At 36.3% G+C, this 285500-nt stretch overlaps 1 protein-coding gene across 6 annotated transcripts; it reads left to right on the top strand.

Moving 5' to 3' along the window:
* Positions 1–61363: 61363 nt before the first annotated feature.
* IKZF2 (IKAROS family zinc finger 2) lies at positions 61364–217555 on the top strand. 6 transcript variants are annotated; one of them, XM_045868071.3, is made up of 9 exons: positions 61994–62189; positions 63399–63465; positions 65012–65060; positions 65871–65975; positions 161327–161593; positions 167801–167968; positions 194634–194771; positions 203134–203277; positions 209205–217555. In XM_045868071.3, the coding sequence occupies exons 2-9, from the start codon at positions 63463–63465 to the stop codon at positions 209927–209929; spliced, it is 1599 nt and encodes a 532-aa protein (XP_045724027.1). In that variant the 5' UTR covers positions 61994–62189; positions 63399–63462; the 3' UTR covers positions 209930–217555. The 6 variants fall into 6 exon arrangements, with proteins under 6 accessions (XP_064443079.1, XP_045724027.1, XP_045724029.1 ...); XM_045868073.3 differs by having other exon boundaries at positions 63399–63502; XM_064587009.1 differs by lacking the exons at positions 61994–62189; positions 63399–63465 and adding an exon at positions 61364–61501.
* The last annotated feature ends 67945 nt before the right edge of the window (positions 217556–285500 follow it).

Here is a 285500-nt window from a genome sequence, read left to right as displayed (position 1 = left end):
CAGGTCATGATCCCAGGGTCCTGGGATTGAGCCCCGCATCACACTCCCTGCTCTGGGGGAAGCCTGCTTCTCCCTCTCTCACTCCCCCTGCTTGTGTTCCCTCCCTCTCTCGCTGTGTCTCTCTGTGTCAAATAAATAAAAATAAAAAATCTTTAAAAAAATCCAAAGCAATAGTGGTTCTCAAAGTATGGTTTCCAGACCAACTGCATTAGCCAACAAATAATATGGTTCTCTGAAGTCATCAGGACCCAGTGTCCTCCTACCTTCGTGGAATTAAAAAAAAAAAAAAAAAAAGGCTGCTTTAGCAGCACCATCACATCCCCATATCAAAATGGAGGATGATGCAAGAAAGAATTTGAGGGGCTTAGGCAAGGTGTTTTTAAAGGCTAGTAATGCATTTTATAGGTCATTGTCCTGAACCAGTATTGTGCTGGTAAACATTTGATAAACAGCCCTCCAATTTTCATTGTGTAAATACTCCTGCCATAGCCAATTTCAAGCTACCAACTTGACATCATTGAACAGAGATGAGGAGAGACATGCACAGTTAAGTAAAACAAAGAACATGATATTTGGTGCATAATTGTTCACAAATATGCAAAAATCCCTTACATGAAGGAGCAACATTAAAAAGGAAGGCTAGATACAGTTGCATAGCAACCTTCCACAGTGAAGGGTATTCCTGTTCTGTGTATTCATGGGGTCAGTATGTTAAAGAGCCTTGCTGGCTCACTCTTTAGTTCAAGAATTTCCTTCTAGAAAATAAAGCCATTAAAACTATCCTGCCTCCTCTTTTACACAAAATTTCTGCTAGTCAACGCTTGGTACATTTTGTCGTCCCTTTTCCCAACACACATCACAGTGATGGTGGTTGATGATGGTTCTCAGTCTCAGAATATATCTGAATCAAGTCTCATTTCTATTCTGTGCCTAACAGATTTTTGCTGTGGTTAGGTTACAGGGCTCTAATTTCGGTCCAGCTGACTTTGAACTCAACTCTGCCATTTGCTATTTAAATAACTTGAGAGATCTCATTTTATCTTTGTGTGTGTATGTGTGCATTCCAATAAAACTTCATTAGTGAACATTGAAATTTCAATTTCACATAATTTGCACATGTGTTATGAAATACTATTTTTCTTTTGACTTTTTTCGACTATTAAAAAGAATTAAAATATTTTTAACTTGACATTATATACAAAAAAAGGCAAAGGGACAGAACTGGAGGGTGGGCTGAAGCTTACCAACCCCTGCTCCCCCTGTATCTTCTTTAAAACAACAGCATTATTGATATTTAAATCGCCTACTAAACAATTCACTCATTTAAAGTATACATTCCAAGGTTTTTAAATACATTCACAGAGTCATGCAGGTCTCTTAATCTAATTTTAGGGCATCTTCCTCACTCTCGAATGAAATCCAGTGGCGATCACTTCCATTACTCCCCTGAACCCTCCCAACCCCTGCAGCCCTAAGCAACAAGTATCTACTTTCAAGTAGAAAAGTTTGCCTATTCTCTTATATACATGGCGTCCTATAACATGTAACCTTTTGTGCCTGACTTCTTTCACTTACATAACATTTTCATGTTTTACCCAAGTAATAGCATGATCAGTACGTCATTTATTTTTATTGCTAAATAATTCTCTTATTGATTTTCTGTCTAGTTGTTCTACCCATTATTGAAAATGGAATATGGAAGCTTTTAACTATTATTGTTGAATTTTCTATTTCCTCCTTTTAATTCTGTCAGTTTTTGCTGCATGTGTTTTAGAGCTCTGCTGTTGGATGCATATATGTTTACAATTGTATCTTCTTAGGAGACTGACCCTTTTGTCATTATTAAATAACCCATTTTTATGTCTAGCAATATATTTTGTTTTAAAGTCTATTCTGTCTGATGTTACTCCAACCATTCCAGCTCTTTTATATGGTTGCTGTTTGCATTACATGTATCTGTTCCATTCTTTTACCTTCAACATACTTTTTGATTTTTAAATCCAAATAGTACCTCCCGTAGACAGCATATAGTTAGATTTTGCTTTAGTTTTTCTGTTGAATATAATTTTCCTATTTCTTATTTTTACTGGATTGTTTAATACATTCACATTTAGTGTTGTTATTGATATGGTTAGATTTACATCTGCCATTTTGTTTTTTTTATTTTCTATATATCTCATGTCTTTTTTGCACCTATATTCCTCCTTTATTACCTTATTTTACAGTGAGTGGACATTCTCCACTGGAACATTTTAATTCCTTTAATGATATGTTTAATTATGGTATGTTATTTTCTTAGCAGTTACATCAGAGCCTACAAAGTGTATCTTATCAGAATCTACTTCAGATTTACACTGACTCAATTTCAATAAAATCTAGACATCCCACTCCTATGTAGCTTAGTTCTCTCTCCACTTTTTCTCGTGCTATTACTGTTACACATATTAAATCTATACATGTTGTAAATCCAACAATATATTGTTCTAATTATTATTTTATTTATTTTATTTTTATTATTTTTTAAAGATTTTATTTATTTATTTGACAGAGAGAGAGGGAACACCAGCAGGGGGAGTGGAAGAAGGAGAAGCAGGCTCCCCGTGGAGCAGGGAGTCTGACGTGGGGCTCGATCCCAGGACCCTGGGATCATGACCTGAGCCGAAGGCAGACGCTTAAGGACTGAGCCACCCAGGCGCCCCTAATTATTATTTTATATACCCTTATGTATTTTAAAGAAACTTGGAGAAGAAATAAACCTAGTATATAATTACAGAGCTTGTAATTTTTTTTTTTAAAGATTTTATTTATTTATTTGACAGAGAAAGAGACAGCTAGAGAGGGAACACAAGCAGGGGGAGTGGGAGAGGAAGAAGCAGGCTTCCTGCCGAGCAGGGAGCCCGATGTGGGACTCGATCCCAGGACCCTGGAATCATGACCTGAGCCGAAGGTAGGCGCTTAACGACTGAGCCACCCAGGCGCCCCCAGAGCTTGTACTTTTAACTTTCGTATTTATCTTTGGGGGTTCTCTTCATTTTTTTTCTACCAGATGTACATTATCATCTATTGTCATTTCCTCACTCCGATATAGCTTTGTTCACACCCTTCTCCTTTATGCCATTATTATCAAATACATTTCTCTGTTATAGACCCCCAAATATAATTATATTCCTATTGTATTATGCAATTCCTTTTAAAATCATGCAAGAGGTGAAAGGAGAAGAAATATGCAATTACATTCTCTTTTATAATTACCTACATACCTACATACTTCCCGTATGAGATCCCTAGAGGTGCTGTAACAAATTACGATGAACTTCATGGCCAAAAGCAATGCAAATCCATTCTCTAATCAGTTTTAATGGACTAACATCAAGATGACAGCAGGGCTGGTTACTTTTGGAAGCTCCAGGGGAGAATTAGTTTCTTGTTTGTTCCGGCTTCTAGAGGCTGCTCGTATTCCTTGAGCTGTGGCTCCATCACTCGTCTCTACTTCTATTATACATCCTCTTGCCTATCACCCTGTCTGATCTTCTTGTATCCTTCTTATGAAGACAATTGTGACTGCATATGGTTCCATTTGGACAATCCAGGAAAACCTTGTCATTGCAAGACCTTTAATTTAATCACACCTGCAATGTCCTTTTGCCATATAAGGTAACATTATTAGGTTCCAGGGATTAAGGTGTGGACATCTTTGTGGGGACCATTATTCAGCTTACCACAATCTACCATCTGGTCCCCAAAGATTCAAGTACATTTCACATGCAAAATACATCCAAAATCCCCCAAAGTCTCAACCCATTACAGCATTAACTCAAAGTACAAAATATCATCTAAATATTACTAGTTCAAAAGCCCCAAGTCTAATCATCTAAATCACCTGAATCAGGTATGATTAAGATGTTCAGTATGATCCATTCTGGGGCAAAATTCTTCTCTATGTCTGGACCTATGTATCTAGAAAACAAGTTATCTGTTCCCAAAATGCTATGGTGGGACAGGCATAGGATAATAGTTATTGTCATTTCCATTCAAAAAAAGGTGAAAGTTGAAGAAAGAAAGGAGTAACCAAATGGAAGAAAGAAATGAGTCACCTGTCCCAAGCAATTGAGATTGATTTTTCCTGATTATGTGAAGCCTCCATATGTGCACAACCTTTCTGACTCCCACAGTTGACTGTGATCCCAGGAAGGCTTTTTTTGGCTCTTTCACTGGTTCTGTCTAGTGAACTTCTGACTACTCTGCAATTTTGTTTACATCAGAACTACCAGCCTCCTCTTAATTGCTCTCCGCCAGGATCGCCATTCTGCATGACAACACCCTTAGGGATGGAATTCTCTTTCTGTTCCAAATAAGAATTGTCCCCTCAGGTAAAACTGTCAAGCTCTTCCTCTTTATGGCCTGCCTTACCCCTTGGACAGAATCCCTATGCCATTGTACAGAGCTGGGGTTGGGGGTCTGCTTTTCCAGGAGTGATACTTCTACTCTACAAGTGGTCACAGGGGCAAGTGGTGACTGCCCCAGCTCTTCTCGGCTTGACTCTCTCAACATGGAACTTCAACTCTATGAGTGAGCTGGGAGAAGCTGGGGGAGGAAGGAGGAGGTTTATAATCAGGACCTCAATATTCTCAATCTCTTGTCCCTGGAGCAGAGCTTCTGCTTTAAAAATGGGGATTGGGTAGGGAGGAACATCCTCTCAGCCATGCCTACTTATACAATATGGTTCTGGGAGAAATAAGAACTTCTGGCAGTCAGCTCCTCATGGTAAGATTTATGGCTCAGAACAGGGAGCTGGAGGAATAGGGAGCTCCCATCTTAGATACACACACTGGGGTAGAGCTTCTACAACACCAAGCCAAGTAACGGAATGGGTCATGGTTCAAATGTTACAGAATCTCATTGTTCTTAATGAGAATTAGCAGACTCTCTTGAATAAATGCTTTCCCATTTGCTGCATGCTCTTAGGACAATTTCCAGACGCTTAAATAAATGTTTTTCTTAACATACACCAGTTATTTTTATTTGCTTGGGAGAGAGTTCTTGTTATTCTGGAAGTCCTGCTCCCTATCCTCTTTAAGCCTCATGTCCCCCATCTGTAACATGAAGATGATGTTGATGGTTGTTATGAGGATTACACATGATGCATTTTCAATAGCTAGGAGATACTAAATACCAAAAATAAGGCTACCTATAACTAGAAAAATATGCAGTTATATTCTTCCATTTTAAGCAATTATATTTTACTAAGATCCCTTAGTTAACACAAGAGTAGCAGCAATGCATTATAGAGCAGAAAAAAAATTAAGGGATATGATCCTCTCAAGCTAAGGAATACTCCATATATGTAGATACTCAAGTTTTAATTTCAGTTCTGTCACGGACCTCTAATGAAATTTTTGAGAGTCTATTCAACTGCACAAACATCGCTTCATTATTTAGTCTTGTTCTTTATTTTCACAGTTTACAAAATGATTGTATATGGAACCTGCCCTAATGAAGAAATAGCTTTCTCAAGGAACAGTACTCTTTTATTCATGTGAAATGTAAATAGAAAAGGTAGTCTTGAAACACTGTCTTGTCGGGAAATAGCAGTTGGTTGAATATATGCATGAATATTTGTGACATGAAGACAAAGTGTTCTACAACAAGGAGGTAGTTCCATCCCTCTTTTTGGAATGCTGAAACTCTGCTTGACCCTGGAACAAACCTGAATGAAAAACAATCAGTTATTTAAAAAAAAAAGAGATTAGCACTGTAGCTTCTGGTGACTCACTTAACACTTGGACTTGCCCAAACTGGTTCTGGCGGTTCCTTTTTCTGCATTAGCCAGCCCGGAGATTATCTAAAGTAAACTGGTCTTGGGGCGCCTGGGTAGCTCAGTTGGTTAAGCGACTGCCTTCGGCTCAGGTCATGATCCTGGAGTCCCGGGATTGAGTCCCACATCAGGCTCCCTGCTCGGCAGGGAGTCTGCTTCTCCCTCTGACCCTCCTCCCTCTCATGCTCTCTGTCTCTCATTCTCTCTGTCTCAAATAAATAAAAATATAAATCTTAAAAAAAAAAAAAAGTAAAGTAAACTGGTCTTGATTTCTAATGTGGACTATACCCGTTACTTTTTTAGTTATGTAGGTGGATTTGTACTCATTCGTCTATAATTTCTTCCAAGAATAAATTCTATGTATTTGTAAGTCATAAAACCTGGAGTGGGGTGAGTTAGAAACACTGCATTAGAACCTCCATTACATCAGTTTTACAAGGCCTATCTCAAATTAAAACAATTTTCATAATGTTTCTGAGCACTTACAGCTTCCATACATTGAAAAATATATATCCATTTTACTATGTTTGATGCCTGTAATTCCCTTAAAGCAAAGTTTATCTCATTTTAAACCACTGGCTCTTATTTATATGCAAATAATTTTAGAGGAGTTATTATAGTAAACTATGACGAGTTATGAACCACTTTATTTGTTTTATTTTCAACTGTGCAATTCTTTGAGATAAGTCTTTGGTAAATGGAAGAAGAGACTGAAAGCAAAATAAATTATCTGAGAATGGTTGTCAATGGACTAATCTTTCAACCCTGGAAAAATGGCATCATGAAAGATTATATAGACCCCAAAACGAAAAGTAGAATCTCCTGCACACACACAAAATTCAATCACTTCTCGGTTGTCCCTAGGCCAATATAGAATCCCAACTACACTACCTTAAAGTTGTATTTGAAGACATACCAAAAGACAGCACTAATGTGTGTGTCCAAAAAGCCTCTCTGATAGTTTATCAGGGGCAATGAGGCAGTGCCATATAAAGAGAACCCGACAGTTCTTCATAGCTTCAAAACAAGCATATATCAAATGAACAACAAAGAAGAATCTAGTATAAGATGTAGGGTTATTTTTCAACTGTACCTTCATATAGATGACAAATATACATCATTAATTTATTCTAGTTAGATCCCCATTTCCATTCCTAATACTGGTTATTTGTTTTCTTTTAGTTCTTAATTTTGCCACTCAATTAGTTTTTATGTTATAGATCTTCCTTATTGTGTATATATTATTTCATCAATCTGTGCATTTGCTTATTATTCTTTACTGTTTGCTTTTATTCTGTTGTTCTAACTCCCTAAATTCAATGATTACCTCACTATTTTTTCCATCTTTTGTGTTTTCCCTTAGGTATTTATAGAAAGAGCTAAAAATGTCTCTCTAGGAACTTCTATTACTGGGTCCAACAAATATCTAATACAGTGCATTCACTGAAATCTAGTTCTAAACGTCATAATTTACATTTTAATTATTTTTTGGACCCACAACTGCTTAGAATTTTAGGTTTTTAGTTTGCCAAGATAGGACTATGAGCTTTCTTTCCTTATTTCATTTATAAATTAATTGCATTTTGATCTGAAAGTGCAATCTACATGATATTAATTTCTTGTTATTTATAGGGATTTCCTCTGGCCTAATAGAGGATTATTTTTATAATCAATATGTGATTGAAAAGACTGTATTCTCAGGGCGCCTGGGTGGCTCAGTTGGTTGAGCAACTGCCTTCGGCTCAGGTCATAATCCTGGAGTCCAGGGATCGAGTCCCGCATCGGGCTCCCTGCTCAGCGGGGAGCCTGCTTCTCCCTCTGACCCTCCCCCATCTCGTGCTCTCTCTCTGTCTCATTCTCTCTCTCAAATAAATAAATAAAATCTTAAAAAAAAAAAAAAAGACTGTATTCTCTATTTGTTTTGAGAGTCTAAAACTGACCAATAGTTCAGGTTTCTAAATTTGTTATTCAAATTTTCTTTATTATTACCATTTTTTGCTTAGCTTGAATTTATGACTTTTGAGCAAGGTGTTAAAATTATCCAGTTATGGGGGCACCTGAGTGGCTCAGTTGGTTAAGCATGGGGCTCTTGATTTCTGCTTAGGCCATGATCCCAGCTCGTGAGATCAAGCCCTATGTGGTTCCATGGAGCCTGCTAAGAGTCTCTCTCCTTCTCCCTCTGCCCCTACGCACCCCCAACACCACTGCTTGTGTGCTTGCTCTCTCCCCTAAAAAAAGAAAAACAGATTATTCAATTTTGTGGTAGATCTGCCAATTTCTTCTTATAATTCTGTCCGTTTTTACTTTATATATTTGAGGCAATGTTGTTACACTATATGCCTACACCTAGAGACTCAGAAATGTTTTATCTTTCTGGTGAATTGAAACTTTATAATTAAATACATATCCTGTCAATAATAATTTTTCTTGGGCGCCTGGGTGGCTCAGTTGGTTAAGCGACTGCCTTCGGCTCAGGTCATGATCCTGGAGTCCCGGGATCGAGTCCCGCATCGGGCTCCCTGCTCGGCAGGGAGCCTGCTTCTGCCTCTGACCCTCCCCCCTCTCATGTGCTCTCTCTCAAATAAATAAATAAAATCTTTAAAATAATAATAATAATAATTTTTCTTTAAGGTCTATTTTCTCTGGTATTAATATACCTATGCCAGATTAATTTTGGTAATTATCTTGTGATTTTTTTTCTATCTCTATACATCAGTCATGTTTTAAGTGAATGTTTTGTGCAATCGCATTTTATTTATATTTTTAAAGATTTTATTTATTTATTTGACACGGAGAGAGAGAGGATAAGCATAGGGAGAAGCAGGCAGAGGGAGAGGAAGAAGCAGGCTCACTGCTGAACAGAGAGCCGACCTGGGGGACCTGGGGCTCTTGGGGCTCCATCCCAATCTCTGGGATCATGACCTGAACTGAAGGCAGATGCTTTACTGACTGAGCCACCCAGGTGCCCCTTGTGCAATCACATTTTAAATGAATCTCTTATAAACAACATTTAGTTGGGTTTTCAAAAAAATCTAACTTTAAAATCTTTGTTTTTTAAATTGCTAGTTTTACTAGTATACATCAAGATGATTATATCCAGTGTATTTTGATTTGTTTCTACTATATTATTATACTACATATATTACTGTATGTACTATGTTTCCATTTATCGTACATTTTCTTTCTTACTTTTTCCATTCTTACTGCCTTCTAATAAGTGGATGATTTTTCTTTCTCCCTATTTTCCCTTAACTTGTTTAGAAGTTTATATATTCTATTTCTGTATGTTTAATGATTATCCTTATTACATAAAATACTTACTTGATTAACAAAATTTAAAAGTAATCATTAGGGCGCCTGGGTGGCTCAGATGGTTAAGCGTCTGCCTTCGGCTCAGGTCATGATCCCGGGGTCCTGGGATCGAGTCCCACATCGGGCTCCCTGCTCCTTGGGAGCCTGCTTCTCCCTCTGCCTCTCTCTCTCTCTCTCTCTCTGTCTCTCATGAATAAATAAATAAAATCTTTAAAAAAAAAAAAAATAAATAAAAATAAAAGTAATCATTATACAGAGGGGACCAATTAAATAATTTATTTTACTTCAAATGAAAGGTTATAATAAATGTTTTTTTTTAAAAAAACATCCCAGTATGTACTGATACAGAACAATCTCCAATTACGCAGTTTAATAAGAAAAAGAAAGGAACAATTACGTAGTAATGTGTTACTATTTTTGCATACACAGACACATATGCAAATGAATGAATGTACAAAATATCTCTGGGAGTATACCTAAGAAGTTGGTAACAGTGGTTGCCTCCGGGGAAAGGAAATAGGCACCACATGTGGAGTAAATGTGGGAATGGAAAATAATTTTCACTGAATACCTTTGTACATTTGAATTTTGTACAACATATATATGATTTTCAAAAAGAGCAATAATAATTTAAAATAGATTAACCAGTACCTCTTCTCCCAAACAATTCAAGAGACTTAGAATGTTTTAATCCCAATCTTCCTTGTGTCTCCATCTTTATTAGTAGCTTATATATCAGTCAGTGAGAAGTACCATCACTGAAATGCACTTTCTGATTTCCGAGGGTATGATGGGATCTTGAAGTCCCAAAGCTAAGTAGACACAATTACCTAGTAGATAGCAGAGGTACAGATTGGCTATATCTCTTATTTGCAATGTGTATTCTATTTGGAGACATCCGAGAGTTTTCTTAAACAAGAAAGTGTTCTCCATGACCCCCCATCATACGCATTCACACACTCACACACACACACACACACACACACACACACGTGCACAAAAAAATCTGATGCTAGTTCTTAAGATAACATTCTTGTCACTATCATGAATGTGAAAAATACTTTGGGGGAAATAATCAGGACAATTTGGTGACTTGTAATAAGATCCTAAGAAGGACCCTTTCTGTTGCCCCAGAACTGGTTACTAAGACCCAAAGTTCAGGTAAAAGTAGCCTCAAGTAAGCTCACTCTAAATAAAGTAACAAATAGTTGAGTAAATAGTAGGAGCTACATACCTATTTTGGATATAAGAGGCATCTGAATCAGCAACCTCCCCCTCCTCCCGCTATAATCTCAGCTGCAATCTTCCCTATTGTCTATATAGAAAGAAAATACAGGAAGAGTGAGTGCTAAGATTTTTATTTACCCTTCCCACCCCCACCTCCATCCCTTAGGTGGAAGAAGACAATGTGACTGGAGGGGTGCTTCCCTTCCCAAAGACTAATGAGAGGAACTCCAAGAAAATCACTCATAAACAATTGAAAGTGCCCATCAAATCGGAGAGTGACACCCCATCCAGTTCAGCTGATGTATTTGTTGTTTTGTTGAGCCTACCACAGCCAAGAAAAATATGATTGGAAAATGACAACTGGACAAAAACAAGAAGGGAATGTGGCAGCCAACTCTTCTATCATTTATCATTGCAGGGCTCCCTAGGTTTCCTATGATCCAAGAAACACAGATGTAACGTTTGCTCCATCTTGCTGGTACCTAAGAAGGGAAAGCCTGACAAGAAAGGGGAAGATCAGCAGAGAGTAGCCATGGAGGATAATCACAAGGGCTGAAGGGCTCTGGAAAAGGAAAAACTTATTGGTGTAGGGAGGTCCAGAAAACAGAATCTTCTCCAAATGTCATTAAGGATGGCAAAGTTTTTACTCTTGATAGAAGGCAGTAATTTTAAAAAAATAAGAGAAAACCTTTTTGTGTGGTTGTGTACTATTGAGCTCAAAAGATGCAAGAAATAGATTATAAATCCATAGAATGCTGAAAGAGGACGAACCAAAGAAGAAATAATGAAGACTCTGAGGTTTCAACTTCAGGCAACTTGGAAGATGATGATTCTCCTAACCAAGGGAAAGGGGAAGGGAGGATCAGTAGGAGGGGCTGGGATAACCGATGGGTTGGACATTGCAGTTCCACAGAGTGCTGGGATTTCCAAACGGAAATATCCAGAAGGTAACAGGAAGTGCATGAAAGGAGGTAAAAAGGAGGTCAAGGAGTACAGATATGGCAGTGGTTCAGAAAGAGATGATCACCAAACATATGAAACGGAATAAATTCTCCACGGTAGATGTTCATTAATGATACATGTGCATTTCTCTAAATCATAATGCAGTCCTTTTGTCTACCTCAGGTCACAAAAAGAAAATTTAAATATTTAAATATTGCATTAAAGTAATGATGGAAAAATCAAAACAGAGTGGCCTGTGCCTTTTAATTATTCTTATTCCTTCATTGATGAAACCCTAAGCTCTTACATTTGATGATAGCCATTATAATAAAGTCCCTTCTATTTTTCATGAAAAGGACATTTCTTTTCAAGAAAGCCAAACTTCGTTGAAAGATCCTGTCACTTAATAACTGCAGCTTTGCTATTTAAACAGCCTGGGTTTGTCCTTAATGACCAGACAAGTGTCTGTCACTGTAAAATTAGGCAAGTCTAACTTTTAACTTTTGGAAAGTTACAGTTAACTTTCTGAGAACCATTCTTCACAAGAATGGGAGAACAAAAGTATAAGGGCCTAATTTCCTAGATACATAATCTCTCTCAACCAAAAACATAGGCTATATTTATTTTTTTCTATAAATTTGTCTATTATCACTTGAACCTCATTCATAAAAACTAAAAATTAGACTGTTCATTTGAAACAGTAGAGGTGTGTAATGTTCTGGATGTTTGCGGTGTTTAATATAGCATACCCTAATAGGAATAAAGAAAAAAAAAAAAACCACCTTTCTTCCGAAAGCAAGGGTGTTTCCCCCCTCCATGGCACTTTATGACACTTGGCAGCTCATTATCACACTTCACAGAGTCTCGTGTCAGCATGTCAGATTTCTCTAAATTTTGACAGAATTAAAGTAGTGCCGTTTGATATAATTGATATTGTACAGTTAATCAGGCAGTGGCTCCATAACAGACTAACATTCTCAAAAGGCTTAATTACTGAACTGTGAAGATTTACTGCCATCTGGAAGTTCCTTTCCAAAGTTCTGTTCCTGCATTTTATGTAGGGTTCACAAAAATAACTTGGTCCATTTAGAAATCATGCCCTCGATTTGAAGATTAAAATTGTTATTTTTGGAATCTCATTTGGCCTAGAGATCATAGAAACCTTATGAAAAATAAAGGAGCAATGGCAAATGAGAATGGAGGAAATAAAAGTGGGAGCTCTGGAAATTATTTTCTTGATGTCATGTTTAAAAGTACAGACTCTGGAGCCAGATGGCTGGAGTTCAAACCCCAATTCCACCACTTACTCAGCATGTGACCTTGGGCAAGTTATTTAAATTCTTTGTGCCTCAGTTTCTTTGTCTGTAAAATGAGGATACTAATAGCACTTACATTATAGGGTTAGAGTAAGGATGAAATGTAATAACATTTGAAAAGTGCTTGGAACTATTCCTGGCATGTTGTAAGAGCAATGAAAGTGCCTGCTGTTATTGTTATTATTAAGATTTTAAAATTACTTTGTCCTCAGGATTGTGCTCATCCTAAGAGACAAATATACCATTTGAAAAGATTCTTCTGGCTAGTAAACTCCCTGCGCCTAAAAAGTCATTAAGATAAATACAAAGTAGCAGCATCACTGCTCAGGAATCCTATAGCCAGGACCTCTCCTTTTGAGTAAAAGGTTGAACTGGATTTTCTCAATTTCATCCTGGCCTAAGAATCTATGATTCTATAAAATTAATTATAACAACTGCTATGGACTGAATTGTGTCCCACCAAAATTTCTATGTTGAAGTTATAACCCCCAATGTGATAGTATTTGGAGATGAGGCCTTTGAGAGGCACTTAGGTTTGGATGAGGTCATGAGGGTGGGGAGGAGATCAGTGCCATTATAAGAAGACACCAGATAGCTTGCTTCCTTTCTCTCTTCACTGTTTGAGGACACAAGAAAGAAGCCACCTGCAAGCCAGGAAGAGAGACCCTTCACTAAGGGACTAATTGAATGGCACCTTGATCTTGGACTTCTGTGAGAAATAAATTCTTATTGTTTAAACTAATACAACCAGTACGGTAACTGATAAATTTCAGAAAAGGAGGCTTTTATCCAGAAGAAACAATAATTTATAATTCTCTATCTTGCTGATGCAGAAGAAGGTGCTATGAAGAATAAGAACAAGAATGAAAAGAAGCAGAAAAAGAAAAGGAGAAGAATTATTGCTGTTGTGGAAATTCTTTCTTACTAGGAAGTTAGAAATAATTTCTGGAGAGAAAGTGAGGTCTTCTGTAGCCTGAGTAGAACCCCAGGAGGATATAGCAAAACAAAAATAATAGGAAAAAAAAATAATAAAGAAGTACATTAGTCATTCTGAAGAATGAGAAAATTATTGATTTAGACAAAACAGAATTGATTTTATAAAATCAGGTCATACATTACTGATATAACCAGAAATTTCAATTTCATATTTTTGTGAATATTTTGGGGCACCTGGGTGGCTCAGTCGGTTAAGCATCTGCCTTCAGCTCAGATCATGATCTCAGGGTCCTGGGATCGAGCCCCACGTTGGGCTCCCTGCTCAGTGGGGAGTCTGCTTCTCCCTCTCCCTCTGCCCCTCCCTCCTGCTCATTCTTTCTCTGGTTCTCTCTCTCTCAAATGAATAAATTTAAAAAAATTGTGAATATTTTAATATCATCATTTATCCTTCTATTATTGTAATTTTTGTTAGGGATCCACAGTGTTTCACTGAACGGACATACCACAATTTATTGAATAAATCCTGAATTGATAGTAATTTATCAATTATTTTCCCTTGTTTAATGATATGATAAATATGATAAATATTCTTATGATCATAGTATTGGACACCTCTTAAGCACTTCTTCAGATCCTTTAATTCTTACCTGTTTTATCACAGACTCTTCTGTGACAACCATTTCTGTACAAGGTCTGACCAGCTTTACATAGATGCTACCAGATAGCATCTTTCCTCGGGCACCTGTGATGAGTCTCTTGACTCCTGTCCCAAGAATTCTCCATTGACTAGAAGGCATGGGATTCCAAGAAATCTCCTGGTGCCCATGCCTCATGGGATGAAATTTTGATCAATAGGAATGAACCTGGTGGATATAGGCTTATCATCTTTCTATCCCAGGATGGACAGACATGATAAGAATTTTATCAAATTTCTCAGATGGTCTACAGGATTTAGCAACCAGCCGTCCACAGTGATTTTCCTCTTTCTCTTCTTTGCTTCCCTGTGTAAACCTCTCCAAATAAAGCATGTATACATAAGACTTTGTTTTATGCTTTCTGGGTGAAAAAAATCAAGAAAGATGGTATTAGGAATGACCCTAGAATCAGATCATCACAATAGGATTTTGGAGCTGGATTACTCAATGGTCAGACACTAATGAGGACCCCCCCCCCCCACACACACACACATACACACTGATGGCATCCTACTTACTAAGACTTTCTCCTTTGGTTGATTGAGATGAGGTATAGTTAGAAGGTGAGATATCCGAATGAAGATATGAAGGCAATTATAATTACAGTTATAATTGTAAGGATTGTGGTATAGGCTAGTTTTTGTTCACTGTATTAGAAATCTTAAAAAAAGAAAATGAAGTCTCATAATAGCCAACTGTCAACTCCAGCAAACTGTGAAACTCAGAGATCCTCTATGGCAGCTCTGAAGGAAAATCTCATCTCCTCCAGTTACAGTGCCCACTTGGTTGAAAATCAGGCTTAAGATACAATTGTAAAGGTGGCAGAGTTTAAATGAGATTATGAGGCAGCATCTGTAGAGAACTTCTGTATCAGAGTTGGGGCCCGGATAGGGAAAGGCTTGGAGCTCGGAACTGAAATGAGAACATTTGGATGGAAAAGCCTAAGAATCACACGCTCTCACATTCTCAACTTGATATTTTGCTGAGGCAGCACCTTTGTCAGAGAGAGGACTCTTCCCTTGCATGGAGAATCTGCAATGACCTCATCTGAGTCTGGTGCCTTGCAAGATGATGCAAGACCTGCCACTGAAATGCTTCTTAGCCTCCAAGTCGGTAACCAGGATCAAGTAACCAGGGTCAAATTGCTGAGTGACCACCATGTATAGTTCCTGCTCTTGGGAGAAATAGCTTAAACACCAAGAAATTGCAGAACCTGGATAATATGTATAAGCAGGAATCAGGAGAACATGTAAGAATGGCTCTTTGGCATAAATAGTGAAGGCGTTGGAATGAATATAGAGATTGCAGAAAATTTTTTGACATACCTGCCATAACCTGTAATTCAGGATTCAGTGTCTTATCAGGAATATCTGAAACTGGTCCTAATACTTTCCTGGGATGGATTCTTGAAGCTTGCACTAAAGCAAATGAGATGATTATAAATGTTAGAATTTTCTTGGAATGGTATTAAGAAAGTGGTTAAAAAGTTCATGGAGATGGGAAGGCAAAAATGGATTTATGATGTGAATCCAGAGAATGCATGTGACAGATTATATTTCCCCCAAATGGCCACACCATTATCTCCTATCCCACATTTTTTTTTTAATTTTTTTTTTTAAGATTTTATTTATTTGCGAGAGAGAGAATGAGAGACAGAGAGCATGAGAGGGAGGAGGGTCAGAGGGAGAAGCAGACTCCCTGCTGAGCAGGGAGCCCGATGTGGGACTCGATCCCGGTACTCCAGGATCATGACCTGAGCCGAAGGCAGTTGCTTAACCAACTGAGCCACCCAGGTGCCCCCCTATCCCACATTTAATCCTAGGAACTTCGCACCCTCCCATCAAGAGGTGGTCGTTTGAATCTGGGCAGGTTTGTGACTGCTTCCATGAATAGAATGCAGTAGAATTGACATTACAAGATTTCTGAGGTTACATCATTAGTTGCTGTATTATAAATGACACCACACTAGTTGGACCCGGTGGGTGAAGAGCTGATTCCCTAGAGAGACCCATGGTTGTCAAAGGTTGAACAATAAAACCCACAAAAATTCAGGATCTTGTCACATCTATAAAGTTTGTAGGGCCCATTGATTTGGGGGCATGTTAGGGTATCCTTTTTAAGTAAAGACATGAGCATGTGAACCAGACATCCTATGTGAACCACTCTGTTTCACCGATACCTCTTTATCATCGCCAACCTGTGACTTCAAGGGGGTAGAAGGTCTTATAGAGCAACTGATGCAGGAGGAAAGTAATTGGGCCTGGTTCACAGATGGGTCAACACAATACTTTGATGTTAACTAAAAATGGACTGGTGCCATATTATAGCACCACTCAGGATGACCTAAATGACACTGGTGAAGGGAAACTCTCCCAGTGGGAAGATAGTGAGCAGTATACTTAGTTGTTTAATTCAAAGAGAAAAAAAAAGGTGACCCAGGGTAAGGATATAGAGAGAGCCCTAGGCAGTGGCAAATGGCTAGGCTGGGTTTTCAGTGATCTAAAAACAAGTTTAGAAAATTGATGACAAGTAGATCTGTGAAAAAGGCCTATGCACTGGGCACAAAGAATGAAGATTTGTATCTGACATCAGTGCCCCAGAGCACATCCACCACAAAGAATATATGGCTTATCCTGTGAGTATCAACTTTACTCTGTCCTTCACTACACTAGTGCTAGGAATGCAGAAGCTATCATGCAGGGGTACAGACTCTACGTGGCCTCTCTTTAATCAATACTGTGCTGCTGAATGACCAACCTTTCAGCAGCAGAGATCAACACATGATATAGCATCATTCCTTGAGATAAGCTTGGTGGCTTATTACAGGTTGATTACATTGGATCCATTTCCACTCGAGGGCCAAGGGTTGGCTATGGGTCAGGGAAATCTTGAGCTGGTGATGAAGAAGGGAAGTGATAAATAGCTATTACAATCCCTAGACTAGTGGCATTAGTGGAGATTGTGAAGTGTTTTGCTTTGGTTTTGTGTGGTTTGTTTGTTTGTTTTTCACTCATCTTCTATTAAGTCTTTGTAGAAACTGTAGCTGTCCTTCACCTTGAAAAAGCCTATGGCAAATTTGACTTGTACATTTCCTCTTTCAGGGAACAAGTGAAGACAACCTAGTCTCACAAAAAAAAGAAGGCCCATGTCACAGTAGGGGAGATGTATGTAATGGAGGACATGAGCAGATCTATATTGCAAGAAATGGGTCTGGTTAAACATCTCCTATGCACCACATCAGATCCTCTCAGCCTCACGTTCCAGGCAATTCAAGGGCATTGATAAGCTTCAGACAAGTGCAACCTGACAGCACCTCACCTCAGAGGTGCTGTCAGGTGGAGTGATCCTCAAGCTGGACTTGAGACACTAGGATGGGGATGGATGGACATGTGCAACCTGGAAATGTGGTAGAGCTAAGTCCCTGTGAGATGAACATTTGCCCAATGAGAGATGGGAGCAGATACATACATGCTGCCTCTTTTCCCCTAAGATAGAAAGCCTGAGACACATTTCATATGGCTTCTCAGATGACCTTGCACCATCAAGCAACCTCTTGCCCATAAAGGTGACTGAATTAATATGGCATCCTTAAGCTGGCTTTCCTTCCTTCCTTCTTTTGCTCCCCAGCCCTCACTCCTGCTCCCTGGGGTAACACTGCCGTAAAGGACTTGCCCATAAAACTTTGTTTCAGGGTCTGTTTTGGGGGGACAGAGGCAAAGACACTAAGTTTCTTCATATATTTATGTTTCCTTAAGATAAATTCCTAGATCTGAAATTGCTGAGTCAAAGCACATTTTTATTTATTTATTTTTTTAAAGATTTTATTTATTTATTTGACAGAGAGAGAGAAAGCGAGAGAGGGAACACAAGCAGGGGGAGTGGGAGAGGGAGAAGCGGGCTTCCTGCTGAGCAGGGAGCCAGATGCAGAACTCGATCCCAGAACCCTGGTATCATGACCTGAGCCGAAGGCAGACGCTTAACCAACTGAGCCACCCAGGCGCCCCTCAAAGCACATTTTTAAGACTTAAATTCATATTGCCAAAGCTGCTCTTCAGAAAGATTTTGCAGTTCACTCTCTTGCATTCTCATTTTAATGAGGTATATATGAAAGCGGCCATTTCCCCACATACTCATTAATGATTGGCATTATTTTTTATTATTCTGTAATTATATGTAAAAAATGATATATTTTTATTTTTCTATTGAAGAATAAATTTGGACTTTATTCAAAAGTACATACTTATTGTCCACTTGTTTATATTTAGAAAAGTTTATATGCTTTGACAGTGTTATATCATTTTTTAATGTAATTCCAAGAGATCTTTATTCATTAAAGTTATGAATAAATCCATTCTCTTTCTTATTTGGTGAATGCGTTTTTCCAGTTTTTTGTCTTTTGATTTTCCTTATGATGCTCTTGGACCTACAAACATTTATTGTTATTGTTTTAGAGGTCTGTCCCATTCATCTGGTTCTTCCTGTATCAAAATTATATTGTTTTATTATGATAGTTTTATAGTGCTCTAATTAATATCTTCTAATGCTAGATTCCTATTTTCTTTATTCATTTTTAAAACTTTCTTGACTATTCTTACACAATCATTCTTTCTAAAATCCCAGTTATATGTTAAATTTAACAAATGATTCCAGATATCTGAACTAGATGTTCATGTACCTTTCACTTCGACTTATTTCCACTGTGAATTATATTCCCAAATTAAACAAGTATTTAATGTCTTGAATATACCCTACATGGTCTCTTTCTATTCCCACTACTGCTATGTTAGTTTGGATTTTTGTTATCTGCTTTATTACAATGGCTTCCCCAAAAGAATCAATACCCTACAATCTTGCCTTCTCTCCAAAGCTGTAGGGTTTTCTTCAAAGAATCAAATCTGATGAGTTGCCTGGTTCTCCACACCCTTCAGTATGAACTCCATTTAACAGTGGGCAAGACTCTTCACAGTCTAGCCTTTGGATTTGTCTCCTACACCATCCCTCACTATTTTCTTTCCCCTGTCCCATCCCAACCTAAAGTGGGCCTCTATAGTTCTTCAGTTGTTCCCAGAACGGACAATACATTCTGTCATGGGTGCTTCTGCCCAGGCTGCTGCCTCCACAAAAATTGTCTCCTCCTTCTACTTGGTTGTCTGCCTGTCTAATGTTTATTCATGATACTTGGCTCAGCTTTCATCTTCCCTAAGATGCCTTTCTTGATCCAACTTTGAATTTGTTTTCTTTCCTATATATTCCCAGTACATCTCAAACATACTGCTATCTTTATATATCCATATTCCATGACCATGGTTGTTAAATCTTTGGAGTCAAGGACCTAGAGCAGCATCTGGCATATTTAAAAAACTCAGTTAATATATGATGGTTGAGAAGATGAATAACTCTCAGTTTTCACATCTTAAAGATGAGGATGATACTTCAACCAAACAATGTGATATAATAGTAAAATTATATAAACATATGAGAGGGGTTTGAACACTGTTAATTGGTATAGAATTATAAGATGAAAATCAAAGATATAAAGTCATACACCCAAATGGTCAGAGTGAGAGAGTTGTTATTTCCTAGAAAAAAGAAAATAATGTAATCATTTACACACTTTGTTTAAAATCCATTGATTCTCAGGAATAATTTTGAGTTTATAGATATTTTATTTGGAATTTTTTTCAATACTATTTAAAAATGTCCTTAGGGTACATAATTATTATTATTTCCACCTCTTATATTTTCTAACATTCTCAAGCTTAGAAACTTTCCTTTGTTAAAAGGTTATCTTTTACCTTTTTTAAATCAGTTTTATCATTTACCTCAAAAGAAGAAACCATATATATAAACATATATTATAATCTGAAAACTGGATATTTATATTCATTTGGGAGTGCTTTTAAAGGGCAAGTACACATTCTGAATAACAAGTTACATACATTAAATGAGTATAGCAAAAGTTGGAAAGACTGATCATAAATGTCTAAAGTTGCTGACATTCTTACTACATAAAAAAAAAAGGAGTATGGAGTGGAACATTTTTTAAGTTACCTGTTAAAAAGAAGTGTATAAATGGACTGAGAAACTGTGATCTCCTAAAACCTTTTAAAAAATTAAAGACAAATTTTTACACTAACAAGTGTACCAAGCTGATTTATAGAGGCTATCCAATTTTGCTGAAGGTTTAAAATATTTTCCTTTAGTAATATATGTACATATGCTCGCCTTTATATAAATTTTATTTTGTAATTCCTTAACAGTTATTTTAATGCAAGATGGTTATGATAAGTTTATTGGGAGCAAGATTTATTTAAGAACTGATATATAACTTAAGAAACAAGAGAGTGATATGAATCCTGTGACCGTTTAATTCATATTTATTGAACAAATATCTATCTGAAATATTCAGAAAATTTTCACAGGAGCTCATGTCTGATTTCCTTCTATTATGATCTTCTAAACATGTATACCTCTTCCCATATTAAATCCTACTTTTGGATTGCTTTAACTACTTTTGCATTTTTTCCTTCTTTTTAAATGTCTTAATATCTTAAGCAACCGACATTTCTTTGGTCTCTCTTTTGACTCTCTTTTCTAATGTTAGATCTATGTATAATATATTTGAAGGAACAATTTTTTTATCTTTCTAAAAAGTAAGACATATATAATGGAACTTTTCAGTACAGTGCTTGACTCAAAATGTCATGAATTAAAATGATACATTCTTCAGGAAAAAGCAAAGCACTTCTGTTGGATATGTGTTAGAGGAAACGTTAGGCAGTAGTTGTGGTTAAGAAGTTTCCAGATATTAAACTTCCCTTGCACTTATCAATTCCCATCTGCCAACCTTTTTGTTTGTTTTTGTTTTTCTTTCTGGCTTCCAGGATATGTATTTCACCTTCCACCGGGTCTATAGCCCCTTATGCACTTCATTCTCTATCTTAGAAATTTCCCTGCCTTTTCTTGCTGAATCCTTATTCCCCAAACACTTCATCCAACAGATATGAAAGCAAAACGTGAAGATGGGGCTGCACATCTGCACAAGCCACTTTTACAGGAAAACAAAAACAATGGTGTAGGAGAGTATGATGTGTAATCAAAACCTAATAATCATTTTATTCCTATCTATTTCCTCTTCACTACTAAGTGCAAAAACATGTTGGTGCTTAAATGGACTCATGATAAATAAAAAAAATTTTTTTTCATTATTTGGCACTAGGCTTGCTGAAAGTAGTTTAGTATGCTGTTTCACTCCCATCCGAAATGCCAGCATGGAATTTTTAGCATCATGGGTATGTTGTGGGATCAACACAACAGACTGAGTATTAAGTCCGTAAAAAGTGAACTTTGCATATTTTTAAATATACTTGTTAGGAAGCAAAAAAAAAAAAGAAGATTTTTAAAAAATTTTACAAAAGTCACATAATATAGGGTGCAATAAAGATTACCAACAAAGAACTTTCTATACTGTATATAATATGGACATGTCTGATCTTTTAAAATCAAGTATGTCCCTTAAAAAAAAGGAGCTCAAAATATTGCTTAGTGAGCAATACTTCATGTAGCAAGCAAGCAATACTTCATGTAATGGGAAAGAGAGAAATTACTCAACTTTCTTTAATCTTAATAGCTGGTGTTATCACCTTTGAAAATCTGATGCACACTTCTCCACATTAGGGATAGACATCAACTTCAAGAGAAACACTGTGGGGTAAACTCTTCGTTGGTGGCAAAGTGCCTCTCCTCTGCCACCCAGCTGTATTTCTCAAAATCTTTCTCATAAATGTCAAGGGGGGCCCTTCTCTGTTACCACATTTCATCTACAGACAGCATAAAACTTTCACAGGAAAGCTTTAAGTCTTTGGTCCCCAAATGTTTAAAACTATGGTCTTTATATATATATATGTATTTTTTAAAGAGGAAGGGGGTAGGGGTAGAGTGAGAGAGAGAATCTTAAGCAGGCTCCATGACCAGCACGGAGCCCAACACCAGGCTCGATCTCACGACCCTGAGTTCATGATCTGAGCCAAAATCAAGAGTCAGACACTTAACTGACTGAGCCACCCAGGTGTCCCTAAACCTCTAGTCTTTAAAAGGCCTTGTCTCTATTTGCTGTGCCCCCTCAAATAAGAGTCTTTTACCTACTTTTATTGTTTTGTCATTTAAAAAATGTGTTTTCTGTATATTTTTAAGTACATATTTTAATAGACTTTTAATTTCTACAAATAGTTGATTTTTTAAAAAATAAAGATAACTTTCTTTTCTGATTAGCAAAATATTATATGTTCAATGTAAACAGTTCAGGCTATAAATAATCACCTTTCAACATATGTACTTCTATTTATATTTTTTACAAAAATGGGAACATACTCTAACCTGTTTTTTTTTTTTTTTCACTTAACATTACCTCTTAGAAATTCTTGTCCATAACCCAGAGAACTGGTTATTTCTTTTTTTTTTTTTTTTAAGATTTTATTTATTTATTTGAGAGAGAGAGAATGAGAAAGAGAGCACATGAGAGGGGGGACGGTCTGAGGGAGAAGCAGACTCCCTGCCGAGCAGGGAGCCCAATGCGGGACTTGATCCCGGGACTCCAGGATCATGACCTGAGCCGAAGGCAGTCGCTTAACCAACTGAGCCACCCAGGTGCCCGAGAACTGGTTATTTCTTAATGAAGAGTATTCCAGGGTGCCTGGGTGGCTCAGTTGGTTAAGGGACTGCCTTTGGCTCAGGTTATGGTCCCAAAGTCCTGGAATCGAGTCCCACATTGGGCTCCCGGCTTAGCGGGGAGCCTGCTTCTCCCTCTGACCCTCTCCCCTCTCATGCTGTTTCTTGCTCTCTCTCAAATAAATAAATAAATAAATAAAATCTTAAAAAAAAGAATTATAAAAAAAATGAAGAGTATTCCACTGTATAACTGATACCTTAATTAGTCCATCCAGTCTCATATTTCCTAACATCAAATTTGTTCCCTGAAACAATCTCCCATTCTTGTTCATACCTTTGTGTTCACCCACAAGACTGTATCTACAGGATGAAGTCCAAGATGGGGAAAGGCATACACATTCTTTTACTATGTTACGAATTGCCAATTTACCCTGCACAGTATTTATATCAGCCTACTCCCAGACCAACACTGTGGGAGAGTACTTGTATATAATTGTATCTCCAGAGTCTCACCAATGCTGGGTTGTAGCCTTTTTTTTTTTAAATCAAATTGATGAAAAATAAGACTTTTATTATTTTCTTTGAATTCCTTTTATTTCTTGTGAAATCAGTGACTGTTTTCTGCCTTCGAGGTAATACTTAGAAAACATTTCCTGTTATTTCCTCACATGGCCTTTTCTCTGCACACATACATCTCTCGTGTGTCTTCCTCTTCTTATAAGGACACCAATCATATGGGATTAGGGCCCTAGCCTTATGATTTCACTATCTTAAATTCACCTTTAAAAGTCCTATTTCCAAATAAGTCACATTGGGGGTTAGGCTTCCACATACAGATTTTGAGGACACAGTGAAAAGTCAGCCATCTGCAAGCCAAGGAGAGAGGCCTCAGGAGAAAACAGCCCTGCCTGCACCTTGATCTTGGACTTCCCCTCCAGAACTTTGAGAAACAAATTTCTGTGATTTAAGCCACCCAGTCTGTGGCATTTTGTTATGGCAGCTTGAGCTGACTAGTACGTTTCCCCACCTCAAGATTAGAATATTATTAATCTAAATTTTCATCTCATGCTTTATGATCTCATTTTTTCAGTTTAAATCTCTAACTTTAAATGTCAAATAAAATTGGGATGTATTTTGGTGTAAATGGGAGAAGGGTTTCAACTTTATATTTTTACAAATGCTAAGCCATTTGTTCTAAAAGACTTTTGGAGAATGCATTCAATGCACTGATTTGAAATGTCACCTGTAGTATTTGCTAAATTCCCACTTGTGTCTGCTTCTGGACTCCTTAATCTCTTCCATTGATTTGCCTGTTTCTTCTTATGCTGCTATCACACTGTTTCAATTGTCACATCTTGTCTTTGGCAAGATGTGACAATTGAAACAGCTCACAATATGTCTTTGGCAAATTCCTAATCATTACTCTTCTTTCTCAGAATGTTTCTAAATAATCCTACATATTTCCTCTTCCAAAGGAATGAGGATTATATTGTCATGTAAAAACAAAACACAAGACAAACAAACAAAAAACAGAAGGCACCTCTGTGGTATATTCACAAATAAATTCATAGAAAATTCATGTCTTTACAATATTTGTGCTCCCAAAAATGACATGCAATGTCTTTGCATCCATTCTAATGCCCTTTGAGGTCCTTCATTTAGTTGGTCAGTTTTTGTTTTTTCTTCATACAGGTTGTATGTATTTTTTGCTAAATTTATTCTTGGTTTCCTTTGTATGGGGCCTGGACTTTGCATGGGAAGATGAGATGCCCTGTGGAGTTGATGTGAGTCTGAAATCTATCCCTCCTTCTTAGGTCTGGCTTATTTCTAAAAACATCATTCTTGGAGAACTTCGATAAGCTTCCGACCGATTTTGTTCTTGAGAGCGCCATCGTTTAAAATACAGAACCAGAAATGTTGAAATGAGAGGCTTCTCCCTGTATTGCTACATCCACCTTGTCACTGATTCTCAGTAGCTGCAAACGTGACCTGAGAACAGGCCTGCAAAGCTTTGGTTGCTTAGCAACAAATGGGACTAGCTCCTCCTTTCCCCATTCTTCTAGAAATAAAGGCTTAAACCTCAGGGCCCTGAAGGGAAGCATCAGTAGTAAAGGGCCTTTCTTCCTTAATCTGCCTTTGCTTACTTCCAAAGCTTTGGTCACAGGATGGATTTATAAAGGGAAGTCTCATCACACTTGGGAGGGGACCTGCTCTGGAAAGTACCTCGTAGAGGTTCGGGTGCCAAGAATTCGCAGCTCTGCCTATTTTCCAGGATCACATTATTCCCTGTCAGGATCCCAATTTTAACCAAAAAAAAAACAAAAAAACAAAACAAAAAACCCCACATCTTTCACAGAGGACTCTGCTGCTGTCACAAAGTGGGCTCGGAGCAGGAAGCAGGGGTAGAAACCACTTCCTGCAACAGAAATGTACTATATCCATGCATTTTCTTGTCTGTTCCCCACAGGGTAGCCCAAGCCCAAGGCAAGCTTCCTTCTATGTATCCCTTCTTCTGCTGTACTTCATTTAAGGCTACAAGGAGTTACCAGGGCACTCCGACAATGCTCTTCCACTCAGCTCATTTAATCCCCCAACTTAAGAAATGAACCTATCCTCTCCCAAACCTCTTTCAGCCATGACACTGTGCAGGCCACTAGCCACCAGCCAGACCACGGCTTGGTTGTTCTTGGTTAGGTGTCCATCTCTGATCCAACCTGCTGTAGCCAGAGGCAACGGATAGTATTGTACAGAGTGAATGTCACTGGGTAATAGCAATTAGCTTTTCTATCCTACTGTCCTTTATCAACTTTTGAGTCACTTTGTTTCAGTTTTCTCTCTTTTATACACTTTAGAGACTGTTTTCAACCTAATTTGAGGGTGCACTTTTTAAAGAAACGAGTTGTTTAAGCCCATTTTTATTTAGATTTAATAATTCAAAGGAAATGTGTTCAATCATTTAATACAAGCAATTGGCATTTATGGGACACTTAGTATGTGCTAGGTACTATCACATTCCCTTTTAATAAAAGTGATATATTATCATTTAATCCTCACATGTGGGATGTTTATCATCTCACATGATAGATGAGAACTCTGAGGCACAAACAGGATAAGAAACTTGTTAAGTAGCACACATCCAGTAGTGAGTGACCCAGGACGGCAACCCAGGATACCTGATGCAGAGCAAGATTTTTCTGTCATATTAGTTCCAGTTTTCCATGCAGTGTCCTCTATTTTTTTTTGTTTTGCCTTGTGGTCCATATGTTTTGCCTTGTGGTCCATATGTTTTCTCCAGCTCCATTGGTCTCCTTATTCCTGTTGCTATTTCAGACTTACCCCTTCCTAGGAATGGGATGCCCTCCTTCCTCTGAGGGAACTCAGGCGACTATCAAAAGGCCCAATCCCAGAGAAACAGTGAGGAGGGCCCTGGTGCTCACTTTACATTCCAGGGATGCCAGTGGGGCCTTGGAATGTTGTTGAACTCTGGTATGAGAAAGGCGCTGAGGCCCCATCCTTTCTCAGAGCCAGCCTGCAGCCAGGGGGATCTTTGATATTCACAAGGCTTGCCAGAATTTCCTCTACTTCCCACAGGACTCTCTCAAGAAATGGCATCTTCTTTTAATTTGCTTCTAAACTCTATTTGGAAGAAAATCTTTGACATTTGTGGTGTGTGCTTGATATCCTTTCCAGAGCAAGCAACCTCCCCCCTCATCCCACTCCACCTTACCCCTGTGGTTGCTTTATTTTGATCAAAAGGTACTTTTTTGGTTGGGGGTAGGATGTGTGTCCTTATGCCACCATCATTCTGGAATTGTGAGTTTCTTTTTGCTTCATCCGAGTCTAGGTAATCTTTAATTTATTGGTATCTACAGGAGGAGCATTTTTCAACTACCGAATATCACCATTAAAATATGCCTAAATATTTTAGAAATGAGCAATCAGCAAAAATTTATTGTTTCTGTACACAGACCCCATTTAACTGAGGTGCCTAGAACCTAACCTTAAAGAAAAATAACAATAATGATAATAATAAATGGTAACTTAATATTTCATATAATAAAACCAGTAAGTATATGTATATGATTATAAATTAATACTTATCCACCAGGAATCTAAATGTCATTATAAATGCTACATATTTATCAAAAAAATCCCATTGAGATCAGGAAAAACATTAAAAGAACATTAACCTGCTATATGGCACAAAGTTCACCAGTTTTTCGTTTGCAGTTTTGTATTCTGGGATATAGCAATGAATTAGACTCTGGATGTCTGACAAAATTTCACCGACTCCAGTAAAAGTCAATGGAAGTTTTGCATGAGTCAGATCATGTTCCTTAAGTTATTTAAACACTAAGTATGAATTTGGACTAATAGAAGAGAAATTGATTAAGGTCAAGCAGTTTATAATTAATGTGTAGACCAATAAGCGCTACAGAACATTTAATTCCAAAAGCTATTGTAAAGTAGGACAAAATACTTTAAACATTAACTGGAAGAGCTTTCACTGAATTGTGTATTTTATGGAAAAAAGGTAAACAGAATGATGCAATGATTTCTTTTAAAGGGATTATACTAGCTGAAAAATGCTCATATTCTATGTGGAATTGTCTGCTACAAAAATGAATTCCTGGAATTTTACTACTACTAATATATAAATATATATATTTATGTTCCATTAGTGTTTCACAAACTAGTATAAGAAAAAACTTAAGTCTTTCTGCTACAGAAATATAGCAGTAAAAAAGTCTAAATATAATACTACTAAGCCTCATAAAACACAGAATCCTTTCTCACCACTAAAGTCCTAAAAGGAGGATGCAACATGGTCAGAATTATTTCTGGTTTTGAAAACATCAATTATGAAAACCATTAGGATTGTGTTTTTACCAGCAACTGCTTACCACATATCTGGGAATTTGGTATAATTTTCACAAATGAGGTAGCTAATGCAGTTTTATGCTATAACTTACCTCAAAATAGTACCATGCCTCTCAAGGAGCATCCTAGGTCTTGGAGATATTGAGTGCCACACAGGAAATTATATCTATGCTCTGCAGGAAAAAGAAAAATATCACAAGACAAGTAAACCCATGAAAAGAAAGGCAGGTTGAGCAAAAACAGAACAAAAAGGACAGAAAAAAGAATAAAAATTTAAAAAGAGAGAAAATTATGACTTCTATTTCATAGAAGTAATGGTTCTGGTTTTAATGTGAAATATTTTTCACTGCTATTTAGTTTTACTTCATACATCTTCCAGGGGAAAAAAAATCACTTAAAAAATGATGGCATATGGCTGAAAGCTAACCTCATGCCCTCAATGAGAGGGTAATTAATTCAGACAGTGTTTAGCATCCAGTTGTAACCCTGTGATCCTTACATTCACCTACTGACAAATCTGGTTCATGACTATTTGGAATATAATTTTTCTACACTGAATCATTTCCATAATAAATTACTTTTGTGGCTCTTTTTATTACATCTGAAATTATTGCTATACTTTAAAAAAAAACTAAGGTAAAATAAGTCTTCCTTACCATATTTTGAAAAAGATTTTTAGAAACCTCCTTTCACCTGTCAGTCTTGACTTTGAGGACTGATCAAAACTAACGTATTGATATTTCTTATATACCAATATTGTCCTTCCCAAGAAGGTACCAAAGCATGTATATAATTATTCAAGGCAACCTGGTAATCTCTCTTGAAAAAACAACTCCTGAGCCACCACACCCCAGCAGCTACATACAGTGTGCCAACTTCTCAGTCCAACAAGAAGAAATTAAAGAATTTCAAGGTAATAAAGATAATCTTTACATGCATTGGAAAACATATTTAGAAAGTGGAATTTCTAGCTTGTCCTTTTACTATCATAACTGACACTGGTCTGGATCTAAAAAAGTTGGGACTAATGACGTATGATTTTCCCAGCAAATGTAACATTTGAGACAAATAGCATGTAATATAGCATAGAATATATTTTTTAAAAATGAAGAGGATCCAGAAAGAAGGACTCCTGCTGTTTCTCAAACTCCAATGTCAAAAGAGCCAGATGAATGAATAGATGGAAGACTAGGGCCTGTGTAAGTGTATATGTGTAGTCAAGTGGGTAGTGGGAACAGTGACAAATTAAAAAAAGCAAGTTCTGTCTAAAGGAGTAGACTAATGTGCTGGTGTAAACACACACACACACACACACACACAGTTTTTTATGCAGAGCCATTCATTAAATATTTATTAGCACATTCCTCCTGATCAACACTCATTCCCCCAATATCCTCATTCAGACCTATGGCTTTAGAACCATTATATAGAACAACAGCCAATGTTATATCCAATTCCAAACTATTCATCTGAACTCCATATTGTCATATCCAGCTGCTTATTTAACATCTCCACTTGGGCATGTATGAGGAATCTCAAACATAACAAATTCCTGATCTTTGATTCTGCCTTCTGAAATCCAAATAGGATCTCCCCTCATTCTTTCCCATCTCAGTGAATGGCTCCACCATGTATGGTTGCTCAAGTCAAAACCTTCAAGCAGTCCTTGAAACTTCTCCCTTTTTCCTATCCTTAAATCCAACCCATGAGTAAGTCCTGTGGGCTTTACTTTTGAAATATGCTTAGGATCAGACCACTTCTCCCCATGTCCATCATTACTACTCTTATTTTATCCTGTGTCCTGAATGATTGAAATAGCCTTAACTGTCTCCCTGCTTTCATTCTTGTTTCTTCATAGTCTCTTCTTCATGCAGCAACTAGAGATTCTTTTAGGTACTAAAATAAATAAAATGTAAAGTGCCCCAGATACTTTAGCCCCAGGATGATCTTAGCTGGGGGGAAAAAAGACTATTCAGTGCTCCTCCACCATGGAGATTTGCCCTCTTTTTTCCATCTGTCTCGATGCTACTATATGTGCACATCTATCTCATCACAACCACTACTCTGGAGCAGTCTATCATTATCTGACACACTCTATTTGCTCTCTTGTTAATTGCTCATCTTGTGCCTGTAGCATGAAAGCTCCAGAAGGATGGGCTTTGTCTGTGTTCTTCACTACTCTGTCCAGAGAGGTAAGAGGTTCCAGGCACACAGTGATTGCTCAATAATGGATGAATGGATGGATGGATCAATCCATCGATTGATGGATCAATGACTAGATGGAAGAAAGGAAGGATAGATAAATGAACAGTTAAAATCTAAATCCAGGCATGTAATCTCAAAGTGTATGCTCTCACCATTAAACAATTTCACTCATAGATGGCATCAGGTCATGAAGGGCCTTAGGAGTCAAAACAAAGAACTTCAATTCTATTCTGAGAAAAGAGGTTATTGAAGGGTTTTAAATATAAGAGTGACACAATTGGATTCACACTTAAGAAAGACTGCTTTGACAGAATCCTTGAGAATATTTTGGATGGAGGGAAACCACTTAGAAAGATTTACAATAATCTACGCAAAGAGACCGGTGGCCTGGAATAGGGTTGTGGCCATAGAAAAGGAGAGAAAAGGACTAATTAAAAAGTTGTTTTAAAGATGGATTTCTAGGGATTGATCACTGATTAGCTGTGGGAGGTAAGCAGAGTGAGGAGTTAAGGATAATTTACATGGTTATGGGTGTCATTCTCTATAATAGATTGGCTTCGGAAAGATTTAGTTCCATGTGGTCATGCTGAGTTTAAGTTTGTAGGACATCCACATGAAGTTATCATAAGGCAGTAATACAGAGGTCTAGCCTAGGGATGTAGACTTTGGAGCCATTTACTCTACAGATTATAACTAGAGCTGTTGAAGAAGAGATCATCCAAGCAAACCATGAAGATTAAGAGTTGAAAAGAATCTAGGATAAAAACATGAAGAAAACACGTACGAAACAGGCAGAGGAAGAAAATCTTGCAAAGGAGAATAAGAAGGGGTCAGCAGTAAAAGCAAAACCTACTGTTGTTTGCCCAGAAAGAACTAAAACCATTGACTGAGGTGCCTAATACATTCTCGAGAATCGTATGTACCAGGAGACTGTGAATCAAATTACACCATCATTCAAAAAAGCTAATGTGTAAAACCATCAGAACAGAGTAGATGGACAAGCTGGAAAGACATAATGGGTTGATCAATACAATGTCATGCTTGGTATTAAATATGGTATATTATAAATAAGCAATAACGGATAGCAAGGTGCTGGGAAATGTCGAGTAGAGAAATGATGACAGAGGAAATAAAAGAAAGGGGAATGAAATATCATATCAAGGGTAACAGCCCATGTAATCATTCTACCTCAATCTTCCCACTACACTCACCGTTTGTTTGTAAAGTTTTGCAACACTTTGAAATCTCTGATAGTTACTTATTACCAACATCAACAGGAGGGGGGTTAGTTAACAAATTTATACATGTGTCTCACTGTAACTGTATTGTACACAATGAATCGTGTTGTTTATTGTTAATTCTCATGAGAAAGAAGTAGTCATTCTAATAGCAAAATCAGCTAATTTTCGATGGTTGTTTCAGAGTATTATTGCAAGATCTCTGACATTCCCTTTCTAACAATTGTAAATGCATTTTTTCAGCATAATTGTACATAATGAAGATACTCAGAATAAAAGTTGAGATTACATTTTAAAAATATGTCTTGCTTAGCAACAGCTCACATTTATTGAGCAATTATGTAGTTCTGAATCTTTTAAGTGCTATACACATGTCAACTAATTTAGCTTGCACAACAACTCTGTATGGTGGATTTTATTATGTTGCCATTTTACAAAGGAAGAAGCTGAGGCACAGGGCTTTTGAGTAAGTGTTTTGCTTGTTCTTTTCAGTTATTTTGCCTACAATATTTTATCATGTTGGCCATTCATTTATCAACATTTTTTTTTTTGGTGAGAGCTAAATCTTTCATCAGATACATTACACCTCACAAAATGACAAAAAATATTATCTCCATCATTTTATATGAGAAGTATTAATTTTGTATAGCAATAGAAACAGATTATATTGTGTTGCTTTTTGAACTGAACAATCATACAGAGACTGAACTCAATAATGAAGCACTCATACATATAGATTTTAATATGAAATAAGTATAAAAATGTGATCAATATTTAATCTCACAAATATTTCCATTTGTAAATGGAATTCCATTTCCATCCAAATGGGCTTATTTCCATTTCCTGGTCAGAGAACCTCCAGAGATCTCAGCTGACGGAACCTAGGACTGGGAGGGAACACAGCTAGGCAAGTATTCCCCAAAGCAGCTCCTGAATGTCTAGTTTCTTTGTACTGAAATTATTTAAAGGGTACACAGCTTCTCATTTCACCTTCTTATTTTTCCCTTTTGCTGCCACCATAAATTTCAAATTTTCTGTAATTTCTCACTCCTTGACTAATGTATTTACTGACTAATAAGTACTTTTGGCTACAAGTTTACTTTTAGAGAATATTGATAATCTATATATACATTGTATTTTATATTTTATATTTAAAATACATGTAATACCTTGTCTATTTAAAATAAAAGACAGTATGTATTTATATTTTAATAGTTTCCATAAATGGTCTTCAATGTTATGTACATCTGATAAACATGGGTGAAATACTCTATGTAAAAGGTGAAATAAGAGCTTGGAGTGATTAAGTCAGATAGCAAAGTCACTGGTTTGATTTAATAATATTGAATAGATCTCTGCAATTCAAATAAATGACAATTGAGTATGGAGTAAATAAATGAATGAGTCCTTGTAGTCCCAATTTTGTTCTAAAGACAGAAAACATGTGTAGATATGCTAAAGAAATGTATGTACATCCACAGAAATACATAGTCAGATGTGCCTATTAATGAATGTTTCTCAGGGAAATTTATATCAGAAATGCATGACTATTTGTGAATGAATTTGTAGTAGAAGGACTAGCATGTATTGGGATGCTTGATTCACAAGATTGGTTTGTTCTTTTTCTTTTTTCCATTAACTAATTTTTAGTTCCAAAAATAAGTACCTAAAGGAATGGAGAGAGATGGATGTGGTATTGCCAAAGTGGAAACAGGAATGAAGAGAGGTGGGAAAACTGTAAAGAACTTCACATGGGCATGGGCATGTCCACACACTCACAAATGAGGACACATAACACCGGGAATCTGAATAAGATTTCTAAAAATGTAAAAATGTCAATATCCTGTTGCAAAATGTTACCATTGGGAGAAACCTAACAAAGTGTATAGGGGATCTCTCTGTATTATATCTTATAAGTAAGTGCAGACTAGTATATAATTATCTCAATGGAAATTTCCATAAAAGGTAATTAATTTTAAATTAGCTTTATTAAACAGTAAAGTAAAATAAAAATCAAATTAGTTTTTACAATCTACATTTTATGAATTTAAAAAAAATTCATGTATTAAATTCATTTTAAAGGCCACACTGTGTTTACTTTATTGAAAAAGTAACTTATATAATTATCTTATTTTCTATAACTTTGTTACTCTATTTAAGGGCACATCTATTTGTTAATTTCCTCATAAGTAGACTTATTTGTTGCATGGACATGTGACTGAAAAAGAGTCCAGCCAGGTTTTATCTATAGCAGGGCGCATGGGAAAATTATGAAGCAGCAAATACAATGTTTTATTGCACCTGAAAGTAGAATAAGTGATTTTTTTACGTGGAAAAAACTGCAATTGCTTCCCAGTGTGGATGGTAACAACAATAATTTTAGAACAATATTGTAGAACAATAAGAAGAAGAAGGAGGAGAAAAAGAAGAAGATGAAAAACCCAGTTATCACTTGTGAAGTATTTTTTATATCTAACATCAATCTAAATGCTTTGCTTTATTAATTTATTTGATTTCTATAACAATCTCATAAGATTAATAGTATAATTATCTTCATTTTATAGGTAAGAAAACTGAGACCAACAGAAATTAATTCTGCCAAGGCAAAATATCTACTAAGAGTCAAGGTTTATTAAAAGCAAGGCAGAATTCTTTTGGCCTTCAGCTACCTTCAGGGTATCCAAATCCTCATGTAAATCTCTCCTTTACCCAAGATCAATCTGCATTAGCTAACTAAAATTTCAAGATACTTAGCTTTTGGGTAGAATTATATCAACAGAACTGATAACACTGATTATTTTTTGCTAATCTTTAGAACTTTATATGAACTGTCCTGACATTTTAGAAATTTTTGTGGTCCGTGGGGAAGAAAAAAAAAAAAAAAAAAAAAAACAGAAATAATGTTATAGCATTTCCAAAAGCAAAGAAGAGAAACAAGCAAACAAAAAACTCAAATGACAAAATAATGATGGATTCATACTTAGTTTAGTCAACAGTTTTAGAATTATTAATATGTGTTAATTACAGCATGGTTATAATGAGATTAAATGCACAAGTTCATAAACTTGATTTATTCATTTTACAAGTATTTATTAACATTATTATATGCAAAGCAGTATTCTGAGAGCTAGGAAAAACATGGAAATATGTAAATTGCTGTCCTTGCCCTCAAGGAGCTCAAAATCTGTGCAGAAAGATAAGAAATGTAGGCAAATAAATTCAGTGCAAGTCAAATGTGCTGAGATTCAAATAAATGGGAAAAATAAAATATTTTAGTAGGTGAGTATAAATGTAATTCATAAAGGTGTCTCAGTTATGATACTTAACTAGCCTTGACAATAAAGGTAATCTATTGATTTACAAACTCAAAATATCACTAGTAGTGGAAGTCACAGGTAAGGCTTGATCCAGCAGCTCCATGGCATTCACCAAGGAGCTTTTTTATTTCTCTCTCCAGTTTTTTTCTAGTGTGGCAAATTTATTCCAAGTCAAGTTAACTTTGTCATTACAAAATGGTTACCAACAATGACAATAGGCAGGTGGGAGGGAGAAAGAGAGTGAGAAAATAATTGACTGATTTTCTTTCCTCAAATACCAGCTAAAGTCTAGGACTTCCTTCTAACTGAAACACTGAAGTCCTCTACTGACCCTTGGCCAATCTTTCTGACCAGGGCAATCCCATATATGAAGTAGCCTAAGGCCTTGATTCACATGACCCATCATCCATGAGCCAATCTCTACTATACCAGGTCTTATGGTTGCATCACTCAAATGGGCATCAGCTAATCAGAGTTTAATCTTAGAGGAGCTGAACTGGTTTAATTTTACTCAAGCCATGTGGCTTCTAGACAAAGAGGGTAGTGTAGAAAAAATACGAGGGGGCAGCCCAGTATGTTCACTGCAGTCTGTTCCGTGCGTCCATACACGCCCTCCTTCCCATACAAAAGCCCTCTTGGAAGAGGTGGCATTTGAGGTGAAGCCATTGAAGAATAGAAAAATAAATACAAAGCATTCTTTTCTTAATGATTTCATGAGGCACTTCAAGACCTTTATGAGTTAAGGACAACATTACATTCAATTTCCTGGAGTGAAGAAATGATGAAACGTCAGTTTTTCAAGTCTCCTAGGTTTCAGAGAGGGAAAGCTGTTCCTAGAGGTAGAGTTGTTTTGGCTTCTATCTTACCAAGAATCCCCCTTTTTGCTCCCCACTTCTCCATGTAACCACTCAAAGTCAAGTTTTCCAAAACTGAAACCCGACTAGTTTTATGGGTGAGGGTGGCTGCTTAATGCACTATGAGACATTCTTTTATTAGATTTTAAAACTGGCCCTTGTGTGCCCATGTTTGTGGGCAGGCTTGCCTCTTCTGATATTCGGTGCCTGCTCTCAAAAGGCCTCTGAATCAACTTCTTCCCCTAATTCCTGTCATTTACGTTAGCTGTCCAAGGTCCAAAACTCCCGTGCCACAACTTCCCAACTTTCAAATTTGTTTGAAAAACAAATTTTATCCTTCCGTTTCCATTTCCCACAATGAGTCCATTCTTTCTACCATGTCTTATACATTTCTATTTCACTTATTTAAACTCCCCTTTTGCAGTTCCTTATTTATAGTTGTCACCAAAACATGTCAAAGTGAAGCCATCATTTCCTGACCTTACTTCATTTCCCACTCACCTTAAGCAAGACTGGATTTCTTCAGAAAATACTGCAACTTTTAGCCTCTAATGATGATTATACCTTGTTTGCCCTTCTCATATCACTCAATGGGGAAAAGAGAAATTAACTGGTTTGGGGGTCTCCAGATCCTTAACTTATCATTATTATTCCATTTTCCTTCCTTTGATGTTTAAAATATCCAAATTAACCACTTTTTAACATTTTTGCATTTCCTTCTTTTTCTCTGCCTCCACCTCCCAAAAGATGCTGATCTTTGATTGTTATTTTCAGAATTTCAGAATTGGGCTCATATTTTTCTCCTGGTATTTAAAACTCGGTGCCATTCTCAACAATTTCCAACTCTTTGTTGAAAGCTCACCTTATATAATTAATTTCAAATTCTTTGCTTTCTTCAAATTCACTAAGCTCTATATCTTCTCCATAATGGCTTTCCACCAACATAACCAATTCTCTAGAGATGGCATTCTCACAGGGTTCAGACTCCTCAGGATTTCAGACTAGATCCTCTCTTGTTGACCCATAAATTTACTTGCCATCTATCCCTCTCCCAAGTATCTACTCTTCCCCTTCATCCAGAGCTTCACCATTTGATCCCTTCCATTTTTCCTGGTCCAGTTGACGCTTCTTGCTACAACCTTCTAAATGGCAGGTCTCTCCTGATGCCCCACCCTCTGGTGAAGATTTGGCTGGCTTTCCTTACATGTTTCTCATTTTCACATGCTCTCTCCCTGTTCCCCAACACAAACTACACATTCTATCTAAACTGGTTTAATTACTACCCCCTGAACATATCAGTGATTATTTTTACCTTGTAATCTTTGTCCACCCTCTTTCCTGTAGGAAGAAGTAGGTGTAGGAGTAGGTTATTGCTACTTCTATGTCTATGCAAATTTACTCACTCTCTGAGGAATCATTCAATTTCTACCTCCACATGACTTTCCCAGCCCCCTCATGCAGAGTGGCCCCTCTCTTCTGAACTCCTATGGCACTTGTCTGTACTACTCACTTGGAAATTTATCATATAGATTTTATGATTATTGAATTTGTCATTGGTATATATGGGCTATTATTCTCAACAATATAAGATTCCTGAGGGTAGGGTTTATGTCTCATATTTCTTTGTATCCTCTACCCAGTGCTAAGTGCAAAAGAAGGGCATAGTGCAGTACTGTTGAATGAAATAAATGAAGAAAAACTTGGTTCTAATGCAGCAAACCCTAATTCAGGTTTTCTATCAGATGGCTATACTACATTTTGTGTAAACTATATGGTTTAGTGACAGAATAATAGAACAATATAACAAGAAACCACTCAAGTCAATTATATTAAGCTTTCCATGAATGTGATGTAGTAATCAAGCTTACAGGTTCTAGAATCAACAAAACCTGGGTTTGAATCCAAGCTTATTAAATGTGTGAGGATGGGCAAATATCTTAACTTTTCTCTAAGACTCAGTTCCTCATCTTTAAAATGGAGATTGTAATACTACCAGCCATATGGGGTTGTTTTAAAGATTAGAGCAAAATGTTAAGTACTCTGCTGAGCACTTAGTAAGTGCTCAAGAAATATTAAATATTATTATTATCGGATATCCATAATATAAAGAAGACCTATTGCATTAACGAATTACTATATGATTAGTTGGCTGCCTAGAAACTGAAAAATACTCTTTACTGGTACACACTGACCCCAAGGCATGCCAATTACTATTACATGAAATATTAATATGTATATTTTACAGCAGGTAGTTTGCAAAGACGTCAAGTCTCATGATGTAAAACAATGAGAATTCTCCAGCATTTTTTGAGAAGCATTTTTTTACATTAAGTTCCACCTCTACTACAAGTAGCTGCTCTAGATTTCAGTAAGAAATGGTTTACCATGTTCTATGCAAGAGCTACTGACTTCTGTTGACGTTTTGGACCCTTAGTGTATTTTACCTACATAATCCATGGGTTTAAAAATAGGGAGCTAATCATGAATTTCTACCTCCTCAAGTTTCTCTCTTCTGCTGACAATTCAGTGGCCTCTTCTTACTCTTTTACACAGAGCAGAAGTTACCAAATTTTTCCATTGACTGCCCACTATGTGGCAGGCACAATTTCTACATGGAGAATTAGGGACCTCTGCCCCCAAGGAGCCTATGTTCCAAAGGCATGAGGTTTGAGTGGCAAAGGGGCAGCCACACTCCCTTATTTTGTGTTTATTTATTCTCTTTGGACGATTGTGCAGCAAGCTTCTAAGCTACTACAAACTCACCCAAAGACTGGTGACCTTTCTAGCCTTTCAAAGAGTGGTCTACTCCTCAAGATGTGTCTTCTTTTCTTGTCCCGTGCTGACAAGACATTCCAGTAGACTCCAGGGTCTCTCTCAAGAAGCAATAAATAGAAATTGTCAGTCTCTTGGGTATATTGATGACAAGTGGTATCTTAAACAAAGCTGAGTGCTCATCAGCTCCTAAAGTATTTGCCCAGAGGGGCAGTTTTCAACTCCCTAAATCTACTTACAGAGGCCAGAGGTCAGAGCTCTGAATTCTTATTCTAACTAAATCCCTGGAATATGGCAGTGGCATCTTCTTACACAAATCTTAGAATTATTGTCCTAAGCTGTTAAAATTACATTAAATGCACATAATTTCAAAAAATAAAAATCAAACTAAATCCCACCAAATAAACAAACAAAAGAATTTTTAAATCAGTTTGAGACATATTGAGAATTAAACAGTCCACTCTTTGTACTATCTTTGCAACTATTTTTCCATAAATCTAAAACTATTCTAAAATAAAACTTAAAAAAAATGTTTCTGGCCAAAAATGCTAGAAGAGAGTAGAGGTGTCATTTGTTTCCCATTTTAGTCTTTCTGTTGCTTCAGACTCCATTCTACTATGAAGCCGTTGGGTAGGAACCTAATATCCTATTCACTGTATAAACTGCCTTTTAAGATGTTTCTTCTTTTTAAAACTTCTTAATTGATTTGCTGAGAGTCAAGCAGAGAAAAAAAATAAAAGTCATTCTAACCTTCATAGCAGATAAAAAAAAAAAAAAAGACTTAAGTGCATTGGCATAATGTGTTGTCCCTCATATATAATCATAAGGCTGACATACTGTCAATAGCACTCAGCTTAGAGCTGAGCCCTAGTGACAGGTGGATTCTGGGCTATCTACAAAGGGCCAGAGAACACATTCCCTGGAAGATGGGCATGAGGCTTGGCTAGAAGGGGGACTGGGGCTAAACCTGATGCCTGTACACCTGGATGAGAATCAAAATAGTGTTAAAGGCAAACTAAACACAAGGTATGAAATTCTTGCCGCTTTGGGGCAGGATGCTTACCAAGAACTGAGCTAGGACTGAACTCGCCAACGGTGGTCCAACAGTGTATTCTTTGGCCCAATGGTTTTGAAGTGATGTAGGTGCACCCTAAGGGGTCTGCAGAAAAGTCTCTTTGGGTTAAAGGAAGAAAACAGTAGAACTTGTACTTATATGTATTTTTATCTAAAAAGAAGTACATTGAAATGTACTGATACTGAATATAAGGGGTTGAGAGTGACACCTTCACTAGCTCTATTTGAGTGAACTTTGGTAGAAGAGAACATTGTTTTCTCACATCTTCCTTCCATTAGAAGGGACTTTCTTAGGCAAACTTATAGTCTTTCCACCACTCTGACCCAGTTTGAGCAGTCTTACCTGAGCAGTCTTCTCTCTTGGGGAGGCCAGCCCTAATCTGGCAATGCCTAGACTGAATGGATAAGTCTGCTAATTCTGGGGCCCTGTTGGTCCACTCGGCTCTCATATGAAGCTACATTCCCTAATCTAGATTTTTAGTAATTAAATGATAATTTTTCTTCCTATGCCCATATCATTTTATTTCACAATTTGTTTAAGGAAGAGGCCCCAGTAGAGATCCCAATAGTCTTTTATCACATGATAATACCAAGTTTTTCTGAGGGAGATATAGGAGTCCCACAGTTAGATGCTTTGACCATGGTACTCTCATTCATTCATTCACTTTCAGGCTCTTGCAGTTCACAGGGTATGAGTATGATTTTATGGCTATGCCAGGTGTCTTCCACTCCTCTAGCTATACCTTCATCCGTTTCACTCTCCTCGCTGCCCAGAAAGACTGACCTTAGTGGGCTACACTGTCAACTTCTGGTTGATGACATTATCTGTGATAACCAGTGGCAAAAGTGCCTAATAGACACTTGCAAAAATATAATCAATCTTTTCATGGTTGAGGGAATATTTAAACAATGACTGAAATAGTAATTACTTTAAAAAAAAATCTCATGCTGTGGAGGGCACATTTGGAAAAGGAACTTTTGGGATGATTTCTACTATAATTTTTTTTCTTTTTGTAGCTGAAACAGTGTGAGTAATTCTGCCATGTTTAAAAATATCTCTCAGATCCTGATACCTAGAAAATTTAAAAACAGAATTTTCTGACTTGCTTAAAAATATTTCAGTGACTTTGAAGTGTATTTGTCAAAAACAAAATAGTCAATCTTTTGATTGCTTTGTAAGAATTACTAATTGACATCAGGGAAGATGGAAACTTAAATTTACAAGCAAAATTTCCACAAAATCTTTGTGGAAACTCTTGAGCTGGACTGAAAACTAAGGATCATAATTTTTTTTTAGTGCAAACCAATATTTCTTCCATTTGGTTCTACCTCTAATTGTGAGAGGTCTTTTTCAATTGTTAAAGGAAAGCAGTAGGAGATTTTTGATTACTACTTCAATTTCCTTGCTGGCTTCAAGTTTTCTGTTTCTTTCTCTTTTCAGTTTTGGTAGTTTATACATTTCTAGGGATGCATCCATTTCTTTTAAGGAGGGCACGTATTGCATGGAGCACTGGGTGTTATAGGCAAACAATGAATCATGAAACACTACGTCAGGAGCGCCTGGGTGGCTCAGTCATTAAGCGTCTGCCTTCAGCTCAGGTCATGATCCCAGGGTCCTGGGATCGAGCCCCGCATTGAGCCCTGCATCAGGCTCCCTGCTCAGCCAGGAGCCTGCTTCTCCCTCTCCCACTCCCCCGCTTGTGTTACCTCTCTAGCTGTCTCTCTCTCTCTGTCAAATAAATAAATAAAATCTTAAAAAAAAAAAAAGAAAAAAAACACTACATCAAAAACTAATGATTACTGTATGGTGACATAACATAATAAAAAAATTAAAAAAAATAAAAATAAAAAACAGAAAAAAAAGATTTTTTATTTATTCATTTGAGAGAGAGGGAGACAGAGAGAGCACAAACAGGGGGAGAGGCAGAGGGAAAGGGAGAAGCAGACTCCCCACTGATTTGGAAGCCTGACATGGGGATCGATCCCAGGACCTGGAGATCATGACCTGAACAGAAGGCAAATGCTTAACCACCCAGGAACTCCAGAATGCAACTATTTCTTCCAGATTGCCTAATTTGTTGGCATATAGTTGCTCATAATATGTTCTTATTAGAGGAAAGCATTAAAATAAACTGAACTTCTAAATAGACATTTTGATTATTGCAGCAGAGTTTTAAACAAAGATTTTCAAAAATATAAGCTTTGATAATACAAAATAAAATAATTTAAGATAGAAAGAGCTTAGTTCTCTTAATCATTTAGTGGTACATCACTGATCATGAACCCACAGTGATGTGTAATGTGAACAAAAATAAGCTTTCATGTGTTAAGGCACTGAGAGTTTAGTGTCTAGTTATAGGAGCTATCCTCCCTTGGTAAGTACAGAAATTGGTACTTTGACATGGACTTCTGTTGTAACAAACCCAAGATAAGTGTCATTGGTTTAGAGACCAGCCAGTAGAAGGTAAGGATATGATACAGCAGGCTAGATGTCTAGAGAGTTCTGCTGTGCTTTAGGAAATTTTCAGTAAAGTTGTCATGGGAGAACATGGAAGGCAAACCACAAATCTCCTGAGCCTGTAGCTCAGGGGAGGTAGCTGGACCTGTCAGCTTGATGGTGTGTTGGTCACCACTTACGCAAGAGAAGCATGTAGCTCAGGTGAGTTTGGGCCAATTTTCAAGCCAGGAATCATGAGAGTAGAAATTTCAAGGATCAAGGGCCTTCCTTGGTAGAAAAGTTGATAGCTTTGGGACCTGAAATAAAAAAATGGCCTCAAATGACACAGGACCAGTGAGATTTCTCAAACAACTCAGCCCTTCAGTAAACATCAGAGAGGTTAGCATATTGTTTCATAGCGTAAGGTTTCAGATTGCCACTAAGTAAGAAAAAAATATGGGGACCAGAAAACAAGGAATAAACCAAGTTTAATAACTATTAAAAAAACCTTGGCACATGGAACTGAACGTAAATAGATCGGAAACTTACCAAAAAAATTTTTAAAGAAATTGTAGTGCTAACGAAACCATGAGCCAGGGCTAAAAAAAGACCTTAAAATCACCCTTGGAGAGGAAGAGAGATATGAAAGCTGCACAGTCCACAAGGAGAGGATATTCTTCAACAACCATTTCAGATATTTCTGTGGAAGATAATGGTTAATGAAGAAACTCAGAGAGGAGCCAAGGGCCACAGAAAGAAGAATCAGGGACAGAACAAGAAATTATTCACATCTTGGCTAATCGCCCTTCACAGAGCCTTTCCAGAAGGATTTAATAATTTCTGCAGGTCATTGACTGCTATGTGTATCCTCTTCTTCCCTTTTTTGACTGGTAGCTTTTATTGCAGTTATAGTGGGAAAAGGATGCAGAGCACCAGACCCAGGGAAGGCTACATGATTTGCATGCCCCTGTGCAAAATGAAAATTTGGGATCCTTGTTCAAAAAGCAGGAGAAAGTTGCCATTGAAAGTACCTTATCCTTTCTTTTGCAGTATGTTTTGACTTATCATGGTATTTTAAATTTGTTAATTAATGTCATTCTAAATAAAGAAATGTTTAATTTTACTATTAATGTTTTTATTGTGCAATGCCAGTTTTAAATGCAAATATAAGAGCATTTAATTCAAATGTGGAATTAATGAAATTATACAATTCGTACTTTGTGGTATGCATATGCATTTTGTTCTTACCAGAGAGGTGGAAATGCTGCACACAATAATGTAACTGTTTTTATTTTGTTTCTCCATGTGCGCACATTCTCTCAATACTCTCTACCTTTGGCTTACTGATGAGTAAGAAAGGAATGAAAGAAGGAGCTATGGTTGTTCCATCTTTCTCTTTCCTTCTAAGACATCATATTAGTGTAAGTGTTTGACTAATACAGGGAAAGATAGCATAAGGTAAAGGATATAATAGAGTTCCTGGATCTTCTGTGTTTCTTAGAATGCCATTGCCTTCTGTGTTCAAAGCAAGTTTTTAGTTCAAATGGAAAGCATGGTCTCTCAGGGCTATCAATGCCCTGCTTACACAGCCACAGATACAGCATGCTTACCTTGTACTCAACATTGAGTCTTGCTAAACTCCCAAGCATCATAGGTCCACCAGTGTTCTGCACTCATGAGCAACACAAACTGCATACAAATGGGGCAGCAAGGAACAAAGGACACACATATTGCAGATACCTGCCATGTTCATGTGCATGCTCCATTATCCCGCTGGACTTCATTTGTAAAACACAAGTTCAACAGTAATATTATTAGTAATTTCATGAAGTGAGAGCAGAACATTAAACCAACTGCAGGGACCCGTCTGAGTGTGGGGACTCATATAGCCACACACACCACATACTCATGAGACCATTCCTTCCTGGATTTGAGAGAGCCACAATACACATGAGCCCGGAGATTCTGGACTTTGAACAGATTCAGTGACTGGATGGGGCCTTGGATGATCTCATTTGGGAGATGAGGACTAAGTTCTTTGTGTGGGAAAAAGAGTGGAAGAAGAGTGGAATGGTTTTCTTTTTCTCTCTCCCTCTCCCCTTCCTTCCTTCCTTCCTTCCTCCCCTTCCTTTCTCTCTTTCTTTCTTTTTTTTGGTGAATAAAAAGATATACTGTTGTACTCACCAAACCTATTTCCTTTTTCCTTCAGGGCACACAGTTAGGCTATATTCCCAGCCTTCTTTGTTGTTAGGTATGCCATATGACTGAGTTCTGTCGAATGGAATGTGGGCAGAAAGGATGCACAATAGTTCTGTGGTTGACCCACAGAAACTTCCCTCATGATCCTCTGTTTCCTCCCTTTCCTTGTCTGCCAGGCAGATCCAGAGGAGCCAGCAGAGAACTCCAATCTCCCAAAGGGGTGATTGAGCAAGTTTGGAAATGTCCTGAATCTCACCAAACACTTTGAGCAACAGATAAACTTCTAATGTGTTACATCACTGAGATATTTGGGCTTATTTATTCTGAATGTTAGGCTCTTCTGAATAAAACAAACTTCCACCCTCATAATATCATCCTGAGGGCTTAAGTGGCAATAAGATAAATCAGGCTAAGGAGGTCAGCTGACCTGGAGACTAGACAGACATATGGGATAAATCAGGAATGGAAAAGAGATTTTAGTGGTGGAAGTCATTGGGTGTGGGGAGACCACTTGTTGATTATAAAAGCTGGGAATAAGGCTAACCAGGGATATGAATCTTAAATAGCTGTAAAGTTGGTAGACCATGGAAGCTGGAGGTGAGAGCTGGGTTTAAGAAGATTCTCTAAAAATCAGTGTTGTAGTCTCTGAGAGGCCTTCCATGATACCTAAGTAGCACCCCCTACCCTGACTCCTTTATTCCTTACCATGACACTTTGACATATAATACACGTTTTAATAATACATTTATTTGCTGAATTAATTATTTATTGTTTTGCCCAGTATAATGTTTCATAAGATCAACTTTGTTAGTTTTATTAACCCTTGGGCCTAATATATTGCTCAGTTCTTGGCACAGAACAAGTGAATACATATATAAAAATATGCATAAATTATGCTCAATCATGGGACATTTAACATTTTAGACCATCTTTAATTGGTTCCTGACTTGGCCCCTGGTACTACGTGAATGGCTATCCTATTTCTGAGCTCAGTCTCGCTTGACTGTGTCCCTGCTTCCTGCAGTTGGGCCTCTAGAATATTGCCCACCCTACTGCTCAGACCTCTTGCATTTGCCTGCCATTTTGACTTTTGCCCCCCACCTGCCCTGCCTTTGTTTAGATATACCCCCAAGGCTTTCTTCCCTTGATTTGGATGCTTTGCCTTAGGACTTTTACCCATTTTCCCATTCCTGATCTATCTTCAGATTCACAATTCTGAGTATGTCCTACCAGCTTAGCTGACGCTTGCTTTATACCAAGGTCCAGAATCTTGTATCCTATTCCTGCCATTCTGAGTCCAAGTATGCTCCAGATCTCCTTAGCATTCAACATAGAACGGCGTATTCAGGCTCAAACCACCAATTATCCTGAACTAACGTATTTCAGATGAAATGTATACCTTTAAAAATAAAATGGGACTGTTTAAGTGAAAGGGAAAAGGATTTAATATAAAAATATTTTAGCAGTGCTGAAAAAAATATGATACAACAAGTAGACATTCATCTCAAAGAAGGGCTGGGAGGTCAGGGATTGCATGTGGACTACCTTATATCACACACAGTCCCCAATACAGTGCTATGCACACTGCAAATACTCAATAAATATTTCTTTACTGATTGCTTGGCTATTGTGACTAAAACTTCATAATTTTGACAAATATTGATGTAGCAGAACATGCCACAAAGTCTGATCCTGGTTCCAGTCCTTTAGCAGCCTTGGCTCGCTATCCAAATGATTATGTTCTGAGGCCTCTCATAACCACATTTCATCACAGTAGTGACAGCGTTGAAATGGCTGAGTGAATGTAGTGCCTGTTCATAAAATCATTTCAAGTAAAAGGCTTCAAGATCCTTCCAGCTGTTATTCAAATCTATATCATTATTTACTGTACAACATAAAACACCAAGGTCTCATACATTTCCTCCCTCATTGAACTAGCACCAGCCAAGCCATGTGACAGGGCATTGAGGTACAATAAAGGCGGTTACCTCAGAATCTGTTTCCTTAAGTATTCTATTCTTCCTCTAAATTGTGAGTAATGGAATTGACAGTCTCCTGGACCTTAAGGTAATTACATTCAATAGACTAAAGCTTTGGTGTTTTTAAATGAACAGGCCACATGCAGTGGGTACAGAAAACTGGGAAGTTATTATGTATCTGTTTTGAGATAAACACTTTGCTGCTGCTGACATTCTGTAACTTTTTATCATATTTAAAAAAAAAACCAAACAAACAAGTGAGCCAAACTGGTTGCCTTGGAAATGATCATGATGTCACAGAGTATGATGACTTCTCGTAATCTATAAACAGCTAGAGCAGATGTGCTTGTAAGAAACAAAGATCTTGTTTTCATACAAATGTTCTCAAAATAAAACACAAAGGAAGAAAAATACCCAGAGCACATAATGCAAAGAAAAAGAATTGGTTCTAAATAGAATGTTTTACAAAGTTTTCCATAAAGCTTCAGCTGCTCCTCAAAGCACGACCAGCTTGAACATGGATAACAGACGTGAAATTACAGTACTCATGAAATTAGTATTCAGGTTGCACAATCTCCCTTTTCAAAGGCTTCAAGCATACTTTATGCATGCACAATTATAGAAGCAGGTAATGAGAGAGATTCTGATTTTCCCCCTATTGTTGCTATTGTACTTAGCTAGATAAGTCTTGATAAAAATTGCTTTGTTAAAAATAAATCTAAGCAATAATTTATTAATTCTATTGAAAAGATTTTTTTTTGCCTTTTATTATAAGATACATTGGATAATTTTTCTAAAACACACATTATTCTGTCCATGGAGATGGGTAGCAACATAATCAACTTTTGGTAAAGAATCAAAGCTCAGTAACAATTAATAATCTGCAAGCTACGGTAATTCTTTGCAATTTTATTATTTCACATCACAATTAATTTCACTTCAATTATTAGAGATTTTAAAAAAGGATATTCAAAGTTTATGACTATGACCCCCTGAAATACATAGATAGGATAAACAATATATCAAATGAATGGGTTGTGTCAAAATATATTACAATGTTTTCACTACTTCATTTTGAATTTTATTCTCTACCTTGATGGTCATTGATAACATCCTAAATTAATTCTTCGGATTCTCAAATATCTCCCACAGTAACTTCAAATATTTCTTAGAATTAACCAAAGTTCAAATAATAAAAATGAATTAATTATGATAAAGTTTTCACTCCCTGCAATAAAAAAACCTCTCCATCCAACATCCAACTTACAATATGAATTTGCCAATAACAATTTTTAAAATTCTTCTATAGCTAAGTGAGAAATATGAACTGAGTAGAAAGGAGATAAACTCACAATTCTGACAATTCCTAAAATATATTGCTCCTAAGGAAATCTATTATAGAATAATCTTTTAAATGAAAATGTAAAAGATAAGATGCATTAGGCCAGAATTCTGCATTACTATTAAGTAGTAGCATACACATTTTATTTTACTTCCAATCTAATGTCCAAATTAACTTTTCATTTCATTCAAATGAAAAGTTAATTTGTTAATGTCATTGAGAAATGCACAATACTAGAATTACATAAAAGAAAAACATACAAATAAAAGAGTAAAAATTAAAGGTTCACTATGTTCCCTAGCCTGAGTTAAAAGAAATTGAGATTAGTAACAGGTGTTTCTGAAAGCTAGCCTTTAATCCTAGTTTTAGTTCTGTGATCATATTGAAGTCATATACTATTTTAAGACATAAGCTCGCTTTTTTAAAGTACATAATATGAATACAGTATTCTAAATGGACACAAATGTTTGAGACGTATGGTGAGAACTGACATACTATGATAATATAACTTCTAAAGAAGAGGAATAAAAACACTCTAGAGACAGGCTGCAAAGAATTAGAAGAAAAGAAAGTGACTTTTACTAACTGCAATAATTTGGTTGATTTAGCCAAAGTGCAAAGACCTAAATAAAAAAATAGCATAGATATTTGAAAATAGAAAAGAGAAAGGAAATTGCATTAAAAGGGCTTTTTAATGAATGAATGACTAGACAGCATTGGAATATTTTATACTACTTTATTGACAAAGGATTCAATCTCAATGATAATTTTAACAAAGATGGTACCAAGTCTGTGTAAATTGTTGTATTAAGAAATAAGACCATTATAAAAAATGATGACCCAGTCTTTCTCTAAAATTGCTCTAATAGAGGGCACCTGGGTGGCTCAGTTGGTTAAGCGACTGCCTTCGCCTCAGGTCATGATCCTGGAGTCCCAGGATCGAGTCCCGCATCGGGCTCCCTGCTCGGCAGGGAGCTTGCTTCTCCCTCTGCCCCTCCCCCCTCTCATGTGCTCTCTCTCATTCTCTCTCTCTGAAATAAATAAATAAAATCTTTAAAAAAATAAAATAAAATAAAATTGGTCTAATATAGTAAGGGAGATAAGATACATATGCATGAAAAACATATATTTTATTGTGAGCTAAATGAAAACATTATTAATGCAGATAGTAGATGCTAAGTTAACCTAAATGGAAATATAAACCACATATTTATAACATATGGTAGCAAAGTAGTTCAGGGGCACAGACAAAATGTGGTTTAATAATTCAACAGAACTAAAGCTGCGTATAAGATATGACTTACGTTGTTTTCTCATATACAAAAGTTTTTGTCTATAATTAGGTTTTTTAAATCTTTGATTTCATTAAACAATGCTTATGTCAAAATTTTCCATTTTAAAGACTCCCAACAGGGATGAACAAACAAAAACTGGATAGTTTCTTGTCTCTGGGGGAGATATCTTAGTTTGCAAATTGTCATAAACCTTACACCCCCTACATGAGCGTGGGTTAATTTAGCTGTTTGTTGCTATGTGAGGTTTTTCTAGGCAATGATACATATGCTCTAATTTATAGTTGGCTGAGATCTGTATAAAAAAAACCCTGAATCTGACATATTTTATTAGGAGGACTACATTTTGAAAGCAAGCATGAGAAGTGTGTATTCTGATCCACGTGGCAGAGAATATGTTTATTTTTCTGATTTTTCTTTTTTAAAAAAATGGAAAAAAAAGACTTTAAAACTTGGGAAGGAAATCAATAGAAAAATAAGGGACAGAACAATTGTCAGCTTGTATGTCACTACAATAATCAACTACTAACTGCAATCACACTATTTAAGAATGTCCTTTGAAAAACTGCGATTCAGATTATTTGCTTGCTTAATTTATTAAAGAATAAACCTTACTGGGGTGCAGGGCTGTTCTTGGCCTTGATCAGTTACAAATATTAACTCACCTAATCCTATTTAAAAAAACTTATGAGGTAAATTCTATTATTATTATCCACTTTTAATAGATGAGGAAACAGAGATTAAGACATTTGCCCAACTATTAAGTAACACAGTAAGTTGTAAAGCTGGGATTTGACCCTAGGCTTTCTAGATTGAAGATTTTTGATTCCTGTATCACAATGACACTTTTGTCAGTATCAGCTGGGTCAAATTCCTCTTGGAGCACTGAGCTGGGAAATTTTGTGTGTATTTGGGATGATGAGTTCACAGGCTTCCTAGATAATTAGAACAATTAGTGGGCTTCCTCTTTTGCTTGGTTGCTATGAGTTCAGAAGTAAGCTTTGTGTTCAACTGTGGCTTTTTCATCACCAGAATTTCTTGATACTTTTCCTTTCCCCTTTGCTTCATAGTTTCTTTCACGTTATATGTAGTCTTTCATCTTATTGTTCTTTGAATTTACAATGAGTTCAAATTCTTTTAGGAAGTATGAGGTGGATCAATCACTAATCAACTTCTACAATAACAATTGTAGCTTCTACAATAACTACAAATCAGTCTTGAACAGAACGCCTTCATATTCTCCAATTTATAAATCAAATAACTACAGGACACTAGACATGTCTACCATCAATCATTTAAAATAAGGTGTGGGTAAACTAAACTGAAAGGTCACCTGAAACCAGTGATCATAACTTCTTTTAATATTTAACAATAAATAGACACATTTTAATTAAATTTAGCCTTTTCAAAGAATTCACTCTTTCCTTCAGTAGAGCTAGAAGAACCATTGGTTACTAGGTTGTGACCAATTTTATATGCTGAAGGTGAGGATAATGGTGATCTCTTGACTTTATCCTAGATAAAATGATGCCATGCCCTTTCATCTTTCATCAAGGGCAGTTACATGGTAGAAAATGAAAGAGTATGATTTTAGATGACTTGCCTCTATTTAGCCTGAGTTTACCACTAACTAGCTGGTAACATTGAGAAGTCATTTAAATTCTATGGGTTGAATATTACATGATTAAAACACATCTTCATTATACAATTCCAACTCTCCGTCCAGCTGGACATTTTGATCGCTCTCTTGTATTCTTTCATTTCATATATGGAGAAACAAATATCAGAGAAATGAAGTGAATCAATCAGAGGAAAACAGTACAAAGGTCTCCTGACTTCTGGAATTTTATTAAGAAATCAAACATTGTAGGTACATACCATCTTTCTCCCTCTCAACCCAGAGGTAACTGCTGTTCTGAAAGTGGTATCTTTCTTCTCCAGTTTATTGTACTCTTACTACATCTATATCTATATCTATATCTATATATGTAAATAAGCAATACATAATCCAATTTTCAATGTTTAATGTAAGAAAATTCTTTTACTATTGACTTATTTCACCCAACATAATATTTTGGATTTTATCCATGTTGATATAAGTAGAGGTATATATAACTGCTATATAGTATTTTGATAAAGTGATAGACCTCAATTTGTTCATCTGTTTTCTTAACAGGGGCTTTCAACCTTTTTTGACCATGCAATCCATAAGGGGTGTATCCACATACATTTTATGTGGTGACCCAGTAGATAGATCTGTGTATCTGTGAAATCAAAGTTTACCTTTTTATTTACCCCTGTTGTATGTGATGTACTCTATTCTATTTCATTTTTTAAAAATACTGGTTATGACATGCTAAATAATAGCCCTCTATTGGGTTACAACCTGACATTTGAAAAACATTGTTCTAGAGGAATATTTTTCAAACTGCTACAATACTTCCAATACTCTGATATTTCTCTAGGATGGGGTGGGAAGCTAGGGGTAGTGGAGTAAGTGCTGCTTAGAATTTGTTCAAGCAAGGAATGAAATAACTAAGTAGGAATATATTAAGCTGATGCAACTAAATAGGAATATATTAAACCTGTAGATCGCTTAGGTACAGAAAACAAGTTTGTGAACCATGGTTTTAAGAAGTTAAGCTGAAGAGGCACCTGGGTGGCTCATTCATTAAGCACCTGGGAGGCTTAGTCGATAAGTGTCTGCCTTCAGTTCAGGTCATCCCAGAGTCCTGAGATTGAGCCCCGCATGGGGCTCCCTGCTCCGCGGGAAGCCTGCTTCTCCCTCTCCCACTCCCCCTGCTTGTGTTCCCTCTCTCGCTGTGTCTCTCTCTGTCAAATAAATGAATAAAATCTTAAAAAAAAAAAAGGCTGAATTATTATCATGAGGTAATTCTGAAAAACTACATAGATTTTTAAATAAATGATTCATATTTTAAATTGATGCTGCAAACTTACTACTTTAAGGATTCCTATGAACAGTCTATTCGTAAATTTGAATGAATATTTTTAGAAAGTGAATAAAAACCACTCATTTTAACTTAATTTAACTTTATTTGTCATGGTGAATGAAGAATGTCCATAACTCAGGGAAATGGCTTTATCTATATTTCCATAAGCTACATCAATAAGCTTTATGCCTCAGTTGCACTGCAGTATATTATTTGCAGACTTAAACACAAATGACTTCCTTGAATTACAGGTCTCCTATGAAGATATTGTAATGTGGATTTCTATGTTGAGTGGAAGTAGGACCATTTCTTTTACAAAAAAATCTTGAATTCCAATATGGTTACATGATATATTGGTCTTTTAAGGTGCATTTTAGCCTATGGCTGTGACTAGAGACATAAGAATATTTTGTTTTCAGCAAGATTGGCCATTACTATTTGGTTTTTGGCATTATTATCTGACTTAAGTACTCTACTCCTTTCATCATCAGCTCTCAGTATATAACGCTTAGCAAAATCTAATGACTTTGGTGAGTATACCAGTCTTCATAAGATCCAGAGGTCAGAAACTGTCTTGTTTTCTTACCCTGATTTTTGAGTAAGTAATGAAGTTGACCTGACAGAGAAAGCCAAATCTGCCAAAACTCCAAGGAAGGAGAACTGAAAATGTAAAAGCAAAGGGGAAGCAAGTGTTAGGAGGCTATCATCCCAATTAGGAGCCATTATATGGCCATGATCTGTAGCAATTTAGGCCTTGTGAGTCTTTCACCTTGGAATACAGTGCTACAATTTCTGGCCACAGTGTAAAGATATAAATGATGATAGGCATATTTAACCTCTGAAAGCATGGCTGTCAATCTGATTCCAGATCAAAGGAATCAGAAGGTTGATAAGGAAATTGAAATGGAAGATGGGAGCTCCAGGTGAGGCCAACTCATCTATTCCACACTCCAAGTCAACCAATAACTGCAGTCTCCTCTGATTCGTAGGTAGAACACTGTTCCTCCCCCTCCCAAACCTTTCTTACCATGGTGCCTGGAACTCCTTTCTCAAGCAAAACAAGCAAGAAATTCCATCCTATGTCCTCTCACTGATTTAAAAAAGATTTGTTTCATAAATGAAAGAGCTCTCCGTTGAAGCCATGACTCCCCTTTAAGGGAGGGTGAACACGTAATTTAACATAGAAACCAGAACACTTTTAAGAGTAAAAGAGGACACCACTAATAGTTATGTCAGGACCACGGGTATAAATTGGGACTGTTACTGACAAAACAGATGTTAAGGTCACCCTACCTACAGTCCTCTCAAAAGAAGGCCACCCATTTTCCTATAATTCACCTAACTCGGGGTTAGCAAAGAGGGTCAACATTCCCTATACAACCCAAACCATTTTTTCAGAATATTTACATTTCTGTATAAAACTGCAGTTACTCTGATGTCCCTTCTTCACTGCTACCTCTTCACTACTCTTCCTCTTTGCTGTTATTTATCAACCTTTTAGGGACTAGCTCTTCAAAGACTTCAGCACCTAGTTCTATATCTTCCTCTACCTCCAAGACCTAAGGTAATCTCCTGATTATCCTATCACTTTTCTGATAATCCAACCCCTAGAAGTCATGACTTCTCAATCTCCATTCTGGATCCTGGCATTTTTTTATTCAACAGAAATATCAAATTTCTGTTCAAAGTCCCATATACTTTCATATCTCTCACTCAGCATTCCCTTTTAGACAAGTTCTTCAGCCTCACTGGGACTCAAGGCCCCTATATCCCTCTACTTTTGATATTGGTCAGCACCTTATTAGTTGGTATCCTTTTCTATAAAGCTTACTCAATAGACCATTACTCTATTTCTTTTAATTAAACTCAACTTTTGGGATCCAGGGTCTTACAGCTCCCTACATGTTGAAATTTCTACACTGGGTCAATCCTGTGGTTCATATTTTCAAGATTATTATACCTGGTCTGTGAGCTCACCTATAAGTTATTACATCAATCATATCATGATTTGTTTGTGGTCACCAGCCTCAACTGGTTCCTCTATTCTGCCCATCAATCTCTCCATATACTTTTTCTAAGTTACCCTCTCTCATATTCTTCATAGCAAGTATTGCAAGCTTACTCACTTTTGTTAAACTTTCAATCCAGCCATTTTTCCCTTCAATCTCAGTAAATAACACTGACACCTTCTTCAAACCCTCCCCAACTTCCTATCACATCAACTAATAAACTTTGCAAGTACTCATCCTTTCTTGCTTCTCTTCCGTACAAGAGGTATAATTATTTCACTTGTGCTCTAGATCTTTTTTTTCTGTCCCTTTCAGGGACCTCCCTTCACCAATTTTCTTCTATCTCCAAGCTCTAACTTGCTATTGACACCTTCTGATCAGCATGCTGAAATCTTAAAAAACAAAACCTCCCTCGACCCCACATCCTACTCCAGCTCCTAGCCACTGTCTTTCTTTTTATAGCCAAACTCATCAAGATTATTGTTCTATACTCACAGCCTCTCTGTTTCCTCACACTCTCCTCAATGACTCCAATCTGTTTTCTGCTGTCATTCCTACAGGCAGCATTTTTTGCTGTTGGTCTCTTTCTTTCTTCTTCTTAGATCTACTGGTTTTCCTCTCAGATCTCTGAATGGTTCCTTTTAGGTAGCTTATCTCAAAAATGCTATTGTGCCTCATGAATCTCCTTAAGTAGCCTGGCTTGATTGAGGCTAAAGGATTCATTGAAGTTCTAAAACAGGCAGAAGGAGACCATAACATGAGATATTCTTGAGGATCAGGAGAGAAGTTTGGCCAGATGACAAGGGTCATGTGCATATGCAAAATGGAATAAACTTAGTGAGCTTCACTATCCAGGGTCTGGCCTTTAGCTTGTGGGGTTACAGAAATTCAAGTTTATAGGTGCACATAGGACAACTAAAATGTTTAAACTTATAAAACATGGCTGTATGAAACCTAGAAACATCATTTATACATAAAGGAAAACAATTGTTAAGTACACTTTCTCCACATAGGAAATGACATGGAAAGTGAAAATATCACGAAGTGGCTAATGTTGGATTTGGAATTGACCAAAGCATTCTGTGTATGAAAGACTGTCTAATGATATCAGGCCTGAGAGCCTGCAGTATCCACCTCTACATCAGGAATGAACTCTGAAAGCAATATTCCCAAAGACTTGGGAGAAGGGTACCCTCTCTCAGATATATTAGATTGTGAAGAAAGAGGATTCTTGTTTACCATTTAACAAGTCTTCTGTTTGGCATTTATTCTCGAACGTAAGTATCAGGAGATGTCCAATTATTTTTAAAAGAATATATTATGAATGGGGCACCTGGGTAGCTCAGTTGGTTAGGCATCTGCCTTCAGTTCAGGTCATGATCTCAGGGCCCTGGGATGGAGCCCCCATCTGGCTCTGTGCCCAGCGGGGAGTCTGCTTGTCCCTCTGTCCCTCCCCTCCACCCCCCCAACCCCCCCCCCCGCTCAGCTCTCTCTCTCGCTCAAATAAATAAATAAAATTGTAAAAAAAAAAAAGGAATACGTTATGAACATACCAGACCCCTTGTTCATTTCATATTTTGGCTATTTCAAGATGTTTTGGGAAGCTCTTCTGCCTTAGGACATGTTATTCAAAATGTCCTAAAACAAATTTCCCCCAAAGCCACCAACTAGCTTCCTTAATAAATAGTATCTCTGTATCAAATAAAAGTATGATTTCTTTTCTTTTTTGAAAAAAAAAAAAAAACCTGCTATGAAAGAACAAATATATAACTCCTATTACCTATGCAAAGTGGGGGAGAAAAAACTAATTAAAACAGTATAGTTTTATGTCTCTATTCCAGTATTCAATTTGTAAATTAAAACAGAGAAAAACCCTAATCTCACAGGCTTTGTTTAATGGATCCTAGCAAAATGTTCAAATTGACCTTTACTATAAACTGAGAGTTGCTCTCCACTAGAAAAAAAAAATCTGTTTCTTGAGATCAAAATGTCACTTAAGAATACCATAACCATTTAAAATCACAAAGTTCACTACACAAATTTAATCATTCATTCTTTGCACACATAGGTGAAGGAAGTCTACAAAAGGAAGGAATGTGAGGCTTATGTTTCTGGGAACAATGAATCAGAAGCAAACCCTTTTGAAACAAAAGTGCAAATATGCTTGATGACCCAGAATTTAAAGTTAAGATCTTGTCTATATCTCTTTGTCACCATTAATTGATACTCAATTCTTTATGGGGTGGTTATCTTTTAATTTACTCTCAGTTGTTCTCTCATGTCTTTGACTTGTTCAGAGGAGCTTGAGGAAGAAGGTGGATGGATACCTGCTGTTAAAGTATTAGACGTCAAATAGGTCATGTTTCACACAGATTGGCACTGGATTTGGTAGAGTTCTATGTTGATACCACATTTGAGTAAACTTCTAAGAATATCGTGGACATTTGGATTTTCTTCCAAGTAGTTCAATATTGGACAGTAGTTACCCAAAGGGTTGGAGTTAACTGCAGCAACAATTCTGTATGACTGATAAATATATCATGGTGGTTATTACTATGGGTTTTTAGAATTTAAGACATGCCTTTGAGTCCAGCTCTGACATTATGCTATCCTGAAAAAATAATGTATCCACACTTCAATTTTTTCATGTGAAAAATGGGGTTAATATTATCTCTTAAAGATGACTATAGGGGTTAAATGAGAATGCATGTAACATGCTTATAATGATGCTTAACATAAAGTAAATGCCTATAATGGTAATGAAGGTAACTAGCTAGTCCCACTGATACCACTACATTGAAATCAGTTGCATCATCAATCTCAAGTGCTGTAGATTCTGCGTAAGGATTTCTCAAAAATGATATATTTCAAAAACATAGTCTTCCAATGAGGCAGTTTCTGGAATATAGTTTATAGGACTTTTGATGTTATCCTTAGTCTATTAAGCGGGACTTTCCCAGGTGTCTAGTACCTCACCATGACGTCAAGTTTTAAATACCTTTTTGAAGCCTGAACATAGATGTTAGGGGGAGGGATACTGATAGGTGTTATTCTCATCTTCATATATCATGTCTTGAGACAGTTCAGAATGCCACACTAACCTCTATATTAAGCTAACCTTTCTCTAAACCACAAGTCATGAAAATTGGGGGAGGTGACATTTGACTTTACTACCTGTAAATGACCTTTCTTTGATTAATTTCCCTCCTCCAAACCACAGCCATTGTTATCAGGCAGGAAATGGCTCCCCATTTCTATCCGCGTGTGGCTTTGAATTCCCTAAATTGTCACCATCTGGCCATAAAAAGGGGGAAGGTTGAATCCCAGAACTCTTTCCTTCACTTTCTGTTGGTAATGTGTTCTTCTATTTTCTTCAGTCTATATAGGATTGTTTAAACATTTGATTAGACTCGGCTGTACTGCGAAATAATTTTGGTTTACAAAGAGTTGAGACTTCTCACAAAAACTGGACATGTAATTCCATGAGCTTTTCACAGGATTAAAAAACAAAACAAAACGGGATCACACTCCTATTGGCACTGGTTTAACTACCAAGTCTTTCCCTTGAGATGCAACCTGTCATCTGCTTTAGACTATGGATATCTCTAGCAGAATCTGACTGTTGGTATTATAGATCTTTAGACTAATATGCCCTAGTTTCACTTACCAATTCCAAAGTCAAATGATCATTTTTTGTTTTCTTTATCCCCAGAGGGTATTTATTATTTTGTATCTAAATTAACGCTCAGTAGACAATGTGTTCTCCTTATTATTATCCTTTTCATTTGTAAGTTGTGTCTTCAGAAAGTTGAATAGTCTTTTTCTTCTCTTGTGCTAACACTTTGTTGGAGAGTTCAATAACCTCATTATATTTTTTACGTTCATAAATTTTAGGGTGTTTTAGAAGAATGTTCTCCTCAATGCCTTTTAGAGTTGTTTTTGAGCAACAGCTATCTACACTTGGCCCAGCTCAAAGTTCCTTCACTTTTGCATTAATAGAATTCATTTCCTCAAATGCTGAACACATCTGCTTTTTAAAGCAACTATGATATATTCTGATGGCATCTTCAAAAATGTGTACTTTCATTTTTATTCAGAAACTTCTCCAGTTCTTACCCCCTTGGTCTAAGTTTAACTCCCACAATTTATAATTCTCATTTGGGATAGAGATAGCTTATCTTCTGCTCTACATCAAAATGTACTCTCTAGAAGAGATCTGATATTATTCTATCAAAGTGTGAATTTAAGTCACAATGTTACCTTTCTAGGGACATGGGTATTTGCACAAGAGCCTTATCTAATTGCAAAGTGACACTCTTTTAAGAATTGTTAAAAGAAACTACTGTTCAGGGTGGATGGAATGAGAAGTCCCTAACCATGTGGGACTTACATGCCACCCAAACAGACCCCAGATTATCAATGTACTCAGGGACTATGCCTTACTTATGAGCTGGATTTGGTATCTTAGAATGTTTTCTTTGAAATTATGGTTATATATCTGGCTTGCTTGCTTTTTCATAGTGCCAATCTAGGTCGACAGGAGAATATGAGACCATTGTTCCATATCCCGCTTAAAAGAGAACACCACTTCAAAGAGAACAACACCTGACAAAAATAAAACAAGCAGTTTTAAAACATTGTGCCTGTGTGCTTGTTAATTTTAACTTTTTCAGGGATCCAAGCTACTTTAGGGAACCTACTTTGGGTGATTATGTTCTATATCTGCACAACAAAGCTGTCTAAATAAAAATAATTACTATATAATTAATTTCCAAAAATTTCTCCTTTAATATTAGGGAAGTATTGCAATGTTTAGAATTGTCCCCTCTTGCCCTCTGCTAAAAACAAAAGTTAAAATCATGGAATGAATTCCTTGAACAAATTTTTGTTAAATTCACTTTTATTAAAATTTCTTTAAAGGGTACTAGGGCTTTTAAATCTAACACACATAAAATAAGCCATCCAAAGAAAACAAAATACTTCATAATGTACCTTTTAGCTACACTGCCTTTTAAAAATGTTCTTTTGCTAATTGCATTTAGTGACTACAGAAACAAATCTGTTGCATTCTTTGTTAGTCAACTTAGTTTATGAATGATCAGGCATTAACACGAAATAATTTATGAAACAGTGGTCACATAAATGCATTTTATTCGAAATTATATTTGATGTACAATTTTAACCACTCTTCCTCTTTACAAGTTATATTATTTAGCAAGGTATTCACATTCTTCATGTGGACATAGCCAGAGAGTTGACCTGTTAATGATGTTTGTTAACATTACTTACAAGCCAAGACTTCACCAAAATCTTTATGGAATTAGAATATATCTTTGTTATCCTACCCTTTTTGTCCCTTAAAAACAGTTTAACACACGAAGCTAGGTGAGTATGTGATTAGCTATTCATCCATTTAGTAAAAGTTTATTGAGTACCGACATGCCAAACACTGTGCTAGTTCTGAGAAAACAATTGTTAGCAGGACAGACATAAGACAAAGATGACATTCTAGTGGGGGAGACAGATTTTCTTTTAGAACTCAACCAATAAAAAAAATTTACAAATCGTATATTGAAAGAAATGTGCAAAGAGCTAAGATAAGGGTTGGTGCTGGGTTGGCACAGTTTCCGGTAGGATGGGACAGAAAGGATGAAAAAGAAGCAGCTGTTTGAAAAATGGTGGGTGTGGGTATGTTTTCTCCCCACCTCCTCACTAACTCCCCAAAGTGAATATTTATATGGTACTGCACTTCCCTAGTGATCCATTTTTATCCATAGTATAACCATATATGTACTTTTAAAATGTGTGTAGCGTAGTTACAGCAAAGGATGGAAATAAATACACCCTCTAACCACTATAAAAATACTGTAGAGAAAAATTGTGAACTCAGTGAATTACTACAGTTTATACAAAGGTTCCTTTCTACAAGAAAAATTGTGAGTCTCAGAGCCGGGATGATTCAACTGCAGAGGATGAAATAGAACCCCTGGTTTTAGTATGTAAACATAACCTTGACTTCTTTGGGGTGAGTTGGACATACCATGATCTGCAAATGAGAAAGAAACGTAAGATGTTAAAAACAGGAAAAATTTCCCAAAATGGTCTAATTCTCACAAGTGGTTATACGATCTTTGCCATTCTAAAATTTGGGAGCCATTGCCCTCTGCCTAAATCCCCCATTTTTGGCCACCAAATGTAGTGTCTGAATGCTTAGCCACTAGAGGGAGAGAGTGTGCCTCTGGTGATTCTGGAGCCAATGAAAGTAACTCATGAAAAGGATAGGCTTTCAAGGGAGCTAAATTAAGCTTCAACCAGCTACGGGTAAGGACTATTCCAACTCTGGTAGCTTTGGGAAATTTGAGGATGGTTCCTTAAGACTTCACAATGGATCCTCTTCTACTAATAATTAGACTGCTTAAACTATCCAGATATTTCATCTTAATTTTGAATATGTTTTAAATTCATCTTTTCCAAGGACCTCCATAACTTTTCAGATACTTAAACACAGGCTTAAATTTTAGGAAGGGCTTGTGGCAATTCAGGGAAGTTATGTTTCTCTTTATATATTGGGAATTTATACATAATGAACAACATTCCAATTTTCTAAGATAATTTAGGATTAAAATCTTTGCTATCTACTGGGATGATTAGAATGACTTGTGGAGTTCTAATTTCAGTCTTTTCCAAATATGACTTCAGGAAAATTAATTTTATTTAGATAATAGGCTTAAAAAAACACACAAAAATCTGCCTAATATATACCTCACAGGGGAGGAAAAAAATATATATATATAACTCACAGTAACTGCAATTTTTCTTAAAATTGTCATAAAGTTGTTGCTGACCTAAGCCCAAATGATTTGTTCTCCAATGAAAACTGATTAATCTTGTTCGCATTATGGCACCAACTTTCATTTTCCATAATTTAAAAACGAGCCTATTTGCACAATTGTTTAAAAAATACAATGCATGAAATAAACTCTTAAGAAGGAATTCATTATACAACTTAAATATAGTTACTATACAAGTCCCATGGTATCCATTATTCAGTTTATTAATGGGAATGAATTCCCTCCCCACCCCGAAATCTAATGAAAAGACATGGTCCAAAATTGTATAGACCTACAGACTAGTGTTTAAGATATAGTTGATGATTTTATTTTCAGTGTAGCATTTCTCTTTCCACAGCAGGAAAACACACACACACACACACACACACAAAACCAACCCAGAACTCAGCAACTATTTTTGGGATTCTTGAAAGGAGTAGGAGTACTATGCCTCCTCCTAACTCCTTCAGCATTGATTTTCTTCACAATCTGTGATACGGTTTCTCAAAAATGCTGTTTGGCAGTCCTGATAATTTCATGTGTTTTCAAACTTAAGCCACCCAGACTACACAGTTCAGTATTTTCAGCTCCTTTCATTTTCCCTTTCCCTTTAATTATAGAAGCCTCTATTCCCTCTTTTTGCAAATGTGGTTAAGTTAGATGCTAAATGATACTATTTTTTGGAGAAATATGCATTTGTTTTTTTTCATGACGATCCGCAGACGTTCTTCCCAAATAAAAAAAGCTGTGCGGTACCTGATGATACTGACGGCAACACTTCCCTCGTACCAACTTTTTGGACCCTCACCCGTTCCTCTGACTTTGGGGAATGCGGCACAAGCCCCGGGGAGCAAAAGCAAGTAAACACTCTGATTTTAAACCTGCACGGTAAAGCACTTCCAAAATAGTTGAGCTTCATCTCAGACCTGAATTTCCGTCTCAATTCATCGCGACTCGTGTCCCGGTCTCCCCGGTGCCGTTTTCTGAAACTGTACCGCACAGTTAATTGCGAAGCCCGAGGGGGTGGGTCCACGCGCACACCCCGGCTCCGGCCAGGACGCCGATGCCCGAGCTCCGCGGCGGGCGCTGAATCCTCGTCCCGCTCCCTTCGCCCGGCCTCGTCACAAACCCCAGTTTGAAAGAAAACTTCAAGCGGCCGAAATGAACCTCCCCTCACCGCTCCAATCCTTCCTTCCCAGCCGGCAGAAAACGTGAGGTTTACTACGACTGGGGGGCGAGCGGTTGGGGTCGCCGCGGCACTCTCGGAAGCAGGTTACCTGGTGCCCCGTTTGGGGGCGGGGTCCGCTGTCTGCGGGGCCGCAGGGCCGGGGGCGACGCGGCCGGGCGCGCGGGTGGGCGCGAGGGAGTGCGCGCGTCGCGGAGCCGCGGGGCCGCACTTGTCCTGTAATCGATTGCCGAGCGCGCCGAGCGGCCCAGAGCGCAGACACGCGCACACGCGCCCTCGCCAACCCGCGCGCACACGCGCGCGCGCGCACACACACACGCACAGGCATCCAGGCCCCGCACACACACACGCGCGCGCGCACGCACGTCCGCCTGCCCGCGCCCCGGGCCCCGCCGCCCGCCGCCGCCGCCAGCCCGCCCTCCGCCCGCGGGCGTCTGCGCGAGCCCGGCCGGCGGGGGAGATGTGCTCGGGCTCCGGCGGATCGGTTTCTCGGGGTTTGACCAGCTGTCCCGGGCTAACCCTGCTCCTCGCTGAAGATGGAGGAAGTAAAAACAGGATTACCCTTAGCTACAGATCCACTGCCTTAGTTTCCACCACCAACCGCAGTGCACAAACACACGTTAGGCACAGGAAAGAAAGAAAGAGAGAGGATACACTAACAGTAAACACAAACAAAAGGGTGATGGGATTATTTTACTGCATGCACTGCTGAGGTAAATCTCCGCTTGGCTTTTGCGTGGTGAAGAACAGCTCTTGTTTTATTTGTCTTCCGATTCATAGATTATATATAAATATGTGTATCTGATTTGCAAAGGGGGGAGTGTTTTCAAAGTTAAGTGTAATTATATAGCATCTCGTTTTGCACTGTGATGTGATCAAATGACTTGTTGCTGTTAACCAGTAATAATAATAATATAGATATTTTTCTCTGGGCGGGATGGATTGTGGTTATGATTAGGATAATGATTTCTGTAAAGGACGCTCAGGGAATCGGGTTGAAGATGATGTCCTCTGCCTTAATTTATCGTCCCCTCCTTGTAACGTGTTTCGGGATGTTAATCGATTAATCAGTTCTCATCTCTGTAGCTGTCACGGATTTTGACTTGTTTTGCTTTGTTTTAACTTGAATTCCAAGAAAGATTGGGTAGCTTGGAATAAATTGTAGCTGTCCTGGTAGAAGGTAATATCCAGATCCTGTTGGAATTTTTTAAAAAAGCAAAAAGCCTGGTATGACACATGTAAAAAGGTAGCAGTTAAATCACTTTGACAGGTTCTAGTATGGGCAAAAGAGATGGAATTAAGATTTAATTTTTTCCTTTCTTCTTTCTTTTTTTTTCTTTTCCTTTCTCTCTCTCTCTCTCTCTCTCTCTCTTTTTTTTTTTTTTTTGCCAAGGGCGAAAAACAGTCCTGTGAAGTTGGCCTAGGTTCCTCGCTGGTTTCTGCCTGACTGTCCCTCCCCTCTTACCCCGCCCCCCCCTTTTCTTTCAGTTTTCTTGTCTTAGCTTTTGGTCGATTCTTAAGGAACCGGTGGATCAAGTTTTTTCTCTTCTTGTTAATCGCATTGCTGTAGCACTGACTGACCTCTCTCTCTCTCCCTCTTTTTTTTTCCTCTTTCCTGAAAGTACGTGGTGCCATTCCTGAGTGACTTTTCCTACTAGACCATCCCAAAGGGACGAGGGGGAGGGGTGGGAGGAGGAGGAGGAGGAGGAGAGGGGGGTGTTCCTTCTCTCTCATTTCTTGGTTTTGTTTATCAGCCGATCTGTTTGCAGGATTTGGGCTCGGAATGACCCACCTGTAAAGTGGTTTTCCTTCCTCCTCGCCTTGAACTCTGCAGGGGGCTTGGCTTGGAGGGGGCAAGGGAGGGAAAGAGAGAAGGGGGAAACACAAAAAACTTCTTTCTTTCTCTCTCCGTTTATCTTCAGCCCGACATTGTCACCTCCTCTTTGAGGGGTTAGAAGAAGCTGAGATCTCCCGACAGAGCTGGAAATGGTGATGAATCTTTTTTAATCAAAGGACAATTTCTTTTGTATGTACATTTCGTTTCTCTTTCTCCTTTTCTTTTTCTTTCCTTCTCTGAGGGTTAATAACCATTTCATTGATGGGGCAGACTTCTTTCGCTTCTCCCTGACGTTTCTTTCTTTTTAATATGTGTGTGTTAAATGTGTACATTTTTAAAGAGATAAACTCATTTGTAAAATATCCGAAGAAACTGCTCCCCTTTTAAACTTTACGGATGCCTTTCTTGAAAGCCTTATGTAATCATAATTTGAAAGAATTTGATAACAGTACAGCAGGTTGAAATTTAAGTGCTATGTAGTGACTGAGTTGGGAATTTGATCTGATTATTCCATAAAGAAAGAAAGAAAAGTTTTTTTGGGGGGGGGGGTGGGGAGGGTGGTGGTGAAGAAGGGGAGGGGAGGGAGAAGGGAAGTGGTTTTGGAGTCAAGAAGTGAAGCTGCCTGTTTTCCAGTAAGTAATGGAGAAATTCCAGGAGCCAGGGCTAAATATACTTGGCGATCAATACAGAAATGGCTCATTGTGAATAATTTAGCTGCTGGTGCAGTGAGAGTTTTGAAACTAAAGGCAAAAAGGACCAGGGCCAAAGGAAAAAAAAAAAAAGTAAAAATCTCCTCAGGACATGTCAATTCTTTAAACTTTTTCCTTCAAAGAATATAGTCAGCTTATCGATCTTTTCATTATATGAAATCAAAGCTAGGGGGTGTCATCTCATACAATTTACTTTTGTTTCTGAGAATTAAGTTCTTGTTTTGTGTCATTGGTGCATGAAAATAATTCCCCAAACTTTAAAAAAGTGATCCCCTTCCTAGGAGCAAAAAGTTTATGAAATTTTCAAAATCAGAATGTATTAAGTTGGCTTGGCATTTGTATCCAGCCTTGGTCTGGCAGGAAATTAAGGTTACATTGAACAGGTGCTTACACAGAACTTAGTGTAGGCTAAAATGTCAATACAAGTCTGGGAGTAGGGTGACTGCTGCAGAGACCTTCGAGACACACTTGGGCACTAAATTTTTGTTTTGTTTTGTCTTCTTATGTTTGTTTGTCCTCCCCCCCCCCCCCCCCCCCCGCCCCATTAGAACATGATGAACCAACTTGCAACAATTGTGAATAGAGCTATCTGTATACCAGGGAAGTCCTCAAACTGCAGTGTGATTGTGGGAAGTAGTGAATGGTAAAATACTTAAATCCCAGTGAAAGCTGGCACATTTGAGGTGTACCCTCCCTATTTTTTTCTTGAAGTAAATTCTGATTAAGAGAGTTATTCCTTTCTCGCTATAGCCCATCTCACAGCACACTTATCTTTCCTATCCTATCTCCAGCAGGAATCAGATCATTTGCCGAAAGAGTTCAGTGACTTGCAAATGAGCACATACAGTACACTGTAGTATGTTTCTTGGGCCCAGGTTGCAGGAGCAGCAACATGGGCTAACCGCTTGGAGCTTCAAATAAGTTAAGCATTTAATGGAAGATACTGAAAGGAATCATTGTGTTAAGGGTATCATCTTTTGTATTGCAGCACTGCACTTTGACTATGGAAACAGAGGCTATTGATGGCTATATAACGTGTAAGTATTCATTTCCATTAATTTGTTATTGGTAATAAAATTACGTTTGTGTTACCTGTATTGTATTTTCTGAATTATGTTCTCATCAAGAATTCTATACTCTAATTTTGTTTGTTCACAATTTCACCTTTAAATGAGTTTGAGAAAATACTAGCACAGAAGCAAAACGAAGGAAATATAGGAATATACCTACTCTATTAATGATAGTATGTTCGTCAGTAGTAAGTGGCTTAGCAGATCAACACTTTTGCACTGGAGTTTTTTCGTTTACTTTACTCTAAGTTTAGAATAAGTCAGGTTACATATGTCTACCGATATGGCATGTACCAAATATTTACTACTCTGTAACCTAATTTTTCTGACACATAATGTGAAAGCTCCTTAAGTTGACCTTTTTTTTAGCCAACTTTCCTTTTAAACATCCAACTCTCTTGATAGTCAGCATTTTGGAAAATGCTCATTATAAATACTCTATGCTTGATGGTTAAATTAGATGTTAAAAGAAAACTTATTTTTTCAACAGAAAAACACTTTAGAAATAACTATTCCAATTGCCCTTATTTTACAGTTAAGATTATTGTGATAATCAAATTTTGTAATTTTTTTTTTGTGGGCTGGTCGTGGCTTATCATTTCATTCATTTGCTATATATTTCTAAATCATAGTTCCTTATAGTTTCTTTTACGGTAAAAAATGTATTACATTAAAATTTCAAGGCTATGCATGCCTCTGCACGTATGAAGCAAAGTTGGTAATTAGATTTTATGTGACAATGAACAGAGACCAAAAGATTTTATTTTGTGAAAGCAGGTGACAATGAGCTTTCACCTGAAAGGGAGCACTCCAGTATGGCAATTGACCTCACCTCAAGCACACCCAATGGACAGCACGCCTCACCAGGTCACATGACAAGCAGTAAGTCTTCATTTTATGACTTTTTTTTTCCTATTTCTCTAGCGACACACTTGAATTTGTTAGGTCTTTGGGGTCCTCTCACATTGTGGTGTAGCTGCTGCTATAGATTTTGCTAAAGAAAGAACAACACAGATTTATTCCCGTTCATTCTAGTATCATAAAACATGAGCCTGCTTACTAGTCTGACCTATCCCAAGGTGGCATTTGGGAGCTGGTGCTTACCTGTATCAGGTAAGAAATGTTAGACTTTGCTGGTTATTGTTTTGATTTGCCAGGTTTATGACTAGATTTGTTGTTGTTAGATAAAAGAGTATGGAAACAAGTCACTTCCAAAGGACTCGTCACAGGAAAAAAAATGAAATAATTTTATATTGCCTTGGTACAAAACTAATCCATCAGTGGTAGAATTGCAGTGTTACTTTTTTTTTTTTTTTTTTAACTATGTGCAAGTTTCTCCTCCAAAGTGTTGCAAGTGAAGTGTAATTGAAAATTTATGGACCCGATTTAAATCCATTTCTCTAACAAAGTGAAAGCGTTTTGTTTTAGACTGTCCAGAGAAGAACTGTGGAAATTAGGAAGGATGTTTTGAACTTGCAGGAATAGACAGGTTTTGGCTACTATTTTTGATAAAGAGTCATTCATTGATGTAGTAAACATTGTTTCTATGTAATAAAAGAGCAACTTACATGCTGTCCGTGACAGAAGACCAAGTACTTCATTAAGAATATGGTTTGTTTTCTCTTAATTATAATGTTTAGTTAGTAAGTGCAAATGCTGTGTTACTCTTCCTCAATGTAATTTGAAATCTTGTGTTTCCCTTATACTTTTGTATGTGTTATATTCTTGCGTAGAAAGGACATCTGACTTATATGGAAATATAACTTAATTTAAATGTCTTCTCTTTGGGTGATATGTGAAGGAAAGGCAATTTCTTTCCTTTTTTTAAACAAAGATTTAATAAGTAAAGGAAACTGAATCAGCTTCTAAACTATGAACATATTCTCAAGTTAATTCTGATTATCCAGAGAGAACAAATCTTCTTTCCAGTTCCCTCTTACAGTTCTCAAAACTTGAGCTTATTATAAAGCTACTAGCTTTGTAAATAGTAAAGACTTCTGAAGTATGAGCAAAAGTATATAAAGTATTATTGAATATATTTTGTAGTTCATTAACTTTAAGTGATTCTAGCTTTGACTTGAAATTTTGATTGAACTATATGAATTTTCTTATGTAAAAGTTTTCTTTTTATTAATGGGAAGTATTTCCCAGGAGATTTCATTCTGGAAGCAGTCGTTGAAATTCCTTTATCACATAGAAAGAAAAATTAATAGTGAGTGACTGAATGTGTATTAAATTTTAGTGTTAATCTTTTATGATGGATCTTGTAACATTAATTAATTTTTTGGCTAGTTGGCTGTAATTTGACAAAAGTTATACTACTTCTGCAGTGTAGGCAGTATAATTTTTATATTTTAACATTTAATGTTACTAGTTCCTTGATAGAATAGATTTTTATTTCTCTGATAATTTTTGTTTCATTTCCTAAAGGGTAAAGATAGATTGATAGGAAAATTTCTCTTAGCTTAATATTTAGTTATCGGCTTTGGAAACTTCAGAAACTTTGAATAATCATAGACTTTTAGCTATCATTCCCTAGCCATCACTAGGATATCAGCAGGAAAATGCTTGTTAAATGGCTCCTTTACTTGTGAATTTGATTCTGGTTTGCAAGTAGTCTTCAAAAAAGCAGTTCACCCATTTATTTTAAGTAAACATCGCAGAGTGTGGGCATGATCAATTTGAACAAATAAGAGCTGTGCTTTTCACATTTGAGCTTTTCTCACCCAACCAACAACAGTAAAATTATGTTTGGTAGAGTTTTGTTTTGTTTTGTTTTTCCCCCAAACTTACTAGCCTGTGGCAATTCCATGTTAATACGGTTTTTGGCTAAGCTGCATGTGTTTTCGTGTTCTTTTCCGAAGAGTTGCAGGTGAAATATTTGGCTCTCACTTCAGAGCTGTCTGTTGCATCCTTTATGTAGCCTCTCTTTACAGTATCTAGGTTACCCACTTCGGTGTTAGATGGAGAAGATACCCATTTTTCCTTTCTGTTAGATCTAGGAGAATATCAGCATTTTAGATTGCCCAAGCAAATAGTGCTAAAGAGGAACCCTTGTCTCTTAGAACAAGAGACCTAAAATTGGTCACTCAGATATTTCTCTGTAACTTGGAATTATTTGCTGGGGGGGGGGGGGCTGTCATATCACTTGTGTCTGAGATGATTGGTTTTCCTAAATCCATTTAAATGCATTGTTGAACTTGATCAAATGACAATAGCTTATTTATTTTCTGCGATTTTTTTTATATCTCCAAATACACTTCCTGAAGGGCTGTTGCGTCCAAAAACAGAATTGCAATTTTGATTGAAAGTATTCAAGCCAAAAGTAAATGGGAACACCTTTATGATAGAGTAAGATAGCCTCCAGGAGCAGCAAGGAGAGGACAGGACTGTATGTCTAAGAGGGAGAAAGTTATTTTAAAACAGTTTAGGAAAAAAATAAAGGAATTAAAACCTTTGATTTTTTTTTTTAATAAAAAAATAAATAAACATTTAAAAATGTTTTTTAAAATAAAAAACATCCTGGCAGTAAAGTATCAATAACCTGTGATAGCCCCCTTATTTTGGTTTTAGGAAAGGAGTCAGTTTTACCACAAGGTCCTAGTCATTTTTTTAGGTTATTTGATGACTATTCTCAGATGAAGGGTGTCTGTACAACTTGCTGCCAGCTATTGTATAAAAAATAATGACAGCAGCTATCATTATTTGACAGTGCTAGAAAAGAGCATCGGCGACTTGGGGGAGAAACTAAAAAGTGTTATAATGTCTGACAGCTTTTGGTTTTAAAATTTAGCATGTAAGGTAAAAATCTTAAAAAGTAAAGGGTAATGCCGATCTTAACATTTTACAGTAACTATTTCCTATGTTTTAGCATGAATTTTCGTAGAGAACTTTAGACTTTTTCTTATGGAATAAGATCTCTTTGATAAGAAGATGGGCATTGTTGCCTGAGATCATTACTCTACATCTTGAGTCTGCTGACAGTCTTCGGTGTCAGGGATGACAGCATATGCCTTGATGGCTACTGGAAATACACAGTGTTAAGTGATTTTAAAAATAGACTCTGGAAGTTAAGAATCTGAGACAGACAACTCAGACAGAACAATATAAAAATAATCCATATTGTATTTTGGCCCATCAGATGAGACTTACTTTAGGATGGTTCCTTCTGTTTCTAGGTTAGCTCAATTCCAGTTCTTGTGTGGTGGCTTCAGTATCAGTTTCAAACTGTTCTATCTATACATGCTGCTTACTATTTTAAGAAATTAAGGTTCAAAAATTCAAAATTAATCTTTATCTTCTTTTCTAATGCCAATGAGTAAATTTTCCTTGGAGATAGTTAATGGGATGAAGATACATTGTGACACAGATTTTGTTTCTATTACTTTAAAACTTTTTACATGGATCAACTTTGCAGTCAATACTATTTACCAGCCAGTTTGATGGCCAGGTGGCATGTATGGAATTGGAAGAAGTAGTAATTCTAGTTTTACAGGACTCTGACCAATAATCAGGTCAGGGAATCTAGTTTATTCTTTTCAGAGTGCTTCACATTCATTTTTTTTCCTTAGCGAGTTTCCATTTTTAGAGCATAGTGAAGCAGAAGTATATTATGATTTCCATTTTTCTTATGTAGAAATGGAGGTCTAAAGAAATCGGTTGGCATTTTAGGTCCCTTAACAGAAGGATGGAGTTGTCAGGATTGGGGCATAAAACTGTGATATTACTTTGTGGTTTAGTTAGATCACTTTAACTGATATGTCTCTATAATATCATTGTCTCAGGGTGCCTTTCATGTCCAATACTGACCCATGTGGTAGTGCAAAACTGTATTACAGAGGTAGAGGAGGGTTATTATGAGGGTGGAGTGATAGCAGATAATCTTGTTAAGCAGATGCTCTCATGCACTTTTAAAAATATCGTTTATATTATGGGACTCACCAGCCTTCTGAATTGTCTTCTGTAGCTTAGTTTGGCAGTCACCCTTGGTTGGATTTCCATGGGATACACCCTAATATAACACCAGATGGACTGATATAAAAACTCACTATGTTTTGAATTGTACTTAGGCTTATGTGTATACCCAACATACATTTAGTTTTTACTTATTGGAAAATTAAGAGAAAAGCTTGATTTGACTTCTTTACATCTATCAAAGATAAGTGTCATGGTTATGAACCAAAAGGAAAAAAAAAAAAGAAACTACAAAGGAAGTATGTATGTGCAGGAATTAACAGCAGAATTGCTCTATAGTTTTCTTTGCCCCTCATTTCCCCCTCCTGGCATTTTTAGAGTAAGAATAAAGGCCTGTCTTCAACAAACAAGGCAACTTACTGTTGTAGAGTGTTATCCTTATTGCCTCTGTCTTTATCCAAATCTGTCTTTCCCACTGGAAGTACATTGTTTTTTAATGTAACGTGATTGGTTAGGTTCTTTTGGGAGTCTTCCTTCAAGCTGTAATGAATTGAGATCTCTGGGTCCCATGCTTTTTTCTCCTAACTTTAAATATTGATATATTTTGATCTTGTGATGTTCTGAAAGATCAATAGCAGGGCCACAGTCATAAAATTGGTAGAATGTGTTGTTTTTCTTTGATTTTTTTTTCCCTTTATATCTGTTTAGGTCAAATATATTTATTGATCTGATAATATTTTCCTTTTGGAATTAATCAAGACTCAGAATATCTATGCTTTGAAAGAAGTAAGGAGTAGGAGTATTTAGGAACTATATATTCCTTATTATAAATGTTTAATCAGCCCTGGAGTGAGAAAAGGATGGGGGACATGATTTATTGAGCATGTATAGGAAATCCAGCACTATGCTAGTTGCATCCGTATTATTTCTTTTTTTTTTTTTTTACTACTTCTATTTTTGTTTTTAAAGATTTTATTTATTTATTTGAGAGAGAGAGAATGAGAGACAGAGAGCATGAGAGGGAGGAGGGTCAGAGGGAGAAGCGGACTCCCTGCCGAGCAGGGAGCCCGATGCAGGACTTGATCCTGGGACTCCAGGATCATGGCCTGAGCTGAAGGCAGTCGCCTAACCAACTGAGCCACCCAGGCGCCCCGCATCCATATTATTTCACTTAGTCTCCATAATAGCTCTGTGAGGGAAGTAGTTATTCCATTTTTTTTAAAGATTTTATTTATTTATTGACTTATTCATTCATTCATTCATTTATTTTATTTTAGAGAGAGAAGGGGAGCGCAAGAGAGTGGGGAGAGGAACAGAGGGAGAGGGAGATAGAGAACCCCAAGCGGACTCCAAGCTGAGCATGGAGTCCATACTCCATTTTATAATACAGAAAACTGAGGCACAGAAGCAACAGAGAGTAAGTGGTTAAAAGGATCGGCTTTGGAGTTATACATGCCTGTGTTAGAATTCCTGCTTTGCCATCAACTTGCTGTGTGACCTTAGGCATGTTACTTCATGTCTCTGAGCTCCAGTTTCCTTATCTGTAGAATAGGGATAAGCTATACCTACTTCAGTGGACTGCTGTGAGGTTTAAATGAAGTAATGTACACAAAATACTTAGCACAGTTCCTGGTGCTTGCTTAGATCCAATAAAGAATCACTGCTGCTGACCCTCAGAGCAGCCAAGTCACTTTATCATCGATCAGTGACTCATAATAAAAAGAGTTTGTTTTCAAATCCATTTCTGTTTGAAATTCAGGTCTTTTGCTCTTTCCTTTTTACTATGTGGAACAGAGATAGGGATTTCTAATAATTTAAAGTAAAAATTAAAGAAAAGCCTTTCTGTTATTTAACACCTATGAAGATTTTGGTTAACAAAGAAGTAGAATTTGTCTATATGTTAGAAATTCTTTTATTGGGTTTCAGTGTTCCTGAGTGTACTTTTGTGTTTTTGGTTGTATGTAAAGAAAATCATTGCTTACCTTTGGTGCTCCGAAGATACCACTCGTTAAGAATGGTAAAAGAAAAAGTTCCCTTTATAGATAAACCTATTCATATCTATAATCAATTCTTTCTTAGAAGGTCTGCATCTAAAATTTCATCTCACTTGATGCTTCTGGTAGTACCATAAATTCTTACTTGATGATAGCTAATCACATTGTAGGCCTGATTGTTGCTAATTGTACATTTTGGGGTAATTTATTTGTTTTAAATTTGAAGTAAGCATAACATATATAATTATCACTTCTAGCTGTTTGCCATGTTGCTGTATCATTTTAATTGATTAATTCAGCAAATTTATGGGCTACCTTTAATGTGTCAGGCACTGCAAGGCAAATCCAAAGGTGAATAGTACACCATCCTCCAGGAGCTCATGCTCTAGTTTGAAAGACATTTAAGCAGGGCATTATACTATGGTATGTTTAGTGTTCTGATTATTATGGGGAGTGAACAGTGGTACTAGTTCAGGAAATCTTCCTAGAGGGAGAGGCTGCTTGAGCTGAAACTTACTGAAGGAATAGGATTTAGGAGAGAAGTGGAAGGCTTTTTCAGTATAAAGGATGCATCCATAATGGGAGCTGGGACATAACATATGTTCTGTGGAATAAAAGCAGGTTGGTATTTCTAGAGTGTGAGGTTGGTGCCTAGGATTTGAGTCCAGAGATGACTCTGGACCGTTTAGTCAGGGCAAGATAATGGAATATCTCGTATAGGAGAAAACTTGGATTTCATTTTCAAGGAAGCCAAGGGATTTAACAAAGCAGATGACTTCTGTCTTTTGATGGTCATGGGATCACACTGGCTGTACTGTGGGGGAAAAGGATTGTGGATGGGAACCTGTCTAGAGGCAGGAGTATTTTTAACAGCTACTACAATGGTTGAGTGAGAAGTTGTGAGAGCTAGTGGTAGTGGGGACAAAAAAGGAAGAGAAGGATTTGGGAAATATTTCATAGCTCAAAGTGGATAGGACTTGGATAGTAGGGTTAAGGAGAAAAGGAAGTTCATGATGATGATCCCTAGATTATTGGATAAAATGGCAGTAGGTTCCATCAGGGAGGATAGGAAATATTGGAGAGGTTTCTAGGAAAAGATTTACTTTGGCTTGATTCTGGATCCAGAGAGTTTGGATCACCTGTAGGATATGGGAGAAGATAGCAATCAGGCTTATGGACAGATTAGACTAGAGTGTGAATTTTCCTAATTAGTGAAATCTTATTTTTTTTTTAAAGATTTTTTATTTATTTATTTGAGAGAGAGAATGAGACAGAGAGAGAGAGCATGGGAGGGGGGAGGGTCAGAGGGAGAAGCAGACTCCCTGCTGAGCAGGGAGCCCGATGTGGGACTCGATCCAGGGACTCCAGGATCATGACCTGAGCCGAAGGCAGTCGCTTAACCAACTGAACCACCCAGGCGCCCTAGTGAAATCTTATTAGGTAGGTTGTGATTTGGTTACTTTGCTACTGTCTTTAACAATAGTTTAGTATTTCTAAAAAATTCTTCCATAAGTAAGTCCCAGCATTTGATCAGTGACTTTATTTTCCTTGTTACCTGATTAAATCAAAATTCTGTATTGAAATGCATGAGTACAGGTTTTAGTGACCTCCCTCTGCTTAATGGAGTCCTTTTATGCTAGTCTCAGAAGTTGGATTAGTTGATATGATTGACTTACCGAATTTTGAACAAAATATACCAGCCCTTCTCTTTAACTTTTTGTGGCATATTTAATATCTTAACTTTTATGGTTATTTATTTTAAAAAAACATAAAGCTAATGTCTACCGTATGCTCCAGTGATTCTACTATAATGATTTGTCTTTACACCTATTTCTTTATAAATACATAATTTAAAATATATGAGGAATGATTTGTTTATTTGAGAGAGAGAGAAGGAGAGACAGTGAGAGAGCGGGAGGAGAAGTAGGAGCCAGCTCCCTGCAGAGCAGGGAGCCCGATGCGGCTCGATCCCAGGACCCTGGGATCATGACCTGAGCTGAAGGCAGGCACTTAACGACTGAGCCACCCGGGTGCCCCAAGGAATGATTTGTTATTTACATGCTGGCCAGTTCTGCCACATTAATAGCCAAGATACTTAATACTTTTGTCCAGAGCTTTTTTGAAAACTTTAGGATAAATATACATACATGATATATATTATTTGAAAATGATTTAGTCCCCACTTAATTTTTTTTAAAGTTAATAATATTGTACCTGTTGGGGTAAAATTACCTAGAGTGTGATATAGTATGATTTAAAAAACATCCTAATTAATATATTTATTAATTTCAAAATACCTCTTTCAGAGCTCCATCTTAAAAACGTATAAGTGCTGATTACCCAAGACACCATAGAATTCCAAATGAATGTTAATGATAGAAATACTTCCTCTGAGATTTCCTGTATATGGAGATTCAGAACTCTCTAGAGAGGTATTTTTCATCTTTCAATCATTGATCCAGTAAACATTTATTAAGGAGTTACTTTGTGTGATGCATTGCTGATGCTGGGGCACAAAAAATATGTTCGGGTTTTTGTAGAGAGAGATGTTGTCTTTCAGGGTCCAAATGAATCCATATATTATTTGAGATATTAATCTATTACATTTAGAAGCAAAAAGGTGTGGAACACTTACCATGAAATGAATAATTGCTTCTCACCTTTTACCACCAAGAGGTGTTCAAAAGTGTATAAATTTGAAGATGTACAATGAAACAGAGAGAAAAATGCAACAAGCTTCTAAGATAGCTTCCCAAAGGATAACATTTCCCCAAGAAAATTTTTTATAGGGGCGCCTGGTTGGCTCAGTCAGTTAATCAGTTAAGTGTCTGCCTTCGGCCCAGGTCATGTCCTGGGATGGAGCCCCACGTCCCGTTCCCTGCTCAGCGAGGAGTCTCCTTCTCCCTCTCCCTCTGCTGCTCCCCCTGCTTGTGCTCTCTCTCTTTCAGATAATTAAATAAAATCTTTTTAAAAATTAAAAAAAAATTTTTATAACGTAGGATTTGGCCATAAGCCTTGCAAGTTCTGAAACTTGATTAGCAACACACTTAGAGCGGATCCATATCTCATATCTCAGGATTGACTTACATTAAACAAGTTTACAAATTGGTATTTAAAATCAGAAGGCCAATTTATGTCTATACCTTGATTAAAAATAAAACAGGGTCGCCTGGGTGGCTCAGTCGTTAAGCATCTGCCTTCGGCTCAGGTCATGATCCCGGGGTCCTGGGATCGAGCCCCGCATCGGGCTCCCTGCTCCGCGGGAAGCCTGCTTCTCCCTCTCCCACTCCCCCTGCTTGTGTTCCCTCTCTCGCTGTCTCTCTGTCTCTGTCAAATAAATAAATCTTAATAAGTAAGTAAGTAAGTAAGTAAGTAAATAAATAAATAAATAAATAAAAACAAAAAACCCCAACCAACTAATAGAGAATCTGGATCACTCCAGTTGGCTTGAGATCATTTTGGGTGATCAGCAAAGGTCACTTGGTGAGCAAAGGATCTGAACAAAAGGAGTTCGTTATATAATTCAAATGTTTAGTGGCATCACACTAAGAAAGCTTAATATATTCAGCATCACAATAGAGATAGCATTGCCATTTGTATCATTATGGTTAAGTCCTTTGTCTAATTCCTTCTCCCCTGAATGGACATGGATTTAGATTCCTTAGATATATGTGCAGCCAAAATACTTCTGGGAGTCATTTTTTTTTCCCTTGGAGGTTAAATCCTACAGATTCAGTCTTTAACTTATATTAATACATACAATCAGGTTACAGCCAATTTTCCTGGCCTAGGATCGACTCATTTTCTTTAGTGTTATTTTACATTCCTGCTTTAGATTTGTTAATTGTTGATTTTATAACCTAACCCTATCAACCTTGTAATGCCTATAAGGATACGCCAACTACTGTTACCATAAGAAATGGTATTCAAAGAAATGTTGGTAGGTGATAGGGTTAGCAATTTAAGAGGTCTTAAAATCAGTTTGAAATGAAGATGGGAAATAGCACTGGTGCCCAAGAAAATACCTTAAGTTAGCTGGGAATCTAGAAGTGCTCCTCGTTATAGACCAAGAGGAACAAACACTACATCAGTTTCATGAAATCATTGAAGTAGTCTGACGATAGCAAATGAGATTTTATAGAAGATTATAGTATTTTAGTTTAGTTTTTTTTTTTTTTTAAGATTTTTATTTATTTGTCAGAGAGAGAGAGCACAAGCAGGAGGAGCAGCAGAGGGAGAGGGAGAAGCAGGCTCCTCACTGAGCAAGGAGCCCGATGTGGGACTCGATCCCAGGACCCTGAGATCATGACCTGAGCCAAAGGCAGACGCTTAACGACTGAGCCACCCAGGCGTCCCAGTATTTTAGTTTAGTTAATAAAGAAGGTCATTTTAATTACTGAATGTGAATTTAAGAATATTTGTGGGGGCACCTGGGTGGCTCAGTTGGTTAAGCATCCAACTCTTGATTTTGGCTCAGGTCATGATCTCAGGGTCATGAGATTGAGCCCTACCTTGGGCTCGGACTCTGCACTGGCTTAAGATTCTCTCTTTCCCTCTCCCTGCCCCCATCCCATACAGCTTTATTTTGGGGCCACACATTGATTACAAAGAGGCTAATCAGGAGATTTTCCAGATGTGAATCTTTGAGGAAAAAGACTATGCCCTATCTATCTCTTCAGCGCCTAGTAATTATTTGTTGAATTAAGGAAATATGATTGTATTGCATGTATGTATTTAAATAAGGTGTTTCCGACCTATTTGAGGAAATTTGAAAACTTAAGTTTTTAGATATTGAAATAATTCTGAAATCCTAACTTACTTGTGATTTTCTCTGTTTGGGTATGTGTTGTTTTTAACCATGCCTCACTCTAAAAAAGATTTTGTAATTTTCAAATCACCCCCAAAAGATGATTTCTGAGATCCTAAACAGGTTTTAAGTTTTCTGATTTTCTATACAGTCATGTTCAGTGGAATCAAGTGAATGTCAGTGTTTCCATGAATATTTTGTGGTCACTATCATCATCTTCGTTACTATTATCTTTAGGTAGCACATTTAGAATTTACAGATTGAATTCCACATACTTATAATTTTGAAATCAGTTCTCTATCACCTATTTAAAACTAATTTTAGTAGCATGTACAAAATGAAATGCTTCAATTAACTTTTCTTATGCACTCCAGATATTTTGAGGAGCATATAATTAATCAGTGTAAAGTCACATTCTAATAAATTAACATTCTGGGTGTCTACACCTTTGACATTTTTGTCATTGCTCTCTTATTATCATGGAAGTTATAGTTCTTATTACACCTGCCTGTGTCAACTCTACTTTCTTCTTACTAAGATATCAGTATGCAGGGCTTGGTCATATTTTGAAGTGCTAAGGTGCTACATTGCTCTACTTCCATTGAATTAACTTTAAGAATTTCTGGTTGAGTTCTAAAGAGGTGTCATTTCTTCTACAACTATATGAAATATTTTCTGTCATGGTCATTTTCTTTTTTTTTTAAAGATTTTATTTATTTATTTGAGAGAGAGAGAATGAGAGACAGAGAGCACATGAGAGGGGGGAGGGTCAGAGGGAGAAGCAGACCCCCTGCTGAGCAAGGAGCCCGATGCAGGACTCGATCCCAGGACTCCATCCCAGGACTCGATCCCAGGACTCCAGGATCATGACCTGAGCCAAAGGCAGTCGCTTAACCAACTGAGCCACCCAGGCGCCCTGTCATGGTCATTTTCATAAAGATCCTTGTTGTTTAAAAAATAAACATTGTAACAAGTAATATGTAGTCATTTTTAGGTATTGCTTTAAAAGTCAAACACTTGAAAAACACGGATTCTAATATAGTGTTTTGAAATATGAAATGAATTCTATTGTAGTGCTGAATGTTCACAAAATATTTGAAAGCAGTAATAGATTTTGTTTGGACATAACTGAAAACTAGAAAAAGAAAGATATTTTCTGTGAGTCTGCTGTTTTTAAATTCTCAAAATATGAATTACACACCACCATCTGTCTGAACTATGACACATTAATGACCTAATGACAGTTTTTGGATTCAGTTTTTTGGAAACAAAAACAAAAAAGAAACACCCTTCTGTCCCCCCCAAGGAAAAAAACCCCACAATTTGAAGTGAATTCGTTTTACAAAATTATTATTCTAGTAAGGCTATTTGCATAAAATTTTTGATGAATTTGTGTAGCTTTAGTTGGTCTCACAGTTTGAGTACAATAGCTGGAAACAAATTTGAAGAGAGTATTTTTTCAGCAAATCAGAGAAGCTTCAGTTAACTAAACAATTGCTTTCATACAACTGTATGTACAAGAAAGTGCCATATGTCTTTTAAAAACATATGTGCCCTGTGTGCGCACTTGTGTATGTGCATATGTGTGAATGCAAAGAATAAGGAATACGAAAGAAATATCACACTGTTGATAGAGTTCATGTTGGAGTATGGGAGGATAAACAGAACATTTTATCATTTATCCCAAATAGTTCTGTACTGTTTGGATCTTTCCCAAAAGGTCTTTTACTTGTGTAATTCAAAACAAAACAAAACAAAACAAAACACCCTAATTCAGTCAGATGTCTTCTCAAAAAAATAAAGTCTGAAGCTTTTCTGTAAAAGAGCTAGTCATAGCTCTGATCTCATGGGTTTATCCTTGAAATTTCAGTGATATTATAGAGTCATGAAAATGGATTACTGCCATTAATGATAAATACTGAAGCCAGGGGTATTCTGGTATACAAATGGTGTCTATAGACTCTTTAAATATTATTTTAGATTTAGTCTGGATAGAGGGTATTAACTGCTATAATACAGTGGAATTAATTGCTCTAATAAAGTGCATTTTTTTTATGAGTGATATTCATTCATAGCAGGAGATGCTGTAAATAGTGTTCATATCAGTGTACTTCTGGCAGTGGTAAGGAGACATAGCATTATGATACCAAAATAAATCTGAGGAGAGTGAGTTAAAGCTTGTACCCTGTATATGATAATCAAGATTACTTTAAAAAGTGCTTTAGTCTCTTTTTCATGTTCATCAATTTAAAACTCCACTGAGTGTTGCTAATGTTTACATTAAATCTTTTAAGGATATACTGTTTTTAGCAAGACAACTGTGGTTTGTTGCTAATGGGAGTAGGACCTGTGAAAATAACTTGAGGCATATGAATGGGAAGAGCAGAGGTGTGAAGTGTAAGGGAACACAAAAGAGAGCTAGTTCAAGAAGAAAGAAAATAAAAATGGTGAATGCAGGAGTGAGGGGCAAGGCACAGAACCCACTAGAGTTCCTAGATCCACCAGAGAGGAATAGGGCAAATGAAAAAAAGGATCTTTCCCTCCTTTTTGCTTCTTTCAGAAAGTATAAAGATCTGAATTTATAAGCTAATTAAAGAAGCCACATGTTTGAATGATGAGGGATGTGGCAATAAGATTAGAATGGTTTCTGGTGATAAATACTGAGATTCAGTAGAAAGAAGTTTACTTCTTCACATATCTGAAAGCCAGAGAGTAGACGATGGGGGTGGACTAGTTAGAAGAACTGGAGTACTACGGGTTTCATCTAGAAAGATGGGCCGATGGGAGCAGTATAGAGGTTGGTAGAACCTAGAATAGATTGCTTGCTGTCATAAACAGGGGCATTACTGATGGCCCCACTTTGTACTAATCTATTCCTTTTCTCTTTTGCAAAAGTGACTGTGTAATATACTGTGTGTGAGAGATACCTTAACTGGTTGTATTTCTGAATTATCACCAATGCAGTAAACTTTGGTCTTGTCCCTCAGCTGCCTTTTTACTTCACTTCAGTGGGAAAGGGATTAGGGAGTTAGGGAAAGCTATAGTCCTGACAGAAACAGTAAGAACTTTCTCTGCTCTTTCTTCCTTCCTTTCTTTCTTTCTCTTTCTTCCTTCCTTCTTTCCTTCCTTCCTTCCTTCCTTCCTTCCTTCCTTCCTTCCTTCCTTCCTTCCTTCCTTCCTTCCTTCCTTCCTTTCTTTCTTTCTTTCTTTCTTTCTTTCTTTCTTTCTTTCTTTTTCCTCTTGGGAGGTGGCAATGAAGAAGGAACTTGATACTGAGCAGATGAGATGGGGTTTTGCATCCAGTTTTTGTTCTCTGATCTGTTGTTTTTCCATTTTCCCCCTGAAGTAACTAAGACACAAGCACTGAGTGTTTTAAAAGACTTTCTTAAGATCATACTCTGTCAGAGATTTAGAATTCCCAGGTTGGCTTTTACCCACTGGAACACTCTTCTAAAATTAACCTTGTGATAATACTGCAGTAAAAATTTATCAGACATGAGATGAAGTTTACATGTGTATTATGGTTGAATGAAAGGTTTGCTAAGCCCATAAATAATAAAAACAAGATCAGGGTATATGTTTAAATTGCTTAAGAAAACAAACTGTTTTTAAGCCTATTATTTAAGCCTAAGTAACATTTTATTTTTAAGACACTTTACGCTATTTGAAATACTTTCACATCTAACATACAAAGTGCTCATTAAAAGTTGAGCTTAAATATTTATTTAAGCAGTCCCTGAGGACTTTATTCTTCCTGGCAGTACTTAAGCATTTTATTTGTCGCTAGAAAATAATAAGCATATATTTTTTTAAAAATTACAGGATTGAATAAATTTTCCCCTTCCCCTTCCTCCATAGTATAAAAAAGTGAGCTCTGGTATTATATGTCAAATCTGTGACCCCCTAGCCGGATAGTTCATCTCTTAGCATCTCAGTTTGTAAAACAGGGACATTAATATCTGCCTTGTCAGAGGAGTGGTGAGCTTTGGAAAGAATATACATAAAGTCTCCAGAATGGTGACTGGCACGTGGTAAGTAAACCAGAATGGTAGCTATTATTTTATTGTTAGATAAAAAGAGTATAAGACAAAACTTGAATCAAGTAACTGAGAAATAGATCCCACAAACATGTTATATAAATAGTCTTCTAGGAAGGACATGCTGTGAGACTGCTTTTAATCAACAATTGTAGTAATAGTAAAAAAAAAAAAAAGGAGTGAAAAGCATTGCCAATAAAACACAAGATATCTGCATCATTGACTAGATATTTTTGTTCTTCATCTGTCTGAGTGCTGTCAGATAGTCCTTGTTTGAAAAGAAATGTGTGTGCAGATATGAGGCAATTATTAATTCTGTTGTATTCAAATCAATTACTAAAGAAATGAAACTAAAATTACCTAATTAAAGCGAATCACAAATAAACCTGCTCTGTTTGTGAGGGATATAATTGAAATGGTAATTATCCAGTAGTAATGCATTTCATTTGAGGATGGCAGTTCGGAAGGTGTGTTCATGGCAGGACTTGACTGGAGGGTGTGTCTCCCTCTTGACCTGGCCCAGAGTGATCTTTTAGCAGGGACTTGTTCACTTGTTTACTAGATGTGTTGGTGAATTCCCAATATGGTTCTGCAATTTCGTGAATTCCATACTCATGGTGCCGTATGTCCTACGTCAGAATACATTGCTCTGTTGTATATCTGGAATTCTAAACTATGTATCAGACCCTGGTAATGTCCATTTTTTTCCCCTTTTATCCTGTGAGCAATCAAGGAGAAAAGTAGATATTCTTTTTAAAAGATTTTATAGCGGAATATGTATAAACAGACTACTCATAGGTCATTTGGTTAAAAGGTGCAAAAATCTTTGTAAATCCCAATGAGATCATTTAAAGATACACAATTTGCTTTTCATGTCCAAGTTTAACTTTTCTTGGGTCAGGGTTACTATTAGCATGGTGACAGTGCAATCACTCTTTCAAACCAAATGACCCTTTTTATCCAGGAGTAATTTCTTCTTTAAAAACAAGGAAGGCTTTATCACTTCCTATCTTGTTTTACCACGACTCCCTTACTTGTGTTCATCTTATCTCCCCTGTGTGACTGGAATCTCCTTGAGGGTAGGGGAAATGACATAATTTCTGCAGCCCGAGGATAGCAGACAGAGATGAACAGGCTTGGATTTATATTGGCTATGTTGTGTATTAGCCTTCACTTCCTCATTTGTAAATAAGGGAAAGTTGGGGGGTGCCTGGGTGGCTCAGTCATTAAGCCCAGGTCATGATTCCAGGTCCTGGGATCGAGCCCCGCATCGGGCTCCCTGCTCGGCAGGAAGCCTGCTTCTCCCTCTCCCACTCCCCCTGCTTGTATTCCCTCTCTCGCTGTGTCTCTCTCTGTCAAATAAATAAATAAAATCTTAAAATAAATAAATAAATAAGGGAAAGTTGGTGCTTGTCTCTTGGGGTTGTTGTGAGGATTTAATAAAATAACTTTAGCTAAAGCTCCTGTCATACTGCCTAACACATTTCAAGAAGTAATTCAAGAAATATTAGTTACTCTTTTCTATAGAAGTTAGCACAGTGCCTTATACATAGTAGTCTCTCAACTAAGAAAGTTGCCTGTTAATTTTTAAATACATTATGAGGTTAATATGTGTTGCTTATCTGACTGGATACATCAGAGACATATCTCAGTTGTTCCTGTAAGTTATTATTCAGATTGACCCTTACAGGATTGGTCACTTCAGCAATGTGTGTGCTGTGGATACAAGAGGCGAAATCACCCAGCTAGTCTTTTTACTCACAAAGCAGTTTCAGGGCGCCTGGGTGGCTCAGTCGGTTAAGCGGCTGCCTTCAGCTCAGGTCATGATCCTGGAGTCCCGGGATCGAGTCCCACATCGGGCTCCCTGCTCAGCGGGGGGTCTGCTTCTCCCTCTGACCCTCCCCTCTCTCATGCTCTCTGTCTCATTCTCTCTCTCAAATAAATAAATAAAATCTTTAAAAAACAAAAAACAAAGCAGTTTTAAAATAAATGGTCTAAAGTTAGCACTAGCTTAGACTCTTTTTTTCTTAACACACATTCAGGTAGATACTGCAGTATACAATACTGCAGAATACTACATCGGACTAAAAGTTTCAAGTACTTAGAAGTTTCACATGGCTTCATAAAAATACATCTTTTCAGGCCAATGTCACTCTCTCTAGAATATAGAGAGGTTTTATAAAAGACTTTAAAAGATATATATAATTGAAATTCAGTCCGAGACACTTTGGTTATTTGTTGGCATTATTTAGAAAGTCTATAGTTTTAAAGTTATTATTGCTGTTATTATTTTGAAGATTTCTAATCTTCGTGATCTAAGTAAGATATTCCAAATCATAAGCATGCCCATTTATTAGACACATGTGAAAATGGGATATCATATTGCTGTTGTTTCAATGAACTCTTATCCAGTAGCTCAGTCCCAAAGATCATTTAAAAACTTACAAATCAAATGACTCTTCCTTAAAACTGTACACAGTTCTGCTTATGCTAGATTGTGAGGCCAGACTTCAATTTTCTTAGTGCAACTGTGTTAATTATCACCTTTGTTGATGATGATCAGAACAGTACCTAGGATCAGTTACACAACCTTTACAAAAGCTTTTTTTTTTTTTTTTTTTTCCAGTTTTTATCTGAATCCTTTCATGAAATCCTGTTTAAATGTGTCCAGGTAATTTTAGATGAGCCGAGGTTATCTAGTTTCGCCAACATTTGTTAGTAATCATTCCTATAGCTACAAGAATTAAGGCAGTATATTTAATAGCTTGGAGAATACTAAGTCTTCTCCTTATTTACATTGTAAAATATCTTATCTTTTTATTACTTCTCTACCTTTGAGTTTTCTTTTTTTTTAAAGTTACAACAAAATTGTGTATTATTTGGAAGCTTGTGAAATGTAGTTCTCTTTACATAAGGTTCTGTAAATTAAGCCCATTATATTTAACTGGCACGTATAGGAAAACAATGTACTTAATCCTAGCTAAAATGAAAAGTGCTTGTATTCATACAGTAGCAATTTAATGATAACAGGTTATCTGCATTTTTATGCTGAAAAGGAACCCTTGGTGGTAATCAATCTGTGATTTTCTATTTGCCATTTTTTTTCTCTTTGTTTTGTGAGTGGTTGGATTTGAATTGCTGTAAAACATTTTTAGCTGCTAGCAAGTTTGTTTTTAATCAGTTAATGAGCATTGTTACCTACTTGGGTGGCTCTTCAGGATGGTGGCAAACTTCACTCCTCCAAATGCTTCCTTTTCAAGTGTGGAGTTCATGGATATTTTGGATGTTTATATATTTTCAGTATCATGTATCTGGATGGGTACAACGCTGATAATTGATGCCTGTTAATTGTGTTTATCACTTTATAATAAACGTTTTATTGTTTTAAAATGCTCTCATACTTTGAATTTTGTGTTTTTTTTTTTTTAAAGATTTTATTTATTTATTTTAGAGAGAGAGAATGAGAGACAGAGAGCATGAGAGGGAGGAGGGTCAGAGGCAGAAGCAGACTCCCTGCCGAGCAGGGAGCCCGATGCGGGACTCGATCCCGGGACTCCAGGATCATGACCTGAGCCGAAGGCAGTCGCTTAACCAACTGAGCCACCCAAGGCGCCCTGAATTTTGTGTTTTTACTTCTCTGCTGCCTATGAGACCTTGGGCTTAGAAATTAGTATTTATTTCCAAGTTTCTACTTTTATCATGTGTTTTGATTTTCTAGGTTACTGGCTATTGAATTAAAGGAAATGATCCAGTTAGTTGAAATAAAAAAGCTAGAAGTTTTTGGTAGAAATGTGAGAAGTCTATACTGCCTCTAAGAGAAAGATAGAGAAGGAATGGCTTCATTAGAAGGGTCATAATCAGTGGCTGCCAATTACTTAGTGAACAGGAGACATCTGGTGCTCACCTTCATCTATTAGCAGCCCTTATGTCTCCATCTGCAGGTCCTCCTCTCTCAGTTTATTTCTTTGGATACTGATGATGCTTTGACTTTCAAGTCTGTATTTGGTATTGTTCCTTTTCTAAAACTCAAAGTCCAGTGCCTCAGAAAACATTGGCTCCACATCTAAGATACATCCTGAATGTGCATAATTCTCACCATGTTCACTTCGACGACTTTGCTCTGAGCTACCATCATTTCCCAATTCCCTAAGCCTGAAATACTGCAGAAACTTTTATCTGGCCTTCCTGCTTCCATTCTTTCTCCTCTGTTCCCCTTAATCTACCAAATAGGCAGAACTGGACTTTCTAAAACCTAAATCAGATTATAACAATCCATTGCTTCAAATACAGAAGTTTTCTATTGAAAGCAGAATAAAATTAAAATTCCTTCCCAGAAGTCTACAAGATTCTAAAGGTTGTGGCCCCTGCCTCCATCTCTGAGCCCCTCTTCTTCATTCACTAAACCTTCAAAATACCTTCTGTTTTTCTTCTTGGACATGGCAAATTCGTTCCTTTGAGGGTCTTTGTACTTACTCTTCTTTTTGTTTGGAATACTCTTCCTTCATAACTTTGCATGAAAGCCTCCTTCTTTTCTTCTCTCAGTTCAACTGTTGCCTCCTTGGAAAGGCTTTTCCTGAGCACCCCAGGTAAATAAGCCCCTCACAGGCATTCTATGACATTATTGTCTTTGCTATATTTACTAGTCTCTGAAATTATCTAATTTATTTATTTGTCTATTCTCCCAACACATACTTGAGGAGCATTTGTATAGGTTATTCACATAGCCAGAGTAGAGTCAGGAACAGAGTAGATGACATATGTGGGCTCAAAGGCCAACTGAATTCCTATCTGTTGCCTTCCATAAATAGAATTCTGTGTGTGTGTGTGGGTGTGCACACACACACCTGTATAGTAAACACAGTATTTTATATTGCGATATCCATTCTAAAGCCTGTATTTTAGAAATCTGTATATTTAGGCCCATGGTCACCTGGGGAGAGAATAGTAGAACAATGATTTAAAACCTTGTCTTCTGGCTTTTGGCTTGGTGTTCCTTGCCTTACATAAGACATTCATTTCTTCTTTTTATTCATTTGTTTATTTACTCCATTTAAAGCAAATATTGAGTAACTGTCTGCCTTGGAACATAGCAGTCCCTGTGGGTGTAGCTGTTCTTGTATTTTGAGGTGAGATCCAGTGGAAGTGGTTAAGAGTACTGACTTTCAAGTTACATAGACTTGGGTTTGACTCCTGGCTCTGCTTCTTACTTTAAAGTTAAGCCTTAGGAATTGCTGATATTTGATTGTTTTTCAACTGTGTGATCTTGGGAATATTCCTTGGATTTTTACATTCACTTCCCTCAGCTACAAATAATAGGTTTTAAGATTTTACCTTAAGAAGTTAAACCTTTCATAAGGTTTTAAGAAATAAATGCAATACCTTACATAAAGCATTTAGCTAATTTTCTGGCACAATTAACTGTTACTGTTTGTAGATTGTAAATATTTCATTATGGTTTTTATACTTATCAGACATGGTTCCTAAGATACTAGTTGAGGAATGTCAACTCAGACTCAAGTTATTTCTTGCCTTGTAGAGAATATGTTTATTTTTCTGACCTGATTGTTACAATATTTATTATTTATTTATTTTAGACAGAGAGAGCATGAGCACACATGAGTGGGGAGAGGGACAGAGGGAGAAGGAGAGAGAGAATCTTAAGCAGACTCCCCACTAAGCCCAGAGCCCAATACGGGGCTCCATCTCACAACCCCAAGATCATGACCTGAGCTGAAATCAACAGTCAGGTCCTTAACCCACTGAGCCACCCAGGTACCCCTTGATTGTTATAGCATTTAGAATACTTTCCATTAAACAACCAAAAAGTTTGACATGTAAATTTCACTGTTTCACAAATCAATTGTGGTGTTTCATAAATGTATTTTATAATGGCAACTTTATTTAGCTTTTCTATTTGATTTTATATTATACTTAATAGTATTTTAATTATTATGGTTGATTATCATGGTGATTTAATAGTCTCTGAGTACTTAAGAAAGGGAATGCTTTAAAAAAACAATCAAATCTCATTTCTTTAGTTCCTAGGATGCTTTGGAAATACATTTTTGTTGTTGTTGTTAATTGAATGAAAGAATCACGTTATAATTTTTTAGAAAATAAAATTGATATATCTACCCAAAAGTTCTGATGATAGATTAGAATCTAAAGAGAAAATGGAAACAAGTATATTATTGAGTCCAAATTACCTTTATTTGGATTGGATTAACTGCCTTCGTTCTATGGCTGTATGTGCATAATATAGATCAATAAGGTGTTCAGAATGGGATTAACTATCTGGAAGGAAATGGTGTTATCTAAACCCTACAGCTGGAAAATATGAGAATTAGAAACTTGATTAATAATGGATCACATCATTATCCAATGATTAAAGACTGCTGGGTGGAACTGACATATTGGGGTTTTCTTTTTGGAAAATAATATCTTAATTGTAGTGGTGTTCCACTTGGCATTTAGTAAAAATGCAATTCACTGAGAACACATTTAGGGTTTAGAAAGAGACCTAACCTCTGTAGCTTAGTGGTTTAGTGCCTCTGATGCAGAGTTGGGGAGAGGTTTAAAATTAGGATATAAAATCAGAACAGCATGACTTTAGCTAATGTACTGTTTGTCCTTGACCCCTTCTCTGCAACTTGCTAGTAATGGTAGGTCTTTGACAAGTGTAACTGCCTTATGCCCATTTTATTTACAGTTTTCATAGCTAATGAATAATAAGAAAAAAAAAAAGTCCACCAGGACCTGATTGTTTACCTCTCTAATAGCAATTTACAGATGGTACATACTGTGACTGTTACAAACTATGTCCTATAATAGCATTTGATGTAAGTAGCTGCTCACCATTCTGTATTGTGGTTAGAGCAGGAGAAATAGAAAATTGGTCATTTCCCGGCAGATAGCAATGAGTTTCAATTCAGTCAGAATGCTGTATGCACTGTGATAGGTTTATAATTATTACCCAAAGATTGATGGTTTTTTGGTGAGTGTAAATTTGTGCAGCCGTAATCCATTAAGAAATCAATAATCATTCCATTCTGATGTGTAGTTCCTACTCACTGTTATAAATGTATACCCAGAGCTGAAACCACTCCCCGCCTTTTTTTGAAATTATAGTTGACACTATTGGAAATGAGGGCATTATTATAATATTTTTTTCTTCAATCAGATTCCTTTTTCTTTGCTTGTGTTCTCTTGCCCCATATGGCATCCTAATGAAAGGCTGTATATTTTCTTAACATTAAAAAAAATTATTTAGACCTCTTTACTGTTTCTGTCTTCATCTTTTACTTAGTTGTTTAATGGCAAATTATTTATATGTTTAAAGTACCTCAGTGTTTCTTTCTGTAATGTGAAGGTCATTTATTACCAAATCTATGTGATCAGGAAAGTGGTAGGTTCTTCCTTTTAAAATAAATTTTAACCTTGAAGCTATGATATTCTCATAAAAACCAAGTTTAACATTTATTAACTTGCACCTGCTAAGCAGTGTGCTAGATGCTATTGGGGGAAGGAAGGATTGGGACAACATTGACCCTGCTATCCGAAGAGCATATATTTAGAGAAAGAGAGACTCAAATCAGCATAAATAACATAAGGATGTGAAGAAAGAAGAAAAGTGGTGGAGGAAATGTCAGCTCTGAAACCATCCATTATGTAAGTTCCGAACTGGAACTTTGGTGTTAGGGTATGATAGTGCTGGGGATGATAGGGTGTGGGTAGTGAGCTTCATCCCACAGGGGATGTGGCCAGTATTACAAAATTCTGCCATGGTCTGGGGCTGAAGAGTAGTCTACATAAAGATTCTAAAGAAAAGTGATATAGGAACAGAGTGTAAAATTAAAACAGTGGAGAAAGATATAAAATGAAAAGTAAAGGCCCTACTGCCTCGGTAATCCCAGTCCTCAACTTCTGAATTGTCTCTCCATAATTTTTTTGTGTATTCATTTTAGCATGTCCAGTATAGTGGTAGTTCGGCTGTAATATAGATCACCATGTCTCTATGTATTTTTTCATTTAGTACAAGTAGGATTACACTGTGCCTACTGATTTATGGCTTGACTTTTCATTTAGGGGTTTCTTTCTTTATATCAACACTTTGTTCTTGAGTGCATGTAATTCTATTAGACACTGAGGATACACTGTGATTTATTTAGCTAGTCCTTCACTGATGAACATTTAGTTTGTTTCTAGGTTTTTGCTCTTACATACACAGTGTTACTATGAATATCCTTGTCCATGCATTTACCTTTACATACATCTTTAGGATAATTTGGCTGTAGATTTGCTAATGTCAAAAAATCTGTGCAGTGATCATCTTTGTGGACAAAGTATGGTCAAATTGCCTTTTGAAAAGGTTACCAGTTCACACTACAAGTAACTTGTGAGTCTCTGTTTTGTCATCTTTGACAACATGGAATTTTATCGATTTTGGTTAATCTGATGGGGGAAAATAGTATGTACGGATATTTGACATTTCTTAGTTATGCTTACATAAGCATTATTTCATATGTTTGTTGGTGGGGATATCTGTGTCTAATTTTTGTCCCCGAGGCTCATTTCTGTTTTAGCATGCAGGAGAAATTATAATTAAAAGCTCTATTAAGAACTTTGAGAAAGGAAGAGAAAAGGTTTTATTTTGGGGTCCATGTTTTGAGGCAGATTTGATGGAAGAATGCCTATCATTTGATGTTAAGTAAAAACTTCAGAATGTTGAATACTCTATAGCAGAAGATGTAGCTTTTGTTTCACTGGTTGGTTCATCTTGGCAAATCACATAAGTAATCCGTCCAAGGTATTTGTTATAGCACTTCAGTAAAGTTCAGAGGTTAAGGAAATTTTGTTATATGATGAAACCTGGCTATCCATGTAACAGCAATTATTTTGGGAGGAAAGAGTGTGTATCTAACAAGTAGAAGTAGGAAACAGTCAACAAAACTAAAAGGCAATCTATGGAATGGGAGAAGTTACTTGCAAATGACATATCTGATAAAGGGTTAGTATCCGAAATATATAAAGAAATTATAAAATTGAACACCCAAAAAACAAATAATCCAGTTAAAAAATGGGCAGAAGACATGGATAGACATTTTTCCAAAGAAGACATACAGATGGCCAACAGACATGTGAAAAGATGCTCAACATCTTTTGTCATCAGGGAAATACAAATCAAAAGTACAATGAGATATTACCTCACACCAGTCAGAATGGCTAAAATTAACAACACAGGAAACAACAGGTGTTGGTGAGGATGTAGAGAAAGGGGAACCCTCTTAACACTGTTGGTGGGAATGCAAACTGGTGCAGTCACTCTGAAAAACAGTGTGGATGTTCCTCAAAAAGTTAAAAATAGAATTACCCTGGGACGCTTGTGTGGCTCAGTTGTTAGGCATCTGCCTTCGACTTGGGTCATGATCCCATAGTCCTGGGATCGAGCCCCACATCGGGCTCCCTGCTCAGCCGGAAGCCTCCTTCTCCCTCTCCCATTCCCCTGCTTGTGTTCCCTCTCTCACTGTGTCTCTCTCTGTCAAATAAATAAATAAAATCTTTAAAAAAAATAGAATTACCCTATGATCCAGCAGTTGCACTACTAGGTATTTACCCAGAGGATACAAAAATACTAATTCAAAGGAATACTTGCACCTTGATGGTTATAGCAGCATTATTAACAATAGCCAAATTATGGAAAGAACCCAAATGTCCATCAACTGAAGAATGGATAAAGAAGTGGCACTCACACACATACACAATGGAATATTACTCAGCCATCAAAAAGAATGAAATCTTGTCATTTGCAATGGCGTAGATGGAATTAGAGAGTATGATGCTAAGCAAAATAAGTTAGAGAAACACAAATACCATATGATTTCACTCATGTGGAATTTAAGAAACAAAACAAATGAACATGGATAGGGGTGTGGGGGGAGAAGAGAGGCAAACCAAGAAACAGATTCTTTTTTTTTTTTTTTAAGATTTTATTTATTTATTTGACAGACACAGCGAGAGAGGGAACACAAGCAGGGGAAGTGGGAGAGGGAGAAGCAGACTTCCCGCAGAGCAGGGAGCCCGATGCGGGGCTCAATCCCAGGACCCTGGGATCACAACCCAAGCCAAAGGCAGACGCCTAACGACTGAGCCACCCAGGCGCCCCCAAGAAACAGATTCTTAACTACAGAGAACAAACTGATGGTTACCAGAGGGGAGGTGGACGGGGGCGTGGGTTAAATAGGTGTTGGATTTAAGGAATACACTTGTGATGAGCACCGGATGTTGTATGTAAGTGATTAACACTAAATTCTAAACCTTAAACTAATATTGCACTGTAAAAACTTAGAGAAAAAAATAAAAAGTAGAAGTAGCAAGCAAAGAATACAGAAATAAAAAGGTATTACTTAAAAATTGTTTGATTAATTACATTTAAGGTGCTAGGTAAGTAGGTATAAGCATATAAGAAGCTACCTGTGTAGGACCCAATTTCTCCTTCTTTCCTGTTTCAAGACTGGTGGAGATCTCTGAGCCTTTCAGTCAATAAGCAGTTTGAATTGCCTGGAAACTCTCAGGCCAAGTCTAATCTTGAAAAATACTGGAGTCTAGTCCTCTTTTTGTTTTCTTGTACACTTTTCTGGAAACTACTGGGTTTAGACTTGCCCTGTGTTTTACTCACATGGGAAACTGAAATATACTGAGAGCTGAGAAGATTTATTGCATGACAAATATGTTTTTCATGAGCAATTTTATATCCAACTGTGTTTTCTAGTTTTGTAGCTCCTACTCTGTCCTAAGAACTAGATTGTTGTGGCCTGCTAAAGAATATGCTAGACGTCACCAGGACCTGGGTTTGTTCTTTAACTCAAAGAGAATATTAAGGGAGAGCAAACTTGTACCTCTTTCCCTTTCTCTCTTCCCTAGAGTGGTGGTGTGAGGACATAGCTGATTGAACCTCTGCCTTTTGCCTACAAATCACATTTAAAAATAGCAGGCTTCCAAGTTTTCTTCTGGGGCTACTTTGTGTGTGTGTGTGTGTTTGTGTATGTCTGTGTGTGTGTGTGTGTGTGTGTGTAGTGTGTACCCATGTCATTCATCTCACCGCTGAAAATAACCCTGATGAATCAAACACTTACTTGGAAGTGACCCCAGAGGTCATTTAGAACAACTTCCTAAACAAAGCAAGAATATCCTTGACAGCGTGCATGACAGGTGGTCTCTGGGATTTTGTTTAACTCCTTCCAGTGCTAAAGGAAGGAAGCTCACTGTTGCATTGTTGATCGGCTCTAATTCTTAGAAAGTTCTTCCTTACATTGAGTTCTCATCTGCCTCTCTGGAATGTCACTGCTTTTTACTAAGACACAAACTAAAGATCTAAAGAGAATTTTAGATGCTTTGTTCTATATTAGTGCTTATAGGCTAGCTTTTCATATAGGTTTTTAGAGGTTTGCATTGGCCCTTATATTTAAAAGACTATCATGATTTCTTCTGAGGAATAATGCCACAGGGGTAATACTTAACATATATGCCCTGTCTTTCCATCTTCGCCCAAACAGCCACAAGTAAACCGTCTAAGTATGGTTAAATAAACAAAAAAACAAAACAAAAATCCCTGGTGTTATTTTCAGTAATTTCCATCTTAATGTTACTTTTAGTTATTTACCCTTAAATGACTTTTTTTTCTTTAAAGATTTTATTTATTTATTTGGCTATATTTGGCAGAGAGAGACAGTGAGAGTAGGAACACAAGCAGGAGGAGTGGGAAAGGGAGAAGCAGGCTTCCCGCAGAGAAGGGAGCCCGATGCGGGGCTCCATCCCAGGACCCTGGGATCATGACCTGAGCCAAAGGCAGATGCTTAACGACTGAGCCACCCAGGCACCCCCACCCCCTTAAATGACTTTTAAGTCTTTTATTTGACAGTTCAAATTAAATTATAGTTGATAGTTTGCCAGAAAACTACGTGTTTTCAAGACAGACATCCACTGATTAGGTTTCCATTTCAGATGGAATGCAAAATTTTGGCTTTGTGCATAGATGTTTTAGTAGTTACTATGTTATTCTAAATCTTAATGCTTTGAGATTTAAAAATGGGACTTAGAAGTGAAAAGGCATATAGGGAAATGTTACAAAATTCATATAAAGGAAATAGGCTCATCTTTCAGGGATTCATTTAGCTTAGGATGTGGAAACTTAACAAAATTTTTCAGCTGAAATTTGTTAGGAAAGATTCCTAGGTGAAAAAGATAATATGAAGTCCCCTGACAGGGGTTTTAGGCATCCCCATTTGTTCCTTTGAGGACATTAGCAATATTTGAATTGGCTTATGACTTTGTATTTCTCCCTTGCCTGAGTGACAGTTCTGCTGTGCCTTTATTGGATTTACTGTTGTAATTGGATATGGAATTACAAAATATTACAGTTGGATATGGAATTACAATATATGCTTCCGTGCCGGGAAGCATATATTTTGATATGTGTACCTTAACAATCTAAATTGTTAGGATGGTGACTCACTCTGATTTAACAGGGAAATTAGCTGGCCTTGTCTTTGTGTGAATATTTGGGTAGGAGTTGACCCTAACTCCAGAGATGTACCAGTGTTCCAGATCACTTGTGGCAAAATATAGCCATGTGGAGGGTGGGAATTTCTCTTGCTGAAACAGGCTAGGTTTTGTCAGACCTGTCTTTGCTTTATTTTGGAGAATTATCTAATTAGGGCATTCACTGGCTGAGAAATGATTGGCTGTGCATTTAGGATATGTGTTGGCCCATTTAATCATGTCACTGTACTACCATTGGAGTGTCATGGCAAGGGACATTATGAAATCCTTGGGGAAGAATAATCCTTATAACCAAATTATTTTAAAAATAAAAAATAAATAAATAAAACAGTTATGTTATAGAGCCCTGTTTCTCAAACTTGCTTGATCCTAATAATCATCTGGTTTGCCTGTAAAAATGGAGTCCCACACCTCACCATAGGCATACTGAGTCCAAATCTTCAAGGAAGGAACCTGTGATACTGATGATGAGGCAAGTTTAGGAAACTATCCAATAGCACAAATGTAGGGAATTGGAAAGGACTGCACTGGGAAAGAAGGTAGTGATTGCTCCAAGGAGCCAAGGAATTACAGCTTGTTATCACCAGACTCTACAACATTCCTTACTTTGCAATGCTAGTATAGGGCTATGACTGAGCTGTATTTTTAGGGTTTGCAGGAGGTGAGAGAAAGAGGTTGCTCTTTTCAAGAAAAAACTAATAATGTAAAGATATGTTGTTTTATTGTAATAGGCAAAAGATCTTTATTCTTTTTCTCTGCCTGCCTTCGGTCATTTTCCTTTTTCTTGGCCTTCCGGTGAATTTTGTTTGGGACATTTTATAAAACTATATGCAACATTTTCACACTGGGTTTGATGAGATTGAGGATTTTTTTCCTCTTCATTTCTTTCTCAGTTGTATTCCTTCAGCCTGTTTACGAAACATAGATACACGTTCCTGTTTCAGGCAGGGAGTTTGTGCATCTGTTAACACTTCAGATATAATCAGTTTAGATTTCAACAGCTGATGAGTACTCAGTTCTAACCAAACTGAGAAGGAACTCTGAAGAACGGTAACAAATATTATTCTTAGTTGTCTGTACAAAATGTAATAATGACCATTTTAAAGCCATCCTGTGGTTACACAAGGTTTGTGCTATTGCACTTGGGTGCACCTCATTGAAGCTGTCACAACACTTGGTGACCAGTCCGCTAAGAGCAATTATTGCAAAAGTAATCACAAAGATGTCTTAGTGTCGTTTTACTTATCTACTCTGGCTGTTAGAAAAAATACTAGTGAAATTCCAGAAACATCCTGTGTGATCTGCTAAACGGTTTCATGGGAGTTCCAGCTTCCACACTGAGTTACTACTGAAAGCAAGAAATACAGCTAATGGTATCAGTGTGGCACCCAAGTATGGTTTGTCTAAGATGGGAAGCCATATCCCTACAAGCTGGAGCCAAAAGGAGAGAAGAGACGCATGTTCTAAATGCACTTGTGCAAACACTTACCTGGCTGACCTTATATTTCTTTAGTAGTCTGGAGAAACAGACTAGAAATAGAATTGGAGGACGTAATAGAATTGATAAAAATAACAGAATGGGTAGAAATAAAATCAGAAAGCATAAAACTGATTTACAGAAGAGATCCTGTAGTGTTTTTATGCATATGAATCAATTAGTATTTACTGGATACTTGATTTATGAAAATATTGTGTATAGGACAGAGAAGAAAAATGCATTCTTCCTTTATTTTTTTTTTAAAGATTTTATTTATTTATTTGAGAGAGAGAATGAGATAGAGAGAGAGAGCATGAGGGGGGAGGGTCAGAGGGAGAAGCAGACTCCCTGCTGACAGCAGGGAGCCCGATGCGGGACTTGATCCTGGGACTCCAGGATCATGACCTGAGCCGAAGGCAGTCGCTTAACCAACTGAGCCACCCAGGCGCCCCATGCATTCTTCCTTTAAAGAGAATGAAATTTAGTAGAAATTGTAAATAAATAAAAAGTTAAATACCAGTTGAACATTTCAGACATGAGTTCGAGATATTCAGGCAAGCATAACAGAGTTTCCCAATTATATCCATATAATTAAGGCGGAGGATGTACCGATTTCTTAGGAAGAATTGGAGGTTGTCTCTCTTCTGGTTATATTTGTAGAATTAATCATCTTCTTTCTGCAGTCTTGTCACCTATTTGTATAATACAGATCATTCCTCTTCCTAAAAACCTTCATGACTGCCCATCCCTTTGGGGAGCTACAAAGAGCTAATAAGCTATATCTAGTATTTTATACTACTTCCTTCATTAAACCACACAATCTTTTTATCTTCATCTCCTGAAATTCCCTTTCACATACCCCATGCTTCAACCACAGACCCTTCCAGGTCTTGAACATAGCAAGTTCTTTCATATTACCATTTTTTGCATAAACCCTTCCCTTTTCCTTGAATTTCTGTCTCCTTTTCTCCACCAGGCAAACTCCTAATCCTTAAAGAGCAAATGTTACTGCTTCTTTAAAACTTTAGCTACTTCCCCATATTCCTGTAGTATATATACATATATCTCCACGATAGCATTTACCACATTCTATGGTTGCTTGTCTTCTGTTTCTCCCATTTCAGACTGAGCTCTTCCAGGGCAGAGACTGTGCCTTATTTACCTCTATACCTGTAATATTGCCCATATACGTGGCATAGAGTAGGTACACCCTTCCCCAGTATTTTGTGAACAAACCAACGGAGAGTGAATGGGCTTTCATGAAGTGGATGGGAATGGGGCTGTCTTTGACGAAAGGCAGGTGGAGGTGGCTCCCTTAGCTGAGGGGAAAAAAGGTCAAACAGTAAAGGCCAGTTTTCATCTGCCCATATATGAACAGGTTGCAGTAAGGATTCATACAGGACGGTCACCTCTGAACCCAGAGCTCTAGAGATAGTCATGCACTCGGCACTCAAGGCTATTCAGGTCTTGCTTCACGCTTCTTCTTGTCATATGGAGCTAGCCAAGATGGGTCCATCTGTAGCTGGGCTGCATGGTAGGCTGGAGTATTAATTAGCAAAATTCGAATGGACTTCCTTTTATGTGTCATTTGTAACATGTACACTCTTTCTTCTTTGTCCTTCTCATATTTCTTTTCTCCCACACTTGCATCTATCCTGTTTGTGCTGGCTCATAATTTTAGACTTCTGTTGAAACTTCCTCTGGCTAAGCCTAGGGAAATTTGTTTCAGCCCACTTATTTGCCCTTTGTCAAGCTGACCTATTTCATTAAAAAAAAAAAAATGAGGTTGTGGTGGGATGAGTACTGAGAAGGCAGGAAGGGGCATGCCGTTGGTGCCCCAGCAAAGGTTATGTAGATAAGACTAGCTGTAGTAAAGTACCTGAATTGTCTTTGGGCCCCTTTTGCTATTCTTTCTTCTCCGTTAGCACTCCTCTTTAGAAAACCCACTTCCCTTGTGGTGCTTTCTTGCTGCTTCACTGTCCCGCTCTGTCCTGCCTTTCTTTCAGGGTTGCATGATTCTGATAGGTGTCTCCACCACCCCTCTTCATCCACATCAAAACCTGTCTATGGCACTAGGAACACTTTTCTCAGCTTTCTGTCCTGTTGTAGAACAATTCAAGTAAACTCATTCAAGCTGAGATTTTAAGAAGTGACTTTGTTTAATGGATTATTACTGTTTTACAGTAACATATATGCTTTAAGAGAGCTTTTTCTAGAAACTTGGTCTCAAGTTGTGATCAATTTCTAGTAAGGGAAATTTCAGGCACTGGGTCACACTGGAGTGTATGGAGGAGAGGTTTGGGGCCATGAAAATTATTCTATTGTTTTCTGCCAAATTGATACCATCAATGTAACTGTTTTCCCAGCTCAAAGACAGTACCAGTCCTAACTTGAGACTTTTTTTCCATGAGTACTAAATATCAGCAGTGAAGACTAATTTTCTAGTTGAAAAGTGTTAGAGCGTGTTAGGATCTGGAAGTGACTCCTTGGCCATTCTTTGACCCTTTGTCAATTAATTTTGGAGGTGGGGGAAAGTCTCAGGTGAATGTATCTGTGAAGCCATACTAGCTTGAGCTAATAATAAGATTTGAAACTACCTTTTTTAGTTTTTTGGAGTTGATTACTTTTGTTTTAATATAAGAAACTTCTGGTTAATAGTTATATAAATACAGAACGCATTTACAAATGTCTTTGAATACTGCATAAATATGCACTTGATAATCTCAGACCAGAGACCTCCACCCAGCCCTTGTCTGTGGGTAAGCAGTGCTCAGTCATGTGTAGTGTGGAAAAGTTGTGCTCATTTAATACTTTCCACAGTTGTCCAAACTCTGCCATGGAAAAGCATTGCAGCTGTTTTGATTAAAGCCCCCATAAAACCACAGCTTTAAATATCTGTAAAGATGAAAATGCCCAGGTGTAAAAATATATTTTGCAAAAATATACCAAGCTTTTCTATTTTGGTATCCAATGCATTTGTCCTAGGAAGGAGGGAATACCTGATCAGTTGGAAGACACAGAGCAAGAAATCTTTAATATAACAGGGATTGCCTTTAAATCCATTTATAAGCCACTTTTCTTTTTTTATTAGGAATGTAGTTTTGGGCGCCTGGGTGGCTCAGTTGGTTAAGCGACTGCCTTCGGCTCAGGTCATGATCCCAGGGTCCTGGGATCGAGTCCCACATCGGGCTCCCGGCTCAGCGGGAAGCCTGCTTCTCCCTCTCCCACTCCCCCTGCTTGTGTTCCTGCTCTCGCTGTCTCTGTCTCTGTCAAATAAATAAATAAAATCTTTAAAAAAAAAGAATGTAGTTTTGTTCTGTATCCTGATTATGGTGGTGGTTACATGAATCTCTGCATGTAGTAGAACTGGATGCTAAAAGGGAAAGAAAGCTCAATTTTTTTTGGTAAGATAATTTAAAAAACAAAATTATGGATCAAAAGAATGCATTTTTTTTTCATATGAAACCATGGTAAAATCATGGTTAAATTTCCAGAATAATCAATGAAAAAGCTTGGCTAATGTGACATTTATCTGGTTGGTAGTTTTAATAGTATTATGCAAACTAATCATTTATGAGGAAATACATTTCAAATCACAAATCAGAACTTGAGGAATGCATTTTTCCCTATGTAGTCAGGAATGGGCAACAGAGTTACGGCAGTCCCAGTTCTGGTGCTAATGGTGATGAATGCAGTTACAGTAGCTATGGTACAAAAGGCGGGGGCTCAGACTGAGAGTTGGAAGAGGACTGGCTGAGAATAATCATTAGAGACCCTGGCAACTGGGCAATTGGGCAGTCATCAGTTCCTTGATGTACCTAACATTTTGCACATAGTAGTTGCTCAATAAGTAGTTGCTGCTGACTAGAAGCTGGGGCCTTGGTTCTGCCTCGGTTCAAATCCTGGCTCTGCTCGTCCTGCTGTGTGACCTTGGATAAGTTGCTTAGCTCTGTGCTTCATCTCCCTCAACCTAAAGGCCATGAAGCACACCTCTCTCATAGGGCTATTGGGAGGATTAAATGAGATGGAGCAGGAAGTTGTAGCAGTTTGGTGCCCCTAGTAAGTGATCCCGTGAATGTGAAATGCTGTTAAAGAACTGTGGGATGAATGGCACTTTCTGTGTTAGGGAGACAGTGTTGAATAATGATGACTCGTCGAATGTTGGTTTGTTTATTGGGGTCAGGAGCTTTTGTGAAATTAATTTCTTTAATAGTTCAGCACAGAACACTCTGATGTCTAAACGTCTAGTGTTTGTTTCTTTCCCTTTCTAGATCCTTTATTTCTGAGCTTATTTCCTACTGAATTTTACCTTCAATGCCATTGAATAAAAATTATTGGATACTCCAGTTATGTGAAGGATTTGTAATACGGGTTAATTTTCCTGCATTGTGATTATTGGATATGAAAATGATGATTTTAATAAAGTATATTTTAATGATATATATACTTCACTGTAAATTGTTTAAATAGAATGAATGCAGGTAAATTAGGGGGAAAAAGAAAATATGCATAAGTAAAAATGGGAAAATCACTCAATCTCACAATCAGAACCAATTCCTATGCAAAATAATACTAGCAGAAATGCTTATATAGCATTTACTATATACCAGGCATTATTCTGAGTGCTTTGCATCTAATTTAACAGCTCAAAGTCTATCTATCCAGGTCATTTTCTATGGCCCTATAAACACAGGAATGGCTGGGATCATATAATAAAAATAGTATATGATATGATTATTTTTCCCTTAACAGTATACATTCTGAACACTTTCTCATGTTACTGAGCACATATATTCATTATGATTTTTAACAGCCACAGAATATTTTATTCTGTGGTAATGAACCTACTGGTGCATCTCTGTGTTCCTGTAACTGAGGGAGAGTTTACCACTTAAGATGTTAATAAATGACCTTGTTTTTCCTACAAATAGTGTTATTAACCAAAAAGTCAATAAAGTATCATCTATTATTCTTTCATATTAAAAGAGATTCATGAAGTGCTTTGGTATGTGTAAGAATTTTACCCTGTTTTTGTGTACCGGCTCTACAAAATATTCAGTGTTACATGGCTACTTTTTTTCCACCATACACTCAAATGATGATTCTGAAATAGCTATTTCTGTTCTAAAATGTCTTAAAGTAAAATAAGATCTAAGTATTAAGTTTGCTGTGTAAGTAGATTTTCTTGGTTTAATGACATTTGGCATGTGGCATTTCTATTATCTTTTGGTTTTGGTGGGAAAAACTTGGTCTAATGCCAATTATGACCATTCCATGAGAGTTAATGGGACATATTTGTTGAGATCCAAATGGTTTGAGTCATGCAGTGCCTTCACCTATCCCTTTAATGTATTTTTAAGGCAAGAGATGAGAGTGATGGATTGGTTTCAGGGTGTGAACACCAGTCTTTGATTGTAATTTGGGAGATATGTGGATCTGAAGTTGATGGGCAGGCTGCCTGCTTAGCCAGGCGAGCTTCCATTATCTCAAGAACCTGTACTTTTTAGTCTGCTATCATATTGAGAGACCTCACTACGAAAACAGACGTTTTCCCCGGGTGGGAGAGAAATAAAAGGAAATATTCCATTTGAGATTTAATTCTTCCATTGTTTCAAGCCTATAGAATTTCATCTAACTGATAGGATAGCATGTTTATTCAGGAGGAGACTAGAAGTCTTATTTTCTCTCCAGTTTCCCCCCCTCCTCCCTTACATCAGGACCTCTTCATATCTAAGGCATAAAAATGTATAATTTTATTTTTGTAGGCCTGTGCTTTGCATAAACTAAAAGTTCAATACATTTATTGAATATCGAGTGAATGACATTAGTTTAAGACCTACATAGCAACATGAAATATGATATAATGTATGAGATTATACACATTATTACCCAGCTTTTCCACAGCTACTTTGTCCCAGCATTACCTAATTTAGGTGTGATTTTGTCTTCTTAGAACTTGGTTGAAATGCCTCTTTTGCAGCTTTTAAGAGTTAATGTGCATTTACTTTAATTCTAGAAGGCTTTCCCTGCGTAGGTTTGTGCTTTTGTTTCTTAAGAGGTTTATGCTTTAAACAAGGTCATATTAGATTAGATACTGCAGAGAATCAGGTCTTCATGCATTTGGGGGGGTTGTCTCTTTTTGAGGGATCTCTTACCTGATTTTCACATTTTTTTTCATAAACTTTATTTCGTGACTGTGTTTATACAGTGTTGTACATCACACATCGAATTACTATGATCACTAACAATTATATTTCTCAAGTCCATCCAATAGTAAATCAGTGGGTGAAACATAAAAGGCAAAAAATAATAACAAACAAAAACAACAAAATCCAAGCTTTCTTACTTAGTATTGTATTTAACAAAATACTCTCTTAGATTTTTCTGTAATGATTTACATTTAGGATCTATCAAAGTAAAACTATCAGAGTACTTGTCAGATTAAAAATATAAATAAAAACACCTTTGTCTTTACAATACACACAGGTTCACAAATATGAACACCGAAAATATATTGAAAATTTTCAGCCAGCTTTTACTTGAACTTAAACTTTGGAGTGGGTATCAATATTGAAGGAATTCAGGAACTCATTTAAGGGCAGAGAACAAGGCTCAAGCAGATGTATTCGTTAGGACTGTTTGCTATAGGTATCTCAGGAGGAGGGTGGTGTCACGGTTTCAGTGGGAGATGGGTGTCCTGCCAGCCTGCTAGCACTTGCTGTCCCTGTGATAAGTATAAAAATATTCATTTACCTTTATTTGTGTTAAACTCATGTACCTTGCCCCTCTTTGATGAATAGATGCCAAATGTAAGAATACAATCCTAGTCAGATTTAGGAACATGTTAAAACTAAACAAATACCTCTCTTTATCCCTCCACCACAATTAGGAAAAAAATGTGCCAAATGTCAATAGGTACAATTGGAAAAAGAGAGGACGAGGGAGGGAGAGAAGGAAAGGGAAGGAAGGAGGGAATAGAGAAAACAAAATTTCTTACTTCAAAAGTAAATTAACTTTCAGAGTGCCTGGCTGACTCAGTCAGTAGAGCATGCAACTCTTGCTCTTGGGATTGTGAGTTCGAGCCCCACTTTGGGATAGAGGGTACTTAAAAATAAAATCTTAAAAAAAAAAGTAAATTAACTTTGAAACATGACTCTCTTTCATTTTTGGAGAAACAAACACTTGCATAATTAGGGGATTTCTTGAGATTGAACTTAAACTAATGTAGCGTATTTACCAGAGGTAGCCTAAATACTAATATTTGATATGTATAGAGGATAGATTCTAGCAAGGTGACAACAGTGACATTATGGCTGATAAATATCTATTCTCCATTGGTTCCAAAGTTCATTTTGGAGAGGCCCTGGAATACTGAGAGTTAAGGAGGGAGTAAAGGGATTCTTTCCTGCAGGCTGTATTTAAGATGTTTCTATACCTTAAGTACTCTAGTGATTAGAGTACTCTCTACCATTTCAAAGTGAGTTAGAGTTGTACCATGTTATATCGATCACCTGGATTGTCCCTTGCTACAGCTGTGCTAAGAGCCAGCATGGGTGTGCATTAGTCTTGGTGGATAAAATAGGCTCATTTTTGTTATTGTGGGAATGATCATAGGATACCTATGCCCTTTTATATAGAATTTGCCACATGCCTCTGTCCATTTCATCTTGAATCCCCTAAGAATTAGCACATAAATTTGGGGAGGGAAGCTCTCTCTATTCCCTAGGAGAATATTTGTTCACACCACCTCTCTTAGTGCTACCACCTTTGGTAGGAGTTATGGGTAAGAGACGTTGAACTTGTGTATTCCAGGAACTTAGTTACTGAGTTCCTTTTGACATACTTGTCGTTATGTTGAAGGTACCATTACCTCTTTCACTGCTCAGTCAGAAGCAGTAAGGAGTACGGGATAGGCAATAAGCCAGAAGGTTTTCATAAGTTCTTAAGAAACATAGCTTAAAAGTATTTATCTAGTTTACAGATTTGAAAATTGGGAGCATAAGACTGTATCTATCAGAGATATTTATGTGTTTCTGTAGAATAGTTAAAAAGTATGTAATTAAGAGTTGTAATGTCTGGTGACTTCTTTATAATGTCCTGGTAAATTATAATTTTTAGCATGCATATTGGTTCCATATAGTTCCTAAAAGGACTTATGTGCACCTGTATGTAAAGAGAGAATAAAATGGAGACCATAATGCTTATTTAATTCAACAATTATTCGTTAATTATTTCCAAGTCCTCAGAAGAGAAGAAGACATGGTCCAGATCAGACTTTGAGATCATATTGGAATGCTCATAATTATTTGTAGTAGATGATAGGAAGTCCATGTTTTTACTGATTTTTCCTCAGTTTCTATATTTTAGGAGTGTATTCTCCTCAGATGCTGTTTTTCTTTTGGCGGGTAAGCTCGAGAAAATATTTATCCAACCATTCAACTTTATTATCGAAATACGTGTTTACAAGTATTAACTAATTTAATATGACCTCTGTGAGGTATGTACTGTTGCCCTTGTCTTGTAGATGAGACATAGAAGTACAATTAAAAGTCATTAAGAGGTAAAACTGTGATTCAAGCTTAGGTTGTCTCGCTCTAGAATCCTTGTTCTGGTGGCCAGTGGCTAGTTCTAGTAGTATGACATTTTTCCCCAAACTACAGATTGCAATTTATTATGGGTTAGAAAATCAGTGTAGTGTGTTGCAACTAGCACTTTAATAAAAATGATATGGACTAATAAAAGAATAGAATAGAAGGTAACATTGTGTGTATTAATTGTACCTTATGTGTAGTAAGTGTAAATATTGTTTTATGAAACCATTTTTCATAAACATATGAATATATATTTAGACACACATAGACATACATGTATATTGAATTATAATAAAAATGTATTTCTTGGGCGCCTGGGTGGCTCAGTTGGTTAAGCGACTGCCTTCGGCTCAGGTCATGATCCCAGGGTCCTGGGATCGAGCCCCACATTGGGCTCCCTGCTCGGCGGGAAGCCTGCTTCTACCTCTCCCACTCCCCCTGCTTGTGTTCCCTCTCTCGCTGTATCTCTCTCTGTCAAATAAATAAAATCTTTAAAAAAAAATGTATTTCTTATTGTGTATCTAGGTCAAAAAACATTTGCAAGTCACTGAACTATACTATAGGGCCACTCAATGCTTAGAAAATAATAGATATTCAGTAATTACTTATGAGATCAAATTAATGTATTTTTAAGTTAAAAAAAACCCACACAGTATTGGAATAAAAGCTTTCTTTGCTGAACATATAATTTCCTGTGGAGTAGGACTGAAAATGTTAGTCCCACAGTTTCTAACCAATGGAATTGTAACAGCCCAATATAATCAATTAATTTATATCCAGTCTCCAACCTAAACTCACGTTCTCCTCCTTTTTGGTTGGTTATTTTTTATTGCTTTAAGATTTGACCTTTTGTAGTTTAATTATATATATTAACTAATATTTAATTTATCATAGTCCTAAATAAGTGGCAATTCCTAAAAATAATTTTACAGTCTAGATTCCATTAAAGTAAAAATACATTACCAACAAGTGAGGTTTATTTCAGCAATGTAAGGATGGTTCAATAGTAGGAAAGTTGCTAGAATTTATCATATTAGGAGAAAAATCATATTATCTTTATAGACACTGAAAAGACATACGATAAAAAGTTAACAACCATTCTGTACACTCACTATGATAGAATTAAAAAGAGACATCCTTAATGTGATAAAATCTACTTATTTTATCCCCAAAGCTAATACGATTGGTGAGAAAACACATGAGGCATATTACTAGCATCAGAAAAACATTTGGTTCACTTTATTCACTATTATTTACATGCTGAAGGAAATTTCCAGTACAGTTAGATAAAAGAAAATAGGGTATAAAAATTAGAAAGAAAGACATACAAAATAATTGCTATTTACAGATGATAAGATTTTATACCCATAAATTTTGGAGAATCAGTTGAAAAATGACAACAAAATAATGGAGTGATAGGGAAGTTCAAAATTAATATGCAAATTTCATTGAATTGACTATTATTTATATTAAATAATATGCAAAAGATTATTTTTTTTAAAGATTTTTTATTTATTTGACAGAGAGAGACAGCAAGAGAGGGAACACAATCAGGGGGAGTGGGAGAGGGAGAAGCAAGCTCCCCACAGAGCAGGGAGCCCAATGCGGGGCTCGATCCCAGGACCTGAGCCAAAGGCAGACGCCTAAGGACTGAGCCACCCAGGCACCTTGCAAAAGAATCTTTTAAAATGGGAGGAAATACTATTTTCTTTGACAAGTATACTCAACATCTTTCCTATCTTATGCTGAACATCAGGGTAAGCACTGAATTAGAACAAATACTTAAATGTGAAAGATGAAAACATAAAAGTAGTAGAAGAAAATATGGATTTCTTGTGATCTTAGTATAAGGAAAACCTTTTTAATAAAATAATAAAATTCAAAATCTAAAAGTCAGTTTAAAGATGAATATATTTGAAATTTTACAAATTTAAAAATTCTTTATAGCAAAAAAATACCATAAGCAACACCAAAAGATAAATGACAAATTGAAGGTAGAAATTACAACTCATTATGAATAAAGATCTAATCTCCCTGATAGTGAGCGCTTGTAATAATTGACAAAGAAGACCTAATGGAAGTCTGGTCAAAGTAGCCTTACCTATAGTTGAAAGAAAAATACCATTGGCTTTTACACATGTAAAGAATTTTCAACTTCATTCAAATAGGAGAAGTCTTAAGCTACACTGACAACATTTTTAATCTAGTACATTAGCAAGAATCCAAATGTGTAATAGCCTGCTGTGTTGGCAAGGCTCCAAGGGAATAAGGGCTTTCCACTGTTAATGGGAATGTAAGTTGTTATAAATGTAAAATGGAGCAAATGCATATAAGCTTTGATTTAATATTCTCATTTCTATAAATTTATTTATAAAATGTTAAATGTACAAGTTGATTCATTGCAGCTTTGTCTTGAATAGCAAAAGATGGGAATTACTTTGCAGATAGTGTCTATCTGTAGAGGAATGGTTAAATAAGTTAGGTACATCCATAATGGAATACTATGCAGGTGTACAAAAAATGAGGAATCTTATGAATATTGAAAGATTTCCAAAATGTATTGCTAAGATCTGAAAATATATACAAGAAAGCAATAAGCCGGTTAATTGTTTGGAGGGTATGTTGGTAGAGCGATGGGAGCTGAGTAGGTAGGGAACTGGGATGGAAGCAAGATTCTGCACTATATACTTTTTTTTTAAACCAAGACATTTCTCTATTTACATGTTTTCAGATTTTGAACCATGAAAATATAGATCTATTCAACCTCCCCCCAAAAAGAAAGAAAAGATAAACACAAAATAACAAACAAACCATACCACTTTATATGAGTTCATAGAGAACATAATTTTCCTATGGAATGGGACTAAAAATGTCAACCCCGAAGTTCCTTGCAAGTGAACTGTAAAAGACTAGCATAATCCATCAGTTTGTTTTCCCCACATACAATTTTGATGCAAATCCTCACACTTGTATCATTTGTTGATAGTTTTATTTCTTGTAGACATTTAATGATTTCAGTTGCATTTTATATCTTGATTTCTTAACACTTTAATATCAAGCAATTATTACCCCAAAAATGTGTGTAAGTGGCAGTGAAAAAAATAAAACTGAACAAAAATCAGGACTGAAATTTATCTTAAAAGTTACCAGACATTGTTATATATAACATGCAACTCTGGAAATTATAATATGGTTTAAAAAAATGCTTGTATATATTTTACCTTGCTTATGTGCTTATCTCTTTGAAGTAAAACATTGTCAAATTGCCATGCTAAACAGCATAGTAATAGTGGTAGTCTTAGGATTTATTTTCATTAGCATTAAAATACAGTTAACAAATATAAATATACAGGACATAAATATAAATGAGAACTTTGAACATGTATGTGTTCGATATGGGATTCAAGAGCTACATCTTAATTTTTATTAGCTGTATGTATTATTTAACCTTTCAGAAAGCTGGTTTCTCAGTTTGTAAAAAAGGATACCAGTACTTACCTCAGAAGGTTGTGGTCAAGATCAGAGTGAATGTCTTTAAGAAACACTTAGCATAGTAGATACTAGATACAAGCAGTTGTTATTCCTGTGGTTATGTGAATCATGATATGTAGACCTAAAATTTCAGGGTGAATGTTAAGACAATATGCACATTTGCCACTGCCTATAATATTTGATTTATTTGAATAAAATGGAGGGTTTGATTACAATATATCCACTGCTGTAAGTTTGTGTCTACTTGCATTTTTCCTTTACTCAGAGTTTGATGGGACCAATTGTTAAAATCATTTTTAAAATAATCTTCTCAAATTGAATGTTTAATATAGAGAATTAACTATTAGATTTAAATTCTTTGAAACATTTTAAATAATGGTAGATTGTTTAAAATGGCATTTTCACTGGATAGAATAAAATGCAGCTATAAAAAATCATGTGCTATAAAGGTAATTATGGCATAGAAATTTTGCAAAATACAGAAATTTAAAAGGCTGCCCAAGTGTACATAGTAGGACCTCAGATTTGTAAACAAAAGCCCACTATATATAAATAAATGTGTGTGTGTGTCTATTTCATAGAAGATGGGAAGAATATATGTCAAATGTTAAAAGTGGTCATCTTTGAGTATTGGAATTGTGATATTTGTTCATTCTATATTTTCTAGATTTCCAACAATGAATATGTATTGCTTTTATATATTTTTGTATGTGTTTTTACAGATACTTTAAGAATAGATTAAGGATGGGTAGAATCTAAATATATGTACCTCCTTCTAAAAAAAAAATAGTTCAAACTATACTAACTTTGTTAGTGGAATCTTATTCCAGAAGAATAGTAGTTGGCACCTGGAAGGACTCTTGGCACTTTTTGTATTGGGGAGGGGTTTATTTTGGTAAAGTAACACTACCACTATAGCCTGGTGCTACTGCAGTAGGATCAGATCTCAGGTCACATCAGTTCAGTAGTTCAGCATGTAGCTCAGCTCTCTGAAATTGTGGGCCACAACTCAGGGTTTTTTAGAGGGTGATCTTTGTGTCTTCTCACACAAGTAAAACTGCTTATTGAGACCAAATACAGATCAGAGGACACTGGGGAGAGTAAAAGTAGCATATTAAGTTAATTTAAGCAAGGTTATTTTGTGCTATATAAATGTAGGAGAAATTGAAAAGAAATGTATAAAGTTCTGTCATACCTCTGCTTAATTTGAAAAAATAACCCTTACTTTCCAATGAAATCTGTATCTTATATAGTCTTCATTATTTCATTTCTTTAGTAGCTGGTGTTAATCTAGTTGACATCATACATTAACACCCATCGTGAATACTTTGGAGAATATTTAGGGAGCTAAATACTGAAAAGGATGTTTTGTGGGTTTCTATTGAGTCATTTCAATCATCTTTCCTCAATTTATATTCACTTCATCCTCCTAGCAATTCAATTTGGTGTCCCTGTTGCCTTTATATTACCTTTTGCCTAATTTAAGATCCTGCCTCTGATTCTTTTCATTTCATTTAATCGTAGCTTTTAAGAAATATTTCAGTACCCTTCATTTTAGAGGTGTGAGAACTGAGACACAGAAAAGTTAGTGAACTGTTCAAGGCTGTACAGTTAGTAAATAGACAGACTTCATCTTGGGCGCCTGGGTGGCTCAGTCGTTAAAGCATCTGCCTTCGGGTCAGGTCATGATCCTGGAGTCCCAGGTTTGAGTCCCGTTTTGGGCTCCCTGCTCAGTGGGGAGCCTGCTTCTCCCTTTGCCTCTGCCTGCCGCTCCCCCTGCTTGTGCTCGCTTTCTGTGGAATAAATAAATTAAAAAAAAAAAATCTTAAAAAAAAAAGACTTCGTCTTTTAACTTCCAATTCAGCATGTATTATTCCATGTTCCAGTTATTCTTGAATATTCTCTAAAATATTGTCAAGAAAGGTCTGGGATTTTTGTGATATCTCTCCAAGGAGTATAGAAATATATATGTGTAATGTGTATTTAATTCTTTTTTCCTCCATTGAGTATTCATAAGAAAGATACGTGTATTTATATCAGGACAAATTATCCAAATTATCAAAGAAAACTCTGGTACATGAAAGCTCTGTCAATAACTGAACTTGAACTACAGTTCACATACCTTACCTATTAAGTTCAGGTTTTCACTATAGATGACCAAATCTTTTCTTTATGTAGGGAAAGAAACATTTAAAGACAGTTCTACAGTTCTAGAATTTGAAATTTTAATGGAAACTGGAAAAATGAATGTCTGCACCCACACTTAAAATGAGGCATACAGTTTGTCTAGAGTTCAGATTCCTCTCCTTCAGAAGCTACAACTTTGAAGCCATGAGACCTTATAATTATCATCTCTTTCTTGAGATAAATCTAATACATCTCATTCAAATAAGAAATAATTTTTTTTGTTTTTGTTTTTCTGCCGTGTTAAGCCTTAAAAGTTCTGAATGGCAAGGGATTACAGTCTTCAAAGGACTATTATTTTGATTGTCCTTTATGAACAGTCCAAGTGCTTTGTGATGGTCCTCTTTTATTGTGTATCTGAGGGAACCTTAAGTGTTGTTTCTGAATCTGGGCAGGCTAATTTGCTCCCCCTCCATGTGACATAATTAATTTCTACATATATGATTGTTTCCCATTAATAGCATGATATATTTGTTCTTTACCCTATGATGACTTGATTGGTGAAATGATAAAGATATTTTGAATGAAAATTACATTAAATTTTTCATAATCTTTCAGTGCTAAAGTATCTAAGAATTAGATACTTTTTAGTACATTTGTCTAAGTATTACATATTAACTATATCTTAAACACATGCATCATTTAGTGCGTTCATCATAGTACTATGAACTAGATATAGGAGAGTGAGATTTGGGGACCCTTTACTTTTATATTTTCCATGTGGCAAAGGGCTTTTAGAAATTTGTTATCAGAATGGAAAACCTAAAAACAAGTATTTTTTTTCTTAAAAGTAGTTAGACATTCTTTTCATTTAGAAAAAGCAAGGATGTCCTAAATTAAACAGGAAGAGTTTGATCTCCTTTTTCCATAAATTACCTTTTTAGAAACCACAGGAAAAAAAAAATATAGCATCTGTGTTAAAATATTTGAATACTAATTATTTGATTCATTATTTTTAGTCATTATAGTAATGCTTTTTGCATTTTGTTTTTAAAGTAGCCAACTTTGAAGTTTAACAATTTAAATAAAGAATGTTTAAGTAAATTTATTATCTTAAAAGGAAAAATGGAATCATTTAATTCTTATCACTGTGGTTTTGGTTATAAAAATATATAAACTGAAAAAAAAAGTTGTCAAATTATACATTTTTTTTTGTCCAGAGGTGTTTTATTATCTGAAGTAGGTAAAAATTAAATACTGTAAAAGAAATTGTTTCAAAACTCTTAAATCTTAGTGCAAACCTTATAATGAAATAAAGAATTTCTGACAGTTCAGTTAAACTGTGAGCTAGAGCATAGCATTCTCCAACAGGGAGTTTTGAGCATGATGCCAGTGTATCAGTAGTTTTGGCTAAAGAAGGTTGTTTTCAAAATTCTGATTTCCAGTGTTTGATAAGAGGTAACCTGAATCTTTTGCACTTCAGTCTTTGCATTCCAGTCTTGAGTTTTGTCACAATTTTATAAGTTAGTAAGCTTTCTGTAAGTTGTGTTGTTTTTATTAGGAAAAAATATATATATACACACACACATACATATATTACACTTCTTTCAGTGTTTTAGATAAAATCATTTCATCAAGCGATTTGGGAAAGTTTGACTGTGTCAGAGATGATATGATGTATTGTGTATAAACAAAACTTTCAGATAAGAGAAAAACCAGTTCAGGAATTAGAATGCCGTTTCTTCATTTTGTTTCTTTGCTACAATGGTATTCTTTCTCCTCCTTCCCAAACCTCTTGTGTATTTTCACTAATAGTGATGTCAGGTTCTTTTGGGAGCAGTTGGAAAGGAAAACAGTAGGGGAGAAGTGGATTGGATCTTTGGGGAATGATTGGGAGGGAAGGCAGTCAGGGGAATTGGTTTCTATGGGTAGCTCATGGGAGAGAGCTCCACAGTAGAAGAGTCAAATCTTTTGGGAGGTTCAGGGGAATTAAGGGTCAGGAATTGGACATTTTAGGGAATCATTGGAATTGAAAGAAACAGAGCAATGAAGGAATTTTTTTGGATACTCCTCAAAGGAGACTAGTGAGGAAAAGCAATGAGCTCCTCTGAGAAAGTTCTGGAATTAGAAGCAGGGCTGGGAGGAGGGGTGGAATCTCTATACTACTCTTGTTGGCCCCACTTAGTCCCTGGTGTGAGGACGGATCTAGATAGCTGTAGTTACAAATGGGTTGGCTATGTAAATCTATTTGTGTATGTGAATGTTGTTCTGATTTCCTCTTTTTACTGTCTTATCTGAGTATGGGAATGGCTGAAGGCTTTATTGCTATCTGTGTGTTGCATGCTATGTGGATCTTTTAAGGTGTGACCTTATCAAAGTTGGCATCTAAATGCAAAGGAAAATGCAGGGCAAGCTTGTTCTAGTTGGGGTTCCTGTCACCAGACCATAGCAATGTGGAACAATGGATACATTACCTGAATTCACTGGGTGCAAGCAGAGTCCCTGCTTCCATGCTTGCCCTTATCAGTGTTTAAAATACTGCCCAGTACTATGAGTACTATCTATAAAGAGAACACCCCCTTCCCATTCTTTTTTTTTCCTATCCTGTATGAATATTTTAGGGGTAAGGCTTTTGTGTGAGTGGTTAGAAAATGTGGAAAAACAAGATTACAAGGTCAGGGTGAAAGTAGTACAAGATTGGAAGAATGAAACTCTTTTCTCTTCACTCAGAGTAAAATGATACTCTTGGCCCAAGGCCAGAGAAACATAGGCGTTAGGATGGTGCAGACAGGACCATCAACAAGTTTGTTAAGGAATGGGCTGAGAAAGCCTTGTCTCTGTCCTGTGGTTTACTGTTGTATTTGAGTTTTCACTCTTTGTTTTTTGCCCCTTGGAAGCAGTGGTAGAGAGTTTACATTAAGCTTTAGAACCACAGCAAAACAAAACTTTTAAAACACTTGTGAGGTAGCTTAAGAGACTTAACAGGTTTTGTTTTAACTGTTACTAGTAACGCATTTCTGTAAGTTTGCAGTGCCTCTGGGTATGGAATAGTTAATTCTTTTTGTCTCCTTCCATTTTATCTCTATTACAAATAGAATCTGAAGTGTGTGAGCATTAAAATAAAGGAAACAATTTTTTATGCAGAAAATAATATGCGTCATTTATATGACATAATTAGCATTTCTTTTATTCAGTACATTTCAAAATATACTCTTCTTTTTAGAAAATTCAAAGTAGTTTTAACTTTTTCCATATAAATCTGATCACTACGTTTGTGATTAATTATTTTACAATGTGTATTTCTGTAATAGTTGTTCTAAGTTATAACAATTAGCAATTAGCATCTTTAGCAAATCTATATATACTTTAAAATAGCTCATTCTTAAGCTCCCTTCAAATACTGTATTATGCTCTTATTTTCCCTAATTATCCAAACTTTACAAAACAAACACTTATTGAAGATTAAGATGTAATTTTATTTTAAGAAGACACTTCCTTTCAGGGAATGGAAGTAGCAATAAGAGAGGTTAAAGAGAGTTCCTATTTTTTCCTTAAAAAAAAAAAAAAGCCTATCCTGTGTCATCTTGTGTTCATTCCTTCATTTTTTTCATTCAATGTACATATTAAGTGCCCACTAAGCTTATATTAAGCCTTTCCTTTTTAGTTGTTGATTTGACAAATCAGAGGATTAACTTCTGTAATCATTAATAAAATATTTTTGGATTAGCCTTTTATGATTTTTTTATTAAGTCGTCAGTCCAGGCTTTGGAGACAGTCAGTCATAGGTTAAAATCCAAGAGTTTCCATTAGCTCTGATAAACATGTATACATGTCTGTCTGTCATTAGTTATCACAGTCTATCATTATTTACCCGAAAAAATAATTAGCTACTGAGTGGCCTTGTGTGAATAAATTTTCTCTGAGCCTCACTTGCCTTGCCTATATAAAGAGAAGTGATAACACTTATTTGTTAAGATGATTAGAATTAGATTAAATGTATATTTAAGCCTCCCATATAGTATTTGGAACATGATGGGAGCTCAGTAACTTTTCATTGCTATTGTTTATATTACCATTACTGTGACCACTTTATGGATTTGAGCCTCAGATTACTTCCTTGCCTCCATGCCATGTCACCTCTCTTAATTTTTCCACAATATTCTTGAGTAAAAAAGAACTCCTCACTGGGGTGCCTGGGTGGCTCAGTCGTTAGGCGTCTGCCTTCGGCTCGGGTCGTGATCCTGTGGTCCTGGGATCGAGCTCCACATCGGGCTCCCTGCTCCACGGGGAAGCCTGCTTCTCCCTCTCCCACTCCCCCTGCTTGTGTTCCCTCTCTTGCTGTCTCTCTCTCTGTCAAATAAATAAATAAAATCTTTAAAAAAAAAAAAAGAACTCCTCATTTACCCCACTTGTCACACTTGCTTCCATCTTGTTACCTTCATATATTCTGTTGTACATCAGCGGGGATATGCTGAGGAAGCCCTGCTTTCCTCTCCAAACCACCCCCCCCCCCCCGCTATAGTGGGAATATGACAAAAAGAGTAAAATATTACATTATTAGTTAAATAAAGAGTATATTTTTCTATCTCCAAATAACTGAGACCCTTTCCCTTAAATACTGTATATAGTCTTATTGAAGCTCATTTTGCTGTATGCTGTGGGTTTTTATGTATTCTTTTTGTTATTTCTGGTAATGAGTTATTGAAATCTTAAGAGACTGACATCTTCTCCTTAAAATTTCATATTACTTCTATGTCAGAAACAAAGGAGAGGTGCAAAAATAACCTCCAAACTTGCTTTGGTGAATTATGAACTGCTCTGGGTTGTTTTTGTTTGTATTGCACTTAATCGTCAAGTATTGTACAGCACTGTGCATTTTAATTCAGTATTGGAAATCCAATCTGCAAATTTTCTTTTTCCACTTATACTTTATGCTTCGAGAGCTTACTTATTACCTTTGCTCCAGCATAAAAGTTGGGCAAACAGGTACCTTGGCAACTACTAACAGTACCACACCTTGACTTTCCTGGGTACAGAAAGTAGTCAATTATTTCTGGGAGTATTCATCTGTCCCATCTGAAAGATGCCACTCACAAATTCCAGTGAAAATAGATTATAACTGAAAAAATAAAAATTGCTATAATTTTAAAAATATGTGTCCTATGTGTTTCTTTCCTGGTTTTACCAACAGAGTGAAAAATCCATATAGCAGATTCAAGTCTCCAGCCTGGAAATCACTTCCTATTGGCTTGCATGGTGACACTGTTCCAAGTGTCAGTTTTGAATACTAGTAACCCGTCATGGATCAGTTATCTGAAATGACAGGTTTATTTGTTAAGGGAGGAATGACATTATTTCCTGTCCTTTAGACTGAGCTAAAGTGAGAATAAAGTGGTAAGAATGTTCCTTTGCACTTTAGGTGTGAATGTGCTATCATTTGTGCTACTGATTTGATTGCCACAGCTACTATCATTAGCATCTTGGATCAAACGTGGAACAAGCTGTACTGTATTTCATGTGTGATGGAATACAGACACTGATTAGAAGTGCTCAGAAAGGCACTGGCTTATTCATTCGATAGCTGATCGTGGCCTTCTATGTTTGCGTCGTGAAGTTATTTTCATTTTTGGGTGTTAAACATTTTTTTAAACATTGTTTTTTGAAATGAAATATGAATTTAATTCAGGCCCATCTCTTTTTGAAATTAATTTGCTCTTGTAATCTCAGAATCATCTTCATAGTAGGTAGTGTCAGTCACCAGAAAAACCGTAATGTGGAGAGAGCTTGTAGATCAGAAGTCCTTTTCCTAGTGCTTTCAAAGCCGACTGGAGTGAAGCTGTCTGTTCCATTTCATCTCTCATACCTCTGTTGGACTTCCTTATGTAAGGAAACTTTTCCTTTGACATATGAAAGAAGAAAAAGTCTTTCAGATTGGAGAAATCACTTGTAATGTTGGTTTAGAGCCTGCCTCTCACTTTCATCTCTAATCCTAATCACTATATGATAGTGTTTTAAATAACCAATGAAAACATTTCATGGTTTCTGAGTTTTTTGGTTTTTTTTTTTGAAAACAGGCTTGAAAGGTATGAAGTGATATTGCTGATAAACCAAACTTTGTCATTATAGACACAAGAAAGTTTTCTGTCCATCTCACTTTGTTTTATTGGATTATTAACTTGTTAGGGATAGGAATATAGGATATTTTCTTTCATCAATAAGGGGATAGAGGTATATAAAAGGTCAAACCTAGTAAAGTTCAACTGTGTAGGTAGGGTCTGTATTGTTATTTGCATTAATGCCAAAACAGATAAGAGGTTGTGTTGAAACCATAAAAGAAGAGAAAATAAGTTATATATATAATATATCCCTAAGTAAGAATAATAAGTGTTATATATCCCTAAGTAAGAAAAACTAAATATTTTGCTGTATTATTGACTTTGTTGGCTTTATATTATTAGGACTTCTCTTTAACTCTATACAGTACATAACACTTTTTTTTTTAATACTACCTGAAGTAGCAACAGGTTCTGTTAAAGTTGCCAAATGTCCAAAATATATTGTATTTAGATTAGTGTGAGGAACTTCTTTTAATTATTTAAATGTAAACCTGTGAGGTTACCCTTATTGTTTGTTTTTCATAGTTTATTTAGTGACTATTCTACAGTTTAGAAGTTATTCTGTACTACACTGCTTTATTCTAAATCAGTATTCACTTAAAATCCAGTTTCTTCATTCAATGACATTTTAAGATCATAAATTAAATATGTGATTCTTATGAAGTGGTGAATAAAGTATACTGGCTATTTTTTTAAAATTGGTACCTAGTTTTTAACTGAGATCCATGTAGGTGAAACATCATTAATGAGAAGGATTTTTAATTTCTAATTTTTATTATATTTATTATATATATTTATTACAAAGCAGTCCACTGTCCATCATTTCTAAAATCAAGAGTGTATTCTCTTTAACAAAGATACGCAGCCTACTTGATACGTGGTCTGTGGACTGGGAAATGTTTGTTACCCGTCTGTCTGGAAATGAATATAGGACTTAAGTTAAGTGTTGTTTAAAACTTTTGTAAAAATTTGACACAGTAATAAAAATTGCAAGTTTGTACTTTGTATTTTTCAAATTTCACTTCTTTGCATTATATGAAGGTATTTGAGACAAATTGGAAATTAAAACAAAACAAAACAAAAACAAAAATGTCCTTCGCAGATTGTTTGACAAGCTTTGCTTTAGAAGACATGAGGAGAGTTATCTATGTGCCCAGTGTCAATTACCTTAAACGCTATACATTAAAATGTGAAACATATCCCAAACCAACTTATATAACTAACCTATTTGTTAAATAACCATATAATTTTTATAAAGGAAACTGAAGTAAAAATGAAAGCTAACTTTTTATTGCATCTGAAGTAGAACTTTTATTCATATGCCTACGTATCATTTATTAAGTGCTTCCAAAGTGCCAGGTATGAGTTTGCTTTCTCTCAGTGCTCTAAAAGCACATTAGAGTGGGTTCCATATTATCCTCATTCTCATCTTTAGAATGGGGGGAGGGGTTGTTAAACATATAAATTTTGTGTGTTCTGATAGGAGATGGTGTTTTCTAATTTATCTCTCAGATTTTTAGGACTTTCTTTTTTTAGTAATAGAAGGAGAAAAAGAGAATATGTTATGTTTTAGTAGATTTTAATATTTTTATGTGTGTCATCCTCTAAAATGAGGAGCTAGTTAGAGGTAGAAGAAGAAAGCTCAAGTATTTGCAGATCTTCAGTGGTGAATGGGCACAGGAGATTAAGATGAGGCTTCATCACACATGTTGATTTTGACCTATCAATTATTGTTAATGAGGAGTTTTAGGGATAATGCATTCAAGTTATAGTTGATACTGTTGTCAAGTGGAATCCTTCCCAAAAAGGAGATGAAAAGTGATTTTTCTTTTTTAAAGATATATTTATTTTAGAAAGAGAGAGCAGGGGGAGTGGCAAAGGGACAGGGAGAGAGAGAGAATCTCAAGCAGACTCTGCCCCAAGCTCAGAGCCTGAGGTGGGGCTTGATCTCAGAATCCTGAGATCATGACCTGAGCTCAAATCAAGAGTCAGACACTTAACCAGCTGAGCCACCTAGGTGCCCTGAGAAGTGATTTTTCAATAACATCCCTACTCTTCATGTGGACATAGATACTAAACTCTTAAATGCAAACAATGAATCATGGAACACTACCTCAAAAACTAATGATGTAATGTATGGTGATTAACATAACATAATAAAAAAAAGGTAAAAACATGCTGAATGTCTAGCAACTAAGAAATGAAAAAAAAATAAATTCTAATTGCTTTAAAAAAAAGCATGTATATCATATTTGCATCAAATAAAGTAATACTTAAGATAATTTTCCCTTTCCCTGCCTCTTCAGTAACCCATTTTCTCTTTATCTTTGCAAATGAAAAACAGGAAGGAAGGGAGAGAAGGAGTCAGGTGGGAAGAGAAGGACGGAGGGTAACTTATCCTCATGTAGAGTCCTCAATGAAGTAAGCCTTTTGGATCTGCATCAGTAGATGGCTAAACTCAGTTGGTTTGCTAGATGCTTTCCTTCTCTAAAATTCTGTTATTCAACTAGTTAATATTTAGTTGGATTTATATTTTGTCTTCATTTGGTTAATTCTACCACTGATCATTGACGTGTCCATCTGCCTGATAGCCTTTGGGCAGTGTTTAAAGATTGAGGATAAAAACTATCAAGGGCAGAACTAGAAGAGGTGACTGACTCCTGATTCTCTGGGCCCTTGAAGGCACTGGATAATGGAGAAACAAGTGCCTGCATGTGTTGGATTTTGTTAGTTGGATCCAGCTCCAGCGAAGAGATAACTGAGGTCACGTCAGCATCTTGGAAGGCTGGGAAGCTGGAACTGGAGCATCTGAGCCAATCCCTAGACAAACAGGTTTTAACCAGGACAAAGTAAGAGAGAGCTCTGCTTTGGAGACTCTTTGCCCATCACCTAAGGCAGTGATTCTATTCACCTCTTTTCCTTCTGTCTGTTCATTTTTGTATAGAATAGATTGTTTATAAAGACTTATTTCTCAGGGGGCCTGCCTTCAGCTTAGGTCATGATCTCAGGGTCCTGGGATCAAGCCCTGCATGGGGCTCTCTGCTCAGCAGAGTCTGATTCTCCCTCTCCCTCTGTGCTTTCTCTCTCTCTCTCTCTTAAATAAATAAAATCTTTTTTTAAAAAAGACTTAATTTCTCTTTATATAGCAAAAAGTACTCACTAGTCTTTATGTTAGACTTTGTTTTTTAAAAAAAAATTCTTCAGAGTAAAAAGCAAAAGAAATATTAGTTCTGTAATTAAGGTAGCATAATGAAAAGGCCATTCATGGCAACAGTAAGGGTGAGCTTTTGTTGACTATAAGCATTTTATGTAAGGTTAAATGCAGATTAAATGTGGTGCCTGTCTCAATAAAGTGTTTAAATATTTCCAGGTTATGTAATATCAGATGCTCAAACCTCTTTTGACTGTAGAATGAGATTTTCTTATAATTCCTATAAATGGAGGCTTGGATTTTAGTCTCAGCTTCTTTACTGACTTCCTTTATAAATTTTTGCAAGTCACTTTACTCCTCTTAAGTAATGTGTAGTTCGGGGGTTCTCAGTTCTGGCTACACATTAGAATCATCTGGGGATGTTTAAAAAATACTGATGCTTTGGCCCATTCCAGACCAATTTAATCAAAATCTTCAGGGGTGGGGCTCAGGCATCGAAGATTCATCAATTTCCCTAAATAAATTGATGCACAGTGAAAGTCTAGAACCATTGGTATAGAATGATATAGCTGACCTAACTTCTGGGATATTTTGAGGTTAATTAATACATATTAACCATTTTAATCACCCTTGCAAAAAGTATTCTTTTGCAAAGTGTCTTTTTTTTTTTTAATATTGAGTTGGAAAAGGGTCCTTTCATATGATCCTATACTTTAGCAGATCATGTTCAACTGTTAATAGAGTGTAAAAATGTTTGGTGATGGATATTCTATTAATTATATTCTATTTTATTGCACATCTAATTACAAATAAATAATTTATTTGTCAACAAGTATATACTGATAGAAGGGTGGGAGAGGGAGGAGTGAAAAGTAAGGGGATAATATTTATTGAACACCTCTGTGGGCTATTGCCAGGTTCTATAACACAATAACCTCCAATATAGGAATCATTCTTCCCCCTGTCCATGAAGAAATTGGGACTTAAATAGTGTTTTAATTAAAATTATTATATTTTATTAAGTCATATAATCTCACAGATATGATTGATTTTAAAAGTCATCCAAGTAACTTATCTACTGGACATAAAGGTTAAATGTGGAGACTTCTGGGCAGTTAAGAAATACTAAATCAGGAATGAACCTTGGGATTTAAATTATTGTCAGCAAAAGTAAATATAGTTAAAAAAAACAACAACAAACAAAAGCCCAGAGAAAGAGAATTGGTATTACATTTTATTTTACAGGTTATATAGTATAACTATTTGCTTAACTGTGCAGAATTTTATTTTTATTTTCTTTATTTGGTAATTATAGCAGAGATGGAATTTTACTTTGATTATTTAGATATGGTTATTTACTAATAAAATGTTTTAAAATACTATGTCATTTTACATTATAGGTCTGATTATTTCCAATTGTTGCATAGTTTTAGAACCATAGTAGTTCACTTTAACATCTAGAATGAGTCCACAGTTGTATTAATTAGCACAGTAAACCATTTTATTGCATAAATTATACCATTAGCCTTGATTTTACTACCTATTCAATGCTTATCTCTTAAAGTATAAAGACAGTAATAGCTTAGTCTTTCAGTGACTGATATTAAATTGGTGCTTTTTGAAATTTTTATCACAGGAGTTAACAGCTTACACAACAAACTCATCTTAAAATGTTTTAAAAATAAGAAAAAGAAGTGTCCATCCCTCTTTGCAATCATGAAATACACATTATGACAAGAAACATGTTTCACCCATGATCTTAAAAAAGGATTAAAACTACTGAGATTATTTTACATTGCTAACATTGTATTGGTTTGATTGATAACACTATTGGTAACATTGGGTTTTTTTGCCTAGTACTCATACTCATAGAAATATAAATTGGTGCCCCATTTTGGAAGGAAATTTTGTAGTATTTATCCGGACCCTTATATCCATACGGGTTTTTGACCTCCTAATACTAGTGCCTCTTTTAACACTCTAATCTTAAGAAACTAGTCATAAATACAGACAGAACTTTATGCATAAATACTGTCTCTAAGATTTATAATTGGAAATTAGTTTTGGAAACAGTGCTTAAGTAAATTAAGGTTATTTTATAGATGAAATATTATGTAACATTAGAAAATTACATTGATGAAGATTTTCTTAATGAAGTTGGAAATGCTTACACCAATTTAGAGTAAATGGTATATAGTATATATTATATATGTCTACAATTTGTTTATTAATATACATATGGTCTCAACTCTCCTTGAAAAGATATGACAGGGGAAGACATGCTAAAATGTTAAAAGTAGGAGTAGATTTGCGGGTGTTTATATATCTCTATGTTTACCGATTTTATATAGTGAATGCTTGTTGCTTTGATAATCAGAGAGAAAAAATATCAAACAAATTTTACATATAATTATTAGCAGCTTTATTTTTAGGGCCAGGCTTGAGTTGCTATTTTTGGATATTTTTCGATATTCTTAGACATTTTTCAAGTGGATCTTTTAACTTAATATCAAGTTTGTGAAATTTGTATCAAGTTTAGAGTATGATGTTCTCATGATCAAACAAGTTATCCTCAGAGAATGGGGGGTTGTTTTTAGAGATTTCAGCTATACCTTCTTCTCTAGGTCCTCTCTTAAGTTTATGTGGGCATATTTTCTTCTCAAAGGCATGATGTTAAGTAGTCATTGTAACCTAGACATGGATTCCTTACAAATATCAACTGATATTAAGGAAACTGCACATGGAATTCTTTTACTCCAAGTCATAATATTTATATGTTATTTTAAATATCTGTAATTCTGTTCTTAGTAAATGGAAACAATATCCTTAGATAAGCTAAAAATACTAAATTAGGAATTTCTCCTGAGTTTTGCTTCTGCTGAAATATATGCAGAAACTTATTTTTCTTTAGATTTAGTGGAATAGCAAAGTATACAACTTAGCATAAATTGAAATGTCCACTTTTTCTTCAGTGTTTCATTAATAGACATCTAGCATAACAAACTTAAGTAAAACTAAATAAAAAGGCAATCTCAAAGTTGTATTAATTTTCTTAAAAATATTTTTAGAGTTGATTTTTGAAATGTTTATTATATACCATTGAACAATTAAAGGGGTCATTGTATAATTAAAATAAGTAATATATGCATGGTTTTAGATTTTTGACTCTTCAATGTTTAAACTATTTTTATCACTAGATAAGTCTTTATTGTGTACCTCTTCAGTGAAGATTAAATTTTTATATTTTCTCAGCTTGTGATATTTGACTTTTCTCTCACAAGATCATTTTATTCAGTCAGTCACACATGCATTTCTTATTCATTCATACATTTTGTTCATGTAACAAACATTTATAGAGTGCTCACTATGTGTGGAACATGTTTCTCGTAGGTCACAGATCTTCCTATCAGAATATTTCAATTAAATTAGTCAGGTGACTAATTTGGATATAGTTATTTTTGCAGTCTTAGAATATTTTTTAATTCAGTGATTCTCATTTAATTATCCAACATCAGTATGTGAGCATGGTTGGGTCTGGTGAGGACTCTTCCCAGCTTGTACACACCTTCTCACTGTATTCTCACAAGGCAGAGAAAGGATGAGGAGGTGAGTGGGAGACAGAGGGAGAGGGGAAGCTCTCTGGTATCTCTTATAAAAAGGTTACTAACTTCATTATGAAGACCCTACTCTCATGACCTCATCTAAACCTAATGATCTCCCAAAAAGGCCCCATCTCCAAATACCATCATACTGTGGGTCAGGGCTTCAACATACAAATTTTACAGGGATGCAGTTCACTCCATAGCAATCAGTGCCTTTTTTTTTTTTTTTTTTTACGATTTTTAAAAAATTTTATTTTAGAGAGAGATTGAGAATGAGGGCAGAGGGGAGGGGCAGGGAGAGGGAGAGAGAATCTGAAAGATTCCCTCCCCCACCACCTCCTGAACATGGAGCCTAATGCAGGGCTTGATCTCACAATCTTGAGCCAAACTTGAGCCAAAACCAAGAGTCAGACACTTAACTAGCTGAGCCACCCAGGTACCCACACAATCAGTATATGTTTAAAAATTACCCAAATGATTGTAGGATGCATCCTGGATTGAGGGTCGCTGTTTTATTTACTTATTTTTTAAGATTTTATTTATTTATTTGAGAGAGAGAGAGAGAACGTGCAAGCAGGAGGAGGAGCAGAGGGAGAGGGACAAGTAGACTCCATGCTGAACATGGAGCCTGATGCAGGGCTCGATCCCAGGACCCTGAGATCATGACCTGAGCCAAAATCAAAAGTCGGACACTTAACTGCCTGAGCTACCCAGGTGCCCTGAGGGTCACTTTTAAATGAATTTTGGATTTATTGAATGATTTGTTCAGTTTGCAATATTACATAACACCCTAATTTTTAATTTAATGGTGTATTTGGGTCAATTTTAATTTACTTTATTGTAAAATCTCTATCAATTATTATAATGTTCACTTGAAGAGCTTATCTGCAGTTATTACATTTATACTGATTTTTCCTTAGTTTTTCTCAAAGTCTACAGCTTTGAGTTGAGTTCTGAATTTAAGATTTATGTTTCTAGTTGCCTTTAGGATGTTTAAAAATAACTATAAATAATATTTTGAGCTCAACAGATTAAAAACTCAGAATTCTTCTATGCCATCTCACTCAAATTTATTCTCTTTCCAAAATATTTTATCCCTGTCATTAATATGACCCTCCACTCTGTAGGGTTCTTCAGACTTGAAATCTTGAACTCACTAATTACTTAATGTTCTTTGTTTCTGATACTTAGTATTCTAGTTTCTTTTTTTTTCTTTAAGATTTCTCTTGGTTTGATCCTATCCTCTCTTATCCTACTGTTCCTTGTCTCATCTAGGCTTTCTTTACTTGGGGCTGATAATTTACCCAGCACTCACAGGTACATTATACTGGTTGCTAAAATATTAAAATGCTTCTCTACAGGTCTGAGAAATAGCCTTTTCTCCAGTTCCCTTGAGTCACCCCCGCCCCCCACCCTGGCTTCTGCAAATGCTGAGTATCCCCCTGGGCTCCTGCAGCTATCTATGGTCATCCCTCTCTCCTGCTGTCGCTTACGGAAACTGGTCTCTTTGCAGTGCGCTGGTTTATGTAAGTGATATGTAGAATATCACCCCCATCTTTACTTTGAGCTTCATAATTATTATGGTGGATTAGTAGCCTCTTACTGGCCCATTATCACTGGCTACTTTTCCAGTAGACAGATGACTCTCCCTAATTTCTTTACTTTTCTGATCAAGAGATAGAATTCAGTTCAGACCCTTTATCAACTGACCTTACCATTTCTGCCTAACCTGTTATTCCATGCCTCTCTCAATGAGTCAGATTGATCTTCTAATATAAAATGTTCTCATTTCCTTTTTTATGTTTGCCTTTGCTCACTTTCACACCTCTGAAATTCTCTATCTTGTGCTATTCCAAGTGAAAGATTTCTCTTAAGTTCTATGTCACTTCTATCTTAGGTAATTCCTCCTTGAACTGACTTCCCTGATTATAATGACCTCCTCTTTTTCGAATCCATATAGCAGACTATATCTTATAAAGTCTTAGTTTCAGAATTAGAAAGTTAGGGTTACTTTCTAATTCAGGAATTCCTTCTGCAAAACCTTTGATGTACACTGAAGATTTTTTCCAAGCCTTGAACATTGGTGGTTCTGTTGTCGGGCACTCCTAGTTATTATTCAGTTTTGAAATATTTCCTGATGTTTTATGTGCCAAGCACTGAACTTGCCCTATAGTAATGAACAAAACAGACATGACTCTGTTCTTATAGAGCTTATAGTCCAATTTGGGAGAAGACAGTAATAATTAAGCATGTACAGAAATGTATAATAATGATTTATGATAGGTGCTGCAAAGTATAAGAACAGGGGGACAATGAAAAAGAGCATTAGGACCTTAGTTTACATTGAATATTTAGAACAGGTGAAATTTAAGCTGAAGAGTCAGTAAAAAGGGGATACACACAGAGCTGTGGGGTATGAGAGATTAGTGTATATATTGTGCACAACAGCCCTAAGGTAGGCAAAAGTTGTTTTTGTTCATCGAAGAATTGAAAGAAGACAAGAGGGCCTGGTAATTCCGAGCAAGATGAAAGATGGGACTGGTGGCTGGGGAGGTAGGAAGGGAGCCTTATGACATTATACTTTCTTGTAGATCATAGAAGAAGTTTGTATTTTTATCCTAATGCAAATGAGCAGCTCTTGAAAGATTTTGAACACTGACTGGCAGGATTTGATTTATGGGGTTTTTTTGGGGGGGGAGATTTTTAAATTTAGAAAGGCTGATTTTCTGTATTACTTAAATGACGTTCTTAGTTATGGAAATGAAGAGCAAGTACACAGCCATTGTCTCAGAGTAGAAAGTTTTCTGACTTCATTAATATGAGATTGCTGCCTCCAGGGAATGCAGGTATGTTCTGCTCCGTAAAGCTGGTTTCTGGGGAAGAGGAGGTCAATTTATGTAAGATGCTCAGGGCCTTCTGGGAGAGAAAGAACCAATACCTGCTCTCTGATGGGATGGAGCTATGTGGCCCTGCCCCCAGAAAACTTAGTCTCAAGAAAGGGCAATAAGACTTCTGAAATAAAAATATCTTGAGGAAAAATATACTTGAGGACACAAAAGTGGAACCCAGGCTGGGGACCAACTCTCAGAAGAGCTTTTGTGCTCCTGGGGCTGATGCTGGAAAGTAGTACAGATGTCCTGAGGGTGGTTTGTACACTGAGGAAGAGCAGTTGATAATGGTAAGTGTAAAGCACTGTGGCTTGAATAGGGAGCCGGTACTGGACCAACACCGAGGGGTGATAAAAGACCAGTAGCGTTGGAGGGAGCAAAATAATCAGTACTTTCTACTCTTCCTTGAAGTATGGTATACAGACTGCACTTCTAGGGCAAGCAAGAACGCTGATCAGTTGTATTTAAAGTAAACATTTAATATAACCATAATTTTACCTTGAAATGTTATAGAGCAGGCTACCATGGTTACAATTTATAAAAGATGGCTTAACTTGTTTCTTAGAGCATGGATTAGAAAATTGTAAGAGAAGAAATGGGTAAATTAGTGGACATGAGGAAACCAGTTAATAGTTAAGTAAAAATATCATATTAGTTAGAACTAGGGTGATAATAGCAGAGAGAAGTGAAGTACTATTTCTTTTATTAAGATCCAGATCTTTCCTGCAAGAACTTTGTTGATCCTACATCTTCCATACATCTAGCCTTGAGCTTTCATATCTACCTTTCTGTTCTTTTTCTCCTATTTAAACATCTCTAATTCCTTCAATGTTTCCTCAGTTACATAATTTCTGGAATCCAGACTTAGCCATTCAGAGGATCAGGTATCCTTATCAGCTTGTGTCATCCACAGGTTTGATAAATATGCCTTGCATGTGTTTTTTCATTCCTGTTCAAGTAGCCCTGTGGCATAGGACTTGAGACTTCTCTTCAAGTTAACATCTTTCCTTGATCAACTCTTTTTTGGGTGTGGTTGTTCAGCCTGTTATGAATGTACCTAACTCATATTATTTCCTGCATGTTTCTCTCTTTTGACCTCAAGAATACATGAGAGGTTTCTTCAAAAGTGTACTTAAGTTCAGGATAGACAAAGTTCACATTTTCTTTATCTACCAGCCTAATAATTGAATCAATGATAAAAATACTAATTTTAGTGAACCCACATTGGAACCCTTTTTAAAGTTGTTACATAAACATTTGCCTACTAATTTTAATGGGTTCATTGCAAGTTTATTTATCTGAGATTTGTAGAATTCACATCCTTTGTTTTTAAAAATTATAAAAAATAGCCCATCTCTGGTGTTCTGGCACCTTTCCTTGTCTCTTAAGTATTTCAAAAGGTTCTTACAGAAGTTTCTTGATCACTTATGCATTTCCTTTGAAGTCCATGGAATGTATCTCATCTGAGCTTGTATTACTTTTATGGGGCTGCTGTATTAAAGTACCACAAACTGGATGGCTTAAACCATATAAATTTATTGTTTCAGAGTTCTGGAGGCTAGACATCCAAGATCGAGGTGTGAGCAGTATTGGCTCCTTCTGGATATAGGAGGGAGAATCTGTTCCAGGCCTCTCTTCTAGGTGTTGGTAGATTGGCATTCCTTGGCCTCTGGAATTAGGCATTACCCTAATCTTTGCCTTCATGTTCACATGGCTTTCTTCCTGTGTGCATGTCTATGTCCAAATTTCCCTTTTTTTGTAAGGTTACCAGTCATACCTCATCTTAACTAATTATACATCCAGTTTAAAAAAAAAACAACAAAAACTTCAATTTTTAAATTGGTTTATTTCTTGGTGAAAATGAAGTATGATATAAAATAATTTCATTGTATTATATAATTCTATCTATGTGTGGCCAGAGCATCAAATAAAAGTGTAAGTGTCAAAGTAAATGAGTCTAGAGCTGATGATACAAAAGATCATGTTTGTTTAGTTTCCATTAGAAAGGAAAAAAATATAAGAATAGAATAAAAGAAAAAATTGGGCTCCACCTATAGGCAGAACCTAGATGCCTATAGGTGAACCTGGATATTACAGATCTCACCAGCCTGTGACTTTCATATAAAGACACATATACTTCAATGAGCAGATTAAGCTAGTTCAGGCTCCCTAGTAGCAACCCCACTGGCCTGATTCGTGGAAATTAGCCTTCTTCACAGTGTCACAAGTTACCCCTGGGACCCACTGTCACTTCATATATGTCTGAAAACCATTCTCTTAGTTGTCACTACCACACACTGCCTTGCCATTCCTCCCCTGGCTCCTGAATGTTCACATCTATAACTCAAGAAGTTCTTGACAAAGATCTTTTGTTGTCACTGCCTGTAAGGAGGAAACCAGTTCTCATCAAGGATGCCATATGTGGCTTCTGAGATTTTTTTTGTAGGGAGCCCTTTCCCCAACTCTGCCATACCATATCATCTGGGCTTTAAACAAACTCTGCTAAGGGCGCCCAGGTGGCTCATTCAGTTATGCATCTGCCTTCGGCTCAGGTCATGATCTCAGGGTCCTGGGATTGAGCCCCACATGGGACTCCCTGTTCAGCAGGGAGTCTGCTTCTCCCTCTCCCTCTGTCCCTCCTCCCTCTCTTGTTCTCTCTCAAATAAATAAAATCTTTTAAAAAAATTAAAAAAAAAAAAAAAAAACCTCTGCTAGTGCCCAGAATATCAGGAAGTGCCTCTTGATCAGTTTGTAGCTGTAATCTCTTTTCCAGATTTTCATTTCTCATGAAACAAAGCTCCATCATTTTTTTGGCCTTCATTCCTCTACTATAAACATTTAATCTCATGCAAGAAGTTCCACAGGTAACAGATACTAGGCTGTACTTTCACCTCTATACTTATCTGTTACCCTTAGTTCAATTTCTTCCCTCTTCTTCCCTTTACAAAATAAAGGTTGTCATGCATATGACTGATTACAAACAGAATTGGGGCTAGAGAGTGATTACTTTTTGGGCCCCAGATCTGGCAGCCAAATAATATTCTGTTACATAAAGCATTAGATTTACCAAATGAAGATGTATCAGGATCATTCTTGAGAATTGTAAAACATGGCTTATTTGGTATATGTGAGGAACAAAAGACCAGTGTGGTTATAGTGCTGTGAATAAGAAGAATAGTAGGGCCACTCTGGATACTCTGTGGAGTGTAGACAAAGGGAGCTGTAGTGCAAGCCAGGTGATGTTAAGGGAGCCTGTGTGAAAGTGATCTACATGAAAGGCGGTGGCAAATCCAACTGGAGCAAGAACAGTGGAGTTAGAAGAGGTCAGATGTATTGAGTAAGTAGAACCTATCCGACTTGTTGATGGATTGGAAGTAGCATGTGAGGGAAAAGAGGTGTTAGGAATTACTGCTAGTTTTTGGCCCAAGCAACCCTGTGAATAGTGATGTCATTCACTGATATGGGGAGGCCTGGAGGGAGGAGTGGATTTAGAGATTGGAGTGAAAAATCCTGTTTTGAGCAGGTCAAGTTTGAGGTTCGTTTCTGTAAGACATGCAGATAGAGATCTTAACTCTCCAAAAGGTCTTAACCAAAGGATGGGAGAGCCAGAATGCTTTTGGCTCAGAGCTGCCAGGTATGTGAATATCATGCATGATTTTCTTTACTCTTGACATGTATGGCAGATCTTTTATGTGGGATACACTCTTATTTTTTCCCTATCTTTATATGTTTTTCTTCTTTACGAATCTTTACTCGCCAAGATTTTGCTACTTACTAATTATAAGATTTGGCTAAGCTACTTATTTTTTTAAAAATTGGTGTTCTCAATATAAATGGGGATAATATCACTTATTTCATTGAGTTGTTTTGCTGATTACATTAGACAATGTTTGTGAAACTCATAGCATAGTGCCTAGCATGCAGTTAGTATCTATTAAGTATCTTCAGTTTTGATTATTATTTTTGGAAAAGGAATATTATTTTTAAAGCTGATTTTAAATATTTTGGAATGAGATAGGGTATAAATGAGCAAATAATGGATTGTCATTTTTCCATAGACCTGTATAAAGCGATTTTTTTCTCATTTAAATGAGTTGCATTTTTATACCTTTTAGAATTACAAAATATTAAAATCAGTATTTTGAATTTTATAAGCATATGTGGGGGTTTTTTTGAATTGTAAATATGGTTAATGATGTGAGTTAATCTTTGATGCTTCATAAAGTCTGCCATACCTTTATGCAAATCAAAATTCCCACAGAAATAATGAGTCAAAATGAAGCAACAGGCATTGTTTGGATCACATTTTTTCTCTGCTCTACCAAGATTAATCTCACCATACGTTGTGTATCAAGACCTTTGATTTGCTCAGGTTGTCTGTTGATTTGACTTCCCTTAACCTTTGTTTTAAAACCTATGATTACTACTTTTAAGTGTACCAGTATTATGAAAGGTGTTTTGTTTTGTTTTGTTTTTTAGAACAGAGTAAATGTATAACAGAATTTAATGTTGAGATGCTCCCTATTGCATTAACACAGAGATCTTCAAGGAGCGAAGGCTAGATCACTTAATAAAACCACAGTCTCTTCTTTGGCAATCGTGTTGAACCTGGAAGAAAGCCAGACATGGCCAGTGTAAGGTTAGATTCCATTCCATCAGCATAATAGTTAATAATAGTTGACTGACAGGGATGTTAAGGGTGCCCTTTTTTCCTCCCCCCTTCTAGCCCTGTTCCAGGCTAGCCTCTCTAGGGAATACGCCATTCCTTTCTCCATTCCTAAAATTCCTTGCTTGAGCACAGCCAGGGGCTGCGGTGCTTGTGTCTGATTGTAAAAGGGGTGGGGGTATCTCCTTGAAAGTGGTGTTCGTCTCTGTGCTTCCTGCTGAGGGAATCCAGAAATCTCCAGACAATTGTAGGGGTATAGGAAAAAGGTGAGCTGCCTCACTGTGGCTAGTGTTTATGTGTGGAAAAATAAGTGGACTCTTGTTATTCACTTGAATGAACTTAATACAACGTCAGAATCACTTCTGCTTCCCCACAGCCACAGGGGACAATCTTGTCTACAGAAATTTAGTGCTATTTTAGTCTGATTTTTGTGAATCATACCTCATGTCATACACTGTTTTGCGTTGTTAAAACTATATTTTTAGGGAGTTTAGTACTGATAAATTAGTAACATTTGCAACTTTCTTCTCTTCTGCCTTTCTTTCTTTCTTTCTTTCTTTCTTTCTTTCTTTCTTTCTTTCTTTCTTTCTTTCTTTCTTTCTTTCTTTCTTTCCCCTTCCTTCCTTCCTTCCTTCCTTCCTTCCTTCCTTCCTTCCTTCCTTCCTTCCTTCCTTCCTCTCTCTCTCTCTCTCTCTCTCTTTCTTCTTCCTTTTTGGATGCAGGTATTTGCAGGATAGGAACCATTCAAACAGTCACAACATTCCAGAGATTCTTTCCCTGGATTCTACAGTATCTACATTCAGAGTTATATTTAAATAGTAAGAAGTATTGCTGAATATTGAGGAACATAAGATTCATTAGTGTAGTGGTTAGGTGAAAATTCAAAAGTTTTCCTAAGTCCAAGTAATTCCTCTTCTTTAGTGGGGTGGTGAATCCTATATTAAGCACTCGAGTTCTGTAATTCAGTAAAGTTAGTATTTGGTGTTGCCTGCAGTTTGGGTTAGCAATTATTCTTTACCCCACATCTCACCACAACAGAGCCACTTGCTAACTTTTAATCACCACCTTCTCAAGTTTAAGAACTTGGCCAGAGTGATCCCGGAAAGTCTCAACATTTTCCAGTGAGTAAAGTCCATCTCTTTGGGAGATCTTGACACCTATCATTAACAAGGGTGCAACCTCCTTAAGGATAATTGAGAATAGAGACCTCCTCTTCTGTATACATGGCAAACATAAAGAGGTTATACATCAGAATAAGGTAATTTGTAAATAGAGTGCATTGTATTGACTGGCAGTGTCGCCTCCTTCATTCTACAGATTATGTTGTGGGTTTCAGATGTTTTTCTCAGGTCAGTTTCCCTATCATTAATGCTGCAACACCTTTGCTGAGTAGATAGCTACTCTCTCATTCTTTTATTACACTACAGTGAAACCAGCACTCTGACTCTTGTGGGCTGATGAATAAACTCCAGTTTTACTGGCTTTTGTAAATAAGCTTTAAAAATAGTTTCTGGAATCAGAATACAGTGAATAAAGACATAAACCAGATTTTTAAAAAATGAAGCCTCATTTAAATGAAATCACATTTAAATATGTTAATATGATGTTAATATGTTATTATACATGCCATTCAACCTGTAAGATGTCTGTGATATCACTTACCTTCCTGGTGAATTTGGCTGGTAAGATGGGCATGTGTTCAAAAGCCTTTCTGTTTGATAACATACATAATCTGAGAAATACTTAGTTGTTCTTCAACACCTTTCAATAAAAGAATGTTTAAAAACATGCTTACTAAAAAAAAATGCTTACTAAAAATTGCTTTTAACAAGCACCTGTTTCTAAGTGTTTTTATAACAAATTAGAAAGGTAACTTGGGAAAGGATTCAATTTGTTTCCGTAAAGATTTTCTGAATATTACTATGTGCCAGCCACTGTGTTAAGTACTTGGAATGCAGAGATGAATAAGATTGTTCTCAGGTCACAGTGCACAGTTTAACAGAAGAGACAGTTAAATCATATCACTCCCCTTAGAATTGGGGTTCACTGCTCTGATAGAAGACATTAATTTTGCTAAAATCGGTCAGAAAGGGATATCCTTTGAGGAAATAACATTGGGGGTCTAGCTGGAATGATGAAAGTAGGAAAATGAGGACAAAAAAAAGGACATCCAGTGAAAAGGAATACTGCATGAACAAAGAGCATTATATCAGTACGGTGGGGAAACAGGAAAGCGCTGCAAAGTTTGCAAAATATGACTTCAACAAAGGTTACTGTTATTGCTGTTTTTCAAATTAGAAAAGTCATGCTAATATTTTTTCATGTATGAAAGGCTTTTAAATTATGCACATCCCAACAAGCTTGGGACTTCATAGCAACTTAGAAAATACTTAAAGAAGAGACAGTTGAGGGAATCTGTGTTTTGTTGTTTTTTAAATTATATAGACTGCAGTTATGGAATGAGTAAGTCATAGGAATAAAAAGCAAAGCATAAGAAATATAGTCAATGATATTGTAATAGGGATGTAGTGGGACAGATGGTAGCTGTGATGGTGAACATAGCATAATGTATAATCTTGTCAAATCATTAAGTTGTACACCTGAAACTATTGTAACATTGGGTATCAACTATACTCAAATTAATACATTTTAAAAAATTAAAAATAAATTATATAGGCTGCAGAGGTTTTCAAATGAGTAACAAAGAGAATTTCCTGAGACTGAAATCCCTTAATATTTGATGGGAAAGTGAATTATGTCCTTTGCACATTCATTCACTCATTTATATGTACGACAATATTAATGGACTACCTACTGCATATCTAGTACTGTCTTTGGTGTTGGGAAGACATCGGATGACTAAGGTAGATATACCTGCCATCACAGAACATTAAGATTAGGGGAAAGCCATGGTTTTTCTCTTCTCAAGTATATTCTTGTTTCAAAGTGACATAGATGATTTTTTATTCATATATTTTATCATTTTATGATTGTTTCAAAAATACTTTCTGTATACTTTACTTCTACAAGATTTCAGATATTCATTTCTTTGTCCCAAGCTATAATAAAAATAATTACCAAGCACTTTTCTAATACTGACTGTAGGAATTAAACTAATACTTTCTGCGCAAACTGTAGTTTAGGAGAATTCTTTGGAGAGGAGCAAGGAATGGAACTAACATTTATTGAGTTACTATGTGCTGGGCCTTATGTAAGATGATTTCATGTATTTTATACCATTTAATCTTTAAAGTATCTCTGGGAAGTAGCTGTTGTTATCTTATTTTTTTTTTAATCAGGGAAACATTATAGGAGAGGGAAACTGAGGCCAACTAACTTGCCCTGTGATATGATACACAACTGATAAATGACAGCTTTGGAATTTGAAATCAGGATGAGCATGTGCTCACTTTACTATGGCTTAGACAGGGGTACTTGAATAATTGGTAAATGACAAGTGTTGTTCTGGGTATTTGAACCAAGGTCTAACTTACTTCAAAATCTGTTCTTTCTGTGAGAGCTTATGCAGGTTACTTAAACTTCAAACATTGTAAAAGTGGAATGTTTTCATTATTTAATTTTAATATTTCTTGCTTTCTATGCCATAGTTTTGTTTTGTTTTTTATTTAAATTCAATTAATTAACATATGATGTATTGTTGTTTTCAGAGGTAGGGGCAGTGATTCATCTGTCTTATATAATACTCAGTGCTCATTACATCACATGCCCTCCTCAATGCCCATCACCCAGTTACCCCATCCCCCCACCCATTTCCCCTCCAGCGACCCTCAGTTTGTTTCCTATGATTAAGAGTCTCTTATGGTTTGTCTCCCTCTCTGATTTTATCTTGTTTTATTTTTTCCTCTCTTCCCCTATGATCCTCTGTTTTGTTTCTTATATTACATATATGAAATAATATGTTAATTGTCTTTCTCTGATTGACTTATTTTGCTTAGCATAATACCCTCTAGTTCCATCCACGTCGTTGCAAATGGCAAGATTTCATTTTTTTGATGGCTGAGTAATACTCCATTGTGTGTGTGTGTGTATTCCTAAATCTTCTTTATCCATTCATCTGTTGATGGACATCTGGACTCTTCCATAGTTTGGCTATTCTGGACATTGCTGCTATAAACATTGGAGTGCAGGTGTCCCTTCAGATCACTACATTTGTATCTTTGGGGTAAATACCCAGTAGTGCAATTGCTGGGTGCAATTTTTGATAGTTTTTCACCCATGTGGTTCATTTTAACTGAAGGTTTGAAAATTTATTATCCTGTATTAAAGGTATAAAATTACCATCATATAAGCAGACACATTAAAGAAAATAAATATAAAATGCTTTTTGGGGACTTAAATGAATTGCTAATAACCCTGTAAAGCAAAGCGAAATCTCTCCTTTGAAATTGTTTTTCAAACATATTACAGCATGAAAAAGGAAAATTTGAACTGTCAAAGCTAGTGAAAATGTCCCTATGGATATAATAACTTCATTTTCTGAAAAACCCCTTCAAAACAATTGTCAGTAAGATTTACAAGCCTTTTGGTATTTGTGTAGAGTTAACAGCAGGTATTTCTTATTCACATACTCACCAAACTTTGAAGAAGGATTTTTTTTAAGACTTTATTTATTTGACACTGAGAGAGCACAAGCAGGAGGAGCGGCAGGCAGAGGGAGAGGCAGGCTCCCCTCTGAGCAGGGAGCCTGATGTGGGACTCCGAGCAGGGAGCCTGATGTGGGATCATGACCTGAGCTGAAAGCAGACATTCAACTGACTGAGCCACCCAGTCGACCCTGAAGAAGAACGTTTTTAACTCTTGCTTCATAATAGTTCAATTCAGGTGGTCTAAATACTCTTTCACATTTTATATACTGAGGGCTTTGAGTAATTTGAATGATGTGGGATACTGACTTTATGTATAAGATCTAAACCCTATAAACTTTGAGTTTTAGAATTGACTTGTTCAAAAGATTTGCTCACTGCCACTATTAACACTGATTCCATAATGGCCTTTTGCTCCTTTTATCAGTTATTTTTTATTATAAATTTCATCACCTATGGCATGAATGTAACATCACAGGATAAGCTAGTGAAAAAGTGCATTGGTAAATAAAGGAAAGCACTTACCTGACACATGTCCTACTTTGTATATTTGTTCATATATTTAGGTAGCTGTTTTACTCCCTTAATTTGACTGTAAGATTTTTTTTGGGGGGGGATTTTATTTTTAAACAATCTCTACACCCACTGTGGGGGTCAAACTTACAACCCCCAGATCAAGAGTTGTGTGTTCTACTTACTATGGCTGTAAGATTCTTGAGTTTAAAGATCATTCCTTATTATTTCTTTATTTCCTAAAGTTAGCACAATAATTTTCATATAGCAAGTCTTCATTATATATTTATTGCTGTGGAGTTCATGATAAATTGTTTTAATGTATAGTAGACAGTACTACTGAGTAGAACAAAACAGAAAAGTGAATTCCCATTTGACATGTTACCAGAAATCTTAGATTTCTAATTATCATAACTTGTAGTCAACCTCACTTACCTTTAACTTGATCTTGTGTTTCACTCCTTCCTTACAGACCTTTTTTGGGTCTATAGTTTAGTTCTAGTTTATTTCTTACTAAAATATATTTAATGATCTGCCTGACTTTGTAGCCTGACCACTGACCTTAAAAGCTAGGTATCTTTTTTTTTTAAAGATTTTATTTATTTATTTGACAGAGAGAGAGAGAGAGAGGGAGGGAACACAAGCAGTGGGAGAGGGAGAAGCAGGATGCGGGGCTCGATCCCAGGACCCTGGGGATCATGACCTGAACCGAAGGCAGATGCTTAACGACTGAGCCACCCAGGCGCCCCAAAAGCTAGATATCTTTAATGAACTCAGATTCTAGGCCCTAAAGAAGGAGAAAATTAGGAGCTGTGTGGTGGCTTACTAGTTGGGTACAGAGTTACATTAGATGTTAGTCCTGGCTTGACCTTGGTACCACAGTTCCTCAGGGCCTGAGTTTGTGGTTTGCTTCCAGGGTTTTGAACTTCTTGCCCTTAAGTCCTACTTTCTCTATGACTAGTTTCTGACCACAAAGCGTGTGTGCTCCATGCTTTCATATTCCACTGCATTCGTACCTGTCATTCCCTCTGCCTGGATGTCCTTCTGCTCAGTTTGCCTGGCAAACCCATGTTTCAAGATGGAGTTCAATCAGGAGGGTTTTGAGAAGCCTTCCTTAACCCAGTCAAACTACTTTTGACATACTCTCCTGTATCTAAGTACACACATCTAAAAGTGTACTCATCACACAATATTCTCATTATTTGTTGACTTTCTGTCTCTACTAGACTGAACTCCTTGTAGTTCAATAAATATTTAAAAGAATGAATGCTTTCTCCTGCTTCATTTTGGATCATTGCTGGTCACCTGTCTTTCATCTGTTTTGAGGATATTGTGAGTTTTGGAGTTAAATTGAATATAATTATGGCATAATTGTATACCTGGTCATTTTTCCTTCTGTTCCAGCTAATATCTTGATTGCATTGTACCTCTGGGCCATGTTCCAGTTGGTTGATTGCAAGGATAACAACTGGCCAGCTCTTTAGGATATGAGTCTTCCTGAACTACCTCTTGTGCTCTCCCCTAGCCTGTTATGTCTCCCCTTGAGTTTCAGGGACAATGGTTCTACCTTATTCATCTTTCTAGCCTCTAGGCTTATGATTCCACCTAACTTAGTAAAAGTTGGACAAATGAAAAGAAACTTGAATTGGCTTTTTATCAGTTTTAATAGATTTATGCTAAAAAAAATCCCAGCCTAACACTTAAAAAAAAACTTTACTAAAGGGATTTTTAATGATTTGGACTAATTTAAGAATAGATCAGGACTTTGCCAAACATTCCATCTCCTATTAAATAGGTTCTGGAGAGAACTTAGTAAGTGGCCTTTCCCCCCACCATGTTTGTTGCAGTTATCAAGCCTATTAGAGTTAGTTAGGATTTTGAGTCAGTGATGTGTTTGGTATCATATAGTTTGTTTCATTACCATCAAACCATTTCTTGCTAGGGCTAACTCATATACTTCATCTTAAATTTGTCATTGTTTTGAAAACTAATACTGTTCCTTTAGAAATCATTAATCAAATCTCTGAAATTTTATGAGATTTAAGAAATTCTTTGAAGTATTTTCCAAACATTTAGTTTTCACTTATTTTACACAGTCTTAATCATTTGCATTTTACCCTTATTTCTTACTGCCATGCATTGTTAAATTTTTTTTCTTTTTGATTACTTATTTTCTATTTCAGCCATTTTCAAAGTTCTCAAATATACTTGCTGCATTTTCATAACTGTTGGCACTAGATTGATTGATTGATTCTTCTCTTCCTTTTTTCTCTTTACTTTTAGTATGGAAAATGTGAATATATAGAGAAGTAGATTTTTAATGAACCTTCATGAATCCATCGTCTAGCTTTTGGTAGTTATCAGTTCATAATTAGTGTTTTCTTAGCTATACCCAAGCTACTTTCCCTTACAGGTTATTTTAAGGCAGGTTTCCAACTTCTTTAAAAGTTAATGTTTATGAATTACTGGGTGAGCAAAAGACTCTTTCTTTCCTGGTTATCACATGAGAACTGAACATACCATATATATTTTTTTTCCAGGGTATATAGTAGTTCAAGCTTGGTGCTTCTTACTTTTCCTCTTAAAAGTATTCTTATTCCTTTTGTTCCTTTGAACTTTCTAGTTCTAAGTTATCAGAAATGGAATTGGGGTACATATGGTTTTTAAATGTTAATCAAGTTTTTTGCTAGAAATGGCTTATCAGTTTATCAGATTAGGTAACTGGTTTCTTAAAAGCTTTTATCACAGTTCCAAGGAATGGGTGAAATGATTGGTGAATTTTGATTGGGGCAAGTGATAGGAAAGCATATACAGAGTGTTGTTCATTTAGGATATGCTGTGGAAAGGACAAATTGGATGTTCAAAATGGAGGGCAGAAGAACATAGGCACCAATTAAGTGAGCACTTCGGAAAAAATAGAAGTAGCTGAAAAAAAATAAGATGACAGACTTTGTATATTGTATTCAAAAATACAGTTTTTTGTTTTTTGTTTTGTTTTTCTGTTTGTTTTTTTTACACAGTTTTACTTGGACTGACAAACATACTCTGCCCAATTGTGGTGGGACAGTATGAGCTTCCTCTCTTAGTAATATGCAAGATGTCTATGATGGTGGTTTATGTAAGGAACTTGTTGCTGATAAATACTCCTTCACCTCACCCTTCAAAATAAAAAAGAAAAACTAAAGAAATCAAAAACAATAAATGCAGGGTGTGCAGTTTATTTGTTATTTTCATTCATTTTGTTGTTTGCCAGCATTCACTATAGGTAAGATGTAATTAATGGCAGTTTAATATAAATTCTTACAAAAATTTTAACTTTGGAAAATTCTAGTAATTGACTTTCTGTGATGAGAAAAAAAACCAGTATTATTTTACTTTAGCTGTGGAATACTTCAACTTAACATATGAAACATTTGTGCTTTTCAGGAGTACATTTTGAGAAATACTAATGTAAACAAATGACAATTAGTATACATATTTGTCCTCCATTCTGATATTCTTTTGATGTTGGAATTCTTGAAATGGAGACTAAAGTCACTGGGAAATCATTAAAATAAGGCTTTTTTATACCAAATTTGGTGAATCTCACAAATACAAGATGGAAATTTCTGTCATTTTTAAGGAGTCTGCCTAAAGATTTTTCACAGTCCTTTTGGTAAATTTGTGCTAATGTGTAACAACAGTCTTTTATTCTATGATAACCAGAATTTTTCTTGAAATGATTTGTATGTTAGTTATATGCCTCCTGATTTTCTAAGTTCATATACTTTGTTTTTTTAGTGAATTAAAGAGTTTAGATACAGAAGTGGGGTATCTCTCAAGCTTCTTCTAATTTAAAATAACATATAGAAATTTTCCTGAATAACTGAAAATGAATAACCATTCTGTAGTGTTGAATATAAGGAAGTGACAGAATCCAATTGATATATCAAATATTTAATTCTGATATATCATAATAACCATAGTTAATACATGCATTTGGCTTTTAGAGTTAAAAAGCACTTCACATACATTATCTCATTTACTTTGAATAGAGGAAAATACAAGTGCTATGTCAATATAACTACACTGAAAGCCATCATATGTAATTTTCATATAAACATTATATGCCTGATATACATTATTTGCCTCCAAATAATTCTGTCTTGGAGTTCCAGTAGCACAATTGGTTAGTGCTCAATACTTATACAAATACTTCTCTTATTCATATCTTGTTTATGTCTTGTATTTAGGAATCTTATTATCGTTGTTAATTTATTTTTTAGAAATGACATTATATATTAGGAACCCTTTCCTATTTTAGTGTTTTGGAACAAATGGAATAGCTATAAGTAGGTTTTCCTATGTAAGTGAAAAACTATGTGGTAATCCATGTGACAACTTCATCCTTGCAAAAATTTTAAGTTTGTAATTGGGGTTTTATGAGGCTTAATTCATTTTTTTCCTGCTTGTTTACAAAAGTCTAATTTTAGTTTACGTGATTTGATGTGTAGAAAAGGGTTGGGAAAACCTGTTATTTCAACAAACAGTTATTTTTTAAAAAACCATAGTTATTAGTGTGTCTGTGTGTTTTAATATCTGTATATGAGTTACTATGATGCCACATCCACTCTGCTCTTTGCTGTGTGCCATTAACCTAAATTTGATCAAGTCCAGTATCTGGGTGGTGGCATATTCTTAGTGCTTGCTTGTGATTATTTTATGCCCATGGGTCCTTTGACAGTTTTCATGCCAGGTGAAGAAAGATCATAAATCTTCTTTCCGTATACTTGAGGTTGCATATCAGTACTTGAATTATACAAAGATAGAAAAGTCACATGAAAATGTTTTATGTGCAATTTTTTCACCCGAACAAGGATGAGTAATACATATACTTAGTGTGTTTAATATAAATTAGTTAATGGTTATTATGTCAACATATAATATCAGTTAATGAAAATTAATGAAATGTTTCCTTTGAGGATAACTAGTTGTTATTGATTTATTGATTTTTGAGAGAATCGTGGGGCTCAATCCTACAACCCTGAGATCATGACCTGAGCCAAAATCAAGAGTTGGAAGCTTGACTGATCACTGAGCCACCCAGGCGCCCCCTAACTAGTTGTATTTTTTAAAGAAGATTATTTTTATACTACCTCAGAAAAGCAATATTTGTACTGGAATTATCAAATGAGTGTTGATAAATATGTATTTAGATAACATTCACAGCAAATTGTGTGTCACTTAAAAAATAAATTTATACTAATGATATTATAATAACATCTACATTTGAATTTACATATGGCATAATTTATATGTATTTTCTACTGAGTGCAACCCAAACATACTTGGCCTTTTAACCTATTTCTTGGTTAATCTTAAATATTTCTGCTAATTTGCTTAAGTGCTTAAATGACCATTTTGCTAATAAATACAAACACATACAGCATGTTCCATTACTGATTGTTTCAGTAATACATGGCCCAACTTTTAGGAGACTTTTCCCAGTGGGATTTACTATTTTATATTTAATCCTAATGAGTGGGAATGAAAATATGTTAAAATACCGAGAAGGCTATATGAAGCCAGCAGACACAGTAAGACTTTAACTGAACAAAATTAAGGCAGTATGGACTTAAGCATTCCTCTTTAGGTGAGACTAAGTCATATTAATAATAGGATATCAGTATGGTAGATGGCTGAGGAACAATTAATTTGTATGCCATTTTTTAATTGTTTACTAGAAAACCACACTCATAATTCAAATCACTAAAAGTCAGTTTTAAGAAAACAACTGCTGTTTCACTATATCTTTGTAATAGAAATAAGGTTTGTACTTGGAGTTCAAAAAAGGGGGAGGCACCTGGGTGGCTCAGTCAGTTAAGTGTCCAACTCTTGATTTTGGCTCAGGTCATGATCTCAGGGTCCAGACATCAAGCCCTGTATCCGGCTCCATGCTAGGCAGGGAGCCTGCCTAAGATTCTCTCTTTCCCTGGCCCTCTGCCCCTCCACACATCCCCATCACTCTCTCTCTCTCTCTAAAAAAAAAAAAAAAAAAAAAAGCCAAGTAAATTGGCTTATATTTAGTGATAATAATTTGTAATACTTGTAATAATTAATAATTATAATAACAATTTTCTATATCACCATATTAATAGTGAGATTTTTGCAGACTATATACGGGGAGGGTTTGGGGTTTTTTTTTTTTTTCGGTAATTGTAACAACTTCAGAAAATTTAGGATACTCCTACTAAGGCAAAACTTGGTAAATATTGAAGTCTAGCACAGAATCTAAATTCCAAGTGAAATTTAAACCACAGCTTCTCTGCATTCATTAATGCTATGGCAGTCTTGCGCGCGCGTGTGCGCGCGCACACACACACACACACACACGTACACACAAAGCATGAACGCATAATTGGTCTATTAGACTTAAGAGTTTTGTTTTGCTTTTGTGAATTCTAACTAATGTTCAGTCTGGATTTTAATCTTTGACATAAATATTTGTATGTAATATTTATATCAGAATAATTTTATTCCTTTGGATTTACCTTAATATTGGGTTACCAGTGAAGAGAAAGTATGAGAAACAAATACTAATATTGTGTTCATGTTTTTAGTTTGAGATGGTTCTGTCTCATCAAAGTTCTTTTCTTACTTTTTGCTAATTTGCTATGCTGTTGATTGGTCTAATATTTGGATCAATGCTCTGGACATTTGCAACAAAACAATGAAAAATATTGTTACATTTTTAAGTTTGAGAGGACATAAAAATACATACATTTAAGGAACTGGGGAAATATGATTGCAGAAACTGGGTCAAATGGGTACATGTTTCTGAACCCTAGGGATTAATAAGTGAAACTGAAATTTACTTTTTCTCAGCGTCCAGATTTTGTGTTAGAAATGGTTCTTCACATGTTTTTTTTAATTTCTTTAATTTATATTATTTATAAGTTTGTACAGACCTCTCTTTAAGAAGTTAATGTGGTTTTAACTTCTCTGATTTGAGCTTTATATATTTAATATGAAGTTTGCATTTTGGAAAGGTATATGCATATGTTGATTTTTCTGCTACTTTTCTTGTGGTATAAGAGGTATACACTTCAAGGGTGTAACATGCTATCAATTGCCCATCAAGTGTTGAATAATTCTCTGTTATAACTCCAAATGTTTTTATGATTATGAGAAAATATTTGTATAATATTTCCCTGGAAATGTTTTCTGTTTGACTTTCATAGAGTTATTCTGTGATAAATATGGAGTTAGCTTATTTCCATTTACTCATTGGGAAACTGATACATAATGTTTACCTTTATTTTTACTCACTGAAGTCCATTATTAACCAGCAGTAAGATCTAGGCATCTTCTAGTTCTGTGGTTGGTTTATTGTGTATCATTTCCTAGTACCACATTAACTACATTAATTTTCTTTATTAATCTTTATTTGTGATGTTTCTCAAGGAATGGAAAAATAGTCTTTATTTCACTCTTCTCCCTAAATCATGAAGTGAATGGACTTATGATAAATTGCTTAAGTAGGTTTTAAGGTTTTTAAGGAAAATATTTATATCCATTCCTTTAAAACTTCTGCTGCCTTATAGCCAGGACAATTCTGTACTTGCACTGGGTGGTAGTATTCTAATATTTGTTAAATATCTGCATTATTAAATGAATTAATAAGTTAAAAATTGGACATTGAGAGTGTAGAACAACATTAAGCAGCATAAATTTAAAGAATAGAACATAAATTCAGGGTCCAGGTGGATGGGTTTCTTTGCGTAGACTTCATCAGGTTCATGTGTCATTTGAGTTGAATTTTCATTTCATCTTCTAGGCTATACTTAATTTTTATGGGATTGCCATGTTTAACACTTTTCAGCAAAAGCTTAAAATAAGAACACTAGACATACAAAGTCTAATGTGCCTAATATATTAGGCTTGATATTTCACCCTGCAAATGAGAATAAAAAGATAAATAAACATGACCTCTTCTCTTAGTAGGCTTACTTTCAAGAGTGTTGAGATTCACTAAAGCTTATAGGAGTTCAAAATTAAAGTTAAGCTATGTAGACATGTATCTTTGCTTTCTTTATTTTATAATGAACTGCTCACTGGCATATTCCACAACAGTATGTGTTCAATACCCAGTGAATGATAATAATAATAAAACCTGCAGCTGGGGTAGAAATAAATTCTTGACTACTGCATTATTCCTTACCATTGTATTTTATCTTACCTACATATTTTTGGCTCATTTTACTCAATATACTTGCTGGAGACAGCTTAAAGGAAACAGCTGCCTAGTAATATTTAAAGAGATCACCAGTGGAAACAACAACAAGAAAAAAGGAAGGAATCTGAAAACTAATCTTTTTTGACCAATTAGTGACAGAAATTTCTGGGTTACTTCTTTTTTCTTATTTTTCATCATTAGCTGATTTGATTAGGAAAAGAAAAGAGATTTTAATCTTATCCTTGTCATGCAGTGCAAGCATTCACTGTTCCAAAATGGAACTGACAGGTGAATTTCATTAAGACTGATAATATGGCAGCATAGTGAAAGCTTGCAACTATTATCAGCACATAGAAATTTTAACCAAGCTATTACTTTTTGACCAAATGTTCTATTACTTGTCAGAGCAATCTTGTATCTAATGACAGTGAATATAATGGGTTGAAGAGGTTGCATTTTAGATTTTCATTCAAATTTTGTGTGTGTATATGTTTTATTTTTTCAGGGTTCACTCACATTGTGAAGCTACGTTCATGGTAAAAAAAAAAAAACAGCAATTAGCTACTTTTATTTATATTTGTGATGGAGACAATCTAGGAATTATTAGTGAAAATGCCAGCTGATACTTACATGTATATTTTCAACAGTAAATATTTTGCTTTGTTAGTTATTTACGTACTAAGAACAAAAATTCAGATCAATAAAACATTAATGAAATGAAGTTATTTCTGATAAAGGGTTATCTGGTAGGGCTTCAGGTCCTTAATTGTAGGAATTTTAGTGAGTTGCTCTGAGCCTTTCTTGTTCCACATTCTTTGCCTTTATACTACCTCCTCCTTTCACACAAATAGACTCTTGCAAGGTTGTCATCTCCCTTTGTCTCCACCAGATATGAGGAGAATATGAAAGTAAAGACTATGTCTGATTTGACTGTCACTATATCTTTATTGCTTAGTAGAGTATCTGGTACAAAGTTGTACCCCAGACATTTTTGTGGAGGAATGAACACTCACACTTTTGCCACCTTAAAATCAGGCATAAAAGTCTAGTGCTTAGACCCATTTATTGTATTCAGTTCCTTTTCTCTGCTAATTCTTTGCACTTTTGTATTTATTATGTTGCTTTTCACTCATTTGCATGCTACTTAGTGAATGAGTGTGAATTTTGCTTAATATTGTATATCTTTATTCTGTTTTACTCTGAGGTCAGTTACCAATAAATATTTGTTTGTATAGTACCTAGTAAAATATGAATGCCTTAAGAGGACACCATCAGTAGAAAATGCACTTTGAATTCCTGTATTTGTAGAAGTTGGGTTTTTTCCCCATTTGGTTCCCTTTGTAGTCAATACATTATGAGGGTATTTGGCTGGTTCAGAGTCATGGTATTATTCAGCATTATCATGTGGTCCAGATCCTCAGCTTCCTTTTGTATAAAACAAAACTAATACCTACCAGAAAAATTGGGGAATCAAATGGCTAATGTTGAAGGACATGCAATAAAATGGAACCTCGCTAAATGTGAGTACTTCTCCCTATCTTCATCTACTCTTTCCATTGCTAGCCATTTTAAACTGGTCCACATCATGAATAAATTCCCATGGCCAGATTGGCACTGGATTTTACCTCTAAGATCCTTGATTCTTTTTTTGTTAGTGGTATTATTTTGAGAGACCTGGATACTAGCATTGGTTTTCCTGTCTTTTTCTTTTTCCTCCTCTCAAACTCTGTATTCTGTCACTGAGACATGTGTACCCCTGGCACTCCCTGTCAGAGAACTTCCTGCATTGTTGGGATCATGTTCATCTCCAGCCAGACAGTAACCCATGCTTGTCTTGTTCACCTATGTATCTCCAACACTTAGCAGTATATCCAGTGTATAGATTGCACCTTATACATGTGTACTGAATGAAGGAATGGATTTGCTTATTTATCTACTTTTATGGGAAAGCGATGATGTGAAAGCAGCATTATTAAAGCCAGCGAATTCTCTGATCTTGGAGTACGACCCAGTGCCTTCCCAAGCATGCACTAAATATTTGGTGGAAGCAGTAACAAGAATTTTAATATCTGAAGAGAGAAGTTAAGTTGGTAAAAGTGATTTTTCAGGATCCTATGCCTTAATTTGTTTTTCCTTTCTATGCTCAAAGATAGGCCATTTAAACCTTGATCTCTGCATGGCTCTTTCTTAAATAATGTACCTTTCTTTGCCAAAATTGAGCATAGTTGAAATTATAAGTCAATGCTTTCTATATTATCTGAAAAACTATATCAAGATTTTATTATATTCCCATTAACTTTATAAATCTGTAATTCTGGTGTCAGCTGGGAATGTAAAGCTTCATTAGTTTAATGAAGTTGATTTAAATTTTGGAGAGAGATTTTTTTTCTGAGTATAAAAGTTGAACCAGATATTTGAAAATAAACTTAATCCTAAAATGCATGAAAATAGTAGAGTGTACAGGGTATATATTTTTAAAAATATTATTGCACAATTAGAGGAAAGCTATCTTGCCATTAGGTAAATTAGTTATGTAATAGGTTTAAACTATTTAGAAATAGCACTGTGAGGAAGAAAGTAAAATTAATTCAAAAGATAGTGTCAGATTAAAAAAAAAATTATGTAGCTTACTCTTGCCAGGCACATATTGTTAATTTTGTTAAGGTGGCAGCTTTTGTGGTTTGTTTTAGTTTCAGCTTGTCCCAGAAGGTGTTGCTACCCTGTGGAGGTGTTAGGCACCATAGTAATGGAAAAGGAGATAAAATGGAAGACTTATAAAATGTCTTATCATTTGGGCCTTCCTGGAGAAACCTAGCTCACATTTCTGAGTGGTCAGCTTGACATTTTAAAGCAGGGAGAAGTTGTGTCATTATTTCTAGAATACTACAGTGGTTAAGGAAAAAGATTTAAAGTTCATTGCAGTAATTGCTGACAGCTCCCACGGAATGAAGTGCTTTTAGTGAGCATGTGCTGCTTTGAAAAAAGGCAGTGTACTAGGGGTGTGGAAGGGGACAGTGAGCTTTGAGATGAATGTGGCAAAAATGTGGATTTGGGTATTCTGGTGCCCCTAATAAAATTTCATTCATTTTGAAGGTGGAAAAAAGTAAAATGACTCTTAGTGGTTCTTGTACTTATGGTCTTCAAGCAAAGAAAGACTCCAGGCTTCTGAAACTAACAACTTGTGTATTTTCAGTAACTTCAAGTACAAAACCTGGTGGCTGGTTGTCCCAGGGAGCAAGGTAGCTATAGCTAGTATCATTGGGCTTGGCGCAGTCCATGTGAAGTGCTCAAGCAATCCCTACTGTAAATGCATTCCCCTTCCCTGGAAACCTGCAATTTGCCTCTTAGTCCCAGATGGGGAGGAAACTTGCAAACAGCCGCAAGCCATACATAATGGCGGGGTTCACATCCTGACAGGGGCAAAGTAGAAAAAAGGAAAAATTCAAAAGAGTCTTCATAACATTATTTGAGTCAAGGACTTTATGCTTTTTGTGAAGGTTGTAGCACTCCTTTTTTTTTTTCAAGTTTTGAGAATGTTGTGTTTGTTTTGCCTTCCCCCCGCCCCTGGATGCCAGCCAATATTCAACTGAAGGAAGCTCATGGGGATGGCACATTAATCACGTTGCACTATCTTTTGCTTAAGCAGCTAACATTTATTGCTTAATAAAGACCATCCTCGACACTAGGTTTCCAGTATATATACTGTATATATGTATAAATGTACATTAACATTTAAACATGCTCTTACCTATGACCTTTAGAAATACATTAGTACATAGATTTAGGAATGCTGTTTTTAAGCCAGAGTTTTTAAAAAATGATCTAAAATAGATCTTTATCTGAACTCCAAACTCGGAAGAGATTTGGTATAAAGAAGTGTAGTCATTTTTAAATGCATCCTGTAATTTTTTCAGCTTTATTGAAGTATAATTGACAAATGAAATTGTAAGATATTTAAAGTGTACATTGTGATGATTTGATGTATGTATACATTGTGAAAGGAATCCTCCCACCTAGTTAATTAACACATCTATCACCTCACATATTTATCTTTTGTGTGTGAGAGAGAACATTTAAGTTCTACACTCTTATTAAATTTCAGTTACAGAGTACAGAGTTAACAATAGTCACCATGTTATGCATTAGGTCCTCAAACCTTATAAATCTCATGGCTGGAAGTTTGTACCCTTTTACCAACCTCTCCTTTTTTCCCTCATCCTCCTGCCCCTGGAAGCATACTTTTCTACTCCCTGTTTCTATGAGTTCGACTTGTTTTTAGATTCCACATATATACATATAAGTGATAACATCAGTATTTGTCTTTCTCTTGCTGGCTCATTTCATTTAGCATAATGCCCTCAGTGTCTATCCACGTTCTAAACAACAGGATTTCCTTCTTTCTCATGGCTGAATAATATTCCTCTGTGTGTTTGTGTGTGTGTGTGTGTGTGTGTGTTTGTATAACGTGGCCTTATCCATTCATTTATTCCTGGACACCTTAGGTTGTTTCCGTATCTTGGCTGTTGTGTGAAAAGGGGGGGAATAAAAGGCATCTAATTCAGAAAGGAAGTAAAACTGACTTAACTGCAGATGACATGTTATATATAGAAAATCCTAAAGACACACATCAAAAAACTGTTAGAAATAACCAACAAATTCAGTAAAGTGGGGTACAGAATCAATATTTAAAATCAGTTGTGTTTCTGTATACTAAACAACAAACTATTGGACACATTAAGAAAACAATCTCACTTGCAGTTGCATCAAAAAGAAAAAAAATACCTAGGGATAAATTTAACCAAGGAGATAAAAGATCTGTATGCTGAAAACTGTAAGAGATTGAAGAAGACCTAAATAAATGAAAAGATATTCCATGCTGATAGGTTGGAACAATTAGTATTGTTAAAATGTTCATACTACCCAAAGCAGTATATAGATGCAATGCAATTTCTGTCAAAATTCCAATGACATTTTCACAGAAATAGAAAAAACAAGCCTAAAATTTGTATGGAACCACAACAGACCCTAAATAGCCAAACCAGTCTTTGAGAAAAAAGAACAAAGCTGGAAGCATCACACTTCTTGATTTCAAACTGTGTTACAAAGCTATAGTAATCAAAACAGTATGGTGTTGGCATAAAAAATAGGTACATAGATGAATATAACAGATTAGAGAACCCAGAAATCAACCCATGCATCTATGGTCTACTAATTTACATCAAAGGAGCCAAGAATACACATAGGAAAAGTATAATCTCTTCAGTAAATAGTACTGAGAAAACTGGGACAGCCACATACAAAAGAATGAAACTGAAATGAAACCCATATCTTACACCATCCACAAAAAAATCAATTCAAAATGGATTAAAGACTTAAATTTAAACCTGAAACTGTAAAACTCCCAGAAGAAAATGTAGTGGGTAAGCTTCTTGCCATCAATCTTGGCTGATCAGCCAAGAAATCAGTCAGATTTTTTTGTATAAGGAAATTTATATTGAGATACTCAGTAGCTAACAATTATTACCAATTACACAATTTTTTACATAAAATTTCAAGCATAGTTTGGCTGCATCCTAGAATTGTAGGTACCACACACTGAAGGGACCTCAAGAGCCTTGGCCTCAGGCAGGTAGGCTTTTGATTATATTACCTGCACCAATAAGTAGCCTTATCTCCATTTCATAGTTAAGGCAGCTAAGTCTCTAGAAGGTAACATGCCCAATTATAGGTGACAGAGATATGATGTCAGCACTAAATTTTAAGTCAATAGAAGGAGAAATAAAACCCAGTTATTACATATTTTACTTTTTTTTAAAAGATTTTGTCAGAGAGAGAGAGAGAGAGAGAACACAAGCAGGGGGAGTGGCAGACAGAGGGAGAAGCAGGCTCCCTGCTGAGCAAGGAGCCCGATGAGGGACTTGATCCCAGGACCCCAGGATCATGACCTGAGCCAAAGGTGGCAGATGCTTAACCAACTGAGCCACCCAGGTGTCCCTGCATTTTACTTTACTTTTGATCTGACCAGAAAATATCAAGTATTTTAAAAGTATATTTAAATGAATAAAGAATTCTCTTACATTTGACAAATGTAATAACTTAACTTTGCAAGTTTTTAAAAAAAGCTATTGGTGTGCCCTTTATATGGCATGTCTTTTTTTTTTTTTAAGTGATTTTTTTTTTAATTCTTATGTTAATCCCCATACATTACATCATTAGTTTTAGATGAAGTGTTCCATGATTCATTGTTTGTGCACAACACCCAGTGCTCCATGCAGAACGTGCCCTCCTCAATACCCATCACCAGGCTAACCCATCCTCCCACCCCCCTCCCCTCTAGAACCCCGTTTGTTTTTCAGAGTCCACCGTCTCTCATGGTTCGTTTACCCCTCCGATTTCCCCCGCTTCACCCTTCCCCTCCTGCTACCCTCTTCTTCTTCTTCTTTTTTTTTTTTTTCTTAACATATATTGCATTATTTGTTTCAGAGGTACAGATCTGAGATTCAACAGTCTTGCACAATTCACAGCGCTTACCAGAGCACATACCCTCCCCAGTGTCTATCACCCAGTCACCCCATCCCTCCCACCCCACCCCCCAACTCCAACAACACTCAGTTTGATTCCTGCGATTAAGAATTCCTCATATCAGTGAGATCATATGATACATGTCTTTCTCTTTTTGACTTATTTCACTCAACATAGTACCCTCCAGTTCCATCCACGTCGTTGCAAATGGCAAGTTCTCATTCCTTTTGATGGCTGCATGATATTCCATTGTATATATATACCACATCTTCTTTATCCATTCATCTGTCGGTGGACATCTTGGCTCTTTCCACAGTTTGGCTATTGTGGACATTGCTGCTATAAACATCGGGGTGCATGTACCCCTTCGGATCCCTACTTTTGTATCTTTGGGGTAAATACCCAGTAGTGCAATTGCTGGATCATAGGGTAGCTCTATTTTCAACTTTTTGAGGAACCTCCATACAGTTTTCCAGAGTGGCTGCACCAGCTTGCATTCCCACCAACAGTGCAGGAGGGTTCCCCTTTCTCCGCATCCCCGCCAACATCTGTCGTTTCCTGACTTGTTAATTTTAGCCATTCTGACTGGTGTGAGGTGGTATCTCATTGAGGTTTTGATTTGGATTTCCCTGATGCTGAGCGATATTGAGCACTTTTTCATGTGTCTGTTGGCCATTTGGATGTCTTCTTTGGAAAAATGTCTGTTCATGTCTTCTGCCCTATATGGCATGTCTTATTTGCTCTCTATGATACATAGAACTATGTCATCACTTTAAGAATGTTTTATATACTTTAGTTACGAGGTTTAGAAAGCTGGCTAACGGATGTTCTGGATATGGAGACAGACAACTCATTGAATAATCAAAACTTCAGTTCACAGATAGATGACATGCTTAAAGTAACTACTTACAATTCAGAAGAAGCTATCCTTTTGAAATAGTGCTCTTATGAGAGTGTTTGAGTGTTTATGCTCTATATTTTGCACTGAGATTTTATAGTAGTAGTATATTCTGGGGGGAGGGCTTACCAGTCATTGTCATTCTCACCACAATATTTTACTGTGCATAGTTGCTCATATATAAAAAAAAGATATGTGTGTGTATATATATATATATATATACACATACATATGTATGTATACACATATATATATACACATATATACGTAAATCACAACTGCCATGAAAGCAGGGACTGTATCTGTCTTGTTTCCTGCAGCATTGCAGTACCTGGTAGAGAGCAGATGCTCAGTAATTTTGAATGGCTGAATGAATTCTAAGGAGTTTCTTCTTTCATATAGTGATTGTTGAAACACAGTCTGTTAATAAGCTGACAGTACTTGTCTTTAAAATTACTGCCTTACAAACATTAATTCTTTTATGTCTTACTCCATTTTAAACTCTCTTAGATTTTAGGATGTTTCCATACTCATTGAATGTATGCATTTCAGAAGAAAAAATGGTGTCACTCAGACCAACATGTATCGTGACTTTTCTTCTCTTTATGATTGCCCCCAATGTTGAGTACCATCTATCTTCTCTATTATGAACGCATATTCAACCTGTAAATACTATCTTCAATGCCACTTCCCTCATGAAGCCTTCCGAATCGTCCTTGTGCTTCCCTATAGTACACATACCTCTACGTTTATATTTGTTTGATGTCCTACACTTCATGATATGCTTTCATATTTTGATAAATCTATTAATAGGTAAAATAGCTCTAAGGGTATTTATATACAATTGTATTTAATACCCAGAAGAGCCCTCGAAGGCAGGTATTATCATAATCTTGATTTTATAGAAGAGAAAAATGGGACCGAGAGGTTTCTTACGGTCATGTGGCTAATAAATGAAAGAACCTGGCCTTAAACCCAAGGGCACTGAATCTAGATCCCATACTCTAACCACAGGCTATACGGCCTGCTCTAAATGATTGTGTGCTTTCCCAGTCTCAGGATTTTTACATAGAGGGTATTATCCTCACTTTACACAGTAGGAAACAGGGAGACATTAAGTGACTTAACGTTCACACGTGTAAAGAACTTAAACACAGGTATTTGAATCCAGCATTTCCATTATTCACCTCAGACCTCCTAGTTGCAATATAATTATTTTTTTTTACCTTTTAATATATGTACTCTATATGACTATCTAAAATATCTATTCATTAGGACATTGTAAAAAAAAACCAATTGCTGCTGCTACATTATGGAAAATAAGTATCTGTCACTGATCTTTTAAAATTTACTGGGTGGTTATCCAGATTCATTTTCCTAATCACCACTATGAGTTTTCTCCTCTTTGTTACTACTTGACATATATTATTGGTTATACATTTTTAACTGACCACTGACCAGGCCTGCCTCTTGGGGCCAAATGTTAACTCTGCTTGTTTCACACAAATAGTGAAGTATTTGTGGAAGAACACCAGGGAAAGAATTTCTGTAGCCTTGATGGGAGTACGTAGGCTCCAGATTTTGGAAACCAAGGATATGTGAACCCAGAGCGTGAAGAGCTATTGAGTTCCTCTGTCACTTCAGTTCAGAGACCAGTAAAGCCGCTGAAGTGCGTTGCATGGCTTTGGTTCTTTCCTCTGTTAATGTTGCCCTGTAATAGAAACCCTGCTCCATTTCTTATCTGTTTCTCTTCAGCGTGGTGGCAGCACTGCCTTCTGACCTGGTTTAAGCGTCCTTAGTGACCTCTGGCAACCCAATGCGTTGGGTCCCTTCAGGAATATGCCCACTCAGCTGGATTTTATAGTAATGATTTTACTTCTTACAGAAGTTTGGTTAAAAATTTGTACTCCCCTTATTTGAAGAGATCATTTCACAATGTAATTTGCTTCACAAACCTCCCACAGCTATGTTAAGCAGATGGTTGCCAAACACCAGTTCAAAGTAGATTGCTCTTATATGAAATAAAATCCAGGCTCAGAAAATCTGGCAGTATAAGCTGGTCTTCTTCCAAAACCGGCTCTCAGACAAATTTCTCTTTACTCAAAGCTGGCACACTACTTACACCTGTATTAGGCATGCACAAGAAACGTGTCGGATGGCACACACTGATCGGAGCTGTTCTTCGCTAACATCCCTTTTCTTTACTGGTAACTAGTAACCAGTTTGCTTTTGGTGACATAGGGAAACAGCAGTTCTGGGTTCTAGTCTCCAATCTGGCGCTGAGTAGAGGTGTGACTTGGACATGTTACTTCGCCCCATCTGAGCATCCTCATCTGTAAAATGAGGATATTAGGTACTTCACAGGGTGGCGATCATGATTAAATCAGGAGACACATATTATGCACCTATAGTCTTCGCTGTCATACAGTGGTCCTTTAATCAATATTATGATGATGTTTTGTGTTTAAAACCCAACTCTGCATTGATAGATTTGCCACCTGTGGTTAATTTATGCATGGTCTCTATAACTTAAAAAGAGAAGTGTAATACGTAAATTAGCAACAGTTCAACAATTACTGAATGCCTGGTGTATGTAAGGGTATGATGGTTTCTACAACTTATAATAAAAATAGCACTTTTTTTCAAGGATCTTATACTATAGGGAATGTAGAGTTAAGGCAGAAGCACTCATGGAATACTAGAGTGTGTCTTTGTGCTCAGGAAATACTTCATGAAAAAAGGTAGGAGATAAGTGGCCTTGAATGGTATGCTAATATTGATAGAAATAGGGAAAGGATTCCAAAAAATAATAATAGGAGCCAGGAAGAAAAATGAGTAGTAGAGATGTATAGGATGTGTTCCAGGAAGAATGGCTGGAAAATGACTGGAAAAAGTATAAACAACTAAGGGACTCGTAGAACATATGGCTGAAAGCTATTATGGAGCTGTGCTGAGGTTGTCCTTAAATTCTGCAACAATACCTTTGTATTTAATTTGTATACAGTGGGCGGTCATTGAAGACATTTAGAAGAGTAATAGGAGCTCTGCTTTAGGAAGATTAATCAAACAACTAAATATAATGGGGGATGAATTGGAGGAGTGGAAAGTAGTAAAAGACAGAAGAGAGACCAGTTAGAAAGCTGTTCTGGGTGAGATGGAACAGGTGATTTTAAAGTTGTTCTGGGTTGCATGAAAATGCGAAAAAAGGCTATGCAAGAAGTGGCAGATACTGAATCTTTAGGACTCTGCAAATCTTTTAAAGGATGAATAAAGGGGTAGACTGTTGTTTGCTTGTGGAATTTCTATATAAAGTAGGCTTATTTCTTCCACATTGTACATTTCTTATGAACAAGTTGTCTGGCAGAATATTCAAACTTCATCCTTGGGCTACAATGATGCCACTGTGCTGGGCTATGAGAGTGTCTGGTTTGATGATGGGCATCCTATATAAGATTTCAGGCATTGTGGGAGACCATCAAGGTCATCCCTTTTCTTTCTTTCTTTTTTTTTTTTTTTAACATAGAGAGGACACTTATTTTGTATTTATTTTGTCATGAAGACCTCTTTAAATGTAAGTGAGAGACTACATGAGCTGCTCATAGGTATGATTTATCTTTATAACAATTGACACAAAACTGTCAAAATTTGACCACAAAGGAAGTCCTAAGATGACATCCACCATAAACTGTTGGTTTAGAGATTAAAACTGATAATATTGACTTATTCCTCAAATGGCTGTCTTTACCTACCACTGATAAGTCATAACATGTCAAGGAATATAGTCAAAAAGTGGGGGTGGGGGTGGGTAGAGGATTATGTATTGACAAATTCTTCAGGAACATAGACCCTACCCCGGCCTTAAGACCAAAACTAATGTAAAAATTAGGAGGTGGTTGTTTTGAGTGGACATATACATTCCAGACTTGATAGAAAATATTAATTCAACAGTTAATTTTATGGAAACAATATTTTATTTGACCATCATAGACTTGAATTCCTAGTATTTTTTTAGCCAACTGACCTAGTTTTATAGCATATGAAAGACCTGTTTGTCCTAAATACAATATTTGTCCTAAATATACTTAGTTACTTGTTTAATTGGAGAACCAGTATCATGTCATAGAAAGATGGCTAGGCTAAGAGGCAGAAGATCTTGAGTTGATATCACGTTAACATTTACTAACTTTGTGTTCTTGGGAAAATCACTTGATGCCTCCATTTGTTTATCTGTAACTGCCCTATCTATCATTCATTGTTGAGTATCAATTGAGACAGAGTATATATTTTATAAATCATGGAGAATTATAAGTTGCTATTTTCCTGTTATTATAGTGTGCAGTTTTCATGAAATCAAGTGTTATTTTCCCCATATTACAGATGATGCAGGTGGCTGAATCAAAGTGAAGAAACATCTCAAGGTCCCACAATTAGTTAGGTGGCAGAGGGGGAGGTAAAGACGTGATTTCCTGCCTCAGGTACAGGGAAACTTTCTACTACACCATTCTTAGAATAAGAGTATTTCAGAAATCAGCACTGTCTTGATCTAGTTACTCTAGTAGGTCTAAGAAATATATAATGTCACTTTATTAGAGAAGAGAGGGTGGGGAGGAAAGGAAATGCGGTGATGTGATGTACACACTGAGAAGGCTACCCACAAATGGCTCAGCTACAGTTTAGCTACACAGTGTCTGGACTTGTCCAAAACCATTTATAAAATGAATACTTTAAGGATGTTGTGAGCTGTTTTGCAAGACTTACACATTTATTTATTCATAGTTGCAACAAACAAAGGGTTCATATTGTGTGAAATTTTGTTGAAGTTTTACAAAATGCATATACCTTAAAATAATTTTTGTTGTGATTTTACTTTAGTTGTTTAGACTGTTGGTAAGTTCCTAGTAAATAATTGTGCTTTACATCAGAGTTTTGAAGGCAGTTTGTTTTTCTAACACATTATTTAAACAGCTGCTGGGCTGTTAACATGGATTTAATCATGTTTGGTGTTTCTGTTTCGATAGTTTAAATGAGAGAGGGTTATATTAGCTCAGAAGCAACTTCAACAGATTATTAGATAGACATATTGATTCAATTAGTGTGTATAACACCATTTCAAGTAGCTGGCATAGACCAGGAGAAATTGATGCTTATAAGTAATAACACCCCTTAAGTGTCCTCTTGAATTCTCACACAACAGAAATCAAGCATATAAAAAGTCCACTTATATATCACACCTGGAACACTTTCCCCCCACCCAATTTAGTAATTAAAGAACGGTTTTAGCTATCTTTTATTATTCATCACTGTGAAACAAATATTTAAGTCTCATAGTATTTACTTCCTTTAAAAATTAAAAATTGAAAAATATAATTGGATATTTATAAATCACTAATTTGAAGGGGTAATTAATTGAGAAATCCTATTTATACTCCATATAATAAATATATCCTTTCAAATACAGCAAATAAATCATAATCCCTTTGCATTATTTTCCTAGCTAGGAAATTTTATTTTATTTTTTATTTTTTAAAATATTTTATTTATTTATTTGACAGAGAGAGAGACAGTGAGAGAGGGAACACAAGCAGGGGGAGTGGGAGAGGGAGAAGCAGGCTCCCTGCTGAGCGGGAGCCCAATGCGGGGCTCGATCCCAGGACCCTGGAATCATGACCTGAGCCGAAGGCAGACGCTTAACGACTGAGCCACCCAGGCGCCCCGCTAGCTAGGAACTTTTAATAATCTATTAGTGGATTAGTAGAATCAAGTCATACTAATAATACATTTTAAGTTTAGAAAGTTTAATTGAAATATTAAAAATATTTTAATAATGATATTTAAGGTTCTGGTTACTGTTGTATTTCCCAAAGTTGACATTTTAAAATGATAGAATTATCTGTGACAACCACATTCTAAGGATTAGCATAGAATTTGTTCCTTCCACTTGATAATTCAGAATTAACTTGAATATATTTTACCATACATATTAGAAATGATCTTTTCCCAAAAAATTTTAAAAATTGAGAATTTTATTATTTGAAGACATCAGTTGCCAGACATCACAAAATCATATGCTATCTTGCCTTGATGGGTGATTTGAGGGAGGCACGGAATAAAAAATAGTAAATGTCCAATTTCTAAGGAAAAGCCTCTTTCCATTTATGTACTGTTCAGGTCAATAATGTAACAATTATGTAACAAAATTATATGTGTTAGTAAAATATTTCCCTCCTCTCAGTCATGAACTCTTTCATGACCTGTTTCTGAGTGTATATTATCCTGTTGATATGAATTTCTTATTTAAGTTAATACTCTTCAGCTTTTAGTCTTAAACCTTCATACTCACTTTTAGCAAATTATTAGGCAAGCAGCAAATACTTAATAAATATTTGCTAGTTTATTTTTAAAGAGAATTCAGTTTTGGTCTTTGTTTCTTACTGGCTGACGTGGATGAGTTCTAGGAGTATGATATCTCTGAGCATGAAGAAGGGGGGGTGAATTTTAAATTTATAAACCTGTTTGCATTTTGAAGCAACTTTTTGCTTAAAGATAAATGTTGTAGTTTTTGTCCTGAAATATATTCAAAGCTTCTTCTACGTAAAATTGATCATAAAAGTCTTTTTTTATTAACTATTATTTTACCTGTGTTCATGAATCTCTGAGTCAACTTAATATATATATATATAATAATTAACTTTTCTTCATCACGAATACTTTAAATTTTGACTTGTCCTTTTTTTTAAACTGTAAAATCATATTATCTCCTTTAACTTAAAAATATGTAATTTAAACATCTTATTTCGTTCATTAAAATATTCAAGTATCTATATAAGTTATTTGTGACTACAATATTGAATAACAGAACAAACTGATCAATTAATTAAAATCTTTCACATCTCCTTTTCATTGCTAATAATTTGTTCTTACAAAATACTGTTCTTGCTAAATAGTTTGTCATTATATAGTAATGTGTGTAAATTCCTATAGATATGAAAAGAAGAATGTAAAATTCAGGCATATCAAGGAAACAGCCTGAAAAATAATTCTTGGTGTTGAGATTATAATAACAAGAATTCATCCCACTCACACTAACAAATTCTCTTCTTCAGAGAAATGAACCCGTTTATGAGAATGTTTTCCTGTTACCAAACTGTAAAAGAAATACCATATAATGAAGAGTAAAAATTTGATAACAAATATACTATGAATATTATACAATGATTAATAGTTATAGTAGTTTTACATATTATAGCTACAAATAATAATACAATTCTTCCATTGATATATAAATTATAATTTAGAGTATACGTAAATTTACTGAACACTTAAGTTTAATTAATGAGTTAATTTATAGTGTTCTGCATTATTTAGAAACATCTTAAATAGTGAAAATAAATTGTGAGAGAATTTCTTTTATGTTTGAGTAAGGAAGTTTTTTCTATATAAGAATTGAAATTCAAAGACTAATTGCTTTTTATCCTAAATTTCAACCTAATTTTAGTAAAGCAGACTAAAAATTCATTATGATGGGATTTTATTTGTACATAGACACCATATTAATGGAAAATTTCATCAATGATATGTATATACTAAAAATGTGTTGCATTTATTGATTTACTATATCAGTGAATATAAATTACTATATTTACTATAGCAATAGTATGTACATTCATATGTGATAAACAATTATTTAGAGTATAATATTGTTAGAGAAAAGATTGCTGAAGTTTACCATTTCTTCTGTATTTTAGTTCTAACAAATGTATACTTTTTTGGATATTCATTTCAATTATATTCCTCTGTGGATACAAAGTTCTAACTATAATTTTAATATCCAATAATTTTTAAATGACATTTTACCCATGTTAGTTATTAAATTTTGATGTCCATATTATAATATTCTCACTAGGGAAAAGGTGATCATTTAATATAACATCAAGTCATATTTTTCATAATTTTGTGCTGTTTTGAAATTTGAGAGGCCCATAAGTTTCAGACTCAGACCTACTCTTTTAAGATACATTTCTTCAATTCCTGAAATGGAATGCTGGTAGACTTTACACTCATTAAATGCAGCTTATCAGATGTCGGCCAGTTCAGGAATATAAATGATGACATTGCTGTGCAGTTTATAATTTCTAGTACATCACTTAAATATGTGGGACAATTTGCTCACAGATTAATGTATGAAGTTATGTTATATAAAGTTATTCTTTTCATTTGTTTTCTTAATTTTTTCTTTAAATGAGAATTATGAATGAAATATGGGACTACATAGGATAAAAATTAGTGTTTTACTTTGATTAGAATAATTTCATTCCCAGAAAAAAAAACATGGAAAATTTCTTGGAGTATGGAAAAACTTATTGAAGCGAAATACAGAATCTAGAAACCACAATTGAAAACTTTAAAATTCAAATACCCTTGAGTAATAAGATAATCCAACATTTGCAAAACATAATAAATATGGGGCTCAGTTCCTTAGTATATAATGCATTTAAATTCAGTGAGAAAAAACCAACAACCTAGTAGAAAATGGGCAAATAACTTTCATAGACAGCTCCCAAAAATCCCCCATTTAAATATAGACATAGATGCTCAATTTCACCCATAAAAAATGCAGATTAAAATCTATAGTAAAATACCAGTTTTTATCTAATAGATTGACAGTTCAATGTGATATTATATAATATCTATAATAGCAATAATCTTACATTTTATTGATAAAGCCTAGGAATAAATTATATTGATAAAATAGATTTTATGTGGCTGTTAGAAAGAATAGTGTGGGTTTCTGTGTACTAATATGGAAAAATTAAACAGATATTATTAAATGAAGAGAGCAAAGTTAAGGTCAGGTAAATTATACATTCCAATTTGTGTAAAGAGAGGCCATCTACACACACACACACACACACACACACACACACACACTTCTGAATTAGAAAATGAGGATAGTTGCTTTTGAGACCAGAATTTAGGGGTGAACTTTGAGTAGAAAAGACTTAATTTTCATTTTTTATCCTTTAATTTTTCTCTGCTGTGTTCATGGATTTTTTAAATATATAAAACAATTCTAAAGAAAGAAAATTCTTAATTTACTAAAACACACAGTGAATACTGTCTGAACACTTCCTAGATGCCACACATTTTTTGAGCATGTTGGTGAAATTAAGATAGATAAAGTATGGTGTCTATCTTCTCAAAAACTGGTAAAGTGGTACTTATTTGTAACTAGGATAAAACTCAGTGTAGTAGATTTTCTATTAGAAATGGGGCCAAGAAGCCTATATACTCTTTTGTAGATCTCAGAGTAGTTTACATACTATAATTGATCTTCACAAAACATTATGGAAAAAATAGAGCACTGTCACCAGAAAAATAATAGGTAAGCCCATTTTCTGTATTTGCTCACTTAATGCTCACATCAGCCTGAGAAAGTGGTACCATTGTCGTCCTCATTTTATAAAGTACACGAGGGACTTAAGTACCTTTTAAAACGTGACACTGCTTCTAATGAGTGCCAGAGCTGGTATTCAAATCCAAACACTCTGGTTACAGGATCCTCACTCCTAATAGCTGAACTATTCTACTTAAACTTCATTTTGTAGTTTGAATTTATATCTACTTTGCAAACAAAAGACAAAAAAATTCAGACATTAAATAACTAGTTCAAGTTTCTACTGCTAATAAATGTCAGAGCCATGGTCTGTGGGCTAAATACAGTGATCTCATTTTGTACCACGTTGCCTCTATTCTTAGGGGAGTTCCAAGGGAGGGGAGCAGGGGAAGAGCCATTTTGATAGCACTACCTGTTTAAATACTAATGACAAATCACAGAATGTGTGGTTTCTCTAAGAAAATTACAGTAAAAAGAACTTACTTCCTTTTTATGAATGTTTCCTCCATCCAAGTAGTACCAAATAATTTGTTTTGCTCAGGAACTTTGATATGATTTCTTAAGAAATTTTCAAGATCAGGGGATAAAAAACTGGTATTCATTTAAAGCCTGTTTCTGCTTTGTGAAAAGACTTTGTCAGCAATCCAGAATGAGGGCTGTGCTAACAAAATTCCAACTTTTCTGTGGGATGATCCAAAAACAGCAAACAGAAGGCATTAAATTTCTTAACAGTCACAAGTACATGCATGCATGTTATGCCATTCCTGTCATTCACTGCTTTTTGGTGTGCATAGATTAAAGTTGGAATACTTTGATTTGCAGACTAATATGTTCCATAGAGAATTTACTTCGTATAAAAAAATAAAGAGTAGGTTAAGAGCATGTGAAGTCTGTGCATTCTGCCCTACATTTATAGAGCTCTTCATTGAATATATGTTTTTAATCTGATTTTAGGATATTTGCCTTGACAGTATGCCTTCATACATCTAAGACACTTGCTAGATTAAGATCCCAAGTTGTTTCTCTTGCTCAGTTTTGAAGCAGTTTTATACAAGTATTCTGATGTGAAACAGAATGTGTGTGTATATATACATATAAATATGATTGTGTATTTTGTATATGTATAAATATATATATATATGATTGTTAAGAAGCATGGCTCAGTGGGTTAAGCAATATCTAATCTTGTCTCATACATAATGCTGAGTCTCAGTAGTGACAAAATCAAAAGCCAATACCAGAATTAAGGACTTGCTTTAAAAATATTTAACGAAGGGGATGGGTATTCAGGAGGGCACATATTGAATGGAGCACTGGGTGTTATATGCAAACAAGGAATCATGGAACACTACATCAGACACTAATGATGTAATGTATGGTGACTAACTTAACATAATAAAATAAAATTTTTAAAAAATTAAAAAAATATATAAGTTGAAGAAAGAAATGTGTGTACAAATGAAGTGTCATTCTGTTCACCTCGAGGTTTTTTGAGCCATCTTCACTTTGATGGCAAAGTCACTAAAATATTTTCGAGCACAGTATGTATTAACATTGCATTGGTGATTTCCATCCATGTTCATAGAATGGCACTGGGTGGAGAAGAGATGTAGATGACAACACATAACCTGCATTTAAAATGCCTTCATTTCTTCTTTTTTAAATTACAGCAAATTCAGTAAAGCTAGAAATGCAGAGTGATGAAGAGTGTGACAGGAAACCCCTGAGCCGTGAAGATGAGATCAGGGGCCATGATGAAGGTAGCGGCCTAGAAGAACCCCTAATTGAGAGCAGCGAGGTGGCTGACAACAGGAAAGTCCAGGAGCTTCAAGGCGAGGGAGGAATCCGGCTTCCGAATGGTAAACTGAAATGTGACGTCTGTGGCATGGTTTGCATTGGGCCCAATGTGCTTATGGTACATAAAAGGAGTCACACTGGTAAGCAGCTGAAAGAATAACCTGATGACTGCCTGTGACATCTGATGTTGATATTACCTGACATCTATTCTCTTTCCTTTTTATTCAGGGGTGGCAGTGGTGAAACTACCTTTTCAGAATTCTGCTAGTATTGGATTGCTGAAAAGCAGAGAGTAGCCTGGGTCTTGACTTCCAGCCTTCAAATCTGAATAGCATATCAGAAAAGAAGTTTGGGATTCAGTTTCCACAGTTCTTAATATAGCAATAATATGATAAGGGTTCAAAAGGTATAGGAGAATCTCATTGTGTAACTTAATCTTTTTGTATTTCTATACGTATTTTACCATACCCATAGGCAGGTAATATAGTTTGCTAGCTAAGAGTTTATACTATAAAATGGTACTCATGCATTTATATAGAGGTGGATCATTTTCACCTTATCTGGTTAACTTCTTGGAATACAATTTCCAATCAGTCTCTGCCTACCATGGGTCTCTGTATTAGGCAGATACTTTCCCTAGTTGAGGATGTTACCATCTTCCTGTAATTTTTTTTAATTATAACTCCTGCAAAGAGATATGTAGGGTACAGTATAGCCAAGAGTAGTGGGTATGCTGGTAGGAATGTGTAATGATGGAACAGGGTGAGGAAAAGAGGATTCCGATTAATATAGTATATACTTTTAGACATTTGAGTAATGTAAAAAAATAGCTAAATGAGGAGAAGGCCTTATTTAAATCTCTCCAAATCCTTTGGCAAAATGAAAAAAAAAAAGTTTAAATAAAAAAAAAAAAACAGAAATGAGATTATGTGTAAGAAAGGCAGATGGTTGACTCTTAAAGTTTTAAGTCCATATGAAAATTGATTTAAAGATGGTACCTTTAACTATAATGCAAAGTAGTATTATATAGCAAAATATTAATCACTAATACTCTCAGAGTTTTAAAATATGTTTCTCTTTGGAAGAGAGAGAAATCAATTTAATTAGTAGGTGCTTAAAACATGAGAGATATGGGATACACTGAAGTCTTTTTAGCCCAAATCTCTCATTTACACATGAAGAAACTGAAGCCCCAAACAGTCAAATGATTTGTCCATTATCCCTTATGTAGTTAGGTCATTATGAGGCTAAAACCAAGGTTTCCTGATGCCCAGACTAGTTTTGTGCAAATATACTGTACTTGGTATCTCACTGCACCAACATTTAATGATGAGATATGATTATAAGGCTTAAAAATTATAGTAAGAAGTTACACATTAAAATCAATGTTATCTTAATCAAAATCATCAGGTTTAGAACCTGTACCCTTATTCCAGCTCTACAGTTACATGTTAACTTTTGGTTTTATTTTTAATTTCCTCTTTAAACAGCATATTTTAAAAATATTTATATTGCTAGTGTAGATTTTTTTACCTTAATTAAGAAAAATTCTTCAAGAAAAGTTAAAAGATCGAGTTTGGTATTTTATAAGAAAAATAGGAAAAGACTATAAAATAATGAGTCTACTTTTCATCTATGCTCATGAAGTAACGTTAACTGCAGTTCTAAAAGAAGAGTTCTACCAAGTTATAATGTATTCATTATCTCACAGTGATTATATTGAGGTAGATAACACCCATTCAAATGTGTAACTAGCAACATATAGACTAAACAAAAGTAGTCTAATGACTTTTCAGTTGAATTGCATATAATGTACATTTTAAGGCTAAAAAGTATACTAACTACAATTTTTTGTAAGATTTCTAATAAACCTTTTATGGTCTGAGTCAAGAAAATTTAAAGAACCTGAGTGTGCTCTCTTGAATATTTAGGTTAATCAATGTTTCACTGCATTTGCAGTGATTTTCATGAGGATTGTTGGTTTGTAAACACAAGAGTGATTACATACTGTACTGCTTATTTAATATTTACTACTATAGTAGAGTTGAATTATTCTGATTCTGAAAATCATCAAATTGACATGGAAGATGTTTCTAAATAGTTATACGGATTTCCACAAGTTCTGTGAATATGGGATTCACTCAACTAGTAAAGGCAAGAATGGACAAATTAACTAAAGTCCTCTTGTAACTTCATGAACTTTTATTGTTAATGAATGTTTATTGGAGTATTATAAAAATTACACTTTCCTCAGATCTGGAAAGTTTCTGTTAAATAGCCATTCATAGAGGAGCTTGGGATACCTGCCACACATTATTGACCTTGAAATTGTGATATATCTTTAAAGTAGTTATTTTTATATGTATTTCTGATGACCCAGTTTATATATCTAAATGGGTCATGACCTTTCAACTCCATTTTAGTACTCTTTGAGAACAGAAAGTCTATTTGTATGTTTTGTTTTGTTTTTTTAATTTAAACTAGATTGAAAAAAATGTGGTCAGGATCTAGTATTAACCAAATGTTTTCTCATTAATGCCATGAACTACTGTCTTCATTTCAGAATTCCCCCCTCTCACCAATTATTTATAGCTAGTTTAAAAGGCACTGTCTTAAATCCTTATAAAGCCTTCGGGAAACATGTTTGTGTGTCATAGAATATCCAATATAAAATTGATAGTATAAAAATATACACAACCACCACCCAGTTTACTAAGATGACGTGTGGAGTATCATATCTAATTCACTTCTTCTTTCTCTTTCAAACTCTACTAAAGTGCCAATTCTAGTGTCTTAGAAATGGGTTGGTGTTATTTATTTCTTGGTGTTGCTACTCTAGTAGGTAATCAGGTAATATTGTCATCGGATACTCCAGGCACTCTTCACTGTGATACAGGCAGAATAAAAGAAGTAGGGGTAGTAAATCAATTCTTGCTTAAACACGAATTGATGTGGACCATTATAAATATAGACTATCCTTAACTTTGCCCTTCTTTGGAGTAGAGTACTCCCATCTTTGTAACTCTGTGTATATTGTAGCTTTATGGAACCATTCTTTTGCTCCAAGGTCTTCTCAACAAATACTTGGAATTTTTCTTATTTGTAGGTGGTTGCTCCATCCAACACAGGAACACCCTCTGTCTTTGATTCATCAAAGCAAACTGATGCATGTATACTTGTATTTCAGTTGAATATTTAAACAGATCTAGAAATATGTGTTTATGAAAGTACATAAAATAATGAAATATAATTTATTTCAAAATAAGAATAGATAACTTCATTCTGGGAATAACTAAAAAAGGTCCTTGAGCAGATTTTTTTATAAAAAATCTAACCAAAACAAAACAAGAAGCAGATTAAGAATGGAAATGAATGATAGCATGGCCACATATTAATTGTTCTCCTGGATTCAGAGTTGTTAATCCAGACTTTTGTACCCACCCATGGGTATTGTTATCACAGATACAATAACCTATTTGATTTTTTCAATTGGATTATACTGTATAGTGTATTTAGTACATTTGTGGTGTTTTCTTGAAGTTTGCTTTTCTTTATTTCTGAATAAGAACATGATTAATATATTTTTTTAGGCAAAGTCTAAACTTACTCGAAAAGGACTAGTTGATTGAGCCTATTTGTTAAAGAAAAAGCAAATTATTTAAAAAATAATTGAGATGCATTGTTTCAAGGCACAACACAATATATGAACCTTTTACTTAAATATCAGCTCATTTTACATGTATCTCATAATCCCAATTCAAGATTTAATTCATGTAAAGCAGATCAATATTTCTCAAAGCTTCATCAGCTGAAATCAAAGTACATTATTATCATTGCCCCTTTCCTCTTATCAAAAACAGGAACATGGTTTGTTAACCTTCATCATGCCTTTCTTTATTTCCCATGGCCATGGGAATATAGTTAGCAAATGTCTCCACACTAAGACACACTCAGTGACAGACAGTATTTCCTGATATACCTAGACCCCTTTTCATTTCTCCTGCCTCTTTAAGGATGATCATATAAATTCAGAAGTAATTCTATTAAAAAATATTTGAAGATATCTGGAATATTTTGTAAATGTAAAAACAAAATTACCCTGTCATTAGTCTCATGAACTCAATTAGATGAATTTTAAAATTCTTTTTAAAGAGAGTTATCCTTATTATTTTTTCTTTTTTGATTAGCATTACTTGGTATGACAAATTCAGTACTCTAAATTAGGAATTTTTAAATATTTCAATTTTAGGAGGCTTAATGAAAATCTAAGCGTGTTACAGGAGTATTTTCTAAAGGCAAACATGATTTCAAATGTTTTTATTCACCAAACTAATTTAATTCATTTTAAAGTTATTGCATACTGATTTGTTACTTGCCTGGAAGACCCTACATAGATTTCAAAAGTAAAATCAAGTATTTGGAGTGAAAAGTATAATTTGCATTTGCTGTTTTCCTACGGTATAAAAATTCTCATGAAGAAAGTGCATCCTTCTTTTTTATTAATAATTCCATGGCAGGGGTGAGGAGTAGAAATTCCTGATTTTAAAGAGCTATAGACTGCTATTTCATTGAAAAAAAAAAAAAGTCAACAAATTAAGTTGTGTGTGTGTGTGTGTGTGTAAAGATTTACCAAATTTAGATTTATTTTAAAACTTTAGTTTGTAAGACTTCATATAAGGGGTTTTTCGGTAAAGTATTTCTCTCTTAAGCTGTATTTAGTGTTGATTTAATTTGTCAGTTTCATCAAATGAATCAAACAAGTGAAATAAGATCAAATTTTTTTTTTGAAATAAGATCAAATTTAGGGTAACTTTAACATAATTTTTTTTTCAACTTAATACACTAGTACAAGGACTTTTTGTAAATGTAGTTCAGATCTCCAGATCTTGTAACAAAAACCTTTAGCCTTGCTACACGAACACACAAATTACATTTTTTGGGGTATGTATCTCATAAAGTTCCAAAATGATCAAGTAGTACAGAATTTGAGACACACCTGATGTATCAATTTTTAATTTCTTTAGGTTTTATAACAAATCTATATGATAGAATGTGCAGTGGCAACTGCAAGAAAATGGCCAGTTTATCTTCTTTATGACTCCTGGCTTCCTTTAATAGAAAGAATCATTGAGTTTGCATTAATTAAAAGCCTCCCCAAAATATTTGAGGTTTCATTATTCACTATTTTCAAATGTTTCAGTTAAAGATACAAAACATGAGAATTCAGTATAAATGTTTAAGTATTAAAATTATAATCTTCATCTAACCTCAAGTACAGAAATAGTCCCGTTAAACCAAAAGTGAATTTTTAAAATATTTTATTTCCGTCCTAAACTTTGAGCTTTACTATTTTGTACTATTTATATATTAATTTATAGTTTAGTTCATGAATATCTTTAGAGATCAGCAAACTTAAAATGATAGTATTTTCTTCATGGTTTGACCCTACTTGCTAATTTTACTGCTTCCCCAACTACACATTTTTATGTTCAGTGACCTTGGTGACAGCCAGTTGATGACAATAGACTGATAATTCTGGCTTAAACAGTTTTATAGCCGTATCCAATAATAGGAAAAAAGAGAGAAAATGTTTCAAATTATTTTCACAACAAAAAGAATATACAGGAAATATCTGGATGAATAATTTTCTTTGGATTTTCCCTGTTTATATCAGGAAATTTTGCCAAAGCTTTCACTGTTAGTGACTAGGAATGAGACCTGGGCCTGGGCTAATTTTGGGAGATTTTGTGATGATGAACTTTGTAACCTGGCACCCGGAAAGAGAATTATCAGCTAAATCAGAGAATTAGACTAAAGATCCCTTCCAAGTCAAATTCAAAATTTCTGTAATTTTAAAAGAGATAGCATGGTACAATAGAGCAAGATTTTGTAGTCCAACTGAGCAAGATTCATATCAGTTTAAGTACTTATTAGCTCTGTAACTATCAGATACCTTGATACTTGAACTTCAAGTTCTTCATTTGCAAACTGAAATTATAGATGCCTAATTAGTAATATCATTATAAGGTTTGAAATATTCTATGTAAAGCTACCAGTAAAGTGAGTAAAGTGATGGCACTTAGTTGTTCAAACAGTGGTCAATGCTATTGCTGATTCTTTTGAGTCAGTGACAGGAATCCTGTAAAATTTATCTGAAGAGAGGAAACTGCACTTGACCTAAAGTTGAAGGCTTCAGTATTAGCAAATTTTAGGAAGATAAAGGTTTAGAAGTCTAAAGGGGGAGAAGAATATTCTCAGCACAGAGAACTGGAACCAGTTAATAGTGTAGAGATCAGTCCCTTCCACATAACCTACTTGATCTTTCCTACCTCTTTTCCTTTCGGCAGGTGAACGTCCCTTCCACTGTAACCAGTGTGGAGCTTCTTTCACTCAGAAGGGCAACCTTTTGAGACACATAAAGTTACACTCTGGAGAGAAGCCGTTCAAATGTCCTTTTTGTAGCTATGCCTGTAGAAGAAGGGACGCCCTCACAGGACACCTCAGGACCCACTCTGGTAAGTGTCACTGACTCTTTGAGAAAAAAGCTAAAATATAAGAATTCAGGAAAGCGTTACAGAATAATACAGAATAACTTATAGCTTTGGTACATAGCTAGGAATGAGCTAGACAATATTTTTGTGTACATTGAATAACTGATAAATTTTGCAAGATGCATGTGGCCCTTCCTTTTTTTAGACTTACAGACTTGGCAAAAAGTAGCACCATCAATGGAAGTGTCTCTTATTTCAAGCTCTTGAAGTAAGGAGACAACTGCTCTGTAGATTCTCTATGATTTTTAATTTTATAATTATTAATTCAGTAATTATGGTTAATCCAGGATAATGGAAAATCTAGTAAAATATCATAGTTACATGCTAATATTATCATAGAGGAGATGAAAGCTGTGATATTTTTCAACTGATACAGTGCCCAGGCTGGGACCTCAGTGGGAAATCAAATGTCGCTATTTTTAAACTTGAAAATATTATGCTCATTAGAAAATTGGCTGTTAGAGTATTTTATATTTCATTTAAACGCACCTTGTTTCTTTAACTCTCAAAATATAGTCATTGGATTTTCTCTGAACTTTTCTCTCTTCATAAATCATCATTAAAAAATCTAGAATAAGTGCGATATTTTTAAAATGCTAGAATATAGTACATAAAAGAGCAAGAATGATTAGAAATCTGAATGAATCTCATTTGACTTTTAGCATGAATTGCCATAACCAAGAAGTGAAAGGTGGATAATTAATATAGAATACTCTCAAGCCAGTTTTATATCCTCCTTCTGTCCATAATGACATATTAAAATTTAATTTTAATATGAAGATATGATGGAAGTGATATTTTCATCTACATTGACAAATTGTATTAGAGAGTGCTGTGGATTGTGAGGTAATGCTTGTATTATCTTTTTTTTACATTTTCCCTATTAATCCTTAAGGCTTTACTTGGTTTTTAACATGAATGTGAAATGTGTAAACTATTTTAGACATTAACTTGTAAATTTGGAGCAGTTATAGAAAAATGAAATGAATGCAAATATAAATAAAAAATATTTTAAGTATATAGAGTTACTTTCCTCCTTGATTCAAAGCAATTCCCTTATTTCCAATTATGACATATTTTATTTTAAATCATGCTATGAAAATTACATCTTTATTATAAAAATTATTCTTTATTGAAGGATGTTTTTAACATGTGACAGTTAATTCCTTTAGCTAGCCATGTACTCTGGCTTATTAAAGCATTATTGAATTGACCATGGATTGTATAAAGCATAAATTTTCATGAACATTATCTATTACATGAAGTTGAGGAAAAAATATAACTTTAAACATTTATTTCATTCTTTACAAAGTTGTGTTACTTTTAATATCATAGTTTAATGTACAATTGTTACTTTACCTGGGATTGCTATATTGCCCTTAGAAGGTTCAATGCCTTCAAAGCTCAACCTCTCTGGAAGGCTTTTGATAACTCAGTTTGTGTTGCCTTGATTTCCTTTTTGTTCTTTTAACACATCCATCCATGTGGGTGGTGTCTAAGAAGACATCTTGGTTTTTGTTTCTATTGAACTGGGCAGTTGCAATCATCATCTTTTTTGCAAATTAGTTATGACTCATTAGAGGTTCCTGGTTGGTGGCTAATGAAGTGAGGAATGAGAAATACGCTACTCCAAAAGTAGGCCATTCCCATTGGCTTTCACCAGGCCAGACACTTGACAACACTTACATGGTTCTGTGTAATAATTATCAAGTTTGTGTGTATAGTGAAGCTGTTTCTGTGAAATTGCATATTTTGTAAATAAATATACTGCTACTTTGAGGTTCAAAAAAATAAAGATATGGACCCTGTAATTGCAATCATGCTATTATTTTGCAATTTGCTGGCTAATTAAAGAGAGTTTAATGGAGCAATGCGAGTGAGGAGGGTGTCATCCAGCTACTGCAGCATCAACAGGTGATATGAATTCAGTTATAGTTCTAACTATAACCTAGAATATTTGCCATTGCCAATGCTTTTTGTAATAGATACAGCATAAAACATAGCTGCTAAAGTCCGTGCCTCTCCAATTTGTTCAGAAAGCCCAAATTGATCATTATAGCTTTCTTCTTCTGCTACCAAATCCATCTTTCCCTTACTCTCACCCTCTTTTTTAGCACCTGGGCTGAACAGGATTCTTTATCTGATGAGTGACCCAGACCTTAATTTCTATAAATTCTGAGGGTTTGATGGTCCTGTTTTCCTTGGATTACTGCAATTTTTCAGTAACCAGGATTATTGGGCACATTTTTTAAAAGAGGTACCCCAGTGAATCTCCTGAGTTCCAAACATAGCAACAATCCAAAACCATCTTGGTAGTCTGGAAAAGTTACCAACCAATAGCCCACTTCTGTCCCTCTTAGTTTAGCAGCTTGAGATGCCCCAGATAGCAGGGAGTAGTCCAGTATGACAGTTCCAGAACTCTGATCCCTGGTGGAAAGAGTCTTCCCTTGGGCACCTAGGACATACATCACAGCAGCATACAAATTTTGCCTCCTTCTTCATGGTGAAATGTGCAAAGCGCAGCCATTTTCATTTATTATAGAGGACCTAATTCAACATGTCTCGACCACCAAACCCATAACATTTCACTAATGCTGTGCTTCTCTGAACTTTCTGGGGCAATTATCTCCTGTCCTCTAGCATATATCTTACTGAGGCATCTCAGGTATTTACTACTTCCTGCTCACCATGTCCAGTCAGTACCGTGAATATAATGTTCCAACTTGATGTTCTGTGGGATGTCAAGATGAACAAGATTTCTTTGGACTGTATTATAACAGAACAGTTGACCTAGCCTTAAGCTAAGATAATAAAAGTATGCTGTCCCTGCAATGTGAAGGCAAAGTGCTTCAGATTATCTGTTGATAAGGAATTATTTTCCAAAGAAATTGTTAAGTCAGTATCACCATACCTGGTATCAGGGCCTATGTTATAGTTTAATATGTGCCAGTAAAGATACTACAGCTAGAACTGCATCTGTAGTTGGCATTTTGATGTGATTAAGACTGCATGCATCCACAGAACCATCTAGCTTGCATTAGCCTAATAAACAGTATAAATGGGTGTGTGGTAGGAATCCCCATGACATCTTTCAGTTTTAGTTTGCTATCTTTAAGTCTAGGGCTGTGATCTCCACTGTGGTAGCAACTAGCCTCCTGTGGCTAGTGCCACATATTGAAATGATATGTTCTTATTAAATAAAATCTATTAAAATTAATTCCTAACCTTTTTAAAGTGTGGCCACTAGAAAATTTAAAATTACGTGTGTGATTCATATTTGCATTGGACAGCTCTGTTCTTGGCTTTTCATGATAGCCATGGGTCAGGGAACCAACATAAGGATTCTTCCCATTACCGAGTTTATTTGTTCCCACAATACTGTAAGATGGACTTGGGTAAAGTCTACATATATATCTTGACCTCCATATGCCCCTACTTTGAACTGGTGGACTACAGTGGCATTTTGGGTTCCAGAGATTAATGTCAACTCAGAGCTAATCTAATAGACTAATAATCTGTGGTAGGACTTGGTATCTCCTTTTCCTACCATAGAGCCTCTGTCACTCTGAGATCACATATACATTTAAATCAGGGAGGCCAGATCTATTTGCAACATCTCTCATTGTTCTCTCCAGCCTACAGAAGACAATTACCATAAAGCTTTTCAAGCATGCGCCTTCTTTCCTTACCAGTGTAATTCTTTGGTGATAGGAGTGTCCCACAGGCCCTTCCTGAAGTATGTAAGTGGCAGGCTGAACGGGGTGATTCATAATACATCCTTTCCATTATTCTTACTTATTTGAGCTTTTGTTCTTCTTCCTCTTTGCTATGTTCAACTTTTTACTAATAAGCCATCATTGAATCAAGGATTCAATTAACCAGTCACTCCCACTTGCTCAAGGCAATATATTAAATCTCAAATCCAGGTGAATGCATATATATTGATAAATTTGGCCCAATCTAGCATTTTGGTTCATCTTCTTGGTATAAAACCCTTAAAATCGATTCATTCCCTTACATGCTAACTGGACTCCTGCTGATACAAATTGGCAGTTTTGCAATTCTTTCAGTGTATAGGCTGTCACCTCCTCGATCAGGCCTTGATTTTGGTTATATTAGGATCTAACTTATTATGAGCCTAGGGGCAATGAGAGTTAATAGGAATGAGTCCTGAAAAGAACTGCCATTTTCTGATTGGGTTCTTGCCTCAGCTGAAGCAATCGAAAGTCTTCTGACTTTATGGGAATGCTGATTTATGGAGCATTAGTTTCCTTAGATGGAAAGGTAGGGAGTGAGGACTGTGTCTTCCAGCAAGAGTGGTTTGGAAGTGTTTGGGAGCTCAACATTCTGAGCCTTAGTATTTGATCTGATAGTACCATTCCATGTTTCACTAGTCCATTGCCAAGACCTGTTGTATTGGTATTGCCCATTTTATTTAGTATGGCAATTCAGTAACCCTTCAAATCAGATTCTAGAGTTGGTTTTCAGCCTTATTTGCCCTGAGGCTTAAGTAAATAAGGACTCTTTTAAAGCTGACAGAGGACTTTGATATTCCAACTTCTGTTCTGACATAAAGTGAGCATTCAAGACCTTCAAACTGTCCTTTCTCCTTTGTGTAATCCTTCGGACCATCAGAATTAGCCATATCACAGTACACAGTCTTCACTCTACACACCACCATTGTCACTTAAGCAAGTAAAGGCCACATGCTACCAGCAGTAATAATTTGGGTAATCATATTGCCAGCAAATACCTAGAATTAGTTTTCCATTAACTCCCCAGTAAGAAAGCTATTCTGTTCTCTTCAAATTGAGCAACTCAGTGCTGGAATGCCATTTTGATTCTCTGAGGCCTTGGGGCCACTCCTGCTACCAGTAATTGTCAATCAAGGCCCTGACAGGAGTAATGAGACACTCAAATGGGAAAAATGTGGAGACATTCATCGTAGTATTTACAAGAGAATAGTGAGGCATAAAGGAAACCAACAAAGGATGGTTGAAGCACTCACTACAAGGCTAGCCATAGCAAGAAGCCATTAGCAACCCTTATGTCTGGAGGGACAAAGGGATCAAGAGATCACTAGAATTAAGAGAAGTAGGAGATGGGTCTTAAACACTGACCTTCGGTAGAGGAATGTACCCCTGCTAACCTGTGACTAAGGAATAAGCACCTTGACCGCAGTTTTTCCACCCTCTAGTCTCTTGCTGATGCCTCACATTAACTGAAGCTAACAAGAAGCCAGAGGACAAAAGAGCCTACTGATAAAGCCAATAGAAATTAGCTTTCTAAGGGAGAAAATGGCTATAAAGGTGACGCAGAATATGCCACAGATTGAGTAAAATTTAGGAACTAGTGCTTAAAATTACTAGCATAGGGTATTAAGCATAATGTAATGATTTTATTTGTTTTTTATGAATATTATCAGTACAAAATATTTTGCTTCCTCCTCCTCTCCCCCCACTTTGGGTCATGACTACCCAATGTTTTAGTTAGTTATTGTGTTCTATAGTATTAATATTGCATCTTTGCTTCCTATATTTTAGATTTGAAAATTTTCCATCTACTAGGTTGGTAACAAAGAGCCTGGCATTGATGTACACTTAATGTGTTAAATGAAAAAAAAAACACTTAAAAAATATATTCAGTAAATGCTAGCCCTTTCTTTTTTCCGTGTATGATCCCATACAAGCTGAAATTCCCTATTTGGAACTCTACTTGCATACTTCAGAGGATACCAGGTAGTGTCTTGGTTTTGATTGTATAGTCCTAATAGTTAGGTTATTTACAGATGATAGCTGGCATTTCCTGAGCCCTCCCTAGACACTGGGCACTGCACTAAGCACTTCCCAAGGATTATTTCTTTAATTAAAGCCCTTTTATCTGACATGAGCAAAGCTAGATATTTTATTGATTAACAGCAGTAAGTCTAGCAACATGAGAAATTTTTTTGGTAGAAGTCCTTACGTTTATATTTTTAAAATGTAAAAACATAATGCATCATCTCTAATTCCATTTTCAGTGTCTTTAAGAACTTAGACCCTTGTGATGCCATCAGACTTCTATTAAATTTTTAAGATTTCTCACTAATTTTTATGAGTATCTTTGCCCACCTCTAATTCTTTAGCATTTTTTTAAAAGATTTTATTTATTTATTTGAGAGAGAGAGAGTGAGAGAGAGCATGAGAGGGGAGAGGGTCAGAGGGAGAAGCAGACTCCCCACTGAGTGGGGAGCCCAATGTGGGACTCGATCCTGGGACTCCAGGATCACGACCTGAGCTAAAGGCAGTTGCTTAACCAACTGAGCCACCCAGGTGCCCTCTTTAGCATTTTTTAAATCAACTCACCTTTACTGAATCTTTCCAAAGTGACAAAATTAGTTTTTAGAAACAATTTTTTTTGTACTTATTTCCTTGAAATATGGATATTTAAGTAATTTACATAAGTATAATAGCAGGTAGAGCCAGCATAAATAGGTTTGGCTAGAACTAAACTGACTCTTAGTGACTCTCTAATTCAACCACTGGAAGTGTTTATGTGGGGGCATGCAAAGAGGGGCCTACAAGTGCCAGGAATTCAGTGTTTCAGGAGGAAGCAGTCAGTCAAGAGAGCTTTTTGCTGTTATTATTTTTATTTTACAGGTGAAGAGACTGAGGCTCAGAGAGGTCTCACTGCCAGAGCCTAGAGTCACACCAAGACCGTCAAACTCCAAAATCTATATGTTATGGGATAAATGATACATCCCCATATGTTTATTCTATAAAACTTTATTAACTCAAAATAACAAAAAAAAGTACATTTAGAAGAGGTCAAAACATCTGAGTTTGGAATGGGCTCAGTGCAAATTATTTATATGACTTTGTCAAGTCACTTAATTTGGTCTTTAAATCTCCCCATGCTCCCAGTATTATGTGATGCTAAATACAATGTATTATCTTTTCTCCCTGAACTTGGCTGCTGATTATTCACTACAACCAAATCTTGAAGAGTAAAAGAGTGGTCCCCACCCCCACTTTTTTTTCTTATAGTTTGCTGTGGTTTAACTTTCAGATAGATTTGCAAAAAATGGAATAGGTTTTAAGTTTTTCCAGTGATCTTCAGAGCACCACTATTACTTCTCTGCAACTATCTGCTAACCTATATTTAAGAGATAGCCTTGATATAGACAGTTTCTGATTTTGTACTTTTAGCTCCAGGTATGCAGAAGTTTACTTAAAACACATTCCCATTTAAAAGTACTTTTTACAAAGCCCCATCTGTTGTGCTGAACACCAGCAAAAGTGTAAAACAATGTTGAATTTTCCCCCCCTCACCGTTGCTAATTAGTACCTGAATAATATTTTTTACACTGGCATAGAAAATGGGTTTTAGTTTACAAAACCCCGGTTACTTGATTTGATTGAATGCTTTCAATTTTTATTACAATCATTGATAACATTTTTTTAAAATTGGAAGGATGTCCAGTTTTACAGATAATAAATCAGAACCCCTTAAAGAATAATAATACTTCAGTAGTGTTTAGCAGTATTTGCCATGGAAATGTTTATTTTCTAACAATTTTTGAATAATATAATTTTATTACTTATGGAAACATATCAGATTAATATGATAAGGTTTTTTTCGGTAGCAGATAATTTTTGTCAGTAACTCCCATATTTTATTCCCCACTTCTTAAGATAATAACAGAAGAAATCATAACCTTTCTTGCTTCGGTTATAGCAGTGATGTATCCTATTTCTGAAATAGTGTCCATTCACGAGAAAAGAAAAAGGTGAAATGACAGAATCTAAGTTTAGTTTGTATAGCAATCATCAGTGTGTGATGTTTTGTTTTCTAAAACCATTTTCATTTATTATGTGTTATTTAGAGCTATCCTACTTGTCTTAATGCTGGATATTTCATTAGAATTGCTTTATTTTATTGCAATATGTTGGCTAAATTTAAACATATCTAGCAAATGAAACCCTCTTTCTACTTTTGCTTTTTGTAACACTCAAAACAAAATGACTGGCTGAGAAAGGAAAAAAAAAACATCTTTTTACATGTGAAATTTAAATGACATTCTAAGAGGGAGTGGGAGGGAATGGGAAGGAGAGAGAAATAAAGAATTGGAATGTATCATCAGCGATATATCAGCTGAAGATCACAGTCAAATTTTTTGGCCCAGTGAGAAAATAATCTGCACTCTTGTATACATTATAAGGGTATAGGAAAATAAAAGCTACTGGTTTATACTTAAAACACTATCAATTAATCTTAAGATTTACCAAATTATCTGATTTGCTTAATGTAAATTTATAACATATGACATTTAAAATATTATGTGAGTTTTTAATGATGAATCAGTAAATCAGTACTCCTGCTACAAAAAAAATGATTTTTTTTTAGTTTTGTCTCTTAGATTTTTAGTTTAACAAGTAATTATAGTCCTTTCATTCCTAGAAATTTGATTAGTGTGCTTCATACGTTATATATTGCTCCTTTTAATTGTCTTTATTATACCCAATACACTGGGGAAATAGTGTTTCAATTAAGTCTTGGACCCCTACTAATCAAAATAATACTTAGCATACTTGTTATTTTTTTTTTTAATCTAGGAGGAACTAGAATTGCATATTTTTTTCTAATTAGTATTTCAGGAATATGTGTCACATACTGTAATGCTGTGTCCAAATTAAATATTTAAAACAGGATAGAAGATTATTTTTAATATATGGAAATTTGTATAGTATATATACATTATAAATTGTTATGTATAAACTGCAAGGAAGAAAAAGTAAGAATATCTCTCTCACAGTCTCAAATGTTTTTATGCCGTATTTAAAATTCAGGTGTCCATAGAATTGTACTGGATTCAGATTATTACAAAAATTATTTATCGCTTAAAAATGGAATCTTTTAAAAACTATGAAAATGAAAAAAAAAACTATGAAAATGAAAAATTCTAATGTCCCAAGGAAATTTATTCTCTCTTATATTCTAAAAAAAACAAATATTCCTTAACATTCAGATATTTTCAAAGATGCTTGCTTGTTGTAACACTAAAGTATTATTCAGAGATAGTTAAATAAAATATCTTTGAGTAAGCAGAGAAGTGTAAGAATTTATTTTTTTTAAAGATTTATTTATGAGAGAGTGAGCGGGCCAGAGGGGAAGGGCAAAGTGAGGGGAGAGAGAGAAAATCCTCAAGCACTCCGTGCTGAGCACAAAGCCCAATGCAGGGCTCTGATCCCAGGATCCTGAGATCATGACCTGAGCCCAAATCCAGAGTCGGCCACTTAACCTACTGAACCACCCAGGTGCCCCCAAATTGCTTTTTTTTGTTGTTCTTCTCATTTTTAAAAAAATAATTCCTTTGGTTTTCAATAAGACTTACGTATAATATTCTAAGGAAAACCTTAGCTTTCACTTAAACCAGTACTTATTATATAATTCTTTATTTGGATATATCATCTAAAAATAAATACTTGATAAAATTAGGTTACATGATATGTTTGTATCATCCATATCTGTACATATATCTGTATATATGCAGATATATCACATAACCCTGGAGTTAGAGCTGTTTGAAGAAACTTCCAGTGTCATGAAGTCTTCATCTTTTTACGTAGGGTCAATAAGCCTATGTTATTCTAAACAGATATCTAGCTTATTTACGAACACCTTAGGGATGTTGATTTTTACAATATTACTTTGTAACCTATTCAGTGTTGGACAATTTTTAGCCTAAGAAATTTGTGCTTTGTGTCTAATTGTCAGTTTAAAACTATTTTGTCCTATAAAAAGCAACTGGACCAGATGTACCATATAAATATCCATCTGTTAAAACAACAATAACTTCCCCCTCACTGTACATTTTTTAATTCTATTATACAAGGACTGCCTTTTTATTTTTCAAGACCCTGTAATCCCAAGGACTATATTTTTCCCATAAAAATAGCTCAGAAGTATTGAATACTTGTATTAGTTCCCAGTATTGATTTTTTGAAAACATTATCAGTTAAATACTGCACTGCCACAAATTCATTTACACATTTTCCCTTATTTTTAACTCTTTTATTCAGTTATGCTTTTAACTATTATGAGAAAATACCTATAATATATGACTCTGCCTGTTTTTTAATATATTTGAACATTCACCTTTAGTAGAATGTTAACCAACCAACAGGCATTTTTAAAGTTTAAACTACATCCTCTGAGAGAAACTGCCAAGAGGAGATAACTCCTCATCTTCAAATTCTTAAAAATAAAGCTCAAAAGTAGTATCTGGCTTGGAGTGAGACAGAGCTAACCTTTGACCATATTATTAAAGAAACAACTTAATGTCAAATGCTCTAGTTTTAAGTCTTCTCACATGGGACAGTCTGTTAATTCACCATAAGAATGAAATGCTTTCAAATATATTGTCATGTCTTGCTACGGGATTCACTACCACAGCCACATCATTTCCTTTAATTGTGGACTGATCAGGAATTCCATAAACTAGAAGGGATTCTAAAGTGCATATAGCCTTTGTAATTGCTCTCCATCTTGTTTTATTAAATTATCTTTCCCTCTTATGTCTCCTTTTGCCTTCTACTGTCTTTTTCATAGATTTTCCCCCAGTCCTTAAATGTTCGCTTCAGTATTGCTTCATTTTTTGAGGTGACTGCCAGAAAAAAGTATGTAAATAAGTACCATTAGTTTGTATACATACAAAATTATTTGTATAACATGAAATTGCTGCAGGTTATAGACCTTTGAATGTTAACAATTTGATTGTGAAATGAGTGAAGAGTAAAACATGTCTGAAAATTAGGTACTTGGCTAAAAGATTATCATTATCAGTTATTTTCATACTGACATTATTTTGAAACAAGATCATCATGACTTTTCTATCAGATTTGTCAGAGGCCCATTTTAAAAATACTACTCCATGGCCCGATATAATGATAGACAAATTGGATTAAATTAAGCTGGTTCAGAAATTGAATCTAGTGTAGCTCATTCATAACAGTGATGATGCATTAAGTGTAGTATAATTTGTCCTGCAGACTTCCCATGAGAAGGAACTGTTTTCACCTGATTGTAGACCTGGCACCTGGCCCACTTTCTGGGTGATCTCCCAAGTGTGAACTTTCCCCACCCTCCACCCCTCCTTTCCTTCCTGGAGGTGCTCGATAGAGGTGGATTACACTGATAATACACAAGCAGTCAGTTGCACACATGATTTGCATAACTGTGCTGTGCTGATTTCACCCAAGTCCTGATAATGATGCCCGTGGTGCCTCTCTATATGCTTTGCAATAAACACTGGAGAGAGGGGATGGGATTAGTATTTTCATTCCTGACTCTTCAAACACACCCTTAAGGCCCTGCCCATTGAAATATGATCAGGAGGGAAAAACCACCCTCAGTCAAGCTAGCTGGTAAGGTTATCCGTGTGATTTCTATCCAATAAGTAGAACGCTTTTCTTTTCCAGACCAATAGTCATTATATACTCTACCTTATATATCCCTCAGAAATTAATTTTTCTAAATAGCATACACAATCTCTTTTTTCAAATATCAGTCATCATGCTTCTTTAAATTTCAAACACATTTCCAGAAGGAATTATTAAAGAGAAGTCTTTCTTCTTACAGTACATACTCATGTGATGTAGTACTTGACTTTGGTGCATTCTTAGATCAGTTTACTGCTGGAACCTTTCCTTCTTACCTTTCTCTGTTAGGAATTCTGAAGAAATAGGCAAGGATCGTGGAGCTATTTCTCATTCTTCCCAGTTTTCTACAGACATTGTCCTCATTACAAATTGACTAGCACAGTTTTGTACCCTGCGTGGATGTTGATGTGAACAGTCTGAATTTGTGGCCATTTCATATTTTCTCTTCCACGTCCCTGAGTCTATGGGCCTGGCACTCTTGAACTCATGGCAGAAGTGGAAGGGCAACATGCCAGCTTCATTACTCAGTGTCCAAAAGGGCACATCACACTGTTTTTTTGTTTTGTTTTGTTTTTTTGAGGGTTTTTTTTTTTTGGTAAGCTAACCTCCACCCTCTCCTTTTATTTTTCCTACTTGATCCGTGTATGTGAGTCAAAAAACCTGTTCATCCACAACCTGTGCTGTCTTGCCAAATCTTGTAAGAAACCTCCCAAATGGTAAAACAAAAAACAAAAAAAAAAAACTTACAAATGAAGTATATAAAAACCAGTATCATTCATTATAATCCTAATACATATTTAGAAGATAATTAAATCTTTATTTAGAGTATCATAAATCATCTATCAGAGTGGTAATCCCTTTAGTTTGTTCAGAAACATGATGATAAGTATATAAATAAGAATGAAAAATCCTAAGTTCAGCATCTCAAAGAAGAGGTCTTATTCTGTTTTGCATCTGCATCCCTTAAACTGTATCAAATGAAGGAATGTTCAGTTGGACATTCTTGGATTAACTAGAAAGTTAGTTTAAGATTTGTAGAGGTCAATGGTGGTTATATGTATTTCCTAGTAAATGATAAATGTCAGTCCATTACAAAAATAAAAGTTAATAGACAAGCACTATTTTGAGGGCCTTATTTTACAGATAAGGAAAGTCAAATTTAAAGAGGGTGAGCATAGCATAATGTAGAGAGAAATTGAATCATTATGTTGTACACTTGAGACTAATTTTAACATTGTGTGTCAACTATACTCAAAAAAATTTTTTAAACAGATAAATAAGAGAGATGCTACCTGACATCCCCACAATCTGTAGTTTTAAATATTATATGTATGGTTCTTTATGTAAAGCTTTATCTTATTGAGGTTACTATACTTTTACCTAATGTCTTTATTCATATTTTGCTCACAATGTATACTATTTGGATTTTTATTTTAAACATACCGCACACATACACACATCCATACACCAAAATGCTCACTATAATAAAACTAAAGGATCATATTATGCTGAAATAAACAAAGATTTCCATAATGCTTGAAGACATGTAGAAATTTAAGAGCAGTATAAATTATCTTTGTGAGAGTACTTTTTAAAAAATTATGCTCTGATATAGTAAAAACCTTACCATTAAAACCACATCTGCATATTTTATGCAACTTTTACTCAGGAAAAGTTGGGATATAAACTCTGGCTTGCCTGACCCCAAGAGCCTATGATCCCCACTACCATACTCCTGCTTTCTGATCTATTCTTGATATAGCAGCCAGAATTCTCTTTAGAAACTCTGCTTAAATCATGTGATTTCTCTGCTTAAAATCTTTTAATGGGCTTCCATTGCTCTTCTAATAAACTCAAACTGCCTATCATAGGGGAACTGCTTCCCACCTCCTGTCTGATCATATACCACTCTATCCCTCGCTCTGTGTTTTTTGCCACCCTAGGTTCCTTTATTCCTTTCTACTCTTGGGATTTTGTACTGATGATCCTAGAAGTCTCTCCCTTCAGCTCTTTCCCAGTTCTTGGCATGGATGCCTCATTATCCTTCAGATATTTGCTTTAAATGGCTTCTCCTTGGAGTGGCCTTCCATAAGCACCCTACCTAGAACATCCCCCTACTCACTCTCGATTTTGCTGTCTCTGTCTTAAAGTCTTGTAAAGCTTGAATCAGAATCTGCAGTTATCTTGGATTTTTTTGTTCATGCACATGTTGCCTGTCTCTCCCCACTGTCATCTGAATGTAAGCTCTGTGAGATCATGGACATCCTCTGTCTTACTTATTAATGTATCCCCAACTCTTTGAATGGTGCTTGGCGCATAATAGATAACAAAAAGGTTTTGTCAATTAATTGAAAAAATAATCTGAAAATATATATAAATTGAAAGACAAAATAATGTTTTTATTTCATTCTTGAATAGCCACAATTTTTTACTAATGGGAGTGTGCACTTGTTGGACACTACACAACTTCCCATATCTTGGAAGTAGACTGGATACCTCCACTCTCATTTCCTGTTCCACATTTATTTTTTACATAGTACCTGCTTTGTGTTGCTGCAACTCCTGAAACCTAGCTTCACAGAGATGTGACATCATTGAAAAGACTATAATGTGCTATGTTGAAATTGTGAGCAAGTAGTTAGTGTGGTGTCTGAGGGATGTTGAATATTATTATTTCCCTCAAAAATTTAAAATATCCTGTGCTTATCTTGCTTTACAATATCCTTCCCCAGAGTGTGCTTCAGTGTCCCATTAAAATTTAAGGATCACAGGCTTAGCACATTAGAGAATTATTATTTTAATCAGAGTTCTGTTTGAGAGTATGGTCAAAAGGCTCTCTCATACACTAGTAGCGTGAATACGAATTGGAAAAATCCTTTTTGAGAACAACAGGGATTGAGAACATTAAAATTGTTTATATAGAGGGTTCATACAATAAAGCAGAAAACCAATTCAGATATTATAACTTATGGGTACTAAAACCAAAAAAAATATCAATTGTGCCATATTTCAGTGCTCATCTTTCTTCAGATTAAATTCTAATTCTGTAAGCAATTGTCAAGTAAAATCAGATACCAAGTTCCCTTTTTTGCATTATAAATATAGGACAGTCATTTATTTGCATTATAAATATAGGACAGTCATTTAATTTTATTAAAGGAAAATGAATGTGCTATATGCATGATGCTGTTGCTGATTTTATATGTATCATGACAAATGGTAAATATGTTTTCTGTATATAGATGTGTTTTTTGCATGTTTATGTGTAAACATACATACATCTATATAAAGAATAAAACATTTACCACATATATTAGTGCTATTGTAATTTGTTTTATAGGTTTCACTAGGATAACTCTTGAAGTGACATATTTCAAGAAAACATAAGTGAACGAGACTTGATTGTGCTATATACCTTCATAACACCCTATGAATTTATGGTAAACATTCCTACTTCAAAATTATTTATGGTTATTTGCTTTGCTCTTCCTTTTGGGTAGGTATATGGGGGTTTTAGTACAGGGGCAGGTATTTATCTCTAATTCCTAATAATAACAGATGGAGAAAATTCTAGCAAATGCTAGCAAATTTTTTTCTAATTGAATTGTCAGGACTGTCAAATTTTATTTACTGCATCTTCAATTTATAATTTATTGCTCAGGTCAGTTCAGTAATCTCTACCTATATTTCTGACAGGTTATATACTGATACTTCTCTTTTTGTTAGTGTAGGATTTTTGTGAGGGATAGTAGATCAAAGGAGACTATATATTAACTTTTGAGATAGTTGGGAACACTAATCCTGCTATCTTGTGTCTTAGAATATTTATTATACTATATATTATTATTTACTATAATACATATTATAGAACTTTATATATAATAAACTTCATTTCAGTTACCTGAATTGTATTGGTAACAAAATTTACAAGGTTAGCATGACTTTTTTGGTATTTAACCCAATTACATATATAACTTCTGCTTTCAAACATGATGAAGTATTAGGAACCAGATTTACCCCCTGCTCTGAACAATTAGAACACCAGACAAAATATATTAAATGACTTTCAGACATTGAACAATCGGTACTGCAGGACTAGGATTCCAGAAAGTAGAAAAACAAATGTGGTGAGTCCTATGATTATCCGAGCTTACTTCCTAGAAGCAGTTTCCAAGCCATGCTTAGGAACAGGAAACCCAAACAGAGCCAGTCAGTCTTGCTGATTTGGAGACAGATCAGAATCCATGGAGACCAATGCTCTTGGAGTATAGAATATAGAGGAGTATCAGGAGGAAACTGCACGGAAAAACTCTGGAGTTTTGCAGAAGCCCCTTTGACTCTTTGGCTAAATAGTAATCTACGTATGTGTATGAAGAAGCTACCTGCAGCTGGGAAAAGGAAGAAAGCAGAAGGCCAAACAATTCCTGGAGTTCATACAGCAGTGAGAATAGTCAATTCTCTCCAGCCAATGTGGAAAGACTTTGTAATCATCAGGTCATTGAGTAAAATCCTCAGAAAGTTTATTGCTTTCATACTGGGACTAAATTAGTCTTTAGATTAAAGCATGCTCTGGAACTGCCTTGAAGCATTAAAGCAAACATCAAAAAGGTTGAACTGACTCCAAGTAATGTAATGGCATACAAGAATAAATGAACCACAGTTTAAAGAAATGCAACAAAATCTAGAACCTACTAATGTAAAATTCACAAAATCCAGAATGCCACTAAAAAATTAACAGATATACATAGAAGGCAGAAAATATTACCCATAATCAGTAGAAAAATCAATCAATAGAAATAGACCCAGAAATGCCCAAATGGTGAAATTAGCAGACAAGGTTGATAAAACAGTTGTTATAAATATACTCCATATGTTCAAGAATATAAAAGAAAATGTGAATATGATGAGAACAGAAGTGATACTAGAGGAAAATGCATAGCATTAAGTGTTTATATTAAAAAAAAAAAAAGAAGGTCTCAAACCAATTAACTAAGCTTCCTTAAGATATTACAAAAGAGCAAATTAAATCTAGAGAATGTAAAGGAAGGAAATAATAATTTTAAAGGCAGAGATCAATTAAAGGGAAAATAGGAAAATGATACAGAAAAATCAATGAAATCAAAGGCCAATTCTGTGAAAAGATCAATAAAATAGATAAACCTCTAGCCAAGATCAATCAGTACAAAAACACAACACTCAATTTACCAATATCAGAAATGAAAATTGGATGTCACTAAAACTCCTATAGCCATTGAAAGTATAATACAGGTATATTATGAATAAGTTTATGTCAATAAATTCAAGTGGATGAAATAAATTCTTTGAAACACAGAAATTATCCAAGCTCACTCAGAAAGAAATACTATGATAGCCTTATATTTATTCTAGAAATTGAAATTATAGTTAAAAACCTTTCCACAAAGAAAACTGCACATTACTTCACTTGTAAATTCTGTCAAACATTCAAGGAAGAAGTAATTTAAGGAAACATTAGGGAAAAAATGAAGGGGGAAAAATGCTTCCAAACAGATTGAGTTCAGCATTACCCTGATACCAAAACCAAAGGAACTGTAATAAAAGAAAACTATATAGCCATATCCCTCATGAACACAGAAACAGAAATCCTTAACAAAATTTTAGCAAATAGAATCCAGAAATACATAAAAAAGGATAGCATATCATGACCAACTGGGGTTTATCCCAGGGATTCAAAGTTGATTTGACATTAGAAGAGTATCAGTGTAATTCCCCATATTAAGAGACCAAAAAGAAAAAATAAGAGAGAGAGAAAGAAAGGGAAATATATATATATATATATATCTTCAAAGATGCAGAAAAAGCATTTGACATAATTCAGCATTTATTCATGATAAAAAAAATTCTCGGAAATAGAACAGAAAGAACTTCCCCAATATGGTAAAAGCCATTTTTGGAAAACTTTGAGCTAACGTTATACTATTAATAAATGAATGAAAGTTTACCTGTTAGAATAGGAACAAGGCAAGAATAGATCTCTCCACTTCTATTCAGCATTGTACTAGGTGTTTTGTCAATGCAGTATGGCAACAGAAAGAAATAAAAGACATATGAATTGCATTGGAATAAGTATGACTATATTTGGTTTTAGATGATATAATCACCTATACAGAAAAAGCAAGGAATTGACCCCCCCAAAATTAAAACTAATGAGTGATTTCATTAAGATTACAAGAAGCAACATCAATATAAAGAAATCAAACTTATTTCTATGTGCTCACAGTGGACAACTGGAAACTGAAATTTAGAAAGCAACATCATTTATTATAGCATCCAAAATACATGAGTTACATAGAGATAGATTTATGTAATTTTGTACAAGAAAAATAAAAAAAATAATATTGCTGAGAGAAATTAAAGACCTAAATAAATGGTAAGATTGGTTTAAATGATTCAATACTGTTAAAATGTTAATTTTCCAGAAATTAAAACTATCGGTTTAATACAATCCCAATCAATATCCCAGCAGGCTTTTTTGTAGAAATTAACAAACTGGTTACAAAATTTGTTTGGAATACAGAAGATCTAAAACAGCCAAAATAATTTTGAAAAAGCATGGGGCATCTGGGTGGTTGAGTCAGTTAAGCATCTGACTCTTGATTTCAGCTCAGGTCATGACCTCAGGCTGATGAGATCGAGTTCCATGTCAGGCTCCACGCTGGGTGTGGAGCCACCTAAGATTCTCCCTCTCCCTCTGCTTGTCCTGCCCCCTCTCCTTCTCTTAAAAAAAAAAAAAGAAAGAAAGAAAGAAGAAAAAAAGAGAGAGAGAGAGAAAGAAAGAAAGAAAGAAAAAGAAAAAGAAAAGAAAATGCAAAGGTATGTGACTCACACTACCTAATTTGAAGACTAACTCTGTTAGTCGTATCTATTCTTTTAGTTTGTGGATAGATAAACACAGAGATCAATGGAATAGAACAGAGAATCCAAAAATATACTCACAATATATGATCAATTGATTTTGAACAAAGGTACTAAGATAATTTAAGGAGGAAAGATAATATTTTCTATAAATGGAGCTAGAACAATTGGATATCCATATTTTAAAAAAGACTTGCCTGCAAGTGTTGGTAGAAGCTTATTCCTAAGAGCCATAAACTAGAAACAACCTAAACTAATGAGTGGATTAACAAACTGTGGTACATTTGTACGATGAAATACTGCTCAGCCATAAAAATTAATAAACTACCAATACATGAATCTCAGAATCATCATGCTGAATGAAAGACAGACACAAAGGACTACATACTGCATGATTCACTTTATATGAAATCCTAAAAAAACAAGGCAAACAGTAGTGACAGAAGCAGATCAGTGGTTGCAAAGGGATTTGGTACAAAGAAGCAAGATGACATTTTTAGAGCAACAGACATGTTCTGTATTTTAATTGTGGCAGTGGTTACACAACTATATATACTTCCAAACTCCTTGAATTATATAAAGTGGGTGGATTTTATTTTATGTAAATTATACCTCAATAAAGCTGATTTTTAAAACTAAAAATTGACATGTATCGTAACTCAGAATTCAGGAGTAACAAACATTTGTAAGGAAGATGGTTGCTTAGAAGAGCCAATGTAAAGCTGTTACCATGTGATTGAGCCCTACTTTATCAAGTAAGGAAAGTGGGAACTTGAATACAACTGTTTTCTCTCCATCTCTCTGTCTTTTCTCCAAGACTTCTCAAAGTTTTATTTGGGGAGGGGGGGAAAGATGACTTAATAGGTTTTAGCTGTATTCCAACAACACATTCTTTTGGCACTTATTGTGGTGCTGTGGAAATCGGGAAAGATAGACTCCCAAAATCAGTGCCCTGGCAAACTATTTATCTTTTATTAGTGGATATGATTAATTTCTATGCTGTTTTTTCTAGGATGAAATAACATCATATAGCCCTCTAAAAAGATAGCTGCACAATTTGCAATTTAAGAAAAATGGGTCAGTATAACTTTCCCCTTGAATTTTAGAATTCAGACACACAGGTCAGTTTGAAGGAGAATTGATGCAAAGTTTAGTTTAAACTCTATCATTACCCTTAAAATATGTAATCAACATACAGGAGTAAACTTCCATATCAAAATATTTCTTTTTTGTATTATTACCAGTAATAAAATGAAGCTTCATCCAAGGGTTTTTCAGATCTTAATCCCGAAATTTCTTATAAAGTTAATTTCAACTCCTTTGATAATACGATTAAGATTATAACAAGGTGAAGAAAAATATTCTTCACCTTAAAAATAAATTTTAACTCAACTCCAGACTTAGAGAACATGATGATTTATGATTTTCTATAGAACCACTATTTCCAACTTCAGTATGTAAGAAGCCATTTGGGAAGTTTGTTAAAAATGCAGACCTCCGCGGGGTGCCTGGGTGGCTCAGTTGGTTAAGCGACTGCCTTCGGCTCAGGTCATGATCCTGGAGTCCCTGGATCGAGTCCCGCATCGGGCTCCCTGCTCGGCAGGGAGTCTGCTTCTCCCTCTGACCCTCCCCCCTCTCATGTGCTCTCTCTCATTCTCTCTGTCTCAAATAAATAAAATATTAAAAAAAAAAAATGCAGACCTCCAGGTAACACTCCCAGAAGTTCTAGGTCCAGCATGGTACCCAAGAATCTCCATTTTAACAAACATGCCAGGGAATTCTAACATAGGTAGCCTGCAGTTCACATTTTGAGATCCATTGCAAATGGTTAAGCTACAATGTTTTTGAATATAGGTAGGGAATTTTGTGTTAGAATAGTTAAATAAATAACAGAACAGAAAAGAGGATATATACAACTTTACATTTCCACAAATTCCTCGTCTTACTAATGTGTGATTACTCTTTCAGTGGCTAAGCTTTCCTAATATATCATGTCCCTTTTTTATTAAAATGAAGAGTTATGATACATCCTTACAGAACTATACCATACCAACAAAAGTGATATTATATACTGCTGTTTAAACATGATGAAATTAAAAGCTACATCTGTCTCTACTCCTTCTTAAAACTCCACTAAAATCACAGTAGACGTTTATAGAAGCTTATATTCATAAGAGCAAGGACAATGGGAAAGGAGAGAATAGCAGCCAAGAGGAGGATGGAAAGCAGACAGAGAGAGGGGTGGTAACAGACAGTAAGACAAGACTGAAACCTTTAGTGGATCCTGAAAATTGGAAGAAACAGGACCGTTGAAGTCAGGGATGGAGCTTTGGACTAAATATAAAGGTATTTCAAAGTCCGCATACAAAATTGTTAGAGCACAGAGCTACTCTCACACATACAGCCCGCCAACGAAATCCTCCTCCTCCCCCTCCCCCTTACAGGAAAATAAATGCTTGGAGGCATTGGAGAAATTGAATTGGAAACGTTCAGGCTTAGGGACTCCAGGGAAAGGAGAGTGGGGGGTGGGGGGGCAACAAAGGATTTCAAGCAAGGAGATTATGTAAAAGACCACAATTGAACATTTAAATTTGTGGCCCCATTCCTTGCCTTCTAAAATACAGACATTACAGCTTCTATCACCCTTGGGATTGGAAATTAGAGGCATCTTCTCCAGGGAAATTGAAAGAGAAGACATGGGGGTCTAACAATAAAGAGATCACTCTGCAGTAGTTCACAAACTTCACCTATGTTTCTTGAACTTCCAGTTAGCTTTTTAGTACCTCACTGTTCAATATGAATGAACAATAAATATTCAGGGACCAGACATTTAAGAAAGTCTTCCAGTACAGGGAACAATATAAAAAGAAAAAATCTCAGAGAAAAGAGACAATATAAAGAGGGAAGAAAATTTAAAAAGAAAAAAGGCTCAGAGAGGTAAGTTTTGGGCACAAATAAAAACAGAATTCTATTAAAAAAAAAGAACAAAAAAACAGGAAAGAGCTCTTAGAAATTAAAATGCGTGATAACCAGAAAACATTTAGCAGAAAGATTCAAAGAAAAAGATGAAGTTTTTTAAAGTCAAAAGAGTAAAAGGACAATCAGTATGAGGGGAAAAAGATAAGAAATTTAAAGAATCAGTCCAGAAGTTCTAACATCAAACTAATAGAAATTCCAAAAAGAGGACAGAAAACTAGATTATGATTAGATTGGGGGTGAGAGGAGCAGGGGAGACTGTGTATTTCATTAAATGCCCTCTAGGACTACTTGATTTTCTCAGGTTTGGGCATATATAACTATAGTAAAAAGAGAAATAATTATTAAATAAGAAAAGGACTAGGAATGCTAAGCAAACTAAATAATTCAACATTATCATAATTCTATATTATCCAGGAAAAATTTGTCCTCTAACTTCAGCAACAAAAATATTATAACATAGGGAAATGTTCAAGACATATTCAGTAAAATAAGCAGAGTATAAATACAGTGTATAAAGTGACAATTTCATAACAAAATATGTCTTTGCATGTACATAAAAAATACAAGAGGATAAAAATGTTAAAGATAGTTATCTCTAAATTGTGTAATTACGAATAATTTTGGTGAATTTTCATATTTTTACACAGATGTATTGCTTTGAAAATTGGAAATTTAGTGAAATTTAAGGAAAACCAGTGAGAGAAAAATATTTAAAGAGATAGGAAATGATGTTATTAATGAAAACCCGACCTATTCTTTCTGTGAACAAATCACCATACTAAACTTATTGCAGGTTACAAAGATATATAAGACATTGCTCCAGTTTCTCAAGAAGGTCACAGTCTAACATGGGAGATCAAAATGAATGTATACATAGCCACAAATACAAGATAGAATGTTATGTTTCCTAGGTATGGAGCCAATATGGTTATGATTCTTTCATGGGAAAGATCACTTTTAGATGGAAGGCTAGGGAATTTGGGAATGGAAGAATGAATGGATTTCAAGAAACCCAAGTTGTATGAAGCCATTCCAGAAAGAACTAAGACTCAAGTGTGAAAGCTCATGGTGATTTTGGCCGGATCCTGGGGTAGAAGATGGGATGTATGCTTTGGGACCAGTTAGTGTAGGGTACTGGATGCCAGGTAAAGGGATTTGGACTTTGTTCGATAGAAATTAAGAGTCAGTAAAGGTTTTTAAGGAGGGGACTAAATAATTATATGAGAGAACACCTGATTTGAAGTCTATTATGCTAGCCCAGGCTAGTGATAATGAAGAACTGAACATGCATATTGGTTGTGGGATTGAAAGGGAAGGATAAACTTGAGAAACATTGAAGGAGTTGAGTCTATAGTATTTAGCAATTACTTGGATGTGGAAAAAGAGGTAAGGGGGCAACAAAAGGAGCTGCCTGTTGGGAGTCTGGATTATTAAAACAGTGGTAACAATGGCACAAAAGAATAGTCAGAATAAAGAAGTAGTCTTGTGGAGGAAGATAATTTTGGATATGTTGAATTTTAGATTTCAGAGGAATATGCATAAGGCAGTACTCAAAAGGCATTTGAAAGTATGAGTTTGAAGTGCAGTCACTCAGCAAATACGTATTGAGTATCTCCTATGTTTAATAACTACCATAGCACAATCCATTCAAAATTGAGTAAAACATGACCTCTGTTCTTAGGACAAGCTCATTTTTTTGGAATTAGGGAGATGAATAGATATCATACGGATTATCACAGTGAAATTATCATAAGTAATGCATCAACAGACTATGGACAGAGTACTATGAGAGCACAGAGGAGAAAACTCCATCTTTGGGTTCACCAAGATCATTCTAAAAAGGTTTAAATGACCAGTAGCAGCTTACAAACATGGGAACCTATTCCAGGCCTGATCTGGACATTTCACAGCCCAGATCTGGGACAGCCCAGATATGAGGGCTTAATCTAGAGGGAACAGGGGGAGACTATTATAGTGAGAAGAAAATCAGAAGTTACGTATCTATTTGCCAGGTAGGAAGAGGTTGAGAAGCCAGTGAGGGGGATCATAGGATTTGATTCCAGAAGCTAAAACAAGTGATTCAAGGCAAATGAAAGTTTGAAAGTGGCCAAGAAATTAGGAAGATTTAGAATCAAATCCGCTGGATTTAGTGATTCAGAGGCTATTGATGACTTTATAAAAATGTCTCAGTAATATCAGAATGAAGACGTTTCAGACGGTGAGAATGTAATAAAATTTATAAAAATAAATGCAAAATAATGTGTTACACATATTAACGGATGGTTTATAAATATCACACAAATAAACTTATCGTATATAGGGAGTAAATGTAAACAATATTTTCGTGAACTTGATTTTTAAGAAATATCAAAGAACTGACAGGAAGTGGTCTTGTGGGGCTAATAGAGCCTTGGATCTGGCAGGGATTGTTGTTGATGTTTGAAAATCATTTTCAAAAGAGTAGTAAGGGCATGATCTAGACTTTGAAGGAGCTAAGTACATGAAAACAAATAAAAGGATGACGGCAGTTCCCGGAAATCCTGAAACACTGCCTCTCCTCCACTCTACCCGCGCCCCCCCATTATCTGATTAACTTAACTTTTCCTTCAATTATCAGAAGTGTTCCTACCTCGGGCAGACCTTCCTGTCCAACCTTCTCAAACTAAATTAGGTTCTCCGTGTTAGGCTAACACAACATTCTTTTGCTCTATAGAATCTACCACAATTTGTAATATATTGCTTGTATATTTGTTAAATGCCTGTCTGCCTCACCAGTCAGTTGCTTGAGGATAGGCACCGTGAGAATTTGTTCTCTACTTTATATTCCAGCCTCATCACTGTGTTGTTGGTACACAGTAGGTTTTTAACAAATATGTATTAGATGAGAGGCAGAAGGATAAAATGGAGCATTTCCAAAGTAAATGTCTTGGAGATAAAACAGTTACAGGATATCAAAGTCCAACATATGTTGCCCAGCATGTGGATTGCTGTAGTGGAACACAGATCAAGATTTTGGGGAAATTGAGGTTATACTTCTAGAACAATTTGCTCAAATTGGGATGAAGAGGAAAGAGTGATGTTTTAAAACAGATGTCAAATGGGAGAAGCTGAAGTAAAACAGAAAGGATAGACTACAAAAATGAGGTTAGTAAAAAAAAAAAAATGAGTTTCAAAAACAGTAAAAAGTATACTGTCTTTTCTTCTTTGGTGGGTGAGTTAGAAATTTATTGAGGGCTGTGAGCCAAGGGGAGTGGAAGGGAACTATGTTTAAATGACGTTCAGAAGGTATAAGGTTTATATTAATAAGGGGAAGAAAGTATAGGATGATATGTTCATAGTATAACAGGTATCCTAGGACACAGTGCAACAGGACCGATAAAGGGGGAAGACAGACGATGAAACTAGTTGACGGTGGGCTCTTAAGCACAGTGTATGTGCTTAATCAGTACTAGTTAGTAGACTTGTTTAGTGCAAATTCATTTATTTCTAAAGAAACACACTAAAAAACCCCAAAATTAAGTAACAGTGATAGCAAACAAAAGCTTTTTGTAATATGTAACCCCATATCTTAAAATGCAATTATATGTAAATATATTTACACTATTTACGTGAAAAGTTTTTGACTAAAAGTATGTTCTTGTCATTTTTTTTTAATATTTTATTTATTTATTCATGAGAGTCAGAGAGAGAGAGAGAGAGACGCAGAGGCAGAGGGAGAAGCAGGCTCCCCGCCTAGCAGGGAGCCCGATGCGGGACTCGATCCCAGGACCCTGGGATCATGACCTGAGCCGAAGGCAGACGCTTAACCATCTGAGCCACCCAGGCGCCCTATGTTCTTGTCATTTTTAATGTTCTCAGTGATAAAGATTCTTTGCAATATACAGAGATACCTTGGTTCAATATATAAAAATTCTTGGTTCTGAAAAATAGAACTTCATTTGCTTTGTGTTTTTAGAAATGACTAATCCTGCTTTAGATAGCTTTTATTTAAAACTATTTACAAAAATTATGATCATGAAATAATGGAGTTTATGTGCACCTCAAATACAATTTAAAAATTTGGTGGGTTTTTAATCAGTATAGTGAAATTTCTATGCAGCTCTGAATACCTTGCCTTGTTACAGTATTTTAATTGCACTTGTGACCAGTGTCAGAGCATGGTCTTGTAAGGTGACTGGAGTTAGGGATACTATCTTTGACTATAAAAAAGAGTGGTCTGTTTGTCCTCTGGGCAAAACAAAGTGATTCCTACATCCGATGAGGGCCACTGACCTGATTCACACTGCACTTCACTACCGAGGGCTTTGGCACAGACCAGCTGGTGTTTTATGTTTTTTCGGTATTCATTCAAAACCAAGAATCAAAGTGCTCTGTGATATCCTTGTGAATTGTCATACAGTAAAGCATGTCTCTTTCCAGAAGTGTGTTTTGCTTCTTTGGAAGTGTTTTTTTTTTTTTTTTTTTTTTTAATGTGAGCATCAAAGTATTTTACCTGGTATACTGAGATACAGTTCTCTGGCTACTAGGAAATAATTCATTTCCTGAATGTGAAATGCATTAGAAAAAAAAAAAGAAGAAGAAGAAGAAGAAAATGTTACTATCATCGTATAACTAAATAGGTTAGGACTTCAGTGGTTATTGTTAATAATCCTGACTCAAAGCACCTAGTAGGTTAATTCTTGGTAATATAAGAACAGTGCTTATGTGGGAGAATACACTTATCTGCTGCAAAGTTTTGCATGTGTGAATAGCTATTACCAAGGTGGAAAGAAAAGAGAAACTCTGCTTTTATCTGTACTTTTTCTCATCACTTGAGTTCTTTTTAGTGTCCTTGGTACCGACCGTACCGTGAATAATGTTTTCATTAAATAATGACATTCCATTTGTTGCATTTTAGTTTTCTTCAGTAAAAATTCTCTGTCCTTATCCCCCCAAAAAATAAATTAAAAAAATTCTCACCATGTATCTAGGACACTCCCGATTTGTCTTTTGAATGAGTCAAAGCTGAGAGAATTATGTAAGAGCAAATGTTAGTGTTACGAGTCACATAATTTGAAGACTGATCATCAGCCCCTCATGATCTAGGATACAGTCAGACCATGAATTTGATTCAGTATTTCCCCTAACACCAAAGGTACGATCTTGCCTTATCTTCTAGCTGTCTTTTAGTCTTGGTATAAATTTATTAGCTTTTCTTGCCTAAAGCAGAGTGTGGAGGAGGAAGAGATTTGAGTCTGAAAAACATATAAATGCTTCCCTCCACACTATCACAAGTCAGATGTTAATTTTGCTTTGGAGGAGACTGACGGCACACTGATCTTGAGTTCTCTTCGCAGTGGGTAAACCTCACAAGTGCAACTACTGTGGACGAAGCTACAAGCAGCGCAGTTCATTGGAGGAGCACAAGGAGCGCTGCCACAACTATCTCCAGAATGTCAGCATGGAGGCTGCCGGGCAGGCCATGAGTCACCATGGTGGGTAGAATCGGCATTCACCATTTGCATCCCCCCTCACTGCCTTTGTAGTTCCTTAGGGGTTGAATGGTTCTCTCTCTCTACCCTGGAGCATGAAGATAAAATCTTACTCTTTTTAAAACAATTTTAGATCACCTTAACTTTGCATGGGGTTATCTTCTGGCACTTGAAGTGAGTTGAGCTTCGGGGCCCTTGGCAGACAAGCTGTACCGAGTTTTTGTGAAACTCCCAGATTTATTTCTGATGACATACGTTTGAATTAAGATAATAATGACAGCCAGCTTTGAATACACCAAAGGAAGAGAGTATTTGCTCTTCTCTTTCATTGGCCGCACTAAGTAGTTAGAAATGGTTCTAGGAAAGTCTACAGAGTTCCTAAAAGAGCTGGCTGTGTATTTTCATTTCTCTTAGGTAAGTGATAAGTGATAGAATTGATATAATTGGAAATTTCTCTAATCTGTTTTGTGATTTATCTTGGAAATTACTCATTTTGCTTTCTACAAGCATAGGGGACAATCTAGACTAAAATTAGGCACCACTTCCCTCCACAAAAATCAAAACCCAAGCAAAACATCCTCATCTCTGCAATATACAATAGCAGGTAGGAAGGTAGTTTCTAAGGCTTATCAACTAATAACATTACTGGAAAATTAATGTTGACAATCAGCCTTGCGAAGGGAAGTTATGAATTTTAGTTCTTGAGATTTGGAGCATCTGTCTTGTCCTATTAGTTATATTTTTATACCGATTAATTTTATCATTCATATAAGTACATACAAAAACCTTAACTTACTGTTTCATTTATATCTTTTATTTTAAAAAGATTTAGCCAGTATCAGATAATATAACTGGAGAATGCTGTAGTCATTTTCAAAATATGAATATCTATTTAACAACTTATGGACAGCTCAAGGATTATTTGTGGGTTTTGTTTTGTTTTATGTAGTACATACTGTAGAACTGTGTTTATAGGACAGCAAGTGATTATTTGTTGTTGTTGAGTTGGGAATTTAATTTAAAATATTTATTTTGTTACCCTGAATAATTAAAGCATTGCTTCTTGAGGGTAGTTTATATAATCTAAAGAATTATTTAGTTCTACTTGTTATTGTGAATGAGTCCTTTGTTTTTATATTATTATTAACTAACATTTTTGAAAACCTGTGTTTTATGTCATAGTAAATTTGATATTGCAAGCTTGCATTACCTGGGCTTATGAAGGTAGCGTAGGATCCAGAGCAGGGAATGTAAAATGGTGGGTCTAGGAGTCCAGCTAACCTGGCCTGGCTGTGTGGAGTCTGTGTCACAGACTCGGGACGAGAACTAAATGTGACTGGATGTGCAATAAATACCCAATAAATAGTTCTTTTCACTGTTACATTTCAGGGCATTAAATATTAAGAAATGTTAAATGTTCCATGCCCTATAGAGTTATGTTACTTACCAGCATTAACTTAGGCATTTGAGGTTTCATTTGCCGTTTCTGTTTAAATTGTTGTTTTTAGAGGTGGCTTGAGGCAGGGTAACTGGTGGAGGCTTGAGGGCATGCCAAAATTTTCTAAAGACATTTTGTGGTACTACTACTGTTTTTTCCATATAATGTTCTCTCCTTGCTGTTTTGACATTTGACTGGATTATTAATTAATTCCTTTTCAATTGAGTTTCATAAACTCAATGGAAAGTGTGTTGCACACACATCTGAATAAGAAATAGAGCCTCTTCTAAAAGACTTTATGTAAAGTGTATATAAATAGTCAACATTTAACTATGTGTTGGCAAATTAATCAGTTATAGAATAAGTGCTGACGAAAAATTAAGCAGGTGTATTCTGGGGGGAAAAGACTTCTAAACAACCACAGCATCAACCCTCATTTCCCAGACTGCTTAGCCCTTAATAATCAAAAGCCCTTTATAGGTTGCTCTAAAACTGGAACAGAATGGGGAAAGTGAGGAAGATACTCAGGTACTGGGTAGAGCAGGGGACAAAGCCAAAAACAAGTGTATGGGGAGTGTGAGAGGAGGAGATAGGTTTTGGTATCCTTTATAGACCCAAATATTTGTTCTTCAATATTGGATATAGTTTTAACCACATAAGTTTATATTAATATCATTTCGTGCTGTACTTTTTCTGGGGATTTATAATAATAATTTGAGAGTATCCTTAATCTCCTTTTTCTTCTGTTAACATTCTTAATGAAGAATTGGGTATATGGGGTAAGAATTGATAAATGCCATAAGAGGAAAAACATACTGGCAAAATGCTCCTAGAGTTCATCATTAACCTTGTCTTACATACATAGCTTGGCACGTGTCTCCTTTTAAAGACAGCCACAGTGAAATTCATATTTATATCCTTCTCTCTCTTACTATCCTGCTATATCTTGTCTTTTCTTTTTTATATTTTCTTTTAGTGGTAGGCGTGGGGGTTTCCATCATTGTGGTTGCCATTAGCCCTTTGAAATTAATTTTTCTTTTTTTGTTTTGTTTTGTTCCTGACATAGTTATGTCTCCTAGCCTCTCTTTCCTAAAACATGTTCTTCCCCATGTTGACTCTTCTAGGGAGGGGAATGTCTGAGGTCAAAGAGGCATTCTTTCACTTCATTCAGGAAACATTTATTGAGGGCTTGCTATGTGCCAATTTCCCACACAACATTCTGGGAATATAAAGATAAATGGACACAATTTCTTTCTTACATTTATAGTATGGTAGGAAATAGGTACTTTATAGAAAGATGAATATAATGAAGCAAATGCTGTAATAAAGATGTATGCACACTTCTCCAGGAGCAAAAATGCAGAGCTGACCTAACTCTGTCTCCAGAAATCAAGAAAACCTTCTTACATGCAGTGCTTGATTCGTACATGAGGTTGAGAAATATCGTACAAATTAGATTCACAGAGAATGTACGTTCCAGGCAGAGCAGTTGCCAAAGGCTGACACTTGGAGGTATAAAATAACATTAGCAGGTTCCTGGACATTGAACATAGTTGGAATTAAAGAAGTGGTAGGAAATGAGACTGACATAATTGGTTGTAATGCAAAAATGGAGCCTTGTATGCTAATCCAGTGTTTGAATTCCACTGGGGTAATCCGATTTGTGTCTTACAAAGAAAAATGTCACCAATGAAGAACATAGGAGAGATGCCTGACTGAGGTGGGAGAGACTGGAAGTGAGAATGCCAAGGAAAAGATGAGAAGGCAGTAACAGGAGAGGAGAACAGGATGAAGCATTTAAGACATATTTTAGGAGGTAGACTAAAAAGTTTTGGGTTTGAGGGAAAAGGAGAAAATTCATGACTTGTAGTTTTGGAAGTAAAGATAATAATAATGGATTTTATGGCAGATTATCTTATTTGAAAATTATCTTTATGCTCATTTTTCAAGTCTGTTTAGCTTGAAGAAAAAACTTTAAACGCTAAAGTATGTAATTAGCTTTTTCCCCCTTGCCAGAAGACAAAAATGAAAGCATGAACCAAAAGATAGCTATTTTTAAAGCAAGAACATAGGGGCGCCTGGGTGGCTCAGTCGTTAAGCGCCTGCCTTTGGCTCAGGTCATGATCCCAGGGTCCTGGGATCGAGCCCCGCATCGAGCCCCGCATCGGGCTCCCTGCTCCACGGGAAGCCTGCTTCTCTCTCTCCCACTCCCCCTGCTTGTGTTCCCTCTCTCGCTGTGTCTCTCTCTGTCAAATAAATAAATAAAATCTTTAAAAAAATAAAAATAAAAAAAATAAAGCAAGAACATATATTCTTAAGTTTATGCTTTGAATTATTTGAGAAAGGGAAGTTCTTTATTGCAAATTAGGGAACAGAGTTAAGAATCTGTAAATTCTAGTAAACTTCTTCAGCTTATTTCCCTTGGGTAACATTATTTCCTTCATGAAGTCATTCAGTAAAAATACATTGAATATTATATTTGTTTCACATCATAAAAGGTATGAGAGACACAAATAAAATGCAATTCCTACCCTAAGGTTACTTACCAACTACTGGAAGATATAGACCAGTAAACTAACAGAACACTGTCTGACATGCTTTGTAGGGGCATAGAGGATAGATTTCCAAATCAGATTCTGGGTGTCCAAGAGGAATTTCTGGGGAAAGTTACATTTGAGTGGAATTTTGAAAGACAAGATGGCCAGCTAAATAAATGGAAGTCTTTTATGCAGAGAGAACAGCATGTATGAAGATATAGAAGCCTAAAGAGCATGGTGAGTTAAGGACCTACAAGTAACTGGTATAATTAGAGCACAGTTTGTAAGGGCAAAAGAAATTAGAAGGTAATAAGGTCAGAGAAATAGTCTGTGAACAGAGTATCAAGGGTCAATTGTGCTAAGCAAAGAATTTTATACTTTATCCTAAAAAATAATTGTGGATTAACATTTAATTGCTAGACATATAGGACATCAATCAGAAGAGTCAAGACAGAAGCAAGTAGACCATTGCAACAATCTGATTGGTCAAGTTGGGTTTAGTAGTCTGAAACATACAGTTAAAAACTGAGAGCAACTGCAGATGTAGAACCTAAAATACATAGTACCTCCACGTGTGTATATGAGGAGGAGGTGGTAGAGAGAAGGGAAAAGAGACTGGGTCAAATGAAGAAACCTAGCATTTGCCACAGGTATTTAGCATAGATGACCAGGTAGATAGTGGTGCCATTCAAGAATATGGTAATTAGGGGGCACCTGGGTGGCTCAGTTGGTTAAGCGATTGCCTTCGGCTCAGGTCATGATCCTGGAGTCCCTGGATCGAGTCCCACATCGGGCTCTCTGCTCGGCAGGGAACCTGCTTCTCCCTCTGACCCTCCCCCCCTCTCATGTGCTCTCTCTCTCTCATTCTCTCTGTCTCAAATAAAAAAAAAAAAAAAACTTAAAAAAAAGAATATGGTAATTAGGAAAATAGGATAAAGTTTGGGGTGGGAAATGGAGATTTCAGGTTTTGAACACATTATCTTTTAGGCACCGGTGAGAGACTGAACCACCAAGTGAAACTGAGAAGAAGTTGAATATATAGATCTCAAGTTTTCAAGAGAGGTTTGAGTAGGAAGTACCTATTTGGGAGCCATCATTATATAGGCAGTAGCCTGAAGTAATACGTTTTCTAAACTTATATGGGTAACTATAGAGTGAGACATTTAGGAGGCCAAAAACATACCAGGAAGAAAAAGAGGAAAAAAAAAAAAAAGCCATGAAGATGAGTAAGAGCAGAGAATGGGAGAATGAGAGAATGGGAAGAGTGATTTCACAGCAGCCAAAGCAAGCAAGTATTGGCACCATCGGATGTTGACAAGAAAATAAGAGAATTGAATTTTTTTTTTTATATTTGGCAACATGGAGAAAATGTATGACAGTGTAGAAGACATCCATTATTTTTGCCAGTCCTACATACCCTCCTTCTTCTGATAACAAAATTTCCATTTTCCTTTAGAGAACTGTTTCCCATTGCATGAAGCCATGTCAGGACTGTCAGCCTAGGTTGCCTGCCCTCTCTTGGCCAGAGGGTGGACATGTGACCTAATCCAGGTCCCTCAGACTCTGTCTTCTTGGATTTTGAATTTTGAGTGGACTGTTTGGTAAAAAGAGCTATGTTGGGAACACTCTTAGATGCTTCTGTCTTTAAGATTTAGCAGTGTGATGAGATAATGAAATAGTACAAGTATAAATATTTTTATCTTGGTTATAACATCAGAAATAAGGTCAAGGAAGATATTTGGTTATGAAGTTTGCTCTAACAAGTAAGATTAGTTTATTGGTGTTTTCTTAGCCTAGGTAAATCTCTATGTGATTGTTAGATTATTGAAGTAACTTAACTTTTGTGTTTCAAGCCCATCACTCTACCCAGATCCTTGAAAGCAAAAAAAAAAAAAAAATCGGATTAGTTATGTAATTGAGAAAATGTATCAGATCTTTACCCCAATGGCAGACCTTAAAAATATGTCAAACTTGTTTATGAAAAGTCAACACTCAAATTATGTCTACAAAAGAATAGTGTAGCATAATGACTAAGGGCCCAGACTCTAGAGCCAGACCACCTAGGTTCAACTCATACATTCCCTACTAACTAGATGTAAACCCCAAGGAATCTCTGGGGTTTTGTTGCCCCATCAGTAAAATGCAGATGGTACTTATCTCGAGGGGGTTATTGAAAAGATTAAATGAATTATTAAATCCAGTCTTAGAATAGTACTTAGCACATAGTATATATCAATTATTGTTATTATTGCTGATATGGTAAAAACAGCATCAATATTTGATATGTGAAGGGCTGATGTAAAATAGAAGTAAGACCAGAGCTCTGACAAAGTCATTGTTTTCAGTTCACATGAGCTTCATTGAACTTGGGACAAATCATCTGAATTGAGGTGGATGTGGTATGGGACAGTTCGCACACCCAGGTTTCGTTTTGAGTGTTAAATGTGTGCAAATATGAAAATTCAAGGTTAGACTTAGAGCAAAACTGCCAAGTTTTAGACTACTCATTTCAAAACTAATTAATATATTCAATTTGGGGGCAAACCCTGTTAACCAGTTTTGCTGTTTTTTTAGCAAAATTTACAACAACAAACCTTTTTTTCTTCCCTTCTTTCATTTTGGATCCTGGTTTGTGACTTCATTTCATCTTCAGTCCATACATGGCCTGTTTTTTAGCTTTATAGTTAAGTTTAATAATGTAGTAAGTGCCTATAAATCCACCACCCAAAACAAAAGTTAAGATTTTGACAATAATCTGTATCTAATTAATGGTTCCTAACCCCATCCATTCTCCACTGCCCTTCCATCCTCCTGACCACCTTTGTTTGAATTTTTTGGTCAGCCTTTCTTTGCTTTTCTTTTTAAGTACGTGTTTTTACTTTAGTTGTTGCTGAAAGAGGACATAATGTTTTATGTAACATCTTAGGATATATATTTTTCCACTTGATGATATCATGGAATATATTGCTATAGAAAATGACCTGTTTCCTTGTTTCTGAAACTCCTAACTTCCTTCCAAATTAAAATCCAGTGATTACGGCATCTCTTGTCAATCGTAGCCATATCTTATAGACATTGAAAAGTAAATTTTTCTGGCCCATCCACTGGACTGTACAGGACGAGGTTAACTCAAAACTTAGATTGAATATCAATTTCTTTAAACATGTCCAAATTAGGAAAACATTTTTCTGTTGCCATTTTTCATTTCTTCAAAATCAGCAACCTGTATTGGTTATTAAGTAGGTCACCTGAATTGTGCACTGGATGTTCTTAACTTTCATCTCCTGCTTTCTCATTTTATTTTAGTGTCCGCCCTTATAAATGAGAATGTATTGTGTTTCACACAGTGGAACTATCCTTTACAAATGAAAGGAGCAGAATACATCATTTTACAGTGTATGCGGAACAAGATAGCCTAAGATATGAAACCTTTAGGTTCCCAAACAGGACTGGCACAGGTACAATTTAGAGAAAGCAGTGATAATCACGAACAAGTTATGGTCTTTCCTGTGAACATTGGCTTCAGTCATTGATCTCATCTGCCTCAGATGTTACCGTATCCATAAACATCCTTGGACATTATTTTTACTCAAAAACAACTTTGATAAGTTCTTTGTCTGTACTGTGAATGTCCATATCTAATGTCAATATCTCTGAGCTAATCTGTTAGCCCACAGCAATTTAGACAAATGGGATGAAGAGGGAGCAGCTTTGGAGAGTTTATGTCAAGTGAATTAGAGTAGTAGTTTAGTGAGCAAATATGCCAGTTATGAAATGGAACTTTTTATCCTGCTGAAGAACTCTTTTTAAAATAAATTGCAATCATAAAGCGGCCACAGTTTATTATGTGTAGACATGTTCAGAATTGGAACTCCTTCATGAAGGCTGCCAATAGGGTTAACAGCTCACTCCGCTCATCAGTAGAAAATCTGCTACAGGAAAATACACGGGTGAAAAAAAAACTGGTTAAATATCATGCTGTTATTCCGTGTGTCTGTTTAAGCTTTCCTGCAAAACAAGTTGACTTAAATTGTTTTAGAAAAAGAAAGTCCAAAAGCCTTGAAAATAGTGCAGTCTAAAAGTGATATTGATTCTAATCAATGTTAAAAACACTTTCAGAGGAGTAAGATGAGAAACAAGATCAACATGTTTGCCACCAATAGTGACCAACAGTTTATGTCATTGATCTGAGAGTGACTTGGATAAAAACAAATCGTGTGTGTGTGTTTGTGTGTGTAAAATTAGAGTACTTTAACACTAAAGATTATTCTTTCTACTTTTATTCAAGCATACTAATGTTTAACACATATCAAGGTGGCACATCCAGCTTTGTATCTTTTAAAATGTTGAAGAAATTATCAGATTGCATTTTTTGTATGGTTTTGCATAGTACCTCCTATGGAAGATTGTAAGGAACAAGAGCCTATCATGGACAACAATATTTCTCTGGTGCCTTTTGAGAGACCTGCTGTCATAGAGAAGCTCACAGGGAATATGGGAAAACGTAAAAGCTCCACTCCACAAAAGTTTGTGGGTAAGCATTACAAATTATTTTACTTCTTAAAAGGTGGTTTTAACGAGCAGAAGTAGGTTCCCATGTATTAGAGACATAGATGGTATATTTCAATTCAAGAGATAAATACCCATCTCTTTTGTCCATTATTCATTCCTACTTTATGCTCTTCCATGGGTACCACACTTAAACACACACACCCTTAGATATATGGGCCTAGGAAATAAAAAAAGACTGATAAAATTTGCTATCTCAAAATGAAATTATATAGAAAGTATAGTATATAAAATAAAATGTTCATTTATGTACAAAATGAAAATACTTAAGGAAAATGGTGTCATCTATAAGCTAGTTTTGTAATCTGTTTTCCAGTTTCCATTAGTGCCAGGTCTTTAAACTCTTTTCTTTACATGGTATTAATGCTTTTGCTATTTGATCTGGAATTAAGAGATATCTTTTCCCCCAAATTCTTCATTAGAAAAATAATGCAGCAACCTACATTCAAGAGCCTTCATATTTGGATCTATCTTTCATATGTGGATCTTTGTTTTCATCTGGCCTATGGTTTTGAAACAAAAAGATTAAATATGATGTATTTAGAGTTTTCTTTTTCATTTCCAAGCCCTTAGATATTCTTTTTTTTTTTTTTTTTTTTTTTTTTTTTAAAGATTTTATTTATTTATTTGACAGAGAGAGAAACAGTGAGAGAGGGAACACAAGCAGGGGAGTGGGAGAGGGAGAAGCAGGCTTCCCACCGAGCAGGGAGCCCGATGTGGGACTCGATCCCAGGACCCTGAGATCATGACCTGAGCCGAAGGCAGATGCTTAACGACTGAGCCACCCAGGCGCCCCTAGATATTCTTTAATACAGAGTTGGCACCATTCTGTACACTGTAAGTCATAAAGTGTCTCTAAGGATGCAAAAAGCATCCAAGTTTTTTAAGAATGTCTAAAAATAGTGATTCTGTATAAGGAATTGCCATTAATTATATATGTAATATATCTATTCTTACAGACTTTATATAGGGTAAAAATTAGAAGAGAAAGATTTTCAAATAGATTCACACATTCTAGTGTCAAAGAGGATTGCAGAACATCCCGCTATGTGTTGAGTGGTGAATGGGAGAATATATTCTCTTTGGTTATTTCAGGGAGGAAAGGCTAATAAAGTTCTTTTACTCCAGTAATCACTTAGAGAAGATTTCCTTCCAATCTAAAATTGAAGAACTAACTAATGACCAAAATATCATTTTAAGACAAGCTGGAGAGAGTTACTGACAGAGCTCATTGGAAAAAAGGCTAGAGAACAGCCCTAAGAGATCACAGTTGATCCTAGGTCAACTTAAAGCCCCTGCAAGAATACTCAAAGGCCTGCCTTGGGCCCTAAGTAACTTTTCTCTCTGCTTTCTCTCTTTCTTTTTATAAATATTTTTTAAATGCCATCTCATCTATTTTTTAAATTGATCAATTTGATGGATGTCCATTAAAATGCCTATATCCCAACTAGACACTAGTATTGTTGGGAAAATATGTCTTTATGTCTTCTGAATCTATTTAGTTCTGTTCTTTGAAATATTTTTGTTTCCTATGACTTAGAGATACTAGTCTCAATTTGATTTGATCACATTCCTTAGAAAAGAGGGACAGATTTTTTTAAATTACATTTTGATTTTTAAAAATTTCTAAAAAAAAATAAAATGACATTAGATTTTTATTAGGAATTTAATGGTATTTTTTATTTGGATTATCCTTTCTAGTAAAATATAAAAAATAATCACACACTGTCTCTATGATTTTTTTTTTATAAATTCCTTTTTACCATGTTCCTCAGTTAAATACTATTCTTTGACCTTATCAAGTCTTCCAGACCAATGATCCCTGAACTTTCTGCGTATCTTTTTGTGTCCTCCTTTCTTTTTCTTATCCAGCTTAGATTCCATGGTTAATCACTTTTACCACTCTCTTGACAATATTCTTGACTCTCTTACTTTGTTGCCTTTCTATCACCTCCTCCTGGTGAAACTCCACTCTCTAGTGAAAAGAGGAGCATCTTTCTCATATCGACAGGACTGATAGTACTTGTGGAGAAAACCCCACAGCCTTACAAATTGTTGTCACTATAAATTAATGAATAAGTGATCTCCAATATCAGTTGTTCCATCAATGTATGTAGCAGTCCTCCTTTAATCCATTCTTCAACAGTCCTCTCTCCTACTCAGCCCTGTAGCCATTTCAACATTTCTTCATTCTCCACAAACATTGTATCTCACTCCTTGATGGTATTATATCTCAGTTTACAGGGAATAAAATCAGTCAAAATAATTTCAATATAATAGCACTAATCTTATAAAGATTATGTTTATTTATATGAATACTTTCTTTTTTTCCTCTTTGTTTGAATGAAAGAAGTATCCCTCTTTCTAATTAAGGTTAATTCCTCTTCTTGTGCTCTGGAATTCTCCTATCCCAGTCCCCCAAATACCTTACATTGTTATTCCTTTTTCTCACTTACATTTTCAACCTCTCCCCTCTCTTGGCATTTTCCTTTTCATATGTAATATGATAAATTCTCATCATTAAAAAAAAAAAAATCTTCCCTTAAACCCAAGTCTCCTTCTAGCTACTACCTACTTTTTCCTTCTCTTAAAAAAATGGAGTTGTTGAAAGAGTTCCCTATGCTTGCTTTCCATAATTTCTTTCTTTCTACTCATTCCCCAGTCTATGCAACCTGGCTTTCTTCCTCATTGAGGTCACCACTAGCTTCCATAGTGCCAGGTGCAGTGGACCCTTTTTAGACTATCTTACACAACTCCTAGAGAGCATTTGCCACTCTTGAATAATTAATTCCTTTTGAAACACTTCTTTCCTTGGTGTCCATGACATTGATCTCTCTTGCATTTCTTCTAGCTTCTTTGCTCCTTCTCAATCTTCATTATGAATTTACCCTTAACAGCTATGCAAATGGAGCAAAAGTACTAATGGAGGCCTCCATTCGTGTGCCTAAATATTTTAATATTTTAAATCAAGCTGAAAACTATTGTGTTCTACCTTCCTAACTTGGAAGATTGAGTTCAAATAAATATAGAATCCTCAGATTCCTTAGAGTTCCACACCAGACCTTGATAGCATGAGCAGAACTGCCTGACCTGCAGCCAGGCCTCTCTTAGACCTACCTCTGGTTCTGTCCAGTACCAAAGGGGCCTCATGCCCATGTATGTAGACACTTCAGCCTACACATTTTAGACCCCACACATAGCACATAAAGAGTAGTGTGTTGGCCACTCCTCAGGCCTAAGTGTGTGAATACCAGCATCACAAATTGGTACTCAGGAGGATAGACCCTTTGATGAGGACTGTGCTAACCCTTGATGCAAGCTCAGTGCCATTTGGGCAAGGAATTCTGGGGTCCTGGGTATCCAGAGTATGGTCTAGGGAGTAATCTCCAGATAGGCACATTCCCTTGGCTATATACATTCCTTATTCCATGAGGAGCAAAAAACTCTGTAAACATGGGGCCCAGTGCAAGAATCCAACTTGCCTTGATCCATGGGCAGGCATTAAAAATCTTGGTGTTCTTCCAGGTTCTATTTTTGACCTTCTCTTCTTCACACTTTACCTGTGCCTGGGTTATATCTTCTATTCTTGCGGCTTCAGAAGTCAGTTTCTATCAACCACGACTTAGATATCTACATCTCAAGTAGAGGTCTCTCTCCAAAATTTGAGACTATATTTTGGTAGTTACTGGACCATGACTATTACTCAGTCTTTCCCAACATGAACTCATCATCTTTTCTATCTCATTGCTATCCACTAAGTCTCCTAGGCCAGAAACTTGGGCTCCATGTTTAACTTCTTTCTCTTACTCATGTTCTATGTCACCATGTCTATAATCACCATGTCTATAATCACCAAGCCCTGGAAACTATATTTTCTAAATTTCTCTCCATTCCATCCAGTTTTCTCCATTTCCACTGCCACTGTACTAATTCAGGCCACCATGATCTTTATGGCAATAACTTCCTAAACCATCTCAATAAATACCTAATCAAGTCACATCCCTGTTTAACCCTTTTAATCCTTATTGCCCTTGGGATAAAATTCCAATTCCTTAGCTGTTGAATGAGCCCTTTTATTATCTTTTCTATCTTTCTCATCTATTTCCACTTTCAGCTATATAGTGAAATGTAAGTAGTCCCTTGAACAAGTCATGCCCTCTTGCCTCTGAGCCTTCCTACCTGCTGCTCCACTCCCACATTCCTTTACTTAGCTAGTATTTATCATCAAATATCTCTGATGCCACTTCTTCAAGAAGTCTTCTTTACTCCCCTAATTATATATTCCTTTTATTTGACCTCATAGCATATATCACACTGTATTAATAATGATCCCTAAATTGCTGTCACTCCCTGTAAACTGTAAGCTTAGAGAATGTAGATTAGGTTTGTCTAGCTCAACTTTTAAATTCTTAACATTGTGATATCTTAAATTGAATGCCATGAGATAAGGTCTCATCATTTTTTTCTTCATTACTCTGATCATTACCCTGATCTCACTTTGGGGACCTCTCTTCAAACCTGAAGTGCTTTTCCAGAATGCAGTTCTGTGGATCAACGTTTTTTCATCAACATTACAAATTAGGCATCCATCTATAACAACATACTAAACATTTATAAGAAGTCCACATATATTTTTAAGAAGTCTTTATCTGTGAGATTTACCTGTCAAAGTAACCAGGCAATTAGTAGGAGACCGCATTTAGTGACAGAATTTTAAAAAGATAAAATATGCTGTCCAAAGCTGGCAATATTTAAAGGAGAAAAATTAAAATTACTTCTCCTGCTTTATGCACAGAACTCTTTCATGGCTAATCCTGAAGTAAAATATAAATTTGTTGAAGTAAATATTAAAGGGAAAACTACAGAAATCCTTCAATCAAGATAAAGTATAGAAAATTAACAATGGATGTACATACCAGCACCATTGCCCATATGTCTGAATAAGGAAGGGGTGGTATAAAAATGATTAATTCTCCATTTCAAGAAGCAAAACAACAAAATATAGTATTTTCCAAGTTTATGAATAAACTACTTTTGGAAATGACTCCTATATTTAAACAGTCCTAAATTTCATTCAATTTATCAAACAATACAGCCTTTTTTTTTTTTTTTGAGAGAGAGAGAGAGAGACAGAGAACTCAAACACAAGTGGGTGGGGAGGGGGCAGAGGGAGAGGGAGAGAGAGAATCTTAAGCAGGCTCCATGCCCAGCACAGAGCCCTACCTGGGGCTCCATCTCATGACCCTGAGATCATGACTTGAGCCGAAATCAGGAGTCAGACTCTTAACCAACTGAGCCACCCAGACACCCCCAAACAATACATCTTTTAACAATATTTTAATGGTGATGTTTTTTTAATTCTCCAGGGTGACATATACTGGCTTTATAATTTTTTTTCTAATATAGCCATTAAAGCAACCAAATTAACCCTATATAACAGTGAGGTGACAGAGGTTATAAGCAGATCACTCTCGCTTTTGTGATCTTTGTGGCTTGGTCACTGATGTCGAAAATATGCAAAACAGGCATAGTCTCTGACTTATTTTCACCTGGTATTTCTTCTTTTGCCTATAGTCACTGAGCTGTAGACAAGTGGAAATTTTAATTGAGAATGAAAATAATACAGTCAATCATACCTTTCAGCCTAGATGCATTTTCATGATGGCATTAAAACAAGTGCAAATGGCTTGTGAAATTCTTATTACTAATCCTCTTTGCAGGTTGAGAGTATTTGTGAGTCTCAGCAGAATTAAAGAGCCCCAATGCTTGATCTAAAGAATAAGATTATCATATTATAGGAAATGGAGACGATTAACTTTGTACATTTATATTTTAATCCAATCACTAATTTTGTTGTATTTTGTTTTACTTTTCTCGCCCGCCTCCTTTCAGGGGAAAAGCTCATGCGATTCAGCTACCCAGACATTCACTTTGATATGAACTTAACATATGAGAAGGAGGCTGAGCTAATGCAGTCTCATATGATGGACCAAGCCATCAACAATGCAATCACCTACCTTGGAGCTGAGGCCCTTCACCCACTGATGCAGCACCCGCCAAGCACAATCGCTGAGGTGGCCCCAGTTATAAGCTCAGCTTATTCTCAGGTCTATCATCCAAATAGGATAGAAAGACCCATTAGCAGGGAAACCTCCGATAGTCACGAAAACAACATGGATGGTCCTCTCTCTCTCATCAGACCAAAGAGTCGACCCCAGGAAAGAGAGGCCTCGCCCAGCAATAGCTGCCTGGATTCTACTGACTCAGAAAGCAGCCATGATGACCACCAGTCCTACCAAGGAAACCCTGCCTTAAATCCCAAGAGGAAACAAAGCCCAGCTTACATGAAGGAGGATGTCAAGGCTTTGGATACCACCAAGGCTCCTAAGGGCTCTCTGAAGGACATCTACAAGGTCTTCAATGGAGAAGGAGAACAGATTAGGGCCTTCAAGTGTGAGCACTGCCGAGTCCTTTTCCTAGACCATGTCATGTACACCATTCACATGGGTTGCCATGGCTACCGGGACCCACTGGAATGCAACATCTGTGGCTACAGAAGCCAGGACCGTTACGAGTTTTCATCACACATTGTTCGAGGGGAGCACACATTCCATTAGGCTTTTTCATTCCAAAGGGGACCCCTATGAAGTAACGAACTGCACATGAAGAAATACTGCACTTACAATCCCACCTTCCCTCAGATGTTGACATACCTTTTTTAGTTGTTTAATATTATTACTGTCATTAATTCTTATTTTGTGGACGCAGTGTCATTTGCTCTGCCTAATTACAATAAGGAAGAAACAGAAGAGAGAAGGGACAAGGGATATTGTTTCTTGATAACTTGGCTTGTTTATTTTGTGGGAATTTAAGAGCAGTTCCATTTCTGCCACGCATAAATATAAGGTATATCATGCTTTGAAAAAAATCACTTGATTCATATAGATTCACCTGACAGATTCTAATTTGCCACTGATGTTCAGGATTATGATTGAAGCCAGGAAAGTTTAGAGTTTTCTGGGTAGAACTTTCTCAGTTTAAAGTGGTATAAGTAATTTTACTCTTCAAGGAAGAATTTTGTTTCAAAATGTAAATTGTTTTTTTTTCCCCCTCTAGAGATCATGGAACACAAACACATTGTTACTTTCAGTGATAAACTCCTTGGATGAGTTGTTGTGGGTTCTATGTTTACTTCCCCAATGGAATTTATAATACGGTATGTTATACACTGTACCATATAGCAAAAATTTTGAACTACAGGTAGTTAAGGACACCTACAATACATCTGAGGTCCTATGATCTTATTTTTCTAAACTTAAGCACTGTTTTCCATAGTTTTGATGACTGGCATTTTATAGACACCCTGGCAGCCTTACTTTTAACACCTTTAATGAATAGTATTTTTATCTAGTTTTAAGAATAACATATGGTCTAAGAGTGGCTAAGAGGCAGTCAGTAGTTTCCAGAAAGGACCTCTACTTTTCATAAATTTGTTTGGGAAGTTTTCTTTTAAAGTTATAATGTGATGGCAGCATAGTATGCGTATTTGTTTCTAAAAGTATGCTTACGATTGTCACTTTATCAGCATTTAATCAGTGTTAACCAGTCAGCAGAAAAATATAATTAGGCTAACGGGGGGGGGGGGACCCACTCAGAAATCCCTTTTCTGGTATGTCTCTCTTCACTGGTTTTTTCAAGCTGTGACCACCCAGTGTTCTATCTATAGTCCATCATCTTTTACTATTTGAGTGGGAGATCACAAAAATCTTGCTATAGGTTTTTGCTTTCCAAATCTCAAAGCAATTACTAATTCCACCTGAATGTGGTAACTTGAACCCCATAAGGTTATGGAACTAGGGCTATTTATTCTATTTATACTAGGGTATTCCTTCAATAATAATATTTACCACTTTTGGTGCATGGAAAAGGGAACTTCTTTGTAACTTGTACAATAGACTACAGATAAACAAAAAACAAAGCTTATTTTTACCCTACTTGGAGTCTAGAATGTAACCTAACCTCCAAGTGAAAGTCACCATGTCCTGCACATTTTTCTGTCTTAAAAACATTCAACTATTTATAAGTCCTTGTCAGAAATGAATCTCAATCCCTTAGTAAAAATTTTCTCTTCTTTTAATCCATGCATATGTTTCCATTTTTCATGTGCAAATTTTTTATTTCATTTATAAGGGTGCTATTTTTTCTCTGCAGTCCAACAGCATTAGAGGGGAGGAACCAGATGAGATCAAGTCATTTTGGGGGGGAGGGGAGAGACACACTTGGATGCAGAACATGCTGCTTGTGTTGAGGGAGGACAGTCCTGTCCATGACTGGAATATCTAATAGCCATTTCTGAATACTGATTCAGTTAAGCAGTAACTGATAACTGCTCTAAAAAAAAATCATTAAATAGGATGCCAAAACTATGTTTCTTCATACAGATGCTGTGAGAACTAGCAAGATTAGAGATGTATGGACAGAGAAGCAAACCTGGCCCCAATACTGCTCTTTACTCATTTTCTCATTTATCATCTGCTGATTTAAGCGACTTCTACGCACTAACACAGCTTAGCGCTAGGCAAAAATGATTATAACTCAGCTCTCCTTTACTGGCCCCTCTTGTAATTATTTTTGGAGAAATGTCCAAACTGTTCCTTTAAATCAAAGAGAGTGCACCAAAACAGAGACATGAAATGTTTTAAATAGAATGTCAACTTTTTTCCCCCCTGCATGCTTTGGTACATTGTGAACATACAATATGTCCAAAAGTAAAGCATGTTTTTGAGACTCCCTTACTGCCCCTACCCTAACCACTCAAGAAAATTGGAATTTCATATATTTTTTTCCTTTTTGGAGGAAGGTAAATAATTTAAGGTTACTGATTTTGTGTCTTACTGCGATTTAAGGAAGCATTTGGATGGCAGATAATATGTTCATCACTTTGGCTGTGTGTGGATCTCTGCTGGCATCATCTAGGAATTTTCTTCAGTATATGAACAATCATGTACCTAACTGCCCTGGGATGAAGCTGAATTTTAGGTGGACCTAAAGAGTTGTATAGTACCCCCCTGAAGACAGTACTAATGTACACTCTGTTTCTCATTCCATCTCTTTGGAAATCTATTTTATGGAAGGCACTGAATATTTGTGAGAGTGTATTTGCTACAAGGGTATACTTGTACTTTCTTAGCTTCACGATATGAGGAACAGAAAGAGGTAAAGATGGCTCAGGGTGTGGCAGGAACAAATGAGGACGAGGTCCGTTCAAATGTGCAGGTTAGAAAGAAATTTTGTGGGCACAGTGCTTTCTGGGAAACTCTGAATGGCTATATTTGCATGCCTCCTTCTTCACAAAAGGAAATATGCGAGTCGTTAGGGCCTAAAAATAATGAGAGTCAGACACCAAATAAATCAAGTTTTACGTAACAGTTATATGCCCAGTTTATTTAGGTGAGATTTCACATTACAGAGTACTTGAGGGGCATGAAAATGGGTTAGCCTCTCTTTCCTAGTTTGGCAAAAACTCAGAAATTCATCACATGGCTTTGCCCTGATTTTGCCCAGAAATTTATGTCCAGTTCCTGTTGGAGGTGTGTGCTGCCTCTCGCTAACTGTGGTCAATCACTTTTCAAAAGCCATTCTCGTCTGGCTTTTCAGAACAGTGAAAATGACCAGTAAGCAGACTGGAAGAGATTTCAAGTTGTTAAAACATTCCGTTGAGAATTTTCTGGTGGGGCAAAGTGGGAAAATGAGAGACCGGGATTTAGATTTGGCTACAAAGTAGGGAATGTCTTTCCTACAAACGTACAAGCAATTGTAGGTGTGCAACAGTGTATGTTTGTACACACGTACACACTCTTAAAGAAAAGTCATGAGAAGGAGCAATTAGTGACCACGTGTGGCAATAGCACACAAAGAATTAAAATTATAATTAACACCTGAGCAATTTAGGAAATTTACCTGATTGTAGTAACAAATATTAAAGAAGTTATTAGTGTGTCTTTAGGACTAGTTCAACTATTAAACCTTGGGTCTTTACAATCTATTTCCAGAAAAAATCAAAACAAACAAAAAGATCTGTAAGCTGATTTGGTATAACTTCCAAAGTGAAAGAAACACAAATAACTTTTAAATAGGAAGATACAGAAAAGAAAAATGATTAACTTTTACTTGTTGGCAAATGGAGAAAGACCAGAATATTTTAGTGAGCTTGATGTTGTTTTTATTTATAGTTATTGTGTATCGGTTCTACACCTCACAAAACTATGAAGTCTTTATGTTATAAAGGTTTGACAAAATATACATTAGTGAAAGCATCTAGATGAAAATCATGTTTTATTCTCCAAATGTTATTTCATCCTATCTCCAAAATGATTCCGTAAAGTAGAAAAAGAACAGAAAAGACTGCAAAAATATAAACAAAAATCTGCATGCCCCTAGTTTCAAGACAGAACTTAGATTATAAGAGATACTGGCTACATTATTGTCTTTTTTTTACTTTGAAATGTTCATTTTACAAAAAAGGGATATGTTACATATGTGGTCAACTTTAGTTATATTTTATATATTGTTTTAGTAAGTACTATCTGTATGCGATTATCACAAAAAAAAAAAAAAATCCCCAAACGCAAAAGAAAAAAAGAGTAGGGGTGAAATTGAAGTTTGTATATATGAGAGTTATCTTAGAAATGTTTTTAAACCTCCAGTTTCTGCAAAATAATTAAAATATACAGTAACTGGTATCTTAAGATCCTGAATTTAACGTATTAAATACTTATAAAATTTCTTTATATTGGTGCCTTTTTAAAATGCATTGAGAGAGTGTTGGTTAGCTGCTGTAGCTCTACAAACACTTTTATTATGTATTTTTAAAAACCACTTAAATTTGAGTACTATATAATACATCTTCGTGTTCTTAACGGCAAAACTGTTAGAGGAATTTCCAATACAGAGAATTTCAGCTCATCTGTTTAAAGTAAAAGGAAACTTTGAAACCAGATTTTAATCTTATTAGTTTGATAGTATTTCTGAATACCATTACAAGATCACGTAGGTAAAATATGGCATAGAGGGAAATTTCAGCTGTGAATTGCATTATGGCATGTGTTTTTTGTTTTGTTTTTAAGGAAGAATAAGTTCTAGTATCACACAGGCTTTATTAGTGGAATTTTTGGTCAATAAAATACAGTATTATTTTGGAATTTATAGACTAGTGTTGTACTAGTCTGAGAACCACTGTCTCCTAATCTGTTAATGTTTTATGGAATAATGTAAAGAAGCAGGTAATTCTCCTTGAACAAAACAAAACTGAACAGTCATATCACATTGCTATTCTCCAAAGCATAATCTCAAATGGTTTCCTACCATGATTGTGTATTACTTGCAATGGATGTGTTAGGATATGACAGCTTTTAAAAAAAAAACAAAACAAAAACAAATACAAAAAAAACAAGCTGCTTGTTATACAAAGCAAATGTCATATGACCAAGAAGCTGTGATACGCTAGTGTTTCTTTTTATCATAGTATATTGCTAGGCCAAATAATGACACCTTGAATATTTTTACATTTATTGCAGAAACCTAAAATTTTGGGATTTCCATAAGGTTTTTATGTAACATTATATTTCTAGCTTTTTAGTTTTCTCTTGCTGTACTGTAAGTTTGTGGATATTTTTCACATGCACTCTTAGAAATAAGTTCCTAATTCTGTTTATGGGGTTTTCTCCCATAACATTGCATTTGTATATTTTCTGTATAAATTTGTTGTGAATTAACCTTTACCCCATACAAAGAGTGGTACGTGAATGACTAGTTTTCTAAGATGTCCTTTTTATTGTGAATAAAATATAAAATTTAGAGGCCCTCTGCTAAGCCGCATAAAATACAACATATAACTTCATAAAGGTACAGATAAGCCAGTTTGCAGTTAATTGGGCCCTTCAAATTACCTCAAGTGACACACAGTAAGAAAAGCTTCTCAGACGGGTGCAGGTCACTGAATCCCCTACTATGCACTTATCAGGATTCTACTTAATTTACTGGAAATGGATTTTTAAAAAATGAATACACTGTAACAAGGGAAGGACTCTGGGTTTGGGTTCTTGTTGTTTTATTATTTTGTGTATGTTTTTTTTAAGTAGTTCAATTTCTGAAACTGTGATAAAACATTTTGACTGTCAAGCACTCTCAGATTTTGAACATAAATCACTTCCCCTTCTGTGTAACGAAGTTCTTTGTTAGCTCTTAAGTTTTGTCTCTTCCCCCACCCCCTCTTTGCTCCCCTGTCTGCGTCGTCGTCCGGCCTCTGGAGAGCTCTGCCTCTCCTTCCCCTACTAGTGTGACGATTAGGTCAACTCTTCGGATTCATCAGTCTCTTAAGTCTTAACATTTTTTGTGTGATTTTTGTTGGCTGTATAATTTGCTGACATATTTTTATACTCAAGTGTAGTTTTATATTAAAAAGAGAAGTAGTTGGATTAAACATAGTAAGGTATATAACCCTTGTGCTACTTTCACTTTCAAATATTGGGTACCTAAAGTAGGACTTCAGAGATTATGTTGTCATAATATGGTATGTTTGCCTTCCTTTTTAGTTGGGTTTTGTGTTCTGATTTGTTTTTCCTTCTAAAATGTATGAGAGATTAAACAATTCTTTGCAAGAATTTAGAAAGATGTTAAAAGTCTAAAGCAAAAAGTCTTAACTGTCTCCCAGTTGGGAGAAAATGCTTTAACATTACTATAATAATATTCCAGGTTTGGAGGGGGCTCTCCAGGCTTCATATCTGCTCTTAATAGTTGGATCTTTTAGACCATGTGTTATTTGCAATCCCAGAATGATTGCTTCTGCTATTTAGTTCAAAAGATATTTTTCTTTTCTTTCTGTACAAGTGCAATACTTTCCTTGAAGTCTTAAAAACTATGGTTATTTTTTTTTTTTAACTGACCTATTCTTTCTTTAGTTAATGACAAAAAGAAACCCTTGAAAATCATGGTATGTTAGTTAAAGGACACAACAGGCAAAGAAAAACACTCCATCGTCAAAAGATTAGAGAATGTTGAAAACACTAGTCTAATCTTACGGTATCTATATTTAGGCTAAATTTTCACTGGAACTGGTAATCTTTTGCCAGAGAAATGTGTCCTGAAGTTGAAAAAGTTGCAGTTCTTAAAGACTGAATTTTCTTCTTACCCTTGCCCAGTGTTTTAAATATTTTTTATTTCATTTTCCTTCTTTTGGAAATGAACTTTAAAATAAAAGCAAAGCACTTAGCTCAATTTTAAACACCGATCACCTACTGAAGACAATTTTTAAGAAATACTTGGAGCACTGTTTTCATACAAATTTAAGTAAGAAGTATTTTTCTCGTATCATACATATTTATATGTAGAATGCTGGTTTTCTTTTTTTATACCCGTGTCCCTGTAGTAAAACTGCTGTAATGTAAATACATGTTTTGTTAAAAGATAACATTTCTTTGGCATTTCTTTTAAAGGCAGTTACTGCATTTGTATAGTATGTGTCTTGGCCATTTTAGATTTTTTTCTTTAACAATACCAAAGGTAATTAGACTACTTTAAAAACTAATTGCTTGACAGTTTCTAGGATATTTTGAGTTTTAGAAGCAAAAGAAAAAAAAATAGGTCAAACCAGTAAACCTCATTTTTTTTTCAAACTAATAATTTGGGAAAATAAAAATTGTTTAAAAAAGAAATATATATAAATATATATGTAAAATTAAAATTCCAGACCTTGTATGTCAGGTTTGCTCAGTGTAATGTAGTTTTTTTAAGGCTCAAATACAATACCTCAGAAAATGAGGTTTACTATGGAAATACTGAAACAGTCTTTGTAGCTGTGTGACGAGTCACTCTGCTATATTACCAATTTGGAGACCTCTGCTAAACAGTTTTATCACTGCAGACTAAAATGTGGGACTTGTATTTTCTTTGTTTTTAATGCACACACATACATGTTCTGTGCATGTATGTGGGTACCATGTATACGTGTGTGAGTGTTGTATATGCATGTGTGAGTGTGTGTCTGTATGTGTGTACAACTAAAGAAGCTGCAGAAACTTTGTAATACTTTGTGAAAAGGATTATATTATAAAGGTTTGTACTGTCTGAGTGCACAGCTACTGGAATAAATTTAGGGAATCTCAGGAACAAGCATATAATTTGTCCAAGATTTATTTCTTCTCAGAAGTGTAAGTGCAGTTTTTAATTCTGTATATTATTTAATATTTTACCAATAAAATAAACTTCTGACATTAAAAGTTTGCTATAAAAACTTTCTGGTGAGAATTCTGTACACAAACACATCTTCCAAATACAGAAGATTAAACTTGAATAATATCAGGCTTAAGTTACTGTCCTTGTGTATACATGTCACACTGCTTGACCCAGAGATGCAGGTGCACTGGAGATCAGGAATCTCCATCTTTACTATGTAGGCCCCCAGAGCAGAGTACAAAGTAGTCCATGACTTGTTAAGGATGGCATCTCTTTACTCTTCCAACAGGTTTCATATATATCTTATTTTACCCTTAAATCTAAGAGGTATGTATGTCAGAGCCTATCCTCTGTATATTTATAGAAGAAACAGTAAATTATGCAAGGAATTCCAACAAATGGTTCAATACCCATATTGGAAAACAGCATTTCTTAAGAGTCAGACCAAGATTAAAGAAGGATTAAGTCAGAGACATGGTTCAATCACACTGGCAAAAATGTAGATGTCTGTTCTGCTTTATGTTAAACTCTCACTATATGAATCATATACTTCGCAGATTTTTATAAATGCAGCTTATGTTTTTCCATGAGAAGTTTGTTCTGTTACCAGTGTCTTCATAACCAGAAATGTAAAAGAACATATATGACTGCTCATTTACCTTTAGCTATGTGCTTATCCTCCATGCCAATTTCAAGGCCACCATCACATTTGAGAGTTATTAGAATTTTTCATCAGTAAGCATTTATAAACTTTTGTGGATACTTATCACATTTCCCAATAATTTCACATAGAATGAAAAGAACTACACATTCAATGGCATTTTACTTCCTTGACTGTCTTTTAATTCAAAATACCTGACTCATAGGGGAAAAGACAAACAAAAGAAGTAGCAAGGCAAAAAGAAAAAGAAAATGAGCCTAACAAATTACTGTCTAGCATTACATTATGAAGAATTCCTTGAAGATCAACAATATTTATCAAATTCATGTGTTTATAATGTTGACAAGAGCAAAATGAAAAAGACTTTTTAAAAAGATGCCGTATGTTTTTGATTTTTCTATTGCAGTAGGGTCAGAGAAATGATAAATATTTTAATTCTTGATATGATTTTAAGATTTTATCAATATGCTCAAGACAAAGGGCTGTCTTTAGGGTATGAGCCACCTGATAAAGGAAGTTCCTTTTAGCATTTTGGCAACTCTACATCTTGCTCTTAGGGGCTCAAAGAAGCACCCATTAAACTTCTAGGAATACCTCATGTTTTATTAATAGCCCCACTAAAAGTTCCCATTATGATTTGAACCTCTCACTAGAGGTACCAATGAGGATAATAACTGCTGAAATTGAGTTTTGCTGCTTTTCTTCCATTTGGCACAAAATTTGAGGGAAGTGCTTCCCTAAACTAGCCTAACAGGCAGATGGGAGAAATTGACAAAGTGATAAAGTATCCATAATCCCACAGAAAAATGGATAAAATTAAGGGGGGTGGGTGGGGAGGAGATCCTGGAAAATAAAAACATAATCGTCTGAGATTATTATTATTTTTTTGTCCCTACTGTTGCTCTATAATCCTAGAATGTCTTAGATCAAACCAGCTGCTTCTAACTTGGAATTTTGTCAGGCACAGGAAAAGTGCCTCAAAACAGTAAAAGCGGAAACTGCCCATATTGTTGTTGAGTTGTTTGTTCTAGAAACCTTTAAAAGAGGTGTATGAACCTGATCATCTGACCAACTGGAACATATGCAAAGAAGCAAGATTTTTGCAAGAAACAAAGGTATTAAGGAAATACGGTAAGGGTACTGAATTGGGTAAGCCTATGAATGAAGTGGCAGGAATCACTTGTCATTTTACCTCAACTGATGGAGAGTGCAAGCAGAGTTAGCAGTCTCCATGGGGAGCACTTCATGAACTCCATTGATGAGGAAGTAGAAGACTATAACTAAGAGGGAATGGGAATAAAGTCCATATATTCATGCGCTGGGCCTACCACATATTGGTTTGGGTTTGGTGGATATAAAATCTTAAAAGACTATGGCCAATACAACTTTTATAAATGATGAAGTTTCCAACTCTAACATCCCCCATTCAAGGAAGGGATGGGGGACCTAGGGTGTTTGGCTTTTAGAGCAGTATAATTGGATATACATCTTGGAAGTGGAGTATCCTAGGCCAGGGAGTGAGTGTCCTTTTCTTCCTCCCCCCACCCCACTTATTTTCCTGTTTTGTTTTTTTTCATGTAATTCATCTACATTTCTTTCTATCTCCTTTTTCATGCTCATCATCTGTGTCTACAATCTTTTCTGTTGTTCCCCTCTTTTCTGCATAACATGTGGTACCATTTGCTATCTGTTCTTCATCCTGTCATAATTCTGATTAATCTGAAATACAGCTTCTTTCAATACAAGTAATTTAATGCAACCAGAATATATATGAGTTTAAACTATGACCTTCTCCACAAGTACTTTGCAAATTAGTGCAATTGTTACTGACTTTATCGAATTCACTCTCAAAATTCTTATGGAAAATGTCGGGTATCTGATACTTCATGTTACTGATAGGAAACAAGTTCAGGGTGTTTGTGATTTTTCTCATAAAAACCCTAAGCAAGCAAAAAAGCTAAAACTAGATTCTAATTCCAGATATACTTAGCCCAGTATTTTATTTTCTAAACAAATTTATTCAGCATCTGATTGGCAAGCCCCATTAACAAAGGGGGTGAGCAAGTCTATAGTATGAAAGTTTGTGTCCCCCTCAAAATGTATTATGTTGAAATCTTAATGCCAATTTGATCATATTAGGAGGTGGGAGGTCTTTGGCAGGTGATTACGTTATGAGGGTGAAACCCCCATGAATCAGATTAATGCTTTTTTAAAAGAGACCCCACAGAGCTCCCTAGTTCCTTCCATCATATGGAGATGCAGTGAGAAGTCACCATTTATGACCTGGGAAGAGGGCCTTCACCAGAATGTGTCCATGCTGGCACCTTGATCTTGGACTTCCAGCCTCCAGAACTGTGAGAAATAAATTTCTTATTTTTAAGCTATCACCTCTGTGGTCTTTTGTTCTAGCAGCCCAATAGGACCAAGGCAGCAAATATTACAAAGTAGCAGATAAAAAAAATATTTTCAGCAGACATACCTTATAAGTGACATTTCATTTACTCTAATTTTATTTTATTTATTTTTTATTTTTTTATTTTTTTAAAGATTTTTATTTATTTATTTGACAGAGAGAGACACAGCGAGAGGGGGAACACAAGCAGGGGGAGTGGGAGAGGGAGAAGCAGGCTCCCCGCAGAGCAGGGAGCCCGATGCGGGACTCGATCCCAGGACCCTGGGATCATGACCTGAGCTGAAGGCAGTCGCTTAACCAACCGAGCCACCCAGGCGCCCCATTTACTCTAATTTTAAACAGAATGATCCCAAATGAACTCAGAGCATCAGAAAGGCTGAGAAATACAGCATTAAGTAGAAGGGCAACAATAACCTGGAATTAAGTTTTTTCTGCAGAAATTTTTAAAATGGATAAATTATCCCTAACTTGGTCTCCTAAAGACTACTTTCATACTTAAGTGTGGGCTTGTGATTATTTACCAAATTTCCTTCATCATTGATGTAATTCTTTGCCCATTTTTTTTCTTTAAGATTTTATTTATTTATTTGAGAGAGAGAGAGAGAATGAGAGAGAGAACATGAGAGGGGGCAGGGTCAGAGGGAGAAGCAGACTCCCTGCCGAGCAGGGAGCCCAATGTGGGGCTCGATCCTGGGACTCCAGGATCGTGACCTGAGCCGAAGGCAGTCGTTTAACCAACTGAGCCACCCAGGCACCCCTCTTTGCCCATTTCTAAAACACTATCTATATCCCCATATTCATTTTCTTTCCTTATTGTAGAATGTAATTTCTGGTATTTACACTTTGTTTTCCAATGACTTCCTATGTAAAAACCTTAAGTCATCATGAACGATATGAAGTTATCAATACTGTAAGCTCTGGCCATGATATCCAAGTGTTCGCAACGATGAGCTATCATTTTATTATATCTTCCAAATTCAGCGAGCTACCTAGACATTATACTTATTCTGCTTAGGTGCTAAAACCTACCTACCAACTCACCTCTTTACTGTTAATTCTGTAGCATAGAGCATTTCCAAGATTCCCTCCTAATCTCAACTCTATCCATAGTGAAGTGAGTGATACATTTATAATAAAACCCAACCTCATGTTGTCTACCCTCAGGAATAAGACATGTACAACCCCTTGGAATTTCTTGACCTGACAAGTTTTTCCAGTCTTCAGGGATGGTTGCTGTAGTTACCCCCACCGTCATGTTCTCCTTGTTTGACTTCCACAATTTAAGTAAGTAACCTGATATTTTGACCTTAAACAGTCTATTTTGTCTCCTCACCCCCCATTCACTATTTCCATCAGATTGTAACATGCATATATATTATTATCATTTGATAACATTCAAGGGAGGAAAACTGGGACAGCAAATGACTCATGTTTTTCCAAACTCTTAGCCAAACTACCTTGTAGACATACTAACAAATGGCACTTTGGCTATACCATAACATTGATATATTTTCCAACCTAAGTGTGTAAACCCGGAGTCTTCTGCTTTCTTATTTAATGTTTTGAAAAACTGATTATAGCTAAGAATGTGATCACTTGATCACATAATGACTATGAGAAAAACTGTTTCATACATGGGTAAAGGGAGAAATGGCATTTTATTTGCAAGATCTCAAGTACCTTTCTTGGGTCTCTGAGATATGAAGTGGGATATTGCCTAATTCTTGTGAGATAAAGATGTGCTCTATGGTGTTATATCTCTTCTTTGTTTTCAATAGAAACTCTCAAAGGGGACACATATTTAAACTATAATATGCTGAAAAACAGTCTCTGCCTTAATTATAAAAATATGTTTGGCTTTAAAAATTTTTTTTATTAAACATCATCTTGAGAGACATATTCAATATGGTGTCTCTCAGCTTTAATAAAATGTTCATTTGTGCTAATGTACTTTGAATTCTTCTTAGAACAATTTATCTTGGTTCATAGTTTCTGACCTATAAAAAATTTAACACTAAAGAGTTTGGGTTAGTAACTACAGTATATTTGAGTTAGTTATGTTATACTCCTGTTTCTGACTCAGAAAACATGTCCCAATTAGCCCAATTCAGGAAGGGAAGAGAAGGGAAGGGAAGGGAAGGGAAGCAGAGGGGAGGGGGGGGAGGGGAGAGGAGAGGAGGGGAAGGAAAGGAAAAGAAAGAAGGAAAGGAAAAGAAGGAAGGAAGAGAAAAGAAAAAAGAAAAAAAAAGAAGGAAGGAAAGAAAGAAAAAAGGAAAAAAAAAGGAAAAAAACCTCCAGAAATGATCAAGATAATGAAGGATATGTGTTTTATGATCATGTGGCTCATATTAATATCAGTAAGCCTTGCCAGCTACATTTTTAATGTGTATATAACTCAACTACAATTATTAGTCACCACGTAGACATTTATAAGTAGCTTTGGGCAATTGCTAGTGTCCCATGGTAACCCAGCCCATCCAAGCATCACATATCAGTAATGGCAATCTATCAGTCTGCTGTTGGACAAGTGTCACCTATAATAATATACCAGCACAGAGTGAACGTACAACCAATATAATTTATTCACTTATTACATTTTAAAGATTTTATTTGAGAGAAGGAGAACATTGTGGGGAGTGGCGGGGGAGAGGGAGAGAGAAACTCAAGCAGACTTTGTGCTGAGGAGCCAAATGTGGGGGCTCAATCTCATGACCCTGAGATCACAACCCTGAGATCATGACCTGAGCCTAAACAAAGAGTCAGCCGCTCTACTGCCAGCACCACCCAGGCACCCCTCACTTGTTATATTTTAAATGTGTAGATACTCTGGTTTCTGTTTATCTGCTATTTGTTCTTTAGTTCTCTGGAGGCTGAATTATAAATAACCCTTGTATTTCTCAGAAGAAGACTTTTTCCCACTTCTCTTATTTTTAAGTAAGACTTATTTTTGCTCTTTTGAGACTGTGTAAATTACAAATGCAATAGTCTGGGAAGGGAAAAAAGCTTTAGCTTCTTAATTTGTTTTGGTCTCTGAAATCTGAATTTATCCCATTTGTCCAGCTATTATGACCAAACTCCATAATAAAACTAATTTGGAGAAACAAGGACAGCTACAGCATTGACCATCTGAATGACAGTAAGAGTGAATGGCTTATCCCACCCCATTTATCAGCATGTACAAAAGCAGGCCTCATTTATATGGAGTAACACGTAATTCATGACACAGCAAGGCCTTTTAATATTTTACTTCAAGTAAAGGAAGCTTATATTTGGGTCTAAGTGTGAAAAATATCCTTGATTATTTTATTGAGTAACATTAAGAGTATTTAGAAGACACAGTTAAAGAATGTACACATTTTTAAAGATTTTTTTTTATTTATTATTTGACAGAGAGAGAATGAGAGAGAGAGAGCACATGAGAGGGGGGAGGGTCAGAGGGAGAAGCAGGCTCCCCGCCGAGCAGGGAGCCCGATGCAGGACTCGATCCCGGGACTCCAGGATCATAACCTGAGCCGAAGGCAGTCGCTTAACCGACTGAGCCACCCAGGCGCCCAGAATGTACACATTTTAAAACTTAAATTTAAACCTGATTCTGTCAAGGTGAAGGGAAAAAATTGTTATCATTTGAAAATGGAATATTTTTTTTGAGGACCCTGAAGAAATTAATTAGTAAGTGATACTAAAAGAACATGTTTGGAGCAACATAGTCACATTTTCATTCAAGGGTTCTGGCCCAGTGAACATTATTTATTCTGGGATTCTTGACAAGGTCATTTTATGTCCTTGGAGTTCAAGGAAGTGTCTACAGAATTAGCCTATAGGATGAAACCGTAAGAGGATAGAATGTGCAGGTGACTTAGTTTTCAGCATTAGAGTCTACGTGGGAAGTTTGAGGCCATAAGCTCTCTCCCTTTCCTTTCTGTGCTCTTTCTGCATGATTGCTCCCTGTTAACAGTATTCACTAGTAAAGTCATCCAACATTTAAGGGATTAGAATGTCTACTGCATGCTGCCATTTTGCTAAGTACTATAGGGAGTTCATTTTCAGTACTTCAGATGTGCCAGACTGGGTGTTTAGGACATAATATTAAATAAGACATAGTCCTGTACTCAAGGAAATTATCTTACAGTGAGAAAGAAAACAATTAGGAATAAAATATGGTAGTTATTACTATAAATGTGGAAGTAAAATTCTATGGAAATAAATGGAAGGAGAACCTGATTTACCCTTGGAATGAGAAAATGCATCCTGATAGAAGTGACATCTAAGCTGAGTCCAAAAGGATAAATGGAAGTAAATTTGAAGAAGACAAAGGTAGAGAGGGGAAGATGGAGCGTGTGTTCTACACATTAGGAAGACGTCTACAAAGTCCTAGAAGGGAAGGTGAAGAGAGAGAGAGAGAAAGACAGGATAGACACATAGGGGAGAGGTTAAAGGAGGGTCAGAGACAATGAAAGAAAGAGAATAAATACGAATGATTACCTTTAGGGGATTGCATAGCCAATATGGCTAGAGCATAGGATAAGAACAGGGATACAGCAGGTGATAAAATGAGATAAGTAGAGTCAGATGTTAGGGCTTTTTCTAACGCAAGGAATTTGAATTTATACCAAGGGAAATAAGGACCAATAAACTCTATTGAAGAGTGACATGATTAGATCTACAAAATTGCTTGGGTTTTAATAGATTAGATTGGAGGGATGCCAGACTGGAAGTAGAAGCTGTTGCAGTAAATCCTGGAAAAAGATAACAGTGGCTTGTGTTATGGGAGTGGTCTGGAAATGAAGAGATGTGGTTAGATTCCAAAGATGCTTGGGAGGTAGAATTTGCTAAACTGGTGATTGATTGTATGCACATAGTGAGGAAGAGGGACAAATTAAGGATGATACCCTAGTTTCTGAGTAGGAAAAGCAGGTGTTTGGTGGTGCCATTTACTGATATCGAAATCACAGAGGGACAAACAGATCTGAGGGGTAGAAAAAGGAGAAACATTGAACAGGTTAACTGTGAAATGCTAGTATGACATCCAAATGGAGAGATCTGATAGGTATTAAAGGTACAGGGTTAATATCAGGAGAGAGATCTGAGCTTAAGTTCTTTTTTTTTTTTTTTGTAAGATATATTTATTTATTTGAGAAAGAGAGAGAGAGGGCAGGGGGAGGGGCAGAGGGAGAGGGAGAGAATCCCCAAAGAGACTCCCTGCTGAGTGCGGAGCCCCAGTGTAGGGCTCAATATCAGGACCCCTGAGATCACGACCTGACCTGAAACCAAGAGTCGGGTGCCCAACCAACTGAGCCACCCAAGCGCCCCTGAGCCCAAGTTTTTATAAACACCACTTGGATATAATATAGTGTGTATTTATATATCATATGCTTATTGAAGCCAGAGTTGATGAGATCATCTAGGAACAGTATACAGTAAGAAAGCAAACAATAAAGTCAAACTCAAGGGGTTAAATGTAAAGTATAAAAGATTTCTATAAAAGAATGTGCACAACAGTAGAAGGAATGAGACTTATATAAAAATGACCATAGAGGAAAGATGTCACCGAGGGTCAAGACAAATCACCTGGGGGCTCATAGTGGAAGAAGGCTTGGGGGCCAAGAATAGACTCATAGAAAAAGTGGTGTTCAAAAGAGATTTTGAAAATTTTATTGAAAAGTTTTCAGGAAGACAATAAAATGTTAGGTCAAAATGATATTACAGAGGAATTTTAAGGGACATGTATCTCAATTTTTCACTTCCTCTGGATTTGAATGTGTCTAAGAAAGAGAAACAAAGAGCAGAACCAGAGAGCCTAAACCTGCACAAACATAGCCACTGCTTGAACAGAAAGGTGTCCCCGTTAACCTCAGCTATGGGGGGCAGAGCTGAGGGAAGTCTAGTCATGTGTCTCTTCTTTCATGAATATTTGAGCAGTTTGCTTTTCTTTGTGATCTATATAATGGACTGATATCTAAGATTATTAAGATTTGTGGCATAATAAATATAAGAAAGTAGGGATGTGTTTATATGTATTTCAATGTGCCATGTACTATTACCTTATTTTGATGTCACTGGAGATCATACCAATTTGGAGAGACAGAAACTGAGGCCCTCATGCTGAAGTGACTGCATTTATACAAGCCTCTTTTCTTCACACTGAGTGGGGACTGGGGTTTCATCATAGTCAAGTGATGTTCAAGGTCACAGTGAAGAGGCAGGATGTATAGGTGTGGAACAACCCTGTGTCCAGACTCAGCTTTTAGACATTTCTCTTACTTACATAGGCTTCCCTGGGACCACGTCTTAACAACAATCTTATGGATCTGGTAACTTCCATGTCTTATAGTAAAATTAAGTTTTCTCATTTATTATCACACAGATTGTCAGTTGCCTACACAGATATAATTTAACTGGGTACATAAATATATTATGCCCAAGTAAATCTTTATTATTATTTTCACAGGCTATGTAAGGAGAATATTTAATAAATATAGGACATAGAAAGAATTTCAAATTATAGTAAGTTGATCATTTAAAATCTATAATCCTAAGAGCATCTTCTATAGATCTTACAATAAAAGGTTTCAAAATATTTTAAATATGTACATATTGTAAGAATTAGTAAAAAGTTTATTATGAGTGACATTTCGCCTGAAATAGAAAGATTATGACAGGACTTCTAAGTAAAATTAAACCCACTCATGAGTTTGTGATTATCATGATCTGTCGCAGGGACATGCAATAGATACGTAGTATGTGCCACAAACAAAAGCGACACATGTAAAGTTTTTCTGGTAGGCACATTTAAAAAATTAAAGTGAAATTAATTTTAATATATTTTATTTAATCCAGTACCTCTGAAATATAGTCATTTCGACATGTAAACATATGAAAACCTAATGAGATATCTTACCTTGTTTTTCATAAAGTCTTTGAAATCCAGTTTATATTTTACATTTACAGTGCATCTCAGTTTGGACTAGCCACATATTCAAGGGCTCGATAGCAGCAGATCCATGATCTATCCTGACAAGTAAACCCAACTCTATAAATGTCCCTGTGCAATACCACAGCTACCAATACCACAGCTACCTTCTAGTAAGTTCTTATGTGGCCGTCACTCTAGTGATTTCCGTGTTCGATTCAAACATGAAGATAAAGCATACTGAAGTGATATTTATGTTTTGTTTTTAGATCACTTTGAATTTTTTTTAAAGATTTTATTTATTTATTTGAGAGAGAGAATGAGAGAGAGAGAGCATGAGAGTGGGGAGGGTCAGGGGAGGAAGCAGACTCCCCGCCGAGCAGGGAGCCCGATGCGGGACTCGATCCCGGGACTCCAGGATCGTGACCTGAGCCGAAGGCAGTCGCTTAACCAACTGAGCCACCCAGGTGCCCCAGATCACTTTGTATTTTTAATTTTCAGTGAAGATCACCAATTTGATTTCAGGGGAAGCAAATTCATGGTAAAGTGGTTGAAGTAAATTGGTAGTTGGGTCAGTGGTCTCTCACTTTTCCATCTTGCTGTGGGTTAAGAGAATTTATAAGTAGTAAGGAAAAATAAGAGATGATAATACAGAAAGAATGATATTGAAGAAAGTGACCACAGGGATGTATATCTTTTCTGAAAACACTGAAAATGAGGAGAGGTAGGAAAGAGAGTATATCCTCGACAAGTTTTAATCAGATGCTATGGAAGATAATTTGTGGTAAAATACACTTTTATTAAGTATAATGAAAGAAAATACGTTATAGAAGTGTTAAAAAAAACTGGAGAATTGATTTTAGATCTGAATGTTCTAAAATAGGAAGTTACTAGTTTGAGAGCAAAGAGATTTGGCCTAAGATATTTTGTCTGAAGAACTAAGATGTGTACTAGGCAAGTTTGATTTGGACAAAATCGAAGATGAACTCAAAGGTCAGTGCTACAGAGTCGGAGGTCCAGAAAAATCATTAATAAAAAGATTCTACAGATTCTCTACCTCTCACTATAACCTTGAAATAGCTCTTCATACTACCCACCATCGGGATTTGCCTATTTTTTATTTTTGTCCATTCCTTTATTATCACTGGCCTTTCAACCTACAGATTGAATCTTTTTTTTCCAAACACTAAGTTATATTTTTCTCTACCATTCAAGATGCTAGTTCACATTAATGTATTCCAGGAAGCCTTCCCAAACCACACATGGGAAATACAGTATCCTCCATGGAGGGAAACAATAGCATGGATAATTTATACAAATGTTCTCATTCCATGGGTTAAGTAATGCCATAGGGCAAATCTATATCCTTGGGTCTAGTTGCTTTATACAATCTCTTTCCCACTTCAACCTCCATATTCCTCTAATTCAAACCACATACTCTTCCTTATTGCTCAGGTTTGTACCCTTTTTCCTAAGTATTCATCTGCCTTCCCTCCTTGATGTTTACCTATGAGTCCATTAAAAAAATTGAGCAAAGAGAATATTAATATTCACAAATAGCTGGCAGGTGAAAATTGATTGGGGCCAGGAAATGCTTTACTTCCATTCCTAGAAGAGGTTTTATTGTACTAGGTGATTGAAGGAGACAAAATAGTGTTGAAAGAGAACATAAGCTTTGGGATCCACAGATCAAGGAGACCTCAAGATTCATTTGCTTTGTAGTATTACTTAAACTGTTTAATTTTTCTGGCCTCAATTTCCTTATCTAAAGTGATGACAAGAATACCCACATGGCAGAACTATTTTATTATTCATTTAATTAATTTTCTTGAACAAATAGCATGCCATTCATATATTAAACATAAGATATAAAAATAAAAACAATCTTCTGCCTTCAGGAGATATGTAATGGATTAAAGAGAAATAGAAACAAAATCAAATGTCAGTAAGAGTATTTTTAAGTGGTATATTGGGATTAAGTGTAGAATATGGTGGGGCAGGAAAAGGGAAGTTACACATTTTACTTTGGAGAATGGAGAGGGCAGGAAAGTCTGCCTGTATTAAACAATTGACACTTGAGCTTAGTGGATGAAGGACTATAAGGGGTATGTATTCTACATATTTATTAATATATTCATTCCTTCAGCAAATATTTGTGTCTAGCACATGGTGGTGAGTATGATAATGAATAAAAAGAGAGATGGTCCCTTTTTAAGACATGTATGCTTCTCCTGTCCTCACAGTGCCTACAGTCAATGTGAAAGAGACACACTAGGATAACAAAGCACTCTTACCAGGCTTCCACTTAACTGACTTGGCAAATTAACTAATATTATCAATTGCCTTTGCAAAGCAAACTGATTAATATACAGGGCTTAGTGAAAGCTCACAGGCAGTAGGCCACGCTCCAGTAACCCTACACACTTCTCTCATTGGTTGAGCTGCATGCCTGCCAAGAATTAGTTGTATTTGTGCCCAAACTATTTATGACAGTTGACTTATTATTGTAACCATGTAATACAATTAAACATTGCTTACATAATTCAGTGAAATAGAGTGTAAAATGAAAGAGTTGTTTCTTTGAAAATTAAGTTGAATATTTTGGAAAGACTCAGTAAAGAAGAATCTGTAAAAACTTTTCTATCAAAACTAGGTATAGGAGAGACAACCAGAAAAGTCTCAGGAAAAAGTCTTTATAATCCCGAGAATTCTACATTCAGGTTTGCTGCCAGATGTCTAAGTTTTCATTCCACTTGAAGTTATCACTCTACTTTAAATAATGTAAAACTAGAACTTATACATGGTGTACTATGATAAAGACAATGAATTTCCAGTCAATGGATCCATCTCCAAATTAAAAGCCATAGCCCTACATCAAAACAAACAAACGAACAAAAAGCTGGTGAGTAATGGTGCATTTAAGTGTATTAGGCTAAAATGTCTAATATATGTAGATAACACTTTTATAACTCTCCAATTTGAATCTAATTATTGGCAGTCATACAGGATGAGAGCCTCTAGTAAAGAAATGTGATGCAGTGATATGGAAAGTACTTGGACCTTAGAAATCTATGGTGGGAAGACAAAATCAACCCTAGACAATAGGAACTCTAAAGTAGGAATAAGCCAGACAAAAGAAGGGAGTAGGGAGAGGAGAACATCTCATGCAGGCAAAACAGAGACAAAAAGAGATAGGAGGGACTGAAAAAGTTCAGTGTAGCTGGACCCTACAGCATGAAAATGGAGTTGGCAAGTAGTCTGGGCTAGTAGGCAGGGCCAGATCCAAGTCTTGGAAAGCCTTATCAATCATATTAAATCTTTGAACTGTATCTTGAATTAAATTAGGGGGTAATATCATCAGATTTGGATTGAGGTAAAATAACTAGTTGAGTGTGGAGAATAGGTTGGTGAGGAACTAAGTTGCGGGGGGAGATAAATAAAAGACAATGACAGCCTGCATTAAGGTGGTAGCAATGGATTTGGAGATATTTGTGAAGCATAATCAACAAAATATGATAACTGGTTGAAATGTAGAGGTCAAAAAAGATTGGGTGAGGTGAAATATATATTCTCATAGATTTCTGGCTTAAGAAGTTGGGTGAATGAGTACTACCATTTATAAAGGTATGCAACTTTAATGAGGAAAAGGTACTGGTTGGGGAGGGTGGGAGGATGATGAAGTCCATTCTGGAAACAATGTGCTTATTATGTCACTTATAAGACCATCAGTGGGCATCTGCATACAAATGGTATTTGGAACTGGAACAGAGATGATCTCCCAAAGATGATTAATAGAAGATAAAGAACAGAAAGACAGAGAAGAGAAAACTGCATAGGAAAGAGTCCTGGAGGCAGAATATTGAAGTATGGGCAGGAAAAAAAAAAAAAGCCAAAAATGTGATTAATAAAGGAATAGCCAAAGAATTAGGAGGAAGGGAAGTGTTCAAAGTGCCCATTTCTGCTGAATGGAAAAATACCCAGTACCTTTAGCAGTATATAGGTTGTGGGTGCCCAGGATGAAAGGCACATCTGAGGGAGCATCTGGAGCCTAAAGCAGACTACAGTGGGATGAGGAGTAAGGTGGGGGAGGAAAGAGATGACAAATGCCGTTATTTTGCTGTTTTAAGAGTCCACATGCAAGGTGAAGTACAGAAAGAAAAAAAGCCCGGAGAAGCTAAAAAGGGCCAGGTCTGGAGGCCTCTGTGTGCCAAACTAAAAGGGGTTGAGTTTCGCCCCCTAGAAAATGCAGGGCACCTAGTAAAGTATACTAATAGAAACTAGCTCACTTTGGCAATAGCGTGGAGGATGGGATTAGTGTGGGTCAAGAGTCTTGGTAAAGGAAGCTGGTTAACACAAAGCTTGCGACCATGATATGGCTGCGTATAGAAGTGCCACAAGAAGTTTGCTACTAAAAATCTAGTACTCAGATTTGGACAAGACTTAAAAAATAAATTGAAACAGATTCAAGTTAACCTCTTTAATGATGTCACTGTTTCTTTTATTCCAATGTGTTTTCTCGTGGCATGAGAAAGAAAATGTTGGAGTTATAGCCTCCAATTCTAGAATTGCACTTAACATTGACTCTGCCTGAGGGAGTGAATCCCACATGTGAACATCACCCATCCTGTTTGTTGATGCCAGGAAGAAAGGTTGAGAACCACCAAGTTAGAGAAAACTGCAACATTGAAGCAGAGATGACCAGATCCTAATTAGGCATTATTAGCAGGGATGGTAAAGAGAAAGGACTGTTGGGAGTGAAGTTACAGAGTTAGAAACCACAGGATTCAGAAATGGATTGGATGTGAGAGGTGAGACATTATCCCCAAAGGAGCAATATTCTTTATTAAGTGCTTTTAGTATATTAGGAACTCCACAAAGAACACATGTAACATACATCATCCCATTTCATCTTCTCAACAGCCTTGCAAAGTACACACTTTTATCCTCCTTTTATAGATAATAAAACTGGAGTTTAGAGAGTTTAGGCAAATTTCCCAAGGTCATCCAGATTTTAACTCTCATGGGTAAGGTTCAAACCCAGCTTTACCTAATTCAAAGTCATTGCTATTTGTCATTACTCTGTACAGCATCCAAAATCTAGAATGAGTCTCACATTAGGTGTTTGGTTGTATGATGGTAAATATGAGATGAGAAGCAGGTTTAAGGGGAAAAATGGTAAGTTTAATTTTAAACATATTCTGTTTTAAAAGCCTGGAGAATATCCCTGGTGAAGATGTCTAATGGATAAGTACATATGCAAGTCTAGAATTTATGGGAGATGTCTAGGAAGAGATAAAGATTTGTGAGGCATTAGCATTTAAATTGTTAAAGTCATGGGAATGGATGAAATTTCCCAGGGAGACTGCAACATGAGAAGAGAATCAAGTGGAGAGCTAAGAAACACTAAAATTAAAAAGGAGGTCAGAGAGAAGTATCAGTGGAGGGACAGAGAAGAAATGTTAATACAAGTTAGAAGGGAGTAGTAGAGGTGATATCACACCGAAGCAGGAGAGTTGCATGAGAAGGGAGTGATCAAATACTATTAAATGCAATGGAGGAAGAGGACTGAAAAAAGTCTACTAGATTAAGAGGATTATGAATGAGAAATACAAGTTAAAACAGCATGCAATTTAACTTTAAATTTTAACACCCAGTATGGTCCATAGTCTGCAAATATACAGCTATGGGAAAGAAAAGTATCAACTTTTTGAAGGTTAACTACCAATGCATTTGAAAAGCCAGCATTCTCATTTTAGGGATTTTTCTATGGAAAAATAAGAAACGAGGACATTGAATGCAGCACTGTTTTTGAGAGTAACAATACCATAGTAGTTAAGAACACAACTCTTGAGCCAGACAACCTGAGTTGAAATCTGCCACTCCCTAGCTCTGTGACCATGGGGAAGTTACTTAACTATTCTGTACCTCAGTTTCTTCATCTGTAAAATAGTAAAAGGATTACTATTATCAATAAGAATGTTGTAGCCTAATTGGATATTACAAGAATTAGATGAGTAAATACTATAATGTATTTATATTGTTTGTTAAACCATACAGATAAAAATAACCAAAATATTCAATGGTAAGATTGATTTTTTAAAAAACTTATATATCCATATCTTCTGATAACTACATAACTTTTTATGGTTGCAAGTTAACTATCTAACATTATGGAAAGATATCAATGGATTATTAGGAAAAAATTATAAACCAAATGATTAAAATGATTTCATTTGTGAATAAACAGTGTAAACATGTATTGATATGAAAGACAGTTTCATATCATATATCAAAGTGCTTATGTGTGGGTAGTTGGATTATGAATTTATTTTACTTTTTAATTTTTACACATTTATAAATACTATATATATAAACATTATTGTTTAAAGATTTTTATTTATTTATTCGAGAGACAGAGAGAGGGAGCAGGAAAGGAGAGGGAGAGGGAATCTAAAGCCGACTCCACACTGAGCTCAGAGCCAGAGGCAGGGCTCGATCCCACAACTGCAAGATCAGGACAAGAGCCAAAATCAAGACTTGGACGCTTAACGGACTGAGCCACCCAGGCGCCCCAGTATGGAACATTTTAGAAAGAGAACTCTCTTGGTAGAGCCTTTTGGATGCTGTATCTATAGGGATTGCCTCAGGATGAGAGAAGATAAGACTCAAGGTATTAGACAATCTGGGAAGTAGCCAAGATAATTAAGAATACCTTGTTTTAGGATCCTTCCTCTGACCTGTCATTTATACAGACTTGTTTTAGTATCTAGCCACTGGGACTACAAATGTTCTGCTTTATCTCTCACACAGTATAGATTATAAACCCCAACAAATTTATGGATTAGATCTATTCTGTAATGCTTTCTCCTGTGTTAATCATCTTACATATTTAATAAATTCTACACGAGCAATTAATGGCATGAGCAGCATAAACCCAGCAACATTAAAATCATTTCACTTAGCCACGAAAATAATTGTGAAGGCCTATTGAAAAAAAAAATACAAACAACTCATTTCATTTTGAATTTCTGATTTCCTGGTTCTGGGATAGACTGAGATACTAAAAGTAATAGCAAATAAAAGCCCAGGAATACTGGCCATTCTGGCTCTTATCCAAGAACACCCAGAACAAAACATGGTGACCTTAGAACTTGTCCGTTTGAATAATTGTAAAAACTGCTTTTGAACCAGTATGTCATCAGATTACAGCACTATGAAAGTAGAAGCCCCTCTAATTATAATCTGTCTTTAAAAAGGACTTGAAGTGAAATGAAAACACTTAAAAAAAAAAATTCAGAGTATATTGTGCATATGCTTCAGAATAAAGAGAAACCTACTATTTAAAGAGAAATTTAATTCAGAGGTCATTTCCTTCAAATTTTGAGTCAGTGGCCTAACCAGGTGGCCGTTGTATTAAAATTTCAGACTACGATAATAAACCTGTTCAGTTCACCTACACTTTCTCGATATTTTAAGTCTTCACATTTGAAAGAAACACAGCCATGTTATCTAAACAGACAAGTCTAACAATTTCAAAGTTCAGGTAGACAGAGAACACAAAAGAGGGACTTATCACTACATTAGTGGTTTGCCACAACTCCATAACTAAGCCCCCGACTTCCCTGTCCCCCTTCTTCAGCCCCACCACCCCATCCTAGTCTATGGACAAACAACCTCTCCCATCTACTTCTTATCAAGATGGAAACAAGGCCAGACCTGCTCTTCTAGATAAAATGCTTTGGCTTCTAACTGCCTGGCTGCTTATCTTTCATCTTGCAGTGTTAACCATAACCCCTTTCCTGACCTGCTCTACTTCTTGTTTTTAGATGAGCAGTAAGGACTAGGGGAAAAACATGCTTAAATGGACAAGTTCACGTTCTCACATCCCTCTCCTTTCCTTTTCAAGTCTCTTCAAAACCTTTTCATGTTCAAATTCTCTTTTAAAATCATCAGAAATCATGTTGCATGCACAACATCTATTCCTAAGTCTCTCTTTTGCGATTTTTACTCCTCCTACTCTATAAAATGACATATATTTTTTAAAGTTAAACTTTACTGTGGATTTTTGAGGGGAAAGGGATTTGGTTTTCTGAGGAATAGTAGAGTTCCCACCACCACCACCCCCAGCCCCCCACCCACCTTCCTCTCTTTATTCCTCCCCATTTGCCTGCCCAAGTCCTAATAAGCTGAATCATCTTCTTGGCTAAGCTGTTTAATTTGGCTTACCTGAATTCCTGTATTTTCATCCAAACAAAGCATTGCACTTTCCTGCTCTTTCCCGAACAGGTAAAAAGTTAATGTAATATAGACCTCGAGTAGTCGGGCAATGTTTGGGCAAGCTTGTAATGTGAACTTAACTGTGGCACTACCCCTTCTTGGACCCTTATTCCTTATATATGAAGAAAATGAAACATAAGCTAGTTTCCTTCAATTCATGAGAGTTCTAGGAAACTCAATATTCTCCTATACTTTGAAGCAACTATGAAGTTGCAGTATGTGAGATTATACAGGGCCCTGGTGTTGGAAATACCATATTCTGGTTATGACACCTTTACCCCCCTCCCCCACAGACCTATGTACCTGAACCTGCATGTCCTTAAAAATATGGAGTCTTTCCAAGAAGAACTTGCCAGAATGATCAACTGTGATTTTTTTTTCCCTAACCATGGTACTTTCACAACATTAATAATTCCATTCAAGATACCACATTCTTGAAAACCAGCAGAAGATACATTTCCTAGTTCATGTCCCTCCGTATCCATAAACAAGGCTCTAATGTTTCTTTTATTTTTAAAGCAATTGATCTTCAAATATTACTTTCCTTTAAAGGAGAATCAATTATTAGAAAATGTTTTATTTCTTATCTCTTCTACAAAATATCATAAGGAAGCAAACTTTTAAAGTTGTTTCAGTTATGATAACTGTTACTTTCCCATGACTTTCGATTAGGGCTGGGAAATTTAAAGAGTAATTGGGCATTTACCTAAATTGAATTTAACTACATGTACTGAATTTTACATTGAAGAATGGGGATCTTTTGTAATCTGTCACTCTGAAAATTCTCATTTGGTTACCTATAGTCACAGGAATTTGTCCCCTTCCTATAGAATGCTAGTCCAGCTGGTCTACTTTTCGTCCTAGAGACTTGAGAGAATTTTCACTAGACCTCATTTTTGTTTTTTTATTGTTGTTTAACCTATAGTAGGTTCTTGTATATCTATAGGACAAGGGACAAGTTTAAATAAAATTATTCACAGTCAGATGATTGGGTGTCTTCCAGTTCACTGAAAGCTCTACAAGTACAGTTAAATAGAGTAGCAGGGGGATGCCTGGGTGATGTAGTCAGTTAAGCATCTGACTCTTGGTTTCAACTCACGTGCTGATCTCAGGGTCACGGGATTGAGCCCCACCTCGGGCTTAAAATTCATGCGCATCTGCTCTCTCTCTCTCCTCTCCTTAGATAGATCGATAGATCGATAGATCGATAGATCGATAGATAGATAGATAGATGATAGAGTAGTAGGACTGGGAACAAAATTTTAGTTCCTGGATATCAAGCCTTCTACAAAGTCCTTAAATAAATGTTACTTAAAATCCCCTTCTATTTAGAAAATACCTTTTAGAAAACTAGCCAGTTTCATGAGTAAAATGAGAGTTAAAAAAAAACCAAAACAGCTATACTGGAGCAAGTTAGAAGAAGAGAGTTCAAAGGAAACAAAGCTACAAAAGAAAACTTCTGGATGGGGTCTGATTGGGGATATATTTGCTTTAGAAATATAAATCTGAGAAAATAGTTTGGGCAAGGAGATTCTGGAAGTGGAATTGTCAGTAGGGCATTCAGTCAGCCATTTGGGAATGAGAAAATGATCATATGAATTAACAGTGAGAATAGGGAAGAGAAACATGCATAAGGTATTTTGAGTGAAAAAAAAAAATGGCCAGGGTATGGTGATTTATTGGATAAAGGGAAGTAAGACGGAGCTAAGTCAAAGAAGAAGTTCAAGTCTGAGCAACAGTGAGAAGAATGGTGGGAGTGACATAACGAAGCTGGGAATGGAAAGGTAACAGGGAATGTCAGAGAAGTACAGAAAGTTCAAAGCTTAAAGAAATGGGATTTCCAACTATAGTTGTCTGTCTATTGGCAGAGCTAGAGGCTTGGAACTCAAAGGAGAAGCTGGGGCTAGTGGTTCTGCTTTTTCCTTAAGAGCCTTTAGCAAAAAATTATTTATGGAAATCATGAGAATGTTTCTAGAACTCACTAAGGCCAGTCATGTTTAGAGAGAAAAGCTCATATAAAAAGCAGTACCTAAAGGAATAGGCACAATTGGGGAATTAAAAATCAAGGGGAAGAACAACAAAGCTGGAGGGCTAACACTACCTGATTTTAAGATTTATTATAAAGCTACAGTAATGAAGACATAGAGATGTTGGTATAATAATAGACAACGCAATGGAATGAAATAAAAGAAACACAAACACATATGAACAACTGACTTTTGACACAACTTCAAGGGCAATTCAATGATGGAAGCCTAGTCTTTTTGACAACCGATGCTAGAACTACTGGATATCCAAATACCATAAAATGAAAATGGATTCACATTTCATATTATATATAAAAATTAACTTAAAATGGATCACAAGCCTACATGTAAGAGTTAAGACTAAAATTTCTAAAGTGAAATGTAAAATTTTTGTGATCTTGGGTAAGGCAAAGATTTCTTGGATATGACCACAAAAAGAAAGAAAAAATTGATCAATTGGATTTTGTCAAAATTTAAAACTTTTTGAAAGATACTGTTAAAAAGAAAGTCACAGACTGTGTGAAATAAATATTTGAAAATCCTATCTGCTAAAGTACCTGTATCCAGAATAAATGAAGAATTCTCAAAGTCAACATAAAAAAACAGTCCAATTAAAAAAAAAAAAGTTGGCAAAAAGATGGAAGACACTTCACCAAAGAAAATATACAGATGGCCAACACATAAAAAAATGTTCAATATTGGGGGCGCCTGGGTGGCTCAGTTGTTAAGTGTCTGCCTTCGGCTCATTTCACGATCCCAGGGTCCTGGGATCAAGCCCCGCATCGGGCTCCTTGCTCAGCGGGAAGCCTGCTTCTCCTTCTCCCTCTGCTGCTCCCCCTGCTTGTGTTCCCTCTCTCGCTGTGTCTCTCCCTGTCAAATAAATAAAATCTTTTAAAAAAAATGTTCAATATCATTAGGTATTAGATAAATACAAATTAAAGCCGTGATAAGATACTATTACACATCTGTTAGAATAACTAAAATTAAAATATTGAGCATACCAAGTGTTAGGAAGGATTTGGAGGAACTGAAATTCTCATACACTGTTGGTGGGCATGTAAAGTGTACAGCACCTCGGAGATCAGTTTACCAGTTTTTTAAAAAGCTAAATATACTACCATGTGATTTATTCATTCTGCTCTTAGATTAATCCCATAGAAATGAAAGCCTTTGTTCACAAGAAAAGCTGCATACAGATGTTCATAGAAACTTTATATGTAATAACCAAAAACTGGAAATAATTAAAATGTCTATCAAAGATTAGGTAGAATTGAAATGAGCAGACAAATTCTAGTGTATTTATACAATGAACTCAAACTTGACAATAAAAAGGAAGTACTATCAGTATGGCAATAGCAATTCAAAGTCATGATGAGCCGTGAAAAGAGCCAGACCAAAGAAGAATGAATAGCGTGTCATTCCATTTATAAAAATTCTAGAAAATGAAAACTAATCTATAGTGGTAGAAACCAGACTAGTGGTTGCTTGGGGATGAAGTGGGAGGCAGTTGGAGAGGGAGGAGAGAGTGATTACAAAGTGTCATGAGGAAGTGTTTGGGGTGATGGTTTCATGGGTGTATAAGAATATTGAAACATCAGGCTGTGTACTTTAAATATGTTCTGTTTATTATATGTCAATTACATCTCAAGAAAGCTGCTAAGAAAGATGAATAAACTAATTAAGTCACCATTACATAGAAGCCCTAAAACAGAAGAAAATAAATAAAAATACAAAAGGAAAAATAGGAAAGGAAGCTACCGAAAGTTATAGGAAGAGACTAAGAATGAAGCCAGTGTTTCAAGGAGTGGAGCAGTTAAAATAACATGGCGCAGAGATACCCTGAAGGAAGGCTGTCCGATGTATTTGGCAAACAGAAAACCATTGAAGCTCCATGAAAGGGTAGTGGGGTGGGAGCCAGAATGTCAGAGGCTGTAGGAGACTGTCTGAAACAAAGGTGAGGCGGCACATGGAATCCACTTGTTTCAAGAGCTTGGCGGGGCGCCTGGGTGGCTCAGTCGTTAAGCGTCTGCCTTCGGCTCAGGTCATGATCCCAGCATCCTGGGATCGAGCCCCGCATAGGGCTCCCTGCTCTGCGGGAAGCCTGCTTCTCCCTCTCCCACTCCCCCTGCTTGTGTTCCCTCTCTCACTGTGTCTCTCTCTGTCAAATAAATAATAAAATATTAAAAAAAAAAAAAAAAAGAGCTTGGCAATGAGAACAAGAGAAGTAAGATGGTAGCTAGAGTGGACAGCAGGACAAGCTAAAGGATTTGGGGTGAAGTTTGAAGGCAGAAAAAAATAAAAGGAATGAAGAAGAAACTGAACATTCTAGAGACGAAGATAGAACATGTAGAAACGAGTTTCTTGAGGCATTGAGAAGTGATGGCATCTAAGGCCCAGGTGCCAGAATGAGCCCCAGGAAGGAGAAATCTGTAATTGTTCATTCCTGACCGTCTCCCAAAACCATGGGTTACAGAGCACCCAAGTAGATTACTTCAAACTTTGAGAAAAAGCGTTCTTTTGTCAGAAGGTTTGTTTTTTTTTTTTTTTTTTAGAAAACTTGGATGACTAGACATTCTGACATTTCTTATAACGGATCTTGATAAAAGATGACATCATATTAATCATCACCTCTGACCCCCAAACTGTGACCTTTCCAGGCTGTAATCTGTGGACCACAGCCCATAGGTCATTGTCCCAAATGACATAAGAGCACTTCTGCTTCATTCATCACAGTCTTGCTGCTTCAGCAAGATTACTCTGAGTCAGATGTTTAAGATGGAACAAAGGGCAGGAGAAGAGTCAGGGGTAAGCTGTGGGTCTGTGTGTACAAGATAATAGGGAAATCTCTGTGGAGAAAAACACAACCATAACTGGAAGGCTGAAAGGCATTGCCAAGGTTTACACAACAGTAGAAAAGATATGAGCTTTAGAACTAGACAGACTTGGTCTTAGTCCCGGGCTCTTCCTCCTGTCTATGCTGTGAGACTTGACGTACATGTTTCTGCTTCCATTAGTGTCTGTTGCTTCATGTATGGAGTGGGTATATTGTTGACCTCACATGCTTGTTCCAAGAATTAAATAACCTGATGTTTTAATTTCTATTAGAAAATAGGCAAACAATACAGGGTAGCTATCTTTCCTATATTATTATACAGTAAGTGTTCTTAACCCATAAAAAATACTCCAAGCTATCTTATTTTCATCATTTGTTTACCATGGATGGTTAGTTAATGCCTCTTGGCACTTAAGTGATTATGTAGCAGTCCTCTCTGTACAACAGTGGCAAACTATCTGAAGGTCAAATAACACATCAGCATGCACAGATGAAGTGAAAATTCAAACAACTGCTCTCTCTCCACGCCACCATGTTGCTTTCTCTCTTGGTACATATTAGAACTTAATACAATCGTTCTCTCCCTCTTATCACAAGTGAAGGCCTGCAATGAGGAGACAGTGACTTTGAGAGATCTCATGACCCTCGAAAACTAATCCCCACAGAGGAGTAGAATCCTTGAAGATCTTGATGTTTTGTAAGTCCATGAAATATGGCCCATATTCCAGCAGATGCTCAAACTTTTGAATTCCTGAGTACAGATCCTTATCCAGAAGTGAAGCAAAGTAACTCAACTATTCACTGGGATGAAAGGAACATCTCTTTAAAGCAAATTAATTCTTTAAATGCATACCACATAGTACCTTGGACCTATTCTAGTTATAGTATCAGGCCCACTGCTGAATTATGGCTTTTTGTTAGAATTAAACTGTGCCTTTTTAGAACAACCTGTAGTGTATTTCAGGCATTCTCTTTTGGCAATTTAATTTTTTTTTAATGTTTTATTTATTTACTCATGAAAGTCAGAGAGAGAGAGAGAGGCAGAGGCAGAGGGAGAAGCAGGCTCCCGCCTAGCAGGGAGCCCGATGCGGGACTCGATCCCAGGACCCCGGGATCATGACCTGAGCCGAAGGCAGACGCTTAACCATCTGAGCCACCCAGGCGCCCCCTCTTTTGGCAATTTAAAAGATCCAGAATTTGTGGACTAAATGTATTCTCCATTTATCAAGGCAAAAGAAACTTTTTTTATGATAAATGCTTAGAATGAATGTATACCCTCAGTAATGAATCTTTACTGGAAGTGCAAATATATATACAACTAACACATCATGATAACCTTCATCACTGGTGTTTGAGGGCAGGTCAGCTTGTCTCCATCTTTAAGGTACAATCAAGAATTAGTTCAAGTACAAAAATGGAATGTGGTCTTAGTGATCAGGATACATTTGCTAAAATTAGCACACCCCTTTCCCATCTGATCCTGCTGGTGGCAGTTCCCTGCATACTGAGTCCTATGACTTAAGAGCTATAAAGGGTCTGGCATGAGCTTTTCCCTGCTCTATATCGTGGCTGGAATTAGTTGATAACTCAATCCTGGGCTTTGGTTTGGCTCTAAGCACTATTAAATTAAGTCATATTACCGCTAGAAGATCTGCCATAATTTTCTTTTTCAATTTGCTGGTCTTTGGAAATCACATGATTGGGCAGACTATCATTGAAGCAAATATTTTATTGGAGTTAAAAGAACATCCTACATGAGTCAAAACCTACAAAAACTGTCCAGACTTGTGAGTAATTGTGTCAAGTTAACATTGCAAAGTTAGTTTTGTGAAGTTAATCTGACACATGTTTAATGATACACATATACTGTGCTACATGGTAATTAGGCATAAATGGTGAGCAATTAATATATATGGCTGAAATTAGTAGATGTTTTACACAGCCAAGTCAAGTTCAAATCGGTCTTTTTCTTCTTGCTTCGTTAATTTCCTATTTTCTATAAACATCATTGACAGCTTCTCTCACACCTCGCCTTAGGAACCTTAGAATATTATTGTGCTCTTTTCAAAATACAATGTAAATCATTCATTCATCAAGGGTTTGCACTGTTCAACCAACATAGGCAGATTGCATAGATGCCTATGGTAAAGTTTTAAAGAGGCACTGAATAGCTTCACCTCTGGATCTATGCTCCATCCCCTGCGCTCCTTGGCCTGGGTGGCTGAAGTGAGTGGTCGCCATCAGTGAGCTTCCTCACTCTGACTTTTGAGCAGGCGTCGAGGGAGTGCTGGAGAGTGGGGGCGGGGGCCCAGCCCCATGGGGCTCAAAGGTTTCAGCTCTGTCCAGCTGCTTCTTCACAAGCATCTTTTCTGTCTCCAGATTCCCCAGTCACCCCTCTTTCTCCACTGCCTCTGCAGGGCCTAAGGCTTGTGCAGACCCTGCTCAGAGACTGGTGCCCCGCACTGGCCCCACTGTTCCCTCCCACCCAGATCATAAAAGGGACATTGTACTGTTCTCCAATTTTCCTAATTTGAATGTGCCATCTGTTTCCAGCCTGGACCCTGCCTGATTCAAAAGGTAGGATTTTATCTGTAAGCATACATTTTGTCATAGGTAACACAAATCAAGGTTCGCATAACAGCCTAATATTTGATTCACTTCTGTTGTATTTTATCAGTCTTGGCATGTGGAATGCAGTAGGTACTGAATATCTACTTGCTGATTGATTAAATGAATCTATGTAATGTAGAATATTTCCTGAGTTATAGTTTCTAACCTCAGTATTATTCCAGTAAGACAATTAACGGTCAAACTGTACGTTGTATATAGTGTAGATAAAAAATTATTTTGCGGGGTGCCTGGGTGGCTCAGTTTTTAAGCTCAGGTCATGATCCCAGGGTCCTGGGATCGAGCCCCACATCGGGCTCCCTGCTCGGCAGGAAGCCTGCTTCTCGCTCTCCCACTCCCCCTGCTTGTGTTCCTGCTATCGCTATCTCTGTCAAAACAAAACAAAAGAAAAAAAATTATTTTGCCACATTTCCTGAGAAAACAATGAACAACAAGCTCTAGTTTGCAGTCATCCTTATAAATTTAGAAAAAGTGCATACATTGTACTAAAACTTCATTTTCTTTCTTTGTCTTTTCTTTCTTTTTCTTTCTCTTTCTTCCTTTCTTTCTCTTTCATTCTTTCTGTCTCTCTTTCTTTCTTTTTTTTAAGTAGGCTCCATGCCCAGCGTGGAGCCCAATGCAGGGCTTAAACTCACAACTGTAAGATCAAGACCTGAGCTGAGATCAAGAGTCACAATGTTTAACCAACTGAGTCACCCAGATGCCCCTAAAACCTTGTTTTCTAAGTTGAGTTTCTTATGCTTTGAATTGCCAAAGTTTTACCTTTTCACTTACAGCATAACATTGATATAATTGTTTGGATCACCAAGGTAACTTTTTACTTGCACAAAATATATGCTTAATGAATTCAATTAACTGATTATTGAGTGCCTAACATAAGATCATTTGAGCAGTTTTGTGGAGAATAGATTGGGCAGGAGAGACTGGAGGCAAGCAGATTAGTTAGGAATCTATTGCAATAGTCCAAGACAAGCTAAATATTTACTGAGCTTTGTTATGGCTTTGCTTTGGACATTTCAGTCCTGCTTAGTTTTGGGGTGGGGCTTATGGAGCAAAGCTGGTATTTGAGTTGTTCTGGCAAATTCCTCTGAGCTACAATGTTTACTTTTCTTTTCCTTTTCTTTCTTTGGTCACCTAATTAAAAAAGAAAAAGATATATCTTCCAGAAACTTCAAGTTCCTCACAATCTAGATGGGAAGCAAAATATTAACACAGGAAAAATAATAATACTAAAACAGCAGAGTGCTCAGAATTAATATCTAAATGAATGGAATGACAATAAATGCCAGAACTTTATGAGACTAAGAGGTGACTGTGGGCTAGGTAACTTGGGAAATTTTCATGAAGAGTTTGGCCTTGAATGATAGGCCAAGAGCTAGAAAGAGAAAGGAAGACATTCGTGGAAAGTGAAATTCTAAGAAAGGCAGAGTTGCAAGAAAAGTCTTATTTTTCTTATCTTTCCTTTTATCCCTCTCCTCTTCAAAGTACAGATCTGTCTGAGTTAGGAGCAGGGTGGGGAAGTATTATCTCTGAATGGGGAAGGCTTTTCCACTTCCTTTTTTTTTCTGTTCCTCAAGGCTTAGCCAGGCCTGAAAGGCTTGTCCAGCATGTTGCGTTACTACAGCTTTTCAAGTCTGGCCTAAGTTCAGGTTAAAGACCCAAACTTCAAACAAGAACGAAAATATATTTTTAATTCTAAAACTCATAAGGATGCTATCTCTATATTCTTTAGTCTAAAAGTCATGAGGAAAAATTAAAATGCCTCACACTGAAGGAGAGTTGAAGAAGTTGTCATTTGTTGAGGGCAGATCAGTTATCAGTAAGCGTTTGAGAGGTTTCTATATCTGAGTAGATTCATTTATTCCTTGCAACAGTTTTATGAGGTAGTCCTACAAAATCATCCCAATTCTGTAGACACAAAAACTATGGCAAAGAGAGGTAAAGTAACATGCTTAATGCCCCACAACTGGAAAATACTGGAGCCAGTTATCAAACTGAAGTAGTCTGACTCCCAAGCTTTTGCCACTAACTGTCTTGAAAAGTTATGTAATTGAGCTGGTTCTTTGTCTGTGAGATCTGGGAGGTTGAATAAGATAATCTTGACATTTGCCCTCATGTTAAAAATTAAGTATTGGGTTCACGTCCTCAATTCCTACTCTTCTCACATGACTCAAGTTTGAAACTCTCTGTCCTCACTTCCAAAGGAATTAATTCTCCCTTCAGAGAAATTCTGACATTAATTGTTCTGAATGACTTAAAGAGGATCAGATTCCAGGTCAATGATGAACAACTCCTAACTCAGTTTTGTAATCTTCCTGACTTTTCCATGTGATAGAGGGCCTGTTTTCAGGATGCAATTAGAAAATTGCCCTGCATTACGACGAATCTCAACATGTTAGTAATTTAGAAGCAGCTCCAGTTTTTTCCACTGACATTACATGGGTAATCTAAGTTGAGTGAGTATACTTACTCTCACAAAAGACCAAATGAAGCTATACTCAATGTTGAATTTTTTTTTTAAGTGGCCTATACATTTTTCCTAAATTGGTCTAAATAAAAAAGAGAATCGCTCTCCCTTGCACTAGCTCATGACCTATGCATGGCTAGCCTTGTGGGACCAATGCATATTCCACATGTTCCCCGCTGCTTCCGTATCTGAAGGACAACAGGCACCATGACTGGGAGAGAAAAGAGGTGAGCCCTGGTTTAATGCAGAATAAAACCCTTCTTGTTCACCAGGAGTTCTAGGTCTCAGTTTTGACTAGAAGAATACTGAAGCACCTCTACGTCCCATTCTTATCTATACCTCCTGGAAATGGGTGTGCAGTCATGCTGCTACACCAATCTCTTGCACTCTCTCTAGTGTGAAAAAGAGCACGGTGATGAGCACAAAAACCTACCACTTCCTCCATCATAAACTTAGCGAACGACGTTGACTCTCAGAGCCTGTCTCTTCAGTAAAACCAAGTATAAAAACTGAAATGTCATAGGGACAAAGCTTGACATTCCAGAGTTGGATGCATGTGTTGAAATGCAAAACCCCTGAAGAAAGTGGCCCACTGACCTTAGCCCAGCTCGCAGAAAAGTGTAAAGGAGATAAAGGACAGGGCGTTTTGTAGTTGAGATCCCAGAAGGAAAAAGGGATGGAACTGGGGATGAGATCTAAAGACAAATTTTGTGTACTTAATGATTTTTGTTTACTGAACTAAAAAGATTCCATGCATTTAGTATTTTAGCTTTTAAGTAACAAGAGGAGTCATTGGTTGAATCCCTAAGAAGCCTAGGGATTATTCTTCACTCCATTGTCCAAGTTCCCCCACAATAAATATGAAGCATCTCAATTTAGAAAAAGGTCCCAATATGTTCTCCCTTTTATGACACACAACAAATCATAGGAAAACAGTCTACCGGAAAGAAAACTTGAGATGGGGGGTATCTGGGGGATGGGAGGGCCTATTTTCAGAATTTAGCCCCTCATTTTGTTCAAGCAACAGTGCTGACAACACAACCTAGAAACCTACAAGAATTCTAAACCATTTCTATCACCTTTATACTTCCATGTGTATGATTAGCCTTTAGTATTTAAAGGCATTTAAAGGCAGTTCTTTTCCACTATATTAGCTCTAAAAAAAAATTTTTTTTTGCCCTCCCCACCTCCAGTTTAGTTCAGTATCAGTCTGGATGTGAACTCTTTACCACCGGATGGTGCCTGTCGCTCTGTTGGGAGACATGCTCCTTGCAGCTGTGCTTTGGAAAATGGCAGGGTACTTCAGCCAGTTTGAAAAACTGACAGTTGTTCAATAGTTTGTCTGGAGACTTCTAGGCAATGGATGAACATTTGGTAGCAATTTTTGACTTTGCCAAAAGGCCAAGAAGCAAAGTACGAATAGACTGGTAAAATGTAAATTAGTGCTAGATGCTCTTGGAGGATAGGATAGTGGTCACATCTTTGATAAAGAAAGGGGAAATGAACAAAGCAATATTTCAATGGATTTTATTAAAGGTAGCCGCTGGAAGAGAATGCAAGTCCCAACACAATTCGTTAACGAGGACTGGATTTAGTTCTCATACCCGTATATACTGTTCTAAGTATTTTAAATCGCAGCCAGACCACTAGCGACCTTTAAGGAGTTAAATCCAAAATAAAAAATACTTCTGGGCCCACCATGCAGATTTGGTCTTTCAGCTAATGTTACATGGTGAGTAGCTTTCTGTTCATCCATTAGCATACACTAAAATTCCACTGTGGTCTTTTCTCCAGAAGCTGTCTTTCTAGGGATAAAATATAAATAGATGTCATATTTGCTTAATTAGCTTTTTGTTGTTGTCTCTTCAAAGAGAGGACGTGTATTTCTAGTTTTCTAAATTGCTAATAGTTCCATCTTGGCTAAAATTCTGCATCCTAGTCCCCAGACAGACCCGAATGGATAACTGGAGAAGAATTTCCAATTCAGTGGTAACACTTTGTTTAAGGAGTGAATAAATCACTGGAGAGTCCATCCTGTTCCCTCAGCTGAGATTGGAAAAATTCAGAGTCTAGCATACCACTTTTCTCAGTAGTAACGCAAAGCATGAAGAAATTCAGTTAACCTAGGCATCACACAGATTAGGACAAATACACGTGTAAGGAGTCTACGAGCAATTCCAGATTCTTCTACTGAGAAGACATGTTTACCCTCATGTTGAAGTTAGTTCTAGTCAGTCTACATGGTGTGGTACTGACATGAATCAACTTTTTCTGAATCTTGAATGAGGAGGAAAATGAACGAATTGCGTGGAACTCTGAAGTGAACAGAGAACACACAGCAGGAACAAGCATGATTCAGACTGGTATCAGTTAATGTGAGTTTTAAGGGAGAAGGGGACATATTTGTGAACAGTTTGCAAACTGACTGTTGCAAACACTGTGCAAACAAAGCAGAACAAAAGGCGTATTAAAAGTGTACAAATAAGCTGCATAGAATGAACATTTTTGTGTTGAGAGAAAGAGAAAGCAGAATTGCTTAATTTCCTGAGACTTTTCAGTTGTTTCTCATCTCTAGAGTAGTTATCTGTCCACCCCAGAATTCTGCACCCTAAGGGTGGAGTGTGGGCTTTCTGCTTTGCAGAGTCCTGTACTGGGCTTTCTTCTTGACATGATATTTTGACTCACTATGTGAGTTCTGACTAATTGCTAGTAGCACAAGGCCACTGGTTTCCCCTAGCAGCACGGTAAAAGCTTACCTGCAAAAATGTTCATGTATGAAAATTTGCGTGGGAGACCCACTGGAAGGTAGTTCTAAAATATATTTATGAATTATCAGAATTCTCTACATTAAGAAATGCTTTTAGAAGTTTCAGTTTTCACATGGACTTGAAGTGTCTTCATGCCCCTCCTCCGCCCTTTGTTTCTTCCCCTTCTTCCTGGGGGTTAAATTCATGATAATTACAGGGAGCTGTGCCTTCAGAATTTGAATAGATTTCTGCAAACTCTCCACTGGTTCCTACAGGATAAGCTCATGCTCACATTAACGCTATGATGTTCTCACTGATCTGTTTGGTGATTCCAGATTTATTACCCTAATTATGAGCTAATGAGCACCGAGTTTTGCAAGGAAATTTGCATGACTTGCTTAAGTAGGACAAATTATCAGCTTATTCAAGATAAAACATCTCTTGTATTTTGAGACCCTTTAACTCACTAAAAGAGATGCTTATCCTCTAGCCAAGTTAAACCGGTTTCCGAGAAAGACAGACCGCTACCTTGAAAACAATGGACTCGACTGCAGTTTTAAGGAGTTTGCTTGGCAGAGTCCAAACGTCTTTGGAATCCCTTTCAAGTAGTGTTCTCTTAGTCATTTCTGCACACATTTCATAATTTCTAAGTCAGAAGAACGTGAAGGAAGCTACTGACAAGTCTCCTTCCAACCGAAACAGGAGTTTGGGAATAATTTAATGTAAAGAAAATATAGCACAAATGCAGACCTTTCACATTAGATATTAAGCTTCCTTTCTCTTAACAAAGTGCAAATTACCACCTTTTAATTTGATCTTCTTTTGGAGCCAGAAAAAAATGCACATTTTACTTTCATTTCTCTTTCCTTTGTATTTTCTCATACAGAAAAACAACTTGGGGATTTGTTTTGGAGTTAGATAGTTATCACTTTAATAAATAAGTTGAAGGCCTTATTTTTAACACATACTTTTTTCTGAGGGCATCTTTATAATATTAACGGTCATCTTGAGGATTCTCTGAGAAATGATACAAAGTGTAAGAGAACGGGACCACCACAGTGTTCCTAAGAGATTCAGGAGAAAAGGTGAGTAAGCATATTAGTCAGCTAAACTAACTAGTTGTTTTAGAAGACATGAGATCTTTAGTGCCATCGCGTTATGCCTCATTAGATCCATTAGTTGCTTGACATTGTCATTATTCTACCCACTTCTTTCTGTGCAGTTTCACTGTGTCAGCTTTGATTTCCCCTGTACTTATTTTTTTCCAGCTTAAAGCTATTATGTCACCTTCCAGGAGCATTGATTTTTAGTCAGGTGTCACAAAATTCCCACTCATCATTTCCTTGCAAGCCTAACACTGAATGTTGCTGCCCCTGCTGTGAGAATTAATCACTTATTCTTATCGGCCAGTTCTAGAATCTTCCTTCCCATTAAACTCAATGTTTAATTTTTAAATGTTTTAATTGATACTGAAATAACTCCCCGTCAGCGGGCTTTGGCAAAAATAAATCATTAAGAGGGCAAGGAAGAGGTAAATGATACAAGCTTCTGTTTTTTGTTTTTATTTTTAAACAATCGGACATTTGTAGACCATCTATTATTGGTCTGGAATTGTAATAGAGGATTATTGGAGGGGTGACAAAATGTAAGCTGTCACCACCCCTACTACTTCAAGTACTTAAAATCTTGCTATGGAAAATAATTTTGAAAGGAGATTTAGAACCTCAACTATAAAGTTCACTGTCTTTATGTTTAGCTTAGTTTTAACTCACCTGGGTTACTTTAAAAATTTAGAAAAATTTAGTGACTCAGTAACCAGTGAAGGAAGGTTTTTTTTGTTTGTTTTAACAACTTAAGTAGCAATAATTTTTCAGACTTAAAACAATGAATTTGACATTTTTAAAAGTATTATTTATTTGCCAGAGAGCAAGCGAGAGAGCCTGAGAGCACAAGCAGGGGGAGCGGCCGGCAGAGGGAGAAGCAGACTTCCCGCTGAGCAAGGAGCCCAATGTGGGACTCGATCCCAGGACCCTGGGATCATGACCTGAGCTGAAGGCAGATGCTTAACCATCTGAGCCACCCTGGCGCCCCATAATAACCACTGCTTTTTAAGAAAAGGTAGTATAAATTCACATGACACAGCCACACAGAAGTCATGGCATAAACTGACAATATTTCTAAGGAGGACATAGGAGATATAACAAATACAGCCACCTCATTTTTGTCAAATGTTATATACCTCCAGGTTGGAAGTGATAAAAATGGTGATTTTAGGGGAAAAAAGCAGGGGTAGGTGTCAGGAGGAATTTGTATCATAATTCATCTCAACTCAAATATTTTAAAGCTTCTTTTGACATATGTGTTAAAGAATACTTTTGAAAGCATATAATATGTATAAAAAAATAGCATAAGAGAAAATGTGATGATTTCTCTAAAGCATGAGTGAGGGGTTAGATTACAAATGCTGACCTAACCAACCCAAAGGATTATGAAACTTCATGATCTTCACTTGTCAAGCTACCTCTCTTTTTAAAATAATTTCTTCTTTTGGAGTCTTTGCCACATTTTGGTTGTAGTCCATCCTGCTTCTACTTCTCAAAGGCAGCAAGCCTTACTGGAAAGAATGTCAAGGTGATAGAGTTGTAGTCCGAATACAAATTCTCTATTACTCTTCTTGGGCAGGTGGCAAGCTCATTTTCTACAGTAAAATGTGAATAATTCTAAAGGCCAAATTACCCATATCCTAGGAATGCTGTTAAAATAAAAGAAGGTAATGGATTTGAAAGTACACTGAGGGAAAACATTTCATCTAAATGCCAAGTGATATTCTATTCTCTCCACAATTTGTGAACTTCTGCTTCTCTGAATTTCCAAATCATGAATTATATGCTTACATATGATATATTTAAGCTCAATTAAACTTGAAGGCCCTGTGGGAAATAGCACTGAAAAGGTAATAAGATGCATTATAGTAAAGAAAAACTTAAAGGACTTTTCATCCAACTGCTAAGCATTAATAATGCTCAATCAGATTTTTCAGAAGTTTTCTAGAAAGCCATTTTCCTGTTTCAGATGCCATTTGTAGTTTTGAGTATTCTCAGTTTAGGGTTTTATTTTTGACTGCATTATATTGGTTGCAAAAATATGCCTTGAAATTCTCAACACAATAGATCATTTGATGTGACCCAGAAATAACTACAAAGTTTCCAGAGATTTTTTCCCCCCTGATTCTAACACATAACGTAGGCTTCCTTTCAGGGAACTTCCTGCTTACACACTTATGACCATATTATTTATTGTTATTTAAAAGATGGGCACTGTATAAAACCTGCTCTACAAATAGTAAAACAATACCAGAATACCACATACCTAGAGCAGATTAATTTTTTCTCTCTTTTTTTAAATAATCTCACTTAGCAATCTTAGAAATTCTAATTCAGCTTGCTCTACTGAAGACCAAATAGAATGTAGTATTGGGCAGAAATTGATTTTTTTTTTTTCCAGCTGCAATACCTGACAATGTTTGGCAACTGTGGCTCAAATTTAATTTGAAAAACAGGAAACATTTCTTACTCGCTTAACACAACGTGGAATTGCTGTCTTATCTAATCCTAGGTACTACATAAACAGACCCCACGTAAAGGGCTAGAAAAGAGAGTAATTAATATACTGGCATTTCTCTTCTGGGGTAACAATCTTCAATCCTAACTCAAAGCATATTAGAGAAAATGCATTTTTGGGTTTTCAATTTGATGTACCTTTGGGAATGTGCATAGTGACCTACAAACCTATGCACTTAATATGTGTTTGTGGACTTAAAATTCCTTTATAACTAGTGAATCTTCCAATCAAGATATCTTAAGATAAAGACCTAGTTTTTCCAGTTAGGTACAGAAATAAGAGTCTTGCTTAAGATTATCTTGCATCTATGCTAATATTGCTCAAGATTCCTAATCGCCCACAAAATTTTCTCATCACCTCCATGGAAATATTTGCAGTAATGTCTCAGAACTGCAGCAAATGATTCAAAATCCTAGCTTTTCTGTCCTAATATTTCTTCTAAAATCCAACCAGTTATGTTTCTAGAACTTTCTAGTTACAACAGTATGAGGCTCTTCCTTTGCTAGATCCTTTCTTTTTGTTGCTGTGGTTTAATAAAATCACTATCCAGATATCCACCTATATAGCTTAATGTTAAACTTGTCCAAAAAATCCCTAAATTTCTCAATTTTTCTCAAGACCTCCATTCTCATGTGCCTGCCATTTCACACTGGGTTTTGTCCTAAATCATTCCTTCAATAAGTGGATGAATATTATATATAATATGTGGTATTTATTTAAAACAGAAAAAGATCACCTGGAATATGTATATAGGAACAATAACAACTAAATATATAGGAAGGCATATGTAAAGCCTCAATACTGAGGATGCCTAATAATTTTTAATCATTATGCTGCACTCTCCCTGCTCATCTCTGTTAACATTTTTAATAATACAAGACATTGCAAGAAATTGAAGTTCCTCTTGAATCAGAAAAAAAAAATAGGATATATGCCATATCATTATTTTGTATGTCATACTTTACTTATTTAACATCAGAATAAAATCCATTTCCAAATATGTAGGGGAGAAGAGGAAAAAGGGGAAGAATGCTCCATTTAGTTAACACTAGACAGAGCTAGCCTTTGACCCCTAGCGGTGGTCTTTCCTGGTCCCAGAATATTCAGAGATGTCAAGTCCCAGTAAACTCCATTCCCTAATAATGTCAGACTTACTGTATGTATTATATTTTGTTATTTTATACTGATTTGGGGCTTAGCTACTGTTTCTTGGTTCACCATTTATATACAAGATCCTCTTCTCTGTAGATACATTCATCTAAATGCTACTAACTGGTTTCCATCCTGGAATCCTGTAATTCTCTGAAAATCCCTCAAGTGCCTGAATTGGGTTTTGAGGTCATCTATCAACATTCCCATTGTCATACCTAGCTACTGCTCTATTTCTCCCTGTTTCTCCTTCAGCCACATTCTCATCCACATGCATTTCAAAACTTTCTTAAATACTCAGCTCAAAATCCACTTTATTCATAGAGCCTTTCTCATTTTGGTAAAGACACATGGAGCCCCTGGGCCATTTTCAGAGATAACATTGCACATTTGGTTCCAATTTAACCAATGCACTCTTTTCCCTACCTGAAATTGAGATAGTTACATACAAACATGTGAATATGATATGTATTTAATTTGACTTTTATCAGATTATCTCAGATACACAGACTTCCCCATAACACATACTTTAGGCTTCTCCCCATAGCTCAAATGCATGCATATAAGCAACAAACAGTCAAACATATTGTATGTGAGTCATAAATATAACCTATCTTAAACTATGACCAGGTGCAGAGATCCATAGTTGAGATGGCAAACACTGACCTTCTATTTGTCTACAACCCTCTTGCCACCACCATAACTCCCATTAATTTGGTCTCCTATCTTTCTAACAGACTGATATGGATTACCAAATATATAGGAACATGATACTCTACATTATCATGTGTACTATATTTTGTTATCCCATGTTGTGGTAGGGGCATTTCTCATCTAGGTTCTGATTATCTTTGGCAAGTGGGGCAGTGAAAATGCAATCTTTGGGAGAATTGGGGTTTTTTTAATGGTTATTTTGGGGGGCATCCTTTTAGTTGTTATTTCTGTCCTAGGTGGTAGTATTATAGCTTGTAATGTTTGGTTTACTTTTTCCATAGCTCTCTTAATCTTTGGTAACAATGTCAGATCTGCTTGATCACCACCGGCTTATTAGTTTAGTCAAAGGCATCTTAGCATTACAGCCCAGCTTAGGATAAAATCACACATCTAAAGTCTTATTAGAAGATACCACTTGATTCACAGAGAGGCATGCTAGTCACAAGCTACTAACGGAGATGACATCTTGTTACCAGTTTGTCTTTGCACCCAAGGCAGTCTCTCTATCCTTTGCACACCACAAGATGAGTGCTTTGAATTCCCAGATAACTTGTCTAGGTGAGAAGTAATTTGAAATAAGGCGACCTCAAGTGTTCAAATAACCAACCAACCAAGATGACCGTAGAATTGGGAAAGAGAATGCCAAAATGGAGTAATTTTAATGGCATGAAGTCCCTGGATAAGATCAAAGAAAGTTCCCTTTTTGGTTGATACCACTTCTGGGGTGGGAAATGGCACCCTGCTGTGGCCAGTAGTTGTTGTCTGTGCAAGCTTAAGACAATTCTTATCTCTGGTTCCGCGGTGTGAAAGCCTTTGAAACAGACTTGGGTGACCCAAGAGAGTGCTGGGACAGAGCAGATGGCAGAGAACTGCCACAGCCTGGCAGTTGGAGAGCCCTACGTGGGGGTTTTCAAGATTATGTATAGAGGGCATTAATCTATATTAGGAAAGGTGGTTGCAGTTCATGCTTCAGAATTGCACAATTGGTTCTAATATTCTCTAATGATAAATCCAGAGAATGGTTTATTATTCTTTGATATAAAACCCAGGTCCGATGATTTAGCAGAAGTCAGATGTCTCCCTCTCAGCAAATATAGTTCAGAGCTTCATGTATACAAACTCTTTTTCATTCATTCAGCCACCATAGTTCCTAAACATGTAATTCTCTTACTTTGGAGATTTTACATGCAGTGTCCTAACTAAAAAAAAAAAAAAAAAAAAATCCATTCCCCCTCCTTGTCTCCATCATAGGTCCATTTTGGACGTTACAAATTTTCCATATAACACACTCCATAATTTTCTTTCCTATTCTCATGTCTTTATTCCTTAAAAATAGATACTGAGCAAACAAATACACACTGAAGGCAACTAAGCACCTCTCACCTGTAAAGAACTATGTGCAAGAAATAAGAGACAGAGCTTTAATATTCATGAAAAAAGGAGATAATGCCCTCCTTAAAAATAAAAAAGACATTCAATGTGATGTTCATCAAAAATCCACAGAACTGGGGCACCTGGGTGCCTCAGTCAGTTAAGAGTCTGCCTTTGGCTTAGGTCATGATCCCAGGGCCCTGGGATCGAGTCCCGCATCGGGCTCCCTGCTCAGCAGGGAGTCTGCTTCTCCCTCTGCATGCCGCTCCCTCTGTGCTCTCACGCTCTCTGGCTCTCTGTCAAATAAATAAATATATATTTTTTAAAAATCCACAAAACAATATCAATAACTGATATGGGTGATGTCCATGTCATGGACTTAGATTTCATAAAAACCCAATGTGTCTTACTTAGATTTCAGAGCTAGAAGGGACCTTGGATATCGAGGAGACCCATTTCTTCACTTGGAGAGAGAGAACTGAGGCTCCGAAATGCCAAGGGATTATCCTCAGGCTACCCAGCTAGTGAGATCTGCCTCCTCATCCTGCTCTCACTTTAGTTTTCTTTCTAAACAACCACAGTGTCTTCCATAGAATAGTGAAAGAAGGCAAAGAAATAGTTGTGCTGCAAAAGTATACATATAAGCTGGTCATTTAGGAATGAGAAAGATAAGAATAAAAACAGTAAAATAAAAATTTAGAGGATGTAGATCAATTTAATAATTTGGCCTACATTCTTTTTATCCCAATCATATCACTTTTTAAAAGTTTTTTTTTAAGATTTATTTGTTTGTCAGAGAGAGAGAGAGAGAGAGAGAGAGACAAGGAGGGGGAGGGGCAGAGGGAGAAGCAGGCTCAGGTGTCCCTAAAAAGATTATTACTGAATGTTTTAAAATAAGTAAAGCAGACCCATTGTTCTGATTGACCACAATCATATACAATCAGTTAAAACACCCTAAGATGGGGTGCCTGGGTGGCTCAGTTGGTTAATTGTCTGCTTTCGGCTCAGGTCATGATCCCAGGGTCCTGGGATCGAGTCCCGCATCGGGCTCCCTGCTCTGCAGGGCGCCTGCTTCTCCCTCTCCCTCTGCCTGCTGCTCCCCCTGCTTGTGCTTTCTGTCAAACAAATAAATAAAATCTTAAAAAAAAACCAAAACCCTAAGAATGCATTAAAGAAATTTTGTAGCCAGTTTTCCAATATATTTTTTTTTCCACATAGAATTGTCCCCAAAATATTTTTCACTACTTATATACTACTTTAATGTTAGGCCATTAGAAAAGTAGGACTTCATTCTTTTCTTTGTAAAGATAATTCCAATGTAATCTGTTTTGGGAATCAAGATAGGATACTTAGGAAACGGATGTGCCTCACAGAAAACTTTTTCACGGCATCTGATAAGGAGGCCACCAAGTGCTATCTTAAGATGTGAAATCGCTTGGAATCTCTCAACATCACTTAACCATTGACATATAACCATGTCGCCTTCCTTATTAGCCAACCAGAGCCATTTGGTAATTGGGATATCATCTGGAAGGGATAGGCATCCAGGATGCCTGAAATGTATAGTCAGGCTTGCTAGCTTGAACAAATCCCCAGTAGAAGAAAATGTGTAGTACAGTTCTTGGATGCCATGTAAGAAGTTATTAGCCAGCTGAGCAGAGTGACTGACATTTGTTTGCGGCAGGGTATGGGCACAGTACCCCAGGCAATCTGGCTTTTCATCTCTTCTAGTATTTGATAAATTCAGCCATCATTCCTCACTACTCCCTTTCACATCTGAAGCTGTCATCTTGGGGTAAGATGATTTATTATAAATTTCATATAGTACTACTTAAAGAGCTTTCCAAGGGAAACAGATCCTCCTGGAAAACTTGGCCAGGTCAAAGACAAATGGAGGATTGCACCACCAGCTCTGCCCTGGCCTGATTGACCTCAACCAGGTGTGGCTTACTTGTGTTTCTGAGACCCTCTGTGCTTTTAGATAAGCCCGAATCAAGCTGCAATCTCTTTAGATAAGAGAGAGAGGACTCCCCGGGAGTCAGAGCTCCATTTTCTATGAGGGCAAGAAGGAAGAAAGTCATTCAGGGACGCCTGGGTGGCTCAGTCCATTAAGCATCTGCCTTCGACTCAGGTCATGATCTCAGGGTTCTGGGATTGAGCCCCGCATGGGGCTCCCTGCTCAGAGGAGAGTCTGCCTCCCCCTCTCCCTCTGACTCTCCCAGCTCATGTGCTCTCTAGCTCTCTCAAATAAATAAAATCTTAAGAAAGAAAGAAAGAAAGAGAAAGAAAGAAAAAGAAAGAAAGAGAGAAAGAAAGAAAGAAAAAGAAAGAAAGAAAGAGAAAAGAAAAGAAAAGAAAAGAAATCAGAAAAGTCAGTCACCTTCTTTGTTCATGGCTTCTACTTAGGAGAAGGTCAGGGTTTCCTCATCCCTGAGAAAGGGGGGTAAGGAGAGCGTCCGTTCCCAAATGAGTCTGGTTTTTAAATTGCTTTGTTTCTCCCACATCTGACTGCTTATTCAGGTCAAAGTTAGGGAATCAACTGTAAGGAATTCTCTAGTGCAACAGAGTTCAGAGGAGGAAAGATGCACATATGCACACAAATGTACACACACAAACAAGTGGGGGCTGTTTTGGTCCCCAGGGTCAGTCAGCCTTTTGATTTCCTTTGTTCTTTACTCAGGACCATAAGTAGGGCATGTGACTAGGACAAGGAGGTTACCGTTTGAAGTTGGTAATGGAATGGGTTACATTTGTTCCATTTCCTATGCTCTTTACATTCATGAGATGATTATCATGCAAACGGATTTGTGCTGTGCCATTTCCTGTTCTTGTTACAATCTTTATCATGACAAGAAGGTACCAGGTTTTAACGCCTGGTGTTATATTTAACTGTTTTCAACAACTGCTGTGTACCTTGCCTTTTCTTCCCATATCATATTGCGTGCACAGAAAGTAAAGGTAATGCTGTCTGGGTATTTTAAGGATGTATTCCAGGTTGTCTTGAGGCTCTAAAATTTCAGGGTAGGGACACACATCATCTTCATTCTGTATCACCAACCTCATCAATGGGGGAACTTTCACAGGAGGCTCTGACTTACAGTACCCTCCACATAGACTTCAGATGCCCACTTTTCCTATCCCTCGCTCTTTAGAGCCCAAATGACACTCCTAGTGACAGTTTGTCTAACTTAAGGGGCAAGGCAGTGGAGTTTCCAATTAGCATCAAAGAATTTCCCCAGCATTACCATGCTGAGACTTCAGGCTGTTGGTAAGGATTAGATCAAAAATAGAACATGGTATAATAAGAACCTTTGCTTCCTGGCATGGACTAGAATCAGAATAGCTAATGGTACAACACTTTCAAGCTCTTTTCTCTCTTTTTTTTTCTTAAGCAGGTTTAGTTCTTGTGAAAGCTGCTGAATTGACAGCCCAGGATACTCTGGATAGAAAAATGATAAGCTTTCCCTTTCTGCTTTTCCCAGTATACCTTTGTCCTGCCCTGGAGGGAAGGTCTCACGAAGGGAGAAGTTAGTTCATTCTCCAGATACTTTTAATCTTTTAATTCAGGAGTAGGAGTATTATCCAAGCTGATTATGAAGAATGTGTCAAGACGTGGCTATGTTTTCCCTAAGATCAAAGTTAAAATTGACAGATCATTTCATTGAGGCAACTGCAAAACCACCCAGCTAGAGAGAGTTTTGAAATCATGTGTGTCTTCTCATAAGTGAACTCCTGAGTGCTCCAAGTGAGTTTTGCAATGCATTATTTGTGGCTGAAGGTTTAAGAACTCAACCTTTAGAGAAGGATAGGATAGAGCATTTGTTTTATAACCAGCACGTATGAAGAACATAGTCATTACTACTGATGACCCAGCTGTTATGTCTTGATGGCAGAGCTCAGAGCAGTGGAGCTAAGCAGGAACTCCCAAAGACTTCAGCCATAGGTTGAGGTACGGTGGGGGATTCAAAGTTGTCCAAAACTTGAAAGAGTAGAGGTAAGACTCTCCACCCCTTCATTATACAGGACTTATATTCATATCCTTTGTGGGTCAAGTGATGCAATGTCAAGGGGGTCCTGAAATTCCCAAGACTCTATATAATTTTTTATGAGCATAATTTTTTTTCTACCAAGAGTGTATCTTCCTAGTTTCTATCTAATTTCACAGAGATCTGTGACATCCCACATGTTAAGAGCCACTACTTTAGATGGTCAAGTTTAATTCCTCACTTTTCTCCAGTTCTGGGACCAACTGTCACGAGTCCCACTCAGAAAACACTTAGAAAAGGCAATAGATCACTAACACAACAAGGTCTTCTTAAAAGTAAGCTTTTAGGGTACAGTTATAACTACTATTATAGCCCACTATAAGGAAAGAAAGGATTTCCTTAAGGGACACTATCATTTTTTTTTTAAAGGGAAACTAAGAAAGATATTGTGTCCAACTTATAAAGAATGAAAGTCTATTATCAAATATAATGATTCCCTCTGAGAAATAATCTGTGAGTGCCAATACAAACATAACCACATTGCCTGCTCTAATTAAGAGAGAGAGAGAAGCTAAAGAGAACAGCTCCTCCTTTTCTACCTAATATTGTTCTGAGGAGATCATAAGGTCAGGAACTTGACACTGGTTTCGAGTGGAAGCCAGTCAAGCAGGATTTCTTTGCCCTCTGGACAAATGGTTGGCCTACTTCAGGAATTTTGAATAATTATTGCTGTTCTCTTCAGCCAGGAGAAGTTTACCTTTCACAAAAAGCGCTTGTGGCATTAACTTAATCCTGTTGCCTGAATGCACAAAATCAGTTTGCTCTGCAGAAATATTGTTCCTAATTTACCGGTCTGAGACCTATTTTATCTCGCTCCTTGGGTCTTCATGTAAATGAGGTGCTCATAGTGTTGCTGAGAGCTTGACAGAATGCCTAGCACCTTGCACCTTCTGAAGGGAAATCCCCTCACGAATATAAAGTAATCAAAGGAGCATATTGCTGTCCCAAGTGTGTGCAATGTCAGTTTTCTCTAAGGGGCACAGAGGTAGCAATTTTGTGCCTGCAACCATGACACCTAAGAGTTTTTCGGCCTTGTTTCTCCCCGCTAAAACTAGTCCTAGTAATTCCCATACAGATAACCTGGTAGTAGCTGCACTAGCTATAGCAACACAGAGAGTTAGGAGTCAGTCATCTGTATTGAAATCATTATTGTGTTAAAAAAAAACAAGCCATCGGGGTGCCTGGGTGGCTCAGTTGTTAAGAGTCTGCCTTCGGCTCAGGTCATGATCCTGGGATCAAGCCCCGCATCGGGCTCCCGGCTCGGCGGGAAGCCTGCTTCTCCCTCTCCCACTCCCCCTGCTTGTGTTGCTGCTCTTGCTATCTCTCTCTGTCGGATAAATAAAATCTTAAAACAAAAAACAAAAAACAAGCTGTTGAATAAACTAAAATCTTCCATTGTCAGGTTTTTCAACAAAATTAGCATGTCAGTTGCTTTGAAGAGGACATGGTACTGGCAACCATTGGCCAAGATTGCCAACAACTCTATTTCCATCAGAAAATCAAGGTTCCCTTCATTTTTAACTCCCTCTTATTATTCCTTGGTGACTTCTATTGTTTTGGAATCATTCTCTACATTACATAACAAGTACTACTAATCTTATGGGAATAGCCATCTAAATTCCCAGGGAACAAAGAGCGACTGTGAATATTTTTTTTATACCTGCTATATTATTGCCTTTATGCTTCCTCAGATTACTAATTTTCACCAAGAATCCCCAAGCAATTGATAACCTCAAGAGTTACTTCTAATGCCCATTAACTCAAGGAGAATAGATTGTTTCACAAACTCCGTATGGACTTAAAAATGTATATATACTTTGATCTAATACAGAAAAATCTTGTCTGTTTTTGGTAATCCGTGAAGGTTTTTCCATTTTGATGTGTGTGTGTGTGTGTGTGTGTGTTTCCTAACATCAATCCTAGACACTTAGTTTTTCAGCCCAGTAAAAAACACACAGTACATATCCCTAACTTTTTTTGCAGCCTATGTAATTGACCTTGTATCCAATTAGGCAAACAACAAGATCAGTGCTTTGCACAGAATTAAAGTCTCAATTATTTTTTACTTGTATTTGTTGAACACTTTATCATCATTTCAGTACCAAGAAGGGTTTTCTAGATTTTTTTAAGAATAATTTAGTTGAGTGACCTCTTGCACAATTTGCCTTGGTGTCTGGTCATTAAAACTTTCAGTACCTTTATATCACTATTTCATGGACACAGAAAAAGCTTTGGATGACCTTTACTTATTTACCAATTGTTTTGCACTCCTTAGATAAAATTAAATACTCACAAGGAACATCAAGTTAGTATTTGATTATGTGATTTGTTCAGATGTTTGAGATGTGTGAATTAAGTTGGTAGGCATGTTCAACTCAGAATTTTGTTTCTCGTAGCCTGTGTGATAGGCCATGTGGATTCAGGTGAGGAATGCTGATTTATAAACCTTCACTCTGCTTGTGAAAGAGCATCCAGAGTTTTTTTTAATACTTTTAAGTTGTAGTAAAAACACTTAACATGAGATCTACCCTCTTAAATTTTTAAGTACCATATAATTTTGTTAACTATAGGTCCTATACTGCACAAATCTCCAGAAATTTGTTTTATATAGTGGACACTTTATACCCACTGAAAAGCAACTCCTTATTTCCCCCCCTCTCTCCTGCCCCTAGCGGCCACCGTTCTACTCTGTTTCTATTAAGGTTTTCTCATATAAATGGAATCATAAAGTATTTGTCCTTCTGTTGACTGGTTATTTTATTTAGGGTAATGTCCTCATAGTTTACCTGTGTTTATTGTCTCATGTGGTAGGATTTCCTTCTTTAAGGCTGAGTAATATTTTAATGTATATACTACATTTTATCCACTCTATCTGTTGATGGTCGTTTAGGTTGTTTTGACAGCTCGACTATAATGAATAATGCTGCAATGCATATAGGAGTACAGATAGCTCTTGGAGATTTTCATTCCATTATTTTGGAGAACTGAGTTTTAATTTTTTGAGGAAACTCTATACTGTTTTCCATAGTAGCTGCACCATTTTTTACATTCCTACCAATAGTATACAAGGGTTCCAATTTCTCCACATCTTTGCCAACACTTTTAGTTTTGATAATAGCCATTCTAACAGGTATCAGGTGATATCTCATCCTGGCTTTGATTTGCATATCCCTGATTAGTGATAATGAACATATTTTACATACCTATTGGCCATTTATGTCCTTTTTGGAGGGCTATATTCAGGTCCTTTGTCTTCCCCCACCCCTTTTTTTTTGCTATTGAGTTGTAGGAGTTTAGTGACCAGATTTGATATTCAATGAGATTGCTCCTAGGATAAAAATCATTAAAAATACTTGTATTGGTATTGTTTAAATACTGGGATAAACTTTTCTTTTGCCCAAAATGTTGGTGTTAGAGGCATCAATAAGACAAAGTTCAGTCCCATTCTACTTTTTATAAATTTTAAGTAGTGTTCTCTTTTATACTTGGATTCCCATCAGCATACAAATATTATAAAGCCCGTATACAAAACAAATAACCCTAATGTGATGGCATGGAGGTTTGTCACTAAGGTTGGTCTTTAAAAAAGGTCTTCCTGATCTGCTTGCTATAAGAAGGTCAGTTAGCTGACAGCCTCCAGCCACGGCACCTTTTGGGATGCACTACAACATTTAAGCCAAGGCAAGGCTCTTCCCAGATAATCCTAGCCAATGACTAAGCATAACAAGCCTCCTAAACACTTGTCATTCTGCCTCATGAAGGACTCTACAGGCAACTTTCTGACCTAGCTCCCCAACTAGGTTAGCTGAGGCTTCCTCAGAGCTGCACCATAGTCTCTTCCCCACTTTTCTTTCCCCTCTCCTTTCACAGGAGTGAGACCTGTATCATCTAGAGGCTTTCCCCACATACCTGCTCCCTCCTCATTATCCTTTAGAGGCCTTATCCCAATAAATCTCTAGTACTTCTATCTTCACCTTGTGGTCTGCTTCCCAGACCACCTTTCTTCCGTCCCAGATCCCTTTCTACATACAGCTCCAATTCTTTGTTCTGCTTTGCAACAGAACTTTGCATGAGAAAACTCTGACACTGTGGTTTCCACTTCCTATTTCCTGCTTTCTGGTTAAGCCCCATTTATCCATCTTCCATTACCAATGTTCCACTGAAAAAGCTATCTCCACTGAAACAACTTATCTCCATGTTACAAATCCAATGTATACTTTCCTGTCGTCTTGTTTCTCAGTGACATTTGACACATACGTATTTTTAAAGAGGGTAGGAAAGCTACTTTTCATTTGTAAGTCAGAGAGTCCATATCAGATCCTAGTTAAGTATATGGCCTTCAGAATTAGATAGCTTTGAGTCTTAGATCTATGATTTATAAGCTGTGTAAATTTGGGTAAAATGATAACTCACTGTGCCTTGGTTTCCCTGCCTATAAGTAGGTAATAACATCACCTACCTCTTAAAATTGAAGATTAAATTAGGTTAAGGCAATTAAAACCATATTTGGCACAGGAATTGCTCATAATCATTTCTATTATTCAAAGACATTCTTTTGGTTTTTCTCCTACTTCTGAGTGCTCCATCTCCATTCCTTGCCAGTTCCCTTTTATGAATGAGACCTCTAAATATTGGAGTGCTCCAGAGCTTGATCAGATACCCACTTTTCTAGTTACACTTTCTCCTCGCCCAGTAAATTTACATTCCACCTAGATGCCAATAGCTCCTAAATAGGTCTTTATCCTTGGCCCACTTTCAACAATATATTTTACATTTCTACTTGTATATTCTAAACAGACATATCGAAAACTGAACTCCTGATACCTTCCCATCTTGTCAAAACCTGTGCTTACCTTCACACATCCACCAATTTCCCATTTGCCCAAGTTGGAAATCTAGGATTTCCTATGCCTCCTCCCTTTATCTCTGCTATTACCACCATGGTGAAACTACCATTACCTCTAGCCTGGATTCTGGAAATAGTCACCAATGTGGGCTCCTAGCTTTTACTTTTATTCTCCTCTGCAGCACATTAAGCACACAATTGCCAAATTTATCATTTTAATATGTAGTAAAAGTATATCACTCCTCTCCTTAAAACCCATCTTTGGCTTCTGATTGAACAAAATCTAAATATTCTCTTTTGGATTACATAATACTCTATGATCTGGTTCCTGCACATTCACCACAATTTCCTCCCAGATTATTCATTATGCTCCCAACTCTACAGGTCCACTCTTTGGCCTTTGAACATGCTAAACTCTTCTTATCTGCCATCAAGTGCCTTAGGTTTGCTCCTCCCCTCAATGTGGTGCCTTTCCTGGGCTTTTTACCTAGTTGGTTACTTCAGTTCAAACTTCAGCTCAGGTGACACCACCTCTAGGAAGCTTCCCCTGACCAGTTATCTAAAGGAATATATACTACACTTGTTTATTATTCTTTAGCCTATTCTAACACTCTTGAAAATCTGAAACAGTCTTGGTTGTTTGTATGCTTGTGATCTGCCATTCCATGCTAGAGTTTAAATTGTTTGAGGGGAGAGACCTTATCTGTCTTCCTCCATTTCTATATACCCGCCACCTAGAGCAGTGCCTGGTACACAGGACGCACTTAATAAATATCGCCCAATTAACACATGACTGAATCTTCGCAGACAGTGAACGTTTATTTTAGCAAAAGAGTGATAGAACAGTGATTAACAAAGGGACCACTGTGGATAACAGAATGTAGGTAACCATAGCTCTTACTGTCTGCAGAAGAAATTGTAGAAATCAGGCAAATGAATGAGGTGATAATGTTAAAAACAGAAACGAATATTTAGGGGCACCTGGGTGGCTCAGTCGTTAAGCGTCCGCCTTCGGCTCAGGTCATGATCCCAGGGTCCCGGGATTGAACCCCTATCCGGCTCCCTGTTCCTCAGGAAGCCTGCTTCTTCCTCTCCCACTCCCCCTGCTTGTGTTCCCTCTCTCCACTGTGTCTCTCTCTGTCAAATAAATAAAATCTTAAAAAAAAAAACAACTAATATTTAAAAAGTTAAATGATAACATTTTTGTCATGGACTTCATTTTATGTTAAAGTTTATATAGATATTGGGATGAGGTAAAGGTAACATTTCTTAAATATCAATATGCCTAAAACTTAGCTAGGCTCTTCACTTAAGAGAAAAAAAAATATATTTGTCAGAACATGTTCACTTTCTATTTTCATGTTAGACTGATAAAAATAAACTATAGTATTTAAGTGTAAAGTAGAATTTTTACACTCTAATATTTCCTTTTACATTTATAAACTAATACTTGCTAACTTTCCTATGTAATATGAAAATTGGTACTTTAAAATAAGAGCTTAGAAACCTATAAAACCCTTTTCCATTTGGGAGATAGTATATTTTACATTTTAATACATTGTAAGTCAGAAATAAAAATTATGGCATATTTCATAAGTAGAATACTTTCCTGAATATTTTTAGTGATTCCATTAAGGTAAATGGAGGTATTTAAAAGACAAAAATGAACATTTGCTCCTATAGAGACAATTCGCTAAGTACTGTACCAAGAGGACTTCAGCAAGGTAGCTGACGATCTATTTTACAGATTTAGAAAACTGAGGCTTAGAAAAGTTGAGTAGCTTGCCTAAATGCAGTTGGCTAGTAATTATCTCAATAATTATGAGCTAAATGTTAGTAACCACCTCCCCCTCATTCATGTATTGAAGCCCTAATTCCCTATGTGATGGTATTTGGAGGTAGGGCCTTTGGGAGGTAATTAGGTTTAGATGTGGTCAGGAATGTGGGACTCTCATGATGAGATTAGTACTTTTATAAGAAGACAGATCTCTCTATCACTCTCTCCAGGGGTATGCAGTGAGGAAGGGCCATCTGAACACACAGCCAGAAGGTGACTATCTGTAAGTCAGGAAAGCAGGCTCTCAATAGGAACTAAATCTGTGGGCACCTTGATCTTGGACTACCTCGGCTCTAGAAGAGTGAGAAATAAATTTCTCTGTTTAAGCCACCCAATCTACGGTATGTGTAATAATAGCCTGAGCAGACTAAAACCACCACGATGCTAGGCATTGTCATAAAGTCACATTAATGAGAAAAAGCTTATTTTTCTTAACTGCTCCAGCTCTAACAGTAAAATTCACAAGGGATTTTTCCTCTTGGTTCAAATAATATTTTATTAGAAATTAAGTTGTAAAGGTATACGATGAGCTTTGTCACCAGAGAGACCTAGTTCCCTCTCTGCAGAGTTGTGGCTGAAGCTCTGTGGGAATCCTTCAGTGTATCTGAAGCAAATCGTCTGGGGTGCCTTGCTTTCATGAGCACTAAAAAGTCCATGTGAGTATTGAAGGGAAGACTTGAAAGGCCCTATGAGCTGACCTGGAGTCGGAATGTTCCTTGCCTATGCTCCCTCCTAGGGATTCTGGCTTGATCAATCTCAGATTCTCACTCATAGCCAGCAGCAATAGCACATGCTGTATAAACAGTATCTTGTGCTCCCAGAGGGATGAAATGCCTCATCACTCAGCAACCACTTTGGCAGACTAAAGGATGACATTGATTGGCTTTGATTAAGAGAAACAGCGTCAAAATCTCCAGAGGACGCTGGGGAAGGGGGGAAAAAAAAAGCAAGCCCCCTTATAACCCAATCTTAAAATCTTCCAGACCCATCAAGTAAACGTAAATCCATCTGCAGTGGGAAATCTAGCCACTCAAATGAGGTCTCAATAAAGTCATCCTTAGAAAGTGACACATTATTTTATTCATTTATTCAATGTTTACTGACCCCATATTATGTGCCAAATACTTCTGTAGACCCTGGGGATACAGCCTGTACAAAATGTCCTAGATCTTAAGGAGAAATACAAATAGATAATATATTAGGTGTTGATAAGTGCAGGGGAGAAAAAGAAAGTGAAGTAAGCAACTGGGGTCAGGGAAGGGAGGCCTATTAGATAAGAGACCTGAAGGGAATGAAGGGACCAGCCATTCTGATATTTGTCAGAAGAGAGACTAGCAAGAGTAGGACGGTACATGAGCCACTTGAAGAAATCAAAGTGGCTGGAGCAGAGTGAAAAGGGAAAGAGGAGATGCAAGGGGTAGCATGGGGACAGATCAGGTACCAGCCAACAGGCTGTGCTAGGGCTTATGTATAACTAGGAGCAAAGGGAAAATGATTGGAAGGTCTTCCGCAAAGGAGAAACATGATAGTGGGCCACAACTTAAAGGGATCACCCTGGATAAAGAGTCTAGGAAGTAAGGAGGAAGGAAGCTGAGAAATCAGTAGGAAGCTAATCCAGTTGTTCAAGAAAGATAGTTTGAGCCAGAGTAAATGCAATGGAGGCCATGAGAAATGGTCAAATTTGAGTATATTCTGAAGGTAGAACTAACAGGTTTTACCAACAGCTTGAATATGGAGTGTGATAGACCAAGAGGGTGGTTTAAAGGATGATCTAGAACTATTTATGGAGGCTAGGAAAATTGGAAGAGGAACAGTCTGATTAAGGTTAAAAAATACTGAGAATTCATTTGTAGATCTGTTAGTTTTGAGATACCTTTAGATGTCCAACGGAGTAAACATCTGGAGTTCAGAGGAAAGGCCCATGCTGAACATATAATTTTGAAAGTTCCCCCCAAAAAGGGACATAGTTAAACACATGGACCTAGAGAGAAGGAAGACCCAAGATAGTAAGGAAGTAAAACACAATGGTAACAGCTAAGAGTTGAGAGGGGTTAGTATGTGCCAGGCATTATTCTGAGTGTTTTACTTATATTAAATTCACTTAACCCTCACAACACTATGAGGTAGATATCATTATTCACCACTTGAGGAAACTGAGTCACAGAGAAGTTAAAGTAATCTGTCCCAGATGACACAGCTAGATAGCGGTGAGATGCAAGGTTCAAACACAGGTAGCTAAGTTTCAGAGTCTTCCACAGAGAAGGCTCAGGTACAGACCTTGTTTCTGCTTCAGAGACTGCACTCTCCAGTGATGGTCAGAACAAAGAATAAAAATAAAGGTCAGAGTTTTGCACCATTTAAATTCTAGGCTCATACAATCATTAAACACTAGCAAATGGAAGACTCATAAACAAGTTCTTAAAAACAGCCCCAAGAAACCAAACAAAAAACATCAAACAAACCTTCCCTTAAAAGGAAGGCAAACAACCCCAGGAAAGAAACAAAAATAATTTACTTTATTCTATTCACCCAATTTCATCTATAGATTATAAGATACCCTTGGATTGTAGAGATCTAAGTGGAGAAAGAAGCACGTGTCTTGGAATTGACGAAATATTTTAACTTTTTACAGCAGCCTGGTTTGTTTTGTTGACTGAGTTCTAAGCATTGTTTCTCCAGAAATACATTGTTCTGAATACACTCTCCATTATATTAAGCCACAATGATGCCTTTTTTTTTTAAAGATTTTATTTATTTGACAGAGAGAGACACAGCGAGAGAGGGAACACAAGCAGGGGAAGCGGGAGAGGGAGAAGCAGACACCCCGCTGAGCAAGGAGCTCGATGAGGGGCTCGATCCCAGGACCCTGGGATCACGACCTGAGCCGAAGGCAGACGCTTAACTACTGAACCACCCAGGCGCCCCTCACAATGATTCCTTTTTAACAAAAAGGACTTTCTTCTCTAGGAATAATGTTCATTGAGAGCACCAGTAAAACCTTTATTTTTAACCCTTCAGATATCTTTTTGCATATATCACCTCCGAGTGAGGTTCATAAGGATGGCCGATGATAGGTATAAGAACATGAATTTTCACATTCTTATTGATGATGGGGTCTATTTCATTCTCTTGATATCTCTAATGTAGTAGGGGCTTGGTAAATCTTTGCTAAACTAATCAATACAAATCTAAGTTTAATACTTGTTCCTAGTGTCAAAATATTGCCATGTACATTGCAGAATGCACCCGCAAAACTCTTTGTCCTTCTGGATTCTGCTGATCTGCTCAAGTGCCAATGTTTATGGAAACAAATATGTTATTCTTGCTGGGTTAATCTACATATTTATCAGGTTTCTCCATCCCTGGTATCCCTGGACAGGACCAAGCTGCAAGCATTTCACCCTGGAGAAGTTGCTGCCATTACCACTGGAGGTAAAAAGGAGCTTAGCAGTAGCGCAGATCTTGAGGACATTGTGCAAAGTAAAACAAGCCCAACACAAATGGACAAAGATTTCATTTTATGAGACAGAAAGTGGAAAAGGGGTGACCGTGGGCTGGAAGCTGAGGGGTGGGTTGGAGAGTTATTTTTTAATCAGAATGAAATTTCAGTCTGGGAGGATGAAAAAGTCCTAGATAGCTGGTGGTGTTGGTCGTACAACAATGTGAATGTACATAATGCCACTGAATTGTACATTCAAAAATGGTTAAAGAGTGAATTTTATGTTATGTATATTTTACCACAAAAATGGGTGGCAGGATGGATGGATTTGTCTGTATCTCCTTAAAGATGCATGTGTGCACACATTTACCACCAGACCCTGCCCCTTGTCTCCAAAGAAACTATATTTTCACCTCCTCCCAAACTATCAATCCAAAAATTTAGTTTTCAGTTTATTTCAAATATGCAATTTTCTGGAGACAAACCATAAGAGACTCTTAACTATAGGAAACAAACTGAGGGTTGCTGGAGAGGAGGTGGGTGGGGGGATGGGGTAACTGGGTGATGGACATTAAGGAGGGCATGTGATGTAATGAGCACTGGGTGTTATATGCAACTGATAAATCACTAAATTCTACCTCTGAAACTAATAAGGCACTGTATGTTAACTGAATTAAAATAAAATAATATTTTAAAAAATATGCAATTTTCGAATTGACTTTAAGATCTTTCTTAACTCAGTACTAACTGCCAGATTCCTGAAATGGATACCTGAATTCGCCCCAGGTTGGGACAGGAAAGGGTTCTTTAAGACTCAGGCTATTTGCCCGTGGGCAATTTACAATGAGCTCTTATCACCTGCTGGGAGAATCTGAGAGTCTGAGAAAGACTGGAAACAAAGTTCCCCAGAGCTGAGGGGTCAAATACTTTGGAAATTACAGTTTAACATCTTTTTTTCTCCTAGTACTGGGATATTATGGGATGGCACACATCTTTGTTGGCCACATGTCTTTGTTGGCCACAAGGTCTGGATCCAGTCCCTGGCCATGTGATTTTATACAAGTGATTTCTCTGATCTCAGCCTCCTTATCTATAAAATTAGAAACACCAGTACCTATTTTGCTCAGTTTTCATGAATCTATCATGCTGGGCATAGAGCAGATACTTAAGAAATTCTGTTTCCTTCCCTTTCCTAATTAGAGTATCTTGGCATGACCAGTAAGAGTTTGGATCTTGAGATTATAATTATGGGCAACCCTTAACTGGTCCACAAGCCAATGTATATGAAAAGGGTTTTGTCTGTGATCCTGTGACAGAAAAAAAAGAAATCTCCAAAGCTGAGGACCATCTAATAGAATGGAGAAAGAAACAAATGGTTATTTAAAACCCAAACTGTAACAACTACTTGGGCTCCAATGGGGAATGACAAAATTTGTCTCAGTAGAAATTAATCAGTGCTGTTCCCTTCCCTGAAGAGTATATTGGGGGTAGGAAGGGAGGGCAGAATAAAGCCAAGACTAGAACTTCAATGAATTTCTGTGGTACCACTCCAAGGAAAGAGCAAGGGTAGGCAGCCCATTGCACAGGGTGGCATATTGATGTAGTTTCGGTGATGCAAGGGTGGAGAGTGTAACAGCTCTACATAATCACATGAGAGTAATAGAAATCTGGGGAAAGTTCAGAAAAAGAGACATGACAAGGCTAACTACATCAATCTCCTAGTTATCCCCAAACCTTTAGTGGAAAGTTCTACATACTCACATGACTAGCGAGAATGCTATTTTCGGGGAGAAATCAAGGAGAAAGTTCTGTATTTTCTTTCAGGAGTTATAGGCGACAGTACAGCTACTACTTGGGGAAAGGATCACAATCCATAACAAACTTATAATAAGCAGTTCAGAGCCAGAGTTGACCAGGAAAAGCACACATACCATCCTTACCCCCTCTTCCCTTCTCCTGCCAGAATTTCTGGATAAACTGTGAGGAACATGAGGTTCTTGCCCTATGTGGGATAAGATTCAAGTACATTCCATTTGAATTGAAAGCAACATACCTTAACTCTGCCTGGGATACTCCAGCAGTAATAGGCTGGAATAGAAGTAGGTGCCCATGCAAGCTCAGATATGGTCACGTTTCTGGAGAAAAACTCTGGGATGGCAAAGCAGAGATCACACTCTGCAGTCCACTTCTCACAAAGGAAATAAGTCATTTCTGGAGAAAAGATATTCTATAGAATTTGTTATGTACTTACACATAAAACATAATTCTAGTTTCTTAAAGGGAACTGACTTTACTAGGGAAAATTCATCAACACTTCCTTTCAAAGTATTTGTCAACTGCCAAGATATGTATTTCAGACTCCGAGTTTCCAAACTGGATTAAGAGTGATTCATCATTTACATACAAAACCCAGTGCTCAACACAACAAGTGCCCTCCTTAATGTCCATCACCCATCTAGCCCATCCCCCATGCACCTCCCTCCATCAATCCTCGGTTTGTTCACTATCTTTAAGAGTCTCTTATGGTTGTTTCCCTCACCCTTCCCCCCCCCATATGTTCATCTGTTTTGTTTCTTAAATTCCACATGAATGAAGTCATGTGGTATTTGTCTTTCTCTGACTCATTTAGCTTCACATAATATACTCTAGTGGCATCCATATCATTGCAAATGGCAAGATTCCATTCTTTTTGATGGCTGAGTAATATTCCGTTGTGTGTATATACCACTTCTTCTTTATTCATTCTTCAGTCTCCAGTATTTAAAAAAGAAAACAAAACAGGGTACTATTTTGATATTAGTGAAACAAACTCAAGTATATTTGAGTTATTTCCCCATAGAATTATAGGAACTAATTTTCTGGCTTGCTAGTTAGTATTTAAAAGGAGACTAGCTGTGCTAAAGGCAATACTTAGAACATAGTAGGTTCTCAGTAAAGGATTTAAATAAAGAGTTAATGAAATCAAATGAACCAATGAATGAATGAACTAATGAACATATCAAGAGTTGGGCCATATTTCAAAGGAACTGGCCAAATACTCTCAACTTATACAGGTGACAATTCCACTCTCTGCCTACCTATGTACCGCCTCCCCATCAACATCACTGACATCTGGATGTATTCACACACACAAAGGCACCAGTGTGTTTGTGTGTTTGTATGTTTGTCTAGGTAAGTGGGTACCTAAAAAAATTTTTTTTAGGCACCTCGTCTTAGATTTACAGGTTGAAGTCCAAGAAAGAAAAAGGAAATGCTTTCATCCTTCAAGTGCCTTCCTCTTTACTGAGTATTGATTAATTAAATGAAAGAATACGTAGATACTCAACTCAGGCTAGTACTCTCTTCCATCTCAGCTCTCTTGACTTTTGTAAATGAGTATAAAATAGAGATTTTGATTTTTAATAAGACCTGTGCTTTTAACAATTTTTTTTTTTTGCACAAAAGTATGTTAAACATTATATGAAACTTTATTAGAGACCAAATGGAAGTTTTCTGTCCTCCCTCCCCTTTTTCAACAATTTTCTTCATGGGTCTGTGTTTGTGATTAGATCATTATGGTACTCCATCCAAATCTTGAATTTACATTGCACTGTGAATGTGTAATATTTCTTCATTCTTGTGATTAGAAAAAGATGCTATGCATAACACTAATGGAATTATAATAGTTAATATTCATTGTATTACCTGAATAAAATGTTAAGGTTTTTAATACCTGGACATTATGGAGATTTCTGTCAAAGTTTATACTTGCAACTCTGAGTGGTTTTACCCTTTTTCTTTCAATCTATTGGTACAATGGAAACATATGCAATTAGACTGTTTGCCATCAAGGTACATAACAGCAGAGGCATGTAGAAGCTGCTGCTGGCATGGGGACCTGAGAAGACTCCAAGAAGCCTAGAATTTATAGCACCACAGCGAATATAAAATAGAAGCCAGAAATTGATAATTTCAAGAGCCAAACAAAAATCTTAAATATTTGTGTTAACTTAAAAAGATTCTACCTATTCATGATCAAATGACTAGTACAGATTAACAAAAAGGAGAACAAAGAAAAGGTGTTGGCATTTATAGGTTGGCTCCAGTAAGTTCCAAGGGCCAGCAACTAATTGTGAACTCTGATTCTTTCCTGGCTGCTCTGCATTGTTTGGAATTAGAATTGTCTAAATACCATGAGTAATATGGAAGTTCTCTGAAGGGTAAGTTAGTGCTCTGATTAGCACTTTCAATTCAACTGGAAACATAATTGAGAAGCTTTGTCCTAACAGTTTCTCAGTGATGGGAGTGATATGCAGAGTCACTCTGCTTGGAACTTTATCAGTTTATTCCTAAATCCTGGCAGAACAAATTCGACACTTGCTTGGTCATTGCTGTTGCCTTTTTCATGCTTAAGAAAAAAGGCCTGGTCCTTAAATAGCCACAGTCATCGTCCTTAACACCACAATACACTTTCTTCTTTCTCTGCTTCTCATTTCAAACTCTATCCACCATATTTCTAAAACCTAAGTGATATAGTATGCTGTGCTTTTCTCTGAAAATGCTCTTGCAGTATTGAGTTTATAGCTTATAAAATTTCCATTAATATTTCTGTACATTCTACCTATTATGAAGTTAGTGTTTGGATTAGGTTTTATCCTTTGGTAATTAACAGTCAAATTACACTGATGTAACACTTGCTATTTATCATATTCCTCTTCAGAGGAGTCTAAAATGCTTTAGACATTTCATGTCAAAATGCTTTCATGTACTGCACTAGCGTCTTTTCAATTAGTTTATTTGATTGTTCAAATACCTAGACAGTTATGTAAAGTTAATTTCTCATATAAAAAGAAAATTATGAAAATGAAAAGAACAGGGTCCATGTCTTTCATACATTCTCTTGGGGGTCATTTAATAGAGTGCTTCACTTTTGGGCTCCAGGTAATTCTACTGTGGCCATGTATCACCCCACTGGATGGCCAAGTGGATATTGTGTTTTAATCTAAGGCCAAAATAAACCAAATGTAGATAAACAACAAATGAAGAAACTATAGTTAAAAAGGGCACCAAATTATAACCATGTATTAACATGATCTAGAACTAATTTTATGGTTCTTTAGTTTCTTGAGTTAGGATCCACATTTTTTAAAAGTACATCTTAATCATTCTTGCTGTATCCAAAGCACCGAAAATAGTAGTTATAGTGAAAGGGTTTTACTACTACAAATTTCAAGAAAATAACATCTGGGATAATGAATTAAAGTGAATTTTGAATGCAAAGAACAGAGACCTTTTGGCTACTCCAGAAAGTTCAATTTTTCATACTTGTATAATAAATTCCAATAAATGAAGTTCCTTAATAAACTGTAGAAAGATTCCTGGAAGTCTCTTACTTGCTTTTGTAGAATAGGATATTTTAAAAAACTTGGAAAATGTTCCACCTGAGTTTTAAAAAAAATATTAACAATCAAATCAAGGTGTCCTTTCTTTTTTACTGCAGGTTTTTAGACCTTCAGTTCATTAAAGTTCATGTGGATATTAGAATCTAATAATCTGCCTAGCTTAAAATTTGTTCTCAATTTATAGCTAGAAATAATTAGAAGTCATCATTTTAAAATCAGTCAAATTACGGACAAATTGTTGAATGACATTTCTAAGAACTTTCTATTAAACAAGAGGAACAGTATAGATCATTTTCTTGATATCTGTAGTATTAAAACCTCTGCACTATATGGTTTTTGGTTTCCTATAGCCATGGTTACAGAAAGGAGGACTAGAATGTGCTTTTTAAGAATGAGGATTCTAACCCAAGAAAGTTAAAAAGAACCCTAAAAAGGCACCAAAATTCATTCTAAATCTAATACCTGGCTACAATATGACGACTTCTCACTAATTTGTAACTTCTTCAGGTGTTGTTAATCTATAATTGGCTTTACATTGCAACACCTCTTACATCCATTTCTCCATTTCCAGGGTCCCCAACCTAGTCCTGGGGGATTCTGGAGCCTATTAGGTTTGCCACTGGCCATAGGATCATAGGTAATTCATATTGTGACTCAGAAACTCTGTGAAGCCCCTCATCTATAAGATATGAGAGTAGGGGGAGATTAAATTATATCGAACATATAAATTTATGTTCTCAAAAACTTCATTATACAATTACCATTCTGGCTCCTTTTACCTTATACCAGAATCGATTCTAGATGATGTGTCTACCTCCAATCTGAGCTCTGGCATTTAAGATTGCTTCCAGCAATATAATCACTTTTGACTTTGGGAAATATTTTTCTATCTTTATTTGCTGTTTAAAGTTAAAACTGTCACCTGGCTTTTTCCCCCCAGACATTCCCACCTGTTTCCAAACTTGAGTAAAACCACCATGAAAGCTGGAACTATTCTTATACTTCTTGGCAGAATATGATGCAGGCAACTGGTCCTGTTGGCCGTGGGTTTTTTAGTCACAGCCACAGGTAATCCGTTTCCTTCTTGGCTGTTAGGGAAGGGCCTGATTAGCCAATCCAACAGATTCCAAGCCCCACCCCCTGCTTCTTTCGTTAGTTCTCTGCCCTAGCCTTGGGCTACTTGCCAGGTTGTGCGGAGAGTGATCAGGTTACCTTGGCTGTGGAGCCAGCAACCAGCAAGGGCACAAAGCTATTTCTCTGCCCTCCCCTCCACAATTGTCTTTTCTACATCAAAAGTTCTGCTTCCTTTAAGTGTTAGTCATTCTTTTTCTTTCTAAGGAAACCGACCACTTCTCCCATTTGTTTATAACAAATCAATGATTTTGTCACCATTTTACCTCCTTGCTCCACGTTACACATCACTGAATTTCACTTAACTTGGTGAGAGACTTCACTTCTGCAGCAAAGGAAGTGGGCAAAACAAAATATTTTCACCTGTCCAAAATGTAATGTGCTAAACCTATTCGAGCAATATAAACTGGAATGATTCCGAAACTTTAGATATTTACAATTTTCGCCGATATGAAAAACTTTCATTTTAGTCAGTTTCACTTAAAGCTGACGCCTTCTTGTAATCGTCCTTGCCAAGATTAGTCCATGAAAAGATCTCGTGAAGTAGTAAAGTCTTTAACATATCAAGGTACGTTTGGCGGAGAGAATGACTCATTTTCATGAATTCTGTGTGCATTAAAGGTTCAGCTGGGCAGCCAGGTGATCAGTAGGAGCGGGTTATTTACCTGGGAGGACCTGGAAAGCTTTTTACACAGTGTCAACAGGATTGTTGTCAAGCGGCAAGTCGGCAAACATGGGAAGGTTGTCATTAAACAATGTTGGGATTCAGAACTGTTGACGTTTATTTGCTTTTCGACTCCTCAACCGCTCATGGAGAGATCCAAGCTATCTCAAAAGAAAAGCCACATGCATCATTGCACTCCTTCTCTCCGTTTTTAAAGCTCTTGGCAACCGTGAAACAGGATGAAACAATCCTTTACGGCCAGGCCTTTTTCACGTGGGCTTCCATAAACGGGCTTTGGAGGGGTCATGAACTCCTGCAAATACATGTGGCATTTGGGGTATAATTATGTGCGTATGGAGAGTCTCCTGTTTGGGTCTGGTGAGAGGGTTGCACATTTTTTATTAGATTTTTAAAGGGACCCGTGAAACAATATAGTTTTCAAACTACTACTCTGGGGTCTAAATTGAGTGGTTTTAATAATGTGGATGGGGAAGTGGAAAAAGGACCTGGGCATGATGCATACTGTTTCCATACACAATTTTTAAAAGCTTGGCCATCTAGGTAGATGTGGAAGGAAGAGACAGAGAATCCTGGTTACTGCTGCAAAGTAAGAATTGTATGTCAGAAGCAATAGAATGATAAGAGAGAAAATTAATGTAGCCCCTCCAGGAAAGGGCATCAGGACACTGTCATCTTATTCAATCAGATGGGAGTTCTAGCTTTTGGTATTTATTGGAAAACTGACAGCAGGTACTGCTTTTCTAAGGGTCTCACACACCAATTCCACCCCAGGTGCAAATGGGTTCAGGACCTACTCGCTATTGCACTTGGCTCATCATATAGTTCTGAGACATATCCAGGGATCTCTACACAGCTATTTGCTAAATAAAGAGAACCTGACAAATCAGGGTTAATGCTGCTCCATTCCCAAATCTGGATAGCTTTCCCAGATCTCATCAAGGTAGATTTCAAACATAGCAATCTAACATCTAAGATTCTGTTAGCTTATTTCTGCTTTTTTCCACAGTCGGTCAACATCAGAGACGCTTTTTTCCCCCAGATAGGATCGCCACCTTTGACTATTCCTTCCTCATTCACCCAAGGGATACATATCCATCCACCGTATGAAAACAACAACAACAAGCTTTGCTCCAGCTGGCTCGATCCTGCTTCCCTCCAAGGTACGCCTCTTCCCTATAGAAGTTCTGTTTTGTTTTGTCTTATAGTTTTTCAGGTCAGGGAAAAGTCAGTTAAAAACCTATATTCTTCTCTGGGTTTATGGTTCATTTGAAGTTTTTTTTTTTTAAGACTTTATTTATTTATTATTTTATTTATTTGAGAGAGAGAGAGAGAGAGCATAAGTAGGGAGAGCAGCAGAGGGAGAGGGAGAAGCAAGGTCCCCGCTGAGCAGGGAGTCCAACATGGGGCTCGATCCTAGGACCCTGGGATCATGACCTGAGCCGAAGGCAGATGCCTAACCGACTGAGCCACCCAGCCACCACTCATTTGAAATACTGTGCCTTATTTGCCCCGTCTCTTCAAGAGATTGCTCTGCTGGCGCCTTATCAGCTTCCCTCCCCACAGTGTGTAAACCAGTGACTTGGGCGAAATATCCTCCAGCCAGCCACCCCAGCTTTTTTTTCTTTGGCGGGGGGGTGGAAATCACACTTAGACTCCCCTTGAAGTTTTAGATAACATTCTTAAAATGGGTTTCTTTTGCTTCCTACAATCCTTCCAGCTAACTGCACACACACAAACACAATCTCCATTTCCACAGAATGTGAGATTTTACTCATCGAAAAGTCATCATAATAATCAACTGACAACCTATCTGCTTCAACAGTGAAATCTCTGTTAGTGTTTTAAATATGTCTGTGTCTACTGAGGCTATCATATGTTTTTCCTTAAGTCTAAAAATTATCCCTTGGCATTAAAATCAAAACAGCATTGTTGAAACATAAGTACCTTGGGTATAAAATCTGAATAGTGATTTGCATATAACTGTGACAAGTAACAGTGTGGGGTGAAATGTAAATATATATGGTCTCTAATCTGTGGACTTCAGATACAATTTACCCCCAAAAACTGAAGAGATTTTTAACTTTTAAATATAGGAGTTTCCTACAATTGCTCTAACAAGTTAGTGGTTTAAAACACAAATTTATTCTCTTACAGTTCTGGAGAGCCGAAGTTTGAGATGGCTTCCACCAGGCGAAAACCAAGATGTCAGTAGGGCTGCCTTCCTCCTGGAGGCTGGAGGGAAGAATCGATTTCCTTGCCTTTTCCTTGGCTCTAGACCCCCTGCTCCATCTTAAAAGACAGCAGCACAATACTTAAATCTCTCAGACCTTTCTCTCTCCCTCTCATGCCTGTGATTACATTGGGCCCATCTGGATAATCCAGAATACTCTTCCCAATTTAAGAGCCTTAACTTAGTCACACCTGCAAAGTCCTTTTAACCTCGGACCATCGTACATTCACAGGTTCTGAACGTCAGGATGTGGACATCTCCGGTGGGGGGCGATTATTAAACCTACCACAGTGAATTGTCTACAATATAATGCCTACCCCAAAGGAGATAGTTATTCTTTAAAATTTCATTAGAAATTAAGATGTTTACTTTGCATTAGACACGTTAAACCATGCCATGTCAGAACTGTTAGAGTAAATTCAAATCAGAAACTTCCCAATTCCAATCCACAAATGTGTTTTTTGAGCAAGTATAGACTAGAACATTGGGAAACTACTACACAGCTCTTTGGGTGAAAGAAGTTGTCAAGGTAATTTCTTTCTAGTCTGTGGTTTTTCTCCACAGATATGGCGAAATCAGAACGGGGATGGAGTCATGGGCATATGTGTTCAGTATCCTCCAAAGGGTCGAAAGCTGACAAACGGTCAAAACAGTTTTCAGTCCTTATTCCCGGGAAAGGAATTATGTAGCTAGTTTTCCCTGTACTTCCAACTTTCCCAAATTTTGTAACTTTGTGCATTCAGACATAGAACAATCAAGGCCCTGCCCAGTTCTTCAGGTGGTTGATGCTCACGAGGATCATTCTTCACCGTTCCCTCTCCTTGCCTTCCTCCTGCAGATGATGAGTGACGTGCTGTGAAGGTGGTGCAGGTGTTCAGCATCTGCCTTTGGCGTGTTGAAGCATGACTTGAAGGAGGAAACTTGAATTTTTTAAAATTTCTTTCAGGAGAGGGGAACCAAAGGAATGACAGGCTCCCATAGGAAATGCACACACACCTGGGGTTTTTTTTGGATGTGGTGCTCTAGGCAGTTTCAGAAAACAAACCCTAGAGTGAAGCCATCAATATGAGAATGCCTTTGTACCGTTCAAAATTATTCTCAAAGCTAAGGAGCACGTTCTGACCAGGCTCGGGATATTTTCTCCTAAACACAGAATTCATTTTTATTCCCTTTCTGGGAAACAAGCCATTCTTTTAAAATCACATTTGGATAAAGTAATCTGGGAGATAGCACTAACGATGTTTAATTACTGATATTTCTAATTTTTTTTTAAAGATTTTATTTATTTATTTGACAGAGAGATAGAGAGCACAAGTAGGCAGAAAGGCAGGCAGAGGGAGAGGGAGAAGCAGGCTCTCCACCGAGCAAGGAGCCTGACACGGGGCTCGATCCCAGGATCCTGGGATCATGACCCGAGCCGAAGGCAGCCGTTTAACCGACTGAGCCACCCAGGCGCCCCTGATATTTCTAATTTTTAACCTTTGAAAACAAAATCTGAAGTATTTTTGGACAAATATACATTAGAACCAGATTTAGATACAAGTATATAAGTTATGCTTGCGTGTGTAATAGATATGTACCCTACTCAGAAATTAACATCATTAAGTAAGATAGCTAGTTATCTGATATTTTTGCCCACTTTGGGCTGGGCGCAGTTGTATGCTAGTAAATCTATAACACAAAGTCCTCCAGGGAAAGACAAACCCTGATTTGTAGTGTTTGCCAATTTCCATGGTGTTTAAATGTACTACCACCAATGCCAATTTCAAGTAGCCATGCTGAAATCACTGAAAACAGGGACTGGTGGAGATGGGCATAATTGGTTCTCCTGAGCCGGTGTAGGAGAGGTTTTCCTGGGCTGGTGTAACCTGACTGGTGTTTCCTGACTTAGTGGATTCAGGTTGATAACAGGATCTATTCAGGATGACTGAACCCTGATTCTGAAAGGAGAACCATATGCATTTTGCTATTGGTAAACCATAAGAATATGGAAGAGGATCTGTAACCAAGAACATAATTTCTGACTTCAGATGGTCTGGATTCTTCCTTTTCTGAATTCTGGAAATCATTTTCTCTGTGTCCTGTCCTGTTTGTTCTGGAAACCTGCATCTTGCTTCAGGGGCTCTAGTCAAAATCATAGGCAAGTCTGACTTCTTACGTATACATTTGACACCGAACACACTTTTTATATATGGAGTTTTTCCCAATGTTTTTCCCCTGGGTGAAGGACTTGAGTTCTTCCTGATATGAGCTGAAAATCATGCCTGAGCCAAAGGCAGACACATAACCCACTGACCCACCCAGGCACCCCTGAACCTGACTTTCTAGGTCAAGGACATAGATAGGAATGTATTTTATTCAAGTGTTTGTTGGCCTAAACTTTTAAATATTTAGACATATATGGACCCCCAATTGTACTCTAGTGTCCTCTTTTCTCCTTTAAGTATGACAATCTAGGTAAGTAAGGATAAGTTTGTTTTTTTTTTTTAAGATTTTATTTATTTATTTGACAGAGAGAGACACAGCGAGAGAGGGAACACAAGCAGGGGGAGTGGGAGAGGGAGAAGCAGGCTTCCCACCGAGCAGGGAGCCCAATGTGGGGCTCGATCCCAGGACCCTAGGATCATGACCTGAGCCAAAGGCAGACGCTTAACGACTGAGCCACCCAGGCACCCCAGGATAAGTTTTTTTAAGAGGGCAAAGTTCCAGGGAAAGAGGCATGGGCATGGGGAATCAGTTTATCAAAGTATAGAAAGCTAATGCCCAGGTGTCACTGCCAGAGAGAATGTAAATAACCGAGCCCTGGGAGCGGCTATGAGGTCCTATGTCAATGCCTAGGCCAGCAGCGAGACTCGTCAACAGCAACAGTCTGATACTGACAGAGACCCATTTGTCCCTCCTCACCTACCTCCTGACTCTCCCTCTACATGTCATCACTCTCCTCCAGGTGTGCTGAGGAGAACTAATGACTGTCCTGGGGTAAAAGGACACAGGCATTATAGACTCAGAGTTGTGGACTCTCATGGCACCCTTGTCTCATTTCTTCTACCATGGTCAGACTGTGACTTACTGAAGCGACCCAACCAGTGGACATTTTAAACTCCTTTGGGAGGGAAGAGTCCATGTCTGCATGCACTCTGGGCTGAACAAATGAACTTTCTCATTATGCAGCGCATAGTCCTTTCTGTGCCATGCTATTAACCTCCTTTCCCACTGCCCAGCTGCAGCGACTCTAGGACATTACAATAAAATTGCTACCTACTCAGTATTATGTAGGCTACATGAATGAACACACTATTTCTCAAGGCTCTTTGAGCAAAACCTGTCAGTGTAGGAATCCAAGTGAAGACAAAATCTAAACTGCTGTCATTTTATGGACGTAAATATGATACACTACAAATTCAACATCATGACTATCTCTAAGAAGGTCCCCGTCAGTTCACATGTAATAACAATGCTCATTTCAGTGGTAAGTACTTCTTGTAGAAAAGATATTCAAGTATCTTCTAATTAGTAAAAGTACTAAGATAAGCATTTTTATGAACTGAAGTGGGAAAAATAAATAAAATATCAATTACCCAGGATTTGGGGATAATCTAAGTACTGTGAAGTTTGCAGTAGAAGTATGACAAGATTCCTCCCTTTATTGTTTAGGTACAGGCAAATCTAACACACCAAAAACAAGAGTAGAAAATGAAAGATAGTAAATTGCCCTGGCCTGGCACATGGTATTGACTCTTTAAGTGCTATAGGCAATGGAGATCAGGAGGAAATTCACAAAAAAAAGTTAGAGAAAGCTTCTCAGGAATCACAGCCCTTGAGCTATGTCTCAAAAGATGTGTAGTAGAAGGAGGAGAATCCCAGGGTACGGAAACATGATAAGTATGATGTTTAATTTTATGTGTCAGCTTGGCTGAGCCATGGTGTGCCCAGATATTTGGTCAAACATTATTCTGTGTGTTTCTATGAGGCTGTTTTTGGATGAGATTAACATTTAAATCAGCAGACTCAGTAGAGAAGTTGCCCTCTCTAATCCGGATGGGTCTCATCCAATCCAGTGAAAGCCTAAATAAAACAAAAACACTGACCCTCCCCTTGAAGTGAAGAAAGAATTCTTCCTGCCCGACTGCTTTCAAACTGAGACACAGGCTTTTTTCCTGATCTTGAACTCAGATTGAAACACTGGCTCTTTCTGGGTCTTGAGTCATTTGGACTGGAACTTACACCATCAGCTCTCCTGATTCTCAGGCCTTTTGACTCAGACGGGAACCAAACCATCAGCTCTCCAGGGTCTCCAGCATGTTAACTCACCCTGCAAATGTTGGGAGATTTGCCAGCCTCCATAATTTCCAAGAGCCACTTCCTTATAATCTATCTATCTATCTATCTATCTATCTATCTATCTATCTATCTATCTATCTATCTATCATCTATCATCTATCTATTTATCTCCATCCTTTTGGTTCTGTTTCCCTAGAGAACCCTAATACAATAAGTAAAGACACACAACATTTGCAAGATAATGTTAATGCAAAGTTTGACCTGACCAAATTAGAGAGTATGTGTCTTGAAGAAATTGAAGATAAAGTTGTTTGATAGAGTAGAAGATGATGGAAAGCTAAGAAGGGTGCAGGCTGGCAATGTGATCAAGGTATCCCACTCCTAAAGCCATCACACTATCACTTGTTACTTCTGTTACTCTTTTCCACCCAGTCCAAATTTGACTGAGGATTTCATCTCAATGCTCAATCCCTGAGTGCTCACCACCAGTCATTTAGCCTCAGGGTGCTAGATTAAACCTTTTAAAAATCACCTGGCAATCTGAATAAAATGTAGATCAGATTCTGGTTCATTAGGTTTAGGTAGAACCTGAGTTCTGCATTCCCAAGTGATGCAGATGCTATTTTGAGGACCCCACTTTGAGCAGGGAACATCCTTTGTTTAGTTAACGCTGCTTGAATCAAGGAGCCACTGAAGAAATATTACCTACCTTCTGAACAAATAAGGCATGGCCTGGGAGCAAGAGAGTACCTCCTGGAATTGTTTTTGAGTAGTGTCCTTCATTTGACCTCCTAAATATTGTCATGGGAATGGATTGTCAAAAATTTACAAAATCATAGAACAAAATTTAAGAGGAAACCAAAATTCATCCAGAATATGTCATTTGAGGTAAGCATCATGAGTTTGTCAGGAACAATATGAACATCCATTTTACTCATATTAAAAGAAATGGCATTCTAAAATTTGAATTCTGAGAAGCATTTGATGTAATTATTTATAAAATGCTAATATTAGTTGTAATTGGCCTCAGTAAAAGCTTCATAGGAAGAAGTCAAGAATTTAGGCAGTTCAACCGGAAGCTTACAACTGGGTTTTCTCCAGGGAGAGGTAGCATAGAGGTAGGAATTCCAAGGAAACCAAGTGGTAAGCCTTTTGAAATCAAGAGCTGCAGTTTTCCTCTTCAGACCCTAGGTAGAAAAGAATAAAGCATAATTGAGTGATAGCTTTAGGGGGATAGTCTTTTTGGACACAGATAAAAGGTACAAACAATTTGTCATCTGCCTATATCATTTGTGGAGAGAGAATATTGTAAGATACAAAGTAAAAAGTAAATATAAAGAAATAAAAATGAGACTAAAATCCAACATATGCTCACATTAAAATATTCAGATCAACATCATAACAGCAACAACAAAATAAATAGAGGTACTGTGGTGATTAAAAGAAATTGAAGACAAGAAGAAATTAAATGATTAATAGGAGTTTCTGGTAATCACACACACACACACACACACACACAGAAGCATGTGAGTCTCTCACCCCCTCTAGGTATTTATGTATTTTGTTGTTGTTGTTCATTGTTGAGCTATGCTGAAGAAGGGATGATGAAGTGCAGTTGTGTCTCTGTCCTGTTAGTTGTTTGGAGTGATGGGATTTAATGAAAAGAATGAACAGGAAGTCAACTTGAGTTTCAGTGTTACCACTTAATAAATCAGAGCCATTCTGTCATGACTTAGTTAAAATACACTCAACTACAAACTTCTGAACATCTAAAATATACCAAACACTGTGCTAGCTGCTGCAGAACAACATGAAGAAAAAGATTGAGTCCTGGTCCTCATGGAGGTTAATTATTTAAGACTCTTTGTTGCGTTCACTTACAGGATCTGTCACCTACTTGCTGTATGACCTTGAGGGACTTATGTAATTTTCCTAAATTTGGGTAAGATGAGATTTAAATAACAGTATCTATCTTATAAAATCATAGAGAAGATTAAATGAGAAATTTGGCAAATGCTAGACTTAGCACAGTGCCCAGAATTTACTAAATGCTCTCTACTTGCTAGTTCATCTATTACTCTTAATCTTGAAAGGGGAGTTTATAAGCCTTTTCCGAGAAGCATCACCAACTCTATGTGTGTTAATATCACTCTACTCCAATACGTTACTTTTGATGTTTGTGGCCAGTTGTACTGATATACAGTCTTATACTCTTTCACAGACATACAGTTTGACTCCATATAGAGAATACAATGAGCTTTG

Source organism: Mirounga angustirostris, unplaced genomic scaffold (genome assembly GCF_029215605.1).
Source record: "Mirounga angustirostris isolate CCGP_5_RB_7025 unplaced genomic scaffold, mMirAng1.0.hap1 SCAF_3, whole genome shotgun sequence".
In the NCBI taxonomy this organism is placed as follows: Eukaryota; Metazoa; Chordata; class Mammalia; order Carnivora; family Phocidae; genus Mirounga; species Mirounga angustirostris.
This window is presented reverse-complemented; position numbering and strand designations above follow the sequence as displayed.

Coding starts and splice junctions, on each gene's coding strand:
- IKZF2 (XM_045868071.3), top strand. Junction 167,969..194,633: donor ACACCTCAGGACCCACTCTG/GTAAGTGTCACT, acceptor TTCTCTTCGCAG/TGGGTAAACCTCACAAGTGC. Junction 194,772..203,133: donor GCAGGCCATGAGTCACCATG/GTGGGTAGAATC, acceptor GGTTTTGCATAG/TACCTCCTATGGAAGATTGT.